This window comes from Gopherus flavomarginatus, chromosome 10 (genome assembly GCF_025201925.1).
Source record: "Gopherus flavomarginatus isolate rGopFla2 chromosome 10, rGopFla2.mat.asm, whole genome shotgun sequence".
NCBI lineage: Eukaryota > Metazoa > Chordata > Testudines > Testudinidae > Gopherus > Gopherus flavomarginatus.
Genome location: NC_066626.1, coordinates 22,292,658 through 22,562,985, shown reverse-complemented (window position 1 = coordinate 22,562,985; position 270,328 = coordinate 22,292,658). Strand labels below are relative to the sequence as shown.

Below are 270,328 nucleotides of genomic sequence, written 5' to 3'. Positions count from 1 at the left end.
GTTGGAAATAATTTTCTGTTTGTTGAGACAGCTAGTTTTGGAGTGATGGAGCCATGTCATGGTGTCTGACAAGTCAGGAATGGAGAATAAGAAACAGGCTAAAAAATACCTTTTGTACTGTGCCTCTGATAACAAGAGCCTGAGATTTTTTGATATTTCACTATTGTCATGTGGTAAAAATAAAATCACTTAAGGATGGTATATAAAAAACTTTTAAAGCAGTGGCTCAGCCTGAGGATGGACACGTGGGACCTATTGCTTGCTAAATCCACAATGTTTTAATAGAAGCTTTACTTCATCTCAGGTGATTAGTCAAGATGGTCAGAGATGCAACCCCATGCTCTGGGTGTCCCTAAGGAAGGACTGGATGACAGGGGATGGATCACTCAATAATTGCCCTGTTCTGTTTATTCCCTCTGAATAACATAAAGGACACTCTTTAGCTTCCAGCCCTCTGTGTGGGATGAAATTACAACGTGGATATTATGGTCCTACATTATTTTTTCAAACTTGGGGAGCTAGCTGGCTATAGGTAATGGATTGGCCACTGTCGGAGGACAAGACAACACTGGGCTAAATGAACCACGGGTCTGACCCCGTCTGGCCATTTTTATGACAATGAAGTAGAACTAGAGATGGTGCTCAGATACTAGGTGATGATGATTGTATCGGGAAGAGTATATTACATGGATTTGATGTCACAGCAATGAGATGTTCCCTTTTTTTCCAAAGATGAGAAAAATTAAAGACAACTATCATACAACATATAAACCATGAGGGTTAATGGAAGCCAGTGGGATTTTGAAGTGTAACAAGGACTGTAGGTCCTATGATTACAGGATTTAAACCCAGCTATGATTATTGGTGTGTTATGTCTGAAGTCATAGGTACACGATACCATGAAACTGTTCATAACTGCCTTGGAATCAAACAAAATATAACTTTATGATCTGTACATTTTCTCTCTTCTATTAGACAAATAGCTTTTTAATAAATTGTCATTTAAAAGCCCTAAAGATACACTGTGTATAAGATTTCCATTAAAAATTATTGTTCAAATGTACATTCACACAGAGACTCACACAGCATTATATATGCAAACAGGAAGAACCATGTTAAACTTGATTGCAATATTCAATAAACTAAATGGCAACATTTGCTTACAGATAATTATTAGAAGTTTTCATTCCACAATGAAAGTTTATTGAATTTATACTAAGTTGTGAATTAGTAATATTTCATTTCTGAGCATGGTCAAGTGTGTCACCTGTGTGAGATAGCTAAGAGACCTTCAGTGTACTGATGAAATGGACTGTGAGCTAGTTGCATGTGAAAATGCGCTGCATGGAAGCCTTGTTCTCACAACATCTTACTCTGGTGCCTGAACGTTAGTGTCCAAGGGACAGAATGAGGGCTTGTCTACATCACAAAGTTGCAGCGCTGGTGAGGGGGTTACAGCGCTGCAACTTAGGAGGTGTACACATCTGCAGGGCATCACCAGCGCTGCAACTCCCTGTTTGCAGTGCTGGCCATACTCCCGTTTTGTCTCGGGTGTAGAGGATCCAGCGCTGGTGATCCAGCGCTGGTAATCAAGTGTAGACACTTACCAGCGCTTTTCTTGACCTCCGTGGAATAAGCAGGTATCCCAGCATACCTGAGGAAGCCTCTGGTAATCAAGCTGGTCTCCTTCCCCGGTTTGCTCTCGCGTTCCCCGAACCCCGAGCAAGCAGGTCTCCTTCCCTGCGGTTTGCAGGGTGGTTCGGGGAACGCGAGAGCAAACCGCGGCGAAGCTGGTCTCCTTCCCCGGTTTGCTCTCGCGTTCCCCGAACCCCCCTTGAAGCCGCCCAACAGCGCTGCAGTGTGGCCACATCTAACACCACTTGCAGCGCTGGTTGCTGTAAGTGTGGCCACTCTGCAGCGCTGGCCCTATACAGCTGTACTAATACAGCTGTAACAACCAGCGCTGCAAAATTGTAGATGTAGACATACCCTTAGATTGTGTTTTTTTTTCTCTTGATAAATGTCCGTACTAAGGACTCACTTTTCTCTCCATTACATGAAGTTTTGGTTTGTTAAAAGAAAAGATCTGAGGCCAGATTCTGATCTCATTTACACCACAGTAAAAATAGAGTACCAGCCACTACCACCTGGAGTACATCACTTCAGATACAGGCCCGGATTCAGGACAGCACTTAAGCACATATTAACTGGAAGCATGTGCTTAAATGCAGTCCTGAAGAAGGGCACTCTCCTAAATTGAGCGTAGCCAACTCCTCTGCCCTTCAATGAAGCTATGGCACTCCAGGGCAGCATAGATGTAACAGAGATCAGAATCTGGCTTTCTGTCAGCAGTCATTAAAAATATACAATTTTTTAAAGGATAACATTCATTTAGCAAACTGACATTTTGCATTTCTGAAATGGGGATTTCCCTGGGGAATCTCTGAGTCACTACAGCCGCTAACACTGAAGCTGCTCTGAACAGTAGATTATCCCTCTCCAAATTGAACAAGTATGAACAGGCCAGACGTGAGGAAGGGTTTATTTGGGGTTATATAGGAAATAAAGCCCCTGCTTTGCCTCAAGGCCCCCTAAAGGTGACAGCACAGAGTGTTAGTCACAAATGTTGGAAAGAACCGGGAGGATCATGGCACCAAACTGTAACTGCCTTAGACATGAGACTCCCCTGATCTCTGATAAACACTCTGACATTTGGCAGCCTGACAGCTTCACAGTTCCATAAGAAGCTTCCTAATTAGAGCCTCTGTGAGAAATAATCCACAACTTGAAGTTTGTCTCTGACTTCCTCGCTATACTTTTTTCCTTTTTTGTTAGTTCCCATTCTCTCTTTTTTTTTCATTTTCTTCCTCTTCTCACTGCTTTCTCTCTCACTGCCCCTCCCCTGCATCTTTGCAGGCAGAGGCAGTGAAGTGTAAGGCAAGACAGATGTTGATTTCTTTCTGTCCCTTCAGCCAAGTACAACCATTGGGCAGAAGTGCACCTTCTGCAATCTAGTGTCACCTTTGGATCAGAGGGTAGATAATACTGAAGAGAGCATAGCAGAAGGTGAGGCAATGAGGCAAACATGATTCAGCATAACTAGTCTGCAAAAAAAGGCCTCATTTCATCCGAGTTTTAATAAGCTAGAATAAGAGATGGGCCTAGACCAAACCCCTGGATACAAACATTTTCTAACTGTGGGGGAGCAGAGACTGTATATTCTCATCTGGATCCAAATCTGAGTTTTGCAGCTGTACCCCAAATCTGTACTGGGCTGACTCAGTATTCGGGATCTGCACAACCGTGATTTTTGGTTGGATGAGCGGGTGAAATATGGAGGAGAATTTGGCAGCTCAGGCCCCCATTTTTAGAGCACAGCTTCCAATATAAACAGTGCTGCCACTTGACTCACACTGAGCTGTACCTTACTTTCCAAGTAGTCCAAGAATCAAGCCCTTGGTGAGCACTTTAAACACAATAAGCAGCGCTATCACACTTGGAATCTGACCACATTAATAAGCAGCATCTGCTATCACAAGTTTATGCGACTTAATGGATCAGATTCAATTGTGGAGGGGGGGATTCCCCATTAATGGGATAGATTGTTTTATATGTGATATCCCAAACCTTTTTACAGAGCAGTGAGACTGGAAGCACAGTCTCACTAATGCATGACAGCCATTATTTCACTCAGCAGTAGCTTACTCATGGGCCTGGGCATTAGAAGCAGCTTTATGGAGCCAGGGAATTCATTTCCCATGTGCTATATTTTTCAAAGGAGTGCCATAGACTCTAACTCCCCCTGGACAGTCACCAGTGATGGGCAGAAGCCAAGGGATGTTGGCTGAAGCTGATCAATAATGGATAGGCCTGCAGATATACTATAGGACTGCTCTGCAGATGCATGAGCTACTATTAAGATTAGTACAGACACAGATGAAGAGGAGAGCAGAGACTTGGGGAAGGTATTCATTCAGCAATGGCCTGATAGAGGTTTGTGGTAGAGAACACAGTGGAAATGAGACAAAGGCACAGGTGCCGACTTTCAGCTTTCCCCAGGGGTGACCCACCCTGAGGCCCCGTCCCTACTTCGCCCATTCCCCCAAAGCCACACCATCACCCTGTCTCTTCCCACTCTTGCTCCGCCCCTCTCTGAGGCTCTGCCCCACCCAGCCTCTTCCCACCTCCTCCCCCAAGTGCACCCCACCCTTGCTCTGCTCTTTCCCACCCCCATTCCTTCCCCTCCCCCCCAGTGCCTCCTGCCTGCCGCTAAACAGCTGATTGATGGCAGGTGGGAAGTGTTGTGGGGGGAGCAGCTGATCGGCAGGCCTGCCAAACAGCTGATCAGCGGGGCTCACCAAACAGTTGATTGGCAGATGGCTGGTGGGCGCTAAGCACCCACTATTTTTTTTCCGTGAGTACGCCAGCCCCAGAGTAACCACAGAGTCGGCACCTCTGGACACAGGCAGCAATATGCTATGCTTCTTAGGTAGTTCTTTATGCCAGTGCAAAGTGGATGCAAAATTCAGAATGGGAGCATTTAACATATGCTTAGCACCAGTGTAAACTATTTTCAAAAGTTCAGATAAATCAGTCCTTAGAAGACTTAATTACATTGACATATCCACAATACCATAGAAAAAAGAGTTACTTCTGTTTCTGTTAAACTACACATTTTTCAGGGTTTACCATTTAGTCATTTTAATCCACTTCAGACCAAAACTTGAAATGCAAGTTGGCAGCCCAGAGGAATTTATTTTGTAATTTTTTTTATGGGCTTAACTCAGTTTGATAGATTTAGAGCATTTTTTAAAAGTTTGCTGGTTTTAAAAGCTTAAAGGGAAACAAAGAACAAGCAAAAACCAGCCACAGTGAAAACCTGAAATTTGGCAAAGGCCAAATCCTTTGGGCAAAGCTGGCCCAGGAGAAGATCTGCAGGATTGATCTCAGATAAGCAGCAGAGAAGATGACTTATCTCACAGCTGCAATGCAGAACGGTGACTTCTCCAGATACTTCCATGCTCCAAATAGGGATTTCTATCATTCGAATACCAGATTGCTCTGGTCCCAATGGAGCTCCATAGGGAGCATCCTCTAGCTAATATGGAATTCACTAACGCAGATTATACCATCTAAACACTTGTGAAAACTAAAGTCATGTTATGAAAGGTCCTTCACACCTTGAATTAAATACTGCTCAACAGCCTTCCCTAGACGGGAGTGCTGTCACATGACTATACCCACTTATACCAGTGTGTCTGACAAAGCAAATATTAGCAGTCAAGAATGTAGAGCTGATTATGCAGACTCTCTGAAGGATATGTCTTCTCTAGGACTTGATTTTATTGGTAACTAAGGGTGGGATTTTCAAAGGCACTGAAGGGAATTAGGTGCCCATATCCCATTGAAAAATCACAGCTTTAGCAACAACCCAACGTTCGCTTCATCTTAAAACTTCCTCCCCATGGTTGGTTGTTCCTAGGTTTTCCCCACAGAAACTTCTCTGTTCCAGACCCTGGTTTTCTCTATGCCTGAAAGAGGCCATGGTTCATCTTATATCGTGGCTGTATCCAACTAAATCTACTCCGTACTAATTACATTGTAACCTAATGCAACATTCCAGCACCTGGTAACAGGATGATTCAATAGAGGAGCCCTGTGTCCTTAAACAGGGTGCTTGAGTCTGCCACCCTCTTGTAAAGAAGATGCAAAACTACTACCACAGGTAAGGCCAGATACAAGCAGGCTCAAAGCAAACCCTTAGCACTACCCTCACTGCCAGTCATCACAAGGTCAACCACTTAGAAAACAGGAAGAAACTAACATGCCAAACACGAAGATGACTTCAACTCCATTTTCAAATGCAAGTGCTGCACATGCAAATGCTGAAATGGTAACCTTGTCCCAAAACATCAGATGTGACATTAAGGAGGTAGCCCAGCATGTACCTGATTAGTGCAAATGCTGATCAGGTATGAGACAAACTAAGTTATGGTTCACAGGATGTGTGACCATAGAATCATAGAGCTGTAGGACTGGAAGCTCCATCTAGGTTGTGTTTCCATAATTTGTTTATGAGAAGGTTGTGTGAGACGTATCAAAAGCTTCATTCGAGTCAAGATATACCACATCTACTGCTTCCCCCCACCCATCCACAAGGCTTGTGACCCTGTAAAAGAAAGCTATTGGGTTGCTTTGACATGATTTGTTATTGACAAATCCATGCTGACTGATGAGATGCTGGAGCTTGTCACTTTAGCAGAAGTCAAAGCAAGTCTGGTTCAGGCAAACCTGGGATCCCCTAAGAATTCATTCAGTTGGACATGTGTCTGCAAGATCCAAGATTCCATTATGTCCTTCTCCTCTACAACCAAGCTCAAACAGCTCCACTATAGGGCGTAGGTTGACCAGACAGCAAGCGTGAAAAAAATCAGGACACTTATTTTCCGGGTTCAGGTGTATAGCTGCCATATAAGACAAAGCCCCTAATATCAGGATGTCTGGTCACCCTAATGGGAGGGAGGGAGATATTAGTTTTGTAGTGTGGGGGCTTGCAGAGAACGCACCCAGAAATGGTTTGTGCATTGCCCCTAGAGGGATTGAATTATCTTCACAGAACTATCAGTCAGCCCTAAGAAGCTTGGATTCCACACCAGGAGCAGGAGTGGTAAACATGTCAGTGTCATTTCACCCTGGTCATGTGGGGTAGGGTTCCAGTGACCCAAAGCACCTCTGCTGGTACAGTTTTGGCAGTTTTGACAGCCTGGACTCACAGGGCAGCTGCTAGGTTCAAAGCTATAAACATCACCAAGGCAGGTGGTGCCCAGATACTGCAGGACTACATAGAGCAGAACTGCCATTTTTAAGCAGACAAAAGACACATTTTTAATTCTTCAGGGCTTCTTGCTCCACTACTTATAGAAGGTCACCTCAGCTTTTGCAAGGTAGCCATGGAGACAATATCCCATCCATACACACCCTGGAACCTATGTGGGAAATTCAAGAAAGCAGCTGATTGGAGTGAATAAAAGGAGCCAAGCCATTCAGGTTTGGCAGATAAGCACATACAATTATCCATATTTTCCCATATCCTGTAGTTAATTATCTGTGTGTGACAGTCTGTGCCACAGTCTCACCCATGGAGGGGACTCTGATGGAGTTCATGCATTAGCTCAAACTCAGTTATCCAATCAGAAAACAACAGGGTCTGGAGGAGCTGTGGAGACCAACTGCTCACCTGCTCCATTCCTGGTGATGGGTCCCAAACACCTGTGAAATCCAGTCCCCAGGGAGGATTTTCCATCGGGTCCTGGGGTGAAGCAGATATGCTCTGCTCTGTTCCCACCCTTCACAGCAAGCTCTGCCTAGTTTAGCTCCCCTCCAGTCACATGAGCAGAGAAGGAGAATGTAGCCCTATCTGACATATTGCTATTGATTCTGCCATGCTCCTAGTTAACAGTTCAGAGGGCAGTAGGCACAAAAGCTTGTCACTGATAACTGGTGTCTCAGCCGGCAGCAACAGCCGACCACCAAGCCAGGGTGCTCAGGCTTAGTGGTGGAAGTGAGAGTTCGGCTTACCAGTTAGAGCTGTCTCTAGGGTGGGCAAAGTCCAGGAAACAAGCCCAGGGTCAGTATTGGAGGGACGGAATCCAAATGCCATGGTCAGGGGTAAACCAGAGTCATAAGCCAGAAACAGAGCCAGGCATCAGCACCAGAGAGGCAGAAGTCAAATGCCAGAACTGAAGGGTCAGCAAGAGGCAGAACAGAGGATCAAAGCCAGAAGAAGGGGGCTAGGGCCCGGCCCACAGTACACATTGAGCAGACACTGATCTACTGGGAGGGTCAGGCTTATAAGCTGGGCTGTGGACACCATGCCAGTTCCAAGGCAGTGCAGGTGGGCTTACTGGCTGCCTAGCAGTGAAATTAGGGAGCTGGTCAGCATTGGTCCTAGCTGTTCTGGGTGCTGACCAGGGCCAGCTCCAGGCCACAGCGCGCCAAGTGCGTGCTTGGGGCGGCACACCGCAGGAGGCGCTCTGCCAGTTGCTGGGAGGGCGGCAGGTGGCTCCGGTGGAGCTGCCGCAGGCGTGGCTGCAGACGGTCCTCTGGTCCCGCGGCTCCGGTGGACCTCCTGCAGACATGCCTGCGGCAGGTCCACCGGAGCCACGGGACCGGCGAGCGGCAGAGCGCCCCCTGCGGCGTGCTGCCGTGCTTGGGACGGCGAAATTGCTAGAGCCGGCCATGGCGCTGACAGCAGCACACATTTCAGTAAGGTGCTGTACCTCCACAAGCACACCAGCTCATGCTCCACTGAAGGAACAACGAGTACCATAATGCACGATTAGATCCATGTCGATGTAGGTTTGGTCTCTCCTTTGTTCAAATGAATCCTTCAAATGGCACTGACGCAAGCAAATGCAGCCTTCCCTGTCTCAGGCAGATGTCTGAGCTCTCAGCATGGTATCCAGATTTACCATGTGTCCAAAACCACTTTAAAAGGGTTGGACAATCTTTTTATATATATTATAAATTCTCACTCTCTCTCTCTCTCACACAGAAAATAATAGCACTAATGAGAACTGAAGCCAGTCATTGTATGAGCTCACTCTAACCCATTTAGAGAATAATCTACTCTAGATATTAATATTTTGATTAATGTAGATCCTTTTATCCGTGTATCTTGGCACCAGGTTCTGATTTATTAATAGCTGGTTCCCCCTGGACTAGGGGGAGCAGGATGTCATGTTGCAATAAGCTTGAATAACTCACTGTTGCCCATTAGTAAATCACAGGCTAGCACTTTGCATTCATGGAAAGAATTGAGTTCCTTCCCTTCACCTGAAGTATCTTCGCCCTGTTGTGCAAAACTACCTGCTAAATGATTTTTATTAAACCCTCTGAAATCTTTAACCTGGATTCAGTGGACTCTGCTGAACTTTTAACTATATTTCAGGGAATAGAGACCAAGTGCAATAGAAGAATTAAAGAATTTCACTGGGTGTTGCTGCTCATTTCATACCAGGGTGTTTTTCCGCAGGCAGCAGCAGTACAGCATGCAGCAGAATTAATGTATTTATTATTTTAGAGGAGCTCATGTTTTTTTAATGTCCCCCCAGTTTGAAAGGAGGGTTGAAATTAAGGCCAACCTATTTGCATTGTGAATAAAGTTATCCACCCTCCACAAATATGCAGAAATAAATGCCTTCTAATGAACCCTGGAGGGTTGAGCCTTTGATATGGATCCTTCCAGAGGCATTCGGTGTGGGGGAGAGAAGTTCCAGCCAGACTGAAACCCAGCATGGCAGGGAGGATAGGCTGGTCAAGCAGTCTTCCTCAGAATGAGAGAGAAAGGAAATTGGATTATCTTGCTAGCAGTTGGTGTTTTTCTATCTCCAAGAATCTACAGCTGAGAGGCCCCAGTTGGGAAGTTAAATTCAGCCTTGTTTAAACAGTGTGCCTCCTCCCTCATCAAAACAAAACAGATCTTTGCATCTGAGATCCAAAAAACTTAAATCTGCTGCTCTGGCTGGGTCCAGAGCTGGTGGAGAAAGAATGAAAACTTCTGGGTTGGAATGTTATTCTTGTGGCTGCTGAAACAGAGAGAGAGAGAGAATGTGAGCGAACACAGGCAGACATTACTCTCTTTGAATGTGACATCTGGCTTTCAAGGAGTTCCCACAGCAGGCAGAATCAGAGCAGCACACACTTCAGTTCCCCCAGACAAATCTATTGCAGTTTACAACTCATCAAATAAGCTCAAAAATCAACAAATGCAGCTGAAGTCCGTTAACAGAGAAAATCTGGTTAAATGGGTCGCTTTCTGGGAACAAATTGCTGGATAAAAGAATACCTTGTCAATGGGGATGTTCTCTGTGTTGTCAAGGGGTCCCTTAAAAAGACCATTTTACTATGTTAACCCCTTTCTTCTAAAAAGTCAGAGTATGCAGTAGCAGGACACCAATGGCTGGAGAGTGACAATGTAGAAAGATAACCTGAGTATAACAGTTGTTGAAAAAATTGAGTATCCAATGTGATGCCATAGTTACAGTGGGTAAATGCAATTTTGGGATGTAGAAACGTAGGCTTCACATGTCACAGCGGACCATGGAGGTAATCCTTCCTCTTGACTTGCAGACAGAACTAGAGGCATGTTTCCTAATAGAGATGAGGCAACGATGGGAGCACAGAACAAGCAGGCTGGTGTCTAGGATCTGCCCTCCTTCTGTGGAAGGGGAAAAGGAGTCACTAAGATCTCCCTTCTCTCCAGGTAGACATGAAGATACAGGAGAGGGGAGTAGGGAAATTATGACACTGCAAGGGGTCACAGAAAGCCACAAAGGAATCAAGATGTGATGTCCCAACATCAGTTCACAGTGTCTGTGCCACAATGCTGCATCAGTAAATGAGTCACAAAAAGATGCAGCATCATAATGGACTAGTGCAATGTCTCAACAGCAGTGGGTCAGAACATTGATTATTAAATGTTTATTTATTAAATAAACTAAACAATTTATTAAATACACAATTATTAAAGACTCTTTGCAACTCCATTCAGTGGCATACGAACTGGCCTACCCATACTGTGAGTTGTTGGAATCCTTCAGAATAAGGCGGTGAGGTAATGAATGTGGCTTGTGAAGTGTTGCAGAGCAAGCTCAACTCCCCGTGAAGGCTAACAGGAGTTAGCCATACTCAGCTCTTAAGCAGGAGCTTAGACTCAATGATTTAAGGGGGGCCTCTTCCAGCCTTTACTCTTTTGCATTCTATAGCTCTTCATTAAGATGTGGTCCTCAAAATGAAGGAAAAACTCAAGAAACCTTGTCTTACACTGTTATCTAACAGCCCTTCAGTCACGTCACAATAGAGGAATTCACATCAGCCTGTACTCGAGTTGCCTGCGATAGCCTAAGTAGGTTGCTTTTGGCTACAATGGTTTAGTATCGAAAGGCATCATGGACTTTAATGATCACAGGTGGCTAGGACAGGACCCCAACACTATTCTGGGTATTGACCCAGGAGAAAGCACCACCTACTGAATCACCAGTGCCACTCTCTGCCACACCTGGGTCTTCCCTAGAAATCTCCCATCTAATAAAGAAGCTCCCTCAAGCTGAATAAAGCCTTGTAGGTGAATGCCATGGTAAAGTATTCCTGATCCAGACCCTTCAAGACATGCCAATATAGAGGAGACATTGTATACCCTCTGAATGCATCAGGATTGTTATTAATTTGAACACCTTAATTTCAGGCTGAGGGATCAGATTCCCATATTTTTTCATACTCTTAGGGAGGTTACTCTGTTATCTTTTTATAGAAACTCTGCAAAAACATTACAAGCAACAGCCAGCTCTTGGCAAGGGGAGAATGGGGAAGGTGCACACCACTTTCCTAATTTAAGCAAGCAGGGAAATAGAACCCCCTTATCCAGCTGTGAGCCTTTCCAGCATGCACCATGGCAGTATGGCTAATGTATATCCCTAACACGGCTTGTGGGGTCTGATGCTATTCCAGGCATGACTCATAGGGAATACATTGTTCAAAATAATTATCCATCTGAGCAGTATAAGTACCAATCCATGCCAAAGCCACTGTGGCTGCTATCTGGGAATGAATTACAAAGCAAATGTGACTATGTGCATGCCTATAGATCTCCCCAGTAATTTAAATGTATAGGTCTAGAGAGCATCAGTGGCCAAAGAAAGGAGGTGTCCAAATATTGCAACTTTTCTCCTGCACAATGAACCAGATCCACAGCTGGTGTAAGTCAGCACAGCTTCACTGATTTCAATTAAGCCAATTTACACCAACTGAAGATCTGGCCCAATATTTCTAAGATCCGACCTTTTCTCTCTGTCCATGCAGTTAAAGCTCTCATCCGAGTCCTCATATCCCATGTTGATTCCTGTCACTTCCTCCTGATGGCTTCACACACACACACACACACACACACACACACACACACACACACACACACACACATGTTCTACCTCCAGGTCAGACAAAACAAAGATGATGATTTTAGCAACTTTGCCTGGCAATCTAATGGTGTTGCCCTCCACCAGATTTCACATCTCCTTCAAGCTTCTTGTCACTGCCGTCAAGGTCCTGCACAACTGCTTCTCCCAATGAATCCATCTCATCTCAAATTACAAGGCTAGCTGGTTGCCCTTCATGGCGCCAACAATGGCTGCCTGCTTAGCTGCCCTGTTTGCTTGCATCACTCTCCATATAGTCTCCCCACTTACTTTCACGTTGACCACAATGCATGAAATGGCTTTCCTGAATAGCTTTGCAAAACCAACACCATCCCTCCTTTAAATCCCTCCTGAGCACCCACATCATCTGTGATGACCACAAGAAACTAGAAGACTCAGCCCCCTACTTATTCATTTCACTTATTTATCTCAGGAGTGAACTGCTCACCTACGCGACCTCTATACTTATGGCAGAGTGTAGAGTACAGACACTGCATGCCCAGTCAGCAGGGGCGTACAGAGCAGAGTAGATGGTGAGACACGGCATAGACGAGTCAAGTACTGAACCTGAACCCGCAGTGTATGTGAACCGAGCGGTGCCTCTCCCAGCTGCACTGCTATTTTTAGCAGTATAGTTTCCCACTCCTCCCCCCTGCCAGACCCTTTCCCCACCCCATCAAAAGACTCTGGCAGCAGGGCAAGGCTACAGCAGAGGACAGCTGCAGGATCCTTTTCCTGCTGCCTCCCCATGCTGGAGCCAGACACCACAGACAGAGGTGTGGACACAGCCTGCCTTTTGACGTGCAGCCATAGCCTCTATGGAGGGAGAGGGCTGAATTTTAAAAGGTTGGGGTGCAAGGCCATTGGAGTTTAAGCTGGGAATCGGTGTAGGAGAGACACATTTGGGCTGAATTGTGGGGAGAATTTGGTGTGCGACTTAAACAAAACCAACAACTGTGTAACTAATGGCATGTACCTAGCAGCACCGTGATCACTCCCCCAAGCGTAGGCTGCAACGTGTGACAAAGAACCATGATTAGGGATACAAAAATCATTCACACAGGAGACTAAAAGTGCTGTGGGATTTGTTTGTTTTAGTGTAAATAATCCTTTCTGTTACTTGTCTCGTGATTCATTCTGATGCAAATCAATTTTCACCAACAGGAGTGAGGGAAGCACCAGATTTGTATGAAATGTAGGCAAGGCAAGACACAGACTGAACTGAGAGAAATTTGAGGGGTTTGGCAGTCCACATATTGTCTCTCTTATGACCCCTACCAATCATCTGCCTGTCTCCTTTAAGACCATAAGCTCTTATGGGGCAAAGACTGTCTTCCTCTGTGTTTGTAAAGCACGTAGCAGAGTTTCGGTATGACTGCAATCGAAATTAATAATAATTCTAATGTATTTGCAACTAGTTGATATGACCAAGAAAGAGGAAGTTCTTGAAAAATAATCATGAGCAAAGGCAACACGGAAGGGAGTTGTCCATAGGGTAAAAAACATTGTGAGATGTACCCTTATATCCCCACAGTAACTTAGGAAGAAGTCAGAACATAGGAAGGAAGATAGTGGTCATGGCCACAGTGCAGGGAAAGGGTTAAGTGGATTCTGACTCTCTCACTGTTGAACTCATTGATTCATTTTCTCTGTTCCTATTTCTTTCTTTCACTTTCTTCTCTGTCTTACAGCCTGATTAAAAACTCTTTGAGTTTGAAGGTTTTTGTGTCAAAACAGCTCTGCTGCCAGCTGGGTGCCAGGCAGTGAATATTCATGGTATTTAAATGTGACAGTATGGTGGGGGCTACAGGCCGGACTAGTTAGCTCTTTTTAGATGGAGATTAGCTGCCACTTTGCTCCTTGTGTTCTTAATCACCACTGTTGTTAAAATATTACAGCTTCTGTTACAACTAATAATGGCCTTAACGAGGAACAGGCTCCTCCGAATTACATCAAACATGAAATGGTCACTTCTACTTTTCGGTTGCATTTCTTCCCACTTTGGTAACGTTTGTGTGTTTTCATTTTTAACTAAAGATGTGCCCTGGTACCACGTTTCTCAGTTGCAAGCTCTTAATATAGGGAGGAATTGAGATGGCTCAAGAGAGTAGGGAATCGGATCTGGAGCTTTCACCTCTGGGTCAGTGGTTCAGTAAAGTCAGGAGCTAGCCAAATGCTACTTACTGTCCGAGGGCTGCTTGGAGACACACCTCAAATGTGGTGATGTTTATTTCCCAGTAGACAAGCATCCATGATCTGCTGCTTTAACTGAACCCTCTCCTCAGCAGGCTCGTAAGAGAGGACGGTGACAGAAGGTCAATGAAGAATTAGGTCTCTTCTTGCACCTAGCCTAGGTGGTCTTTGCAAGGCAGAGATGGGCACATCAGCAGAGCCAGGTGAGAGAAGGGCCCCTTCAGCTCCCCATGTTGCTTTTGTTCTGTGGATCAACGGAGGCAACGGTTTTCATTTCTGCAAGAGCAACATTAACTATGGGCCAAATCAGAAGGTCCTTTATACTCAGCTCTCACTCAGGCACAGCTCCCACTGGATCACATCCTGAAAGCCCTACTCAGTCCTTACTCAGACAAAATTGCCACTGATGTCAAGGCCCGAGTAAGTTCTGTCTGAGGGATTTACACCATTCACAGCAATATCTATAACAGCGTTTCCCAAACGGCAGGTCACCACCTCTGAGAGGTGTCCTGCAATGCCTGTTCTCACCTCTCTGATCATTGGTTTGAGCTCTACTACGCTGCCCTCAGGTGACCAACCGTGAGCCCCACCCCTTAAATTCCTGTTTTTTGAAAGTCCCCTTCCTGTTTGCTCAGTGATATGTGCAGTGGTCTCAGCACATCTTGCCAGGTGACCGTGCCTGCTCCACACACCAGGCAATCCACTGTTTGGAGCAATGCTGAGCTCCTGGACCTCATCAGCATTTGGGGAGAGGAGGCTGTCCAGTCCCAGCTGCGCTCCAGCCGTAGGAATTATGATACCTACGACAGATTTCACGATGCATGGCAGAAAGGGGCCATGACCGGGACACATTGCAGTGCAGGGTCAAAGTGAAGGAGCTGCGGAACGCCTACCACAAGGCATGGGAGGCAAACCCCCGTTCCGGTGCTGCGCCCATGAGCTGCCAGTTCTACAAAGAGCTGGACACAATACTTGGTGGCGACCTCACCTCCACTGCAAAGGCCTCTGTGGATACTTTGGTGGCTCGTGTGTCAGTCGAGAGTGGACTGAGCCAGGAGGAGGAAATCTTGGACGAGGATGTGGAGGGGGAAGGGGACCTAGAAGCAGAGGATGACTTGGAGGTCAGAGATGCATGCAGCCAAGAGCTCTTCTCTACCCCCGAGGAGGCTAGCCAGTTACAGTTGTCAGAGCGTGGCAATGTGCAAACAGGAGCTGAAACAAGTTGTTGGGGGCAGAAGGGTTGCAGAAAGCAGGCTTGTGTTGGCATGTGCTGGTACACACATCATAATAGTCTGAGCGGCGGAACAGGCTGTTGATTGACTCCCTTACTTCACGGAAATCTACCTCAGAGATCTCCACGAAACTCTCATGGAGATACTGGACAATCCGCTACTGCAGGTTCTTTGGCAGAGCTGCTTTGTTTCTTGCCCCATTAAGGGTAACTTTCTCATGCCACTCTGCCATCACTGGGGGGGAACCATTGCTGCACACAGGTTAGCCGCATAAGGGCCATGGAAGCTGCAGTCTTGGAGAAGACCCTCCCTTGATTCCCTGCTCACCCTCAGCAGCGAGATATCTTCCATAATGAACACAGCCCCCCCTACAGCACTGGCTCTCCCCAAGAGCCACATGCCCAGTTTACAGTACGGTCCTGGCATAGGCAACAACATCTCCTGGGGTTGGTGGGTGCTCGGGTACCGCCCCAACTCCACTCCTGCCCTGCCCCCATTCCAACCCCTTTCCCAAACTCCAACTCCGGCCCCTCCCTGCCCCATTGGACTCCTTCCCCAAATCCCTGCCCTGGCCCCGCCTCCTCCTCTGAGCACGCTGTGCTCCCGCTCCTCCCCCTCCCTCCCACAGCTTGTTACCCACCAATTTTTCCCCATGGGTGCTCCAACCCCAGAGCACCCGAGGAGTCGGTGCCTATGGGTCCTGGAACACTGATTTCCCCTGCCCCTGTAGTTACTCACCATTTTGAGGGTCTTGTGGCTCATGTGTTATTGCCTGGGGTCAGCCAGTTAGTGACAGGTATGTGAATAGTGGCTGTGTTTTAAAACACTGAATCAGTGGTCTGTGTTGCAAACAACACTGCTTCTGTAAAATGTTGCATTTTGGCTTCACAGATATGACCTTGGCAGCCCAGCTGCACAGAATTAGAAAGCAGCCACGAAAAACTAAAAAGAACTTTCTTTGTCAGGTCATGATGCACTCCACAGCCAAAAAACAAGAATTGAAGGAGTGGAGGGACAGTGAGAACAGGGAACAAAAGGACAATGCAATGCTCCAGAACAAAGCCATGGATCGGCTTTTAAATATTATGGACCACCAAGCAGACACGCTCCAGGTGCTACTAGCATTACAAACTGAGCAGCTCCGTGCCCGCCCTCCCCTGCAGCTGCTATCACAAAACTCTCCCCCATGCGCTCCCCAGACACCGCCGACATACCCTTACCAACCTCCTGGCTCCAGTCTGAACCTGCTGAATTCCACACCTGCCCCATCACAGTCCAGCCCTGCGGACTCCCAGTACCCACTGTACTCAACACCCATCCCTCTGCAGTTTAGCTCTGCTGAAGTACAGTACCCACTGCACTGTACTCCAAAGGAGATAGCTGGACATACACAAATCTTTAACCATCCTGGGACCCTGCTTCCTCCTAAGACCCTTCCTTCCCCCATGCCCCACAGTGCTGATGTGTTTTTTTTATTTGTCTCTCTCCTACGGTGGTTGTTTAATGAAATAATTCTCTTGGTTTGAAAGCAATCTTTATTCCATTAATTGAAAGCAAACAGAGCCCTGCAAAGCAACAGGCAATTTTCTTAAACTTTCACAGTGCATCATCTGTACCAATCACAATCACCTCCCAGCATTACAAGCACTGCACTCCTGAGCATAGCAACAAATATTAGTGGATTTCAGCTTCAAATTGCTGCCTCAAGGCATCCTTGATCCTTATGGCCCCGCGCTGCACCCATCTAATAGCCCTGGTCTCTGGCTGTTCAAATTCAGCCTCCAGGTGCTAAGGCTCAGTCCAGCCCTGAGTGAAGCTTTCACCCTTTCCTTCACAATTATGGAGCATACAGGACATGGCTACAAGCATAGGAATATTGTCATTGGCCAAATCCAGCCTCCCATACAGGCAGCACCAGCAGGCCTTTAAACGGCCATAAGCACACACAGTCATTCTGTACTTGCTCAGCCTGTTGTTGAACCATTTCTTGCCGCTGTCAAGGTTCCCCGTGTATGGCTTCATAAGCCAGGGCATTAAAGGGTAGGCAGGGTCTCCCAGGATCACAGTTAGCATTTCGACTTCCCCTACAGTGATCTTCTGGTCCAGGAAGAAAGTCCCTGCTTGCAGCTTCCTGAACAGGCGAGTTTCCGAAAGGTGCGTGCGTCATGCACCTTTCCGGACCAGCCTGGGTTAATGTCCATGAAATGCCCACTGTGATCCATGAACACCTGGAGAACCATAGAGAAATGCCCCTTCCAATTAATGTACTCGGTGACTAGGTGGTCTGGTGCCAGAATTGGACTGTGCGTGCCATCTATCACCCTCCGCAGTTAGGGAAGCCCATTTGTGCAAAGCTATCCACAACGTCACACATGTTGACCAGAGTCATGGACTTTCGGAACAGGATGTAATTAATGGCCCTGCACACTTCTGTCAACACAAGTCCAACGGTTGACTTTCCCACTCCGAACTGGTTAGCGACCGATCAGTAGCAGTCTGAGGTAGCCAGCTTCCACAGTGCAATCACCATTGCCTTCCCCAATGACAGGGCAGCTCTCATTTTCATGTCCTTGCACCACAGGGCTGGGGCGAGCTCATCACACAGTCCCAGGAATGTGGCTTTCCTCATCTGAAAGTTCTGCAGCCACTGCTCATCATCCCAGATGTGCATGACAAGATGATCCCACCACTCAGTGCTGGTTTCCCGAGCCCAAAAGCTACATTTCACTTTAGTCAGCACTTCTGTGAACGTCACAAGCAATCTCGTGTTGTAGCTACTACGCATGACGAGATCAATGTCAAACTCCTCTTGCCTTTGTAATTTAAGGAATAACTCCATTGCTACTCGTGACGTGTTGGTGAGAGCGAGCAGCATGTTAGTCGACAGTGCGGGATCCATTCCTGCAGACCGAAGAGGCAGAGTGCGCAGTACACAAACCATTGAAAGATGGTGCCAAATGCCGATGGAAGCACAGGGATTGCTGGGATGCGAAGCAATGCATCATGGGGCTTTGGGACAGGATCCAGGATGCCCCATGACCCCCTCCGCCTTCCCACAACTATTAGTGGCAGAAGAGGAAGAGATGCTCTGTGGGATAACTGCCCTGGGTGCACTGCTCCGAATATTGCGGCAAGTGCCGCAGGTGTAAACAAGCTATTGCGCAGGCAACTGACAGTGTGAACACACAACAGCGGTTTCCATTCAGTGCTCTCTGAGCGGCGCTGTAACTGCCAGCGATGTAACTCTGCCGATGTAGACATACCCTTACTTATAAAAAAAAAATAAAGGCACAGAACCATGAGAGTCTCTAGAATTCAGATCTTTCTCAGTAGAACAGATGGATAGAGATTGCATGTTTGGCGAGTTCACCAGGAAAGAAAACCAAAACAAAAAGGCATTCAGAGAACCATTAGAGAACAGCAGACCTAAGCACTGGCCTGTTAGAATCATTAGTTTCCAGGGGTGGCACCTGAAATATACTGTCCTGGCCCTTTAAAATTCCTCTTGTCTGGCTGGGAATTTTCCTGCCTGCAGGGAAAATTCTACTGAATAACAGTAAGTTCCTGTAATAGAAGTTTAAAGATATTCTTGCAAGAGAAGAGGAATTTTAAAGGGTGAGAGGACTTTGGTGAATCCACATTTTAGGACTCCACAGATTACACTTGACATTCAAGATGCTTAAGGGCAGCTTGGTTGCAGAAGGAAAGTACTGTAACTTTATTTTATCCTGGGTACCTTTGTAAAGTAAATCCCATTTAGGAAAAACAAATTAACTTCTATTTAAATACTCAGAAGAATCGACTAGCCATATTATTACTTAGAGCAAACAGCTTCCCAAGATTCCTGGTGCTGTATTTAAAATCCCTAATGTTCACAGTAATAATACTAAATCCTTCAGGTGTCTTATCTATTGAAGTTAAAAGTGGCCTGAATTGAATGCGATTTTCCCTTGAACAGTGGCTACCTCATTTTTTTCTTTTTTTCTTTTTTAGTTAAATGGATGGTACTTGGAGCACACTTCTGGAGAAAGGAAAAAGAAAAAAAAAGACGGATGGACTTGGCTCCCAGCAGGCAGAAGATTGGTGCCGTTTTCAAACACATTGACAGCCCCAGTCTATTCTTTGACAGACTGTAGTGTCTCTTCCCTTCTTAAAATATTTTTCTTCGAATCTCTTAGCAATGTAAATTGTCAGCGTGAAAATGCCTGTGAAAATGAAAGACCTAGGACACTGCAGACTGGAAAATACTCATACTAATTCACACTCCATGGCTATAAGTGGTTAGTAAGAAACAGTCCATAGAATATCTTCCAGTTTGCAGTGTTGTTGCCCTGCTGGTCCCAGGGTATCCGAGACATGGTGAGTGAGGTAATGTCTTTTATCAGACCAATGATAAGCAGAATGTTAATATAACTATAATAATAAGACTTTTCAATCCTTATTAGTTTCTAACCTTCTCTGTAGGCAGATTTTAATATATCATACAATGAAATGCATCACAATATTTGATCGGCTGTCATGCCAAACCCAGTTGCAATGGGAGAAATGGAGCCACAAATCACTTCATCTGCTCCCATTAGCGCCATAAAAGGAAGGAATCTATAAAAACTGGCAACCTCAATGATGGCACCATTTCCCTCTAATGCAGGGGTCTGGAGGCATCTCTCTCTTCTTTCAGAACTACAGGAAGGGCAGATTGTTTTTTAAATAGGGGATTATTTAAGAAAGAATGGTCATTTTCTAAAAACTATTGATCTTGATTGGAGTTAATTAGAATAGGTGAAAAGGCAAACAAAAAAAATTCAATGGGTCATCAGAGATGTAGCCCCGGGGCCGTAGAGGACGTGGTGAATCTGATACCTGCCCTCATCATCACCACTGATAAAATCCTTGTCCAGTCTCTTGCCTGGATTACATTCCCCCTCACTTCTTCCCATTAGTCTAACCAAAATGCAGCTGCTGAATTAGTCTTCCACTACCTTGGTCCAATCGTGTCACCTCCTCCACCCCCCGCAATCTTTCATTTAATTCTTGTCCCCACATATTCACCTCCACCTCCCATTTGAGGCCTATATTTCTGATTTCAGTCTCTATTCACTCCCTACATTCCCCGCAACCCTCTCCCCTTACTGCTCCCTTTTCACACGCTCTCAGCTTTGCATGCATCATCATGCTGACCCTACATGCCCGGCACAGTCTCCCCCTTCCTGATCACCAAGCCACCCACACCTCAGGCACCACCTTTTAAAGCAATTTTCTCCTCCTCCCCTCTCCCCCATAAGCTCTTCCCACTGTCCCATGTCTTCTCCTGTGTGTTAGTCTCACCTGTCTTGATCTGTAAGATGTTTGAGGAGACAGCATGTCTTACTCTATGTTTGTGAGGCACGATATATTTACAGAGGTGAACAAGTGATTTAATAAAGATTTTATTTTCTTGCTTTAGTAAGAGTCTTGGTGTCTGTCTATTGTTAATGAGGTTCACAACCAGTGGGTCCTTTTAGATGCTTAGCTGGAATTCAAGGTAGTTTACCTAGCAAGGTATGAGTCCTCTCATAGGTCTTCACCTCTTCTTCTACGGCCACAGGCTACAACCCTGGCTGTCTGGGCCTTTATGGCCTCCAGACTACATTACTGCACTGCACACTACGTAGGGCTGGTCTTGAAGCTCACTGGAAGACACTGAATGCCAAGTGTGACCATTGGCTTGCTTCTCAGAGCCTCTCCATTACAGCATGTTACTTCTGTGCTGGGCAGGTGGGTCTTCACTTACCAGTTTGCCTCTAAGCGCTCAAGGCTCGATCCAGAAAGAAGTCCTATACGGTTTGGATCCTGCCTACATGAGAGACCATTGTCTTCTTATTCACATTCTCAGCAGTGGAGAACAACTGGGCTGCTTTGCTAAATAGCCACTGGGCTACCTTCACCTCTGATTTACGCTGGCTTCTGCTGGCATGCCAGATGTAGTGCTCCTGTCAGTGAGAAGTCTGCCAGAGGATAGGCTGGAACAGTAGATAATGGAAGTAATCTTTCCCCAACAATCAATGGGCAGAACTGGCTGAGAAAGGGTGGCTAACCTGCATTCTAGTTCTAAGCAGCCACATGCTCACATTCCATCATTCCCCCGGCCTCTGAGGAGGATTCCTTTTTGGCATGTGTCTCAGGTGTCCCTTATTTCCAGGGATGTTGCTCATTTTAGTGTCAAAATAACCAATGTTCCACACAAATGGGGTGTCCCGTCTCTCTGATAAAAGTACGTCCACCATTAGTCAGGAGACTGAGGTAACACAAACGGATGTTTACATTAGAGGAGTTTCCTGCATCAACCAGTTGTGGGTCCTTCATTTTGCACCCCACAGCTGGGGCTTGGCAGGGTGAGAGATGTGCTTCTGGATGGTATTATAGCTTCTAATCTGAGTAGGCACAGGGGCCCATTTTCAGATCAGAGGGTGCACAGGCATAAAACCTGAACCTTTCCCTGAAAGCCTACCATGCCTCCTCATGAAAAACTGGCCAAACAGCTTCTCTGTCAAGGAGGCACCATAGGGACAGACAATTGCCAGTCCAAACTCTCACTGCTGGCCAAGGATTTTCTTCCACACACCTATGCACAGCACTGACTGGAATTTGGTATCTGCAGCGCATGAATCCTCTAGCCTCTCTCTTCCACTTAAGCAAGAATCCAGCTTATGCTCCTAGAGAAGAATACACCTCCTGCTCTGCGCGCATGCGCTCTCACACACTCACTTGATCTTTCCCTCTCCCCCTCCTCCAGTGCAGTTTGTTTTTAAGCTTATTATATCCATTTTCTAGTCAAGATCATTACATCTCATTAGGATTTTGTTCATTACAGCAATCTGTATTTGCACAGTGGGTTGTGGTTTTTTTGACAACTCGTGACTGCCTTGCCACTGATCTGTTGAGCAGTTTTAAGCATGAAGAGGAAATTGAATACAAGGTCTGGATTCATTTCACAAGACAAAAGCCTGGTTTTCCTCTGGGACAATCATGTCTCTGCACATCACCTCTGCAGTTCAGACCCACAAGGACCTTTGTGCTTTCTTCAAGGAGCTTTGGATGAGGTGCACCTGCACCTTCTTACTTCACAGACAAATATTGTCTAGAGGAGCAGGTCCTTAAGTCAGCCCCAGCTTCAGGAATCTAAACCCTGGGCAGGATTAATTACCCGGCAAGCGGCTTGTTAGAAGCTGTGCTGGCACGCAGATAAGGGGAACTGTAGCAGAATCAGCCAATTAACCAGCCGATGGTGTTGAACTAAATGTGACCTCATAGCTAATTGTGGAAGTTGTTTCTCAGCAGTTTCTCATTGCACTGGGTGCTTTGGTGAGGGGAGGGAGAGGGTACTCATATAGGTACTTAATTTATTTCTGCTCACAAACAGGAACCATGGAATATAATCTTAATGACAATTACAAGGTAGAATTTTCATTCTCAATGCACCTGCACTTTGGTCTTTCCTGAAAACAAGGCGAGATTACATTCAGAGGTCTCCTTGCTCTCTTCAGAACACTAAACAGCTGTCCAATATAAAGAAGCCTTCCTAATGTAGCTTGCCTACAGCTCCACATAACAGGAACTCTTCTTGCTCTGTTACAGAGTGTATGGCCCAGATGTACTGTACATAACTGAACATAATGCTTTCTAAGAGTGCTGGAGGAGGGAGAAAATTAGAGATCATTCCAATTCATGGTCTTTGTACCTGGATCCAAACTTTCCCAAAGTCCAGAGAGCCTTGTTCAGCCCATTACAGAGCTAGAGAACCAGATGCAAAGTCTGGAAAGGAGTTTCCCTAAAATCCAGGAGAATTCGGATCCTGGGTTTGCTTAAGCGTTTAGATCTATCTCTAGGGATGACCTTCTTTGTTTTACTGCACTTATCAGGCAAAGATTGTGTCTTTTTGTGGCCTCTCCCTCCAAGGAACCCACTGAAGAGCTCTTTGTAACAATTACCCCTTCCATGGGTTAGCATTATGATATGAGTTAGCATCAGCCACAAGAAACATGATCTTCATTGCAATGTGTAATATTAGCTTCTGTAGAAGCTAGATCAATGATCTAGCCATGAACCTGGGTGGGAAACATTAATACAAACTCTTTACCTGAGAGATATTTCCCTCACTCCTCCACCTATCTGACAGGTGCTCATGTGAGCACGATCATCCTTCTGGATGAGGAGGACTGGTTGTGACCCCTTAATCAGCCAGAGGCAACACAGCTAAGTGATGCTACACACAACACTCCTTTTCTGTCCTAAACACCAGCACCCTTCCTGCTGCAGCCAGTTCCCACCATCCTGACCCCTTCCCCACCCATTCCCCACCACTGCAATGCCCCAACAGAGAGATCATAAACTAAACTCTGGGCTCCCTTACAGTAGCTCAGAGAGCAGCATTCAGGATTGGACTACGGCGAGAAGAAATCGGAAAGAGTGCTTTGGACTAGGCTGTGAAAACGACAAGCTTGGTCAAACTGCAGAGAAGAAAATGTCAACTACTGTACCAGTTTAGACCATTCCCTGAAGGTGCAATGGCCGTCTAGAGGATATTTTCTCCAGCTTGGATTTAAGCGCCCAGTGCACTGGGGCTTCCACTCTTTCCCATGGTGGACTATTCCACATCTCACCTTTAGGAAGTTTATCCTGACATTAGCTTAAATTCCCCTTTTTTGTCATTTAATTCCATTACTCCTATTTATATCTCCTTATAGCAACTTAAATAATTCCTCTCCCTCTCTGGAGCTCACACTCTCATCCTCACCCCTTTGTTATTTGGCCAAGCTATATTTATTTCTTCTAATCTTTCCTCATAAATCAGTCCCTCCAGGCTTGTAATAATTTAGTGCTCTCCTCTGAATTCCCTCCAATATTATCTATACCTTTCTACTGCGAAGTAGCCCAGAACCAAATGCAATATATTCTAGATGTGCTCTCATCAGAGGAGCAGAGAGGAATTGTTCTCTTCCTTATCCATGATTTGATGTCTTGCGATATTGCCTCATTAGCTATTTTTTCTTGCTGCCATCTCACATTGGAGACAACGTGAAACTGCAATTTGCTGTCCACTGTCACGCTCATGTCTCTTTCAGCACTACTGCTTTTCATGTGTCTCTCTCTCTCATTAGCTAGCTATGGGCAGGCTTCTCAGCTAATGTTAGTGGAGTTATGTCAGTTTACAGCAACTGAGGATATGGCCATATGTTCTGAATGTAGTCTGCTTTTGTCCAGGTTGAATCTCGTGTTTTATTTCCTGCCTGTAACCTCGCTAGCATCCTGTGGATTATTTCTCTGTTCACAATTCCTCCCTGTTTGGTATCACTGCCATATTTTCACTAGCATATTATTCACCTTCACCTATCAGCTAATTAATTAAGTTAAACAAGATGGGCCTAACACTGATTCCCCCCACTCACCCCCACTTACCTTCCCCAGAGGAACCCACTAGGCACCTCCCTCAACACAATGGATTGCCATTTATCTTTACATTTTGTTTATGGTTTTTCTGCAGGTCTCCAGTCCAGGTGACATTGTTAATTCCCCAAACAATTTGAATTAATTGTTTGAGCAACACTGTGCTTGTTTATCCAACATGTATGCCCAGTTTTATGCCGTTGGAACTCTAACTCCAATGGAGTGACACCAGCATGGAGTTGTAGTAATGCAGCGGCAGAACAGAATCAGGCACACTGTGTCAAAGGCTTCCCTAGCATTAAATTACATCTAGACTGCCAATGTAGCAGCACTAACTCCTGCAGATCTCTACATTTTAGTTGCTGAAACATAGTAGTGGCTAACACTTTAGTTTCTCTGAGCCAACCCTTCATCACCAACTGCCTAACCCTGCAGCAGAGAATCTTCCAGGACTAGACTAATGAGAATGGTTTTGATCTGTATGTTCTCAGATGGGAATTGGATCCCTTGCTAAGCCACGGAGATTCTTCACATTGCGACACCAACTCCCTCCTTGTCACCATTCCTTGTACAAAGGGAGGGGCCGATGTATTCTTTTGCCAGCTGTTAGGAGAGCTGGGATATGCAGCTGCAGAGAGAGATTTAATGTAACTCTCTACTATACCAGCTGAAGAGATGGCTGTCTGGGTTGGAAAGTGAAATATCAAGTATTACTTACGTATAAGGGAAAGAGTAATTTGGTATGATCATCCCACTACTCTCTCCAGTACTACTCATGGCTTGCCTAGATGAAGAGAGGAGCCCACCTCAGTGCTGCAGCAGTAGTCAAAAACATGCTTATTTAACTACTAATAAAAAATTCCTTCACATTTTCCCTCCCATTCTCATGAGCGCTAGAAGTTCAAATCTATAGCACAAAGGACCTTACACAGATTTCATAGAGCACCCAAGTTGTAGAAGTGCATTGCATGTGAAGATGAAGGATGGTGCACAACTTCATAAACAGAACATCTAACAGGGATGAAAGGGCAGGTTAGTCAGTGCCCCTGTGAATGGGCACGTTAGCCCCTGCTGAAAAGGAGGAGGAGGAGGAGGAGCTGGCCCCGAGATCGGTGTTGTGCAGTGTTAGTGGAGCAGGTCATCTGGGTCAGCAATGGGTCAGTCCTGCAACAAGCAGAATTTCCCAAGGTTTTAGGGTGCTGTCCCATCATTACAAGAATAAAGCCTATTAAGATGACGTCACACTACTAGAAATAGAAGACTCTCCCCTCCGCTCAGAGAACCTGAGGTATAACCCTTCTTCTAACTGCCCATGGCTCTTCCTTCTCAAAGGCATTCTCATAACTATGCTGACCAATCCTACTCCTTAGGGATGGCTGGACTGGACAGGACAAAGGACACAGGATAGGGATAAAGGTGGCTTTACACTATCATATGCTTCCCTACCAATTCTGGGGCTGCCAGAAGCCAATATGGTGCATGCTGAGAGTTACAGCAGCCTCAGGGCTTCTCTAACTTGCACTTGGGGTTATCTGCAGTCAGGACTCATGGGAGCTTAGCAATGCCCCAGCCATATCTCCTACACCAGGGGCTTCATGTGGGTAGCATAGACCCAGGTGTGCTGGGTATAGCAGGGAAATCCTCAGCTGGCTATTTATGCCAGCATTAATTCCTTTTGCCATACTGGAGTGGTGCAAGCGGGCCAGAGTGGGACAAAGGATTTAACCCACAGATTCTCCTGTATACCCAATAAAAGCATGATTGGACCTTTAGTCCTGAGCCTAACTCCACCCTGAACCTGTGTGTGAAGATTGAACTGGAAGTCAGGTAGGGCCCTGCACCCTGTCATAATGCCATTTCAGGGTCCATGCAACTCATGAGTGTCTGATTTAAACCAGACAGCTGCTTTGAGCAAACAAAGTACAAAGATGCAATATACAGGTTAATCCCCCCTTTCCCTCGCAACATACATGCCTGATTGCTTGCTATATATCAATGAGGGGCTTCATGTACTCCATGTTCCTGCTCCTGCCCCCCAGGAGGTTAGGAGAACATATTTTAAAGACACTCTTGGGAACTCATTCAAGTTCTCTGTTTACACAGCAGATTGGTGGCTTTTTGTTTGAAGTCAGGATTTAAGCTGTTCTTTCTAATTACAGAAAGACTCTGAAACCTGAAATATCTGCTGCTGAAGAGTAAATGCATGCATGAGTGCACACGCGCACGCGCACACACACACCTAAAATGGTTGCATAGGTGGAAAAAATGCTACATCCCAAACCCCAGAGTTCACGTTAAACAATAGACCCCTGCAGCAAAATAAAACACATGCTTATTTTCCTTTTATACTCTTTTCCTCACCTTTTTTTGTTGTTCATCACCTCTAGTCCTTATTTATCATTGCCATCACTCAAGCACATTAGTCCAAGTGGACGGGGGATGCCAGAAAGTGACTGAGTCCTAATAACCGTCAGTACCCAGACAACAGAAAACCTGTGTATTTCTACACATCTCCAAATTAAAGATGGTGGTGGGATCCTACAGAAGCAGATTACATTAATCACACTATAGGCTGAAGTTCATTTGAACTAATCAGACTGTAATATTTCCCGTAGGAAGAAAATGGAAACTGCCCTGCCCTTTCAGAAGGGTGGTTATTTAAAAATTATATATATTACTGTAACAAGCAGCTCTATTATTGTGTTACCAAGAGGTGGAGATGGGCCTGAACCACAAAGTTTGGATCCAGATCCCCACATTTAAATCCAGAATCTTAAATTTTGTATGGTCCATCTTGTACCATTTGTACGGTCCATCTTGTATGGTCCATCTTGCAGCCCCTGCTCAGCCAGCCCCAATCAGGGGAAATAGATTGGGGTTGGGGAGAAGTCTGGTGCCTGGCCTTTAGAACTGGCTGCACCTGTGGGCCTGAGGGTTCAAGGGCTATAAAGGCTGGCTGGCAGCCAGAAGAAGAGGGAGATGGCCAGGGGAAGGTCAGTTTCCAGGCTGAAGGCAGACTCTGCATGGAAGAGGAGGCAGTAAGGCCTGCTCTGTATATAGTACATCACTGGTGGTGGGAGAACATGTGTAAATAAAGCCACGGGTGCTGCAGAAGGAGAAGCCTCTCTGTGCTTTATTGGGGCAGCCAGTGGGCCCCAGGAAGAGGGGCGGGCAGAGGACCTTGTTACAATCTCTATTTGATAGAAAGGACAAGGTGGGTAAGGCACTGCACTGGGATTCAGGAGATACGGGAACTGGAATACTATTACTTAGGGCTGGTCTACACTACCGCCATACATCGATCTAACGTACACAACTTCAGTTATGTGAATAACGTAACTGAAGTCAGCGTCGTTAGATCTACTTACCACGGTGGCTACACTGCGCCGTTGACTTCCCTTACACTTCTCGGGGAGGTGGAGTACACAAATCGATGGGAGAGTGCTCTCCCATCTATTTAACGTGTCTTCACCAGACCTGGTAAATCAACACTCGCTACATCGATTGCAGCAGTGTTGATCTACCCATTAGCGTAGACATCCTTATTTTCACCCAACATTTGTCTGTCTTGTCTATTTACATTGCAAGATCTTCAGGGCAGAGGCAGTCTCTTGCTAGGTTTGTGTACAGCACCTATTACAATGAGGTCCTGATCTCAGCTGCGGTCTCTAAACACTACTGCAATACAAGCAATACTATCAGCCATGTAAAATAGGAAATGGACATTATTTCAGGCTTACCTTGCTATCCCTAACAAGTGCAAAGCTTTGGCTGTTGATGGAGGACAAAGCAAGCTGGGAAGAGACTGTGGGAACTTCCCAAGTACTATCTAAACTGCTGATTAGTATTAAAGCAGCACCAAATAATAACTGACCTGGTTCCCACTTCACTTCAGGTGTGTTAGCCAAGGCAGGAAATGTTAATTACATATTAAATGAGAGGGCAACACTTCCAATAGCATAAAGTGCACTTAGTGTGACAGTAAGTCCAGCTCTCTGCTAAAATCATCCAAGTAAAAGAAAAATCATATACATTTGTCCCAGCCAGTTTTCCTGCTCTGTGCTGAGAGGGTAGCAGCTTTGTAATCAAATTAAGGGCCTCAAACAGCAGTTGTGTTTGTTCTATAATTTAAGAGCAGAATGATTATCAAGGATTGTCTTCCTGTAAATTAAAAGACTAAGTGTCTCCTATCCTCGTGTTTTCCAGTTTGTTCTCAGAATAAATACACACCAGCATTAATAGCAATGGAGCATTGCTGTTTGAATCACATTGACCTGTGCAGACTTTGTAGCAATTATAATATCTGAAAATGATTTTAGGAAACGGGGCCATAAATCCCATTGAAACTGATTTCTTCCCAGTGTTATCCACCATTCAAATGGATATAGGCTGAATAATTGGGCCTGATTAAATAAAAGCCACAGAGCACCAGAGGGTGAGACCAACATAGGTCCTCACGTTTTGCGTGTGTGTGTGTTTAAGTAACTTTTTGTACAGTTTTTTAAAGATACAACAGCCCTTTCTCACTGCTTCATTCACTGTAGACCAAGTGATACCTGAAAATAGAATCATTTTCACTAGTGTAATGACTGCCATCTTTCTTTCATACTGTGGGACAAATCAAGTGATTCTTGCAGTGTCATGGCCTAGTGCAACACTGCAACAGCATTCCAATGTGGACACCCCCCAACTAATTTTGGGGAATGTTCCAATGTCCAACAACACCCTGGTACTTACATGGCCCTCATGACCAAGTTTGTGAGCAGTTCATAGTCATTAATGAGTTTTATTTTCAAAATCCTTGCGACGCAGGGAAGCATTATCCCCATTTTAAGCATAATTAAATGACATACCCAAGATCACACAGCAAGACTGTGGCTGAGCTGGGGATGGAACCAAGTCTTGTACCAGTAACTTATCCACTAGACCATTCTTCCTACCTATCGACACTGATGCTGCCATTATTGCTACCACAGTGGAGTTGCACAGGTGGTAGATTTCCCAGTGAAATCTCGTGCAGATGCAGCCCTGAATGAAAAATATCAGAAAAATGTAGAGTGAACCAAAGGTTGATGCTGTGGTGAGATTTAGACTCCATTTTCTGTCCTGCGTTGCCAGCCTTAATATCACATGGACACAATACACACAGTAAAACAAGGTTGTTCTAAGGAAAACCTGGGATGCCAACCAAGCTCTTACTCCGTTAAATCTCCAGTTGAAGTCAGTGAAAGTTATGCCTGACTAAGGACTTCAAGATTTGGCCCTGTGTTATGTCAGAAGCAGGAATTAGCCTACTGGAATTTGTAAGAAGAGTTTCCATTCCAGCGGCCACACAGGGGTCAGAGGAGAGTGTAGGTATAAAGAAACGGTGTGAAGTCTGCACTGTACATAAGTTGTTCCTCCCCCATGCCTCACGTATGGTCACTGGCTTCCCCCAGTTTGGAAGATTATGCACATAGCTGTAGACCATGAAACAAACGATGTACTTTTATTCCCTTCATCAGTGTTGAAACAGAAAGGAGAGTAGTGAATAAAAGGCAATGGACAAAGCAGCCCCCATGCAGGAGAAAGGCTAACATGATATTGAGAGTGACACCGGCAAGAACATAAGAACGGCCGTACCGGGTCAGACCAAGGGTCCATCTAGCCCAGTATCTGTCTACCGACAGTGGCCAGTGCCAGGTGCCCCAGAGGAAGTGAAGCTAACAGGCAACGATCAAGTGATCTCTCTCCTGCCATCCATCTCCATCCTCTGATGAACAGAGGCTAGGGACACCGTTCTTTACCCTTCCTGGCTAATAGCCATCTATGGACTTAGCCACCATGAATTTATCCAGTTCCCTTTTAAACATTGTTATAGTCCCAGCCTTCACAATCTCCTCAGGTAAGGATTTCCACAAGTTGACTGTGCGCTGTGTGAAGAAGAACTTCCTTTGATTTGTTTTAAACCTGCTACCTATTAATTGCATTTGGTGACCCCTAGTTCTTGTATTATGGGAATAAGTAAATAACTTTTCCTTATCCACTTTCTCTACATCACTCATGATATTATATACCTCCATCATATTCCCCCTTAGTCTCCCCTTTTCCAAGCTGAAGAGTCCCAGCCTCTTTAATCTTTCCTTATATGGGACCCTCTCCAAACCCCTAATTATTTTAGTTGCCATTTTCTGAACCTTTTCTAGTGCTAGAATATCTTTTTTGAGGTGAGGAGACCACATCTGTACACAGTATTCGAGATGTGGGCGTACCATGGATTTATATAAGGACAATAAGATATTCTCTGTCTTATTCTCTATCCCCTTTTTAATGATTCCTAACATCCTGTTAGCTTTTTTGACTGCCTCTGCACACTGCGTGGACATCTTCAGAGAACTATCCACGATGATGCCAAGATCTTTTTCCTGACTCGTTGTAGCTAAATTAGCCCCCATCATATTGTATGTATAATTGGGGTTATTTTTTTCCAATATGCATTACTTTACATTTATCCACATTAAACTTCATTTGCCATTTTGTTGCCCAATCACTTAGTTTTGTGAGATCTTTTTGAAGTTCTTCACAATCTGCTTTGGTCTTAACTATCCTGAGTAGTTTAGTATCATCTGCAAACTTTGCCACCTCACGATTTACCCCTTTCTCCAGATCATTTATGAATAAATTGAATAGGATTGGTCCTAGGACTGACCCCTTGGGAACACCACTAGTTACCCCTCTCCATTCTGAGAATTTACCATTAATTCCTACCCTTTGTTCCCTGTCTTTTAACCAGTTCTCAGGCCATGAAAGGACCTTCCCTTTTATCCCATGACAGCTTAATTTATGTAAGAGCCTTTGCTGAGGGACCTTGTCAAAGGCTTTCTGGAAATCTAAGTACACTACGTCCACTGGATCCACCTTGTCCACATGTTTGTTGACCCCTTCAAAGAACTCTAATAGATTAGTAAGACACGATTTCCCTTTACAGAAACTATGTTGACTATTGCTCAACAGTTTATGTTTTTCTATGTGTCTGACAATTTTATTTTTAACTATTGTTTCGACTAATTTGCCCGGTACCGACGTTAGACTTACCAGTCTGTAATTGCCAGGATCCCCTCTGGAGCCCAAGACTCCGCTGCTGTTTAAAGTTGACATTACGAAGTATGTTTTATGTATGGGGGAAAAAGCTAAATTCAGGTCATCAGCACTCCCCAGGCTCTGTTTGTCCACTGGGGAGGTTTGCCCACAGAGAATCCCCATGGAGCCATATGTGACATGGGGAATTCCTCAATGGTATGTAGAGTAGGAGTCACAGTGCTGATGGTAGGGTGCCAGCTGACTTATTCTAACTCAATTTGAAATTCCATAGTGAAGTGAATCTGCCCCTTCCTTGGGTGGAAAAGTTCATTCTCTTGCTAAGAGCTTCGCTCTCCCTCTCCTCTCTCCCTTTTTGTCTTTATTCTAACAATCTCCAGATAGTCTCTCCGTAAAACATCAGCCAGAAGCAACAGCTGGCTTTTCTACAACAGTGGAGCTGGGAACAGAATTCAAAGTTACCATCAGCTCTGCTTTAATCCATATCTCTCAGAAAACGGTCCCTTCTATTCAAGTCAGAGTAAAAAAGTATTAGTTGTCTATCAACTAGAATAGCATCTGCCTCCCATTCCTGACATTAGCCGGTTTTAAGTCAGACTGTAAGCTCCTCCAGGCAGGGGTTTAAATAAATAATGATAATCTGCACTTATACTAGCTAGGAGAATGGGGGGAAATTCTTATTCAACATCTTGCCAAAACTACTGTGATGAGATACTGAAAAAGATCACCCAATGGTTTGAGTGTTCCTATATTAACTGGAGTCAGCCAGCTGCTGGAAAAAACGCAAGGAAGTCGCTGAATTAAAAAGCTTCAATACAGAATTCCCCTTGCCTGAAAGGTAAAGCAATTCACTGTTAGTGGTGAGATGGACAGCTATAAAACACTGAAACTATTTCCATGTAAGAGGTATGATCCTGCAGTCTTTACTCAGGCATAACTCCCATTGACTTCTGAGTTTTTAATTGTCAGTAAGAATTACACCACTGGATCCTAAATCTTGGATGTTTAACACCAATTTGTGGTTTGACGCATAGTGTACTCTGGTGTCATTTACAGTATTAAAAAGATAAAACTATGAAACTTCTAAACCAAATTCCTCTAGGACTCTAATGGTACATCTCACAGTACCACAATATGGAGAGACACTGACCTGAATCCAGCTCCAGGCAACACTGCCCAAAACTTATTATCTGATGGCCATGAGATAACCCTATTTTTAATGAATTGTAGTCTCAGTCCAGTTCACTGTGGACAAGCATGCATATTAGACATCACAACAGGCAACAACTGGAAATCATTTTGGCAGTCTCAGCAGAGCCCAAGGACTGAAAGGAGTGACTATAGAGAGTTTCTCCTTTATAGGTGATCTCTCACAGGGTTGAGGGACATTGGTAGGACAGTGTAGCATAGGGAAGCAGTACAGTGTTGCTACATGTGCTGGTGCCTGTTCTCTAGACAGAGGACTTCAATTTCGAGCACCATATTTCAAGGGCACAGAATACACACACACAAATGCACACACAGGAGTTGAGCTGATACAGAGCTGGTATGGGTAGCTTAGGGCTACATAAGTTCTGAGACAAGATCATCCTCAGGTAAAACAAGGATGCACCCAGATCAGGGCTGAAGAATGGAGAACTGTAAGAAAGAAAAGAATCAAATTAAACAGAAAATGAATGCCCTAGTACCCTTGAGACAGAGTTCAAGGCAAGAGCGTATATTCAGTTTAGGGTTGATTCAAGGAGCAGTTCAGAATAGCAATTAAGTGACCATTCCTAATCTGCCATAAACCTTCAGTGCACAAAGAATTCATACTATAAAACGCATTGACCACGCCTGCAGAGTTGAAGTTTAAGTACCGTACAACCAGACTGGAAAAGTCAGAAAACTGCTAATGATTCTGTAAGCCCTCCAAACTGTCCTTTGATGGTCCCCAGGCAGAAGACTGAGAGCACTGGCAATCACTCAATCAATCAAAATGTGTGCCATTTTCTGTAGTCAATAAGACAAAGCCAAGAGTTTTACAGACAGTGCATTCTGCTGCTTGAAACTAAGCAGCCTTGTAAAAGTAAAAGTCAAAGTCACCTAACTGTGTGTTCTGTTACTGAAGAAAGGGCTGGAGTTATTTGTTAGAGAGAGGGTGGGGGAGGGGGCACAGCTGCCATTTTCTCCTGCTGTGTTTGCTTAAGGAGTCCAGGGCACCTGATAAGTTAGTCCTAAACGATTTAATGACTCAGAACTTCCCTCTCCTCTGACCTTGCAATCAGACTGCCTATGCAGAGATGCTAGCTCACACAAGTATTTGTTGATTTGATCTGCTTAGGTTTGTAATGAAAGGTCTCTCTATTTATTGCAATAATATAGGTAAAGATGTTCCGGCAGCCAAGTACAGAACTTCTTCAAAATATAAGTATCACTAGAGATTAGACTCTTATCTGGGTAGCTAAAGAGCTTAGGGGATAATTAGTAATGGAATAGGGAGTAGGTCACCATCTCATCCATGGGTCACTGTGTCAGACCAAATCCAGATCAGTACGGACCCAAAAAAAAAAAAAAATAAAATTACCATTTGAAGCCTGTTCTGTGGCTTATATGAAATGAGTTGGGTAGTCTCAGTCCAGTTCCCAGTGGAGAAGTGCCCACACCACAAAATCCAATGGCACTGACTAGCACCTATGTTAGCATTCTCACTAGGGAGGCCAAGAAGTGAGTGGGCAGGGAGACTTCCTACAAATGGTCCCTCCAGAACAAGGGCAAAGCACATTTGTACCAATGTCTCTTTCTGAAGGCAGTCCTAACATCACAAAGCAATGCCACTGCCTTGGTGTCAATGCTCCAGACAATCCAGAATGTTTTAGTCCCATATTTCCACTTTAAGTACTTGGTTAAGGACTCACATAAGCACCTGAATCTTTGCCAGGAAAAGTGCTGAGACTTAGCCAGATCTCTGACTCATCTGCCTGAGGAATCAACACCAATGGACTCTCTTAAACTTGCTTTAGCCCTGGAACAATAACACCCCCTAGTTTTGATATAGTGCTTTTCACCCATAGATCTCAAAGTGCTTTACACAGGTGGTAATTATCATTGTCCCCATTCTAGAGATGGGGAAACAGATGCCCAGGGAGGGAAGTGACTTGCCCCAGGTCACCAAACAGGCCAGTGGAAGAGCTGGAAATTGAACCCAGGTCTCCTGAGACCCAGTCCAGTGCTTTATCCACTAGGCCACACTACTGGCTTTGATGCCTTCAGGAGTGACAATCTGTCCATCTCAGCAGAGCATGAGACAGCAGGCTGTTAAATATTAAAATGATACTTTTAGGAGTTTTGCAAAACTGCACCGCACAGCATCAATAGAAGCCAGTAGACTTCGGTAGTGGTTGTGATATTCCCACCTTATTTTGCATATAGTACTGTAAACATTCACAGCAGGGTCTGATGGGTAAACTATACCCCAAAGAGATTACACTCCACAGGCACTCTCTGGATACATAGAGGACAGTAAAGTACACTACGATTTCATACAGAACGTAGATAGACTGGTCAGTGCTGTGCATAGCTGGAACTCTTCATAGAGCAGGTGGGTTTTCAAAGGGTACCGACGCAGGACATGGAGGGAGGCATGGTGAACATTAATTAGGGATGGTGCATACAGGTACGTCTCAGAAAGGAGGAGTTAACAAGACAGGCTATGGAGGGGTAAGGAGGATATGAAATTTGTAGTTAAGTTTAAAACTGAGAGGCCTAAAACCAACACACATTCTGAGACTTTGGGGATTCAGAGCTGAACTGTGTAGATCTGCTACAAATGTGTTTTATGCAAATCAGTCTCTTAACCTTTCTAACTGGCAGGAAATGCACTTGGTTAAATTTTAGTTTAATGTATTTGCAGACACACACACACACACCCTTAATTCACAAGATAACTACAGCATTTTCTCATTGAAGTAATTTTTGGGCCAAAGAGCAGGATTATTTTGCATGAGTAGGAAACATTTATATATTCTATCTGCTCACACACAAGTCCATAGCCCCTTTTTAGGAATGAGACTTTCTGCCTCTGTAAAGTTACAGATGAGTTCTCATCACCAACATGAAGATCAGGAATTAACTCTGCAACATAAGAGTTTGAATCTAACTGTGCCAAACATGTTTTGTGCCAGACATGACTCTGCCTCTTCAGCATGTTGGTTGCTCAGCATACTTGGCATAAACAATCAGCATTGGCAGGGTTTCACAGTAGGGCAGCTTGTTACTGCTCATCAAATACCAGCAGCTTCCGCTGTGAGCAGCAGAAATTGGGAGAAACGTCTCTCATCACATCCATTTTTGTGTGCGCGATGGTATCAGCATTTTTCTGAGATGCAGTTAGGCTCTAGAACAAAAGCATCTCTTCACCTTTGAACAGATGATAGTAACATTTCACCTACCCCCTCCCCCAAGAAAGTCTCTCTCTGGAGATTAAAACATAAAGAATGTCACCCACCACCTCTTTTGGAGAGCACACAGTAATAGACCTGTCATCTGTTTGGCAGCAAATAGCATGGCAATTAATGCAAAAAATCCTCTCTGAAATACATGGCTGATAAATAATGAAATACTGCAGGACCTCCCCAGAACAAAAATATAAAAGCAGATGTGAAGAAAAACCAAATGTTCACCAATGCCTGACACCACCACTCTGGTCATCACCTTCCATGCAGATACAATACAGCTTCTGCAACTGCAGTGTATGGGACACACTTGCCGTACCCTATCAGATATCCTTGCTGATATGCCAAAAAGAGAAAAAACATTTCTCAGCACAAAACTGGGCATCATCTCAAGCCTGTTCATGTAATCAAGAAGCACCATGTCTAAAATATAGACAGCAGTGTCAGGAAACATGCTTACAGCACTGCTGCAGAATGTAGTGTAGATGGAATGTTATCCATGTTCTGGAACAAGGTTAATGTCCCATCTAGACCACAAATTGTAAGTGTAGTAACCAGGCCAGAGGAAGTCAACATCCCTGACTCAGTTCACAGTATTGCCAACTCCAAATATTCAGAAATCATGAGTCAGGCTCACCAAAAATGAGACTGGCTTTAAAAAAATAATCACAAGATTATGTAAATAGAATATATTAGATATGCTTTTTATTTGCCTTCTGCTTTTTGAGTGCTTAGGGTGCTCTGGGGTCACATTTTGAATCTTTCTCTGCAGCCATGAGGGTTAGAAACTTACTTTTTCTTTAAGAATAAAGGCTGAAATCATCACATATTCACTTGACTCCAGGAGCTGGGGCTTTAAGGACAACAATAATTGTCATGAGACTCATGACAAAAATCATGAATGTTGACAGTCAACACTGCATTCTATATATGGAGATGGACTCAGCCTGCCTGAGTATTGACATTGGAAACTTAGATAGGTAAAAGGGAGAGAAAATAGACGTTTAAAAGATAATTCGACTATGGGGGAGGAGGGGAGCCGCCCTGGCCACATTCACTGTAGTGTATTCTTCAAGCAAGACTGAACAAGCGTGCTGCCTAGGGTGGCAGTAGCAAAAGAGAAAGACACCTTTGATTTTGCTGGGAAAAATGCATCAAAGCCCCCTTTCCAATGGCGTTTCTTAGGTGTGAAACCTTAAGTGTAGTGATTGTAATTTGCTTTGTTATACAATCAGGACGTTGGGACCCAGTTTTATTTTTCAGAGGCAAAGCAAGCAACCCCTTCTGGCTGGCCAGCCTGTGCTAACCCAGCTCAGCCAAAGCTGTTTCTGTTTCTCTCATGGTCCACATAGGTGGATGCTAATTTATTTCTATTTACTCTTTGCTTTTTCTGCTTGTAAATTTTTTTTTTTTTTTTGGGACTGACCTGCACCCATCTATAACCTAGAAGCCAGGTTCAGCCTCTGTATATCCAATAGAAATTGACATTTCCACACATCCTAGGGTTAGCCTAACAAAATCTTCTGGTTGCATTATCATTTTTTCTCTCACTATCTTCCTGGGCTCTATGCTGTTTTTAGAATCATGCCATCTCTGAACATGAACACATCTGAAGCCCTGAATCCAAATCTGAACATAATTACATAATTGTCAGAAACTGAGCATATCCAACAGGCACCAAGACAGCCAGGAGAGAGGATTCTAAATATGCAATTAAAAGCTGCCTGGAAAAGTGATTAGATATTTTATTAATAGGTCTGGGATTCCATACGCTCAGTTTTTAGCCTTCACGATAAAGAAAAGAAGCAATAGCAAATTTGCTTTTGAGGCAGATTCCAAAAGTCAGAAAACAGGCAGCATTTCTGAGCCTAGTAGGAATGTATGACTGAGACTGGGAGGGAGAGGCATTCATGCTTCTTTGTACCTTTGAGACAGCAAGAGTTGCAAATCTGGGGACAGGAAACCTCAGGAGGCTTTTGAGAAAAAGGTTGCACACAGGCAGGGACATGAATTTCAGCAGAGGTGGAGAAGAAGCGGTGAAATGCAGCAAAATGTGTTTATAGATGCTTATCGCTCTCACTGAGTGTCCATTTGCTGAAGGCAAAATTTGAAGGTAAAGATTCAACAGTGACAACTATGTTTCTTGGTCTGATAGCCATGTTGGGCCCATTCCCCCACTATATTGCATCTTGGGCATTTAAGCAAGGTGAAGGCAAATTAGAGGCAAAACTTAACAGGCTGGATTCTCTGTGCACAGCTCTGCTGCAGCAATGGGCCTGTAAAGACAGCAATGCTGGGAGCCAGAAACTCCCTTTTTGTCACTCCAAGGAAAGGAGTCAAGGCTGGAATGTCTCCTGCTCCAGCTATTTCTTCCTGTCAGCGTGACCTCTTGGGGCCATAAGCTCCCAGGCACAAATTAGAGCAGCCCTGAAGCTGTTCTAATTCATACCAGGGGCAGCCCCCAGAACCTAGGCATTGCAAAAATGGACTGAAATCACCTTTACTCAGCTGTCCTTCCCCCGCCCCCCCAGTCCTGCATCAAGTGCAGCTCGGCTAGACATGTGGATCAGGCCCTTCCATTCCACTCTAGCAGCATTTTATACCCCTTTGCATGAGTGTAAGTGACTATGGAGGATACAGGGCAGTGGAGAATCAGTGGTGTTATCTTCTAACTATAGACTAGGTTATCAATTGAACCCTGTGTATTGGGTTCCTATTGTATGTATTTTGCCTAGCTGTAAACATGTTTTATGTTACCATTCTATACAACTCTTAATAATGGTTGCCTGTCATTACATATGACATTTTAATGCTCCTACAAGATAATTTCTGTAAAATATGGAAGTTGTCACTGTTGTGAGTGTCCATACAGGAATCTCCGGCAAAAAGCACGGCATATCTGAGAAACCTTAGTCCTCATCAGCAAGATCATGAAAGATATCACCAGCATTAAGACTTCCCCTACCCGCACTAGGATAGATGCGAAGCACTGACGGGGATGGGCACTGTAGAAATCTCTATGACAGGCAGACAGACAGACAGAAAACTACTATACACACAATAGGAAAGGACTAATTCAGTGAGGAGAGTTTTCCCCTCTTCTCACCTACTATCCTCCCCCTTCTAACTCCTGTTCCCATTTCCTGGCTCATCCTTTAGGCATCAGGACAATTGCAGCTATTCATACCTAACCCTCAGGCCACCTGCCTGTGGGCCATTCTCATTCACATGGGGCTAAAGATCAGGCACAATGCATACCAATCAGAGGTATTTTTAACAGGACACCACTGAGATCAAGTCTCTTTTGGCCCCCACTGAGTATATTCAGGGCAGATGTGGGCCCTCTTGATTGAATTCCAGGGAGGACTGTGGGTTAAAAGTTTCAAAGCAGAAAAAATGCCTGACAGAGCCTGTCTTAGTTTGGTGACTCAAGGACCAGTCATGTGAAATTGTTTGCTCTAGGAGGTTTGGTAAACAAGAATTCTACATTATGGACAAAAAACCTGCCTAGCAGAACTGGATTTGAAGACAACAGGCATGGCAATCTGGTTTAAAATAAAAAAGCCATTGGCAAGTTTGCATAATTCCTCTTAGTTACAAAGGAGGGCGTAATTACACAGTGAGAAATGTCATCCCTTTTTGGGGTTTGATCCAAATCCACTGAAATCAATGGCAGCTTTTCTATTGACTTCAGTGAGAGCTGGGTCTTGCCTATGGAGAACAAATCATAATTTGGTACCAACATTGCCCCTTTCTGATAGCATTTTTTGTTATTTTTCTTATATATTTATATTGGTGCCTAGTTTTTACAGAACCAAGGAATTGACAGATTGCCAGAATTATGATAAATTTATGGTAATTGATCTGGAGGCAATTAAAAAGATCTAATAAGAAAAAAAACAAATATACACAAAGACTATCTGAAGTTAACACTCATAATGGTTTTGCTTAAAAACCTACCAGTTTTCATAGATAACATTATTTCAATATGTGCAGTATTCCTTATATCAACCAATATTTAATATAGAAATACCTAGGGAATGATATAGATATCAGGGTAATGCCATCTGTGGAAGAAAAGGGTCATGGTTAAACCACCCTTGAACTCCAGCAACCCCTGTCTGCCAAACAGCCTTTCAGGTCTATGGGCAGGCAGGTATAACTTAAAGCAGCCTTGAGGCTACTAAATTACGGCAGGGAACTAGGCCTCAAGAATGCAGAGGAATATTACAAACAAATATTTTGCCTGTGAAATCTATTCAGGACATTGACAAGTTCCAACATCACAGGCACTGTGAATGCAAAATAAAATTTTAAAGTTGAGATTTTCAAAGCAACCTACAGTATTTAGACACAACCACCATTAAAACTGGTGGGATACATATCTCTAAATCCCCTGGATTGCTTGGGATAACTCTACAATGTATATTTCCGCAAAAATGAAAAAATTACTGCAAAATTCAAATTAGATGCATCACTTAGCTACTAAAACAGTGGCATGAACATGCACATATTTGAAAATGATGCAAAAGTTATTATGCATACTCCTGCCATATTGCAGCTAGCAGAACTGGGCAGTCTGTGCATACTGCAGCCTTTAAATAACATTCACAATATGTAATTTCATCCAACGTCAACAGGAAGCTAGTTTCAGATATGGTTCTAATTCACCGTTCACTAAGGCCCTGACTGAATGCTCCCTGAGCTGAATGGAAGGACTCTTTTTGACTTCAGTGGGAGCTGGATTGGGCCCTAGGGCAATGGATCCTATTAGGGCTATATATTTAAAAGGGCTTGGGCATTTTAGTGCAGCATTATCCTAGGTTTTGAAAGCACTTTGGCTGATATGGTTTAGAAGCCATTTAGACTGGTTTAGTTACCTGTCGGCAGGGCTTAAAGCCCTTGCTTTTGTATGAAGAATTGCATGTTGGTCACTTGCTCTCTGCTTTTTGGGGGCTTATAATTATGAAGACTCACACCACAGCAAAATAAGAAGGTGGTCACTAATAGACATGGAGCAGACTGTACATGTGTTTGCTGGAACCAGCTGCTGTGCTAGCTGCTGAGCAAACCTTCTCCTTTCATTTCCCTCTCTTGTGCTGCATTAATGCCTCAGACACTTAATCATTTTGCACTTTTGAATGTCCAGTCTAAGGGTATGTCTACATCTACAATTTTGCAGCGCTGGTTGTTACAGCTGTATTAGTACAGCTGTATAGGGCCAGCGCTGCAGAGTGGCCACACTTACAGCAACCAGCGCTGCAAGTGGTGTTAGATGTGGCCACACTGCAGCGCTGTTGGGCGGCTTCAAGGGGGGTTCGGGGAACGTGAGAGCAAACCGCGGGGAAGCAGGTCTCCTTCCCCGGTTTGCTCCAGTGTTCCCCGAACCCCCCTGCAAGCAGATCTCCTTCCCCGCGGTTTGCTCTCGCGTTCCCCGAACCCCCGAGCAAGCAGGTCTCCTTCCCCGCGGTTTGCTCTCGCGTTCCCCGAACCCCCGTGCAAGCAGGTCTCCTTCCCCGCGGTTTGCTCTCGCGTTCCCCGAACCCCCCTGCAAACCGCGGGGAAGGAGACCTGCTTGCTCGGGGGTTCGGGGAACGCGAGAGCAAACCGCGGGGAAGGAGACCTGCTTGCACGGGGGTTCGGGGAACGCGAGAGCAAACCGGGGAAGGAGACCTGCTTCCCCGCGGTTTGCTCTGGCATTCCCCGAACCCCCCTGCAAACCGCGGGGAAGGAGACCCGCTTGGGGGAGGATTCGGAGAACACCGGAGCAAACCACGGGGAAGGAGACCTGCTTGATTACCAGAGAGGCTTCCTCAGGTATGCTGGGATACCTGCTTATTCCACGGAGGTCAAGAAAAGCGCTGGTAAGTGTCTACACTTGATTACCAGCGCTGGATCACCAGCACTGGATCCTCTACACCCGAGACAAAACGGGAGTACGGCCAGCGCTGCAAACAGGGAGTTGCAGCGCTGGTGATGCCCTGCAGATGTGTACACCTCCTAAGTTGCAGCGCTGTAACCCCCTCACCAGTGCTGCAACTTTGTGATGTAGACAAGCCCTAATTTAGTGACAAAGTAATTTTGCCTTGCATGTGAGCTAAGATTTGACTCTAAGACTCCTTTCATCTTCTGATCTTCTCTCATCTCTGCCTTTCTTGGAGCCTTGCAGGATGCCAAGGACCAAAAGCGCTATACCCTTTAAAAAGGCACAGCATGCGCTCCCCTGGCCAGCACCAACCCCAGACCGAAGGCTGGGGCTTATGGTGAGCATCTCACCTTTCCAGTGTTGTGCCACTGACAGCGCTGAGACTCCTGTCTGCAGAGCTCATAAGGTGGAAGCTCCAAGATTCTAATTATCTCCTCTGGGAATATGCAAGAGGAAGGGCCCTCTCCCCTGCCCCGTCCCCACCCAATACACCCATTCAAGAGCTGTCACAATTGGGACCACAGTGCTTTCTAATCCAGGGGTAGACTAGCCCTGTTTTATAAGGCGGGCACTGGGATTCCAATTATTTATATCATAGTAATGCTCAAAAACATCAAACAGGATTGGGACCCCAGCATAACAAGCACTGTACAAAACACAGGAAGACATGATCCCTGTCCCAGTGCACTTATAGGCTAAGCAAGATGCAAAAGAGAGAGCAAAGCAAGTAATAGTAGGGCAGGAAGGGTAACAGGAACAGTAATAAGAAACAGAGGACAGCTTTGTGCACAGCTGGATGGTTTTTAAATTCATAAATCGTTATCAGCCATTCCTGAGTGCCTCTTAGCCTAGTTGGCTGATTTCCTGTAGGCATCACAGCAGTGGTGGGTCTTGAAGGATCGGACTGAGGTAAGGGTAGTAGCTTTACGCATAGAAATTCTGTATTATGCCAGTCTTACCAGACAACAAAAGGATAAGTGGAATCTACCTTACTTAGATTGTTCTGTTGTCACAAACTTTATCCGTTGGTTTTGTCATTGGGGGCTTTATTCTGATCATTCCTGTCCAAGCCACACACCCATTCTGCCCTGTGGCCGAATGCTAACACAGAAGAAGAGTGGGAGAGCTGCATAGTCTTCGCAAACTCCATTAATAGCTGTCCAAGAGTTGCCCACTTAGAGGGCATGAGGAGTGATCAGTTCAGAACCTCCCTTCCCCTTTCCCATTCCCCCAGCACCAAACATCATCTCTCGCATCTCCACAACATGCCTAATCTCTGCTGGCTGCCAGACTACAATCTCTTGGCCTCCCAAACACAAGTGATCCCCTATAAGTTAGGGGTTTGTTATAGAAGTGGATGAGTGAGATTCTGTGGCCTGCTTTGTGCAGGAGGTCAGACTAGATGATCATAATGGTCCCTTCTGACCTTAAAGTCTATGAGTCTATAACTGAAACATGGGGCTGCCGTTTTTTCCAATCCATTCCCCTTTTGGTTCTTAAAATAATCTGTCAAAAATATTTTGCATTTAAAAATACACAGCATTGTGGGGAGAAGTGTTGGGAATTGAGTAGGTGGTACTCCTCCCTCTGCATCAATATTAGAGCAATCCCAGAGGGGGTTGGGCGGTGCTGTGCCACTATAATGTAAATGAGCTTTGAACATGAGCATTTATAGTCTAAAGATATCCTGTAACAACAGACGGAGTGTTAGCCACAAAGTCCTTGCTTAATTTCAATGTGGGTAATTACGTTCTGCCTCTCTGAAATTCCCCTGAAATTTAAAATGACCGCCTTATTCTTCTGCAGCAACTCCCTAAATTATTGTGTACAGTTGCTGAACACTGGTAAACAACAGTTGCAGTCCATCCCCGAGGCTGGCTGCATTTCAATGGCAGTAATTCCATACACACAGACTCAACCAATTCAGAAAGCTCCATGCTGACCTGAACAGCTCTAAATAAATGTAAATATAATTTGCAATAGACATGTAAATCATGTTATGTAGAACTATTTTAAATGTATATTTTACGATGGAATTCTTTAGAACACTTCAATAAATAAAACATATTTAAATACATATATATTTTTTATATCACACTAAGAAACTAGAGAGACTAACAATGCAAGAGAAAATTGCTTATTTAGAATTAATTTCATTCTTATCAGGCATATATAGATGAAATAGAAGCATTCTGTTACTGATACTCCCATAGCACATGGATTTTAATCTAAGAAGCAATGGCAAACTTCATTCTAATGGTATGAGGGCCACTTTGCTGTACGTAATTCACAGTGTAAACATCCCAAAAGGTAAACCATATGCTCTAAAAGATGGCTATCAATTATCTGTAAGGCTGTACTTTCAAGAAGAAGGATATCCTTTCAAGGCTTGGCTGATTTGTTTAGGCAGCTATACTAGTGGAGGAGTTTCTTTTGGATACCTTAAGTCTGTAATATTTCCAGATGGAATATTTGCAAAATAAAGTTAAAGGTCAAATGGGAAAGTGAAAGACAAGCTGGATGCATATTATACATAGACTATCAATGGCACACATTGTTCTGCAACAAATCATTAAATAGGAGTGTGACAGGGCATCAACCTGCTCTGTTCTAGACACAAACTGCTCAGAGACCTTCTGGTTAAACACCTCATGCAATTTTTGTACAATGCTCTCCCCACCACCTTTATAAACTTGTACGGCTCCGTACTTACAAGCATACAATGCATAGCTCATTCAGCCAGGGGGCAGGGGGAAAAAACAGTATTTTCCCTGCCCCAAGAGATCTCACTTGCCTTTGACTCTCAAAAACCTCTCTTCCCCCGGAGCACTTCCTTCCTGTGCCTTTTCTACTTTCTGGGCTAATGGATGAATAAACCTTCTGGGCTCATCTTAGTCCATCCCAATCTATCAATTAGGCACAGCTCTGCCCCTCAGCTTTACTCCAGGGCAATTTAATTGGTGACCCAGGGATCAGAGCTGGTATAGCTGCTGTCACGAGGAGATATTCAGATCCCACAACAAGTAAGGGGAGAATGCTACACAGAGAAGGGGCTGTCATATGTTCAGGCATCTCTGCATTAGGTGGAGAAAAGGGCACATGGGGGAGAGAAAGACGTCAGAAAAAGAAATAAGGATTCTGGGCCAAGGTCAGCCATGTTGTAAGATGACAGAACAGTCATTGGAGATACAGGTTTAAACTCCAGCAGCAGCAGCTAGATGACAGTACCCACCCCAGAACATAGCCAAACTGACACCCAAAGCCAATATCCAGATCTCATGGAAGGTCAAAGGAAAAAGAGGCATTGTATCAATGCCGCATACCAGTCCTTAGCTGCTGACACTCCAGTGTCTCTTCCGCTCTCTTTTCAAAAGTGTTTGTAAAGTTACGTGTGATAACAAAGCACAGCTCGGGCTAGCTGGACTGAGTGAGATGATTAGTCAGCATAAACCAAAGGTTTGAATCCAGAAGGATTGCAGGGTGCACCATCCTTTGAGTCCTGAACATATCTGCTGCGCATCCCTCATTGTCCCTACTAAAACACATATAGTGGGGTGTCTGCATTTTTTTAATGAATTAGTCCCTAGGTTTGCAATTAGGCTTCCCATTCGATGAATAACTTCCTGCTGGATTCTTAGTACAGCATTTTGTCATTAGAGCAGTTTCCTGTATGGTTAACCATTGCTCTAATTCTGTCACCACCCTAGGATTTATATCTGTTAGTTTCGCAGACTATTCCCGACAGCAGTGGTGAGTGTAAAGGTAGGATATTGTCTGATCTCCTCTTTTACACCTGCAGTAAGCTGTCCATCTCATAACTACTCCCAGCCTCTGAGAACATTTCCCCAAACACCACAAACATGGACAGCCCGATCTTTGGATCATTCAGCCCTCACTTTGGGCTTATGGAGACGGAAACTGCTTCATTGCTAGTGATCTGGAATTTACTGTTGGTGAGAAGCGCTGGCTTGACAGCCTTGAAGAACGGAACCCTCAGTTTATGTCCATAATGGAGACAGAACAGGCAGCAGCAATACAAGCTTCTCCGCATCACCCTATCAATGTACCTCAACCCTGACCTGGAAGCAGCTTCCCTAGGGCTGAAAGGGAGTTCATTCTCCGTGTCCATTCAGTACAATACTTACCCTCCAGACTGAGACTGCACTCTAGTGCCATTCTGGGACGGGTTTTGTGATCTAGGCAATTTGTATTCTGAAGTGCACTGATATCACCTCACATTTTAAACCCAGTAGGTTACCAATAGCCTTCAGAATGAAGCCATTACCAGACTGGGCCAGATTTGAATCAACAACCTTGAAAGTCTCCACATTCCATTAACAATCCCTCTGCCATCCAGCCTCTCTCAGACATTTTATTTTTTTAAATATCAACTCAAATATGTCCAAATAGCACCAGGTACTTACCTTCTCAGCATGGCCAAGGAGATATGGCACCAGCATGGGAGCTGGGAGACCTGGAGTCTAATTCTTGGTTCTGCCACTGATTTGCTGGGTGACCTTGGGCAAATCACATTACTGCTCCATGCCTCAATTTCCCCAACTGTAAAATTAGCATAATAATAATGTGTAAAGTCCATTGAGATCTATGGATAAAATATAAGCAAAGCATTATTTTTGTGGATTGCACACTCTTCAGGTGCTTGGAAATCACCTACCATACTACAAGAGCTACTACGGCCGAAAGAGTGAATAGCAGTAATATGTATTCGTTTATTATTCTATGAACTGGAAAAATATACTTCTGTTTCAGATATATTGCTGGATATCTGACAAATCTTGTGCTCAGAAGCAACACCAATCAGGAATTACATTCAGTTCAAAAATTATTTTGCATTGTTCACGGTTATCTAGGAGACACACAAACATAAGGCTGCATCACCCAGCGTCCTTGAGAATATTCCTGTGGTTTGGTCTGAAACTGTGTATACCATGAAAATACATCGCGTGATTTCTGGATATAATATTGTCTCGCACATGCTCCTATCTATGGGAGGGGTTTAATTTTCTTATTTAAAAAGAATGGAGGAAGCATTGATTTCATGTGTGTTTACATTGGCTCTGTGCAATCCTTTCCCCCCTGTCCTTAAAGATCATATAATATTTGTCCTAAAGCAATACGGGCTGACGCAGCATACACAGTTCTGCGACTAAACAAGGAGGGTCCTTCATATGTCACTGCTGTCAACTTAGAACAAAAACTGAGATGAATGAGAAAAAATAAATAAATCTTTTGTTTTCAAAGCTAAATAGCCAAAAATGCAGCAAGAAAAGTTCCATAAAGGCTTAGCTTTCAGCAACACATAGTGGAAACAAAGCTGATTCCTTCTCTTGCTGTGCCCCCTGACCTCTGAGTTTTATATGTCACTGCCTAGAAGGCCTCCAGTCACGGCAGCCTCTGTGTATGGCTTTCCCAGGACTTTCAAGGTTTTCCTTGGGGGCTGTTTGGGGAGGGGGGGGGAGGAAAGGGTTTTAGCACCAGCCTCAGATTTAAAATAGCAGGGGGAGTTTACTTATTAATATTCATGAGGAGGGAACAGTCTGCTTTTTGTTACCATTGCCATTTCTCATGCAAGGTGCGTTTAAAGGGAGGAATACATTTAGAAACATATCCGACTATCACAACCACCACCACCTTTAGAGATATAGAAAGGCAGGAACCTAAGCAAAGCTCAAATGGTAAATATTTAACAGGGAAAGAACTTGCCTCCCTTTCTGTCCTCTCTTTCCCTGTATATATTAAGCTCATTATTTCATTTTAACAAGGGGAACTGTGTTTCCCCAAAATCTCCACTCCCATTGAATCTCTGGGCCAAAGTGGATAGTTCACACACATGCCTATAAATCCCCTCCACCACTGGCACAATGGATTGTGTTCCTTTGTTTGCTTGGTTTTTAAAGTCACTACTGAATATTCACTTTGTAGCTGGGAAAACTTTAGTTCTATTTGTTGAGACAGCACTTACAGGGACTGATTCTGTATTCACTGACATAAACATGAGTCAGGAGTAATTCCACTGAAGTCAATAGATTTACACTAGTGTAAAGCTGGAGTAAAAAAAAGAAGAATCAGTAAAGCAAAAACTTTCAAAAGTAGCCTCTGATTTGGGATGTCTTCATTTTTGGACACCCAACTTGAGAAACCTAGTGTCTGATTTTTATAGGTGGTGAGCACCCATATCTTCCTTTGACTTCATTAATGGCATTCAACACCTTGGAAAATCAGGCTAGGGTTCTCATGTTGAGCACCCAAAAATCGGTGACCACTTCTGAAAATTTTAGCCAGTGATGCAAAGCCTTTCAAAATGAAGAGAAGCAAAGGATGTCTTGATTCTGAGCTTCCACCCAGCAAGTGGGCAAGTATCACTGCTATCAGATATTATTTGTGCATTTCAGTAGTAGCTGATTTAAGAGAGACATCACAGTACACAAGTTCATACCTGAGCTCAGAACTGGGCCAGTGAGAGACTGAGAGAACTTTAAATGTCTAAGAACTAAGAAATGTTCTCCTGGTCGCTTCTCCCCATAAAAAAAGAGGCACTTTACACACATGGGGGCATTTTCAGAAGGGTTTAACTGATTTAGAGTAGTTATCAACTATCAAACTGGGAAGGTGTATCTGGGGTGGGGCCCTCAAGGGTCAGCCCTGGATCCGGTACTAATCAATATTTTCTTTAATGACTTGGATAATGGAGTGGAGAGTATACTTATAAAACATGAGGATGACACCAAACTGAGAAGAATTGCAAGGACTTTGGAGGACAAAATCAGAATTCAAAAAACCTTGACAAATTGGAGAATTGGTTAGAAATCAACAAGATGAAAGCCAATGAAGACAAGTGCAAAGAACTGCACTTAGAAAGAAAAAGTCAAACACACACTACTGCAGAAGGAGGACTAACTGGCTGGGTGGTAGCACTGCTGAAAAGGATCTGAGGGTAATAGTGGATCACAAATGAATGAGAGTCAACAATGTAATGCAGTTGCGAAAAAGGCTAATATCGTTCTGGGATGTATTAGCAGGAGTATTGTAAGACATGAAAAGTAAGTGTCCTGTTCTACTCGGCATTGGTGAGGCCCTATCTGGAGTACTGTATCCAGTTCTGGGTGCCACACTTTTGGAAATATGTAAACAAATTGGAAAGAGTCCAAAGGACAACAAAGAAAGGAAGAAAGAAAGAAAGAAAACCTGACCTATGAGCAAACGTTAAACAAAACTGGGCATGTTAAGTCTTGAGAAAAGAAGACTGAGGCAGGAACCTGATAACAGCCTCCAATACATTAATATCAAAAAGTGGACTGTGATCAGCTGTTCTCCATGTTCACTGAAGATAGGACAAGAAGTAATGGACTTAATCTGAGGGAAGGGAAATTACAAAAATCTTTCTAACTATCAAGGTAGTTAAGTTCCAGACAGGCTTTCAAGAGAGATTGTGGAATCTGGGTCATTAGAGGTTTTTAAGAGTAGGTTGCACAAATCCCTGTCGGGGATGGCCTAGGTTTACTTGATACTGCTCCAGTGCCAGGGCAAGACGTGATGACTCCTCAAGGTCACTTTCAGCCCTACAGTTCTATGATTTTATACTTAAGAAGCACAAATCCCACTGAACACCAGAGAGACCTGTGCTTCTAAACCCAAGTCTGGAAACTTGTGTCAGTGTAATAATGTTGGCTAGGGATTTGATTTTCTTATACTGTTTCTATACCAAAAAGCCCTCATAGACATTAAGACCAGAAGGCATCATCGTGAACATCTTCTAGTCTGATGTCCGGCACATTGCAGGCCACAGAACCTCACCCAGTCACTCTTGTAATAAACCCATAGGCCCTAGCATAGAAGCTGTTATACCAGCAAAAAAGTGCCTTTAATTGCACAGTTTGTTTTATTTTTGTTGTTGGAAATGGTATAAGCTATAACAGTAAAAGCACATTTTTGCCAGTAGAAGCTGCATCTACACAAGGAGGGCTTTGACCTGGTCTAGGGTAGATGAGCCCTAAATCGCAGTGCATTTGAAAATCCCACCACTAATCTCAGCACTGGGATTTTTTTATTTCCTTGAAGAGTCACAAATAAAAGTGAACCATTTTTTTTCTAGATTGCAGCTCACTGTGTCCCTGCCACAACCCTGAGGACCTATCTTACAGGACTTTCTTCACAGCCCATCAGTGGTACTACTCCGCCTCCTGGGACCAAATCCTGAGGGCCCTCACTCATACAGAAGCAAGCTGCATGATGGTTTAGCCAATCCAGAGGCTAGGCAGAATGGCCTTGTGAGGGGTGAAAGATGGCTCAGACACTCTGTCGACAGGGAACAAGGAACTCTGCTGGGCCCCTGCAGAGTCTGGTCCTTCTCTCCTACATGCAGTGAAGATGGAGGTTATTGCTACTGAGAGTCTCTGGGGAGCAGCTTGCGGTAGATACGGAGTGGCAGTCCAGGGACCTGGCACTCAGAAACAGCCCACCAGGAACAGGAGTGCAAGGGGAAAGGTTGGAAAGGGAAAGGCTTGTACACCCCCAAACACTTCACTTCCTCTGGGTGGTGGGCATCTCCAGACCTGATGGACCTGTGCCAGCTGACAGAGCCAGCGCTGATGCTGCATGAGAAAGCCGACAGAACAGTTGTGCAGCCCTCTTAATGTCTCCTCAGATGTCACTCATTCAGGGTGCCCCAAACACCACCCCATGCTGGCATCAGGCCCCCCAGCAACTCCTGCTGTCAGCCATGCCAGTGTGGTGCAGTGGAGTTAATGCCTCCACCACCTGGAGAAAAGGTCATGGCTGGGCAGCCTCAGAGCGTCTCTGCTGACACTGCCACGGTGGGCCTGTCCTCCCCGAATTTGCTTGCCATGCCTTGGGTGTGGATCCCAGCGGTCCACAGAGCTGTGATTGCTCACCTTTGGAGCAGCAGAGTCAGGATTTTTCTTCTAGAGTGGGTCAATGTTGAGCAGTAATTAAAATAATTGGAAACAGGAGCATGAGCTCTCATCACATCAGCCAAGGTGGAGGAAGAGCTGTGGGGAGCACTGCTTTCCCAAGCCAGGGTAAGGAAGCTATGCCCCACCCCCAAGCCCTGGCTTAACCTCTGCTGTTGAGTGACACCAAGCATTTCCAATCCTACCCCCGCCTCGAGTACCACGTACCACGTCTGCAGCTCTCCTGCTTTGAAGAGCTATGCCTGATGCTGATCCTACTGTGAATGCAGCGCATGACCCGTATTAAGCAGGTAGGACAAGAAAACCTGCATCTTTCTGCCTTTAGGGACCTCCTCAAAACACCTTGAAAATATTTTCCATACTGTTTGAGGTTGTGGAACTGTCAGTGGGAGTACAGAGAGCATTAGATGGGTGGTTATTGATTTGTTCTAGTTTTATTAAATTAAGTTCATTCAGATGCTTCCTTCTCCACATTGAAATACCTATTCTGAACACTGCCTTGTGGGGGAGGAGGGACGGAAGGGAACTTGAAAGGTGAAACATTTATCTAAAGAAACCTGTGATATGAAAATGGACTCCATAAAAATATATATATTATTTATATCACTCATATATTCTTTTGGGGTATAGTATTTCCAGCAACTTAAATTCTGGAAAAAATTGGAGTTGTGTGTATGTGATATTTCTAATGACAAAACATACATATACATGAAAATATGAAGAGAATAAAAATGAGGCTACCAAGGGACTTTTTCCTTTTGTCAAGCAAAGAGGGGAAAGGACATTTATATCATCAGCCTCGTTCTGTGACCCTGAGAGTTGAGAATTATGTTCTTTGTAACCTATACCCACAGAGTAATGACAGGCACATTAAGTGCCTGAAGTCACATGATGACCAGGCAAGACCTTTTATCCTTCCCAATTCCTGTGTTTAGACACCACTGGAGCAAAACAGATTTAAAGAAAATTTTATACATGAAAATGAAAGTTGTGAGAATTAAGGGTGGTCAGCATCTCAGAGAAGGTGCACAGGACCTTACAGAGTTGACGAGCTGTTAACTGTTTTGAACTGATTAAAGGGGAAGGGAGGAAATCTCGGTTGACACCTATTTTCAGTCACAGGTTGTTTTCCTGGTATAAACAGGTCTAAATAGGAAATCTGCTAGTATCACCACAATGAGAGTCTGAAGAACACAGGGCTAAACAGCATTCTTTCTGGGCCCAATTCTGATCTTACTCCGATGTAAATCAGAAGTAACTTCACCCAAATTGTACATCTGTGTACAACGGGTGTGAGATCAGAGTGAGACATTCTCCCTGTTTGTATGATATTGTAATGAATGGTTCTGTTTGCATGTCACTATTTCCCCTACTTACAGTTAAAATAACTGTAGCCTGTGCTCTAATTGGGGGTGAGGAGTTTAAAACAAAAATTCTACTGTTTTTCAAGTGACAGCGAGAGGTAAGGGTATGATTCTGTCATCTACGCCCTTCCACACACACGCCACCAATTCCAACACTGTCTGTAGCAGATTTCATTTTTGAGATATATGTAGTTTTCCCATGAAGATGAGATGAATAAAAGAGCTTATTTTCCCCCCAACACAGTGTTCAAAAGCACATGGGTAGGTTAAAATTTGCAGTTCTTTCTCCTCTCTGGCATTGGATATATTTTGAGTCAAGATGCATTTGTGTCTGAATCAGACTTTTTTTTTTATTCGTTAATTGAAACTGTCTCTCTCTATCTATCCCCCCTCCATTCTCCACCCAATGAATCAGTAATTTCAGTAACAAGAGAATCTGGCTAAACAAGTTTCTAATTCAAACGCCATCTTATGGACAAAGAACTCTTTGAAAATGGTTTCCATCTTCTGGCTCCTTGAGATGGAGTGGAAAGTTGCGTTTTTACTGTTGATGGAATTCATCTGTCCCTCAACTCTGTCAAATCTCGAGTGCTGTACAGTAAGAGAATGTGGAGTTCAGTGAAGGGGAGGAGGGGTGGGGGGAAGGCCCTCTGTTATCCGAGTCCAAGTCAAGCAATTTCCTGCCAATTAACATACGGCTGCTGCTAACATTTCTCCCAAGAACAAAGCTCCAGCTAAGGGGGAATTTTATACCAGTTGATACAAGGTTATCAATAAAAGCTGCCCTTGCTAAAGTCCCGGTCTTGCTCCCATGGAAATAAGTGATTTCAGTGCAAGCAGTATTGGGCCCTAGTAAGCCAAGCTTACTTTGACTGCTGACATTAAATGATTGATAGAAAACTCCCATTTTATAACAGAAGACTTCAAAAGCAGCTTCTAAACTTGCACTGACCATTTATCACATCTGTGTTCACACTGGTGTAATTAACTTGGAAGGTCCACATACAAACTACATTTGCATTCACAAATAGTCTCATTGAGTACACGGCAGGGTGTTGTGAGGCCAAATTAAATAATGTTGAGATCCTTGCTATAGAAATGCCAAGGATTATTAGACTATGATAATAAAACTAAAAACCAGCTAGGAATCTTTGAGACTTCTTTCTGCAAACAAGTGTATTCAATTAACTTAATTATACAGTGAACCAATGTACTGGGAGGCCTGAGTGAAATGTAGGACTTGGGAATCAGAATAATAGATACTTGTTATTATAACTATGTCGGACATTTTATATCCTGAGATTAGACTCTTTTCCTTTCCTCTTCTGAATCTTGTAGCTTCTTTGAGGAGGCTGGTGGGAAGAGGTTAAAGGTCACATCGAGCTGCCAGTAAGAGTGAAAAATGGTGGATCCTGCTTCTGAGCTTTGGACTATGAGTTCCATTATTTCCCTTTGTAATGGTGATACCTTCCCATGGAAGGATTGAATGTTGCAAATTAGCGTTCTGACTTATCTTTCTAATAACCTCTTCAGGTGTAACAGCAAGCCAGCTGTTGGTAAGAACAAAAGAAGCGGCTTGCCAGTGTCCAGCTTCAGGCATCTGTTACAAATGCCTGTAGAACAGTAAAGGGCCTGATTTGTTTTTAAGTGAATAAACAAAAAGGTCTTTCCCTCCTTCCAGAAGAAACAAGGATCATACCAACTTCACTTCAGCCCTGCACAATAATGATGGTGAAAATCTCAATTTCAAGAACAGAAACTTCAGCAACGAACTGCTTGTCCACATAATTCGGTGAACCTTAGAGAAAATGTTACATACAAACGGAGCTCAGAGGGAAGAGATTACGAATTATTCAAAAATCAGAGAGAGAGAGAGAGAGAGAGATGAGCTTAAAATACACTCTTGGCTCTGAATTTGGGGAAGCTGACTTCTATGGGGGCTGGGCCTGAGAAAAGATTGAATAAAGACTGCAGGATTTGGCCCTTAATGTCCACAATGCTCTTCCTATATACACATAAAAACTCCCATTGATGGGAGTGGACGATTTTATCCACAGATGCACAGGGATTGACTCTGCAACCTTCACGCATGTTGACGAGAACTTTCACAAGAAATCCAATCGGTACTTTAATTTCTCATGTTTTCTCTGAATAGCCCTTTGTAAACCTTACACTGAAATCTGATTCCTCAGCAAAATTTTCTTTCCTCATCTCACAGCCAGGCTGCTTGATTATTGTAGGATATTGCTCCTGGGGACTGGGATTCTGCCATTTGGGGGGAATTTTTTTTGTTTTGATAAAATAATTGTTGACATTAGAAAAAGAAATCTCTCATATAAAGGATTACATGGACTTTGCAAACCAACAGAAGGAACAGAAGACAAGTCACGTTTTGGGATGACAGATCTGGGACTTGATTTTTAGTAAGCTATGCAAGTGGTATTGGTGCATGTGCTTAGGATCTGATGTAATTCCCATTGAAGTCAATGAAAAAAGGCTTTCACTGACTTCATTTGAACTGGATCAGGCCCTTATTGCATGTGCACATACAGCATAAAGATTTGTGCAAGCACATGGCCAGACAGGTTCCTATCAAGCCACATGTGGACATAATCCCTGGGCACTGCATGTGGACATCCACCATGAAGCAGATGTTCAAAAGAGCTCAGCATGTTGGGTACTGAGCACTTCTTCGGAAATCTGGTCCATAATTACATGCCTAAATGGGAGCTGAGCTCTTGAATATCTGCCCCTATTATGAGATTATGACTTTACAGTTGAAAAACATAACCATCTGACATCAAAGTGTGACATATGACTGGGTGGCCACCTGGAGAGCTTTTTAAATTTCTTATATATGGCATATTGAGGGGATTTACAAAGATTCAGAATAATGATTTGATGTTCTTAAATAAAAAGCACTACAATGTATCCCCAAAATTTTGTGTATGCAAAATGTAGTCCTTCAGTATACATCCTCTCTACATTATGTGTTTATAGAGTGCAAGCTCATGCCCATATCACAAGTACAGAACCGATCACCAAACGAGGCATTTTCTTTCTTTTTCTCTTTATAGGAACATATCAATTACTAAGAGCTAAATTCTGCTCAAGATGACCTATATTTACTACATTATTATAGTGTATAGTCTCTGGCAGGTTGCTCTCAGGAGAGAAGGATGTTGCATATTATAGATGGGTATTATGCTATGGGTTTATGTTATGGATTTCAATAGTGCTATTTCAGTGACAGAGGGCATTAGAGTGATAGTACTGTGAAACTCTTGTTAAAAATTATTTACTTGAGGAGAAAAATACCCTCCTTTTCCCTTTGGTTTCCAGGAGCTGCTCACATTATCTTATTAAGTTGCATACAACTACTTAAATTGGGTGAAATTCATGAGTACTTCTTGATAACTAGCAAGACTATGAAAACAGACCTGTAGAGATTACCATTCAACTTTTACACAGGGAGCTCCCCCCTCGGAAAATGTAATTAAGAGAGCTAAATTATTAATATCTATTTTACACAAAGATGAGAAAGAAAACTAGAATCTTGCCTTGTTCCAATCAATTGGAAAAAATCATTCTTTAATAAGAGGGTGGAGATCAAGATGCATGCTTTGACTTTCTCATTGGAAGGGATTCTCCAATAATCAGTTCTCCATCCCGTTCCATGTTTTTCTGGTGTGCAGGTCCACACCGACAACTACCTCTTCCCCTCAGCTCACACAGAGGAAAATCCAATAAACAAAAGACCCTACTTCTATAGCAGGGGTAGCCAACCTGTGGCTCCCTGTAAAGGCACCGACTCTGGGGCTGGAGCTACAGGTGCCAACTTTCCAATGTGCCAAGGGGTGCTCCCTGATCAACCCCTGGCTCTGCCACAGGCCCTGCACCCACTCCACCCCTTCCCCCTTCCCCTGAGCCTGCCGTGCCCTCACTCCTCCCCCTCCCCAGAGCTTCCTTCATGCCACAGAACAGCTGATCGGGAGGTGCGGGGAAGGAGGGGAGGCGCTTATCCGCAGGACTGCTGGTGGGTAGGAGGTGCTGGGAGTGGTGGAGGGCAGCTGGGAAGCTGATGAGTGGCTGCTGACGTATTACTGAGGCTCTTTGGCAATGTACATTGGTAAATTCTGGCTCCTTCTCAGGTTCAAGTTGGCCGCCCCTGTTCTACAGCATTATACCTAAAGGCAATTATTAGGCAGGAACTCTAATAGCTGAGAGGGGTCAACTGCAAGAGAAGAAAATGTTATGATGACAGAGGGAGACTAAACAATGATGAATGTGTGAAACTGTGCAGTGTTTAATGTTTGGGGAGCTGGAGAGGGGAAGGCAACATTCTTTTCTATCCCTGCCATTGTCTAGAGAAGTTTTTGCCCTGAATCGTATTTGTTTACCTTTATCATGATGATGATATTAACATGCTGCACTTCTATACCAGGTTCCAGGCAAGGAGCTCAAAGTGCTTTAGGTGAGTGTCAGCAGCCACATTTCACAGTTGTGATGTTTCAGAGCATACAGACAGAGAAGTTGACAGAAGCATGAATACTCTTGCAGGAAGGTTTCAGTATAACACTACTTGATTTACTCATGGACTCATTGACTTTAAGGCCGAAAGGGACCACAGTGATCATCTAGTCTGACCTGCTGCACATCGCAGGCCTCACCCATCCACCCCTGTAATAGACCCCGAACCTCTGGCTGAGTTAGTGAGGTCCTCAAATCATGATGTAAAGACTTCAAGTTACAGAGAATCCACCATTTACAGTAGTTTAAACTTGCAAGTGACCTGTATCCCATGCAGTAGTGGAAGGTGAAAACCCCCAGGTAGGGTGACCAGGTGTCCAATACCTGGTGGAAAAGAGATCCTGGCAGCTCCAGTCAGCACTGCTGACCGGGCTGTTGACTGTCCAGTTTGCGGAGCCATGCAGCAGGGCTGGCAGGCACCATGTAGCTTCCAGGAAGCAGCTGGCATGTCTCCCTTCAGCTCCTATGCCTGGGGCAGCCAGGGGGCTCTGCGCACTGCTCCCGCCCCAAGCGCCACCCCCACAGCTCCCATTGGCTGGGAACTGTGACCAGCGGGAACTGCAGGGGCAGAGCCCGCGGACAGGGTAGCGTGCAAAGCCGCCCAGCCATGCCTTCGCGTAGGAGCCAGAGAGGACATGCCGCTGCTTCCTTGAGCTGCTTGAGGTAAGTGCGACTTGGAGCCTGCAGCCCTGTCCTCCTCCCAGGCCCCAACACCCTGCTCCAGCCCTGATCCTCATCATGCCCTCCAAACACCTCAGTCCCAGTCTGGAGCACCCTCCTGCACCCCAAATGCCTCATCCCCAGCCCTACCCCAAAGCCCGCACCCCCCAGACAGAGCCCTCACTCCCTCCCACACAACCCAACTCTGTGCCTCAGTCCTGATCCCACTCCCGCCCTCTGAACCCCTCAGTTCCAGCTGAGAGCATCCTCCTGCACCCCAAACCTTTCATCCCCAGCCCCACCCCAGAGCCTGCACCCCCAGACAGAGCCCTCACCCCCCCCATACCCCAACCCCCTGCCCCAGCCCTGATTCACCCTCCTACCCTCCGAACCCCTCAGCCCCAGCCGAGAGCACCCTCCTGCACCTCAAACCCTTCATCCCCAGCCCCACCCCAGAGCCTGCACCCCCAGACAGAGCCCTCACCCCCCCATGCCCCAACCCCCTGCCCCAGCCCTGATTCCCCCTCCTACCCTCCGAACCCCTCAGCCCCAGCCGAGAGCACCCTCCTGCACCTCAAACCCTTCATCCCCAGCCCCACCCCAGAGCCTGCACCCCCAGACAGAGCGCTCAACCCCCGCACTCCAACCCTCTGCCCCACCCCAGAGCCCCCTCCCACCCTCTGAACCCTGAGCCCCAGCCCAGAGCACCCTCCTGCACCCCAAACCCCTCATCCCTGGCCCCATATCAGAGCCCTCACAACCCCCCACCACAAGCCCCTGCCCCAGCCCAGAACTCCATCTTGCACCCTAAACCCCCATTTCTGGCCCCACCCAGAACCCACACCCCCAGCCCGGAGCCCATACCTCCTCTCACAACCCAATCTCCTGCCTCAGCCCAGAGCCCCCTCCCATACTTCAAACCCTTCGGTCCAAGCCCAGATCACCCCCCTACACCCCAAACCCCTCATCCCCAGCCCCACCCCAGAGTCTGCACTCCCAGCCGGAGCCATCACTCCCCTGCACCCCAGCCCCTGAGCCAGCCCGGTGAAAATGAGTGAGTGAGTGAGGGTGAGGAGAACAAGCAACAGGAGGGGTGGGATGGAGTGAAAAGGGATGGGGCCTCGGAGACTGGGTGGGGCATGGATGGGGCCTCGGAGGAGGGGCAGAACAGGGTGGTGCAAGAGTGTTTGGTTTTGTGCCAGTAGAAAGTTGGCACAACTTAGGGTCTCTGTCAATGTCACCTGGGGGGAAATTCCTTCCCAACTCCAAATATGGCATTCAGTTAAACCCTGAGCATGTGGGTGAGACCGACCAGCCAGACACCCAGGAAAGAATTCTCTGTAGTAATTCAAATCCCTCCCCATCTGGTGTCCCATCTCAAGCCATTGGAGAAATTTGTTGCTAACAGTCTCAGATCAGCTACATGCCATTGTAGGCAGTCTCATCATACTATCCCCTTCATAAATTCTATCAAGCTCAGTCTTATACCCACTGAGATTTTTTGCCCTCACTGATCCTCTTGGGACACTGATCCGGAACATCACTCTTCTGATGGTTAGAAACCTAATTTCAAGCCTAAACTTGTTGATGGCCAGCAGTTTATATCCATTTGTTATTGTGCCAACATTGGTGCTTAACTTAAATAACTCCTCTCCTTCCTTGGTATTTATCCCTCAGATGTATTTATAGACAGCAATCATATCTCCCTTCAGCCTTCTTTTAGTCAGGCTAAACAAGCCACACTCCTTCAGTCTCCTCTTGTACGGTAGGTTTTCCATTCCTCTGATCATCCTAGTAGCCCTTCTCTGCACCTGTTCCAGTTTGAATTCATCTTTCTTAAACATGAGAGACCGGATTGCACCCAATATTCCAGATGAGGCCTCACCAGTGCCTTGTATAATGGCAATAACACTTCCCTATTTCTACTAAATACCTCATCCGATGCATCATAGGATTGCATTAGCCTTTTTTCACGCCACATCACATTGGCAACTCATCGTAATCCCGTGATCAACCAATACAGCCAGGTCTTTCTCTTCCTCTGTCACTTCCAACTGATACATCCCCAGCTTATAGCAAAAATTCTTGTTGTCAGTCCCTAAGTGCATGACCTTGCACTTTGCACTGTTAAATTTCATCCTATTGCTATTACTCCAGTTTTCAAGGTCCTCCAAATCTTCTTGTATGATATTCCTGTCCTCCTCCATATTGGCAATACCTCACACCTTTATGTCATCTGCAAATTTTATTAGCACACTCCCACTTTTTATGCAAAGGTCATGAATGAAAATGTTAAATAAGATTAGTGCCAAAACCAGTCCCTGAGAAACTCCACCAGAAACCTCCCTCCAGCCTGACAGTACACCTTTCAGTATGACACACTGTGGTCCCGCCTTTAACCAGTTCCTTATCCACCTTGTAATTCTCATATTAATTCCCATCTTCTCCAATTTAACGAATAATTTCCCATGTGGAACTGTATCAAATGTCTTACCGAAATCCAGGTAGATTAGATCTACAGCATTTCCTTTATCTGAAATATCAGTTATCTTTTTGATCTGGCATGATCTACCTTTTATAAAACCATGTAATATTTTATGCCAATTTACCTCTATGTCCTTAACTACCTTCTCTTTCAAAATTTGTTCCAAGACCTTGCATATCATTGAAGTCAAACTACCAGGCCTGTAGTTTCCTAGATCAATGGTTCTCAAACTAGGGCCGCTGCTTGTTCAGAGAAAGCCCCTGGCAGGCCGGGTCGGTTTGTTTACCTGCCGTGTCCGCTCCAGGCCAATGGGAGCTGCAGGAAGGGCGGCCAGCACATCTCTCAGCCCGCGCCCCTTCCTGCAGCCCCCATTGGCCTGGAGCAACAAAGGCACAATGAATCCCATCTTGCTTTAAGCTGACTCTTAACAGAATGACTCTGCTGTCATGCTTTGTTACACAGGACTCAAGCCTGCAAGCAGGGCCAGCAAACTCCAATTCACCCCACCCTATGGCAATAACTTGCAATTCCAACACAGTCTTCAACACAAGATAAAAGTGAGGTGCTGTGGTCACAGAGGTAGGGAACCGGGACTAGAAGCCAGTTCTTTTTACACCCAGTTCTGGACTTTAGCCACAAGACTAATCTTCCTCTCTTGTCTCAGACAGCAAATACACATCTATTAGTATCACAGAATTATCCAGCCTTTCAAAAAATCCAGCTGTAGCATTTGCCTCTAACTTCCTGCAATAGTGAATTCCACAGACAGTCCATATGCTACACAATCATTTAGAATAACAGGAAATTCTTCTTTAGCGTATTTCCTTTTATTAGTTCTACATATTTTGGCCTTGAATCATCCCCGCTAGTCTAAGGGGGCTCAATTTGTGCACACACCCCCCTGCCAGTGGAGCAGCTAAGCCAATCAATGCATTCCTTCCAGGAGACAGCAGGGTGCAGGTTCCAGGTAGCTTGCATCATTGCACCCCAACTCCAAGCAAACTTGCCACCTGCAGCCTGGGTTCTGCCGTTAGGGTGAATCCGGCCCACTGGCTTTTATTCCACTGAATATCGCCAAATTCTCAGTACAATTTTCAGCAGAGCTTTGATACCACAATCAAGTCTCTTCCAACCGCTTCTCATCCCTATGCTAAATGGCTGAGATTCTGTCCCACAGCACAGATCACACAACACTATCCCTGAGCTTCCTAATTCTGGGATGCTCTGTGGGCCAGTGCGGCCTCCCTGTGTAACTTAGCAGGCCTGGGTCAGCACAGCTCTGAGTAACAGCAACTTCCTGGGCTGCCTATGGCTTGCAAAGCAAGACAGAATGTTCATAGCAATGTGCATTACAGCTTCGCCTCCTGCTCTGGGGCAATTCTTCCCCAGCCCCTTGCAAGACATTTACAGCCCCAGTATCCTGCTGACATTGTGTATAGGGCCAGGGAGAATGACCCCACCCAATAAGTCTAGTGTCTCCATTCTCTCATTACATTTCATCTTCTGTGTGACTCTTCACATGCTAAAGTGAGCATAAGCACTTTGATCTCAGCCTGCTCCAGCCTCTCAGCTGTTTCCCTCCATCCTTTAAAATAAAAACACACAACTCAAGCAAATGATTCTACTTGTTGCTCTATAAAACTAGAGTCCCAACGAGGAAGGCACAAGTGTAGCTCATCAGGAGGCAGGGTATGAGGGGCATGTTGTGTGCCTAAAGCACTGGCCAATCTGTTCAAGAACTGTTTACTTAGACCAGGGGTTCTCAGACTGGGTGTTGGGACCCCTCAGAGGGTCTCAAGCTTATTACATGGGGGGTTGTGAGCTGTCAGCCTCCACCCGAAACTCCGGTTCGCGTCCAGCATTTATAATGGTGTTAAATATATTTTAAAAGTGTTTTTAATGTATAAGGGGGGGTCACACTCAGAAGCTTGCTGTATGAAAGGGTCACCAGTACAAAAGTTTGAGAACCACTGACTTAGACCATGTCAGTGATGAGGCAAAGTTTACTACTTTTTGATGCCAGATGTGGCCTAGTTAAGTTTACAGTGAACAGGTGAGCAAATCACAATAGCCCTCCCCCTAACTAGCATTCCTGTTGGCACTCAGCAGAGGTGCGCAGGAATCAGGGGTGGCTCTACGTTTTTTGCCACCCCAAGCGCAGCAGTCAGGTAGCCTTTGGTGGCATTTCTGCAGGAGACCCGCTAGGGACGCGGATTCTGCGGCGTTTCTGCGGGTGATCTGCCGGTCCCGTGGCTTCGGCGTACCTGCCGCTGAAGTCGCGGGATCGGCTGACCTCCCGCAGGCATGCCACAGAACGCTGGCTGACTGCCGCCCTCACAGTGACCAGCAGGCCACCCCCCATGGCTTGTCGCCCCAGGCACGCGCTTGCTGCACTGGTGCCTACAGCCACCCCTGGCAGGAATCAATGGTCATGGGTGTGGAACTATCCCCTAAACCCCAGAGGTAGCCCACTGAAGTCAAGACTGACGTACATCCCTGCGGCAACATGCTGCCGTACTCTGCTTGTGAACAGAGGGTTTACTTTTCAGTGCTGCAAATCTAGTACCTTTCACTAACACTATATACACCTTCAGTCATGACACCCTTTAAAGCAAATTACCAGGACAAAGAGGACACACATTTCATTCTCCTAAAATCTGTCTCTGAATGCTTTTCATTTGGTGGCTCTGAACAGAAAGAATTTTTTTTTTTAAGTTTTTACGTTGTGTTGAAAAGTAAAATGTTGCTGCATCTGATTTTTGGTGGACATCATATATGATTGCCAAGGTGAAGAAATGTTTAAAAACACAACTAACCTTTTCTATCTTCCCTCTCCCTGCAAAAATAACTCAAAAACCTGTTAAAAAAAATAAAGTGCAACTCTTTTAATCATCATCAGTAGTGCTTTAACCTCACAGGAAAGAGAAGAGGACGGAAGGATTCTAAGAAATCCAGGCAGGTTAAAGGTCATCATCCTTGCTCTTGGGATAAATCACGTCATCTCTCCTCAAGTACAAACAGGCATTTAATATATACACCCTGTCACACTGAACATACATGCTTCCTCTCTGTCACTATGTAAAAACACACCAGGTTTACATTTTTAAATGGAGATAGGGACAGCAGCAGGAGGAGAGCAAATAAATAGGCAAAAGTAAAAGGACAGAGAAAACAAAGGCAGTTTGTAAAAATGACAGAATGATTGACCTAACCTGGAAATGTTTGCCGGCTATGTAGTTAAAATTCTTATATGAAATGTATCAGAAGGCTATTCTTGTGGAGGTCTTATTAGGACTATTGGGAGTCTGTTTGTCAACACTGCAGACTTTTTTTTCAGCTCTTCTTGGCCTGTGCAAAAAGACATTATCACTCGGCACTTTAGCTGCCCCGATCAGCAGGAGCAGCGCCAGGGTTTCTGGCGCCCTAGGCGGATGGCCATTTCGCCGCCCCCCGCGGCCCCAGTGGACTTACCGCAGTCATGCCGGTGGACGGTCCGCTGCTGGAAAGGCTCCGGTGGAGCTGCTGCAGTGATGCCAGCGGGCAGTCCGCTGGTCTAAAGGCTCCGGTGGACCTGCCGCAGGCGTGACTGCAGTAGGTCCACCGGAGCCTTTAGACCAGCACACCGTCTGCCGAAATGACTGCGGCAGCTTCACTGGAGCCTTTCCAGCAGCGGATCGTCCACCGGCATCACTGCGGTAAGTCCACCGGACCCGCGTGCCGCCCCCCCCAGCAAAATAGCGCCCCCCCCAAATACTGGCGCCCTAGGCCATTGCCTAGGTTGCCTAAATGGTAGCGCTGGCCCTGCCGATCAGTAAAAGAATGGCTGAGGGAACCTTATTATTTTACTACTTTTGGGGAGAGAAACTATATATATGCTCATTGGCAAGAGTGGAAGAAACATTTTGTGCCCATGCACGGAACCTCGTGCAAGCAGCTCGGTTCCATCAGTCCCATAGCAGCAGGCTGGGTGACCTGACCATGGATGCTGTGACATTCCCCTGGTGTTCTCTGGACTGGCGATCTGCCAGGCCACTCCAATCCTCGACTCTGAGAGCCAGCCTTACCCTGCTCTGCTGTGAGAACACCCACTCCTGGGCTGTTCATGCACAGCCTCTAGCCCAGAGGTGGGCAAAGTACAGCCCGTGGGCCATATCCGGCCTGCATGACCATCCTGCCTGCTCCTGAGCTCCCAGCTGGAGAGTCTTGCCCCCGGCCCCTCCCCCGCAGCCCTCCTCCCCTGCAGCTCAGCTCATGGCACCCCCAGGCAGCTCAGCCCTGGTGCACCCCCCGCAAGCAGAGGGCAGGGAGAGCAGGGAGGGAGGCTCATCCCCAGCCTCAGGGGAGCAGGCGGGAGGTGCGGGTGGCAGGAGTGTGGCGAAGGCAGCCGGAGGAGTCAGAAGGAGCACTGGGCAGCCGCGCAGCCGGCTGGAGAGAAACTGTGCTTTAAGGGGGAAAACATCGCTTCTCTCCAGCTGCCCGGCTGCCCCTGCTCCTCCTGAGTCCTTCGCCCATGTTTGCAGGGCCACATTCCAAAAGGGGTTGGGGGGGTTGGATAGGGGATGAGGTCCCAGAGGGGCAGTTGGGGCAGGGGGTCCTGGGAGGGGGCAGTCAGGGGACAGGGGGTTGGATAGGGGGTGGGATCATGGGGGGGCAGTCAGGGGACAGGGTGGAGAGTCAGATAGGGGGTGGGAGTCCCGGGGGGCCTGTCAGGGGCAGGGATGTGGATAGGGGTCAGGGGGGCAGTCAGGGAACTGGGAGCAGGAGGGTTGGATGGGGGTGGAGTCCTAGAGGTGGTTAGGGGCTGGGGGTCCCAGGAGGGAGTGGTTAGGGGATAAGGAGCGGGGGGGTTGGATGAGTCAGGGGTTCTGAAGGGGGCAGTCAGGAGGTGGGAAGTGGGAGGGGGCGGAGGCCAGGCTGTTTGGGGAGGCACAGCCTTCCCTACCCAGCCCTCCATACCATTTTGCAATCCCGATGTGGCCCTTCGGCCAAAAAGTTTGCCCACCCCTGTTCTAGCATGTAAGCCGCCCCTTGGATTGTGCAATTGAATGACACTAGCCAATATCTCTGGCCCCAGACGCAATCCTAGGAACCTCTGTCCTGCAGTGTCCAGTTATGCTTGCTGGACGCTGCAAGCTTATATAAGCTTGTCAATTTCACAAAGAAATAGATAAGTACCAGGCTTGTTATCCCAAGGGGAGTCTCTGACATGCTTCAAACCAATCGCACTGCTTTAGGTAGAATAAACAAACAGATTTATTAACTACAAAGATAGATTTTAAGCGATTATAAGTGATGGGCAAAAAGTCAGAGTGGTTCCAAAAGACAAGAAAATATAAGCACACAGTCAAAACTCTCAACCCTATTAGACTTGGCAACATCTAGGTTAAGCAGTTTTCCTCACCCCACTGGATATTACAGTCCTTAATATACAGACTTGTTCCTTAAACCTGGGCCAATCTCCTGTGTTGGAGTCTTGTCTTCTTCTCAGTGTCTTGGGTGAGGGCAAGAGAAGGGCCCAGTATGTGTCCACTCTGTCTGTTTTATACCCCCAGTCCACGTGCTTGGAAAGCACAGGTCCAGGCATGTCTGGGGGGCATTGCTGTGTCTCTCCAAGCAAAGTTGAGCAATACCCCTGGTGTGGCCTCACGCAGATGAGTCACTGCATTATAGCTCCCTCGCTGGACAATGGCTGTTGATGGGTTCTTTGACACCGTGCCTGGGCGTTGGTTACTTTCCTTGCTGTTGCTTCTGGGCAGCTAATATCTGGCTGATTTCCCCAATTTACAGCATGTTTTAGTGGCCACCATACAACACAATTCTCTTAACTTCATATGCATTAACGATACATATATATGGATAGAGAAATGACTTGCAGCAGATCATAACCTTTCCCCTGATACCTTACAAGCCCTGCTTTATGTGTAAGATCATGATTATATGAAAATGAGGAATATGGGGATTACAATATGCTCCCCCAAGGTACAGAATATCACAGACGCCCCACAAACACATGCTCCATTGAGGGAAAATGAGTCAGCTAAAGGGACACTGAACACATTTCTGTCTGAACATTTTTACCTACTATAGGTTGCTTGCTGTAGAGTTAGTTTTGCTGCTTTGTTATGGCCAGTTGCCTGCTCCTCACACACAGGTCAAGGGGCTGCTCATACATATTCCCCCAGACCCTGAGGAGGGCGTTACCAGGAACACAGCAGCAGAGCTGCAGCGGCCTCAATTTGGGACCCGGAAGGGTCGTCTTTTCCTTAAAAGCCCCTGCATGAAGCTGAGGTGCAACAGCAGCTGGTGGGTATGCATGGGACTGGGGGAACCCCTTGTTCGCCTCCAACAAGGCCCCTGCATGGAACTGTGGGGTGGAGAGAAGAGACAGGAAGACACTTCATTCCACAAACCTCTACATGGGGCTGGTGAAAACTGCTCTCCTGGTCAGGGCCAGGCCCTAATGAGAGCTGGACAGGCAGGGACGGCTCTAGGCATTTTGCCGCCCCAAGCATGGCAGGCAGGCTACCTTCGACGGCTTGCCTGCGAGAGGTCCCCGGTCCCGCGGATTAGACAGCAGCCTGCGGGAGGTCCGCCAAAGCCGCGGGACCAGCGGCCCCTCCCCAGGCATGCTGCCAAAGGCAGCCTGCCTGCCGCCCTCGCGGCGACCGGCAAAGCGCCACCTGCGGCTTGCCGCTCCAAGAATGCGCTTGGCGTGCAGGTGCCTGGAGCCGCCCCTGTGGACAAGGGAACCCAAGGGAGCCCTGTTCTTCACTCCTCAGACTCCAGCTGCAGGAAGGAGCAAGCTTTTCATTCCCTAAGGATCCCTCTTCAAGTCCCAGGGAGGAGGTTAGAGGCTGGGAGGCCTTACCTCAGTTATGCTGCTGCTGCTAAGGAAGAGGCAGGCCAATAGTGTGCATGCTGGGTGGTAGAAAGTCATTGCCCAAGCACGTATGATGGGGTTGATCTCAGGCTCCCTCCCTCTTGCTGAAAGATCCTGTAAGCTGCAGAGAAACAGAAAAAAACCTATAAAATTTCTCTTAAACGGAATTTCAAAATTAAAAAAACCCAACACATACACAACCCTCAGGACTAGAATTTAAAGGGTAAACTATCAGAAATCAGGATCTGTAAAAACTGAATAGTTAAAAAAAAATAAGTTGACAATGTTCCATGGAAGTATGAAAGTGCCTTAATAATCACATTACTCACCACCTACAGCATCCTCAAGCCCATCCTATGTACATAAAGGTGTGATTATGAGTGGACAGGAGCTGGTGACATTTGCACAGGGAACTGCAAAAAAACTGTTTCACAGGCCTGCCTAAAAACGCTTAGGAAGGCTCTGCTAAGGCAGGGGCTCTTTAGACTTTCTCTGACTTAACTGACTGTGATAAAAGCATTTCAAAATATAAACCAGCTGTTACACTCTTCTTGCTCACTTTAGGCTCAGATCTGTATGATCTATAATGCACTCCTAGCAGTATTCTTAAAGTTGCAGTAAAACTGAACACCATTTGGGAAAAGTGATAGGCTGCCTGCATGCATCAAGAAAAGAAAGCTATTGTGCAAGTATGAAAAGTGGGAGGAAAATTTCAGAGTCAGATTGGCAGGGAGACACTGACAATGAAGAAAGCTTACAGGGTGCACTAAGGGCTCATCTCTAGAACTGATTTTTGCACAAGTATAGCTGCACCAGTGTAGCCACACACATCCCATGTAGATGCCTGCCTCCTCAGGCCAGAGTAAGTCCAGCTTGGCATAGCTGCTGATGAGCTACACAGGGTTTGCATCTGTGTAGCTACACCAGGCAAAAAATTCCAATCTAGACAAGCTCTGAGTTTTCCTGCTACCACCTCCACAATGACTCAGGAGTCAGGGCAGCAGGCTTACATAGATGGCCAGTACTTGGCACAGTTAAGTTCTCACGCCACCAATGAATACTACAGTTGCTACAGTGATTAGGCTTTATCAAATCCTGGCAAGTAGCAGCACAACCCTTGTCAATTCACAAATTATCTTGTAGGGGAAGATAGCTTCGTATTTCATATTATTTTGAAATGCACATTGCAGTGGAAGGAGGACACAATTCTGTTTATTTAGGGCCTGATTTTCAGAAGTGCTGAACAGCCTCAGTTCCACAGAGGTCAATGGCATCTGTGTCTGGGTGACATCTCTGTAAATCATTTGTAAATGGTTTAATAACCATTATTTGTGAAGATAAAATAAGAGGATTAACCAACCAAAAGAGAAAAGCATACATTCCCCTAGGTAGGCTTCATTAATTCCTTTGGGAGGGAGAAAAATCAATTAAAATATTGGTTTAGGTTCCAGATCAGAGTGTGGAAACAGAACAGTGGCTTTTTTGTTTGAGAGAGTGAATGATAAAGTGAGATCAATCCACTTTCCAGTTTGATTTCATTTGTTCATCAGTTTGTATTGAATATACTTAAAAATGCCAGCACAAGAGCTTGTTTTTTGCAGACATTTTGCAATTCTACGAGGAACAGAAATGCACTGGTAAGGTTAGAGGGGCTACATTCACGGTAATCTCTCTATCTAATTTGTGTGTGCTATTTTTAATATCATCAAGCACTCAAATGTTACAGGGATAGGTGATAGAGAAATGGCCAATCTTAGAACTGTATATATTGATAAATGACACTGATGTCAATCAACATGCTACTGTGTACATTTTAACCAGATGAATGGCACACAATTCTGTACAATAGAAAAACGATTAAAATGTGAATGGGTAAAGCAAACAGAATGGATAGAAAATGCCATATATTTCTTTATATCTGACTTATCTTATTTAATCTTTACATAAAGTATGAGGAGCTGGATCTAAACACAAAAATGTTCTCAAGATTCCTTTCACCTGGGCATATTAGTTGGAGGAAATGAATGATCCTTGGGGACAGTTCCTCAGAAGAAAGGAAGTGTTTGATGAATGAGGATACAGAGATCTCAAAGTAGCTGTGTCATGCCTCAGCAAGGGCTTCCACAAAGAAGACTGATGGTAGTTACTTACTGCCTTTACAGATGTGGGAGGATATTCAGGCATCTGTGGGACACTGTGCTCTTGAAAAAAAAAAAGGAATTCATCAGAAGCTATTGGAGTAAACCAGATGTAATATATTCAGTTGTTTAAGTGCTATAAATCAAAGTTTTATGTTAAAACAAAGATGGGATGGAAAGGATGTTTTTATGTACTGGGAATTACACACACACAATCTGAATCTGATCTCTCTGACAACAATTCTAGACTTTCGATTTCACTGTCACTCAGGGACAAAATTAGTGAATAAAGGAAAAAAAGAGAGGGAAGGTATATAGACAAACAGAAACACGGCAAAAAAGGGACAGAGTAAGCTAATAAATAAAACAAGAGCCTGATGGGAAGAGATCCTTTGTCAGAATATAAATATTTCCGTTCCCCTTTTATCTTTAATGTGGTGTGTGGAGTTTATTAAAGAGAAGTGTTGCTGTCCCTGGAGCTCATCCACATAGCCGCCCAGGGAGCTGAATTCAAGGCTACTAGCATAGCCGCTCATTTATAAACTCTTCCCTGCTGGAAACAAATGTAATGTACGAAGTAATGAAAGGAGAAGAGGGAATCCATTGTGGTCATTAGAATTCTTATCTTGATGGGCCTGGTGTGGCATTTGTTAATCGTTGGGCTAAACCAACAGAAGCCTAAATAGGACTGTCTGCTCCCCTGGCACTTGAATTCCAGGGAAAGCCGACATTACAGATATATTTCAAGTATTAAATTGTCTCTTTTATGAGACGTGAACAATGCCCCAATTTACGACAAAGCCAAATTTTATTTTCTAGATAATGAAAGTAGGGGAGGAGAAAAGCCCCAAAAAGTGTTGGAGCCTTGATTCCCCACTTGTGTTACTTAGCAGCCCTCCTCATAGACCACACCTTGCAGTCCAGTGTACCAGGTAAATTATTCCTTTTTAACTACTGTTCAGCAAAGACTGGTCCTAACTGCGAGGAGGAATTTACCTTCTCCCCGGTGTTTCTCTGAGTCCTGAACATAGAAAGGGAAGACACTGAAACATGAAACAAAATTAAGAAGAAAGCAGCCTTCCCCTGGCTTCAGTCTGTCAGAGATCTGGTTTCCAATAATGACTTGGTTTCTATTTCCAGCTCTGGCACCGGCACCTCTTTGCTGCCCCTTCAAGATGTTCAACCATATGGCTGCACAAAGCTAAACCATCAGTCAAAGCTTCCAAGTCAGGAAGGGGGTATCATTTTAAATGGCTGCCAGGAGAGTCTTTCCTTCTGTTTCCCTTGCTTGAGCTGTCACAGATACAGGTGTCAAGTTAACCTGGTTCCTTTACTGCCTCTTCATCTCCCCCAACAGACAATGAATAGGGAGTCAGGGGATGGGGAGGGGGGATACTTGGCATTTCCTCTACTCAGATCTTAAGTTGAAAAATATGAAAAGAATTCATTGTTGGTGCTTTCTGAATCCCCACCCCACTGTAGCCCCCTGAGGCTGACCAAATGAACTCCACAGGCCTGATTACGCAGCTGCTATCACGCTGCCAGCAGCTAACTCGCACTGATGTCAATGGGCATTTCTGATATGACGTGGCTGCCTAAGTTGGACTCGCGGTAGCTTGGTTTTGTTTCTGTCTGGGGGGGGGGGGGAGAAGGGAAGGGGTGTATTTATTTTCACTTTTATATTTTGTTTAAACAATGGACCCAATTCTCCTCTTAACTACAACAGTGTAAATCGGGAGTAGAACAGGTCAAAAAAAATTGCAAAAAACATTTTTCATGGACAATTGTTGGCATTTACTTGGTTTAGAATGGTTTATTTCGTTTTATTCTTAATTTTTGTTTTTCTGAATGCAGACATAATGTATGTATGTACCTTTGCCACTAAAACACCCACCTGCCCTTGCAATAGCCACTATGGAAATAAAGAAGTAGGAATTTAGCCGACACCAGAGTTAATACCCCTAGTTTTGCAATAAGTGCCATGAGATCTTTAATGGCCACCAGTGTATTTCAGATCTCACATCTCAGTTTTATTGCCCTCTTTTGTAAAGTGCTTTGAGGTCTATTCAGGAAAAGTGCTTATATAAGAGTTAGATATTACCCTAAAGACAGCATCTTCAGCAATACATCTCCCTGTCAACATGCGGGGAAACTGGTTCAGAAAGAAGAGTGCCACCTACTGGCTTATCAGTCCCACTTCCTGCACCACCACAGGTTTTCCCCAAAGTCCTGGCACGTAAGAGTTCTATGAGATAGCTGCTTGAGACAGTATAGTCACAGGTGAGTTTATTAACACTGTGGCTTTACCATACATGTGCTGCAGCTGAACAAGAAGTGGTTTTAGGAGTTGCTACATGCATTTTTAAAGGACAAAAACACCCTATCACCTGTGGATGAACACTTTTCCCAAAGCAATCAACTATGTCTGACCTTTCAGTCCTCATCCTCAAAGGAAACCTGCACAACATCTTCAAAAGATGAGCTTAGGAGCTTAAATTCATAATTTTGATAGTTACTAAAATCATGGACTGAACAGAGACACTGGATTTATGGTTTATTACAACAATCTATAACCCACTTACCCCCCACCTTTCCACCCTATGACTGGAGAGGTGTTAATGGGCCACTTCCCATCAAATAGTCCTTGGCAGTATGTGTTAACTACTTATACTAAACAATCTGTTCCACCTTGTATTTAGCTGTGACATTCTGAGTATGTTTCCCAGACCTGAAGAAAAGCTCTGTGTCAGCTTGAGAGCTTGTTTCTCAATCACCAACAGAAGTTGGTCCAATAAAAGATAATTTACCTCACCCACCTTGGCTCTCTAATATCCCGGAACCAACATGGCTGCAACAACACTGTATATGTCAATAAATGACATTTAAAAATTCAGAGGCCAAATCCTGAATAACCTTGTACTTGTGTGAGTAGAGTGAGCCAGAAATACAGATTTAGGATTTGATTCTTCAAGATCCTGAGTCCCTTGTATGGGATGCTGAGTGTTCTCAGTTATCTTTTAAATCATTGGGACTACATGTTTGAACCAGATAAGCAGGACTTGGCCCCAGCACCTCTAAAAGTTAATAACTGGCCTGATAGCATCACAATCCATCACATCAAGGCTGAAGAGTGTAATTGCCTGTCCAGAATTGAACCCAGCCCCTGGCAATGAAAGCACCCAATCCTAACCACTAGACCACCAGGGAGATTGGGGGAGGGAATAGCTCAGTGGTTTGAGCATTGGCCTGCTAAACCCAGAGTTGTGAGTTTAATCCTCAAGGGGGGCATTTAGAGATTTGGGTCAAAAATCTATCTGGGGATTGGTCCTGCTTTGAGCAGGGGGTTGGACTAGATGACCTTCTGAGGTCCTTTGCAACCCTGATATTCTATAAGTCTAAGGCTGAGCCCTTAGACAGTAGATCCTAAAGAGATAAAATGTCTTAAATCATGCATATGTCATGAAAGACTTTGTGTACTTAAAAAAAAATGAGATTGAGAGAATCAAATTTAATTCACACACAGAGTTATGTCTGAAACTCCATTCATAATCACTCAACCTATTGTTCCAAAGTATGGTGACAGTTTTGACCCTCTAGCTGTTGTGCATCCTAACCAGGATCTCTCAAACATTAAGGGTTGCAAATGTCAATTGCCAAGCTATATTAGGTTGTGTCAAGAACAGAATTTCAGCCTTTACTCTGAACATCCTGACTTTGGTAGGTGTAAGCCAGACATGTAATGTTATTTCATTTTAGTCTGTGTGAGAGAATTGTATGTGCTGCTGAAATCTATCTCAGATAGTAGTGTTTCCACATCAGAATAGGATTTCTTTCTTGTTTTCTAATGCACTGCATTGCACCACGTTTCTAATTATTGTTCAATTCAAAAATCTGTTTCTGTATCTATTCACAGGAGTTTCAAAAGGCACTTCTATGTAGGCAAGCAGCATAGCACATAAATAATTTCACAAAGTATTAAACAGTGGACGCTGCATGGCTCTCCACTCCAAGCTGACTGTGTGGTGTTTAAATAAACCTCTATGGCTTTACAATAAATTACTACAATCTCCCAGGTGACTGAGGTGATGGAAGAAAGGGAGGAGACCACTAAATGTATTAGTGAACATGTTATTAAGAAAATGGGTCCTCATTCCCACCAGAGAGTCAACCTAGCAGGAGAGGATTATTTAAAATGTTGCTTTCTGGTCCCTCGAGGGAAATCAGCTTAATAACTTCAAAGGCAAAAAAAGACCCACCAGTAGCAGATCTAATCAAGTTCAGTCAGTACAGACCATCACTGAGACGAGAGTGATATTTTTGTAATGGTTTACTGAAGAAAGGTACTATCTAGTATTCTACAAGTGGCAGTAATTGTCTGCCTGTCTTTTCCTCACCTCTACTATTGTTTTGTCTGTATAAAATTTCACTTCTTGATCATATGTTTGTCTCCTTAGTAGGATCACAGTATTCTGGAGGCTTGTTTCAGGTAAGGACTTTCATAGATCAAATCACCAGGAGCCAGATTACCCCTACTGCAGTAAACCCCATGGGAGATGAGAGGGGCCGAACGGGAGGAAAATGCTCTGAAAAGTTCTTTTCAGAGTTTCTCCTCTATTGTTCTACCGAAAGGAGAGTCCTCCTCCCAGCCCACCATGGAATGATGTATGAGGCCTAACTATAACCCCGTAGATCTGATCATTGGGGAAGAAGGAAGCCATAGCCAACTGCATGGAGGTATGTGCCTCTGTTAGCTCTGTGCTCCTAACAGTTCCCTTTCCCCATGCTGCACGGCTCCATAAAAGGAACTAAAAGGTTTGTTTTTCTGTTGGCTCCAATTTTGGAAATACAGTCTCTGTTAGGAAACTTTTACCCTAAACAGGGGGGTAGTAGTAGCGATTGGTAACTTAAGCATGGATGAGAAAAGGGGAGAGGATTTTGTAAACAAAGGCTTAAGGATTCCCCTGCTTCTTTAAAAGACATCTGGCAAATTCTGTATCAAATAACAATTCTTCTTTTCTCCTTTGGTAGGCTTTGGAAAACAAGTATTTCAGGAGACTTTGGCAAGTTTGAATCTAGCGAAGATAAACCATTTGTTTGATTACCTCAGTTGTGTGATCTGTGTGATCCATTGCTTGGAGCATTTAAAATTAGACCAGAGAAGCCACTAGGAAATTCTCAGAGGACTAGATGATCTAATAGGTCTTTGCCATCTTTTATTTGGGCCAAATCCCACTCACCTTACCCAAGCAAACACTCTCACCTAACTTAACTACAGTACTCACCTAAGGGGAGCAGGATTTGGCCCAAAGACTCTAGGATTAATTAAAGGTCCAACCCTGCTCCCAATGAAGCCAGTGGAGAAACTTCCATTTACTTAAATGGGGACAGGTTCGAGCATTTAGTCTGAACACAAAAGAAAGTACCCCTAAGATTTAAAATAAGTTATCAAATAAATGATGATACTGAAACACAAAGTTAAACAGGGCTGGGAGCAGACTGTATCAAGATGCAGCAAGAAGAGAGTGACCAGTGGCCCCCTTATTAAGAATGTATTTAGAGAGCATCAAACGATGTGCCACGCTCTGCCCCGTGTTGTACATATCTAGGGATTTTTAATACATTAATCACAGTGGGATCTGTGAGTGCAGAACGAGAACAGTTCCAGTTGATTTCAGAATAAACAGCACAATAGCATGCACTGTCCCAACATTCTGCCTAAGAAAGAAGAAGTGGAAGAAACTGAAAGACATCATAAAATGTATGCTGCCATCTTGATCTGTTGGCCTTTATGAATATAGTGCCGCATACGTCCTCGTGTCTGATGCGATGCCGCCTATGACTAACAGACTATAGTCTACTTCATTCAGCAAGGAAGAGGAAAAAGCATCCTCTTTCCAACACTGACCCTAATAGCAAGCACGGTGAGCCTACACTCAAGTTTCCACCAACCTAGGAACTGAGCAGGAGATAATTTAACATTTATGGATTGTAGTGATGACTTTCATAACAAATATCAGAGGGGTAGCCGTGTTAGTCTGGATCTGTAAAAGCAGCAAAGAATCCTGTGGCACCTTATAGACTAACAGACGTTTTGGAGCATGAGCTTTCGTGGGTGAATGCATTTGACGAAGTGGGTATTCACCCACGAAAGCTCATGCTCCAAAACATCTGTTAGTCTATAAGGTGCCACAGGATTCTTTGCTGCTTTCATAACAAAGAGTCAGATGGGAACCTGTGAGATTAAATTACATCATGGTGATCAGTGAGGAATGTTCCTCCTTGATGAAAGGGAACTGCAGGCATGGACCCCATTTTGTTCATCGTCACCGGAAGCCTTTTGTCATCATACACAGTGACATCATTCTATCAAAGCAGGATGCTAAACCGATGCCACGGATCCCAGACAACACGTGTATTGTCAATAATGCACACAGCTAAAGAAATACACAATCTCTTCTACATTTTATTTCATAAGCTTGACATCTAGAGCACTGCAGCTTAAGAACAATACAGGTTATTAAACAGATAAAATTTGCTGTAAGCCAGAGGTGCCCAAAGTATCACCCAAGGGTTAAATGCAGCTCATGGTCACTTTCTCACCAAACTGCTGACTGAGGATGAGAAGATTAACTCCACATTTTAGTCACAGAATGCAGAGACGAAAGATCTCTAAGGCCAGCTAGTCCATCTCCTCAGCAATGCAGGACTGTTCCCTCTTGCATATTTAATTGTCCAGGCTGATTTTAAATGTGCCAGGCAAGGGAGCTTCTACTGCATCCTTTGAAATATTACTCCATAGGATAACAATTATCTAAGAAATCCATCCTGCAACCAGCGTTTACCTCTCTCACTGTGGGAAGCCACATCCCCTGCAGCAATATCTCCCTCCTTTTGTCATTTGTGCCCTCCCATATGCTCTTTGTCAATCAGTTTGTTATGTCTTCAGTCTAACTTCAGATTAAGCTCCTTGGGAGGCAGGGGCATGGTCTTTTTTCCCCTGAGAAGCATCATGCTGTCCTGTGTCACCAGATAAATACCAGATCTCTTTGATAAACTCGAACAATAAGCTATGGGATTAGTCTATCAAGGCCGATATAAATAAAAGTAAATATTATAATTGTGGATTTGTTTTATTTTTATTATGCAAATTAGGGGCACAACACAGCCTCCTGGCAAGCTGCCCACATAGCCTCAGGTATCACCAATTCTGATCATCCCTGCTCTGTAGCATGCCTGATCATGGATGAACATACATGCAAATATGCTTCAGAAATGTTGAGGTTAAAAATGACAGAGAAGTTATTTAGCTAAATGAAACACACTAAAAAATGAATTAATCTAGATCAGCAGTTCTAACTTTAGCAACCTGAGGACCCACATTTTGGTTTAAATTTTTTCATGGACTCCCAAGCCACTCCCGCTCATCCCCAGCCCCCACTCCACCCCTTCCCCCAAAGCCCCACTCCGACCCCACCTCTTCCCAGCCACACTCCACCCCTGCCCCATCTGTTCCCCACCTCTTTCCGCCCCCTCCCCCAAGAACACCCTATGCCCGCTCCTCCCTCTCCCTCCTGCACACCACTGAACAGCTGTTCCCCAGCGTGCAGGACGCACTGGGAGTGAGGAAGAAGAGTTGATCAGTAGGGCCGGCGGCTCCAGACATGATTCTACCCCCTCCCCCAAGCACGCCCCGTCCTCACTCCTCTCCTCCTCTCCCAACGCCTCCTGCATGCCGGGGAACAGTTGTTCAGCAGCACGCAGGAAGCACTGGCGGTAGGCGTTGAGGCAGGGGTGGGGAGTTGGAGTTGATCAGCGGGACTGGCCAGTTTGACAAATGCTGATCTAGATAAATCTGGGGCTTTGGCAAACTAAGTAGGAAAAAACACAACATGTGGGAGCCAATGAACAGAGCAAATTTCTGCAGGATGCTGTCTATTGGGAATGAAGAAAGACAGAAATACAGACCTTTGCTACTTGTTTGATCTTTGTTATTTTAAAGGGCAGTGATGACTGGAACTCTTAAAACAGATAATCTCAAAATGTTCATCCTGAGGCTTCCAAAGTGACTAAGTGATGGGCTTTTCCCCTTTATGTGAAGGGTTCAGAATGAGATAAGAAACACCAAAAGTGAAATGCACAATGCTGAAAAGGGGCCTTGCACCAAAAGGAAAAGACATCAGACGGGGGTGCCTTTCTTCATTTCATAACCTAACTTGGGAAATAAACTTTTTTAAAAAAATGTCTAAAAATAAAGAGAGAGATTCACGGCTTAGAATTTCTTCATCTCTGCAACACTCCCTGTATGTGATGGGTTAACCTTGGTGGTTGTATGTTCAATCCATACATCTGACCACACTCTAGACTGGCTGTTCGTGCTAAAGATTAGACGGATATTATTCCTGTGTTAGGGACCAATCAATGCCTCCCACAATTTGAGATAAGGGCCCCTCTCCTACTGGGGCAAATGTCCTGTTTTGATGGGCTATCCTCAGAGGCTCATGGAACTCAGGTGTTTTCATAGGGTTCTGAGGGAGAGTAATGTAATGCCAACAAACCACTCTGTTGATTGTCTCTTGTCTTCAATGGTTGATGAGGATGCAGAAGGACTACTCTATTTCAGTTTCAGACTCACAGTCACCATGATTTATGGCTGAGATACAACAGATGATATGACAGGAAAGACAGAACACTAGTGGTAGGCATTATATGCAGCTGTTGAGTGATTGCATCAAAAAGATCTTCTGGAGTCTTACACAGTGGCAATGGGTAGTTTCGCAGCATTGTGTGTTCAGCAGGGGCATCATTTGAGGAAATAATTGGGGGAGGGGAGACAAAGTTGCATCAGCATGTAGAACATATGTGATTACATTCTGCAAAGTTGGGGGGGGAGGGGTAGAGAATGACAAAAAGTGGAGTAGATAGACCTGTAAAAAATCAGAGGAGGAACCAAGGCTGGGGGTATGTGTGTGACTGCCCCCCTTGACCCATAGAAAATGATGCCCCTGCTGTTCAACAGATTTGTTCTGGGTGACTGACAACCTGGTTAATGTTGGCTGCCTTCACTCAGCTGCTGATGAGAATCCCTCCTGTTGTGCAAAAATTTAAGTTGCTTTGCAGATTAAAGCTAGTGAAATTTAGATTGAGCTGCCTGTATCAATGAAGACAGGGAAATATCTCGGGAGACAAGTGCTATGAATTTCCTGCTTGAGTTTCAACCAATGTCATATGGAGATTCTGGACGTATTGAGAAAACTGCATGCCACAACCTGTGTAACCTCTGTTCCAGAGCCAAGATACAAAAAGCTAGCAGGACAGGGAATGGGCTGAATGCCTCTGAATTCCTTGAAACTGGCAGTGTTGCCAATCTCATGATAATTATTGTTTTCCTTAAAGTCCCAGCTCCTGGAGTCAAGTGGATATGTGATGATTTCAGCCTTCATTCTTAAAGAAAAAGTAAGTTTCTAGCCCTCATGGACATGGAGAAAGCTTCCAAATATGACCCCAGTGCACCCTAAAGGTTCAAAAAGCAGAAGGCAAATAAAAATCTATTAAATTTACATAAGCTCATGATTTTAAAGCCAATCTCATGATTTTTGGTGAGCCTGATTTATGATCTTTAAACATTTGGGGATGGCAATATTGAATTTGTCAGTAAGGATTCTGACCTGAGTGGATAATGATCAGGTTCCCAGGCAGGTATTATTGGATCTATCAGCTGCCTTTGATGCTGTGGATCAGGACATGCTGTTGACATGTTCGTGTTCCCTGGCAAGAGTGGAAAGGGCTATCCCTGGTGGGGCCATTTCTTTTACTCTGAAAGATCCCAAATGGTAATGTTGGGTAATTTATTTTATGCTTCAAGGTCTCTGGTGTGAGATACAACAGTTAGCCCTCAGGATTCTTTCAGGCTGGCTGGCTGAGGAGAAGGGGGATCAGGCAGCTACAGACTGCCAACACTTCAAGGCTCTGTTCCCGTGCTCTAAACAAAGTTCGCAGACTGGGTTATCCTCAGACCTCAAACTGTCACCCTGGGATCACTTTCCCTCTTACAGTGGTTGTTTCCTTTGTTCCTGGGGTCTGTGTTTTTCGGGGGGGGGGGGGGGGAGGGGAAAATCTGGAATGGCACATGCTTCAGAGACTTCCCTTCTGAGTCTTAAAGGGATAGCTGATTCCTGTTGCACATTTCTACCATCTGGAACAGTTTTTCAGTATCCTTTCACCTCCTCAGCTCTCTCTCTTTTCAGATCTCCTCAGGAACTAATTAAGGCACCCTTTCCTCCTTGCCTGTTCTTCAAGTTCACCTTCTTTCTGCTATCGGGTCACATGATGTTTACCTGTTCTGTTCATTCTCTGTGGGGCACCTGGCATTGGCCACTGTTGGAAGACAGGATACTGGGCCAGATGGACCTTTAGTCTGACCCAGTATGGCCATTCTTATTATTGGACTCAAGCATCTTTCAATACAGTATTATAAAATATTGTATAAAGTGTATGACTATACTGTGTAGAGCATCAGAGTCTTCCATGTCATTTCTCATAAATTCTATGATGGGTTGGACCAATGGCCTAATGAAGGGGCTGTTAAGCAATGAAAAACTAGGAGAGCCTCAGGGTTTCAATAGGAAAGTTGAGGGTTGAGTCTCCCATTTCCCACCACCCTAAAAATGTAAAGCATTAAAATATTATTTTTTGTAAAGAACCACAAACGTATGTCTGAAACAAAAATGCAACACTTCAAAGTGAAAATAAATATTTGGGTCATACTTACAGCTGTGGTGTCAATGGGTACAGCTCCTCTGAATTCAGTGAACCTATAGCTGCTTACCCTAGGGTTGAATTTGGCCCTGCATGCTTAATTTGTCCCATTGTGGGGAACTGCAATAGGGCGTTCTGATTAGCCCATGATGTAATCTGCCACATGATCTACAAATCAATTTTGAAGTTTCTTGGTCTCATTGGTTTCAGTCACACTTTCTATATTGCTGAAACCTAGTTCTGTACGAAAAGAGGATCTCCTGCAACATCATTTCACCAGCTGTGAATCCCTGATTCCTTACATCCAGAAATCAGAATGGGCAAAGCAGGGGGCAGAAAGTCTACCTTAGTTTCTTTCTCTGCATTGTCACTGACTGATAGTGAAGCATTTATTTTCATATAACATTCTTCATAGACAATATCACACAATGCTTTGCAGATGAAGCAGTCATAATCTAGAGAGAAAATGAAAGTTTTAGGGCAAGTTTTAAAGAAAACTAACTCAGCAGCTCGAAGTATTAAAGAAAGCTAGGATGGCAAAAAGTGAAATAGTAATCTTTTAAAATGGAATTAATGGCAAAGGGGCAAGTGATACTGTAGGCAAACCTATATCGTTTTTACTGGGGGAACAAATGTAAGTTAGACATTGGAAAATCATGTTTGCTTAGTGGATGTATGAAAGGAAATAAACCATACCAGATGGAAGAAGAAAAGGTTCTCTGGGATGGCCTCAAACTTTTGTAATTGAAAATAAAGGAATGATGGGATTCTTTTCCAGAAACTGGTCCTGCAATTATGAAATGAGCTGAATCATGCCACTCCGTGTATTTTTGAGAGTACAGTGGTTTGGTTTTTTAAAGTATACTTTAAGAGAACTAAATACTTAGTAGAATGCCCATTCATTACTGTATCTAATTTTTGTATCCAACGTTAACAAAGGTAGAATTTTCCAATGTGTTATTAACACTGGGCTACTCTGTAGCTGCTCTAAAGAGCGGTATGTAAGTGTAGGAAACAATTTTCCCCACAAAGTACATCCACACAGATTAGTCAGAATGTCAGTGTGAGTTCCTTGCTCAATTCTGCTCTCTGACGCCAGTGTAAATCCCAAGTAACAACATCAGGATTTAGTCTAGACTTACACTACTGTTACTGAGAACACAGTTGGTCTCCTTAATGCAAGAGGTTGAGAATGTACTAGCATGGTTGGCGGAGCTCCACAGACCACTCTCCAAAGGAGGATGTGGCTGGGATGAGCGGAGCATGACTAGGGCCCACTCCCTTTTGTCATTTAATGGTGCTCAATGGCCTTTGCAAAAGGAAAGCAAACACAGTTTATTCTTTAAAGGGTATAATAGGGTTTTTTCATGAGTATCAAGCAAAGAAATTCTGCTTGCCTCTATACTCCAGAGGCAGGATGCCTCCAGCAACTGTTGCTCAGATGGTACACCTTAAACATAGATGTGGCTGCAAAAGCCACATTCGAGCCTTTGTCCATAAATTAGTCTAATTTTGCAGATACTCCCAACCCTTTACTGATGTCTATGTCCTAAGATATGAGGTTCACCTTTTTCTGAGGGGCCAGGTATACATTTTCATAGAGAAACTTTAAAAGAATAAAGGATCTTAAGGAAAATTAAAGTTGAAAGTAAAATGTGGGGTTTTATATATGATCTCAGCATACAAGATTGTTATGGTGGAGACTTTGTATCAAGATTATGAATGTAATTTTAAATTTCTCAGTGGTCTATAACAAAAGCTTTTAAAAAATGCTTTAAAAATCTATCTAAAGATTATAGTCCCATCACAAATTCATTTATTTTGCCAGCAAGAATAAAGCTTTATGTAGTGATAAATCTGATCCCCCATAAAAAAATAAAGAATCACACATATTACAAATCCCAACAAAGTCACCCATTTACTCTGTTGATGTGAAGAGGATGTTGCTTGTTTTTCCATTTTAATAATTCTTGGCATTTGTTTAGCTCGTTTACATTTTCAAAGCCTGTGCAAACATTACTTAATTTTAGTTTATTAAAGCCACCCTGAGCACAATCTCTGAATCTTTCTCCTACTCAACCTTCCAGCTCAGCAATCCCAGGGCTTGTCTACATCAGAAAGTTGCAGCGCTGGTGAGGGAGTTACAGCGCTGCAACTTTGAAGGTGTACACATCTGCAGGGCACCACCAGCGCTGCAACTCCCTGTTTGCAGCGCTGGCCGTACTCCCGTTTTGTCTCGGGTGTAGAGGATCCAGCGCTGGTGATCCAGCGCTGGTAATCCAATGTAGACACTTACCAGCGCTTTTCTTGACCTCCGTGGAAGGAGGAAGCCTCTGGTAATCAAGCTGGTCTCCTTTCCCGGTTTGCTCTCTCGTTCCCGGAGCCCAGAGCAAGCAGGTCTCCTTCCCTGCGGTTTGCTGGGTGGCTCCGGGAACGAGAGAGCAAACCGCGGCGAAGCGGGTCTCCTTTCCCGGTTTGCTCTCTCGTTCCCGGAACCCCGAGCAAGCAGGTCTCCTTCCCTGCGGTTTGCTGGGTGGCTCCGGGAACGAGAGAGCAAACCGCGGCGAAGCGGGTCTCCTTTCCCGGTTTGCTCTCTCGTTCCCGGAACCCCGAGCAAGCAGGTCTCCTTCCCTGCGGTTTGCTGGGTGGCTCCGGGAACGAGAGAGCAAACCGCGGCGAAGCGGGTCTCCTTTCCCGGTTTGCTCTCGCGTTCCCGGAGCCCAGAGCAAGCAGGTCTCCTTCCCTGCGGTTTGCTGGGTGGCTCCGGGAACGAGAGAGCAAACCGCGGCGAAGCGGGTCTCCTTTCCCGGTTTGCTCTCTCGTTCCCGGAGCCCAGAGCAAGCAGATCTCCTTCCCTGCGGTTTGCTGGGTGGCTCCGGGAACGAGAGAGCAAACCGCGGCGAAGCGGGTCTCCTTTCCCGGTTTGCTCTCGCGTTCCCGGAGCCCAGAGCAAGCAGGTCTCCTTCCCTGCGGTTTGCTGGGTGGCTCCGGGAACGAGAGAGCAAACCGCGGCGAAGCGGGTCTCCTTTCCCGGTTTGCTCTCTCGTTCCCGGAGCCCAGAGCAAGCAGGACTCCTTCCCTGCGGTTTGCTGGGTGGCTCCGGGAACGAGAGAGCAAACCGCGGCGAAGCGGGTCTCCTTTCCCGGTTTGCTCTCTCGTTCCCGGAGCCCAGAGCAAGCAGGTCTCCTTCCCTGCGGTTTGCTGGGTGGCTCCGGGAACGAGAGAGCAAACCGCGGCGAAGCGGGTCTCCTTTCCCGGTTTGCTCTCGCGTTCCCGGAACCCCCCTTGAAGCCGCCCAACAGCGCTGCAGTGTGGCCACATCTAACACCACTTGCAGCGCTGGTTGCTGTAAATGTGGCCACTCTGCAGCGCTGGCCCTATACAGCTGTACTAATACAGCTGTAACAACCAGCGCTGCAAAACTTTAGATGTAGACATGGCCTGCCAGACGGAATTTGCTGAGGGCGCCTGGTATTCGCACAGAAAAAAAAAATTGTTTCAGGGAGGGGGAAAGGCAGATCTTTTCAGACACAGTTCTCCCACACCCGACCCGCCTTCGACACTACCCCATGCCCCCTTAACAGGTGGGGGAAAAGTTTTTCTCAACTTTTCAACTGAGAGATCCCTCCCATCGCAGTCCAGGCTCCTCCTCGCTCTCCCTCTTCCCCACGCCCCTTTCATCAGTTCTAACCAATTCTAATCAGAGCTGTGGAGGCAACAGATGCTGCAATTGGCAGGAGCTGAGGTATAGAACCCCGCCTGCTGTGTGGTTTGTGAATGGGGAGGGGGCGGGGCTCCGTGGAATCCTCAGACATATATGTATCTTTTTTTGTGTGCTACAGGACAGGAGTCGCTCGCCAGAGGAGAGGTTCCAGTAGCTGCTGTATCCTCGCCTCGGACTCTGCCCGCTGCCGAGCGGGGCGAAGGCGCGTTTCGGCGGCACTGCCAACTGATTAGGAGCTCCAAGCGGAAATGTCGGAGCCGGAGGGAGGATCGCGCAGTAATTGGATTTTAAAAGTTATTTAAGCCCCCCAGTAAAATACACGGATCAGTCGGGCGAAGTAATAATCCGTTTAACTGTAACCTAAATCCCAGGCTTTAGGGCTGAGCAGCTAGGCGGGGAGCGGAGCCAGCGACTTGCCGCCGCCACGGGATTTTCTGCGGAACTGGAGAAAGACTTTGCCTAGGTTTCCGGGTGTTTTGTTTACCTCCTCCTACTCCAGGCATCTCAGGAAACTTCGCGCGTGGGGCGACTCTGCCTGGCCGGGGCTGGGCGGTGGGGACAGACTCGCTGCGCCCAGGGAAGACGGCAGACTTGAGGCTGGGACTGAACGAGGATTCTCCAGCGCCTGGCCAGGGCTCACAGAGCTGGTTTAGCAGCGATCCGTGCGCACCTCCTCCTCCACCCGTCTCCGCGTGAGCCTCCCCCGCTGGCTCCTCGGGGCCCCTGATGTACCTGCCGCAGCCCGCCGCTCGGCTCTGAAGGGCTCCCCGCGCCTCCGCTCTCTCCATCTGCCGCGGTGATGTGGGCTGCAGCGGCTGCCTCTCTGGGCCTGGCCGCCCTCCTGGGCGCTCTGGTCGGGATGCCTGCGGGCTCGGCGGCCCAGCAGTACCACGGGGAGAAGGGCATCTCGGTGCCGGACCACGGCTTCTGCCAGCCCATCTCCATCCCGCTGTGCACCGACATCGCCTACAACCAGACCATCCTGCCCAACCTGCTGGGCCACACCAACCAGGAGGACGCCGGGCTGGAGGTGCACCAGTTCTACCCGCTGGTCAAGGTGCAGTGCTCGGCCGAGCTCAAGTTCTTCCTGTGCTCCATGTACGCGCCGGTGTGCACGGTGCTGGAGCAGGCCATCCCGCCCTGTCGCTCCCTGTGCGAGCGGGCCCGCCAGGGCTGCGAGGCGCTCATGAACAAGTTCGGCTTCCAGTGGCCCGAGCGCCTGCGCTGCGAGAACTTCCCCGTGCACGGCGCAGGCGAGATCTGCGTGGGACAGAACACCTCGGAGGCCCCCAGCCGAGCAGGGACAGGGGCCGGCGGCCCCACCGCCCACCCGACCCCTTACCTGCCCGGCCTCCTCACCCCGCCGCCGCCCCACGCCGGCTTCGGCTTCTCCTGCCCCCGGCAGCTCCAGGTGCCACCTTACCTGGGCTACCGCTTCCTGGGGGAGCGGGACTGCGGAGCGCCCTGCGAGCCCGGCCGCCCCCACGGGCTGATGTACTTCAAGGAGGCGGAGGTGCGTTTCGCCCGGCTGTGGGTGGGCGTCTGGTCGGTGCTGTGCTGCGCCTCCACCCTCTTCACCGTGATGACCTACTTGGTGGACATGGGGCGCTTCAGCTACCCGGAGCGGCCCATCATCTTCCTCTCGGGCTGCTACTTCATGGTGGCCGTGGCCCACGTGGCTGGCTTCCTGCTGGAGGAGCGGGCGGTGTGCGTGGAGCGCTTTTCGGAGGAGGGCTACCGCACCGTGGCGCAGGGCACCAAGAAGGAAGGCTGCACCATCCTCTTCATGATCCTCTACTTCTTCGGCATGGCCAGCTCCATCTGGTGGGTGATCCTGTCCCTCACCTGGTTCCTGGCCGCCGGCATGAAGTGGGGCCACGAGGCTATCGAGGCCAACTCGCAGTACTTCCACCTGGCCGCCTGGGCCGTGCCGGCCGTCAAGACCATCACCATCCTGGCCATGGGGCAGGTGGACGGGGACGTGCTGAGCGGGGTCTGCTACGTGGGCCTCTCCAGCGTGGACTCGCTGCGGGGCTTCGTGCTGGCCCCGCTCTTCATCTACCTCTTCATCGGCACCTCCTTCCTGCTGGCCGGCTTCGTCTCCCTCTTCCGCATCCGCACCATCATGAAGCACGACGGCAGCAAGACGGAGAAGCTGGAGAAGTTGATGGTGAGGATCGGGGTCTTCAGCGTGCTGTACACCGTGCCCGCCACCATCGTCTTGGCCTGCTACTTCTACGAGCAGGCCTTCCGCGAGACCTGGGAAAAGACTTGGCTGCTGCAGACCTGCAAGAGCTACGCCGTGCCCTGCCCCGGCCACTTCGCCCCCATGAGCCCGGATTTCACCGTCTTCATGATCAAGTATCTCATGACTATGATCGTAGGCATCACCACCGGCTTCTGGATCTGGTCCGGCAAAACCCTTCAGTCCTGGCGGCGCTTCTACCATAGACTCAGCAGTGGCAGCAAAGGGGAGACAGCAGTATGATGAGACCTTGCTCCTCTTCCCTGATGCTGGCTGCTGCTGCTCCTGGAAAAGCCACGCAAACACCAGAGTGACCCTCAAAGGACTGGGAGAGGGCTGCCTGGGGTCTCACAACTCTGCCTGGCCGAAGACAAAATCCTCAGACTGTGGCTTAGTGGCTTTCTTGCCAACCAAATTGAAAAGCACAGACTAAGGACCCTTCTCAGACTGCTGGTGGGGAGCGCTTTCCCTGCAAGAAGTTCCCTTTCTAAAAAATAATTACTGTAGTGTCTGCGCAAAGGTTCAGCTGGATCCGCTATGCTGTGACCGGTGTAAAAGTGTGGGCCAATGAAACTTTGAGTCAAGAACTGGTCCAATCATAGTTTACTTCGGTGGGGTCATACTGCAGCCGATATCGGCTTAATTTCCTGAATTCTATTTTACTGTCTTCTCATTCAAACCCAGAGTCATCACGTGAGTATTTTAAAAGAAGCTCCCAGTTATAATCACGTGCTGTTTAGCGTCCCATATTCTGTCATATAGAGGGGGTTGCTTTTATATCTAACCATCACTCGTCAAAGAGAATCCTAACTGGAGTGGAGGGAACCTTGTTGTTTAGAAGGAGGGAGTTGCTATTCAATACCCTAAAAAGATAGACCTTGCCAAACATTCCCCCACCCCACCCCTGCCTTTGTTATAGGAAACAAAGAGGAAACAAAAGTGTTTTTCTCTGTGGAAAGGTATAAGCATGAGACTGGTTTTTATGGGCAAACTAACAAAAAAGTCGTTAAAATTCAACCTTGGATGTGACTAGAACAGGTCGATAAACATTCTTTTTATGAAAAAGGAGACGGCAGGATGTTTTCCTACACTGTTCAATATGAGTTTCTGTTCTAGCTAAAAGAAATGCCAGACTGCTTGTGAAACAGGCTTAATTCAGAACACCTGACAAAACAGGCTGCATTCAGATATGTAAGATAAGTGTACACAATTTTTCTCTTCCTTCCCATAAGCCTTATTTCTTTGCTGTTTATGTTTGGATTGCTCTAGGGTGTACTGAAAAAGCAAAGTGACTGGATGGGAGGGAATAGTTGAGACCACGAAGTGCCAATTTGCCTTGTCCTCTGATTCCCTAAACAGCACTATAACTAATAATGGTGCAGTGTTGTTTAAGATGGAACTGGTCACCTTTGTTTAGGTACTTTCTGAACAGAAGTGCAAAGACTTAAGTTCCCAGTGATCATATCTGAAACGTTGTCAGAGAAGGGAAACTGAATAAGGAGAAATTAAACTTCACAGTTGTTCATATTCCTTGTGATACGTGACCAGTGACTTCTTTCAAACTCTTTAATCATGTTACATTTATGTGTTAAATTATAGGTTGACTTTCATATTTTTATTTCTGAAATACTACTTTTTAGCTTTATGATCTAAAGAGTTTTTTATTTTTGCCTAAAGAATAATCAGGGAATTAAGGATTTTTAACAAGCCCTGCCCCCTAACTCAACCCCCCCAAGTCTGTAACTGCTGCTTATAATAAAAAGCAGATATCTGAAATGAAATTTTAAAAACTGTTCAGGGTGAAGAGAACAGAGTGCTTTTGTCTAGTGGGCAATACAGTAGGTTGGGGTTGGGGGAGTAGGAAATATCCCATCAGTCAAATCCTCCAGTACATTTGATCCCAAATTCACAGGATTTGTTTGGTCTTTTATGATGTGCACATGAAAAACTGTAAGACAAGTGCAGTATGTACATTTTGTAAATGTCACATTTTGTAAGAAAATATATATGTATTTATACATTTTTACTTGATTTTTTTGTTTAGTTTTGGAAGGCCCAAATGAGGCCACACTTCATCACATGTACAGATCACTAAATAAATTGGTTTTGTTTTTTTAAAATACAAAAGTTTCTTTCTCTAGACTAGTTTTATGTTTTCTGTATATTGGAGGGGAGGAGAGAGAGAGAAAACAAGCTCCCCCCCCCTCCAATTAGGCCCTGTTTTTTGGGGTGGGAGGGAGGTAAAGGGGATGAATACACACAGGATCTGAAATTCAAGGTTCCAAAGTATTGTTTCTGATGTAATGTGACTTCTAATGATAGAAGAAAGATCCAGGTTTTTTCAGGCTATTGCTTTAAATGTTTGCCCTCCCTGAACTCCCATGCCTAATGTTTATCCCTGGATCTCCCCTTGACTGTAAAATGGGGGAGATCATACTTTCCCACCCCTTACACACTGAGATCTATGACTGAAAAGTGCCACCTCCTTGCTAAGATGTAGTTTGACTAATGTTTTACGGTGTTTCTTGGTCAAGTAAAAATTGAAACTCTTCTAATGGTCACTGGGGGAAAATGAGCCACTTTTAAATAGCTTTCCTAATGGAAGTGGAGGGGAGTTTTATTTTCTCCCCCAGGTCCCTCCCACTGTGCCTGGTTTTTGCTTTTCCAAGCCTGTTGGGGTGAAGTTGCTTTAATTTTTTAATAGTCTAGGTAGCAGATGGAGGTGGGTTTGGGTTTTCTTTGTTTTTTTTTTTGGGGGGGGGGATTTCAGCATAGTAATCTGAAAGTTGACAAGACCAAACATCTCATACATAAACTATCACTTATTTTCACTACATTGAACTCCGCAGATCCCTAACACTATGAGCTCCACTGGCAAAGTGATATGACAGATTCCAAATTGACACAGATTTTAGAATCACAGAACTTTGTTTAGCAACAGATCTGCTTAAGAGTATTAGTAACACTGTAGTATTTGGATTTCTGTCTTCTGACTTACTCTGTTCAACTTCACTTTTCAGCTTCTAGGATGAGATTTTAGTAAGGCCAGTTCTTAAATTAGGTTTGAGTCTTTTTGTTGTTACAGGGTTGGGGAGGGTTTTTTGTGGAGGGCAGGGTGTAAATATATTAAGTTTATCCATGGCCACAGTCATCTCATGATGGTGACTGATCTTGTACTCCCAGACTTTACTGGCCAAAGCTCCTGGCTCCACAGGGCCTTATTCACTGACTTTTAGGAACAATGGATGCACCATTCTTTTAGGACACTTTCTGATCTGAATATTGTACTCTCAAACATTTAAAAAATTGTTTGCCTTTAAGATGCATAAAATGTGGTTTCAAGTCACTTTCAGAGCGAGCCCATTTATGCTGCTCTACAAAAGACACCTTTATGATTTTCAAACACCACTAACTACTCACCAAAGTTGTTCATTTCTATCAGATTTCCTTTGCTTCCTACTACAAGTTAGACCTCTTCAGACTGTTCCTGGGACATGATGAACATTGATAACTGCTGAGAGTGCTTTCACTCTGTTCACTTAGGAAACCTGAACCTTTCTATAAATATTGTGCTCCCATAAATCCATCACTTTACCATCTGTAGTGGCTGAAGCAGTAAGGACTTTGAAAGAATAGGAACTCATTAGCAGTCTTATGAATGATGCCTAAGTCATACTCTGTTTTCTTATCTCTGGTGCAAAATCTGCAATTAATACTTAATGTGTCACACAGCTAAACACTCAATTTAAACAGACTGAACACTTAAACTGTCCTCCTATTCCTCTGCTCTTCACACTAGGTGATGAGTAGGACTGCTCAATCTTTAAAAGTTGTTACTCAAATATGAAACTGCAGTTAGGTGCAATAGTTTTCTTTGTCCAGCAACTAGATGAAAGAACTTCAAAGAAAGGCTTTTTATTTATACCAGAGACAAGCACAGGGTAACAACTTTGTGAGCATCTTCCTGAGAAGAAAAATGTGATGATTATCTCCTGAAACCATTAATACTAAAGCAGTTATTTGACTGGATATACCTTATTAAGAAATACTTCTGTATTAGAAGCCGCTTATACTAAACTCTAATCAGCTATTCTCCTAGATTTAATCTGAAACTTTAGGCCAAATTCAACATTTGTGTAAATGGAAGAAATTCCTATTAACTTGTAAGCAGATATGACTCATACTGGGACAGAATTTGATTTGTAGTAGAAACAACTATCAGCCTTGCAAGCAATAATGATGCCTGGATTGTTGGAGCAAAAATGTTACTACCATACCTTGTAGTCTCTTTGGGAATAGGAGTTTAAGCTAGCATGTTACCACTGCTTGATATCACACTGGCCCTACCTTCTTTGATGGAACTAAAGCAATTTAAAATGTTTGATATTTTGTGACGCAATCTTGAAGACATTGGGAGGGATGGGGGTGGGAAATAGACTTTTGCTAATCACAAAAAAAAATACACACTGATCTCCAGTACCAACTTTCAATTCATATTTTCTAATTTTAACAGACATTTCAGATATTTCACACTTTTCACCTTCAGTTCTCATGTAGGCAGGAATTCTCACCTCACAACACTGTGGCAAGTAATGATTATCATTATTAAAGATCCTAGGTATTTTTAGATACAGAGTGCTCCACTACACATGAATCTTAACAATGACTGGTTTTACTGAACAAGTTTCAGAGGGTGTAGATTCATCAATGGCTATTAGTCAAGATGATCAGAGATGCAAACCCTGATCTGAGTGTCCCTAATCTGGGACTGGAGGTTGGGATGGATCATTCAATAATTACACTGTTCTCTTCATTCTCTCTGAAGCATCTGGCATTGGCCAATTTCAGAAGACGGGATACTGGGCTAGAGGGACCATTGGTCTGACCCAGTATAGCCATTGTTATGTTTTTACCCAAACTGTATTAAGATCAATTCATTTTTCCTCCCCTTTTCATGACAAACACAAAACCTTACATCCCTGAATATTCAGACAGTACACCTGAGCTCCTTTGAATAAGAAAGAACTTGCCTGAAGTGCTGGCAAAATGGAAGGCCTATAAGTGCTTTTATACTACCCCCGTTTTATATTTGTTAATGGAATATCCATACAAGTAAGTTACTATCTTTCAGTACTTCAGCCACAGCTAACAGGTTTGCATGTCAGTGAAAACCACAATGGCAAAAATAAAAAAATTGTATACTTTCTCATAAGTTTCAAATCAAAATTGTTAGCTTGTATGCTGAGTAACTGTCACTTTCTGTAGATCATCCTCATTTCCTTTCAGACCCTTGTATCTACTTTCTATACAATCTACTCTTCACATTTGCCATCTACTCCTATTATTTAAAACCCTGAATCTGGCTGACAAAAATTCAGTCTGTTGCTTGGAGAGGAAAGAAGAATCCAAAGGGAAGGCTTTAAAGTACCATTTCAGCATTATGACTGCTCACTGAGGTAGAATAGCGCTAAAGACTCTGCTCTGTATAAACCAGCCAGCATAAGTGCATGGTTTTGGCAACTCTGATTCCATATAAGATAATACAGGAGGGTATAAACCAGGATAATTGTTTCATACCCACATAAGTGCATGGTTTTGGCAGCTCTGATTTTGTATAAGATAATGCAGGAGGGGAAAAAAAAACAAATACAGGGCCAGCTCCCAAATGCCGCCTCAAAAGTAACAAATTTCAACTAACATGATGTCCAAACTATAAACGTAAAACAAACACCAGGGTTCAGCAAGTCTCATGTGTTTACTATTTTGCAACAGGAGCAGAACTGTGAGCACTCCAGCCATGGCAGCAAAGAATCCTGTGGCACCTTATAGACTAACAGATGTTTTGGAGCATGAGCTTTCGTGGGTGAATACCCACTTCTTCAGATGTTTAAACATGGTTGTTGCTAGCAGGGTTTCCCTGATTAGTTTGGACAGGTTTCTTAGAACCACTCTGCTGTACAGGTCCACTCTACGGTGGCTTTCCAACTGTTTAAAAAACATGCCGAAGCATAGCGTCACCATGGTTGCAGCCAAACAGAGCTCTGTCTAAACTATGGCAGACATGAACACTGCTCTAACATAGCTTGATCCTCTCCGCTCTGACCAGCTAAACCATGTCAGGAAACATATGGATGAAAAGCTGGAGTAGGGAGGGCCTAGAATTTTAACTTTAATTATAAAAATCTCTCTCCAGGTTAGTCAGGGGAACTTTGCTAGCAACACCATGTTCATGGGGGCTGGCAAACCCATGTCACAATTTGGCTTGGTTATAACAAGCTTCAACTTTACTTAAGCATGTTATTGTTACAAATATAGCTGGAAAGACAGTGTATACTACACAGTCTATACAATAAGGCTTTGGCTGCATGGCTCTCAGAAATAACCATGTGGTGGTCAGGGTAACCATTCTAAAACATTGCCAGTAACAACTGTGGATTCTCTGGATAGAATGGCACCTAGGAAAGGGATACGTCCTCCTACAACCCCTGCTCTGCAGAGGCACTTAGAACCAGCTGCCATGACCCACAAAGAAACAGGAGAGGGGTAGTGCCCTTGTCAGTGTATATAATGGTATATGGTTATTTCCAAATGTCTATTTTTCTCCCATGAACAGAGATAGGTGCTTTATTAAAAGCTCAAGGTTAACAGGGATATTTTTGTAGAACAAGGTTGATGTCGAACTCGAACAGAGGGAGGATGGTCCATCAGTTAGGGCGCTAGCTGGAGACCTGGGTTTAATTCTTTGCTCTGCCCCAGACTTCCTGTATGGTGTTGGGCAAATCACTTAGGGCCAGATTTGCAATGGTATTTAGTCACCTTAAGATGCAGAGAGGTGCCCAGTAGGATTTTCATAAGTACCTAAACACCTGGGAGTTAAACATCTAACTCTGCATCTTTAGGCACCTAAATACTTCAGTTCCCTATCTGAAAAATGGGGATAATCAAATTCTCTACTTCCTAGGTATGTTGTCAGGATAAACACATTGATTTCTTCACAATCTTTAAACCTGATGGTAATGGGCCATTTTAGTATGATTGATAGATGTCTGCTCAGTGGCCACAGTGTGTGAATAGGCCCAATTCCAGAGATAGCTAAATTAAGACCTCCAATGGGAATTATTTGTATTTTTCTCATAAATTATGTATGTTAGGCAGACTAACCACATAACTTCACAGCAGTGTCACCAAAGCCAGGATTCAAATATAAGGTACTAGAGGGTAAAGAAACCTAAGCTATTGCAAGGTAATCAGAGAAGTACCCTGAACTGTACCATGCGTGTGAATGGGAGGCACAACAGGTTCACTACAGGTCAAACATAATGGGCTAATTTCTGCCCTCGATTACACCCATGCATTTGAGTAACTAAGAAGTATTTGGACATGCGTGTGAGTGTTCTATATGTTTAGAGATATACACAGCGCTTCCAGTGTACCTCAATCTTAGGTCATCTCTGTACTACACAATCAATTGACTCGACTATACACTGTTGTTCCTCAGTATTCTTAAAATTCAGGGCTTGTCTATAGCTAACCAAACCCCAATGCATACTAAAGGGGGGTGATTTCTAAAACGCACTAGTGGTGCCACATGCTAACTGGCCAATACAGATGCTGATGGCATGAACTAAAAGTTCCACAGTCTGCATTGATGTAGTGCTGTACTGTATATTAATGTGCACTAGAGAACTTTTAGTTTGTGCCAGCGGGGCCTACATGGGCCAGTCAGCATACTTTTTAGAAATCGCACCCCTCTAGTGTGCATTGCTACTTCATGTAGACAAGCCGAGTTCCAGCTTGCATTTGAACGAGACCTAACCATATTATGTGTTCAGATCCAGTAAAAAGCATTGGATATCCAAGGTATCAGCCCAGTTCTTAAATCCAGTTAGGGCCTGACTACATTGCTGTGTGGTAACTGTGTTGGAGAACTGTGCTGTCACAAGGTGCCTCACCACAGTTAATTGTGCAGTGCAAATGTCACCATAACCTGCAATACACCTTTCTCTGCCCTCTCGTTTTCTGCTCAGTAGAGCTGGCAAGTAGGTAAATTAGGTGGCAGTTTGTTGAGGCAGGAAAATGTCCAGCAGGAAACAAGTTGAGACGGTGAAACTTCTTTCATTTGTGACCTAAAATACAGAGAAATCTAGGCTGCCTGAGGTAAAAGTTTTCCACGTTGCCTTACTAAATCTCTTTGCAGCGAGACACGTACACCACCCACACAGCTCCATCAGACTTTATTTTTCTTGTCAATAAATTTACCTTTTTTTTTTTTTAAAAACAAATACATCAAAGCATGTTCATGGACAAAAAGCTGCCTCTTTAAAAAATAGAATTTCTGTTGAAGACAGTCGAAGTGAACTGCTTCCCAAAAGTTTGCGTAAACCAGGCACCAGATCAAGTGTCTGCCATGGCCCCCTTCCAAAACTTTCCCATACAGTATTTTTTTAAAAGCATAGCAGCTGAGAGAGGTACAATTGTAGGTAAATCTAAGATCAAAAATGCAGCAAAGAGGCAAAATCAAAAGGCCCATGCCCGGTGCAGATGCCTGCTAATTAAACACTGGTGTTAATTGCAGTATGTGTCTGAATCCCACTCCCTGTGTCTGTTGTGGTGCCTGTGTGAGCTTTGGTTTGCTCATAACTGTCACATTCTTGCAAAAAAATGAAACCCCATGAACAAAAGGAATGAAAGGCTGTGAGATAGATATAGATATATATAGGGCTATTTTTAAGGGAAAAAATTTTGTGTGTGCGCACGCGCACTACTTCAAAGCCAGCTTTGATTATTCAAAGGGAGAGTCAGATTTTAGAAAGGAAAAAAAAGTAAACATAGAGATGGAATCTTTTGTATTTAATCCATGATGAAAAGAGCATTTCTTACTTGCAATGCTTCTCTCTCTCTCTTTTAATTAACAGAGAAATCTAGACGTTTGAAGCAGTATTTCCCATCCTTACTTTATGAGCTGTGCTAAGCAGCATTCCATTGGGGCCAACAGCCCCGTAAAATGGTTGTCATTTGACACCCTTAAACATCTACACATACCAGTCTGAAACTGAGGGGCATTATGTGAGTAGATAGAAAACCATTCTGGAAAGGATTTACTCATTGCTTTTCTTACACATTCTCTTCTCTATGGACAGTAATTCAGCCCTTGGATACGCACAAACAACTCGCATGAAGTCAACAGGACTTAGGCAAAAGTAGCTGAAGACAAAATTTTGTCTATTCTAAGTAACCTATTGCTACTAAGCAGTCCCCTTATTCTGAATACTCCTGCGCTACAGAAGGAGGGTGGGTTTAGAATCCTGTTTCAAATTCCATGGCTGATTTCTACTTCTGTGAGAGGCTAAAACAAAATCCTGGATCTGAATTTTAGGGAATTTGAAGTCCACATCTGGATCCACATTTTGCATTTACTATTGGAAAGAAACCCTTTCTTCAGTAAGGAATCACCTATCTGCATAGATGGATAGATCAGTGAATACTTGTGCTGTGCTTTGAAGAGGTAAAGCTTTATATAAGTGCTAAGGAACACAGACCTTGGGGTTTTTTGCCTTCACTGTTCCTTGTGGTTTTTGCCAGTTTGTCTTAACTCTGCTCTGTTTGTTATCCTCAGTTTAAAAAGATCTGAGGGACAGAATTAAAAAATCTTGATTAAAAACACTTAGGAACACACAGAATGGGAACAAACAGAACCACCTCAGGGATTTAAACGTTTTATTTCAATGTTTGTCTAGTATTTTTCTACTTATGTAAATCAAATTCATAGTTCCCTTAACAAAACTGACATTCAGTTGAACATTTGGCCACTGTCCTCAAACTTAAATATATTTAATTAAATTTGTTAAGAGAAACTAACAAGATGGATAAACAAGATGGATAAATAAAAATAAGGCTAGAGGACGATCTTTTGGTGTTATAACCCTTATACTTCCATACCCTGTCTCCTGCCTTTTGTCATGCCATCCCTGGCTGTATTAAGGCTTATTTAGACTGTAAGCTTCTTTAGTCGGAGCCAGGCCATTTTATTTGTCATGAAATGTACCATTGCATAAATAATCATTGTATTAGTAACAGAGGCAGTATGGTCCAGTGACAAGGGTGCTGGCCTGGGAGTATGGAGACCCTGCATTCTGTGCCTGGCTCTGCCAGGGACCTGCAATTCGCTTCAAGCCTCTGTTTCCCTTCTGCCTTTGTTTATTTAGGATGTAAGGTCTTCGGGGCAAGGACTCTCTCTTTCCATGTACATGAACAGTGCCCAGCACAATAGGGCCTCTAAATGCTACCAGGCCACAAATAATTCTTAATAATAGAGAGCAGGCAGGCTTCGGTGAAAAATGAACACGCACTTATTTTCTGTGGGGGAATAGTCAAATACTAGTGGCAAAGTGGAGACTTGTGATTAAGTTGGGTCTTCCTAAGGGAATGAAAGGCAGAGGTGTTCCTCCTCTTCCCCCGGGTACTTTGTATAATGTTTGTATGGAATGTTCCCTTCACTTCAATGCACTTTCTGCGGACTGCTTCAGATGATGGTTGTTACTATCACATGGTCTCTCCTGCTTCTGTCCCTTTTGGTTGTTGTACAAATTTCTGTCATGCACTTGTCATGCTGTGTGATACCAAGTTGTGCAAAATATCTATAGTTAAGCCAGATCTGAGCTAGCCAGTCAGATTGCTGGTTGGCTGACCATTGACTAAAAATAAAACCAGCCAGTCAGAAAGCTAGTGTATTCATAAAGGGACAGGACACAATAGTACATTCATCCACAATGAAAAAACAATTCAATGCGTGTTTCTGCTAAATGATCAGCAGTGAAATAGTTAAGTCATGACATTTAAATAAGACAGACAATATGGATGAGGTAATATTTTTTATTGGACTAACTTCTGTTGGTGAGAGAGAGACAAGCTTTCGAGCTTACACAGAGCTCTTCTTCAGACCTGTTCAGACTATATGCTGTGGTCACACTGAAACTGAGCTACACCCATGCACTGTAAATTTGAACCGTACCCTGGGCAGAAATCTGAAAATGATCTGTTACTACTATCTGTCCCTGTTGAGGTTTTCCCCCCCACACCTTTTGGGAAATATGCCCTGCTAACTTGTACAGTGGGATTAGAAGGCACTCAACCTATTTTTTGAAAACTAATACATTACATATACTCTGTGTCGATAAGTGAGAATGATTGATTGGCATATTGCTACTTTTCTGCCTGGGGGTTTATTATACCCAAGTGCCAGCATTGATTAATCAATTACCATTAATTAACTAGAGAGCAGATGAAGGACAGTTAGGATATTATAGTCATAGTTCCTGAAAAATAGAACTGAGTGTGCTTATGGTCATAGGATTCCTGATATGCAGCTCCCTAAACATGAGGAGCTCATAACATTTTTAGATTCTTACAATCTTTTGGTGCAGAGCTAAGGAATACCGGAGGAGCAGGGAATCAGAGCAGAAGGCTTGTGGGTGTGTGAGGGAGCAGTACTTGGAATGTGGGGGTTGAGAGAATGCAGGAAGGAACAAGAGATGGTGGGGGGGATGAAGGAGAGAGATTTGGTGCAAGGGATAAATTAGGATAGGTGATAGGGCAAAGAGAGAGGGGTTGGAGGAGCTCAGGACAGGGAGAGAGGAGCTTAGTGGCTTTCCAGGATGTGGAGTCGCAGCTAAACGTAAACTTTTGAAAATCAGAAATACAAAATTAAGTTCCATGCCATCCCTGTGTGGGGCAGAGGGAGTGACTGGCTTGGCATGAGGGCAGTCTGAGTGGGCCAGGGGCATGGCTGAAGAGTCCTGACCAGAGTGCGGGGAAAGGGGCCCAGCTGTGGGTGATCATGTAGCAAAGGCATGGGGCCTGGCTCAGTGACCAGCTCAGCCTATGTAACCAAGGAAGCAGGCAACCCTCTGGCCAGCTGATACCTGTGATGCATATGCAGCGGCAGAGGGCATCAGACAGAAAGGAGCAATTTTTTCTGTGCTAATGAGTTCTAAATAGCTAATTGCTTAGTGAGACGGGAAGGGGAGGGTTGGCTGGAAATACTAGGGTGGAAACTGCATGTTGCAGCTGATGGAGAGAGAGTAGAGAAAGAAAAAGATACACCAGTCTTTTCACATGAACTGAAGTTACTGTAACCAAAATGGAATAATACTGTCAAGCAGAGGCGGATTAAGGTTTACTGGGACCCTGGGCCACAGGAAGTGGGGGACCCCTTCTCCCTATGGTTCTGCTCCTGTTCCGCCCCTTCCACTGCAGCCCCGCCCACAACCCCACCCCTTTTTGCCCCTTCCCCAGGGCCCACTCCTATTCCATACACTGCAGCCCTATATCCCCTTTTGCTCCTTTCTGCTCCCCACTGCTGCAGCCCCAAGACCGGAGAAGCTCTGTCCCTGCACCACAGCCCTGGGGCACAGCAGGGAGCGAGAGCTCCTCCAGTCCCAGGGCCACAGTGGAGGTCATGGTGCTTGGGCTTCCCCTGCCCCACCCCCATGCTTCTGCAGGTGACCAGGGTCACGGCTCAGGGGCTTGCCCTGCCCTACCCCCACATCAGCTGGGATTCTGCCCCTAGTGGCAGATTTTTTCTGAGGCCCCACTCTTGGCCGAGGCCCTTGCACACAGGCTTTGTGAGCCCAGTGGCTAATCCGCCACTGCTGTCAAGACTTTGGGACACAGACCATGTGTGGTTTCTCTCCAAGCCCTGTTAGCAACTCAATCCTCCAGACATTTCAAAGCATGACCATGACAAAATTCCACTGAAACAAAGCATACAGCCAGGGGAAGGACCACCTAGGAATCACATAGCATTTTTTACCTTTAGCTAGGCACAGTATTGCCCCAACTGCAAATCTATGGGATAACTAGAGCCTATGTCGACAAAACTTATGTCACTCAGGGGTGTGAATGTTCTAGCCCGAGTGACATTAGTTACACTGACATAAGCACTTGTGTGCACAGAGCTATGTCGGCAGGAGAACTTCTGCTGACACAGCTCCTGCTGCTCTCAGCGGTGATGTTTTTATGCCAACAGGAGAGCTCTCTCCTGTAGGCATAGAACATCTTCACCAGATGAGCTGCAGCGGTGCAGTAAGTACAGACATATCCTTAGTCTCAGTCTTCAAATCCTAGCCCAAATGTAATCAGTATCCAAATACTGCCTTCTTGGCACCTCTCTAGTAATAACCATTGCATTTCACAGAAATGGATTTGTGACCAGCAATGCAAGTGTTACCCAAGAGGGTCATAAGAACAAAAGAACAGCCATATTAGGTCAGACCAAAGGTCCATCTAGCCCAGTATCCTGTCTTCTGACAGTGGCCCATGCCAGGTGCCCCAGAGGGAATGAACAAAACAGGTTCTCATAAAGTGATCCATCCCCTGTTGCCCATTCCCAGCTTCTGGCAAACAAAGGCTATGAACACCATCCCTGCCCATCCTGACTAATAGCCATTGATGGACCTATCCTCCATGAATATATCTAATTCTTTTTTGAACCCTGTTATAGTCTTGGCCTTCACAACATCCTCTGGCAAGGAGTTCCACAGGTTGACTGTGCACTGTGTGAAGAAATACTTCCTTTTGTTTATTTTAAACCTGCTGCCTATTCATTTCATTTGGTGACCCCTAGTTCTTGCATTATGGGAAGGAGTGAATAACATTTCCTTATTTACTTTCTCCATACCAATCATGATTTTATAGACCTCAATCATCTCTCCCCTTAGTTGTCTCTTTTCCACACTGAAAAGTGCCAGTCTTATTAATCTCTCCTCACACAGAAGCTGTTCCATACCCCTAATCATTTTTTTCCAATTCCAATACATGTGTTTTGAGATGGGGTGACCACATCTGCATGCAGTATTCACAGTGTGGACGTACCATGGATTTATATAGAGGCAATATGATATTTTCTGTCTTCTTATCGATCCCTTTCTTAATGATGCCCAACGTTCTGTTCGCCTTTTTGACTGCTGCTGCACATTGAGTGGATGTTTTCAGAGAACTATCCACAATGACTCCAAGATCTCTTTCTTGAGTGGTAGCAGCTAATTCAGACCCCGTCATTTTGTATGTATAGTTGGGATTATATTTTCCAACATGCATTACTTTGCATTTATCAACACTGAATTTCTTCTGCCATGTTGTTGCCCAATCTCCCAGTTTTGAGAGATCCTTTTGTAGCTCTTTGCAGTCTGCCTGAGATTGAACCATCCTGAATAGTTTTGAATCAGTGGGTCAACCCACTGTGGCTCTACCATGCTTTAAGGCAGTGTTTCCCAAACTTGGGACGCCGGTTGTGTAGGGAAAGCCACTGGTAGGTTCCCATTGGCCTGGAGCAGCGAACCGCGGCCAGTGGGAGCCGCGATTGGCCAAACCTGCAGATGCGGCAGGTAAACAAACTGGCCTGACCCGCCAGGGGCTTTTCCTACACAAGCAGCGTCCCAAGTTTGGGAAATACTGTTAAGGGATTACAATGCCTTTGCCTGGTTTGGTTTGTCTAACTGTTGAACTCCTTCAGAAGCAGCTACAAATGTCCCTTTTCTGACCTGTGAAGGATCTTTCATACATTAAATCTTAGGCCCATTCTAGTGTGGACATTCCTCCTAGAAATAAATAGTTCTGTAAACACGTTCACATTATCTGTTGAGAGTAAGAATCTTATCAGTCTTGGAGACAGATATAAATTGAAGCTGTTTAAAAAAAAAAAAAGATCCAGAATTTACTAAAAGCAGCTATGATTTCAGACAGGAATTAATTAAGGCAGATGAAACACTTCTAATAGGATTTATGCTATCAGATCATTTAATTAGTTCTGGCTTTTAGTTCATGATAACAAGTTTCTGTGAGGGTGAAAAAGAAATAATTGTTTTTTCAAATGGCAATAATTTGGGTTTCTCTAATTGACTCCTACTGTGAAAGTGCTGATTCCTGCTGTTTTCTAAAATGAAGGGTGGAAAAGTTCCAGTAAGAACTCAAATTCTGGAGGCAACTCAAGGAGTCCATTTTCTACTGCCGCCTATGTCTGTGATCTCGGCTTGATTTCAGTCCTATCAATTCTCATGGTTTGGCTGTATGCAGCACAGTGATATGCTGGAGCTTAGCCATTTTGCAATGCCAATGGGCTTATTGAGAATTCTAATGCAGAACTGATGATATTCTCTAAATAACGTTGGCAGGATTGAAATATATTTTTTCTACAGCAGGGGAAAAGAACAACAGATTTAGTATTTTGGACAGGAAATGTTTTAAAAAGAAAAATTCAGAAAACCAAACAAATGGTCTCTGGAGATGGTGGGGTCTGAGATATACCAAAGTCTTAGAAAAAAAGAGATGCAGTTTTTTACTTAACTAGATTTAATTCAGAAGTTCTTGCCCAAGAACAGGGTGGAAATTGATTTTACTTTTCCATCAGGGCAATAGTCTATATATTTATCAGTAATCAGGGGTGCTGGAATTAGGTGTGCGGAGGGTGCAGCAGCACCCCCTTGCTAGAAATGGTTCCCATCATACACAAGGTTCACAATTTTGTTCAATAGCTTTCAGCACCCCCCTTATAAAAATTGTTCTAACACCACTGCCAGTAATATAAAGACATGCCAGCGCTTTTAGAAGTAGGGGTGGTGACTGCATCCTTCCTACATTGATTATTAATTTGTCAGGTGCGTGATGTACTAAGGACCCAATTCAGCAGAAAGACAAAATATTTCCCACAGGGCAGAACATTATACAAAGCTGAGAAAGTGCAGAAAAAATATTTTTGCAGTTTTAAGCCCCATAAGAAGCCAGATTATTGATTTATATTCTAAATCATTACTGACTTGAGTCACTGCTCTCAAAACTGTCATTACATTAAAGACCTGATCAGACATTAATGAAATCCATGGGAATGGGAACAGAACCTTTGATTGTAAAATCTGTGAGGCTGGGAACTAGTCTTCATACTTGTATTTAAACTTTCAGGCACAATGTTTGCTCTATATAATGTGTTCCATACAACAAACTACATTATAAAAAAAATGTTAAGGTTGAAAAATGTCAAGTGACAAAAATTCCCATATAACCTTAACTCTGCTCCCTGTGTGTAAGTATTATAATGCCATCTTTAATTATATGGTCATATGTTGCAGAATATTTCTTGGACATGAGCTACTTATTCAGTGCACAGGATAGACCATGCTCAAGGAATAAGGCAGCTGCTCAATATTTCTTTTAAATCAAATTGTTCAGTATGTAGCCTATGCCTCAGTTACTGCAAACCACACAAACAATGCTCAGAATAAGGGAATTTTCCTGTTCTTTATGGACTTTTCTGTGGTGCTCATCATCACTATCTGAATGCCTCACAAAAATTGATACATTTATTCCCACAACATGACTGTGCCATGAGGGAGTATTATCCTCATTTCACAGAGAGAGAGCTTAAGTGACTTGCCTAAAGCCAAACAGAAAGCCTGTGGAAGAGGCAGGAAAAGAATCCAGTCCTAGGACTGCTCTTCCAGGAGACTTTTGCCTTTATTCATACCACAGCTTCTTCAATGAGTTGAGCAAGGGTGCTACAGACACAAGCCTCATTCATGACATGCTATAAAACTAGTGCACTGGACAAGGCTGGGTTGCTCTGGACTCCACACAACCCTGCCATGGGTGTACTGAATGTGGAATTCAAACTTTTGTAGAGGGTCAGCCCAAAGCATATGCACCACTTAGATCCTACTTCAGCCTTCAAAACAGGGCATAAGTGGGACTTAAGCAGTGCTTTTGCTGGTTTTCTGAATTTCATCCCTAGAAGAAGCAGAGGGTCCAGCAGATAAACAGTACACATTGGATCAGGTAATTAAAGATTTGTGTGTATGCACTGTGATTAAAAGGGAGAGGAGTTAAGGATATACAGGCTTTTGTGAGTGCTTTGAGTGCTTCATAAAGTTCTTTTAACATAGCTTTTTTGTTTAGAATTTCCTACTTTTTAAACAAAGAAATTCCACGATATTTAACCATTTATTACACAGCACTAGAATGTTCTGTACTGCACATTATGTGCAATCAGTGAGGCAAGCACCTTTGCTTCAATCTATACATATCTTTCTACATCATATGGAAGAAAGCCTCCGATTTTTCAGAGCCCTGGCTCCCTCCATATATACCTCAGCTATTATGTAGGAAGGAGGCAGGACTCCACATGTATCTTTAGCTATCTTGTCCATACACACCTTCACAGAGCATTTGCACATTGCACTTTGTTAAGCACACATCTGCACATTCAACAGAATCTTGAGACAATCTCTCCAGTGGAAATTTTCACTATGTTACCAAATTCACGGTCCATTTTAGTCAATTTCATGGTCACAGGATTTAAAAATAATAATTTTCACAATTTCAGATATTTAAATCTGAAATGTCATGGTGTTGTAACTGTAGGGGTCCTGACCCAAAAGAGAGTTGGGGGACGGTCACAAGGTTATTGTAGGGGAGTCTTGGTATTGCCACCCTTACTTCTGTGCCGCTGCTGGAAAGCCGGAGAGTAGTGAGAGCCCAGTTCTGAACACTGGCACCAGCACAGAAGTAAGGGCCGCATAGTATGGTATTGCCACCCTTACTTCTGCGCTACTTTATCCAGAGCTGGGCCCTCAGCCAGCAGGCACCACTCTTTGACCACCCAGTGCTGAAGGCAGCAGCACAGAAGTAAGTGTGGCATGGTATGAATTGCCACCCCTCCGCGCTGCTGCTGGTGGGGCCCTGCCTTCAGAGCTGGGTGCCTGGCCAGCAGCCACTACTCTCTGGCCACCGAGCTCTGAAAGCAGTGCAGAAGTAAGGGTGGCAATACCATGACCCCCCTACAATAACTTTGCAACTCCCCCACAACCTCCTTTTGGGTCAGGACCCCCAGTTTGAGAAATGCTGGTCAATCCCATGAAATCTGTATAGTATAGGGTAAAAGTACACAAAAGACCAGATTTCATGGTCCGTGATGCATTTTTCACGGCCACGAATTTGGTAGGGCCTTACTCATTTTCTATATGCATAGGCTCTCCCGACATTCCATAATCCAGTGTGCAAACAAAGTATGTTTCCTGAAATCTTATAAAACTTAGGCAAACCAAGTCTGATTTTCACTGGACCAATGAAAGGCACATCTACAATCCAGGGAATAGGACCCATGCTGAATTCCAAGTTGTCATCACTTTCTCCTGAGGACCTAGAGCTGGTCAAAAAGGCCAATATTTTTTCCTCAGAAGAAAAGCTGTATTCCTCCCCCTATACTCACACTCCTTCCGTGCTTGAAAGTGGTTCAAACGTTTTGATAAAACCTTCAGAAAAGAATAGCTCACTGCCTCAGAAGCAAGTGCACTGAATAAAAAAAAAATGTTATGGTCAAAACAGGTTAGTTTTTAAACTTCCAGTACTTGCCATGAGCTCATCTCTCAGGAAGCACACACAGCTTCAATGTGTGTGAAGAAATTGGGTTCACAAAGCTAGAAGTGACTAAACACAACATAGCTGTCACGTGCACAACTTAATTCATTGCTGCTATTGCCAGTTGTTTATAGCTTTTGAATTTCTTCCTCTAAAATATATTTTAAAATATGTACAGGCTTTTCTGTGGCTCTTGTCACTGTAGTATCTGAACATCTCTCATATATTAATGGGTTTATCCTGACAACATGCCTGTGAGTTCAGGAAGCATTATCCTCATTTTACAGATTATTACTACTACGCTTAATGGTTTGTATTCCCATGTATCTAGAAGCCCTAATCAGGGAACTGGACCCCACTGTCTTCAGCACTGTCCCCACATAGAACAAAATGACAGTCCCTGCCTAAAGTTTTTACAATCTAACTAAAGGGTGAATTGAGGCCACAGAGATTAAGTGGCTTCCCCAAAATCACATAGAATGTCTGTGGCTGAGCAGGGACTTGAACCCAGATTCCCAAGCCCCAGTTCAATAATTTAGTCACCAGACTGTTCTTCCTTAGGTACCTATCACCTTAGCATCTCAGTGCCAAAGAGCAATAATGAATACAAAGCATAACTTGTCCCAAAAGGAGTTTTCCTCCCATCTTTCCCCATATTCAATGGAACATGTGGATTCATTTTATCTTTTAAGTGGGTGATGTTCCTAGGGAAAGGCTGTATCAAGAGGGGTCGGGTTTATATATAGATCCAATCAAAGCAGGGTTAGTTTCAGTCTTCTCTTCTCTGGCAGGGAGTTTCATAACAGGGGTCCCAATGCTGAAAATGCTCCACCCTTCCACAATCCAGGTTTTAAGTCTGATACCAGGTGTCTCCAGCAGCATCATATCTGTGGAGTACAAATGTCTCTGAGGGTCGTGGAGGATGAGGCAGTCTCCAAGGCTGTGGAATAAGGCCTGGGAAAATAAGGGAAATTTCCCTTTTAAACTTCTAGTCAGTTAGGCCAAAATAATTCTTCCCAGGGAAGCCTGGTGAAGGGAGTGTTAATTGCCATGTTTATTAGTCAGGGCTCCAGTATGAACGCCAAACACTAGAAAGTACAGGGGGTATGTTGTCTGTGCCTCCAATAGAGGCCTTTTCAACTTTATGCCACCTCTGAAGTGCCAGAAATCCCATTACATGAAGCCCTTGAAGTGGCTTAATGTGAACTTTTTATTCCCATTGTTCTCCAGTTCACATGTTGCGAGATTTCATCTTCCTGCTTCCTTCTTGTCAGGGGACAAGACTTTGACAATATGGATTTTATTGTGCACTCCTCTGCATCCCACTACTGCCCCTTGTCAAAAGCAGAGAGGCCTGACACCATGCGAGCTAAAAACAGGAAATGACTATTCACTACACACAAAGGCTTATGGATTTGTGCCTAACCAATTATTCCTAAGGGGACTCTTTAGGTGCTGACCCTATATCCCTTCCAGTAGAAAACCAGATCCCTTCCAGTGTACCCGATACAAACCAGTAAATGCACTGTCTGGGGGCAGGTGTACTATATAAAGATATCCTCTTAATCTTCTCGCATTCACAAGCACTATTTTTCATACCAGCTGCCTCAAACTCTCAGTTAAGATGGTGATTAGTGGTGGTGGTGGGGTGTCACAGTGGGAGCTTTCTTAAAAAGAAAAGGCTTTGATTGAGCCAATGAAAGCTGTTGCCAAGGAACCAGATGCTATGAACACACCACTCCAGCAGTGTAAGAATACAAACCATGTGAGTGCTGGAAGGGGAGCATTTGGTGGCTGAGGCCTGAAAGATATCATTAACTCTTTCAGTACCTGGCAGAGCTCACACAACGGATCAAGAGGGTGGTTGTCTGTTAGAAAACTGCGAAGGGCCCAAGCATTTGCCAGTATCTCCTATTCGACCAGACTGAACCAAAAGAACAAAAAGGGAAAAACTTAACACCTCCAGTATCTGACAGAGAGTTTAAAAAACAAAAATAAACCATACATGATTAGTCAACTTCTCTTCAAAACAACATTTAATTTTAAGCAGTAGGGGGAACAATCGGATAGATCTAGAGATAAAGGTGGTTATTAATGATATGGTTATGTAAAAGGTGTTCCACGTTAGCTCTGATGTTACAGTGTGTTCACAACTCAGTTCCTCTGCAAGAGGGACAGAATAGCTTGGATTCAGCTTTTCCCAGATCTGGCTTGGTTTCCAACACAAATGTTACCAATTTGAATTTTTATCTGATCAGCTGCCAGTTTGTTTCTAAGTTGGCTTTCCACTCTGATTACTAGACAATCCTGTATGATATTGATAGTATATTTTTCTTAATGTAAATTCCACGGTGCTCTGCTGCCTGCACAGTAAAACACAGCTGAAGGCTTTAATTAAAAATCATGCCTACCATATGTCAAACCATAAGTACTAATACTAAACTAACATGGTTTGGAAACCAAAGCTTTTTCAAACATGGGAGCCTTCTGCCCTATTTTGAAGCAGTTACATTTAGAAGACTGGATAGTTCTGAGTGTGGCAGTGATTGGACACAGACATTTTCAATGGGCACAGGCCTGACTGCATTATTGCCTCGTCATATTGCTTCAGCCGCACAAAAGGGCAGCAAAGATTCTGGACACTGGGAGCCACTGGAGAACTGGTGCAGGAGGATCCTCAACTGCAAAGAAGCAGCATAACAGCGCTACTCAGTCCCCAGTGTAGGTGCCTGTGTGGCTTGGGGACGAGGGGCAAAGTTATATCCACATTATGCTCCACCTGCTGGAAAGCACTCCTCATGACCCTTACCATTTGGACCACACTAACTTACTCCAGGGTTTCAGCATGACCTTGGTTGGCCCAAGGGAGCAAAACAAAAGTGGTTTAAAGTTCACTCCCATTCCTGCACCTAGCACAGTTTGGCAGGAACAGAGAATCAAGCCCTACATATTCACAACACAAAACTCACCACTGTAACTGACACTAAGCATCCCTCTTCTTGGCAGTCTCATCAGAGAGACCAATGAGTGCATGGGTATAACAACTTAGTTACCGTCTCACCCCTAGAAATTGGTGGGGAAACTTTCCCTATGGTTGCCTGTGCTATTACCTATGTATGCAGTGTTGTAGCTGTGTTGGTCCCAGGATATTAGAGCGCCTGGGAACTTAAAATCATAACTGTGCTAGACACCAAAAATCATGGATTTAATAAAGACACTGGATTTATGACTCATCACAACAATCTGTAACTCACTAACCCTCCTTTCTCCTACAAGGGGCAGAGGTGTTAACTGCCCACTTCACCTTGCTGGTCTGTTCAAACATGTGTTAACTCCTTATCTGTTCCATCCTGTGTTTAGTCGAGACATCTTTCCCAAACCTGAAGAAGAGCTCTGTGCAAGCTCCAAAGCTTCTCTTTCACCAACAAAACATATCATCTGACCCACCTTGTCTCCCTAATATCCTGGCACCAACACGGCTACAATAATACTGCAAAGTGCAATTCACTTGAAAGAAATAAAACTTGATTAAAAGAAATGAAAAAGTGGCTAACTGTGCAATAACCACAGTCCGGAGGGGAGAAAGTGCACATAATTTGGGCATAGAAGGAAATATATGGCACCATCCATTTGGTTGCTACAAACCCCTCAAGACTAGAAATCCTACTCTCACTGGACTAAGAACAGAAGAACCCACAGAATTCAAGAAACTACTCACATTGGTTCTAATTCTTTACACCTTGCGGTAATTTACACTGGCACAAATGGGGGTAAAACACTACTAGATCAGCATGGTAACATTTCATCCTGTTTTGCATTGATTTTGTACAAGTGTAAATGACTAAGTTAGTGAAGCATCAGGCCTATTTTCTTGGGGGTACTGAACATTAAACACAGAGGTCCGAACACATCCCTGGTTTAACTCCCTTGAAGATGACCGAGTTAGACTTGGGATGAATTTGGCCCCAAAATCAAACTCAAGCCACAAACAAAGAGGCAGTCAGTATGTAGTGAATGAAGCAATAGTTTGTTATGCAAGAGCAGAGACCACAAAAAGGCATGGGTGGTTTCAAGAGTGGTAAATACTTCATTAGGGATAGCTAAACATGCAACAGTCAGCATTGCTTGTGGGGCCTACAATATTAACTCCGTCATTCATCCCACAGGGAAGCAGAATCCCCTTCACTTCCTATTAATAACTACTGCATGGCCACATTGTACATCTGTTGTAGGGATAGAGCAGCCTTTTAAGCAGCGGTATATATAAAGCATATTGCAGTACTAAGAAGTACACTCTGCATTTATATAGCACTTTTACACCCCAAACGATTCCCAAGTGCTTTATCAGCTATGGGCCAAACCCTGAGGTCCTAATTCAGTTGCAGTTCTGTCCTGATTTAGAAAAGGTTGCAGTCAGTGGGAGATACCTGAGTAAGGTCTAACTAAATTCTGAGTAAAGATCTCAAGATCTGAGATATTATATGTATAAAACACATACATACATGTACAAGGATTGCTGCACCCATCCCTACTGCACATCATCTGTATGGTGGAATACAACTGTTTTACACAGTGTTTTAAATAGCTATGTAATCCTTGTTTTTAAATAAAGCATTTAAAAAAATAACAGTGAATAGCAACAGTGCACGACCATTTAGGTTAGAAAGTGAATACCATATTTACTTGAATTTCAATAGGCAGAATATAATTATCCAAGTAAGAATTTGGCAGCATGTCAGAGCTAAGAACTGTCTCATAAAAAATCCCATACGATCTTCAGTGATTACAAGTGGTCTATATGTCATCTCAAAGAGAGCACAGCGACCCAGGAAGCCATTCTGGTACACTAGTTTAGCAGGGACTTGGAAGGAAAGTGTCAATTACTGCATCAACACCATGACTTCAGGTAGCATATAAGCCTCCTTTGGACATCTCTCATCAAGGGTATTGAGCTGCTGCTTTGTTTGTGAGCTCTGACAGAATCACAGGATGAGACGATATGGTTGCAGGCCACTAATCCTGTCTCAGGGCTGGTCTGCACCTAAAAAGCTGCAGCAGGAGACAGGAGAGATTCTCCGGTGGGCATAGTTAATCCACTGACGCAAGAGGCAGTAGCTATGTTGACTGAGGGTTTGAGCAGTATTGCTCGGGGAGAGGGAGGGATTTTTCACATCCCCATGTGACAGTTATACCAAAGTAAGTTTGTAGTGTGGAACTTGGCCTTAGTGTCACAAAGACATTACAGATGCATTATAGTTATCAGGTCACAGAGAGTAAGATGAAAGCTTGAGCGTGATTATCAACCTTCCACAATATTCTAATCTGCCCCTGGTCAAAGACTACAGACGTCACCCCAAATTATACATAATCACACATCAAAAATGATATTAAAAGAACATTAAGTTGGCAAAGTCAAGCTCCAAAAGTTAAATGTCAGAATTAAGGTTCCCTGTGCAATCTTAATTTGGACACCTTCTGGGTATGCAGTGCTCTAGGATGGAATTGCTCTGGGGATGAATCAGTGTTGTGCGGTGAAGGAGGCTTACCTGCAGGACCTCTGCTTTGTTTGTTGCAGAAGTTGGAAGGTGTGTACAGAAAGAGGCAGGGATTGCAGGACAAAGGAATGGTCTCGTGGGTTAAGGCAGATGAATGCTGCCTTGGTGAATTGGATTCTATCCCTGCTTCTGCCACGGCATTCCTATGTGAAGCTGGGCAAGTCACTTACAGGAGACTTTTCACACATGGTCAATAATTGTTTGTGTTTCTGGGTGCCTGACTTGAGGCCATGGGGGGCTGATTTGCAGAAGTGCTGAGCAATTACTGCTGCAAGTGAAGTCAAGAGGAGCTGTGATTTGAACATAGAAAGTGCTATATAATGCTAACTACTCTGAAAAATGAGGTCTTATGAGTCTCAAATTGGGCACCCAAAAATCAGTGAATGCTTTTGACCTTAATCTCTGTGTGCCTTGGTTCCTCCCCCCACTTTTCATTCAATCTGTCTCCCCACCCCAGCCCACCACTAGCCTCTCCCCCAGCCATATTCACTATCCCCACAGGCTTCCAATCCCAATCTCCTCCTCGGTCTCCTCGTCCAGCCTCAGAATCATCTGTTGACTCCTTATCCCACTCTCTCAATCCTCTCCCCACATCTTTCTCCCCTCCCTTACTGGCTCCTTCCCCTTCTAGTCCCAGTCTGTCCCTATGCTCCTCACCTGATCTCAACTACAATCTTTCAAAGGCTATATTGGGCAGATTTTCACAAGAATTGCAAAAGGCACATCCCTGACATAAATGCCACCTTTCTGTCAAATTTGAAGTACCCATTCCAAAGTAACAGGCTCTAGAGACTCTCAAAGAACATTTTTCACTAGCCTCATTCTCTGAAACAGCTCAACTGTTACGGCCAAAATTAGAAAAAAAAAAATAATAACCCAGCCTGAGGCAGAAATCCAGTGAGCAAAATTTCAGCCCAAATGGTTAGTTTGTGAAATTTATAAGCAATGAAAACAGTCCCTTATAATGGAAAGTGGTAATCAACCTTCACAGACAGCGCTACCAGGCCATGCTTCCTTTTTGAAAGATACAACTTCACCCAGTTGGAATCAAGTGCGTCATTCTAAGTATATACTTTGAGTACTGCAGATACATTAGCTTCAATGAAGGACAAGATAGTTGTTTTTCCCAAACAAATCTCTTGGGAAAGTCAGTCTCAGTGAGATAGAGGCAATCTGGTATAAACTGAAAAGATACTCAGAGCTCTGTAGAGCTACAGATTGTGAATCTGCTACACCATTGCATTACTCTGAATCTCTACTGCTGTAACTTAATAAAGTTTAAATAAATGGAATTACACTGGCATAGAACTGGTATAATACATTGGAGAATCCCATCTCTAATTTTTTCAAAAAATATTCCTTTTAGATTTAAGGTGACCATCAATGTCTATTAGAAAAATTCCAATCACAAAGACTTTTGATACCAGAGGTTAGGTAAATATAGCCCCATCTTACTTCATTAATATATATTTATAAAGCACTTAGGAGAACCATGGATGAAAACTACTATAGAAGGACAAAGTAGGAAATTAATCACAAGGTTTGGATCTGAATTCAGACACAGATTCTGATCCAAATCTGAATTTTCCCAACATATTTTGTGTCCTGAAGTATGGAACAACATCTAGAACCAAAATTACCTCAAGTTTGGGAGGATTTGGATCTGGTGTTCCAGTGCAGATGTGTGTCTATTACCATTCTGCCATGGAATGGGCCACTTCTGCCTGTTCAGGAAAGCTGATCTTCTGTTTGAAGGCTTATTTGATTTGCACACTTTCTATTGCTGTCTGTATACTGTAAAGCACTTTGAGCATATGTTGCATGAAAGGCACTGTATAAAATGAAGGTGAAAGTAGAAGGGCTGTAGCCAGCTGTAAATCTTTGTACATGGCAACAGGGAGCACTTCTACAAGACTGATGCTGAAGTGCAGTTGACAGAATATACTGGTTTCAGGACTAACTGGATTATCCAGAGTCCGTGTCCCATTAGTACAAACAGAAAATGTTTTTATCAAATGGTTACTCCCTTCCCTCTTGTTCCTCTTGAATGCTCACGGCAAATTAGGTAGTTTAGCAAGCAAGCTGAAGAAACAGAAACTTGCACCTGTATGAACGATAAAGAAGTTAAGGATTTGCATACACACACACACACACACACACACACACACACACACACCACAAAGCAGGGAAAATGTCATCTCAGTTTTGATCAAGAGACTGGATTCTCAACCTGGGGTCATGAACAGATCTGGGAGGCACACAACTCATCTCTGTTTTATGGCTAGTTGGGAGGTTGATCCTGAAATCTTTTCCTGTTGTAATACAGGATCACTGTATGGAAAAGGCTGAGAACCAGAGATGTCGAGTCATCAGAGCCCTGCACAGACACAAGTATGGGGGTAATGAGTCTTACACTACATGACCCAGGTATTGGTCTCTTTCAGCTCTAACAATTCTGTGTCTCTATTAACACCAGGGTTACAAATAATGGAGGTTTGGGGGTTGCTGGGAAGAAAAAATAAAAAAGCTGTTAAAGGATAATGTCGTTCCTTCAGCTAGGGGTGATTATTGCACGGCAGCACATCCTTGAAATCCAAGCCTGGCCCTTTGAATATCTCTGCTCTTTCACACACTCTCGCTGGTTTAAGGAACTTAATTTCCTTTTGTTGCCATAGCGACAGACAAACAACCTCTGATCACAATAAAAAGGATGGTTGTGTTTCACAAATCCCTAGATGTACCAAAGCAACCAGAACAGAAAGAACAACAAGTGCACAGAACAGGCAGGAGAAAAGTAATTTGACTCCACTTAGAACTGTGAAGGAGACTGAGGACTCCAGAAACCCAGTGAGGCTTTTTTGCTATTCGGAGCTGCACATTAAGGAAGAGCTGATCTATAAATTATCATATTTCATAACAAAGATCTTGTTTACAAAGCTCTCTTGCAGACTGCTCTGATAACAAGTTTACAGTTTTAGAGGCAAGATGAAAGGTCACTAAGGAAAAATGCCCAATCTCTCCCTATTAAGCCGTGGTACTGGACAGGTGGTCAAAAAAACCCAGGAGAAATTGGAGGTGCACTTTGAACCAGAGGTGAGTCCTGGTTACAAAAGTGCAGCAAACAAACCATTATGAATTGTACAATAATTTTCTGTTCTGTGATTTTAACTAATATTGAAATAACTATTATGGAGATAGAATTTTTTTCAATGATGTCTTATTTGTTGTTGAAATTAAAATGCCTTAGTAACTTAAGAAGTATGTATGCCTGCTGTAATTAAAACTGGAGAATCTTGAACCCGAATGCTTTGCACGCAAGTTAAAGAAACAGAAACTTGTACTGAGAAATCCAGAGGAAGAAACCTAAATATAAAGAAATAGATTCTTCAGGAAATATCCTTATTGTTTGTTTTTTGTTGAATATTAGACTAATTGGTTACTAGGCACACAGGTCAATTCTGGGATCTGCATGGAGTTGTTCTGAATCAGAATCATATAGCTGAAGTTTAAATAATATTTTGTTTATCTTACAGAAATTGCACAGTCCAAAGCAATTTTACAGCAGCTAAAATCATAGATTCACTTCGCTAAAAATATATACATTAAAGTTATAGTTAAAACAGTGAATTCCTATCACCGATCTTATGCCATAAAGTATTTTATATAATGGCACTTGGACTTCAGAATTACCTTAGTGTGACCAACTGCAAATCAGAAAAATATTTTTTTTAAGGAATGTGGATCATAGTCTAATTTCAGTTACACTGGGGTAATTCCACTGAAAGCAGTTGAGTTACTCAAAGTTTGTACCAGTGTAATGGAAATCAAAATCTGTCCCGAATTCTCATCTCATCTTATTTACATCAGTAGATTTGGACTAGAGTGTAGGAGGGAAGAATTGGCCTTGTTTGCATGTTAAGTCATCTTACTAGCACGGAGTAGCTGGGGCTGCCATTTCAATTCTCTACAGTACAAACCATGGGAACCAAGCGTAGTTATTAGTGAGAGTAATTATCATCATGTAATGAAATTTTATGTAGTTGAGAAACCAACAATGGTACTGTAGCTTTAAGTCAAGAAGAGTATGTGAATGCATCTATTAATAGAACAATTTGGAAACTTATGACTAATTTGAGATTCTCTAATGAATCTCACCTACCAGGTCAGTGTTTTTACTAGGGAGACTGTTACATGGCTATGTTCCATATCTCTCTTCATGGTCTATGACTACTGATACATCAGAGCCCCGTCTAACTACCTCATTCAAAGGCATACCAAGTCTGTCTACCTTACTTACTATGCTATTTTTAAGACACCCATCACGGTAGTATTTGAGTGCAGTGGATAGTATCTCAGGATAAAAAGAGTAGGGTCTGAAGATTCTTCCGAAGTAAATCATCATACTCTGTTATAAAATGTTCCACATCGCCATCTAGCACACTGTAAAGACTCAAAGTACTTGAGACAGATCCCATGCTTGAAGAAACCCTTATCAGACCACCTTACGGTTGCTGTGCATGGTACTACTCTGCTTTACAAACTGATCAATAAATAAGGGCTTCTAAGAGCAGGGGTGAAAGTGAGCCAGTACGGCGTACTGGTAAGAACCCACACCGCACATACCCAGCCTACATTAAAGCACTGTGGCGACAGCGCTTTAATGTTCCTGCCCCTTCTGCTTCCCCTGTTGGCAGTCCTGCTGGTAGGGTCCCTACCGGCAGGGCCGCCGACGGCAGGAAGGGGGAAAGGCAGCAACCTAAAAGCGCTGCGACGGCACCGCTTTAAGGATGGTCCTTTGTTGCGGCAGTGCTTTAAGGATCCTCAGAGTGCAGCCACTGCAAAGGACCATCCTTAAAGCGCTACCTCCACAGCGCTTTAACGTTGCTCCCCCTTCCCCCCGTCGGCGGCCCTGCTGGTAGGGTCCGTATCGGCAGGGCTGCTGACAGGGGAGGGGGGAAGGCACAGCAATGTTAAAGCGCTGCTGTGGCAAAGGACCCTGCAGTCCTTAATGTCCCTGTCCCTTTTGCCGATGGGGGGGGGCAAAGGGAGCAGTTGCCCTGGGGCCAGTGATTTAAAAGGGCCCAAGGCTCTGGACGCTGCTGCCGCTAGTGCACCAGTGGCATCTGGAGCCCCAAACCTTTAAATCAACACGGGAGCCCCAGGCAGCACGGGCCAGGCAGCCTGGAAGGGCGGGTTCAGGGATGCCCCTGACTTACTTTCACCCCATCTAAAAGTAACAGAAGATTTAAAAGAGATTTTAAAAAAGAGGAAGCTGTTTGCGGCAGGAACAAAGTCTTCAGATCTGTTCATAGAGCATCCAACACAGTGGGGTTCTGATCCTGATTTGGGCCTCTGGTGTTAGGCAATATTTATTATTATTATTATTTCTATTATGATACCAATAATAGGCCCCAATCGGGGATCAGAGCCCCATTGTGCTAGACATTAAGAATGCTAGACACACAAAATGCTAAAACAGCCCATGCCCCAAAGAAATGATATTATTTTAATGATGCTACAGAAAGGGAAGGCATTAAGAACATAAATAGACAATGAATTGCAATTGTTTTTAGTTACTAAAGAAATCTGGTAAGTTAGTTTTTACATTTCAAAACCATTAATTTACTACTGGAAAAAACCTGTTTTGGTATAACAAAATGCGCTCTCATCCTAATGGATTTGGAGTTCTGATCTAGTAAAATTAACATAGTTCACAATATTGTTTTAATCCAGACTCTCATTTTGGAGGACCTTTAAAAAATGGGGTGGTATGTTATATTAAGGATCAATATGAACATTGACTTTAGAATTTAGGATTATCAACTGACATCCATCACTTTTCTTAGCACAATAAGTACTCTGCTATAAATATCACTGTTTAAGGTATGTAAACGCTCTAAGACAAACTTTTTGTGCTGAATCATATAAATTAGAGATGAAAAAGTGATAATAGTTCATCCAGCCCAAGCTCCTTGCCAATACAGGATAGTCCCCTATAGTACATTTGCTAGGGTTTGTGTCTAATCTGGTATGAAATATCTGAAGCAATGGATTACCATTTCTTGAGCCCATTCCACAGCCCACGAGATCTGTTGGTCATAAGAACATAGGAACGGCCATACTGGGTCAGATCAAAGGTACATCTAGCCCAATAGCTTGTCTTCTAACAGTGGCCAATATGCTCCAGAGGGAATGAACAGAACAGGTAATCATCAAGTGATCCATCCCCTGTTGCCCATTCCCAGCTTCTAGCAAAGAGAGGCTAGGGACACTAATAGCCATTGATGGACCTATCTTCCATGAATTTATCTAGTTCTTTTTTGAACCCTGTTATAGTCTTGGCCTTCATAAGATCCTCTGACAAGAAGTTCCACAGGTTGACTGTGTGTTGTGTGAAGAAATACATTCCTTTTGTTTGTATTAAATCTGCTGCCTATTAATTCCATTTGGTGACCTCTAGTTCTTGTGTTATGAGGAGCAAATAATACTTCCTTATTTACTTTCTCCATGATTTTATAGACCTCTATCATATCCCTTCTTAGTTGTCTCTTTTCCAAGGTAAAAAGTCCCAATCTTATTACTCTCTCCTCATACGGAAGCTGTTCCATACCACTAATCATTTTTGTTGCCCTTTTCTGAACCTTTTTCAATTCCAATATATCTTTTTTGAGATGGGATGACCACATCTGCACACAGTATTCAAGATGTGGGCGTACCATGGATTTATATAGAGGCAATATGATATTTTCTGTCTTATTATCTATTCCTTTCTTAATGATTCCCAACATTCTGTTGACTTTTTTGACGGCTGCTGCACATTGGGTGGATGTTTTCAGAGAACTATTCACAATGACTTCAAGATCGCCCTCTTGAGTGGTAACAGCTAATTTAGAACCCATCATTCCACATGTATAGTTGGGTTATGGTTTTCCAACATGAAGGACTTTGCATTTATCAACACTGAATTTCATCTGCCATTTTGTTATCCAGTCAGTTTTGAGAGATCTCCTTATAGCTCTTTGCAGTCTGCTTTGGATTTAATTATTTTAGTAGTTTTGTATCATCTGCAAATTTTGTCACTTCACTGTTTACCCCTTCTTTCAGATCATTTCTGAATATGTTCAACAGCACTGGTCCCAGTACAGACCCCTGGGGGACACCACTATTTATCTCTCTCCATTCTGAAAACTGACCATTTATTCCTACCCTTTGTTTCCTATCTTTTAACCAGTTACCAATCCATGAGAGGACCTTCCCTCTTACCCCATGACATCTTACTTTGCTTAAAAGCCTTTGGGTGAGGGACCTTGTCAAAGAGTTTCTGAAAATCTAAGTACACTATATCCACTGAATCCCCCTTGTGCACATGCTTGTTGACCCCTCAGAGAATTCTAATAGATTGGTGAAGCATGATTTCCCTTTACAAAAACCATGTTGACTCTTCCCCAACAAATTATGTTCATCTATGTGTCTTACAATTCTGTTCATTACTATGGTTTCAACCAGTTTGCTCGGTACCGAAGTCAGGCTTACTGGCCTGTAATTGCCAGGATCACCTCTGGAGCCCTTTTTGAAAATTGGCATCATGTTAACTATCCGCCAGTCATTTGGTACAGAAGCTGATTTAAATGATAGGTTACCGATCACCGTTAGTAGTTCTGCAATTTCACATTTGAATTATTTCAGAACTCTTGGGTGAATACCATCTCTTCCTGGTGACTTATTACTTTTTAATTTATCAATTTGTTCCAAATCCTCCTCTAATGACACCTCAATCTGGGACAGTTCCTCAGATTTGTCACCTAAAGATTTGTCCTAAGATAAAGTGTCATAAAATGTTCCCACACATTTCTAAAGGGAAATTTCTATTAACTTTTCATCTACAAAAGACTGGGCTTTGGTCCTCAAATTGAGAAGTCAATGAAAGTGCTCAGTAACGTCAGTGATAGTCCAGCCCCAGTAAAGCCTTGCCTACACTTCCAGCGGTGTATAGAGCATGTGCAGCTACACACAGCAGTGAAAGGCTCCAGCAGCAGGGATACAGCAGGACACTACGCTGCTAAAAATAGCAGTGTAGACGTATGAGGCACTGCTTGGGCATGTAGAGAGCTGTGTAGGGTATATGTCCTGGGGGTTCAGGCATATAGGGCACTCTGTTCTACTCTACTTGCCTAAGCTATGACTCACTGTCTGCAGTGCTATTTATACCCAAACTAGCTGGGCGTGCAGTGTCTGTACACTACACACCGCCATATAAGGTATAGGTACCTTAAGAATAGAGTAAAACCTTAGCAAACAATTCAGTGTTCACGTTGGGTCAAATCCTAAATTCACTAAGTAAGGCCAGAGTGGTATAAGCATATAAGCAAAGAATAATTTCCTGTGTATTCGGTAAGCCACATACTCTCAACACCAGGGTGAGAAAGATTATTTGCCCTCCAAAGTCTATCCTATGTTTTAATTTTTTCCATGCTAGGATTATCTGAACTGGAAGTCTCATGAAGGTTATGGCCATGTCAGCAGATTACTGAATGAGAGGCAGTTTATGAAGGGCTGCTGGGGTCTGTATCTTCCTAAAACCTACAGCACAAAAACCGGTGCGCTGGTTCTCTACTCTGAAGATTTAGCAGAGCCATCATGGAAACAAAGAGGAGGAAGGAGTGGCCAGCAAGGCCTCAGACACAGAAGGAATAAGCTACAAATTGAATTGCACACGCTCCAAGATTTGACAAGAGCCATTTTGGCATATGGAGGCAGACAGGTAAGAGCACACAGGATGGTTCTTTCACTACCAGAATTGAGACTGCATGAGATCCCTTAAAATGCTAATCCTGCTCTTCTGGACTTTAACACAAGTGGATTCCAGGAGTCCTGATAATGTATTTTTGAACTGAAGAAAGCAAGTTCCCAATAGGAAAAAACCTGATTCTGTATTCAAGCAAACACACAAGCAACACCTTGTTCTTCTCTTCCCTGTAAGCGCTCTCTGGTAGATTTACATATGCGTTGCAATTTTACATGTTCCGGTTTTGAGGGCTTAAGAGGGGTAAAGTGATCACTAGGCTCTGTGTGGGCCCCCGATACAGGGTGAATCTCGCCCTTCTGTAACTCAACACAGATGGCAGCGGTAGCCTTTCCCCTGAAGCCAACATGGGGTGAAATCTTGGCTCTATTAAAATCAACTGGAGTTTTGCCATTGGACTTTAATGGAGCCAGGATTTCACTCCTGGGATTGGTCTCAAACAGCCTTGGTGAGGGTCAAGCCTCCCCTGTTTATATAAAGTGGGGAAATTTTCATGCTAAAATGACATTTTTCATCCTTGACCTCAAAAAGAAAGTGTTGCTCATCTGTCAGCCAACCATTCTCATGCCACATGATCATAATCACATAAACTTTTCTCTTTCCCAAGCTATGGTATAAATCTCAAACTATTATATATCACATCACTTGTGAACATCACTAAGTTCCACCCATACCCATGACATGATTCTTTCTATGTTGTAGTAACTAAAACCCTACTTCAAAGGGGAAAACATGGAGTGAGATTTTTAAGAAGACAAAGACATAGTATCTAACCACAACAAAACACATGATGGTGTGATGTACCATATAGTTGTTACTGCCACTTGTCTGGGAAGACTTGCATAACTCTATCTTGGCTCCACTGTTCATGAAGTAATGAGCTCATCCCAGATTTGTAGCAATTTTTTTTACAACATCCCTTATCACCACATATACACACACAATTATCTGTATATGGAGAGATGTGTGTGTATGACAGTAAGTCTGCAAATTTAACTCACATCTGATGCATTACTTTGCTGATGACACAGCCTCCTAGTAAGCGAAGGTGAATACCAAACGTCAGGGATCTTCACCCAACATCATGTATTCTCATACTCCCTGTCAAATACATAAATATAATTATAAGAAGAGTCAGAGCTGACTAAATGTTTTAAGAGCCAAGCCGAAGAAGTGGTTGTGCATGTCACTGTCATATATTGTGCTATAAAGATCAGTGTCAGAGACTGAAAGGTTCATATATGGGGTTTGATTGTGCTTGTGGGCAGTGAAGGCAAAAAGAGCCTGTCCTCCACATCTGTGTCCTCGCTCAGGGACCAAAACCATCTGATTAGTGCCCCTGGCATGAGACATGAGCTATGACTCTATTACATGGTTGCCCACTTAATACATGCTGGTCCAGATCCTCAGCTGGGCCATAGCAGCATCTGGTGTAGCTGTGAGGGTTCTGTGAAAATATGACTTTGTGCCATCTTTGTGGTTCCCTGATCCTGGGTCACCTGAGGACTGCTCAGCCCCAGAATAACATAATGCAGGTTGGGGCTGCTGCACGTTGCACTTGGCTGCCTGTGGCCCCAAGGGGTCATTCTAGCAGCTGAAAACTGCTGAAGTGAGGGAGCTCTCTAGCCATGGCCTCTTTTCCCTGCCTATTCCCATTAAACCCTTGTCTGGCTCTATACCATCAGGGCCTTCCCCCTAGTGGGAGAATCCTCAGGAGGCCTATTAAACTGGCTTTGCACCCCTTTCTGCTGCTGGGTGCAAACAGGCCAGAATGGGGCCAGGGATCTGGTTCACAGTATATTGATATTCACAATTTGTTTAATAAAGCCTCAGTAGACAATGCTGCAGAAGTGCATTTTTAGGGAGACAGGAATTCTGTGTGGGTGGAGGCTTGTTGAATAGATTTTGGAAGGGTGCCCTGAGTGTCAGGGATGGTGGGGAGGAAAAAGAAGAGACAGCACCTTGCAGAGCCAGTTCCATACATTCCATCTACCACCAGTAATAACAGCACAGAATCCAGCCTTCACAATGGCTACCACACAGTTAGGCCTGATGTTAAGAAGTGTTGAGTTCTCGCTTCTCCCTCTGAACAGTCAATGGGAGCTGCAGATATTCAGCACTTCTGAAAAAAATCAGGCTCTGATTAGTAAATATTTCCTGCAAGACAGCATCAGAAGGCAGCATTTAATCCTTAGCTGGGAAATGAAATAGTTAAGAGAATTACTTCTCCATGAAGACCATGTCACTGCATTTACCTAGCCGCTGTGTCAGACACAGTATTCTCAAGTTCTTCTTCTGAGCCCTTTCCTCCCTGATTTTCAGTCTACCCACAGATGTATTTACTTTTCTTTTATAATAACTTGTACCTTTTAACAACATGAACTGAGTGCTAATGGAAAGGTGGCAACTGGACAGCACTGAAATACATAATTCTCTGTGTATCTGCAAATCAAGCACATGTTGGTCAGTGGAGAAAGCTTCCTCACACCACTCCATTGCCACTAATATCCCTCAACATTGTTTTCAAGCAACCAACAGTAGGAGCAAGAGGGTAAGGACAGGCCTCAGGAGGTGAATGACAGAAGTCCTCGGAGCACTCACAAAGCAAAACACAAATGAGTGTGTGTAGGCCATACATAAGGGGCCAGAGCATTGTCTTCAGCCTTTCTGTGCCTGCAGCCAACCCCACTGTTTATTATTGTTTGTATTAAGTAGCGCCTAGAAGCCCCAGCCAAAATCAGGGCCCAGCTCTGCCAGGAATTGTGCAAACCCAAACTGAGGCTGTCTCTGAGCAGTCTAAACAGTCAAGACAGAGAGAAAGGAAGTTTTATTGTCATTTTATACAGATGAGGAACAGATGGCCCAGAAAGGCCAAGTGGCTTGCCCAAGATCACACAGGGAGTCAGTGGCAGAGCTGGGCATTAAACCCAGACCTCCCAAGTCCCAATCCAGTGTCTTAAACACAAATCCAATCTTTCTCTCCAGTATATAGCCAAAGTTGCGCCAGCAGCTCAGGAGGAAGCAGGAGGGAACTCACAGAAGTTCTAGTATCATTTGTGGCAACCTAGGTGCCCCTATCCCCAAACAAACTCCAGCCCAAAATTCACCCAAAATTTCGGGGGACACGGCCACTGGCTTTGTAGACCTCACAATCACCTCATGCAGTTGTGGTGAGGATAGTCACGAACAGGAAAGATCACTGCCACTGACCTTTCAGCCATGAGATTTTCACAGAACAGCTAGAAACTTCTCAGTTGCAAAACTAAATTGAGATTATTAGCCTTGCCTGCTCCTGCCCCCCATCCCTCTGCCCCCAAAAAAGTCAACGCTGCGGCTTGCAGGCTAGGTCTGGAGAGAGTAGTGTTTAGTGTTCACTCTTATTCCAAGCTTGAACTCTCTGTTTTGTCGGTCAACAATTATGCAAATGACCTACTGTACACTAGGAACAGAACACCAATACATACACACACACACACACACACACAAACTGAATAGCCATTAGTTAGTAGCAACTTTCAGTCACTATCTTTCTGACTCACATTCGAACCAGCAACCTACATGTGGGGAGATCCAGAGCCCATTTACCAGTATCATGGCTACCATCCAGTCCCCTATTACATTCCATTTTAAATCTATAGCTACCACAAATATACAACAAATGTGTGCAGCCATTCCAATGTTAACGTAATTATAATGTACAAAGAGAAAAAAGAGAAGGCGCCAAATTATTGATATTTTGCAAAAAATGTTTAGTTGCTTCAATAGTTGCCTCATGGACGTCCAGAATTTGTTTTTGACAAATCCTGCTTTATTAATTATCTGAATTGCAGTAGCATTTAGAGTTTGTATTCCCATTGTAACGGCATTGTACAAACACAAGATAAAAAGACAGTCCCTGCCCCCCAAAGACCATGTGTTCGTATAATCTAGTTTTATATAACAAGTATTTATGGAATTGTCATTTTCACTATATGCAACACACATACACATAGTCTTTAAAAAGCCAAATGCCAAAGCTTAATAACTTAAGTAGGTAAAACTTTAGGAGACACCTCAAATACTTCAGCTCTACCGCAGTAGCAAAGTGTAAATAGTAAGTACTATTAAACAATTTGTCTGATTAAAATGATCTCAGATACAAAGAATTCTGGACAAAATACGTTCAGAAGCCTGGAAATAATCCCAAGTAATGACCCCTCCAACCCCAAATTTACAGTTAAAATATTAATCCAACTTCTCTGCTTATGATATGAGAATTTAACTTTAGATATAAGAGTGCACACTGATGACCCCAATTAAATATTTGGAAAAGTCCCAGGAAGTTCAACCCCTGCATATTCAGGAATGAACATTTTGCACTCTCCTAATTATGGGACTTGTTTTTTTTTTAAATTACTTCAGTAGCAGCATTTATGTCAGAAGAGCAGCCCTATCTCAGCTCCATCACATCATAGAATATTAGGGTTGGAAGAGACCTCAGGAGGTCATCTAATCCAACCCCCTGCTCAAAGCAGGACCAATCCCCAGACAGATTTTTGCCCCAGATCCCTAAATGGTCCCCTCAATGATTGAACTCACAACCCTGGGTTTAGCAGGCCAATGCTCAAACCACTGAGCTATCCGTCCCCCCCCCAGAGTGAAGATATCCTTTAGGGATCAAAAGTGAGCTCTTTAAAAGGAGACAGCCTTCAGTAAATCTTCTGAACCAGCATCTGGACTAATGAGGAAGACCTCAGTCCAATCAAAGTAGCTCTTGCCTAATGCATTCAGCATTTTGGAATAGATTAAACTGGCTGTAATGGTCTGTGATATAGCTTTCCCTTTAAAAACCCTAGGATACCATTAATAAATATTGGCCATCCCACAAGGAATCCACACTTCTGGAGTCAAGGCAAAACATCTTAAATGAAATCACTGTCTACTGTGTCATCATGATCTACATTAGTGAAACCAGGCATGACATTCAAAGATTAAAAGAAGAGAAAATGAATACTGCTGTGACCAAACACGTGAAATCATGTGCTGACTGCCGCAAACAATTAGAATTGAGCAGGGATATTTTCAGGCATTTGCAAATCACGTGGTCACAGGAGGTCTGAAGAAATGGGGCTGGGATTAACCCATTGTGCTATCTTCAGCTGTAACAATGCTCTGCTATTGAAACAGAGTTATGAGCCATCCTAGTAGTAAAAATTGCTCATTTTTGTAACTACTCTTGAGATAGATTTAATTTTTTTCTGTTGTCAATGAAGGAGCCAGCTAGTATCTTGTGGTTAATGCTTTGCTCTATAATATGGGAGACATGGGTAAAAGCTTTCCTTCACCAAACCAGTAAGAGGTAAGAACAGCGTGCAGGCCATATGTTTAGTCCCTTTGAGGAAGGGGGCACCTCATATCAGTCTGCCACAACCCTTCTGGACAACGTAGAGTGGTGTTGAAGGAGACAGCACTGTTGAACTCCAAAGGGAGGTCCATCCTGCCCTCTTTGTCCAGAAGGTAGGTCACCAAAAAAGTAGAGTTTGGGAGCAGTGTCTGTGGGTGATTAATAGTGGTCCTCAGAGCTCTAGGAGAGTTCCTGTGAAAACCGAATCAGGCAGAGCAGGGACTTAAACCTGGATCTCCCACATCCCAGGTGAGTGCCCTCAAGCATCACATTACTGACTATTCTGGGGTCTCCCAACTGACACATTTTCATTTGCCTTCAGAGCTAGGCTCCAGGCCAGCAGCCACTGCTTTCAGCAGCAGCACAGAAGTAAGAGTAGCAGTAGCGCAACTTGCCCTACGTTAACCTTGCAACCCACCCCCCCTACCCCCCCACACAACTCCTTGTTGGGTCATGACCCCTACAATTACAACACTGTGAAATTTCAAAATGCTACAAGTGAGGTTCTAGCCTGCAAATACATTTAGTTTATTGAGCCTGGAGGTAGAGCTGTGCAGCGGAGCAGTTTCCAAAGGGAGAGTTAGACTTGTTTTTCCTCTCTCTTTAATTGGAAACTTTTCCTATGTTCAGTAAAAGCTAAGGTTCACATTTTCAACAATTCATACACACAGGTGCCTCAGTTTCCAGATGCCCAACACAGGACCTGACTTCAACTGGAGTTGTGGGTGAAAGTCAGACTCTAAGTGCATCAAGAAGGGCCTTCAATTTGAGATGCTCAAAATTAGTGGACACTTGAAAATTTAGGCTTAAATATTTCATTAAGCGAGGCAACTGGGCACGGTGTGATTCTTCAATACAAAACAAGTCCTATTTGGGAAAAAAACTCTTGGTAGAAGAAATTTACTGAAGCCAGAAATGCCTACACAAGTAGTCGATGAGACAAGTGTAAACGGGGACCTAGGAGCAGAGCAATTACATACAGTAACTGGCTGTGGCACCAAAGTAAATGGACGAGTCTCAACATGCCTGCTGCTATTATATGAAGCACGGTGACACTTTGTACATGCTAATAATTCAGCTCAATGGAATCTAAGTCAACTAGAAACGGAGGCTAACTGGCAAATTTTGCTAGAGCAAAATTTAATTCTTCTGAATTAGAACCCAACCCTGCCTCCCTGAAGCTAATGGGAATTTTAACATAGCCTATAAAATGGAGCAGTATCAAGGTTCTAGTTGTCTCTCTCCTTTTTAGGCTCCTGTCACAGTTTTACAGTCTTCAAGGTCTGACCAACTGGTTCCTTGCAATTTAGGGTTGTCAAGAGAGACAAAGCTCTGGGGAACTCACATACAAACTTGTCATACCTCATCCCTCCAACACAAAAATAATATACCACATCTATGGTGATGCTTTAGAGGAAGCTGAAGATTCCTGTACCCCATAGTTTGGGATAGTTACATTACCTGTGAATAGCAGCAGCCTATTGTATTTTAATCTGTCCAAGACTCACCCTATATCCTGTGTTCTTACAGTGCAGCTGTGGGCCCTTTCAGTTATTTCCCTCTCATGCTGCCCTTCCGCTCTCATCCCTGCTCCCAACTTTGCACTTGCCCTTTGTGGAGTTATTATAATTTCCTATATTTACTTGCTTATTTTACTTTCCATTTCTTTCTTCCAATAGAAAAAATGATTTTCTTATAAAACCCAAGTATTGTATCCTCCTGATGGCTTAATGGGAAAGATACATATCTGGGTATTTGTAAATTGCCCACCCTAGTGGCATCTGAACAGTAGATTTGTTAAAGCTTTAAAATAAGATTAGAAAACAGTGATTTAGTTTACCTTAATGTAGACAATAAATCCATTAAATAATTATATTCTAAAATAAATAAAGCTGGATTCCACTCACGTTTATGTAAGTCACTGGGAGTTTTGCCATTGACTTTGACGGGGCCAGGATTTCATCCTTAATGTTACTGAGATTAATATGTACAGTATAACCTCAGAGTTATGAACAGCTCAGGAATGGAGGTTGTTCAGAACTCTGAACAAGATGTTATGGTTGTTCTTTCAAAAGTTTACAACTGAACATTGACTTAATACAGCTTTGAAACTTTACTATGCAGAAGAAAAATGCTGCTTTCTCCTTTTTTTTTTTTTTAAGTAGTTTACATTTCACACACTACTGTACTGTAATTGCTTTCTCTCTTTCTTTTTGTTTTTGTCTCGGTCTCTGCTGCTGCCTGATTGCGCACTTCTGCTTCCCAATGCGGTGTATGGTTGACTGGTCAGTTCATAATTCTGGTGTTCATAACTCTGAGGTTCTAGTGTATCTGTTATAGAACTGCTTTTCTCTCCCAAGTGTGATGCTGAGTTGCTCCTTTGTTTTCAGCATTTTCACTCCTGCTGGCTGTGATGTGCAGCATCCAAGTCTTCCCAGCTGAAGAAGAGTGACAGGTCTCCCTTTGGTGGAATGTCTCAATGCTACTCCTAACTAGCCAGAAAAGTTACTGCAGGGCAGGATGAAGAGCTCCTTCCCTGCCTAATCAGGGACAAAGTGTGATGCCCTCTAGGGATTCTGTAGGCCTGCTACTCATAGTATCATGCTTGCAAGGCACAAAAAGTTCTCAGAATCATTTCCAGGGCATGTGAAGCATCACTTTGCAGTGTGGCGTCAAAACACCATAATACAACATCACAATGTTTGAAAGCAACTTCGGTACACTGAGCCATAGCACAAGGACACCAAGTCCCAGAATCACAGCATAAACTTTACAAACATTACGAGAGTGGAGTTTATCCCATCTGACTAGTACAGATGGGTGCACAACCCAACAAAAGAGAAATAAAAGAATTAAACCTGGGTTTCCCACATGGTAGCATATAATGCAGCTTGGTCTCTGGCCTAGACCCATCAAGATTCTTTTAAACTATCAGTATCTAATTCTATTGAACAGTGTGGTCTCATTTAAATTTAAACTAAGTCTACATTCCGGGACTTTAAGAAAGGTACTTGTTTCAACCACTCTTACACTTTGATTTAACTACATTTGATTGGAAAATATGGTAGTTCTTGAAGCCCAGTGACTTGGTTGCATTAATGATATTAATGAGAGCTCTGATAAAATTAGAAAGCATCAGAGAGCTAACTAAACTTTTTCAAGCTTCAGCATCCTGTCAGGGTTTGGTTGGGAATTTCAGTTAAGGTCCAGATCAGTTTTTATTTAATGCACTCTCATTTTCCACATGGGTAGAGAGATATAAAAAAAAATAAATAAAAAAAAATATCCATGGCCTGGTCCTGCTCTTGATAAAATCAGTTGGAGCATAGCCATGAACATCAAAAGTAGTAGGATTAAGTCCCTGATGTCCAGAGTATAACTTCTATTTTCTTGACAGATTATCTTTAGCCTTCACTGGTATTTAATTTTAGCTGAAGATCTGAATTGTTCCCTTGTTGGTTTTTTTGTTTGTTTGTTTGTCTGGGGTTTTGGGGGGCAATTTCCAGACTCACGCTCCCAACCTGTTTGCTTTAAACTCACCATCATGTGATTTCCCCATCATAGTCTACCGTCTGGAGATGCTTGTTCTACTATGCCCGCAGGCAACTTCAGGGTTTCTTCCCCCGAGTTATTCATTAGAATCTGTTAACATCAACTCATCAGCTGCAGGGAAAAACAAAAATTTAAAGCAACTGAAGTCTTGCCATGCATATTATTGCTGCAGAAGGATCAGAAAGAGACAGCTTGGCATCCACACCTCCATTTCCTGAAAAAGCCGGATAGCCAGATTGACCGACAGATTCGCCCAGGCTATTCAGCCAAGAGGTACCTCTTCAGACTCTCTCAGACCTGGGATCCTAGCATTATATACAGGCTCCAGTGTGCAGGTCAGTAGAACCTAAAATTATGCAAGGTTCGTGCAACTATTTCTAAGCTAACATTTGGGTGATTGTGTGTTACAAGTGGAATTAAAAGACCAACCCCTTTCTTGATGATAAACAGAAGGAATAGATTTCATCTCTAGATGCCTAATCCAATTTCCTTTGAAATCAATGGAAAGACACAGATTTCAACAAGAGTTGCATTGGATCCGCTTGTTATGTTTACTTAATGTTTATGAAAGCTACAGTACTGAATACTAGTATCTGATATGCTCATAATTTAAATACAAGTGAGAAGTAACATGGAAAAGATCTATGTTCTGTACTTACTGATGTGGAAGTTTCTCACGTTCTCAAATCTATCAAAATGGAGGTGGGCTCAAGCTGCAAAATTTGTATCTTAAGTCAGACCTAAACTTCCCCCAAATTTAGGGGTGTTAGTTTAGTCCACTATAGCAACAGAGGACAATCACAAAGTTTGGATCTGGATCCAAATGTTACCGGACTTCAGGGGAGTTCAGCTCTGAGGTTTTGGTTTGGGCCAATGTCTAACTTTCAGCATCTTACATAGATGAAGGTTTATTCATGGTCCATATGTATTTTTAATTCTTCAGTCTGTACACAATTGAATAACCTGCAAACTACAGGCAATATATGGTGTAGTTTACAATCTGAGCCAATATACTGTACTAGACACATTCCTGTCAATATCAGAAATGGTTGAAAAAAAATTATTTTAAATGACTATTTATGAAAAATTTCCATTTTGTTAAATAAGGCCATATTTTTATTTCCATTTTTCAAACTTTATTTTTCAACATTATTGGAAATTAAAAAAAAAATCTTTTCCAGTTTTTATTTTATTGGTTTTTTTCCCCCTTTTCAGTGAGAGAACAAAAAGAAAATGAAAGTGAGGGGCGGGGGGAAGGGAAAGCCAAATTGAAAACAGAAAAAATTAGAAATTTCACAACCAAAATTGTTGAACAGACAGAAACTCATCCTTTTCAAAACCCGTGGAAGAAAAATGGCTTCAAAATTGTTCAGTATTTCCCCTTCCCTCCATTTTTCAGTTAGGTATAGCCAATACATGTAACATTCTCTCCTGTCCTATCTCAAGTAACATATCTTTGCTTTGCAATATATGCTTTCCAGGATATATCAGGGACCCTTTATTGCTTCAGAATTCCCTAAACACACCAAATAACAGAATAGGACAACAAGACCTCTCAGCTGTACCCAAAAAATATCACCTCCTGCCTGCGTTCCCATCTTTCTGGGCTGAGCTAAGCCAACACATCCATCCAGGTATAGTAGCAGGTAGTTATTTTTTAATAAAAAAATCCACCCTGGGTAAGATTTAATATTTGATTCAGTGTTTATGCCTGTAGGCAGATCATGTGCATAATAAAGTCTTCTTTGAAGGAATGTATTATTACTAAGTTATCTTATGAGATACCTCTCAATAAGGAAACATTTCATAGAAAAGCTGTACTTCAAAAATTAGTAAGGGAATGTTTGGGATTAGAACAAAACCTATTGAAACCTTCAGTGAGATCTCCAGATAAGATAAAAGAGTAAGTAAGCAGTACAGCTAATGGCAAGGAATGAGGACCTACACATGTACAATCCTCTGTTAAAGTTAAAGGAGTTGTGCACTAATAGTTTACATCCTTAGGTTTCTACTTCATGCCATTATTCCTGCACCACAGCCACAAACTGCAAACACAAGAACCCAGTATTTCTCTACTTAGCATGTCCTTCATTTTACAGTAGGTGTAGAAAAGCGCCATGATATTGCTCTTTCTTCCGTAACACTGTCTCCAAGGTTATCTGTGATGCTGCTGGCACCACTCTGAGACATGACTAATGCCTCACAAACTCATTTAGGTCTGATCCCAAGAGACACTATAGTGTCCTCAACTCCCATCGCAGACAGTGGGGACTGAGAACCTCAGCACATCACAGGAGGTGCCGAGAACATTTCAAGGGTAACCCTGTACTCTGCCTGCTCATGCCCTGGCCCAGCCATTCCCTGGTTTGTGCACAATGGTCACCCTCAGTTCTGGAGCCAGGACTGACAATTCCATAAATGTAAAAATCTTTTTGTAAAAAACAGATTTTTGAAGTGAATGTAGTGCTTCAAACGGGTGCATGCACCAAGAGCGGAGTGCTGCCTTTATCCACAGGAATAGCATGAGCAACAGCAGAGCAAGATTAGCCACAAACCTGTCAGGTACATTTGGTTGTGTGGATACTTGTCCACTGAGAACTGGACTACCAAGTCATTTTAGATAGGTGACTAAACAGCCCTCAGATGGTAAGGACTCATTACTGAACAGTCTGGATTCAAGCCCAGTAACCTAGATGAAGAGCTCTGTATCCCATTACCAGCCTTCCCAGCTCTCCTTTAGCGTATTTAATTGATTCATTGCTGCTACTCCAGTACACATGTTCATACATATATTTCCAAGTGGTGCCAATAGCCAAAAGCCTCTTTTCTCATGCACACCTGGGAAGGCAGCTGTGACCATTTCTCTCTGATGTGGACCTTGCCTCAGTTATCTGCTGCCTTTGCAATAATCCCATCTGGAGGTCACAATGGGTGTGTTTACACTGCAGCAGGGAGTAACCCTCCCCGCCCAGGTAGACAGATTCACACTAGCGGGGCTTGAGGTAGCACACTAAAAATGGGGACATGGCTGGGCCAGTGGAGGCTCAGGGCTAGGCACCCGAGCTAGACCCAGGAGGTTGAACAGGTCTGAGCTCGGATGGCTAGCCCAAGCCTCTGCTGGTGAAGCAACACCCACACAGCTGTTTGGAGCGTGCTAGCTCGAGCCCTGCTAGCGCAAGTCTGTCTACCCACACTGGGAGGCATGCTCCCTGCTGCAGTGTAGACTTACCTACTGACCTCTGGGGTGCTATCCATTAAGATCACTCAAGAACCACACACCTGGTTTCAAATACAGTTAGCTGCCTGCCTACTTGGGGATGTTAGCTGAAGTGAGCACATCATACCAAGAGCCACGCCCTGGCTTCTGCTCCAGGAATACAAACCATCTACATAGCTGCTGGTCCTGTACCATCTCTCTACCTAGTCCTCAGCATAGGGGCATGGGTCACTTGCTGGTGGATTCTCTGTAGCTTGAGGTCTTCAAACCACAATCTGAAGACTTCAATAACTCAGGCACAGGTTAGGGGTTTGTTATAGAAGTGGATGGGTAGGGTTCCGTGGCCTGCTTTGTGCAGGGGGTCGGACTAGATGATCACATTGGTCCCTTCTGACCCTAGAATCTATGAATCTATCATAGGAGGTATAAATGGGGCATCAAGATACCTTGGTGATTCCTGATGGCCAGAGTGAACACATGGGGTGGTGGGCAGCTGGGTACAGGTTCGATACATCCCAGGATCTAGGCCCAGTTCTCCAATGACTGCACTGATCTCCTGTGTGTTTCCACTACAAAAATAGATCAATGTCAGAAGCCCCTATAGAGCTGTCAAAATCCCCCTCAAAAAAGCCACACAAGAGGCAGCTGGGAGACAGTGGGAATTATCACAGGTCCCCGTGCTGAGTTACCTTCTAATTGTTGCCCGGGGGTAGGCAGGAGTTTGTTTAGCGCCCCCAAACTGGGGCATCTGCTGCAGGCCCTGTGGTTTCACTTTGCTTCCCAGTCCCCGGCTGCTTTCTCTACACAATTCTAAGCTTAGACAGTTACTGCTCCTGGAGCCTCCCTTTAAGGAAGTAAGGTTTCCGCTACATGGAAGGAGCTCCCCTCAGAAAAGTTACACTGTACAGCCTCAGGCTGCATGAACGCTGAGTGGATTCCCCTTGGGGTTGGGGGAAGAGGGAAATGGTGTGTACCTTTCCTTTTCTGATACAAGGATTCTGGAGCCCAGGAAGCCTGCTACATGGAAAGGGTGGGATGGTACTGTTTAGTGACCCAGCTCCCTTCCCTTCCATGCAATAAAAGGTATATGTGGATCCTTCTAGGCCAGCGCAGTCCAGTCTGAGCCCTGGCTATCAGAGAGATCTCCATATTCCTTGTACACCAGCAGGAAAAGCAGAAATCACAAGATGTACTCTAACCAGCAGTCATTAGATTTGGACATCTAAGAAAGACTGTTCCTCAGCAGAGGAACCCCTGATCCAACAAAACTAGAATAATCATTTCAGGGCATAGTGTCAGACTTTCATTTCCTCCCGAGCTTTTGCTTGCAGGGGGGTGACTGTGGCATGTATACACACAGGGCCAACTCCAGGTATTAGCAAAGGAAGTAGGTGCCTGGGGCGGCCAATAGAAAGGGGCGGCACTCCGTCCGTTATTGGGGCAGCAGGTCCGGGCTTTGGCGGCGGATCCTTCACTCCCTGACTTCCTCTTCAGTAGCAGCTCAAACCAGGTTTTCCCTTTTTTTCCTTCGCCACTTAGGGCAGCAAAAAAGCTGGAGCCAGCCCTGTATACACAGTTTGTTCTGTGCAGAGTAATAATAAATAACACCACCTTTTATACTGCACCAGTTCAGTTGCTTTCTGTCTGTTGACTGGTCAGTGCATTGTTTCAGTAATTTTGAATTTGCCAAGGATTATGTGAAGGAAGCATTATGAATCTAAAACAAATTAAATAAACTTCCAGTGTAGCCAGACTGCTTCAAGGAGCTATACGAGCAAATCCAAATCAGTGTGTACCTAGTCTGTTGGCCCCACTGAAAGCTATTACAATGGGCCAACAGTTAAGGAGCAACCAAAGCTACTCTGCTCTCTTTCTCCCCTGTGAGGCACTAGGTGGCCACTGGAGGGTGTTGGAAGGAGGGAAGTGCTGTTGAGCACATAGAGAGGCTAGGAATAGTAAAGGGTCCCAGTGTTCCTAGCCACACCGCAGCTGCAGGGCAAGATGTGAGAGGAAGTGAACTCTCAACTCCTCCACAGCAACAGGCATGACTCAAACACATCAGTTTAAAAATTGCAGGGAGCAGCTCAGGGGACATGTTTTCAATTCATAATAAAATACACAGTTTTTTGTTTTGTTTTTTTTAAAACACATTCATCCTCTGAAACCACAAGTGGCCTCAGGGCACAGGTTGGCTGTGTCTGCTCTAAAACATTACTGAAATATTTGTTAACTTTGCAGAAGACATATGTTGAGGCAAATCCTTTGCTTATAAGAAAATGCCAACAGAATAAATGTACTGAACAGACCATAATGCTGCTGAAAAATTTGTTGCAAGCTAAGACCTTGCTGACCATAGAGCAGGCTTGGAGCCTGCATCTGTCAAAGTAGTAGTGGAAACCCCATACAAAATATAGTACAAGGAAAATCCCCGGTACAGTGAACCTCTCCCACATCTGCCTGAGGCTTGAAAGTTAATTTCCATAGTAATTTCCTTTTCAACTTGATGTTGCTTTGCTCTTGGTTCAATGAATACCTCCCCTGTTTACAGCCCCTGCTAGGATACAGGATGTGAATTATTAATGCACATTGCATACAAGTTATGTTTCAATCCTTTCTTTGGGATGCATAGTTTTAATTTCCAAAGCACTCGGAAACACCCTAAAAAACCCCCAATCATTGAAGTGAACCCCTACTTTCTTGAATATAGTATCAATTCTGAGACACATTGTGATTCACCTGTTCCCAGGTACATGGGAGAGCACACAAGGAGCTTTCTACCCTTTTCATGCCTTGTAGAAGGGCCACTCACAATTGCTGTCCCTGAGCTCAGGTGGCCATGGCCCCACTCTCCTCCATATCAGCCCATTCCTAAAGGATGGTTCAACCTGCATTAATCACATATCCCCAGGCCATTCAGGAAAGGAGCATGTCCCTGTGGCACAATCTGGCCCAGCTCTCCTGCTGGGGTGGTACAGTTCCCAATGGGGATCAGAGGCTAAATGCTACAATGTGGCCCTAAATAACTTAGAACCTCTGTGAAGTGTAACAGTTCACTTTGTAATCCAGTCCTGACAATCCGTCTTGCAGGCCAAAGTTACTCAGTTCAGAAGGAGGCCGAGAACAGAGAAAATCAGGTGGAAGGAGATGAAGTAGAAACACGTGGCCAGAGGAGAGCGCGAGTACCTGTTCGGGTTTCAGTGAGAAGATTGAGTCTAGAACTCAGACCTTCACCTGCAAAGGAGGCCACCTGGAGTCAGAATGCAGCATGCACAAAGGTCCCACAGGTACCACTTCTTCATTATCAGAGTGGATCTCTGTCTTCATACAGATCAGAATCCCCTCAGTTCCCCTTAGTGCTGGACTAGCAGGGTAGTTATTCTTACAGCAAAGTTTTGCTAGTATGAGCTCTGGCTTTCAACATGCAGCAGACACTAGTTGCATGTGATAGCTGGACATACACAAATCTTTAATCATCCCAGGATCCCACCTCCTCCTCAAACCCTCCCTTCCTCCATCTCCCACAGTGCTGATGTGTTTTTTTGTTTGTCTCTCTCCTCCAGTTGTTTTTTAACGAAATAATTGTTTTGCTTTGAAAGCAATCTTTATTCCATTCATCAAAAGCAAACACAGAGCCCGACAAAGCAACAGGTAATTTTCTTAAACCTTCACAATGCATCATCTGCATCAATTACAATCACCTCGTAGAATTACAAGCACTGCACACCTGAGCATAGCAACAAATATTAGTGGCTTTCAGCTTCAAATTGCTGCAGTTAGGGAAGCCCATTTGTGCAAAGCCATCCACAATGTCACACACATTGCCCAGAGTCACGGTCTTTCAGAGCAGGATGAGATTAATGGCCCTGCACACTTCCATCAACATGAGTCCAATGGTTAACTTTCCCACTCCGAACTGGTAGCGACTGATCAGTAGCAATCTGGAGTAGCCAGCTTCCACAGTGCAATCGCCACACGCTTCTCCAATGACAGGGCAGTTCTCATTCTTGTGTCCTTGCACCACAGGCTGGGGTGAGCTCATCACACAGTCCCATGAAAGTTCTACAGCCACTGCTCATCATCCCAGACGTGCATGACAATGTGATCCTACCACTCAGTGCTTGTTTCCCGAGCCCAAAAGTGGCGTTCCACTGTGGTCAGCAGCTCAGTGAATGCCAGAAGCAATCTCGTGTCGTAGCTACTACGAGTGATGAGATCAATGCTGAACTCCTCTCACCTTTGTAGTTTAAGGAATAACTCCACTGCCACTCGTGATATGTTGGTCAGAGCGAGCAGCACATTGGTCAACAGTGTGGGATCCATTCCTGCAGACCGAAGAGGCAGAGCGCGCAGTACACAAACTGTTGAAAGATGGCACCAAATATGGACGGAAGCACAGGGATTGCTGGGATGTGAAGCAATGCATCATGGGGCATTGAGACAGGACCCAGGATACCCCACAACCCCCTCCACCTTCCCACAACTCTTAGCAGCAGATGAGGAAGAGTTGCTCTGTGGGATAACTGCCCTGGGTGCACTGCTCTGAATACCTCTGCAAGTGCCGCAAGTGTGAACACGCTATTGCGCAGGCAGCTAACAGTGTGAACACACAACAGCGGTTTCCCTTCAGCTCTCTCTGAGCAGCACTGTAACTGCCAGCGATGTAACTGTGTCAGTGTAGACATACCCGTACTCTTCTATAACGCTTTCAGTCAGTAGATCTCAAAGGAGGGCAGTATAATTAGCCCCAAACCATGCCTTGGCAGCACCGACTGAGTGTACTGAACTGACGTAAAGAACAGCAATTTTGCAACAAAAAAAACTTCAAAATCAGACTCCAAAGAGAGACTGCTGAACTCAAATTAATATGCAAATTAGATACAATTAACTCAGGCTTAAACAGAGACTGGGAATGGTTGGCTCATTACACTAATTGAATCTATTTCCCTATGTTAAGTTCTCCTCACACCTTCTATGGGTCATCTTAATTATCACTTCAAAAGTTTTTTTTCTCCTGCTGATGATAGCTCATCTCAATTGATCAGACTCTTCCTCCCAGTATGCTACTTCCACCTTTTCATGTTCTCTGTATGTATAAATATCTCCTGTCTGTGTGTTCCATTCTGTGCATCCGAAGAAGTGAGCTGTAGCTCACGAAAGCTCATGCTGAAATAAATTTGTTAGTCTCCAAGGTGCCACAAGTACTCCTGTTCTTTTTGCAGATACAGACTAACATGGCTGCTACTCTGAGAAATGAAGCTGTTATACTCTTAGCATTCGTCTCTTCCTCAATGCTGTGTCTTTTTCAGCATCTGATTTAAGAATTGCTGAATAGACAATAAAAGATAAAATTTACATACAAAACAGGAGCTACCATGCAAATGGTCATAAATTAGAATATATTCAGAGAGACAGCAGAAGAGTAATACCCAGCAGCATTATACCCATTAGAAGTTCTCAATCTTTTGGGGGCCCCCCATCTTGCACCACTGAGGTCAGTCTGAGTTTTGCCATTGATTTCAATGCAAGCAAGCATAGTCCCTTGAACAATATGGTGTGTGTGTGTGTGATATTATACATATATAATAAATGTAACAAAAAAGAAGTGGTTGTATATTTAAACAGTTGATATCCCACATAGAACGAAACCTGTGACAACTGAGAAGAGAAATACTTAGCATTATAAGTCAGGCTGAAATGGTATTCATGAATGTGGGCTTGTAAAAAAAATAGATGGTTAAAAATGTTCTGTTGAAAAATGGTTTAATGGAAAATTGGTTTTTGACTAAAATTCTGTTGAAAACAGTCTGCTTTCCAAAGAAAGTGTTGAGTTTTTGAATTAAAACTGAAGACATTTTTCAGTTTTCTGATAAAAACTTTAAAATTTTCTGTGGAAAACTGACAAAAATGATTCTTCCCTAACCCCCATTTTCATTGAAGTTAGCTGCAGGGGAAAACCATTTTCTATCCAGCTCTATTGTAAAGCCAGTCATTCTGCCATCTCCTAGGGCACAGAGGAAGATCACCAAGATGTGGAGCATTCAATGGAGGGTCAATGGCACGGGGAAAAGCCACACCAGACAGAGAGTCAAGAGCCCCATGAAAAGCTGAACCAAACTGTCAAGAGCTCTGTTGGGAGTGCCACTATTGATACTTCTCAGCTTTTGAGTGAGAGATCCTACATGACTTTCTATGGAGGCTATTTCCCTGGAAGAAAAAAGCCCTACAGCGGTAAGAAATACACCTCCTTATTTTTATTTCTTGTCCTAGTTTTGTTTGTAATAAATTTACTGGACTTCTGAAGAATGAGGAGAGTCCAGTAAACTTTATGCATACTGTTATAACAGTCACCTCTTGATTATGAGCACAGCAAGAATCTCTACGGTTGTATTTTAATTAATGACTGTGGTCATGTGTTGCAGTGTTCATTGGGAAGAGGGCAAAGAGTTGTATGAGGAAACTTTCCTTCTCCTTATTACCATGGGTGCAGGGACTGGTAAATGTATTCCTCCTCCTGTCCTCGACAGGTTCAATGATAGAGTAAATACTGACCCTTATCTGATGTCATTAATACATATTTAAATGTCATCCCCTTCTCATCTTATCTCCATTTTCTCCCCTCAGTTAAACAAGGACATCTGAATAACCAGGATGGCAAAGAAGGGCACCTTATTGAAACAGGTTTTTTCCCTCCTATTCAGTCTGCTATGGACTCAGAGCAAGGTGTGGTCAGGGTGGAACACAGAAAGGTCAGATTTTTAAAAACAAATATGCAGTTGTTGGGATAACGTATCAAGTGGTCTCCTCTCATTGCTCATAATATGAATATAGGCAATTTTGTGCACATACAAATTGCCATATTGGATCAGACCAGTGGCCCATCTAATCCAGTATCCTGTGTCCTACAGTGCTAGGATCAGATGCTTCAGAGGAAGGTGCAAGAAACTCAGTAATGGATAGTTATTGGGCAGCCTGTCCCAATGGAAAGTTCCTCCTTGAACACCAATAGTTAGAGGTTGGCTTATGGGTTTCTATCCCCTCCAAAACACATTTTTAAATATTTATCTATTTAAGTGTCTGCCCCTTTCTGTAATTGTGAAAATGAAGTTTTATCCATTTCAGTATATACAAAATAGTGAAAGTGAAGCTATAAAAGGAAACAAAGTGCTATTCCCCTTTTTGAACTGGAGGATGCAACGGAATGCTGGAGATGCCGATACATGAATGTCCTTGAGGTCAGTCCTGAGGCTACTCTATACCACGGGGATAAGGGCACTTGAAGTGTGAAAGTAGCAGGTGATGCAACAAAAGACACTGAAGACGTGAGGGAAAAAACACTTACGGCCACATCAGCACTACAAAGACAAGCATGGTTGTTCCTTGGCATGGCTACAACATTGTAACAGATTATATATCTAGAGTTATAGTTCTTGTTACCACATGATCGGGTACCATCCACAATACACATTTTAATCATGTTGTAACTGCATCAGGAGACAACCACATGGCAACCAGGCCTCATGATACAACTATATCTATAGGGTTGTCAGATTCAAAATGGAGCAAGAGAGTGTCCAACAGGTAAACAAAGAGCTGTGAATCTGAAGGCCAAATGCTGGTACCCACCACAAAGCCTCAATAAATAGGACTGTGCCTGGAGAGACTGAATGCTTCTGTGCATGTGCGTGAACACATGCATGTGCCCCTCTGCAGGGAGGGACTGGGGTATCCAAGCATGCTGGTTCTTCAGATGCCCCAGTTGCTTGACACTTAAAAAACCAAAACATGGAGGCAAATCTTTCTCTCCTTAACCATGCCTGTCATCATAGCCTCATTTGTATGAGTATATGTCTACACTTAAAAACGTCACAGTTGCTGCTATGCCACTGTAGTGTTTTAGTGCAGATTACTACTACAGGGATGAGAGGAGTTGTAGGTATTCCACCTCTCTGAGAGGTGATAGCTAGGTCGATGGAAGAATTATTCTGTTGACCTTGCTCTATTTGCACTGGGGGTTAGATCAGTTTAAACTTCATATCTGTGGATTTTTTACATAGCTATGCCAGTGTAACTTTTCAGTGTAGACCAGCCCTAAGTTAAAATCTGATCCAACTCCCATTGGAGTCAAGAGAAAGATTCCTGTTAACTGCATTGAGTACGCATATGTATGTTTTAGAAAAACAAAGACTTTAAACAATTCAGAACCATCAAGTTAAGCATCCTGGGCCTAATCTAGCTTCTTCTTCCACTGTGTTCTGGAGAAGTCCAAAGTTTTGATGTGGTAGCCAGGACTGGGACAGAATTGGGGAGGGTCACAGCCCATGTTCCACAGAAGATGCCCAGTGGGGATGGGGAATGAAAGAGAATGGAAGAGTGAAACCAGCCTGGCTTTGTTGTGCTAGGTTGTGCTTTAGCAAGTCTGTAGAGTGAGGAATAAAAATGTAAGTCAAAAGTAATGGGACTATTTGGGGTTTCTGACACTTTTGATTTATATCTTACAACAGGCGCCAGAGACTTTGAAGTTCCCTTCAATCTCAGAAGAATCACCCAGAGTCCAAGTGCCCCACAGGAAACAATTTAGATCCAGTGATCCCCCAAAGGAGCTTCTGATCCTGCCTTTGCTTATTCAGTTGCAAACCCAGCCTGAGACCAAAGCAAAGAATCAAACAGGTACCATCAGCTGTAGATGAAAGATTCTCTCATGTATCTAAATTCAAAGTATCTGTAAGTTACACAATAATTAGATTGGGACTCCAGAAAAAGGGAACTCTCCCATCCTGGACTGTGTCATTTCAGCGTTAGATCTTGTGTTCTTGAAGATATTCAGAGCAGGTTTATTTTGGATTCCACATGGTTTATGTCCCAAAGATGAGTCAGAGCTCTGAGCCTCAATACAACATAAAAGCAGCAGAGCTTCTGCTAATATTGGGCAAAATTCAGGAGATTCAGATCAGATAAAAGACCCCCAAACTGACATTGTTTATCCAAAGCTTATCTGAATAAGCCAAACATTTCTGGCATGAAAAGGGTGGGCTGGAGATTGACTGGTATTTCAATATCAGTTGAGGACAAGGAACATTGGATATGAAATAAAGACAGTTCTTTAAATTGAGGCACAGGGAAGTTGGCTGGGGGCCCAAGAGCTGCACCTGATTTGCCTTAGATGGAGAAGATTGCAGCTTCCTTTATCTTGAACACAGAGGTGTGCCTCACCTAGCCTGCAGGTCCTAACATGCAATGCACCATCTAGATTTGGAGTGGCCTGCTTATCAGATCAAGCTAGAGCACTGCATGCTGGGACCTGTAGTCTCTGAAGGTTACATCTCCTTATTATAGATGAAGCTGGCCACAGGATGCATTGCAGAACTTCACAGATCACAAATGGCCATTTCATGGTTTGTCTGCAGCATGACCTACTGCCTGTGGGGGAAATCAAATTTGGAACCTGCAACAAGGGCTGGGAATGCTGAAGACAGAGAACACTCTAATCTTAGGGAGTAGAGAAATAAATTGCCTCAGATAAATACTGAAGCTCCCTTGCAGTGCTGCTGGGTCCCAGAAATAACTGAGTCCACCATTTTCCACTGGAAAGAGTCACCACAGTGCAGAGAGAGAGACAGAGGGAGAGGAATGGGTAAAGCAGTGGCTCTTAAACTTTTTTACTGGTGACCCCTTTGACACGTCTCCAAGTGTGACTCCCCTTATGAATTAAAAACACTTTTTTATATATTTAACACCATTATAAATGCTGGATGCAAAGTGGGGTTTGGGGTGGAGGTTGATAGCTCATGACCCCCCAATGTAATTACCTCACAACCCCCTGAGGGGTCCCGATCCCCAGTTTGAGGATCCTTGGGCTAAAGGGAGGAGAGAGGACACATGGTTTGATTTGATTTCTCTCTTCCAGAAAATAAAACAAGGGGCATGTAAGATGTTAAGTCTGACATCATGTTCCATAACAGTCTTCAACTGGCAATGTCCTAGTTAGAGGAACTCCTGCAACTCTTACTTACATACTAAACAGTGCCTCTGACTTCAGTGGGACTGCTTGCAGGAGTAAGATTTGAGGACTGGTCCCTTAAAGATTAATTTAAATATTAAATGCTCCAGATTACATTCCACCTTGCATTTAGCTGTGACACTTTGAGTTAGTTTCCCAGACCTGCAGAAGAGCTCCGTGTAAGCTCGAAAGCTTGTCTCTCTCACCAACCTCACCCATCTTGTCTCTCTAATATCCTGGGACCAACACACCTACAGCAACACTGCAAACAGGACAACATTGTCAGAACCATTGGAAAACCCTGTTTCAGATGACAAGTATTTTAAAAAAATAATCAAAGAATTATAGAAATGTATGAAAAAGGTTTGTCTGAAATTGCTGATGTACTATAGCTGTTTCTGTGTTTATGCGCATTATAAATGGAAAGGAAGTTCAGCAACTTTTCCATTTGTCATGTATTTGACAAGGAAGCAGCTTTGAGCAGTGATCTTCTCTCACCAAGGTCACTGTTGAACTAATGCTGTCAGACTGGGCAGAAACAACAGACACTGCAAATCCAGAACAAAGGGACAAGGGCAACACCACTTTCTGTACAGTATTATCAACCCCACAGTGACGTGCTACATGGACGGATATATTTCAACATGACCAGAAACTAGAAGCTGGGTGATGATATGGATAAGGTGGGAGGGGTGCGGAGCGGATATTCCGCCAGAGGCCCCTGCTTTCTGTAAGCAAGCAATCTGAAGACTTTCACATAGAACTATGTAGCCACTTATAGCTAGTTATGCCTCTTTCCCAATTTTCTCCTTCTCTGGACACCTTTTCCCATTCTACCTCATTCTCTTCTTTCCCTCCCCTTTTCACCACTGTTCCCTTCTCCCTCTACATTACTGTTCTCTTCTTTTCCCCCACATTTCCCCTCCCTTCATGCTCTACCCACCTCTTTCTCTCCCATTTTTCATAACGCTACTTCCATAGATTTTAGGGATGCTATGACCATCTAGTCTGACTCCTGCATAACACAAGCATAGGATTTTGGTATCTCCCCACAGCTCCTCTTCCCCTGCCCTTTTTAGCATCATCCAGCTGTCACCCAGGGAGCAAATATTTGATCAAGCTGACTCAACACTCTAAGCAGCAGCAACTCCTTTCTGTCAGGTTACTGATTTTATTCCCTCCACACAAAAGGAACTTCGCTACAGCTCCAGCTCAACATGAACTAGGGAGGGAAATGGCCCAGATGCTCCTGCTCCTCTCAATATTTGCAAATGTTAAATAAAATGGGAAACCCAATAATCACGGTAACAAAATTGTTGCAGTACTACATTTAAAAATATTCTACAACAGTCAATAGATCTTCATGAGGAATCACATGGGTAAAACTAAACTGTATCCCAGCACAACTGCAGGAATGATTAGAGGTACATTATTTTATTCCAAAAAGCAGCATGCCAGTAACCATTTAGGGCCAAGTTCTGCCCTCAGATATATGCATGTAACTCCCAATTAAGTCACTGGTAGTTGCATAATTATACCAGTATCTGAGGGTAGAACAGAATGTAACATCAGTCCCACAGGTCTAGAGTCTGGCTTCAGTGAGATACTCAGAACTGTGCACTAGACAGAGGTTGTTCAAAAAAGTTAAGAGAACCCGTGTGCAGAACCCTGATATTGAATTCTAGGAGAATATTCGCATCATGGAGATGGATTCCATGTTTCTTCAAGGCCAGATATTGACCAAAGAAGCTGTTAAGCTCAACTATCAAATGTGCTTCTGTTAGGAACACTAATCTGGTTCACCCACCACTGTAGTTTGATTTCTCCCATTCCAGCATTGCACCAGTCTTTCTGGCTGAGACAGCAAGTTATGTCAGTCAGTTCAATTTCTTGATATGACTAAGAGTTTAAAGATGCTGCTTGTGGCTGCTGTGTGTCCTGATTTCACCAAGTCTGATTTCACAATACAAGACAAATAACAGGAAAACACAGAGGCTCAGAAACTTTTTTTGCAATAAACTGGTGAAAGGAATGAGTCATATGAGCTGTGCCTAGTATCTCCATTTCATATTCCTCTTTCATTCTAGCAGCTTCTTGTGACAAGTCCAGATCAGAGGCTGATGATGACTGTGAGAAGTTGTTGGCTCCTTCACCACATGATCTCATTTCTGGGCCAGAGGGTACAACTGAACAGCACCAGATGGTCATTGGTGAAAACCCAGAGATACATCAAGGTAGCTTCTTCCTACCTCCAATAACCAATCGAAAGTTCACTCTGGAGGGGAGGAAGGCAGGAACAAGAGGGGTGAATGCTGGAAAGGAGGGCAACTATAAAAGAGGTCAGTCAATACAAAACAGAGATTCAGCTTTTGCCTCAGTTGTAGCTAGACTAACACCATCTCCGCTATAAAACTAATTCGGCCTCTAGCTATTCACCTACTACAGCTCATCTTTGTGGTGATATTAGCCAATCACACATGGTGATTGGCCACATTAGCCAATCCGATGGTCACTCTAAAGGAATTTATTTCACACTGAATTGTGTCAGGAGTATGTGCTGCATCTAAGCTTTGCATTAAGATAACACTCTAAGGGGCCTGTTATAATGGAATTCTGTTAATTCCTAACAACTGACATTTTATAACACTTTTCATCCAACGACCCCAAGAGGTTTAACAAATTTCATAAACCAGTTACAAGACATATTAGGTTTTACTTCATTTGTTATTGAAATGCAGCCACTTTTGCTATGGAAGATATCAGACAGTCCACTGCACAATAGTCCAGTAGAGAAATTAAAGAATGTCTAGGCCAGTCAAAACTACAGGGGAATTTTAAGTAGATGGAATGCATTGATTAAACTGGAATTTAGCCTGAATACCAAAGTAACAAAAATGGGGTCTTTAATAACGACACTTCATCATAGCCTACACCTTACATGTCATTTGAAAGATGGCACTTCCAGCAGAACAGCACCACTCCAGCATCAATACAGAGCCTGTCTCAAGAATGCTCCCCATGAACTACCACCATCACCATCCTGCAGCAGCTAGATTTTCCTTGAAGCTCTTGGAACCCAAGCACTGGCTGCAAATAATTGTACAGAACAGAAACCACTGCTGTGTACTTAATATCTTAAGGGTATTAAAGTCATCAAGGCAGCAGTTATTTTCTATAAACTATAGTGATCACCAATAAAAATTCAACATTTACACATTACCCATAGTTACCCCGTGGAATCTAAGATACAGCAGTTATTTTCTATTCCAAGTAGAGGGAGAAACTGTTGTATCTCAGATATCATTATAGAGTTACTATAGGAAAATGAGTCTTTTTTTCAAAAGAGAACTACTGCAATTCTGGTATCAGACCTATCACTCTAATTCTGTACCACAGCTCATAGTTCAACAACAACAATAGGTTGATGGAACATTTCATGTTTTCTTTAGGTTGAAACAATTGATCATAAGTTTTGTGCAGCACTTTGTAGACCACACAGCACTTTATAACACTGGCAGTGAGAATAAAGATTAATTAGATATGGGTAGTTTAGCAAAATAGACAAACAACACACCAGTAATCACTAATTAATTGTGGCCCTTTTGTGCATTCACTCCCTCTGCCTAGGTCTCTATTCCCCCCCAGAAATGTATTGTTTTATGCAGGTCTTTAGTATTGTTCCCTATATGCTTTTTCCGAGATGGTGATTTATTCACCCAGAATGCACTCCCAGGATTAGATCTGCTGCCCCCTCTATACAGAAAGAAGGGTCCAGGGAACCAGAGTAGCAAGACAGACTTCAAAATGTTCAGCAGCAGCACTTCTAAGACTCTCCCTATAGGAATCACTCGTGGCACACTACCAGGAGAGCTAAGAGGTAACATGTTTGTACTGTGCACGGATTCTGCAATTATGTTTATCTGTTTGTACTGTACATGCTGGAGGGACACAATACTTACGTTCTTAAAGCTCCAGAATTTCAGGAGAAACTAACATGCTGGTTTTGACAGTAGCACTGGGAATTCCAGGAATTGTTTAATATTCAGTGTGTGCATGTTCCTAGAAAAGTTAGTTCCTGATTTAAGATGCTACTGAAAAAACATGCCCATTACATGGATTCTTAGGACCTGAGAAGGGGAAGGGGCAATACTCCCAGCAGGAGGGAGATAGTTACCCTACGCTGCAAACAGACATGACAAAGCCAGCACACACCACTAGCATGCGCACAGGCATGCCGGTTAAATACAAAGTCAGTAATTCACAGAGAGAAGCCAGTGATGGAACTAAACTCCAAAAGCCTACAGTAAGAAAGTATAATTCAGTTAAAGTCAATGGAATGGTGCCCATTTACACCAGGGAGTTATTTCATCCCATGTTTATTACACGCATGTTCTTGCAAATCCACAGTTCCGTTTCTATGCCAGATAACATCAGACAGCCAAAAGCAGTGATCAGTTAGTGTCAGCACCTGAGGTTGCCACTGTATCAGAAAGAAAAAATATAATAAAAAATACACCAAACTGGAACTTTATTTGCAGATGGTGGGTGGGGAGTGGCATGAGGGGGAGATGGAAAAGAAAATGCCAAATAAAGTGCATTTTTCATGTCCTAATAGGCTCAGAAGAGTCATGTTCAGAAATATAAAAGCCTGTAACAAAATTGCTGGATTTCCAGGCCACCAAGCTTTGGAGGAATGGGGTTCAGAACTCAAAATCTGACCTGATCTGAAGGTCATACTGGACAGACCTAAACCTCAAATAAAACACTCATGAGCTTTGGGGGTGGGTTTCAAAATCTGCTACTGAATGCTGTGTTCCAACCCATCTCCTGTAATGAACAGAGATTTCTTAGAGTCACCCTGTTTTTAATTATGACATGATAATGTGGATGTAAGCACAGAGCTACTGAGAAGGATGTTTTCATGCAATGAACATCGGTGCAGTAGGTCTCCAGGTATCCTTCTTGATGGTGTGTATTAGTAACAATGTTCATCTTTATGTTTTCAAGAGTGTTATAATGGTACTTCACTAGGCAGCCTCATAATGGGTCCTGATGGAGAAATTGTCTGTCTGTCCCTCTTGGGATCGGTCCAAGATGCAGAAGTTCCTGCTCAGTTTAGCTTCATTCCAGATAAAGGTAAGGACACAATCTGCAGAAGTTTCTTTTCCAAGAGGAAGAAATAGCATGCATGGCTCTCCAAAGTTTCAGACAAACTAACTAAATAAAAATCAGATCCAGATCAGTGTTGCTCTTTTCACTGAGACAGGATAACTTCTGCCAACTCAGCCACCGCAGCTAATGTTTGCACAGCAAGTTTACTTGTGCTCTAGGATAGGGAAGATCATGGAATGGCTATTAAAAGGGATGCTGGATTGTGTAGCTGTGTTTTAAAAGAGGTTACAAAACTCCTGTGGAATTTGCCCAGTATAAACAATGTCCGTCTCTCCTTTAAAGTGAGCCTCAAAAATAGGGGATGGCTAATTTATAATCTGCTCAAGTATTTGTGCTATGTGCTTCAGACAGCCAGTGTGAGTCATCTTCTGACAGACACGTCATGCAATCTCCAAAAACTGAAAGGGATACAAGCTTTTGGGAATAGAAAATGATTTGTTCTGAGAAAGGGCCGTCTCACAAGAAAAGAAGCCCGAGAGTGGTTAGTGCCAAGCATCCAAATAGACAGTAGGATTTGTTTCCCCAAGAATAACCAAGATGTGTGCTGGCGAGCTAGAGAGCTGCTGCAAGGAAGGTGTGATTCATAAGAAGGTCAATACAATTTGTATGAGGAGGTTTAAATGATCGGTTACTACAGAAGCAGCTGGCTTGTATCATTAGAGAATGGCCAAGCCATTTGACCAAAGAAGCCCACAGCACAGCAGCCTTTGGTCTGCTGCTTTAATCTCTGGCTCAAAACCCAGATCTTTTCAAAGGGGAGAGATGCTTCTGCTCCCCAGTGAAAACATTATCTGAAAGTACCACAGTATTTTACAATAATGATATAATTCATCCCTGCAACCATGGCCCCTTTGTGCCCGCTCCACTGGAGTGAAGGGGCCGGCCATTAATTGGGAATTCCCCAGACATAGTGTCCCTGCCCAACTAGTTCTACACCACTGTCCACAGACGTCAGGGCATTCTCAGAGCTCTGCTGCACTCCAGCTATTCCCACGAGCGGCTACAGGCAGCTGGACACAAGTTTCCCTAAATAGTGTCAAGAGCCAAAGCAGCTCCTGCTCAGACCAGATCAGGGAAAGAGTAAAGGTGACACAAAGCCACCTTACTCCATCCTCCACACTCTTTGCACCATGTTCCCTCCTCACCCCATTTGCACCATCTTGGTACTGTATCTAAGTGTTTTCTTTGTATTATTTACATAGTTTACTGGTTAAACCAAGTGTTTGTTACTGACAGCACCCCAGAGTCAATACTGCTGCAAGCTTGTAAGTAAGTGGATGCTTCTTCTAAGTGCCCAACTCACTCTGGTGTCAGAGAGCTGGGTTTTCATTCTCTGGGATCCCCACTGGTAACAGAGATCCTGAAGGCCAAGTTAGAGGTTCAGTTACACCTGTGCTGCTCCAGTATGTTCAGAGTCTGCCCTCAGTGACACCGATGCAAACCCTGTTGTCTTCAGTGGCTTTAGACAGATGTAACAGGTAGACCATTATGTTGAAACACAAGAAGGAACAGAATCCAGCTCATTCTTCTTAGCTAGGCTGAGTCTTCCAAGAGCAAGACTGCCACATTTGGGGTCCAGAAGGAATCCCACTGCCACCGCTGCCCCCTCCCCTCCTGGTCAGATTGGCAAAAACTCTGAGGGTTTTTCACCTTCCTCTGCAGTCTGGGCCACGGGTCACTTGCTGGTTTGAATTAGAGTAAATGGTAGAGTCTGTGTAACCTGAAGTCTTTAAATCATGATTTGAGGACTTCTGCAATAGACCTATAACCTAGGGCTGAGTTTTACTGGAGTGGGTGGCTGAGGTCCTGTGACCTGAGATGTGCAGAAGCCCAGAGTAGATGATCACAATGGTCCCTGCTGGCCTTAAAGTCTATAAGCAGCACAGACTGTGTCACTGAAGTAAGCTATGGCTATACACAGGAGATAGGACTGTTGATTACAAAGAAGCCTTTTTAACATAGCCTTGCTTGAGAGCACAGCTGCACTTTGAGATTTGATTCCATAATCTTGGTGGTGTCTGATGATGAAAGAAGAAAGAATTGCACAGCTTAACTGTCAGAGCTCAGGGTGAGCTTGCAATTAGATTGCTTTAACCTGTTTTACTGATGAAGAAGAGATGTAGAACATCTAGATTTCATCTTTCAAAAAACGTAATTTTCTAACTATCTTTACTATCTTCAAACAAAGTTCTGCAACCAGTGGCAGAATCTAGGTTTTATAAGGTCACCTATTGCCATTAACTGATCAGCACCCAGGATTTATGCCCCCTAGAACTGTACATGGAAAGTGCCAGTTATGCACAGATCTGTCCTCTCATATGCAAGGGAGACTGTCACCTCCATGGTACCTTCCTATATGCCATTTGGATCCTGTGTAGGCCTCTCCACGGGGTCCTGGATCTTTGTAGAGGCAGGGTATGGGGGCTTGGCAGGCAGGTCCTACCGAGATCCCCTGAGAAGACAATACACCCTCCGGCTGCAAACAGGAGGACATGGAGGGATCTCTGTGAGAGAACCATTGCTAATATTTCCTCTCCCAGCACCTCCTCCTGTGGGTTTTTTCTATGGTCAGGGATGAACTGAGCCTTCCTGACATTTGGTCTGAGTGCTCGATGTCAGACACAAAATTAACCTTAATCCATATAAACCCACCGAGATATTTTCTGATGATATCAAGGATCCCATTTAAACCCACTGGAGCAAGAGAGTTCAGAATAAAGGCTAAGACCTTGTTCTTAACCTACCTTATCATGCCTACACAACAGAAGTGACAAACATAGTTGGGAAACGTGCTTGTACCTCTGCCTGATCATAGAACCCAGACAGCCTTCCTCTTGGCAGCATGGAATGAAAAAATATTGTTTCAAAATGGTGTTAGGGGAAAGGGCTTTAGCCTAGGTCAAGAGACTTAGGAGCATGGTCATGTTTCAGAACCATGTTTGAATTTGATCATTTTTGTAGAATGAATAGGGCCTTCTATAAACTATAATTTTAACCTTGCTAGAAATAGCTCTGTACAGAAATGATTGTCAAACACCTCCAGAATTGTACAGGCAATAGCCTTTTTTCCAGTTTTCCCTGTTCATTATAGTCAGTGCTTTTTTAATTTTAAGAACTGTTCTAGCCCAAGCAGTGCTAAAGTATCCCCCTGAAGAAGCCCTTATATGTGACACATTTTATAATCGTGTTAACTATGGATGCAAACTGTGTTAACCATGATACTCTTTTTTTTTAAAGCATGTTTAAAAAATAGTTTCAGGGATAGTTAACTCCCCTAAGGCCCCATCTGCACTGGCTTTTAAACCATGCTTCAGAATGATGGTTGTCTGAATATATGTTACTTCTTTGATAATACCCCATGCTTTACAGCCAATGACCCTTTACACTACAGGACAATGATGGAAACTACCAAATAAGCCACAATAAAATCGACATTACTAGCCTGTTGGGACATGACTCCCAGTGGAAGGACTCTTGTGGACTTACTGGGCACCCCAGACTTGACACAGTGCCCGCTGGAGGCACAAGAAGTAGAATACCCTCACAGGAATCCTGCTTATGCACACCCTGGAGTAGCTTATTGTTCATTTAAAAAAAAAAATCTTGTGTAGGGTCAGAGGGCAGAGTTACTAAAGTACCCTTCTATGAGAAATAATTCCTATTAAGATAACCAGACAGAACAGGGGAAGCAACAGTCAGAACAGCAAGGAAAAAAAGCATTTATGTTTATTACATATTCCCTCCCCACCACCCTTACAAGGTTCACTGGACTATTTGGACCATGCAAACAGATTTTTTTTAAAGGCTTATAACTTATCTTAATGTGGGGGGGGGGGGGGAATTTCACAGAAATAGCCACAAGCACATCCTTGACACAAAAGCCATCCTCCTGCCACATTCCAAGACCCTGCTCCAAAGCATGTAGACACTAGAGCTTCCCGACTAACTGGTTTTAAGAATTTTTGTATCTCATTTTTAACATGGGCAAAGGACATATTTTTCCCTAACCTCATTCTTGGAAATGGCAGAACCTTTCAAAGAAATTAAAGCAAAAACAGAACCAGACACTCAGCCTGAGGCAGAGACTTGAGGTGGAAAATTTAATCCCAAACAATTCAAGCTTGGCAAAGTTATAAGCAAGTAAAAACTAGGTTGCCTCGCACTGTGCATTAAAAGACCTTAACTGAAGGTATTGTTACCTATACTGCCTATAACGACAGTATTGCTAAGGCCCTTTGTTTTCAAGGATTTATTATTAATTATTATTATTATTTTAGTTTCCCAGGAATTTATTGGTGTTTATTCCAAAATTTACAAAATGGGTGAAAAAAAAAATCAATAAAAAAATGAAAGCCAGTGGGCTGTGGAGAGGGGAGCCTGCTACTCACAGGGTGCAGTGGGCACATGGGCTGGTATTCACGATTAAGGCTAAGATTTTGTCATGGCTATTTTTAATAAAAGTCATGGACAGGCCATAGGCAATAAACAAAAATTCGCAAAAGCTGTGACTTGTCTGCAGCTCCATGGTTTCCTCCACCACTGTGGTGGCTGGGAGCTGTGGGGTTCCCCCTCTGCCCACGGCACCTGGGAGCTGCAGGGTGACCATATTTCCATTTTTAAACTTTTAAAATAATAAAGGCAGACATCAAAACTAACGTTTTCATTGATCTGCCCAGGAATTTTTTTCAGTTTATTGGTTTGTGAAAATTCAAGATTGACTCATCATGATTTGGGATCAGGAAATCTCCAAAACACTCACAGGACTGGAAAAAATACCTAGCCCAGCTCTAGCTGCAAATCGAGATGTAATCTAGGTGCTTCAGTATGCCCCAGTCAGCCTCTCTTTCCACCTCTAGACTAATCAGCCAATGTATATCTTCAATCTGTACACATTTTCTCTGTTCAAATTATAACACTGATAGGCAGCTATCAAGTTGCCTACAAGACATAACATCTAGTCACCACTAATACTCTGTACACCACACCACAGCTAGATTCCAGCATCTATTATTTTAATGTTCTTGCTCCATCTGAAAGTGGTAATTAGTGAGATTCTCCAAGGATCTGTACTCAGACTCAGACCAGTGCTGGTGAGACTATTCATAAGTGATCTGGAAAAGGGAGTAAACAGTGAGGTGGCAAAGTTTGCAGATGATACAAAATTACTCAAAATTGTTACATCCAAAGCTGACTGTGAAGAGTTACCAAGGGATCTCACAAACTGGGTGACTGGGCAACAAAATGGCAGATGAAATTCAAATGTTGCTAAGTGCAAAGTAATGCACGTTGGAAAACATATGTTGTGGAAAATCGACCACACGGTTGATTTTAGATCAGACATCCTGAGGCACCTTTATTTCATACAAGCATATATGCAGGGAGAGACAGCATCGACCCCACGCAAGAGGCTGGCTGCTCTACATATTACAAATTTTACCAAGCTTATAAAGGTTAAAACAGCAAAACGTCACACAGTGATACATCCTTATTTGGTAAATACATTGCTAACACTGCAAACATAATTGATAATTCTCCTTATATGGCATACATATTGCAACTTCAGCAGCATTCTGTCACAATCATCCTGTTATTGTACTGACTGTTCTGTTTTTCCTACTTGCGGTTACTTTAGGCAAGCAACTTATTGCTATACTATAACCACACGAAGCTGCAATGGCACCCAGGGCCCCCCTTGTCCCAAGACCAGTTCACTATTTCGGACAGTAAGTCTTCGTAAATAAGTTTTAGGGAAGTTAAAGTAGTTCAGCTAAGGGCTTGGGCCTGCAAAACCCTGATGACAGAAGAGCCCCGATATATGGAGGGGATTTTATTTTCCCTAACACATAATTGCAGTTATATATACAAAATGGTGGGTCTAACTTAGCTGTTACCACTCAAGAAAGGGATCTTGAAATCATTGTGAATAGTTCTCTGAGAATGTCTGTTCAAAACGCAGCAGCAGTCAAAAAATCTAACAAAAGTTAGGAACCACTAGGAAGAGGGTACATAATAAGACACAAACGATCATAATGTCACTATATAAATCCATGATATGCCCACACCTTGAATACTGCGTGAAGTTATGGTTGCTCCAACTGAAAAAGAAAGATCTGTTAGAAACGGAAAAGGTACAGAGAAGGGCAACAAAATTAGGAGTATGGAACAGCTTCCATACAAGGAGAGATTAAAAAGACTGAGTTTCTTCAGTTTAGAAAAGAGACAACTAAGGAGGGATATGAGAGAGAGGTCTGTAAGATCATGACTGGTGTGGAGAAAGCAAATAGGAAAGTATTATTTAATTCTTCACATATCACAAGAACAAGGGGGGGGGGTCACAATTAATAGGTAGCAGATTTAAAAACAAACAAAAGGAAAGTACTACTTCACATAAACACACAGTCAACCTGTGGAACTCATTGCCAGGAGATGTTCATGGAGAATAAATCAATCAATAGCTATTAGCTGAGATGGTCAGAGACATAACTCGCAACTCAGTGCTCTGGGTATCCATATACCTTTAACTGCCAGAAGCTGAGCCTGGATAACAAGTGACGGATAATTGCACTGTTCTGTTAATTTCCTCTGAAATATCTGGCACTGGCTACCATTGGAAGACACGATACTGGGCTAGATGGGACCACGGATCTGACCTAGTATGGCCATTCTTAAGAGATTACCTCATCCACCTTGTCTTTGTATTCAGATAATCAGTCATGAGGAACCACGGTCAGGTGTTTGGCACATTCTGGTGGGTAAAGTTGAAGTTCTCTCATACTGTGTTCTGCAGTAAGAGGCTATTTGAATAATAGGATCCATCAGCTCATCTGCAAAAGTGATATTATTTTACCAAGGTTGCAGAGCTCCATCAATTGGAGAAGACTTTTCTACTGGAGAGATTCCACAGAGAGGAGGAACATCATTCCCTAAAGGGAAGGCACATCAGTACACTAATTCAAGAATTAGTACACTTGGACAGGTGGCATTTTCTCATTCTAAGATCCAGCCACAGAGAAGAGTTTTTCCACATAGAAAATATCTCTGAACATATCCCAGCTCTGAGAAAACTTTCATGCATGAGATGGTCCCTTGACATTTTTGTTAAACATGTGGAGGGAGAGCAGGGGATAGGGAGGTGAAATCAATTTTTTTAAAATTATATTCAGTTTAAAAAAAGAGATGTAAAACTGTTGTTTTTTAATAAAGTAATACTTGTGTCAGGATTTCAGCAGGAACAACTGAGTCATCACACGTTCACCAAGGATTAGTGACAGACTGAGATGAGTTGATGGCTTGTGTGCCAACTGGTCTGCAAGCTATTCAGTCTAAGTCTTTATTAGATTGGACCAGAAAGGCCTCTACACAAAACTTAAGCGTTCAGACACAGATTTCATTACATCTCACTATAGCTATTTTCCATTCTAGCCAAAGGGAGTCAAGAGAAGTTTTGAAACACATGAGATCACAAAGGTAAAGTTGGTCCCTTTGTTACAAAAATCTAAACACTACTGGTCTACAAGACCATCACAAAAGATTTCTCTCCTATAGCACGTGGGTAAAGGCTTGAACTTTACCGTTAGAGGACAAGATGCTATAGGACCCTCTTGGATGTCTGAGCAAAAGCACAAAGTATTTCTAGCAGTCAGTCATTCTCTTCATGGTGATTTCAGGGTAAAAAAATGTTTATAATTGCATTGGAGGGGAGTCTTTCGATATAGATGAGAAAGGAAAAAACCACACAAAATGGTCCCACAAAAAGAAATTGTGGAAAAATAATCACATGAAAAGATCCCGACTATATTTGATGTTATTTGAACTTAACTGGTATAAAAACCCTACAGCAACCTATTTGGAAGAGCAAGTAGTAGAAAGACAGATTGCCTCTGTTTACTCCTTGAAAAGCTGCCATGCCTATGTAGAGCTATTTACTAGAAAGAAAGCAAACAGTGTGTTTTCTGAGTTGTTTCTGGGATTTCACAGTGGCCCTTCAAATTTATCGCACAAGATCCCACAGATGAGGTTAAGCAAGAAGTTGAGAAGTGAGGAGTTCTCAGAGGAAAGAGTAGGCTCTCGACTGTGGAATGTCACATTCAGATTGGTCCTTTACATTTTTAGGTCATTTCTACAAGAGGCCATGACTGTGACCCTGCTCTGGATACAGCACAGTGTTTTAATCTGGAATCTCCCTGTCTAGCCCATTTACACAAGCACTGTCAGAAGTCAGGACAAGAGAAAGCTGCTTTCATTAACCTGATAACTAGATTTCTTGGTTCTGCCTCCCAACACTGACACAGGGTATGGCTACACTTACAGTCGTACAGCACTGGGAGTTACAGCTGTCTTCGTACAGCTGTGTAGGGAAAGCGCTGCAGCGTGGCCACACTGACAGCTACCAGCGCTGCAGTGTGGCCACATTTGCAGCATTTGCAGCACTGTTGGGAGTGGTGCATTATGGGCAGCTATCCCAGTGTTCAAGTGGCTGCAACGTGCTTTTCAAAAGAGGGGGGGTGGGGTGGAATGTGACAGGGAGCGTGGGGGAGACAGAGAGAGTGGATTTTTGGAGCTGACACTGTTCTCAGCTCCCTGCCTTGCAAGTTCTAAGGACTGGAAGATACACAGCACCAACCTTCAATCATTTTAAAAGTTTCGAGCCCTTCCCCCAGCCCTCTCTTACTCACTAAATGCAAATTATGCACTTCTAAATAGCCTTCAGACCACATAAGCAGCTGCTCAACATGGACTCCCCTCTCTCCTCAAGCAAACAGCTGTGAACATTCCAAAGCAACTCCCCTGCCTCCGCTCGTTGCTCGCTGGAGCAAAGAGAAGCTGTGTTTGTTTTTTAGATAAGTAGCTCCGGGAAGCTCAGAGTTCAGCCATTCTTCCGGTTTGTTGTGGACAGGAATTCTGGGATATTCCTAATACTCTGGAGGCCAATAACAGCACTTTTGGTGGCTACACTTGATGAGCAGCGCAGCATCACCAGCGTTGCAACCGTTACACCCCAAGCAGACCAGGTGTACAGCCAGCGCTGCAGCCAGGGAGTTGCAGTGCTGGATGTGCCTTGCAGGTGTGGACAGTTACTAAGTTGCAGCGCTGTAAACCCACCACCAGCGCTGCAACTCTCCAGTGTAGCCAAGCCCACAAAAGGACAAAAATCCTACCTCACCATGCTGCTGAAACACACAGGACCAATGCTGGGGGAGACCCTAAACAGAGTAAACTCCTGCTATGCAGTTTTTAATCCTCCAGTGCTAAGTTAGCCAATTTTCCAGTATCTTCATTGATTCAATCTCCAGTATTTTCATTGAATCTACCAACACAGTTGGCACCTTTACAGTACTTTTATCAGTGAAACCCAGGATTGGATGTGCATGGAGCCTATTGCATCCTCTTACCACTAAAGGGTTCAGATAGGGACATATTTGCAGGGTCTTGTGGGGAAACTTGCACTGCTTATGTTGTAACATTTCTGTAACAGAGAGACAACTTCAGCCTCCAGAACTCTCATTCTAGCATGTTTTAGAAGAGCATTAAAATCACTCTATAAAAATATATAGAAAGTGTTTATAATATAATATAAAATATATCTCCTGATCCAGATTTTCTCATTTTCGTTGCAGGAGACTGTGGATTACCCCTTGAAACTGGAACCAGCCTTCATATAAATTCACATGAAACTTCCCCTTTGAGGCAAGAAATGAATGACAAGGTGCGATATATGACAATGTTTTGTACGTTCAATACAGAGGCAAGATGGAAGTAGTGCACATAAAATATTTATGGAAAGGCCCAGTGTAAGCTTGCTTTGCATCAAGTGAGGAAAGAATTAGATGTGTTTCTTTCCAGCATCCCTTGGTGATTTTTCTCCACAATTTATATAGCTATTCAGGTTAAGTATGCCTATAATTTGTCTGGGGGTTCATCTGCTTCTGAAAAATCCCATACTGGCCATCGCTGGAGGCAGGATCTAATCTGGTAGAGGAACCCTCTCTTAGGTAACCTGTGGAACAGTATTTAGGAAGAGTAAATATTAGAAAGAAAGATGTTGATTTGAAAAATTCTTAATGTTATTTGAAAATAGAGGAATAAAAATTGATGACGTTGTTTAAGTGGAAACATCAAGACTGAGGGTCTCTCTGCCTTAGGCAAGTCTGAAGAGAGACCGGTCCTTTAATTTACTGTGTGGATAACAGGAGCACCAAAGATAGCTCCAGTGTGCTCCAGTTAGAGTTTATCTCCCAGCCTCATTTTGCATTTACTTCCCTCTTCCTCACATACTTTTCAACAGAAAAGATTTTTTTAACATATCAAGTTTTGAAAATCAACTGGGCTACCTCTGTTTTACTGTAGGCTTTCTAATCCATTGATCCTCTGACCTACAATTTAAAGGAGGAACACTACTAGTAGACATTTCAAAAAAAAAAAAAAAAAAAAAAAAAAAAAAAAAAAAAAAAAAAAAAGAAGCTTTTTGACTCTCAGTTTTTAAACCACACCCTCCCCTGTTTAGAGTGACCAGACAGCAAGTGTGAAAAATCGGGATGGAGGTGGGGGTAATAGGAGCCTATATAAGAAAAAGGCCCAAAACCCAGAAGGGGTGAGAGTTGCAGAATTTGGATACAGATTTTAAACACCAAAATCTAGGGTTTTGGTTCAACCCTTCTCTAGCATAAAGAGAAGCAAACTATAAATCCTTAAGGCTAGAAAGCTAGCAAGACACTGATTTTAGGAACACTGGTCTTTTGGCAAAGTAGAGAACTCGGGTGTATGAGGGCTGATGGCAAGTACTGTATCCAATTAAGCAATTCACATTTTATCTGGATCAGCAGCAGGAGGGGAAAAAAGCAGTTACTTGATTGGCCTCATAGCTGCTAACTTAAGTGTCAGAGCAGGGGTGGGCAAACTTTTTGGCCTGAGGACCACATCGGGGAATAGAAATTGTATGACGGGCCATTAATGCTCACAAAATTGGGGTTGGGGTGCAGGAGGGGATGAAGGGTCTGGGCTCTGGGGTGGGGCTGGGGATGAGGAGTTTGGGGTGTAGGAGGGTGCTCTGGACTGAGACCGAGGGGTTCAGAGGGTGGGAGAAGGATCAGAGCTGGGGCAGGGGTGCAGGAAGGGGTGTAGGTTCCAGCTGGGGGGGGTAGGCTCTGGGGTGAGCTGGAGATGAGAGATTTGGGGTGCATGAGGGTGCTCCAGGCTGGGATTGAGGGGTTTGGAGAGTGGGAGGGGGATCAGGACTGGGGCAGGGTTGGGGTATGGGGAGAGGCTCAGGGATGCAAGCTCCAAGCAGCGCTTACCTCAAGTGATTCCTGGAAGCAGTGGCATGTCCCTTCTCCAGCTCCTATGTGGAGGCACAGCCAGGAGGCTCTGTACGCTGCCTCATCCAGAGGCACCACCCCTGCAGCTCCCATTGGACCACCGGAGGGGGCCATTGGAGTGCATAGGAGCCAGAGTGGGACCATGCCATGGCTTCTGGGAGCTGCGTGGAGCAGCCCTGACTCTGTGTCCCAGCTGGCATGCCAGAGCGGGGCCGAGCCGTGTGGTGTGGCCCCTGACCCTGTGCCCCAGCGAAAGCGCTGGAGCAGGACCGAACCATGTGGTGCAGCCCCAGAGACTCAGTGCCCCAGCTGGAGCGGGCTGAGCCACATGGTGCGGCCCCTGACCCAGCACTCTGGCTGGAGTGCCAGAGCAGGGCAAGCCCTAGAACCCGCTCCCCAGAGGGAGCTCCTGGGCTGGCTTAAAATGACTCACAGGCCAGATCCAGCCTGCAGGCCGTAGTTTGCCCACTCCTAGTCTAGATAATAATTAGTCCTGCCATGAGTGCAGGGGACTGGAATAGATGACCTCTCAAGGGTCCTTCCAGTTCTATGATTCTAAGTATTTATGAATGCATTTTTGTTTATTAATAATCATATGGAGCATATCAAGTGTGGGAGTTTGAATTCCTTTTTAAGGTCCCTCCCTGTGCCCCTCATTTCACCCATAGCTTGCTCCCCTTTCCATAAGGGCCCAGATCAGGGCCACCTTCCTTAGAATCAAAAAGGGCTGAATGTTCTGAGACTCCATCAATCAGCTGAAATAGTCACTAGAGTGTAACACAAGCTACACCCTTGGCCCCAGGGAATGAATGCACGGACTGCACAACACATCCAGTGCCATGAAGACCAAGAGAGGAGAGGTCTGTCATTTTGAAATGTATTTTACTAGTCACAGAGCCCTGTCAGTCCTGACATAAAGGTCTGTTTGTTTCAGGGATTCAGCTCTGCTTAAATAAGCAGATATAACAGGGCAGACCCCGGGAACTTTGCCCTGGAGAAAAATGGGGGCAAACAGGAGAAATTCAGGAGCAATGTTTTAATCTCATGATTTTATCCCAGCTCTTATATTAAAGGCCTAGCTTCTGGAATCACCTGGTTACAACATGAGAATCTCAGCTTTTATTTTTTTAAAAAAAACAAGTTGATTTTTAGCCCTCATGGTTGCAGAGAAACGCTTGAAAGCACAACATGCCAGTGATCCAAAGGCTCAGAAAGCAGAAGGCAATTGGAAAGAACCCCACATTTTTAAAATGTTATTTTTAAGCCTTTTTTAGAGGTCTGACATGGTTTTTGAACACTTGGTGTTGGCAATACTGAGTTCTGTTACTCAGCACAGCTACACCTCAGAACAGGTCTACACTTAAACAGTGTTCTGGTGTAGCTGCACTGCTGCAGCAAAGACTCTACCTACACCGATGGGAGGGCTTCTCCTATCAGCATAGGTACTCCGCCTCCGCAAGACAGTGATATCAGTGGGAGGTTGCTGGGGACTGAGGGGACTATGAAGTCCTCAGATCTGTACCTTGGCCCACCCACCATAATAAAACATGGAACACATCAATGGGAGATAAATGGAGCAATTCACATCACTTGGAGCTATTGTTTCAGCCTCTTTGCAGACAGAGGCATTAGATGCTGCCTCGGTTTTGTGGTTTTCTCCAAGACCGTAAGAATCATTTTTTAAAAATTAAAATTTAAGACAAGATTCTAGAGCACAATTCTGTGGCGGGGCTGGGGGTGAATTCTGCTGCAAGCTTTGTCACAATGGAATTGAACAGTCTGCTGGGCCCAACTCCTGGGCCTCTCTCCACTCAATCCTTATTCAGACAATTATCTCACCGCCTTCGGGGAAAGTTTTGCCTGAGCGAGGACTGATTAAAAACTAAGTAAAGTCTTCTAGATTTTACCCTGTGATAGAAGGCAAAGGCCTGGTATCATGTTTTAAATTATTTGTACTTGTGGTAGGATTGCGGCTATTCAGGTGCTGGGGAAAAAGACATTTACAGACTAAACCCTTTTTATTAAAGTATTATTTGCAACACACAAATAGTATCAGTTGTGGTACAATAAGATCTATGATTATAGCATAGAAAGTTGCCTTTGTTACAAACGAATTGGAACAGCTGGCCAGGTCAAATCAAGGTTCAGAGGCTATATTCGGTATATAGAACTCTCTGAAGATCAAATTACATACTCCTTGATGGGGCCTTGTTTTCAGATGGCAGGTGCTCAGTGCTTTCTGTAAATCAGGAACCTTAACAGCATCTCAAGTTGGGCACTCTAAGTCACTAGCCGCTTTTGAAGTTCTTGGCTGTAGTTTAAGTAATCAACACCAGAGATTAAACAATTGTTACTAGCGGTATGTCAACACTACAGGATTATTCCAATTTTACATAAACTGGTTTTCTAAAACAGATTGTATAAAGTCGAGTGCACGCGGCCACACTAAGCACATTAATTCGGTGGTGTGCGTCCATGTACCGAGGCTAGCGTTGATTTCTGGAGCGTTGCACTGTGGGTAGCTATCCCGTAGCTATCCCATAGTTCCCACATTCTCCCCCGCCCATTGAAATTCTAGGTTGAGATTCTAATGCATGATGGGGCAAAATCAGTGTCGCGGGTGATTCTGGGTAAATGTTGTCACTCATTCCTTCCTCCGTGAAAGCAACGGCAGACAGACAGTCATTTTGCGCCCTTTTTCCCTGGATTGCCCTGGCAGACGCCATAGCATGGCAACCATGGAGCCTGTTTTGCCTTTTGTCACTGTCACCGTATGTGTACTGGATGCCGCTGACAGAGGCCGTACTGCAGTGCTACACAGCAGCATTCATTTGCCTTTGCAAGGTAGCAGAGATGGTTACCATCCCTATTGCACCATCTGCCATTGTAAATTGGCGATGAGATGACAGTTATCAATCATTTTGTACCGTCTGCTACTGTCATGGGTGCTCCTGGCTGGCCTCGCTGAGGTCGGCCGGGGGCGCATGGACAAAAATGGGAATGACTCCCCGGGTCATTCCCTTCTTTATGTTTTGTCTAAAAATAGAGTCAGTCCTGCCTAGAATATGGAGCAAGTCTACTAGAGAGCCAGAGAGCACAGCCGCTCTGGGTCAGAGCCCCAGAGATCCTGCAGAAATGATGAGCTGCATGCCATTCTAGGGGGTGCCCCTGCAACAACCCCACCCGTTGCTTCCCTGCTCCCCCAACCCTCCTAGGCTACTGTGGCAGTGTCCCCTCATTTGTGTGATGAAGTAATAAAGAACGCAGGAATAAGAAACACTGACTTTTTAGTGAGATAAAGTGAGGGGGAGGCAGCCTCCAGCTGCTATGATAGTCCAGGCAGGACATTAAAAGGGGGAGGGGGGAGGAGTGCAGCCTCTCACTGCTATGATAGTCCAGGGAGTACAGAAACTTTTCTTTAGACACGAAAGGAGGGTGGGGCTGATGGAGCTCAGGTTCCAGCTGCTATGAGGAGGACGGTTATTAAGCATTTTGTACCATCTGCCAGGAATGACGGAGTCATTCCCATTTTTACCCAGGCACCCCCTGCCTACCTCACCGAGGCCAGCCAGGAGCACTCACGGGATGATGGCGGTTTTCCACCATTTTGTATCGTCTGCCATCAGGAAAGGAAGGGGAGGGGATGCTGTTGTTCAGCGCCGCAGCACCACATCTACCAGCAGCATGCAGTAGACATACGGTGATATTGAAAAATGGCAAGAAATGATTTTTTTCCCTTTTCTTTGAGGGGGGTAAATTGACGAGATATACCCTGAACCACCCCGGACAATGTTTTTGACCCTACAGACATTGGGAGCTCAGCCAAGAATGCAAATGCTTTTCGGAGACTGCGGGGATTGTGGGATAGCTGGAGTCCTCAGTACCCTCTTCCTCCCTTCATGAGCGTCCATTTGATTCTTTTGCTTTCCGTTACGCTTGTCATGCAGCACTGTGCTGTGGACTCTGGATCATAGCCTGGAGATTTTTTCAAATGCTTTGTCATTTTGTCTTCTGGGACAGAGCTCTGATAGAACAGATCTGTCTCCCCATACAGCGATCAGATCCAGTATCTCCCGTACGGTCCATGCTGGAGCTCTTTTTGGATTTGGGACTGCATTGCATGGCCACCTGTGCTGATCAGAGCTCCAAGCTGGGCAAACAGGAAATGAAATTCAAAAGTTTGCGGGGCTTTTCCTGTCTACCTGGCCAGTGCATCCAAGTTCAGATTGCTTTCCAGAGTGGTCACAGTGGTTCATGTGGGATACCGCCCGGAGGCCAATACCGTCGATTTGCGGCCACGCTAACCCTAAGCCAACATGGTAATACCAATTTCAGCGCGACTCCTCTCACCGGGGAGGAGTACAGAAATTGGTTTAAAAGAGCCCTTTATATCGATATAAAGGGCCTCACTGTGTGGACGGGTGCAGGGTTAAATCGGTTTAACGCTGCTGAAGTTGATTTAAATGCGTAGTGTAGACCAGGCCTTGGTCAGTCTCCTGGTATCGGATTCATCTTGTTTCATGTTATAAAAGCCAGGAATCAGTTCCTGAAATTCTCAAGTAAGCAACACATTGCACAGCTGAGAAGTGCTCTTTTGGGAGAGTGCTGCCTATATACACGCTATCAACTGCTATGCCTTTACTAGCTCTTAAAAGCAGAAAAGTGTTTTCTGACTGGACAAAGAAAAGATAAGAGATAGGCTATAAAAAGGTATGGGAAATAAATGCACAGTCAATGCAATCTTGCAGCTCTATTGCATGATCCCAGTAACACAATGGGAAGTTGCCAACTGGCAGATAAATTAACCTGTGTGCTCATGAAAATGAGGTACTGATACCACCAGCTGGAACTTGCATTAAAACAAGCTTCCCACACATCTGTGCCAATTCAGGCTCAATCCTGTCCTGCAACAACTCAGCTATTCCAGTCCTGGGCCTGTTTAGAGCAAAGGCTGCCAGTCAGTGTGAATGAACTGTGCCTCGAAATTGTGTGATGGTTTTGTGATTAAGCGTTTTTAAACAGTAAACAGTGATGATTGTTATGTGAAAGCATCAGCTGGCAGCAAAATTACCTATCTGCAAGTTACTGCCTATCCACTATGATCGGATCATAGCACTTAACAATATGTAATCCTAGTGAGCACCACTGTATTTATACAGCACCATAAATGTACCCAGCATTTTATAACACACAAAATAGAGACACTATCTCTCTGCAAGTTAGAAGAGTTCATGCTAGTTCAGGACAACAGCTCAGGAATGAGAGAACGCGGATACAACAATGATGAGGAAAACAGTGCAGGTTGATTAGAACTGAAGAAAAAGAGCACATAGTGACTAAGAAGTGGGAGGCTGGTCCAAGCATAGGCAGAAGCATAACAGAAGGCATGAAGCTTCTTCTGTGGCATCACTGACACTAGACAAGCATACTAACCATATCCTCCAGCATTCCTGTAAAAAACACTTCCTGAAGTATCCCACAAGGCCTTCCAAAATTTTCCAGAATCTACTGCTTCTAGGGGCTGTGCCAGGATCAATGGGATAAGTATCCAGTTGACATTGCACTAGTGGTGTAGTGCAGAGCTAGTGTGATGAGAGACAAAACAGCAGCAGGCTCTTTTAGTTAACTACAATCTAGCATGGACACACCACACCATGGGCACACAGTGGTGCAATCTTTCCCATTCAATTGTCCAACACAGACAAGCTGTGTATGTCCTCAGAGGTTAACATCTTAACAATAAATTTGCTTTTTGTAACACATTTCATTCAAAGGTCTCAGGAACACTTTATAAATATTACTTAAGACAACACCCTGGCAGAAAATAGAATGTACAGGAATCACTTCGCCCACCACTGAAATACGCCCACCTCTGCTCTGTAACACAGCAGCTGTTGAACAGTGAGCAGCAACACTGCACAGCTATTTAGAGCAGGGAGATGTGTTAACCATAAATCAGTTTGTGCTAGTTTCAGGCTGCACTCAGGAGTTAATATTGTGTGTTATGAAAGCTATTTCTGAAAATATTTGTGATATTAAATAGCATTCATTGTAAGTCAGACCTCTGCAGTTCTTGTTTATCTTCACAGAAATGCTCAGAGTCATTGGGAGCAGCTGTCCTGAAGGAAGGAGAGCCTCAGAGTTTTCGGAAGAAAAAGCTGGTATGTTAAAACAGAAAAAAATTACATAAGTAATGTATAATATGTCATTGCAGCCCTTTATGCCACGCATAGGACTCACATTTTTAAAAAGATTTTAGTTACATTGCAAAGAATATCTTCTAGATTTTTTAACTTCTCAGTAACAAAATTGGGAACAGAATCCAGCAAAGGAGACAAAGTTTAAAAAAAAATTTAAAAATAGCTAAACTAGGTATTTACAGTGCACATTTAAAAACTAATTGTAAAAGATGGCCTTGGGACAGTTTTATTGGTTAAAATCTAAAACCAGAAATACTAATTTTAAAAATCACCTCTAAATTTTATGATCCACAGACATTCAGTCAGATGCTTAGCTAGGATGAACCAGTGCATCTCCATTGACTTTAACAGAACTACAACATCTTACACTAGCTCAGGATTTGGATCACAACCTGCCCTTTAGTCACAAAACTGTCACCCTTCATTTCCTTTGCTTTTTTTAAAATACAGTTCAAAATGCCCAGAAACTAAGCATTTTGTTTGACCCAAAACAAAGTTTTTCAGTGTACAATCAGTGCTTTGCATCTGGTATCATAATTTTTAAGACCAACAGGGACCACTAGATTATCTAGTCCAAGCACCTGATCAGTATTCCTGTTTTACAGGTGGGGAAACAGAGTCACAGTGAGGCAAGTCTGATCTCTCAAGTCCTTGCACCACTTCAGAATCCCAGTCCAGTCCTGTTTGTGGGATGTTTTGGCTGAAGTGATCAGTGTTTACATTTAAATTGATTAATAAATAGGTTACAAAATTAACACACCATTGAAAGGAATGGGGCAGTTTACAAGTTTTTGTTTCAGGCTGTCTGCCCGATTAACAGAGACATCACTGCATCTTGTTACACTTTACGCCTGGTTCACATTGCTAAGATTTTCTTCACAACCGCAAAGTCTAGAAACATTATTTTTAAATCATTACATCTGATTCTGGAGCATAATTCTGTGGTAAAGGGGTAAATTCTGCAGCCTGGTGGCTGAAGGGGCCCTGTAAATAAGTTATTGTACTCTTCTACAAGATGTTACACCTGCTGTCCTTTGAGTTGGAACATAATAAATAATGTTTCCTTTTCATTGTTTATTAAGCATCGACAACATGCACTGGACCCATTTTCCTGACCTGGTCCATCATGGCTCTGCTCTTTCCTCCTATAAAACCCTCTTCCGTGAACAGTACAAACCATGCCCTTTCCTGAAATATGCAGTACTGCACAGCCACACAGATTAAAGAGAGCTCTCAGAACCTCCATGACACACACACATTACCCCCAAAACAACCCAATGATTTTATTGCTGTTTCCCTCAGCCTCTTTTCCTCACAATCCCTTAGCAGCAAAGAATCCTGTGGCACCTTATAGACTAACAGACTTTTTGGAGCATGAGTTTTTGTGGGTGAATACATGCAGATCTGACGAAATGGGTATTCACTCACGAAAGCTCATGCTCCAAAACGTCTGTTAGTCTATAAGGTGCCACAGGATTGTTTGCTGCTTTTACAGATCCAGACTAACACGGCTACCCCTCTGATACTTAAATCCCTTAGCATTTATAATAGCTGCTTGCCATGAAACTTTGGCTGCAGTCCTTCACTTGGGGCTCTACATAGTGCAGAAACCTGCTCATGCTGATCCGATTTCACCATTGTGGCCTTTGCCTATAACTTCTTTGTGGCAGAATTTACCTGTCTGTAAGACACAATGCATATTTATGATACTGTGTAAGCAAACAACAGACAGCCCTAATCTCATATACTATATGAGAGCTTTTCCTTTCTTTAGTGTTTGTTCTTATTTCAGCGGTTGATATCATGAGGCATGAAATCAATAGATATGTGAGTTGTTTAAGTAGTACTAACTATAACTGTCATGCCTTTGATGGGATTTATCTTCACAGGAAGTCACCCTGCCCTTGGAAGCAGGTGCCCTGAAGAAAGGAGATTCTGGGGCTTATACAGCTAAAGGGCTGGTATGTTCAAAATAGAAATTCACCAAATGTATTTAAATGGATGGAAGGAAACCCTTGGACAGAACACACAACCCAAGTGAATGGGTTGTTACACTGTACATTCAGGAAAATGCACGTAGAGCTGAGGAATGTGGTCCTCAGCCTAAAGAAGCTCACAAGTGGCCTCATAGCCTGAACTACCAGCTGTGGAGAGGAACAGTGATGTAGCCTGCTGTGCCCTGGTGGGATAATCACCCTGTGGATTTTAGCTGTGTATGAACTCCCTGGCTAAACTGCCAGTCACCAAACCTTCACCCTCCTCAGCTGCAGAACAATTCAACTCCCTATCATGGAAAGGAAGAAGCAGGGTTGCAGAACCTTCCTGCACAGAAACCTACTTTGTGCCCCTTACCTGAACATAGTCCAAATGCTGCATTTAAGCCTTGGAGCATCCATAATTGGGGCCAAAAGACTTGGCCCACTATGCATAAGGTTTGAAATTTGCCATGAAAATGAAACATTTAGATACTGGAGGAAGCCTTTACCATCAAACTGTTGTTCAGTAGCCTGTGTCAAGTTAGATTGGTTTTCTTAGACTCTCTCTCTAGAGTTTTTAAACTGTGATTTGAAAGCAGTTAGCAGCATGACCACTTAAAGCAGTTACAAGTAATATGGTTCAGTTTGTGTCCATCCCGCACAGAAGCTCTTCCACCATCCCGGCCATATTTGTATCAGTATTCTGGGCAGCAGGGGACAGAGTGTCTAAAGCACATGGCATTAGCATGGCATAGGTAGCACATGAGGCAATGCACTCTGGGAGGCCCTATTTCTCATAGAGCTGGGAGAAAGGAGGATTGGCCAAACCAATTAGACAAACATGGTTTGCATGTCTCGTACACTGTGGAGACAGTGTGCTGAACTGGTCACAGGCAGACACCAGGTTATAAGCTTAGGCCACTGCTATTCAGTGCTTTTATGTCTGCATCAACAGAAACACAAAGTTCCCTACACATACAAAATCCAGTCCCCCACAAGCATACGCAATAGTCAGATTATCATCGGTTCCACAGAATCTTTGCCTGTAGGGCTCCAATAAACTATATCTCAAGCTCTCGGAGCAACTCCTTCTCTAGTACTGCTTCTTCAGCGCTGACCGAGAGGTCAAGTGCCTGCGCTGGGGTAGCAACACAGATTCCTCTCCTTCCCAGTATGCCCTGGTAAAAGGATATTCGCAGACAGGCCTCCTGTCCCCCTACTCTTTCATGGACCAAGGCTGCTCTACAGCATGCCTTGAGTCTACTTCTGAGGTAGGGACAAACTTCCCAGGCCCTACTTTCCCTCCCTCCCCATGACAAAAATCCAGGTAACAGTGGGGAAAATGGGAGCCCCAACAATCAGGGAGATTTATCCCAGCTTCTTAAATAGCATCGACTATCTCCCCACTGAGGCACCTTCCTTTTCTCCATGACTGCTTGCTCTGTCACATCACTGTTTAAATGTGCTTAAAGTTAATGGGTATAAAACCCCAAAAGATAAAGAATTCTACTGGCAATTTAGGATGAAGAAGGCATGTGTGTGAATTCATAAGCAAATCAGAGGGGAGGTGAAAAGAGGTGACCGCTTCTTCCCCCCTAAAGAAGTTTAAAAATAATTAAACCAGATAAAACTAAGCAAAGCTGACAGGAGGCATGTGGTACCACCCACATTTCTCTTTTCTGCAATGTACATTACACACATTTTAAAAAGCACTTGGGTGTGACTTGTTACTAGCTTTAACCAAAACCCATGAATTTAGCCATGACAAATCTCTGATTTTCTCTCAAATTTACCATAGCAAGACTACCTTGCACACTAGTGACAACAGTGGCATGAGTACTCAGAAATTCTGCCTGAGGCTAGATCTGTTCAATGACTAGTGATGCGGAAGAAGGAAGCAAGCTAATTAACCCTATGTACCAATCAGCCGCTGTCAATTGCCTGTGCCAGATAGAACATGGTGTTAGTTACGGACACCAACTAACCTCACAATTGAAGAAGAGCAACTGAGATAAGAGGAACTAACGGAGACAGCATCTGAAGAAAAACAGATGAGACGATTAATGGGGCCACTGAAATCAGTGGAGTTTACTCCAGATTTGCTTGGGTGTAAAGAACAGCAGATTTTGAGTTAAATTAGAAGCCAAGGGCCTGACTCTGCTGTCCTGTCACAGGCAAACCTATTGAAATTGATGGGAGTTTTGCCTGTCTATGGTCTGGAAAATCACGCTCGTTGGAATTTGTTAAGCTTTCTTTTCCCAGCTACCCTGGATATGAAGGTTTCAGAGCAGGCTCAAACCTGCAAGGTGGGATTTGAGGGCACTCTGCTTCTCACTGGACTGCACTTCGTAGCATTGAGCCTCACTTGTCACAGACAACAATACATCTCATGCTGTTATTCAGTTTATACTTTCCAGCACTCTCTGTTTTTGTCGTCTACAACCATCTTCACTATGTGCAGCTCCAGCAGTCAGATGGGGATCTGCTCTTGAATAAGTAACTTATTAATCATCATTAATATGGGAGTGGTGCTACTGTTGCTCCCAGACATTTCTGTCTTCACTTTCCAATGTCTCTCACTGCCTTGTCTGTCACTACCTTGTTTGTTCTTTTCATAGCCGTTATTACTTGAGGGAGGACACGTGATGCAATATGAAAATTAATTCAACTTCAGTGGAGAGACCTGGTTTAGTGACAGAATTGGGAGCCAGGAGCTCCTGGCACTCAGTCTGACAGACTCCCTCCATGATTTTCTGAAAGCAAAATCTTCCTCCCTCCTGCACTAATCCCAAGTAGCCAGGTTCAGCACAGGGAAGGTTCCAGGGGATAGAAGGAATCCTCCTCCCAGACTGCTCTCTGAATACTACTGCAGCCACTTATTCTGCAGCTGTGACGGGAGCAATGGGGCTGCTCTTCACTAGACAGTGAGTTAGAACATGACCCGAAGCCGTAGTTAACCAATAGATTGCAAAGTTCTGGTCAGTCACCAGAGACAAGGACAAGTCAAGTTCCTTGAGTCAGATGGTCTTGCATAAACCTTATTGGGGCCAGGATTTTTATGACCAGCTGCCACAATGTTGCATTTTACTTGGCCCCATCTACGCTGACTGTTCGTATTAAAAAGGTGCTTCTCTTTTTTTTAAAACAGGAAATTAGAACACAACAAGGATATAGACACTGCATAGAAAATGAACATAAAGGTAAAATTAGTTGGTGCTTATTCATTCTTTTTAATTTTTACTGCATCATTTGATCTATGAGCAAACACTATTGCTAATTTTTCCTCCATTTTGCCAGTAGGAAATGGAGGCTCTGTTTCTGAATTCAAAGTGGAGAGCCAACATGGCCAAGACAGTCTCTCTGGATACCTCAGGTTGACACAGGATCAGCACACTAAGTTGTGCTCTGACTCACCGATGCATTCCAATGGTGTAACACAGACACCTGGCGCAAAGCAGCACGAGGACAGTAACTTTGTGAAAGGTGAGAAATCCATGATCATCTTTTTCATAGAAGGCTGGTACCTGTTTACAGCAATGTAAGAGAAGGATTTTTCTATCGTTTGAAAATGCATTGGATTGGAAACCAATAATTTCGGTGATGTGATTGTTTGAGAATCATTGCTGGGCTATTTTCTTCCTAGGTAATAGTCCATATTCAATGCTTCTCCAATATTCAGGTCTCTGGGAAAAACACAAAGTTTGCATGACAGGAACTCTTGAAAATTTTACACAAAATTCCTAAGTCCCATTGGACTCCCAATGAGATTTAGGATCCTAAGTGCCATAGGGACTTTTGAAAATGGGATATAGAAGCTTTTGAAAATTTTACTCCTCTGTATTTTTTTTCCCCCAATTTAACATACGTGGGAACTTCATCTTTTTAGCCAACAGTGAGTTGGTACCTTATTAACCAGCAACCATCCTTTAGACTAATAGGCATCTGGGAGTCTTCAGGTTTGGGTGCACAATAAATAAGAATTATATATTTGCTTCTTATTGCTCTAGAATCAAGGCCTAATGTTCCAACTCTGCCCTTATTCAGATGACACTCCCAGCACAATTTCCCTTACATATACAAATTTTCCATGTTAGGAGATGGGGATTCTGACTCAAGCTAGTCTTGAATTTCATTTCAGAGGGGGGATTGTGTAGACATTTACTTTGGTTTCAATCTGGATGGTTTACACCACTTGGCCCAAAGGCATTTCCAAGGTATAATAGCAGAATTTGGCCCCTTCCATTCCAGGTTCAAACAAGCCAAAAACTTAAAGCAAAATACACTCAAAACAGAGGCACTACCATATGTGAATCTGAGCCAACTTAAAACAGAGCCAAGGTCCAACTCAGAAGTTTGGGAGTCTTGATGATCCTTTCAGTAAAATTTACCAAGTTTTGAATTCCAAAAGAAATGCCAGAACAAGGGAGTTGTATATGGTTCTGGGATTTCACTGCAATCATTTCACACAGCTCTAATCCCAAAGTTACTCTTGAACCCAGATCTCATGTATGAGAGCCATGGGGTCAGTTCATCCCTGGTGCGACTCCATTGAACTCAGTGAAGTTACCCTTGGATTAAACTTAAACCATTGTGTTAAAAGCAGAGGACCTGATTTTGCAACTCTTATTATACTGAGCAGCATTTACGTGAATAGCGCCACTGCTACTACTTGGTGCAATTCAGCATAAAGGTTGCAGAATTGAGCCCCAAGCTAACAAAGTGGACTTTGATGTCATTTGGCAATTGGTTTTATATGCCAGAAGTTGTTCAGATTCTGACTCAAAAGAAGGCATTTTCCCCTTGACTAGTTTGTAGCCTGCACATGAAAGAAAATCGTTTGGTTCACATTGCTTTGTTTAACTTCCAGTATAGTTTTATTTTATTTTTCAAAATCACAGGTCAGTCAATGACAAAGATGTTTTTCTTCCAGATAGTTCACTCACTTCTGGGGGCATTCGTGGAGAGTTTGACAGCTTTATCTTCTTTCTGAGTTACTTACACCTATGACTTCATTCTTTGAAACTGATTTGGGGTTTGGCCTGACATGAAGTGTAGATGTCAATGATTGGGGCTAAAAATGTCACCTGCATTTGTTTATCTTGTAATGGCCAATTTAATCATGCATAACTTCTTGTTAAGGCGTGTAGGTGAGGTGGAAATGCTGACCAGAGTTTCAGGAAATTCTTTCCTTGCTGCTAACAGACCATTTAATACCTGATAGACAATATGAAGTGTTCTCCCTAAGGGCTTAGAATATTTGGGGGGTTCTTTTTATAGAGCAGGAGGTCATTAATGAGCAAGTGATAGAAATGTGGAAATAGCCTGACAGGTCCTGTTGAGTCAGTGAGAAACTGTCACACTGTTCCTGTGCTTTTTTCTTCTCGAGCCTAGTAACACTCATGTATGTCTGAAGAGACTGACGTTACAGGTCTATTTTAATACTTGAATCATTTCCCTGGTTCTTAGATCTTGGATCATAAAGGAGTGTAGTTTATCCTCTTTACATATGACCCTTTCAAAACATTACCTTCTAATTCTCTCTCATCTTTTCCCCCTAGATTCCTTGAATTTCATAGGCCCAGCTCAAAAATTCAGACCTGGAGTAGGTAGGCACAGCTTCCCTTTAGTCACTGGATTACCACACACTTACACCAGGTCTGATTTTGGTTCCAGACTCCATTTACTATCTCAGGTTTTTATAGACAAGCCAGAGAAAGCTGCCACATTCTCCTCATTTCTGCACTGTTGTGGACTGGATTGAAAAGACAAACCATAGGCAGGAGCCTAGCAAAATTCCTAGAAAGATTTTTTGGTGTTACACAGAAAATAATTCCCATTTACTTTAAGGGGAGCTACTTAACTAAAGGCGGGTCTACACTTAAAATAGAGCAGCAGTGCAGCTCCAGGCCCTAGCACTCCAGACTGAGACTCCAGGCCCTAGCACTCTTGCTTCACACCGTGAGCTCTGTCCAATGGGTCCAACGGAGATACACACCTGATCCAAGACACTCTCCCACTGACATAGCTTCTGCCTCTTGTAGAGGTGGAGTAATTATGCCAACGGGAGAGCTCTCTGCCATCGGCATAGAGCATCTTCACCAGACCTGCTGTGGCTGCGCTGATGTAGTGCTTCTAGTGTAGACTAGCCATTAGGCTAACAGAGAGAAATAAAGGTGAAGACATAGTCCAGTCTGGCCAAGCCAACTCTCCACACCCTGCCAAGCTGCCAATGAATCCACTTTTGGCCATCTCCTGTTGTCTCTTTTTCAGTCCAAGGTGAGAGCTGCTGAGTCCCTCCAAAGGCCAACTCTTATCCCAGTATCTTGACACTTCATCTTCCACTGCCTTGCTGTAGAGGCATACTGAGCTCCCACGCTCCCTCTACTGGAGTTTCCCATTGTTAGGTGTTCATTGTTCAGTCCTTGGAGTTCCCATTCTCTTTTCTGGGCCCTCCATTGATATGGTCAATTTCAGCCAATCCTTTAATAACCTGACCCATTCATTCACCCCAGGCAGTTACGACACAATGCCTCATAACTCTTGCTCTGCCCCAAGAGTGGATTTAACCCTTTTTCACCCTCTGGGTAGCAATTCAGAGTACAGAGGAAAACTGAGGAATGCACTGGCATCATAAAAATATTACAGAAAATTCCCACTTCATCACAGACAGCTTTATGTCGCCATTTCATCCAACACAGAGGGTGCTTCAAGGGTCTGTGTCTGGTAGAGATCAGGTCTGGCATGGGGACAAGTTTGTGAAAGCTCAGTCTAGATAAGAATGAGGTGATGATGGTTGGCTGGAGAAAGCAATTGGAGAATGTGGCAAACGTTATATGGGCAAATCTGATTAGAGCTGTGCTTCTACTAGTTGTCCAAGTTCACTATGGGGGGTGGCTAGGTTGCCAGCTGCTTTTAGATGAGCATATAGCAAAAGTGAACTGAAATCTGGAAAATTCCTTCCTCATCACCCTTTCAGTGTCTCCCAGTCATGAAAACCTAGGAACTGTCAGGCACCATTATTTTTCTCTGGAACAGATCCAGGATTGTAGTATGGAACCTATCACTAGGCACAGAGTAGAGGCATTACAGATATGCCCTGCTGGGAGGCACTTATGACTTGTCATTTGTTCACAGTTCATCAGTGGGAAGTGTGGCAAGGAAATCTGGGCCTGATTTTTCACTGGCCACCAGCTTGTGGAGCCCTTTAATCATGTGCAAAGGGAATGTAAAGAGCTACCCTTCTGATGAGGGAGTGCTTTACACACACTTGGAACAGGTTTCAATGACTACACCAGCCGGTAGAAACTCAGGGCAGGGAGAAAAAGATATCAGGGGCTTAGCAGGTTAATGATAATCGGGCGGAAGATTAATAACTTGAATCAGTCTCATTCACTTAAAAGTGCCAGATGGCTCCGCCTGGGTTACAAGGGAGTGAGAGGCCACAAAGAGCAGGCCCACAAATACAAGGGCCAGCCGCAATCAGGATGCAGAGTCCAAGGACGGCATTAGACTGGGGTCACTGGTGACTGTAGCCCCCCGAAAAGTGGTAGGATGTAACCAGAGCCATGACCCTATTTCTCCTTTGCATTGTCAAGCAGAGCTAAGCTGGTACAGTGGACAGCACTAAAGGTATGTCCACACTGCAATTAAACACCTGTGGCTGGACCAGGTCAGCAGACTCAGGCTCGCTGGGCTTAGACTGCGGGGTTGTAAAATTGCTGTGTAGATATTCAGGCTTGAGCCTGAGCTCTGAGACTCCACAAGGGTCTCAAATGTCTACATAGTAATTTTTAGCCCTGCAGCCTCACTCTGCAAGCCTGAGTCAGATGACCCAGGCCAGCCACAACCATGCTGGGGGTCTTTTATTCCAGTGTAGACATACCTATAGTGCCACTGTAACACTTCAGTAGAGCACCTGCTTTCCCTGAGCTGTTGGAGGAATTTTGACAGTCAGACAAATTTCTTCCAGTGACCTGCATTGTGGTATGATGATTCTTTCTCAGCCCCTATAATGGGGCTAATAGCTAAAACCATGAGCTGGCCCCAAATAACTTAAGTCAAATTTTCATACCTGAAAGCCTCAAATAGGCTCAAATCAATATTTAGGCACAGAAGTGTCCTGCTTTTCACAGGTGCTCAGCAGCTGCAGCTCCCATTGACTGTGGGCACCCATGTTGGAAAGTTACAGGACATAATCTCGTACTTAGTATGTCACATTGCAAGCAAAGACATTGGGAAGCTCCATTCACTGTTCCATTCCTTCAGGCCCTAAGCCAGAAAAGGCTAGGAGTGCTACAAAAGGTAGCGAATTCAGCACCTGGAGGGAACGGATGCTTGATGTGTTACTTTATAGCAATTCCTCCAACCTACTAGTATCCTGTGGGTGTCCTGCCCAGTCCTTCAAAGCCAGAAAGATAGTGACTGCAATATAGGGTCTGAAGTCTGAGTGAAATAAAGCAGAGGGAAATGGAGGAGATCCTTAGACTCCATCAGGGATCAGGAATACTCTTGGGGGAAAAGTGAACAGGTTTAGGAGGAGGAGAAGTGAATTGACATTGATCTTCTTTCCTGTATTTTACAGATCCAGGACTTCCATACAGATATCAGACTATAACCACTACAACTGAGTAATCTCACTTCTCTCCTGCTGTCTATAACATTAAAGAAAACAGGGCAGTGCATAAGCAGGGGAGTTTCATTCTCTTATCTGTGATTCTCCAGCATTTGTTAGCTAAACATCTTAACTCCCCCAAATATCCATTACTCACACCAGGGAAGTTCTTAAAGCACACCTTTTCACACAGCACGAGTTTTATCTCTTAGTTGATTTCTCCTTCTGAACTCCACACACATGGAATTTCTTGTTAGTAAGCCCAAAACGGCTATACAATCCCACTTCTGAAGACTCCCTCTAGAGCTGTATCCAAAGAACTCATTTTTTAAGGTTAGTTTCTTTTCTCTTCCAGACAACAAGCCACCAAAAATCCCTAGATCTTTCACTGCCTAGTGGTGCTTCCTGCAGCGCGGATGCAAAGACAAGAAGCTGAATTTGCTGGAGGTTTTAAATCTAAAATCAATATGATCATACAGGAGGGTCTAAGTGAAATCATTTTCAAAGGCCACTGAGAGGGGAGGGGAAAAGGGGAGATGATGTGTCTCTCTCTCAGGTCTGAGGTACTGTAGTATGTCACAAGCTTCCTGTAATTAAATTAAGCTGTGTCACTGTTTTTTTTCCCCCAAATATCCTTATATTTTTGCCTGGTCCATTGTGACCCATTGTCTTACCTTGAGGGAAGTTCCCTTCATAATACCATTGGCACTGGTCCACCATTGTTAGCCACAGCAAAAGCACTAGTGTAGACTGGCTGTCAAGTTTTTACCAGAATGTTCTAAGCCACTGATTCTCAGGGAGCCACAAGCAGGTTTTAGGGGGTCCGCCAAGGACTGAGCTTCAGCCTGGGGTGGCAGGGCTAGAGCTCAGTCTTCACCCCAGGCAGTGGGGTGGGGGAAGGGAGTGTCACCTTCACCCTCTGACTTACCTCATTTGGCTACACAGCCATTCTGGGTTCGGGTGTGGGGGAACCAAAAATGGTAGCATCATTGCAGAAGAGAGATCTCGCCATCATCAGAAGTGGTTGCCTCACAGCCATTGACTCCATGAGCAGGCAGCAGCTAGCCCTGGAGACACACCACTGCTCTGCCCTGCTACCACAGCACTTCATGGAGCAGGACCAAATGGAAGGTAGAAATCTGAGGGTCACATGAACCTGTCTGTGCCCTTCACATGGGTCACCTCTGGTTGGGAGTCCACAAGTTTGTCTATTTTACTTCAGCGGTCTGAGTAAAAAGAAGTTGAACCACTACTTTAAGCAGGGCTAGATGACCAAGTATTAAGGATGCTGGTCTCCTCTCTGCACTAGCGCTCTTGCTGTTACTGTCACTGAATTGCAATGGTGGGAGACTTCCCCAAAAAGGTTCAGTGTAGACCAGGGGTAGGCAACCTATGGCACGTGTGCCAAAAGCAGCACACAAGCTGATTTTCAGTGGCACTCACACTGCCTGGGTCCTGGCCACCGGTCCAGGGAGCTCTGCATTTTAAATTTATTTTTAAATGAAGCTTCTTAAACATTTAAAAAAACTTATTTACTTTACATATAACAATAGTTTAGTTATATATTATAGACATAGAAATAGACCTTATAAAAACGTTAAAATGTATTACTGGCACGCGAAACCTTAAATTAGGTGAATAAATGAAGACTCGGCACACGACTTCTGAAAGGCTGCTGACCCCGATGTAGACACTACTATAGTGTACTCCCCACTACCCTTTATATAGTCTTAGCATTGCAAGCACCCCCGGCACTCCTCAAGTGCCAGGATTGCCCCACAGTGCTGCGAGTGATCTGCACACCACACATGTGCAGCGGGGAGTGATGTGTGCAGATCAGGCGGTACAGGCCCAGTGGTGGAAGCTGCCAAGACAACATTATGAGCAAGGTTAGTTTGGGAAGAGAATGCCTGCTGGCCTTAAACATCAGTTACAAGTTAATTAGCTTCCAGTTTTAAATAAAGCTATCACAGGCCTTTTAAAAAAAAATTGTATTGTTTGGTAAGGGAGAGAAACAGAACGGGCAAAGTGGGGAGAAGCAGCAGCTAAAGCAAGACCTGTGTAGTACTCTAGTGCTTAGAGCAGGGGAGTGGAGTATCAGGACTTCTTGGTTTTGTTCATGTGGCTCTGTAACTAATTTGCGGTAATTTATATTAAATCACTTAACCTCTCTGTGTTTCAAACTATCAAATGGGGATGCCTGCCTACTGCACAGAGGTGATGTGAGAATTTCTTCATGTTTGTAAAGTATTCTGAGATCCTCTGAAGGATGGTCTTATAGAAATGCAAAGTATTGAACATTACTGAAAGATTCGGTCTTTTTACTGTTCTGGGACTTCTGTTTTTTTTTTCTCAAAATTGTGAGAGAAGTGCTCTGGAAGAGTTAGTGCCAATAGACATGTGACATCCCTCCCTTCTGAGCTCCCTCCACCCCTTAAGTCAAGTGATTCAGGCTTTCCTGCTACTCCCAGATGCCTCACTTGCATATTCTAAAATCATCACTTAGTTATTATTTGATAATAGAGTGACCAGACAGCAAATGTGAAAAATCATGATGGGGGTGGGGGGGGGGGGTAATAGGAGCCTATATAAGAAAAAGACCCCAAAAATCAGGACTGTCCCTATAAAATTGGGACATCTGGTCACCCTGTTTGATAAGCAGGGCAGTGTTTGGCAGGGTGGATTTCTCTCACTCTTTACCCGGATTTTTTGTGTGAAGCTTTGATAATGAAAGATGTGACTGTTGTCGGTAAAGATGTGTTTTTCATGCTGGCATCACGTCTCCTCAGGGCTTCCCTAGGTTCTGCTGGGTATTACACAAGTATCACCTACAGATGGGGTGCTATGCGACTCACTCTTCACCTGTGACTAAGGGCATGTCTAAACAGCAAAAGCCGTGCATAGGCTAGCCTACCTACGTTAGCTTGAATCCAGCTAGCGCAGGTCACAATAGCAGTGTGCAGACAGCACAGCATGGGCTGGGTGAGCCAAGTATGTAGCCAGAGTCCATGCCAGCCTTGTATTACCTGCACTGTCTTCGCTGCTGCTGTTACTTGTGCTATCTCGATTCAAGCCAGCTTGGGTAGCCTCGCCTATGCAGTTTTTGCTGTGTAGACCTACATCAGCCAACATGAGGGAGCTGTGCAGGTGTTGCCTTTCCTTACAGGCAGAAAGACAATGGGAGTTTACCTCTCTAAGGCAGGAAACAAGCTGTGTGACATGCATATGATGAAATCTTAACCTGTGCAAATCTTATTTGGTTTCACATTTCATCACCAAGCTAACTGAAAGGTTAGCTAAGGTGAGAGAGAACTGGCCCAGTTGATGGTTTTGTATCAGAGTCATGTGCAGGGCCAGGTTAACCTTTTGTGGGCCCGGCACCAAACATATTTGTGGGGCCCCATGGAGGCAATGGAGCATGACATGGGGAAGTCAGTGTCCAGAGTGAGGGGCCAGCCAGGGGCAATGGGGCATGGCATGGCAGGGGCAGCCCAGTGCAAGGGCACTATTTACAAACTGGCAGTTGCTAGACACACGATGGCCGCCTGGCCCTGTGCTACCAGTATACCCCTTCTCCTTGGAGGCGGGCCCATGCCACATCACACAGCCCCACCGCCCAACACCCCATAGGCGCTGACTCCGTGAGTGCTAAAAATAGTGTGTGCTGAGCACCCACCATCAGCCCTGCCATTCAGCTCCTCCCACTCCCATGCAAGTTTCTGTGCCACATACTCCATTCTTTCTGTCACTCCTGTAAGTTACACTTGGAGTGTAAACTGATCATAAGACTCACGTAAGTGCCAAAGCATAACTTGCTCCCATTTGGCATTTAGTGGGTTGAGTGTGCAAAATGAGTGCAACTTACATGCTGAAACAGTTGAAGAGGGAGGAGTAACAGGAAGGTATAAATTAAACCAGGCCAGATTTTCTACTGTAGTTTAGACTCAACTGCACTATCCCCAGCACTTCTCGGGATATAGTGAGCTTGGCTTGAGTGGGTTAAGTTCAGTGGGCACTGCACCTACTGACACCAAGGCTGAATTTGCTTCCCACAGATTTTGATGCAAGTTACATAAGTCACACTCTTACTGAATGTCAGATTGATAAACAGAACAGGAGTACTTGTGGCACCTTAGAGACTAACAAATGTATTTGAGCATAAGCTTTCGTGAGCTACAGCTCACTTCATTGGATGCATAGAATGGAACATACGGTAAGAAGATACTTATACATACAGAGAACATGAGAAGGTTAAAGTACCCATACCAACTGTAAGAGGCTTTTGCTGATACAGACTAACATGGCTGCTGCTCTGAAGATTGATAAAAGTTTAAGCAACTTAGCCATTTACAACCCTTTTATACCCAATATATCATTTATGACATGTGAGATTGGCCCACTGGACTATTTTGAGACTGGCTGTTTACTGTCCCTCCTCCCAGAAGCTGTCTATTTATGTAAAAAAATGTTAGTTAAAAGGCCACGTTGCAAAAACAAGTGCAGAAAAGCAAAGGCACAGAGCTACAGAAACCATACCTGGTTTCTTGGCTCCTCATGTGACTTTGTCCAGGCATTTCCGTACAAAGTAACAGGGAAGGGTCCTTCCATAAAAGAATTTATATAATTTAAAAACAAGTGAGTTTTTGCAATAACATAGCCTCTTGGAATGGTATAAGTCACTGAAAGCAGTCAACACTGTCTGACTTTTTATGCATGCTTGGAACAAGGGCTCTCTCTACTGGTGCCTTAACATCCTGTATCACAGGCCAACTCTACAGAGAAAAGTAGTGGTCTGATATGACAGATTATTCCTTTAAGAGTAAATCTTACCCCCGCCTCTGCAGATTCAGAGCCCCCCTGAAGTGAATGCTTCCCAACACTATCCTGCTGATGGGCATCAACCCTGAAGTGGAGAGCCTACCTCAAGGCACAAACAAAGGTTACTTTAATCTCCATGTCCCATTCAGTCCTTGGGCTTTCTGCTGAGATACCATCAAACCTGCCAAAAGAAGTGGTAGTATTTGGCAGCAGGAGAAGATCTTAGTGCTGTGAAGTCCCTTCATGTTTATTTTTTATAAACATTCTGGATTTCATTAGAACTGGTCTCAGAATTCACAATGTGGATCCAGTGCTTTGGGTTCACCCTGTTAGAGAGCAGCAAGAGTCCCCTGCAAAATTCATATATCTATTTTTGAAAACAATACCCACCTCAAAGATTGGGGCTGATCCCAGATTACTGGCCTCTAGATTTTGAAATTCTAAACTGTTTCATGAAAATGTTTAATAAAATCTATATACGAGTCTGATCCAAAACCCTCATATCCAAACCGCCTCCGCCAACACCAACACACCCCAACTTTTGGGGAATTCAAAATTTTGATTCTGGCCAAGAAAACCCTCAGCTCCAAATCCAAGTCAGTGGAGTTATTTTCGGAGCTATACTGCTGTCTGTGAATGAGAGCAGAATGTAACCCTCACTTTCTAATTAAATGGAATGCACAATTTACACAATAATGGTTTTCATCTGAACTACATTCTTGGCTTGTTTCTAGAATGGACAGGGAACAACATCTGAGAAAACAAGCAGCAACCTTGAATGAAATGGGACCTTAGCCTCCAAAACTGATTTCTGTTCAAGCTCTATTCTAAATCTAGATTCCAAGATGTTTAAGTGGGTTCTAAATCTGGCAAAAATTATTTCTCCAAAAAACAAGATGTGGACACTTGTCCACAGGGAATGGCCACATGCCACCAATGCTGCTCACTTTAAACTACGTTAAGCCTGGCTTTAAAACAAAAGCACAGATACAGGCATAGCAATGATACTGAGTAGTTTCACCAGTTATAACTCTGACTCAGAGAAGAAGAAGAATGTTTTTACTTTTACAGATCCAGGTAGGCAAATGGATGGAGCACCTGGATCCCACAGTATTTCACACCTGGGATCCTATGGAGGCCATACAGAGAGCCCTACTGAAGAAATGTGAGTAGTAGGTGCTTTTTTCTTTTAATTAAAAAACAGTTTCCTTTTTTGCATCCTACCTTGGTTTTCATTTCCAAAAGAAATGCAGGAAGCTGAAATTGATCTGGAGCCAAGGGTTTTGAATCTTGGTTGAATTACTTTCTAGTGAGCACTGAAACATCAGAGTAGGATTTCTCTCTCATTGCGACTTAAGCAAGCATATTAGGTACTGAGAACTACATTCCAAAAGGACAGAGGGCACCCATACACTCTTGTTATACAGAGTCAGAAATATAGTTCTCCTTGGATGAGGGGTTATGACTGTAGAAGGAACTATGGGGACAGGTCTTGCATCATGCTCCAGAGTCTAATCATCTCGATGCAAGACCCTCCTATAACCAGGGTTGGGAGAAGAGGAGGAGACTCTGAAGTCTGCTGAGGATCTCCCTGTGAAGATCTTATTTAACTCACCAGCGCTTGGATGGTACAGTCTTGGGAAACCCAAGACAGCCAGGTAGTAGTGTTTAGGCACTTTGGTATCAAAGTGATAGGAGATTTGGAAATACTTCAGATGGAATCACTTGTCTCTCCTACTTATCTTACCCCTAGCCCCTGTGACACACCTGTAAAACTAATAAGACATCCAAGGTTACATCACAGTGGTGCAAACTCCCTTACTTTCATGAATTTAATATAAATGCCCCTCCCTCCCACACACACAGTGCTAGAGCTTTAAATCAAGCACTGTGTGTGTCCCAGAAAGCAAGGAGCAAACTGATCCGTTGATAATGAGCACGCTTTGGAAAAATGCCTTTGAGGCACTCTAACGCTCTTAAGCGGCACAGTCAGAGAAGAACAGATCTTTCTGGACAAAAATATTGTTTCCTACTGTAAATTAAATTACAGGCAGGAAAATGGATTACTGTAGCCTCCTCTTCCTCTCTGGTCTCTGCACCTCTCATCTTTCCTCTCTCCAGACCAGTCACTTTTGCCTAGAGGCAATCAATTAACTTGAGTTAAACAGACTCTTGTCTAGACAAACCCCAAAGTAAGAAGGAAAACAAACAGTGGTGGATTATGCAGAAAATCCATTACTGAAAACTAACTAAGAGGTCTGGATAACACTGAGCTAAATTCTTCAGTATGTTCTGTCCACTTTGCACTGCTCCGGTGATGAAAAGCAGCTGGTGACACACAGCACCCAGCCATGTAAGCCAAATCTGTGGTTACTTTGCGTCAGTGAAGTGGTGCAAAGCACCTGGAACCTACTAGAGAATCTGCTCCAAAAGGAAAAGGTAAACATAAGATCTTAGACTAACAGAGGTATGGAGAAGTCACAGTGTCTAGTTGGGTATCAGAGGGGTAGCCGTGTTAGTCTGGATCTGTAAAAGCAGCAGAGTCCTGTGGCACCTTATAGACTAACAGACGTATTGGAGCATGAGCTTTCGTGGGTGAATACCCACTTTGTCGGATGCATGTAATGGAAATTTCCAGGGGCAGGTCTAGTTGAAGGAACAGACCTCAATGAGATTGCATTGGCAGTACATCGGGGCAGAATTTGCCCTTGTCAATAATTTTTTTTCCTGTTAGTACTATACTTTATCAGATAAATCACAGTCCCTCCCTTTTATTAAACTGATTTGTTACATGGAAGTTTCAGCTTGAGCTAGAACTGCTACACCCCCTGCTAGGAATTATCATTATTTATTTCTTTGAGTATGATGCGGTATTATGTCCCTTAGCTCTGGTATTGCTTTGACTGCGAGAAGAGCAGTAACTTGCATTATATGAAGGTGTTTAATTTAGAGCATGGATTGAGGTCACGCCTTTTGGATTCTATTCCCAGCTCTGATACTAACTCACTGTGAGACTTTCAGCAAAAATTCTTACACTCTGTCTCAGTTTATTATAAACAGTTATTTTATTAATTTGTATACAGCATTACCCACCTGCATGGCAGATAGATGCATTGAATACAACAAGGTTTCATACTCAAAAATATGTACAATACCTGCTTATGAGAGATGGTGTGAGATTATGTCACCTGAGCACTCAGCACTTGTAGTTCCCACTAACTTCAGTGGAAGCTGTGGGTACTCAGCACTTCTAAGAGCCAGGACATTGAATTTTGTAACATTTTTTAAATCTTAAGATGACAAGTGTTACAGGAGTGAAAAGTATTTTAATATATACAATTTTCTTATTAAATGGCCAAGGCACCCGCCAATCAGTCTTTGCATCTATTTTACAGCACAAGAAAGAATGTTACTTCCTTTCCTCAGTAATGAGGAGACAAGAGACCTCCAAGCAGAAAAAGCAGCTACCTGCTGGGGGCATTACAATTACATAAGTTGTTCACTGTATGATACTGACAGATTACTCCAAAAGGTTTCAGGACTTGCAAGGGAAAATAGAAAACACATCAGCTTTCCCTACTCCTTGATAAGGAGAGACTTTCTCTGGAGCTCTAAGACTTCACCAAAATCTTGGTCTAGTTATTTGTATTGCTTTAATTTTAAAGGAGTCAAGACTCTGAATCTGGTAACTATCTCCTGGGACTTTCCAGTCACAGGCCGATGCTACAAGAGAATGTTGGAGTAGCCATGAGTCATTCTGAAAAGCAGCATGTGACAGAGGGAGAAAAGACCACCCTGACAAAGGAGCTCTGCAAGCAAACTACTGCCAGCGTCAATACTGTAAGTATCACAGGACACATCTCCAGTAGCAAAATACCTATTGTGTCCTCCTCTTGGAAGGGGTTTGAGAAGAGAGTTAACATTATTCATACTGGTTATTTACATTAGAAGGAAACGGACACTGAATTCATCACTTACCGCCTACCTCAGACACAGAGCACAGTGCAATAAAGTAGCCGCCTGTGGTTCATGTTACCAAGTCAGACCCAGTTCTATAGCAAAAGGATAGAATTAGGAAAGCACAGAATAAGTCTAGTGCTACCAAAGGCCAAATAATAAATACTGTCCAGGACTGACACCAAGTGGGCAGGATAGACTGGTACTCCACCACTATTCCCCAAGGTGCACTGCCTCTTTGGGGCTAGCAGCCCTGGTGGACACACTAGCAACAGAGAACAGAAGAGAAGAGGAATGCTATGAACCAACGTTTCCAAGGACAATCCTGTCCTTTCTTGCAGTATGTTTTTGGTCCAGAAACCTGTGGATTGATTCAGGGTGAGGTGGAGCAGTGGGAACAGAGGGAAGGGAATGATGGATAGTACATTATAAGTGATTGTGGGCTCAGTGACTGACCTATCAAGCATAAAGCTGCCCTCCACTTTGTTTTACAGCTTTGACCTCTGAGTAATAAACATAAGCTTTTCTTGTAGCCCAGGCACAAAACCCCTTATAGAGGGAAATAGCTTTCCTCTATATGCCAGAAAGTCACTTGTTAGTGATCCTGAGAATACGGGTGATTCCAAAGTGCCAAGGCAATTTCTAGACTGATTCCAAAGTGTGATTTTCAGAAGTTGTACCATAGGAAAGCCTTTAATGTGAGATGCTCTGAAAACAATATATGTTATTGCTGCAGGTGTGGTAAAGTTCCATTATGCCTATGAAAAAAAGATTCTCTTCTTTATCATTTCATTCTGAACAATGTTTGAGGCTGGGCTGCTTGGTACAAAAAAAAAACCTATATTCTTGTTTTTAACTCAAAAAAATAAAACTTATCAGTATGTTTCAGATAAACACTATTACTATCAACTCTAGTTCCAGGACACAGAAGTTGCAGAGAACAAAACCATGAGAAGGCAGAGAAATGAATTGACCAAGATGGACCTAGTATCCAAAGCACAGAAAAAAAGCAGTAACAAAGACAAACGACAAAGCAGAGAAGAATTTGTTGTAGGTAAGAACACACATGAAAAGAAAGAGTTTCAGCTCCAGTATCTTTTAAAAACAAACAAACAAACAAACAAACAAAAACAACATACACACAGACAAATCAGAGATCTGGAAAAAATATCACCAGGAGCAGAATATTAGAACCGAGACCTGCCAGGCAGAACTGAAAAGATAATATTTTTTATGGTGCTTTTGTTTTGCTCTCTGCTCTGTAGCTCAAAAGGTCCAAGGGAGATTCTGGCATTCAATTCTTATTTTTAGATGTGTGATCAGTTTTTATTAAGATTAATTCTTGCTATTTAGCATTGAATCAGCTAAGGCTAGCAGTCACTGCAGCAGCAAATAGCTGTGTTGTAACCATGCATACCTAGAAGGAAATATCTTCTGTTTTGCCAGAAGGAAATAATTGTATGTAATTATGCAAGTAGACAGGGTTTGTATCTAGATTTTTCCTCCAAGGGTGATTTCAGTGTAGCAGAAAAGAAACATCCATACTGAGAGGTGCACATACATAGTAACTGCTCTTCCTTTTTCATGTTATTTCTATATTACTACTTATTTGTATTATAGTAGCACCTAGGGACTGAGGTTCTCATTTTGCTATTCACTGTACGCAGATTAGCCACCTGCCTTAAAGGTCTTATACCGCAAATAGACAAAGGAGTGGGGGCAGGACAGAAAGAGTAAGTAATTTGTCCAAGGTTATAAAGCAGGTCAATGGCAGAGCTAGGAATAGAACCCAGGTCTACTGGATCCCAGTCCAGTGCCCCATCCATTAGATCACACTGTCTTTTATCATTTGTTCACAAGAGAGAATGCACCTAAAAATATCAACATCAGCATTTCATAATAATTTTTGTCTAGAGAGAGAAGGCCTCTAGCAACACCTTAAGAAGAGAAAAATACAACTAATGCAGTAATTATGATTGCTGTTTGATACAAGAATAATAATTAGATAGTAAACTACAGTTGGCTGTCTCAAAAATCTAATGAAGAATTTCTGGATAATTGTTCTGATATTTATCTCTAAACATTGACAGAGCTATTTTCCTTATTTTTAATTTCATCATTGTAGTCAAAAAAGGTATAATGTTTTGGCTCTTTAAATTGACCTAAGCTGATCAGGAAACATGACAAAACCAGAAAAACAAGAGCACCAAGTTCTTCTTTTCAAAATCACTAAATTCTGTGTGCAAGAGGGAAATGTTCACGTCTAAAATGAGTGTTTAGAAAAAAGTTATGTATCATACCTAACATTTACACTGCCTGCCAATAAACTAACACCACCTCCCTATAATAAAAATATGGAATAGATTTGCCTATGGATTTAAGTACTTGCATTGTAGATGGGCACATAGACAACTAATTGCAATATTGGTGACATCTGGAAAACATTCTGGAACTTGATTAGAGATCAGGTTACAGTGGACTGGCTATATAAGCTGACACCAGGGGACTTGTGCAGGAATAAAAATTTGACCGCTTTTAAAGGGGAACGTTCTGGGTCCCTGCCACGGCCCCAGGGCTGGACCACTTCTGTGCCCCTGCTGATTATTGAAGGGGCCCATGCCCCTTCTTGCCCCCACCCTTTGTGCATGCCCTTGGCTGACACAAATCGAGATTTGGAATTAATTGTTTTCTTACAGGAAAACCAAGAGAGAAAAAGGCTGATGAGAAAAGAACATCCTCTCTCAGGAAAAAGACTACTGGAGTTAAAAGACCAGAGACCATCCAAGAACCAAAGCATAAGGAAGGAAGGCAGGAAGCAGAAGCAGAAGCAGCAGATCAGAGCAGTGCAGCTGCTGGAGATGAGGAATTACATGATGACAGGAGCCCTTCTCCCTTCAGCTCTCCTATTAAAGACCATTTGCTCCCTCCGGAGAGCCCTCAGTTTTGTTTTGAGCATTATGACAGTCCTTCTGGTTCTAGTCCAGTTCATGAAAAATTTACTCAGACTCACCCAATCATCACCACAGTTAGTGGCATCGAACTGGACACAGGCATAAGCAATGAGATCTCAGAGGTAAGAACAGGCGTTTTCCTTTATGGTCAGAGATAGAGAAGAATGATTCACTGAACTGCATCTTAAATTCTAGGACTGCAATAGGGACCTTCCTGGTCTGGCTCAGGGCCTGCTTCATCTTCCATGGTTCTCTCACCCTCAACACGGGTTGGCTACTGAGGTGACTTAGCCCTCTGGCCAGATCACAACAAGCGCACCCCTTCCTGTGTATCAAGTCCAGACACAAAATAAAAATCTTCTGCCCCCGTCTCAAGGTGGGCCCAGCTTTGCCTTAGAGAACACCTCCACAATTGCTCTTCCGCTCCAACTCTGGGCTCAGCTCCAGCCCTCTGGGGTTCTGCTCAGTCCCTCCAGCTTCCCCTTGATCACAGTGTCACCTCACTAGGTGGCAGTGCAGACTGTTTCTTAGTCCTCTGTAGTAGCTGAGGGAATCCACAAGCACACACCCCCTCTTCTACAGGCTCCCTGCTCTGGGAACCCAAAACAACTGGGCTTACTGTCCATCTATCACCTCAGCTACTCTGACTCTCCTTCCAAAGGCTTATTTCTGACCTCCAACCCTCCTGCCCACCCACCAGCCCATACACTCCCGAAAGAGTGGTGATTCCCAAGGCTGTTTTCCGTGTTTGGCTCCCCAATTGATTGAACGGTCAGCTGCTCATTTTCCTGCAGGCCTGCTCTTAGCCACAGGCTGCCCCATCATATGACTTTGCTCATTCCTCTACTTGGAGAGGCAAGTTCTCCAGCGCCGTGCTCCTCAGCCCAAACCCCTTAAAGAACCAGCTCATTGCTACCTTTTAGTTATTGCAGGTCAGCAGGTTATTCACCTCAGGGCAATCCCTGTCTATTACAGCAACAAGAAAATGCTTGATAAGATTTATGGCTGATGAACTTAGAACAAACAAAAGGAAATATAGCAGTATAGTCAGCTTTGTGGGCCTCACTGCCACCCAAGCATTAAATATTTTAACTAAGGAATTAAAAAGGCTGCTTAATATTATGACCAATAATATGTAATTACATTTGCTGCAGTAAATATAACAAATACTTCACCTTCCTGCTACGGGGAAGAGAGCACTGCCTCAGCTGCTCTTCTAAAACAGTCATCCCCAGTTTGGTAGGAGATGCTTGGGGGAAAATGGAAGGATATGAAATCAATTAATCCTCTTCGTCTGGGTCAAGCAGGTTCATTTGTCCTTTCCCCAGTGTCAGCTGTGATCTGCCCCCTTGATGAGAGTTCTACCCTCTCTGGAAGCCCTGGCATGGGGCCTCTAAACAGGTCAACACCGAGCCTTGAGCCTAGCCCCAGACTGTATTGTCCCAGGCTTTCTCCTTCTCGTTTCCCTCCCAGGTTCTTCTAGTTTGTTTCTTGATGGGCCTTTCCCACAGCCCCGCAGGTTCTCTTAGTGGAAAACCCTGCACTAGGTTTCAGGCCAGATATCTATCAATCAACCTCTCTGACTCACACATCTGAGTGTTGCTTATGTTCCTTGGTAGGCCTTCCCACTTCCCAGCATGCTCTGTAGTAGCCTACAGTCCTATAATCAGAATGCCAGTCTTTCAAGAGCCAGAACTCAGAGAGGGGATAAGCAGGCCCAGGCCTGTCCTTAAAGGGATGGTAGATCAAGTGATTGTGAAGAATAACTGAATCTTGTGCTTCAACAGGGGTGCAGACAACATTTTTTATTTGGAGAGGCTAGAGTTAAAAAATATTAGCTGTTATCTATCACTTAATGAGTAGTTTTGTACCATAACTAAATTTGTCCACTTTTAACAGAGAGAGATGAACAAGCTTCTGTTCCAAATTCAGTGTTTCCTTTATTTATTAATGCAATCCCTAATATTTTTGGGGAGGCAAAGCCTCACTGAGCCCCCAGCTGTCTGCACCAGGGGTGGGCAAACTATGGCCTGGGGGCCAGATCTGGCTGGCAAGCCATTTTAAGCCAGCCTGCAAGCCACACCATGCTGCTTGGCCCCGGTCTGGCGCTCCAGCTGGGGCTCTGGGATGGGGCCGCACCACACAGCTCAGCCCCACTCTGGTGGGGGCGCTGGGTCAGGGGCTGCTCCGGTGCTCCAGCTGGGGCATTGGGTCAGGGGGCAGACCATGCGGCTCCCAGAAGACACGGCATGGCCCTGCTCTGGCTCCTACACACTCTAATGGAAGCTGCAGGGACAGTACCTGCAGATGTGGCAGCGTGCAGAGCCACCTGGCCACACCTCCTCATAGGAGCCGGAGAAGGGACATACCACTGCTTCCAGGAGCCACTTGAGGTAAGTGCCATTCAAAGCCTGCACCCCCTGAGCCTCTCCCAATGCCCCAACCCTCTGTCCTGATCCCCCCTCCTGCTCTCCAAACCCCTCGCTCCCAGCCCCAAATGCCTCATCCCTAGCCCCACCCCAGAGCCCACACCTCAACCCCAATTTTGTGAGCATTCATGGCCCACCATACAATTTCTATTCCCCAATGTGGCCCTCAGGCCAAAAAGTTTGCCCACTCCAGACTACACCCATGTTGAAGATGTCTTGATCATCACACGGTCAGAAAAGACTCCCTTTCCCTACCCCATGTACAGTGCTGCACCGGTGCCTTATGAAGACGGTGGAGTCTCCTTAAAGCATCAGCTTTAGCTGATGCTACTGCCAGAAATTGGATAGTGGACCACTGGATTATCAAATCCAATCTGGCATTGCAAATCTTACAATCCTATGTTATTGATGAGTGTTCAATTTATTCAGAGCCTGGGTCCCAGTTTAGAAACTCTGTATCCTCAGACTTCAATGCTGAGACTTTTCATATCCTTCCATTTTTGTTGTAGGATTTTTACATTTGTTTTCATTATAACCATTCTTTTGCCTTGCAAATATGAGGCACATCATTCATATCAATTTCCTGACAATGCAAGACAACTGGCTTCAGTGTTTTGGAGTAAACCCATCCCTTTATCCTCCACCTCCCCAACAGATTTTTGGACAGTCAAAGCGTTCCCAAAGAAATAGAGAGGAGGTGGTATCAGAAATCTAAACTTGAGCCGGGCTTCACAGAATTTGGTTTACAATAGTGAAAAATCAGGGGAATGTAAACTATAGGGCAGCCTTGTGATAGTTATCAGATGTCATAATGCAAGGCACCTGCTAGGAGTCACCCATGGAGTGAGAGGAATATTTACTGTACAGAGTAAATGGCACAGGTAAAGTCAATCACATTAACAATGAGTATCCCAGGTAAGGCAAATGTACCCTAGGATATGTAAATCTCATATAAAGTGCGTCCATTTCAGGGACTGTGCCTTAACAATAGAACAAATGAACCAATCAGTAGAGTGCAAACTTAATTTAGTAGTGTCTTTTCCTTATATCCATTCAGGATCTCCCTAGAAATCAGCAGGAGGAGAAATTATCACGGGACAGAATGCGAGCAGAGAAGGCAGAGAGAAGACGGCTAGAGATAGAGAGGAAAAGAAGGGAACAGGAGGAACAGAAATGGAAACAGCAAGAGCAGCAGGAACGTATGGAAAAAATGAAAGAAGAACTGGAACAGGAACAGAAGAGAAGGGCAGAGGAAATGCGGTTAGTGGGGATAAGGTTCCAGATGGGAAAGGAAATATTTGGGTCGAATGGCAACATAAAAAGCATGATTGTTCTTTGCCATTTAAGGAACACATCAAGCATTTAAACCTCCAAACTCCATCTCCCCTACATCAGGAAATACACCTCTCCAAATATCCCACTTCTCACACCAGGAACTCAGTAAGACATCTCAGGGTTGGGCATCCTCTTATACCAATACTCCGTGACTGCATTTCCAAACCGTAGAACAAGGCAGCACAGATATATAAAAGAAAGTTCCAGAATATCATTTTTTATATATAAAATAAAAAGTAGGGTGGTCAAGCAATTAAAAAAAATGAATCACAATTAATTGCACATTTAAAGAAATTAATTGCAATTAATCGCACTGTTAAACAATAGAATACCATTTATTTAAATATTTTTGGATGTTTTCTACATTTTCAAATATATTGATTTCAATTACAAAACAGAATACAAAGTGTACAGTGCTCACTTTATATTTTTGATTACAAGTATTTGCACTGTAAAAAAAACAAAAGAAATAGTATTTTTCAATTCACCTAATACAGGTACTGTAGAGTAATCTCTTTATCATGAAAGTTGAACTTACAAATGTAGAATTATATATCAAAAAAATGCATTCAAAAATAAAACAATGTAAAATTCTAGAGCCTGCAAGTCCACTCAGTCCTATCTCTCAGACAAACAAGTTTGTTTACATTTGCAGGAGATAATGCTGCCCGCTTCTGATTTACGTCACCTGAAAGTGAGAACAGGGCATTGTTGTAGCCAGCATTGGAAGATATTTACATACCAGATGCGCAAAAGAGTCATATGTCCCTTCATGCTTCAACCACGGTTCCAGGGGACATGCATCCATGCTGATAATGGGTTCTGCTAGATAACAACCCAAAGTAGCGTGGACCGATGCATGTTCGTTTTCATTATCTGAGTCAAACGCCACCAGCAGAGGGTTGATTTTCTTTTTTGGTGGTTCGGGGTTCTGTAGTTTCTGCATCGGAGTGTTGCTCTTTTAAGACTTCTGAAAGTATGCACCACAGCTGATCCCTCTCAGATTCTGGACAGCACTTCAGATTCTTTAACCTTGGGTCAAGTGCTGTAGCTATCTTTAGAAATCTCACATTGGTACCTTCTTCGCATTTTGTCAAATCTGCAGTGAATGTTCTTTAAATGGACAACATGTGCTGGGTCATTCAAGACTGCTATAACATGAAAATGTGGCAGAATGCGGGTAAAACACAGAGCAGAAGACATACAATTCTCCCCCAAGAAGTTCAGTCACGTTTAATTAACTTTTTTTTTTTTTAAACAAGCATCATCAGCATGGAAGCATGTCTTCTGGAATGGTGGCTGAAGCATGAAGGAACATACAAATGTTTAGCATATCTGGCATGTAAATACCTCGCAACACCAGCTACAAAAGTGCCATGAGAACGCCTGTTCTCACTTTCTGGTGACATTGTAAATAAGAAGCGGGCAGCATTATTTCCTGTAAATGTAAACAAACTTGTTTGTCTTAGCGATTGGCTGAACAAGAAGTAGGACTGAGTGGACTTGTACACACTGAAGTTTTACATTGTTTTATTTTTGAGTGCAGTTATGTAACAAAAAAGCTACATTTGTAAATTGCACTTTCACGACAGAGATTACACTACAGTACTTGTATGAGATGAACTGAAAAATACCATTTTATCATTTTTACAGTGCAAATTTGTAATAAATAGTGCACACTGATTTCAATTACAACACAGAATACAATATATATGAAAATGTAGAAAAACATCCAAACTGTTTACTAAATTTCAATTGGTATTCTATCGTTTAACAGTGCAATTAAAACTGAGATTAATCGCGATTTTTTGAGTTAATCGCATGAGTTAACTGTGATTAATCAACAGCCTTAATATAAAGTGAAGCCAATGAGCCTGTGACACCCATGACAGAGTCATTGCTTTATTCATTTCTATAAAATTATTCAAGGCTATCATGAACTCGCCAGAATAGAGGGAACCAGTGATAGCCCTTAGGGCATTTTCATCTCTACAGTCACTCTCCTTAAAAAAAATTAAGGGAGTTGAATCATGCCCCATAGACCTGCACACAGATTTGCCTCTGCCTGCCTGGCGATGTGCTGTGCTGTCTCCACAGCATCATCTATGGAAACATGAGAGCTCTGAGGGCTCAATGATCCACCAGTGGGGAGGGAGCAGAGGGAAATGGCTATGGGTACACATCTTCCAGCAAGGAAACCACAGGAAAGTTATACAGCTCTTGGGGCTACAGAGGTTTTACTTTTCTGTGCTAGCCCTCTGTGCAAGAGGACCCCATCCCTCAACCCTTTATGGAGAGTTATGGGAGCAGCCCTGACCAGTATCGCTCCATTGGGAGCCAGAGGAGATTAGGGAGCTCCAATGTCAATGCACAGTTGCAGGGTCTCTCTGTGCTGATCTCTGAGATTGAGATCTGTAAGGTTTGGGAGCTGGACCTCCTGCTTCTTCCCATACCCTCAGCAGAATTCACTGGAAGCCTGACAAGGAGGGATGTTGCTATGTTTTCTTTCCCTCCAGTTGAATGATGACTTTAAGAGGAACTGGACAGAAAGGGTCAAGTTTCAGGAGAAACATTCATCCATGTGGGAACTAGAGGCTCCCCTGAATGCAAAGCTAGGCCCCAGCTGGTTCTTGTGTGTAGCTCAGAGACAAGCAGCAAAGCCTCAGCATTTTCAAGCCCCATATCTTACAACGCTGCCTGTTTGCTGCATCACTGACTGCTAACGAAACAGGATGGCAGTGATTCAGCTGCAGCAGCTGTCATCACGAGCTACAGTGCATTGGATGAAGCCCCCAGAAACTCTGGATTTTGCAGACAAGAACTTAGCCTGGCACGGATCTGGAGGAAGCAGGAGTTTAAGCTGTACATAGATCCAGTCATGCGGGAAGAGAGCAAAAGCAGGAAAGTAAAACTCTTATTTTATCTCATGGGGGGAAGGGGCAGGCGAGGTAAGAGAGGTATGTGCCAGGCTGAAGCACACAGTGCTTCCACACAGTGCTTCTATATACCTATTGTTCTCCTAAGTGCAATGAAACTCTGGAGCAGTCCTTTATGGAAGGAAGAGAGACGGGCTGATCTTAGGATAACCAACAGAAGAATGAGCCTTTACTGCCACACAACCTTCCTACCCAGCCATGGAGAAGGTTGGAGTGGATTTATTTATCTTTTAGGGGAAAAAAGGTTTTAGTTACAGTAGATTACTAGTCTAACTTCTGAGAGGTGGCTACCTTGATAGAAAGGGAAGTGATTTGCAAATTAAAGGCACATTTTGCAAGATATGGCATTCCAGACACAATATGTGCCAATAACAGACCTCAATTTACCTTTCAAAAACTCAAGAAATGTATTTGATCATGGGCATTTGACGATCACAACACTTCCCTAACATAGCCACTGAGCAGCTGGAAAGTGGAGTCAGCTCTAAAAACGGCAAAGAGACTATTACATAAGGCCATTTCCACAGGGTCAGATCCCTGCCTAACACTCTGAGCACACAGGAATAATCCAGTGCAGGCCCCAATGGGGCACAATCTTTGCTGTTGATGAGGAGACCACTGCTGTGAAACTGAGATGGTTGATTATCAAAGGATGTAAATTTAATTACAGGCAATCAGCTAAAGATCTACCAGCTCTGGAAGAGGGCATTGCAGTGTGCATCCAACCTATAGAAAGGCACAGGAAAGGATGGATTAAAGGAGTTATGTAGTGGCTCCCAGGTCATATAAGGGGCTCACAAGTCTCCGGACACAGAAACAGGTGACACTGAAATAGTGTGTCCAGATCCAGTCATCCTGAAGGAAACAACACTATATTTATACAGCACTCATCATTGTGGTATCTAAGCACTTGTATCAAGGACTACATATCTATTTGACTTAGGGTTGCCAGGTGTCTGGTTTTCTACCAGAACGCCCAGTTGAAAAGCAACCCTGGTGGCTCAGGTCAGCACCGTCAACTGGGCCATTAGAAGTCCGGTCGGCGATGCTGCAGGGCTACGACAGGCTAGTCCCTACCTGTCCTGGGACTGCGCTGCGCTGCGGAAGTGGCCAGCAGTTCTGGCTCCTAGGTGAGGGAGCCTGGAGATTCTCTGAGCTGCCCCTGCCCACACTCCCATTAGCCGGGAACTGTGGCCAATGGGAGTTGGGGGAATGGGTGCCTGCAGGCAAGAGCAGTGCGCAGAGACTCCTGGCCCTCCCCACCTAGGAGCTGGACCTGCTAGCTGCTTCTGGGGCACAGTGTGGAGCCAGGACAGGCAGGAAGCCTCCCTTAGCCCCGCTCCACTGTGGACCAGAAGCCACCCAAAGTAAGCCCACGCTCCAACCCCCTGTCCCAGCCCTGAGCCTCCCCAACCCTCAAGCCCCCTCCTGTACCCCAAATCCCTCATCTCCAGCCCAGAACCATGCCCTCTCCTGCACCCCAACCCTCTGCCTCAACCTACATCCCCCAACACTCAGAATCCTTTGGGCCCTACCCCCCAGACTGGAGCCAATACCTGCACCCCAAACCACTCATCCCCAGCCCAGAGCCCATAACCCCTCCCGCAACCTCACCCCTCGCCTCAACCCGCAGCCCCCTCCTGCACTCCGAATGCCTTGGCCCCACCCCCACAGCCCAGAGCCCCCTCCTGCACCCCAAGTTCCTCATCCCCTGCCCCAGCCCAGAGCCCACACCCCCAGCCAAGAGCTTGTACCCCCTCCCGCACCCCAGCTCCCTGCCTCAACTCACAGCCCCCTCACATTCCTCAGCCCCACCTCCCAGCCTGAGCCCCTCCTGCACCCAAAACCCCTCATCACCATTCCAGAGCCCACACCCCCAGCCCCATTTCATTCAATTCTTCCTGCTTGTTGTATCACTTATTGCTAGTGGAACACCTCCCAGCACTTCTCCATAGGTTTTCTCATGAGGACAAGGCCACCATCTGGGCCTTTTAGGGTATGTCTACACAGGGATAAAAAACCTGCAGCTGGCTCCGGTCAAATAGCTCAGGTTGAAGGGCTCAGGGTCTGGGGCTGAAAAATTGCTGAGTAGACATTCAGTCTCAGGCTGGTACCTTCAGAGGGAGGAGGGTCCCAGAGCTCAGTCTCCAGCCCCAAAGGTCTACACAGCGATTTTTCACCCTCACAGTCCAAGCCCCACCAGCCTGAGTCAGCTGACCCAGGCCAGCCAGGCCCCAGGGATAGCTCAGTGGTTTGAGCATTAGCCTGCTAAACGCAGGGTTGTGAGCTCAATCCTTGAGGGGGCCATTTAGGGATCTGGGCAAAAAAATCTGCCTGGGGATTGGTCCTGCTTGGAGCAGGGGGTTGGTCTAGATGACCTCCTGAGGTCCCTTCCAACGCTGATATTCTATGTAGACACATACTTAAAATCATATAGATGCCAGTAGAGAGACTGATATGATGGCATTTTGGAAGGGCCAGAGGAAGCCTGCAGTTACTCCCTTCTTTTAAACAGCTGATAGAAGGGAAATAATTCCTTCCACTGACTACACTTCAGAAGCTATGGGTGGGGAAGGATTGGGAAGACTCCGGGTTATTGCAGAGGGAAGAGTTAGCTGGGTGTTTTACAGCTGTCTCATATGTATAGTAAATATCATACAAACGATGCATCCTATACCTCAGGAACGAAGGAGAAATTCAAGAGGCACAATACCAGTTAGAAGGGAAAGACAGGCAACCTACAGCAGACAGCTACAGCATGGCCTTTGTGGGGTTGCAGCTGTCTCTCTCTCCCACATTGAAAGGGCCTGCTGACAGACAGGAGTAAGCTCTGATAACATAGGTGAGCCTAAACTGGAAATCTAAGTTGTTAGCAGACAAAGAAACAGCATGTCTGATTCACCACTGCCTTGCCCCGCCACATAGTCATTCTCATCAGTGCAAAATGATTGCTAAAGGGTAAAAATACTATCAAATCTGAATGCCTTAAATTGCTTTGCACAGTTTCAACTTGTTCGTGGTTGTACAGTGTTCTAACCTGGTCTAGCTGGCCAGTGTGGAAGAGGCACAGCTGTGTTAAAATCTGGTTTAAAAGACATGTTCCAGTTAAGGTCTCAACCTGGGCTTGAGCACAGCTATTCTAATTCTAACAGTGCTTGGTCCCACACTGAATTTTACAATCCAGTTTGGTCACAGGCACTTTTAAACCATACTTAAACATGGTTGGTTGTCAGACACGTAAATGGATCCTGCTCTGCATTGCTACTGTGCTCCAAAGCCAACTTTCTCTGACCCTCATCTGCAGCATGGTGCATGACAAGGATGTTAAACAGAGGAAAAAATACAGTCTCCATCAGCAACAGGGGAGGAGGCATGGGGAGAAAGACCTCTACGCAAGGCCTTGCGATTTGTTTCCCAGGTTCACCTGTTCCCAAAAATTGTAATACAAGAACAAGAGAACACAATTATATTAAAGCAGAAAAAAGGGAACCTTTTAAATTCACTATATGATAACCCGTGGAACTCGCTGCAGTAAGATATTTTTGAGACAAATAAGTTTAATTCAAGCATCTAATCAATTTAAAGTAACATCTACAGTTATAGGCAGCAAGGTGAAAACTACAGATCTATCAATCTTTATACATCAGAACATAAGCTGATCACCAATTGAGTTCAAGAAGAAAGCCCCTTCTGCTGCCTTCCCCCAGTCCCAATAATACATTTCTGCACAGCTAGGTGCATTAGTATGGGTTTTACACCTTCCTCAAGTATGTAGAGCTGACCTTGGTCAGAAACATGATATAGTACCAGACTAACAAGACCACTGCTCTCTTCCCTAATGGCAATTGCTATTGGTTTCTCATAGTTTTCGTTGGCTCCTAACCATTTGTCTCCATGTCCACTCCTACTTCAAAAGCCCTTGCTCAAGTCCTGATCACCTGTCACCTTGACAGTTGCATTTTCTTTCTTCTTCTACAGCCTCCTGGACTTCTCAGTCTTCTCACGTTCACCCAAATCCTGTTGCAAAAACTGCCTACCTTGCCCACCACTCTGAGCATGTTCAAACCTTCTTCAAATCCCTGCACTGCCTTCCCCTTGCCTTTTGCATCACATTTAAAGCCCTTGTCCCCACCTCCAAGACCCTGCACAACTTGGCTTGTCTCCTCTTTGTTCACTTCCATTTGCTCCCCACCTCTTGCTCCCTTTACTTTTACCATGCTAGCTCTCCCTAGGTGTCCTCCTCCCACTCTGGTCTCCATGCCTTCTTCCATCCCATGTGGCCCATGCACTTAGAACCCCCCACTCCTTGGTCTTGTCTCCCTCATATCCCTCTTTAAAACAGACTTCTTCTAGGAAGCTTAAAAACTCTCATTCACTCCTCAAAGGCAGATTAAATGAGACAGTAGAAACTATGCATTTTAAAAAAATCTAAACAAATTTGTGGAACCAAGATGACACATCACTAATCAGCCACTTTGTCCTGTTTTAACCATCCCTTCTTCTACATTGTATTTATTTGTAGATCTTTGGGCCAGGAACCTGCTCTTCTTACAATCTGTAGAGTGTTCAGCAGGCCCTCGGTGCTCTATCAATTAATAATTTGTTTCAGTTTACGGAAACAGGAGCTAGAAGAACAGCACCAGCGCCAGGAGGAAGAGGCAGCAAGGAAGCTACAACACGAGAAAGCAGCACAGGAACGTATCCGACAGCAGCAGGAGGAATATCGCAGAAAACTTCTGGAGTTGCAGAAGAAGAGACAGCAGGAGGAACAAGAACGTGCAGGTGCTCTAAAGAAGGACTAAAATTTACTGTATCTGCAGATAACTCACCCAGAAGGGTGGTTTTCTGGTGAAGGCACTGGACTCAGACTCAGGAGCTTCTGGCTCTGCCCTGGAATTCCCGAGACACCTTTGGCAAGTCTCTTAGTTCCTCATCTGTACAATGGTGATGATAATACTCCCCTTCTTCATGGAGTGTTGAAAGAACATATCAATGTCTGTAAGGCACCCAGATACTACAATGATAGGGGCCATCTATGTAAGACAGGAGCTTCTTCATTAAATCCCTCCATAGCTCTAGTAATAAGGGTTCCAGAGAAATTCACCACAGGTGGCCTAGTATCTAATGAGGCAGCAGAGAGGTTTCTCAAGCAGTCCCCTTTGATCATAATACAGGAGAACCTGCTTATAGTGGAGTGAAAATCCCACATTGCATCAGCATAGTTGGAGAGAATTTCATGCCACCAGTGGTGGGGTCCATTGTTCTAATTCCTCTAGGAATATTTCATTCCAAGGAGACACTTACCATCCCCCATCTCTGTTCTGACTGAAAAGAAGCTGCCACTACTGTGTGGGTGGGTGAGAGGCAAAGGAATCCTTACCTTCTACTTTGGCTGCAGCTGCTGGAAGTGAACACATGGCTTTTGAGAGGCACTCGTGTAGCTGCTAGTGCTCCCTCTGGCAGGGAGGCGGGTTGAAGACAGCCCTCCAGACACAGCTGAAAAGGGGAGCTTTGCCATATTGGCCCTCTCTGGTTACAGTGAAATTCAGCTTATAGTAAAGTTTTCTGGAAACATCATATCTTGTTTAATGACACAAAATCAACTGTGATGCACTCCAGTCCATTTGCTTGATATTAGCATTACTGTGAGAGGGAGTGGTTAGTTTCCGGGTTCTATTTCCAGCTTTGCCAATGATTTGCCCCCATAACCTTATGCAAGTCACTTAACTTCAATGTGCCTCATTACCCCTATTTTACAGATGGGGGAAATAAATATTTCATTACTCACACGTGTCTTGTGACGATTAATATGTCAATTAAAGTTTGAAAAGCACTGTGAGATCTTGGAAGAAAGGCCCTGTAGAAATACAAAGGTTGTGTTTGATGCCCAACCCTGAGGCAAGAGCAGAGAATGAAAAACTAGAGCTGTCAAGCAATTAAAAAAAATCGTGATTAATCGTGAGATTTTAAAAGTTATCCGAGATTAGTTACTGTTTTAATCACACTACTAGTAGAATACCATTTATTTCAATATTTTGGGAGATTTTCTATATATAGGATCAGGGCTGGAGGTTCTGGGCTTCAGTCCTGTGCAGGGCTTCAGATGCTGTTAGGGCATGGGAATTCATCCCCTCTCAAGGTGCGATGCAGGGCTCCAGGTTGCAGCCTGGTGCAGGGCGGGGCTCAGGACACAAGCCCCTCCGCCATCCGGGAAGCTGCGGGCTGGGGCTACTTCAGCCCTGCCACCACAACCGATGCCTCTTGCCTGCCCATGCTCCCTGGAGCCATATAATTACATGAGAATCTCAGTTTGCCTTAAAAATTTAAGTAAGTGTTTAGCACTAATAGCTGAAAACAAATACTTGAAAATGTGCTGAATGAGAAGTTAAATTTAAAACAAAAAAAATCTGTTATAGGGGCCTGGGGTTTTTAAACACTTGGGGTTGACAGTACTGCAACAGCAATATCATTTTGTGTTTTCAATACAGTTACCCATTTCCTAAATAGGAAATCTTTACAGCTACTAATTATCTGGTCATCCACCCCCTAGAGGCAGAAAAACGCAGACAGAAGGAAAGGGAAATGTGGCTAGAGGTGGAACGACAACGGCTAGCAGAGATGGCAGAAGAAGAACGCCTGGAGTATAAGAGAAGGAAACAGGAGGAGGAGGAACAGGCAAGGCGTGAGGCCGAGGAAAGGAGGAAGAAAGCAGAAGAGGCAGCTAGATTAGCTTTGGAGGAAGCAAAGACACAAGCACAACTTCTAGCCAGGTAAACAGCCTTATTCAGAGAAGGAAATTATTCCTGCTGAAGAGTAACACAGTAGTAGTTTACATCAGTCACTGGGGGCCAACCAAACAAAAACACTACTAGGGCTGGAACTATTTCAGTGAAAATATCTTCACTGGTTCACACTACTGGAATTCCAGGAATGAGCCTCAAATTCTAACGTTTGGTCTTGTATACTCTAGAACTCCAAATTACAGAATGATTCTTTGTGGTGTAGTCAAAACTCAACCACGTTTTCATTGCGTCCCCAAACTGCGTGCTAAAGCTTTACTTGGGTATCAGGTTTCTGAACAGTTCAGGGACACATCTAATATCCCATCTGTACTACAAAATGGTGCATAGTGCCCAGGTTTCCCAATACAGCTGAAATTGTTGTATGGCTGAAGTTACACCAGCAATGAATTTAAATTGCTGAGTTTATAATTATTTAGCAAAAAAATACTGACTTTGCCCACTCCTAATGAATCAAGGAACACTAGCTGCTTTCCTTTCATTTATCTCTAAATATTTTAATTAGCACTGTTTGTTTGCAGGCAAAGAGAAGCTCTGGAGCAGCACCTGCGATTCCAGAGGGAGTTGCTAGTGGAAGCCAGTGGACTGGAACATACACAGCAAATTTCACGGCCATGGGTTTATTCTTATTTTCAGCTGCTCCAAATGCTAGGCCTGGAGACAGCAAAAGAAAACAAATAAATGCGAGGATACTGAGAGGATAGGGTTATTGCAGTGGACTCTTCCAATTCACTGAATCAAATTAAGAGTTCTCTTGAACTTGTCTGACCCAATGGGAAGTACAAAACATGGCCTAAGACTTCTCTATTTCTTCTTGGGAAGTCATTTTCTCTTTAAATCCACTTCCCCAGTAGATAAGTACACTTTATACGCTCATCCAATAGGTGGGAAAGCAAGCATTCAGGATGCTATAGTTAACCAATAGACAACCTAATTAACAGCCTGAGTTAGCCCTACAGTCTCTGGTAGCCCTTGTAAGAGCAGACTTCTCCTACCCTGTGTCCCCTTCTCAGAACCATTCTGTAGAAGCAGAGCAGTAGCTTTCCACAATCTTGTGGAGGGCATGAGGGCTTCTCTGGCATGCAGAAGGATCCTCAGGCCAACTAACTTACCTATGGTCATCAGATCCAGAAACAGCTAGATTTTATGTATATTAGCATCATGCAATCCCAAGAAGCCAACAAAGACGTCAAATAAATACTGCGAGCACCAAGAGAACAACTCGTTTCCCAAAATCAGGTTAATCGTGTTTTCTTCTGCATTGTTTTCTTTTATAGCATGTAACAAAGTTAAATTTATACGTGCAAACCATACTGTACATTTTCAATAGATTTGACACAATATGTCATCAGACACATTTTTATGCCCTTGCTGAATTGGAGCTGGACTTCATTTAAATTAAATGCGCATTAACTACTAGTGCTAGAAGCAAAATAAACTGATTTACAGTACTTGAGCTTTCCTGAAAAAAAAAAAGGGAGAGTGGTGTCTTAATGTACCTAGCTCCTTTAACCCTCCATATATATTGCCTGTGGCTGATTCTTAATAAGCATGTCCGGCTGTGCACCGGCAATTCATAGTTTGCACTCACTGGACATACACAGCACAGATTTTTTAAAGTATTCCATATACAAAAATAACTTTCCCAATCTACATTCTTATAATGAAACAGTATCCACTTGCAAGTTTTTCCATTGTATCTGTATGTTAGAAGACCTCTTAATTAATATCTTTATTTTACATAGATGCAGTGTGTGTTATAGGCTTTTAAAAACAATGTATTACATTTTGTGCATGGTATACAATTATGAAGAGAGATTTTGAGTGGAAGGGCAGAATTTAGGTGATTCCTCCCCATTCCAAGCAACATGCAAGGAAAGCCCAGTCCACCACTCTGGGTAAAAAACACCTGGATGCAGCTTGCATAAGAACTTATGAATTCTGTTCCTACAGAACTCCCTTTTCAGCCAGAAATGCTCCTTCCACATGCCCCCTAACTCCTTCCATGGAGCAAGGGGCCATGGAAGAACATGTCAAAACCACAAAACAGGTACCTGCATGTGATTACGTGGGAGAAACAAGATGGGTGATTATCTTTTTGGATCAAATTCAGCTGATGAGAGGGACGAACATTTGAGTTTACAGAGAGCGCCATGAAAACGTACTCAAGTGTCACAGCTAAATCCAAGGTGTAACATTGTTTAGCACAGATGAGCCTGGAAGTTTTAATTTGTAACTTTGCTAGATACTAAGAATCACAGACTGAAGAGACACTGGAACAGTGTCTATTATCTTCCTACATGAAGCCTGGGTTGAGTTTTCAAGATTAGTCTTGGGGAGGGGGGTGAGAAAGACTATAGCATACACTCCCCTAAATCTTCCCAACAGTGCAGCTCCACTGATGGTTACAATGGTAGAGGAATGTTAACTATAGGTTATCTAACTGCTCACAGCAAGTCTGGATAGAACATGGTTGCCCAACAGCATCGCAGTATGCAGTTGAAGGAAGAGCAAACTCCCAGTGGGAAATCTTAGGGGGAAAAGTCTAGTGTAGAAAAGACCTCACCATTTCATCTTCATTGGGTGAAGGAGAGAAGGCCATGTGCAGCAAGCTCTCTACCCAACTAAGACTCTCTAGCAGTCTCAAAAGAGGGTTCTATGCAGTCCCTCCTCACCTGAGAAGGGAATGTAAATCAGCATATAAAACACAGATTGGGAGGAAAAAAGTCCAGCAGTTGATATGCTAGCCTTGAAGTCAAGAGATCTGGGTACAATTCCCAGCTGTGCTACAGTCTCTCTCTGCCTCACTTCCTCCTCTGTAAAGCAGAAAGAGTGGTAATTTTCTACCACACTGAGATGTTGTGAGGATGCATTTATTAGAAAGATGGAGAGGTGCTAAGATAATGCTGTTACAGAGGCATGGAAGTACCTAAGATATAGCTATCTTTGGTATTTTGGAAAGCATATAGGAAACAGTATTTTGCTCCACCATATGTTATATTGGTGATTTGTTCTTTTGAAGATCATTTTTCTTCTGGGAATCATTTGGTTAAACAGAACACTTAAAAAATTCCATATTCTCTTTTTTAAACCAAAATTTTTATATTTTAAAATAATTTTTTGGTGCAGCTAGGAGTACCAAAGAAGTGTACTACTAGATTGGAAAAGGGACACAAAGCACAAGCATGAAAGGAAATGTATTTATAACTGTACAGTGAGCTCTATAAAAAACCCTCAAAACCTATTTGCGAAAATATAAAACATATTTTAGCGAAGTGGCAATGTAAATTGAGTTTTCATGAGAAGTGCTTGATGTAAAAACCTGCCAACTCAAGTCCTGTTTATTTGCACGTCATGCGGAGCACAGGCAGAGCAATGCATTTTTCTACACCGTCCTCCCAATCCACCTCCTACCTGAGCTGTAAGACCCATTTGAGTGTGACATTGAGTATGACCCATTCATAATTGTGTGATGCACTGTTGAGATGGCCCAGGCAGGTACCCACAATGGTGGTACCTCTTGAGATGTGGATACCTGGTTAGGAATTGCAATGAGCCCACAACTCATTTTAGATAGGACACCATTCAACTATCAGATGGTAATTACTTTGGGGGCACTATTGACCTGGACCATATGTAATGCAGTGATCTAGAGCAGGGGTGAGCAAACTATGGCCAGCTTTGGATCTAGCCCGTGGGATTGCCCCCTGCCCATGGCGCCATGGGCCCCCCACCGCTCTCAGAAGCTGACAGCACCACGTCCCTGCGGTCCCCGGGCAGGGGGGCAGAGGGCTCCATGCATTGCCCCTGCCTCCAAGCCACGCCCCCTGCAGCTCCCATTGGCTGAGAACAGGGGACCATGGCCAGTGGCAGCTTTGGAGGAGGTACCTGGAGGCGCAGCAAGAGCAGTGCATGCAGAGCCCTCCGTCCCCTCCTCCTCCCCATGCCTCAATGCTTCCTGGAACAGTGTGGGGCCAGCAGGCAGGGATCTTGCCCTGGCCCCGGTGCACATCGCTGCCACCCAGGAGCTGCTTTAGGTAAGCGGCGCTGGGCCAGAGCCTGAACCTTGCCCCCCAACTCCCTGCCCTACGCACCCTGCCTGCATCTCACATCCCTCCTGCACCCCAATCCCCTACCCTGAGCCCCCTTGTATGCTCCACACCCTTGCTCTGCCCCAATCCCTTGCCCTGAGCCCCTTCCTGCACACTGCACCCTCTCCCACCCCACTCCCTCCTGCACCCCAACCCCTGCTCTGGCCCTGCATACAATTTACCCACCCAGATGTGGCTCTCGCCCAAAAAAGTTTGCCCACCCCTGACCTAGAGGGAAACAGTTAACTTTTTCTTATGGGGGGGGGGGGGAGAAGATGATTTCCTTCCAACTCTCCCTTCCAAGTTACAGGTTTTCATCTAATCTGTAGTTTTAGAATCCAAACTGAAGCTCCAAGTATATATCTTCACCATCCAACAGGTACTGGAAACAGTTAATAGCGTCAAGAGAAAAGAATGCACATTACTGTTAAAAAAATAAAAATCAATGAGTATTCAATACTTGGAATAAGCAGGGAACAACAGAATTATAGTTTACAGAGTATATTTTAAGAGTATAATATTTGCTGGCTCTGATCAATATTTACTAAATAAGCACATCTCTTGCTCTTTCATCTTCAAATATTTGAAAAGAAAATACAAATTGTTGATGTTTATAAAATTGTTTTTCTTGTTTATTTTAATGAAGCTGGTACAGACAATGTCCATTCAAAACCCATGTCCCAGGCCAAAAGGTACAAACGAGAATGTCAGAATACTACAAGTGTCTGCTGTGTACATTCTTGCATGAATATCTGTGTATTAATTGCTATATGAAATAACTTTTCTGGGCTCCTCTGCCAAAATTTAAGAATCAACACGGTTTTCAATTTTATGTCTTCTGCGTAGCCATCTCTGGAGGAAAGTACAGATGATACCAGTTCTATCTTTTTCATTTCCAACTGGACACAATCTTCTTTCCTGGGCCCCCAGCACAATTTAAGGAAAACAGCTCTCAATTATGGACACACAATTTCTCCATTCTTTAGTTCTCTGAAAAACTTCATCTCCCACTGAAAGTTATAGTCCAGGAGTGAAACAATCACACATCAAAACTTCAGGGCTGATTTGGAAGTCATTAGGAACACTTGCCCACCTGGCAGATCTTACAACCTTCGTGCCTGAAATGCACGATCCTAGTGAACATACAAATGCATGTGTGTACATGTAATTTTAAAGGGGAGGGGGAAAAGGAGAAGGGCTGCAGCTGGATCACAAGAGTTCAGCACAATGAAAACAGAAATTATAGTGTATAATGAGCACGAGAATTCAAGATACCAGACGTTTGAAAATAAAGTTCCCAGAGATGGGGTGCCAGTTTCAGTTCAGTGTTGAACGCCACATTACAAAAGAACTATTATTTAAAAATAAAAAAGGATTAAGGGGAAAGAAAAAACAAACGGTAGGATCTAAACTGTCGAGTGACCCCCTGTCTGTTCCTGATAAACTTCAATCACATCTTCCTCCTCCATCCCCAGCTGTGAGAACAGGGAAAAAACAAAACAAAACACACAAAATTGTTACAAATCAGATGTTTTGAATGCACAGCAGCTCCTGGACAAGCAAGGGAGCTAAAGGTTTTCTTCCTCTCCCCAGCCATATTTCCTCAAAAGGACAAAGTGGTGGAAAAATAATCCTCTGTCACTGCCTTATTAGCCAACGCTAACAACTTTATATAGTCCGCTTCCCCACCTCCCCAAGTCATTTGTTTCATTTTTGCAGCACATCTAGTCCAGCACTGGCAATATTCTGTGGGGAGTCCAAATCCTTTTCCAGATCTCAAAAAATCATTGGCTATTAAAACAAAAAAAACAAAAACCTTCTCTAACTTTATTCTTGTGCAGCTGTTGCATGACTGTCATGCAATTGTGTACCAATGGCATAATGACTATGCAAATTATAGATCATGTAGCTTAGCTGGTTATAACAAAGGACTTTCACCTCAGAACAACAACTGATATCTAAAGTTTTCAATTCTCCCTTTATGTAGGTTATTCTAGACAGCTGAAAGTTTAAGACCAAAAGATGATTACATCAACACTGCATAATTCACATCCTGAGTCCAAAAGGTCAGTCTTTATAACTTCTGCAATACCAGGAAGAAATTTATGCAACAGTTAAGTATAATCATGATATGGATGGTAAACAGATAACAAGCTACTTGTGTTTTCCCACCTCTCTCTGGTAAAGATGAGTACATATACTTGTATTAAAAAACATTTTCAAGCAGATAATGGAGGTTTTGACTGAACAGTGAAATCCCTAACATGCGAAGCACAGTCCCACTATTTTTTTTAGTTGTCCCAGGGTGCATAGTTTAAGCTGCCGCTTGCCTTCTACTAAGGAAAGAAACTCACCTCTTTGGGGGTATGATTATCAGTAATTCTCTGACCCTCGAAGAGGAACCTGAGCGAATTCATTGGAACTCCCTAAAAACAAGCCACAGAAATGTTTAGGAAGCACATGTAAGCTTTTAAAAAAATTGACACACAAATAATATTACATTTTCAATATAAGCAAAGAATTTGAAAACTGGAGATTAGGTACTAGCCTCTGATGTGTAGGCATCTAAGCTGTGTGTATTTTATTACGCACCTAGTGCACTAAAATAGTTATGTGAATGTAACCTTAAAGTACAATTTTATTCTGAAAGCAGACTATAGTTGTGTATTTGTTGTCAACCACCACCACATGAAGTCTGTCCAGTTAACAAGAAAACAGTTTGTTTTTTTGACTCCTCTCCACCCTGCAAACTCTACCTAGTATCTGAAAGTCAAGCTGGGTTCTTTCTGACTTGCAATCAACAGTAATAAGATTTTTGTTCTCAGAAATTGGGTAGCGTTTCTGTCAATGATATGTATTCTGGCACCCCCTTTCCCAACACTTCCACACCCAGTATCACCACAGACTGAACAGACTCCTTCCCCCACTATCCTTTCTGCACAAGTTGGAGGGGCAGGGGAATCACTCATGTCTGGGACAAAGGGTGCTGGAAGGCTGGCATTTGTAACAGGGATGAGACAATGGTGATGCTTTGTCTGTGGTGTATGGTGGTTGTGCTAGTGGTTAGGTATGTGTCTGAGGGGAGAAAAGGTGTCTAACTTCTTTTCCTTGTTTTGTGGATTTGGGTTAGGTATGTGTGTGGGCCAGCTTTAACTGAAACACAACACGGTTTTGTGTATTAATTTCCCAGGTTTTTTCAGATTAAAACAGATCTCTGACACAGCAATGTCTGACTTAATTAAGAACAAGATTTTTGTGTAAGAGTCCAGCTGGCTCAGGAGTTTTACTGAGGGCTTTCACAGAAGACCTATCCAGCCATGCTTCACAAAGATGTATTTCACAGCCACTGCTTTGCCAAAGATCTTCATCTACTACACAACATAAATGCTGCTTGTACTAAAAAAAACCTGCTCCTCTTCCATTAGGACCACTTTGCGACATAAGTGTGACAATAGGCAGTGTACTGCTCCCCTAAAGTAGGGCTGGTCAGAACTATATTTTCCTTTTCAACAGACCGTTTGGCTTTTCATCAGCTAGCCATTGGTCAAAAGCATTCAGTAATGACAGGCACTAAAAGCCTAAGAAGAGATCTCCAATACAACAGCTCCATGCACAAAGACTTTGATATTTGTCAGAAGCCGTTTATTTGTCAAAGGTGCTATATTCTTTGTGAAACTATTCCACTGGTTCAAGAGTGCTACTCTTGAACCTACTGAATTTTCCTCACAGACCAGAATCTCCATGAATTGTTCCACCAGTTGAGTGGCAGAACTTCTAACCTAGCTGACTGGGTTCAAAAAGAACAAGCTCCTCAACACTCGTTGCTTTGTTGAAGATCCTGTTTTTAATTAAACTGTTCAGTTGGTGCAGGAGTAAAGTTGAACAGCTTCGCCAAGATCCAGTCTTCAACAAAGTGACAATGTCCTTTGTCAAAGATCTTCTCTGACTCCCCAAACACACTCTTAGATTAGCAAAATTCATTCCCTATGCACCACGTTAGCCACAACTATGGATGCAAGGAAATTACTGGGGGCATACATTAGAAGGCAGTGTTGTATTCTTTCCTGAACCATTCAAAAAGGCTTTTGCACCCCATGTTGAAGAATGGAAGTAGCTGACATAAATGTTATTCATCTGCTAACTGCAGCACACATGGGATCAGTTAGGGTGAATAATACTAATATTTAAAAAAAAACCCTTCATTCTATAGTATACACATACTACAGTGGTATCCATTCAAACTGATATAGAATGAGCTTTTATTATTTAGATATACAGAGTAACCTACAGATGTATGCAACACACACACACAAAACTTGTGTGAAAAGGTTCACAGCATCAGGCCCTAAGATTTTAAGCTCATCATGGCAGTGTTCTCTCATTCATCTGAAAAAGATCCAGCATACATTCAATGAGATGTAAGCAATAAACACTAACACTTTCTTTCGGTACGCAGCAGCAAATCACACAATGACAAGGACACAGAAAAATGAAAACATCATATGACCAAAAAATAAAAAAAAGCTTCACTACAAAGCTATTTGTCAACAAGTTTAGTTTGTCTCTATTAACACAAAACGGTTAACCATCGTTGCTTATGGTCACAGTTGGTAGGATGAACCTGAAGAAACTCCTGAAGAAAGGGCCATGTAGAAGGCTGCTACTGATCCAACACAGAACAGGCAAACAAGAGAAGTGTTAACTGGTAGTTCTAACAGAATTTGATGTGGAAGATAAATTTGATCCCTTATATCCACAGTTAGTATTTTGAGCACAAAAAATGGCCATATTGGGCAGACCAATATTCCATCTTGCCCAGTATCCTTTCTCCCGACAGTGGCCAATGCCAGATGCTACAGAGGGAGTGAACAGAGCCAAGCAATTATTGAGAGATCCATCTACAGTTGTCCAGTCCCAGCATGTTGAAGTCAGAGGCTTAGGGACACCCAGATCACGGGGTTGCATCCATTCGCTAACAGCCACTGCTGGAACTATCCTCTATGAAATTATCCAATTCATTTTAACCCAGTTTTTAACCTTGTGACCTTCACAACATCCCCCAGGCAACAAGTTCCACCCATCGACTGTGTATCATGTGAAGAAGTACTTTCTTTTATTTATTTTAAACCTGCTGCCTATTAACTTTATCATTTTTCTTGTGTTATGTGAAGGGGTATAACACTTCCTTATTCACTTTCTCTCCACATCATTCATGATTTTATAGACCTCTATCATATCCCCGTTTAGTCGTCTCTTTTCCAAGCTGAACAGTCAGTTACTTTTGTTGCCCTTCTTGGTACCTTTTCTATTTCTAATGTATCTTTTTTGAGATGAGGTGACCAGAAATGCATGCAGGATTCAAGGTGTGAGTGTAGCATGGATTTATATAGCAGCATTATGACATTTACTGTCTTATTGTCTCCTTCTTAATGGCTTCTAACATTAGCTTTTTTTGACTGCCACTGCACATTGCGTGGATGTTTTCAGAAAATTATCCACGATGACTTCAAGATCTTTTTCTTGAATGGTAAACGCTAATTTAGACCCCATCATTTTGTATATAACACTGTAACTATGTTTTCAATGTGCATTACTTTGCATTTATCAACACTGAATTTCATCTGCCATTTTCTTGCCAGTCACCCAGTTTTGTGAGATCCCTTTGTAACTCTTTGCAGTCTGCTTTGGACTTAACTACCTTGAGTAACTTTGTATCATCCCCAACTTTGCCACCTCACTGTTTACCCCTTCTACCAAAGCGTTAATGCAATGAATTTAGTGGTCACACATTGTCAATTTACTACCATATTAACAGTATTGGCAGTTGTAAGTCTATTCTGCTCCCATATAATAGTGAAAGTATTCCACAATTCTAAGTGCATTTCACTTTGAGCTGTAAGAGGTAAAGTGTCTTTTACAGTACCCATAAGTACATAGATGAGAAAATTTAAAAAAGGGAGCATTTGCTTTTAACAGCAATTTGTAATTTCAACCAATAATTTGAACACATTATAACAGGACCAGGTCCACACCATGCTATCCAGCATAAATGCTAATGATTGTCAAACTCAATTAGGAGGTCCACTGTACTTGTTCTGTGGTTGTTGGGTCTATCCCTCTGGTGGGACAGAGATTTGACATGAGTTCACCTGTCCAAGCACATCCCTTTACTTGGGGAAGGGAGGAAAAAGAGGTTAAAGTGCTTTTTCAATAGGATAGTGCCATTGTTTCACAAACCTGTCTTTGACAGTATGATTCTTTGAGTTTCTTGAGATGTGTCGTCATTTTCACCTTGAAGTGAATTTCACTGCTGTCCTAAGAACAGAACAGGAAGAAGTTACCCCTCTTTGTAATAACTATTTGTTTTGTTTGAAGAAGGTTTTAATTTCTACACTTTATTATTACAAAAAGTGTATCCAACACCAGCTTTACCGGACAGCTGGACCATCAATGTGCTTACAGTAATGCTTGATAAGTTGTCCTACTAGAGATTCATATAACACATTAATTAGAACTCACCATTCACTTCCATGGGGAGTTCTGCTTAAAAATAGATGGCATGATATGGTTTGTGGTTTGCTAAAGACATTTTTAATTTAAAAAATTAATAGTCTGTCTCTCCATCTTTATCCTTCTCTCTGCCTAATAAAAATATCATCACACACAGCAGATTTCTGGTCTCACGTTCCAGAAGAGGCAAGTTAAGCTCGCCCTTCAAAATACATAATAAAACTCTGCTCATTTAGAGAGTGTCTATCACTGTAGACATGCTGTCTCAGCAATAAAATAGTAAGTTAAAGTGAAGCTGTAAAGGACTTGTCTTTGTCCTACAAAGAGATACATTACTGCAAGAGGTGACAAAATGATAAGATCTTTTAAACACTTGCTTTTCTACTGTGTCACTTGGCCACATTCAGCCCTTATCTAAGTGATTACAATATCTACTGAAGCTAATTGGAGTTGCACCATCTTATGCCTAGATTGAATTTGGTTCCCAGATTCCAACCAGCACCAAATAGCCAGGCTAATAAAGTCTTAACTTTCCTAATATTAAGAGAGTTCAAGTGAACCAGTAGCTCCTGCAGTACTCTGTGGTTCTACACAGATTTACTTCAGCTCATGAAGGAAGGCCCTGAAGTTCTCATTCCCTGCACTACTGAAAATTATAGCTTTTATCTCCAAAGAGGAGAAGATGGCTACAGTCTGAATTGGGCTCCCCTCCACAAACTGTTAAGTAAACAACCAGTGGCAACTTCACCCCATTCGTGTCTAGGAGGAAAGATGGTCTTTTGCTTAATGCTGGATAGGGACTCAGGCTATCTAAAACCAGCAGCTACAGACTTCCAGTATGACCTCAAGCAAGTCACTTAGTCTCTCTGTTCATCAATCCCTCATCTGTAACACAGGGATACTATTAATCCATTCACTCACAAAGGAGTTGAAAGGAAAACTTAATTAATGTTTGAGACACTTAGAGCTGTACTGAGAACCACCACTGGCAACTGGTAAGTAGGAGGGTAATTTGGGGGGAAAACTCCAGATCAAAGAATTGTTAGGGTACCAGAATTCAACTGTTCATGTGTGTAATTAAGAGAAATGATCCATCTGCAAGCTATATAGATGGACAACCTTGAAATAGCCACCAGTAACTGATTATGTAGAAGAACTCACCTGCCCAATGACTTTGAGTTTAATGTATTCTCCCTCCTTCTTATCTCCCAAGTCCTCAGCTGAAGGTTTTGCTTCCTGAAAGAAAAACATTCCACAGGAATACTGATAAATCCCACTTCTTAACTTTCATTGGACAATACAACAACTTCTCTATTCCAATGAATCAGCACTATACCAGTGCCTAACAGCATCTTCGAAAGAGAACTGATGAGAGAAGGGATGAATTAGAAGACAGATATAAAAACAAAGAATGAAATATTACACCAGTTTAACTCCACTGAAATGAGCTCAAAAACAGAAATATGGAGAAAGCCGTACTAGATCTTTCTCTGTCCTATATGGTAGAATAGCAACAAAAGTAAACAGATTTTGTTGTGTGTAATAGCATCAGTGTGTAAAGATGCATCACAAGTCACTACCACTTTCAAAGCATGAACAGACCCCTCACTCCCATGTGTAAACAGCATCCCCAATTAATAGCTTGTGTCATGGTTTGTTTGTTATAAGTAAGGCTGCTAGTTTGTCACGGAGGTCATGGATTCCATGACTTTCCACGACTTCTGCAGCAGCTAGTTGCCTGGCTCAGGGGCAGCTCAGGCAGCCCCTGTGCCAGGCTGCTGCTGAGGCAGTCTCTTGGGCCCCCCGCACCCTCTCACCCCAACAGCAGAGTTTGGGTGTGGGAGGGGGTAAGGGCACCAGACGGGATGGCACTTACCTGTGGCTCTCCCCAGAAGCAGCAAAATCCCCCTCGCTCAGCTGCTAGGCAGAGGCGTGGCCAGGCATCTCTGTGGGCTGCCTCCACCCAGAGCACTGGCTTTGCAGCTCTCATTGGCTGGAAACCTAGCAGCTGAGTAAGGGGGATGTTGCCGCTTCTGGGGAGAGCCCCAGGTAAGTGCCACCCCATCTGGTGCCCCTACCCCCTCCCACACCCAAACTCTGATGCTGCCGCAGCTTCCGGGAAGCACTTCAGGTAACCACCACGCAGAGCGTGCCTCACCCTATCCCATGCCCCAACCCCCTGCACCCTCCCACATCTAAACTCTGCTGCTGCCTGCAGGGGAAGCATGGAGCCAGGTAGGGAGCCTCCTGGCCCCACCAAGCCCCACCTTCCCCCCAGCAACAGCCGGGATCCCAGGCAGCGGTATCCCCCAAGCAGCCGGGCCGCCTTCCCCCAGCACCCACAGGGCCCCCAGCCAGCTCCCCAAGTTTTATTCAGTAGTATTTTTAGTAAAACTCATGGACAGGTCACAGGCTGTGAATTTTTGTTTACTGCCCATGACTGGTCTGTGACTTTTACTAAAAATACTTGTGACTAAAACATTGCCTTAGTTATAAACCATTTTATAAAACACTGTGTGGGACTAAGTATCAAAGTAATTTTTATAATTTTAAAACCATTGCATAAATATGTTATGGTTAAGAATTGTAATGTCTTCCTTAACTAGATCAGGATACATTTTATAGGCATGTCTGATGTATGAGCTCTTGAGCAATAAGGTCTTCTACAGGAGAGAAATACGTTGAATAATACATTAACTGAGCATTAAACAGAAGAGCTTTCATATTAATTACTGACAGATTAGACACAAGTCAAAGACTTGGCTACATTTAGCTCTAGCCCCATCCTACTTGTCATTGCATATTTTGGGTTAGACTTCCAATTTTGTACATTTTGATGGATGTGGTGTATTATGGCACTGAACAAGGTTACATCTACACCTCTAGTCACTGCATAAATTCAAGCAGATTTCAGATAGAGAAATCTTTTTTAAAAGTCTTCAGAGAGGACGATCTCACCAAACTACAGGTCATGTTTCAATCACCTTTCTTCAGCATGCTGTTGCCCAGCAAGATGGACAAGATCATCAAAGCTGTTATAGCTCCCCAATGCCAGAATTCCTTCTGGACAATAAAAACTTCCACCTTCCCTGCCATTCCCCTTCCACTGTCCTGCCATATTAACATGCCTCAACCCAAATCTCAAGGGACCACTTGTAGGAGTGAGAGTATAGTTTGGATCACATTCTTGGCTAGAAGAGGACAAAAAACAGACATTTTCTGGAGACCTAGATCATGGACCTCTTTCATCTAATGGCCAGCTGCTCTCCTGTGAGTATAGAAAGGGCTTGCAAAAAGAACATTTTTAGCATTTGCGCTTTGGATAGAATAATTCTCCAAAAGAGGAGAGAGACTAATCTCTGCACACCCACTGAAGTATAACATAACTTAATGCTGATTAGTCATTTGCTTTCCTAACACATACGACATCCATCACTACAAGGGTTATTTAAATTCTAAGTGTATGTAGTCACCATCTCTGTTCACTATGCAAGATAACCAATTTGCAAGCCAGCCTGCTGTCCTAATAAGAGAAGACTTCACTACCATGCAGAGGATTCAGATTAACTCTTGTCATTGCTCTATCTATCTAGCTGTCCTCACTAGAGTTTCTGAGCTCATGTGGGGTATCGCAGAGTTCATGCTCTTGAGTCTAAAGCAGAGCATCATTACCATGACAGCCCTCCTTGGCTGATATGAGTGGAAAGCAATGATCCATAGGAGGCTTGATTCCTGTCCTCCACTCCAGGAAACTGAGGCAGTGCAAGCCAAATGCAATGAGAAAGGAGGATAGTAGGAAGATAAAAAAGGAATTAATGGGATCAAAATATCAGTATGTCACGAAGATGAAGATTAAAGCCTCAGGTAACCCCACTATACACCAAACTGGAGCAAAAGCAGAGCTGGAATTCGTTTTTTGGGGAGGAGGGGGAGAGAGACTGAAATGGGTTAGAGTCAAGAATGGCATTGCCAACAACTGAAGTTTAAAAAGTAAAATCCCAGTAACCTGGCTCCAAACAAGGAGAGGCAAAACTGAAAGATCCCCCTATTGCAGGTTTAAGGAAAGAAAAAATGAGTGGATGAGAAAGCCACCAGAAGAAGTTAAAGAACAAATGCACAGAGTTAGTTGCCATCAAGTCTACCTAAGTTACAATCACTCCTTTGTAAATTAAACATTTCACAAACAGATCACGTGCAAGTCCCTACCACTGAACATGAAATTAAAAGGCTGGTATTTACTATCATACTAGGAAAAGAAAGGTTTTTTTACTTAGCAGTTAAAAGAAAAATGTTAAATAAAACCATTTCTGAATCAGATTCTGACTTTTCATTAGGGCCAGAAAAAGTTCCTACAGCCACTGTTTTACAGAAAGAGTTCCTAAGCAGCATAAAAAAATGTTCTCTAATACCTACCTCACACTTATGTCATGAGGTTTAATTAATTAATTAATGCTTGTAAAACACTGTGAAGTCCTTGGATGAAAGGTGCTGAAAGGGTCAAGTATTTATTATTGCAACTAACGGAACCACAACACACTCCAAATGCTGCATTGCAATTTGCTCATAACAATAAATTAGTTACCTAATTTTTTAATAGATCTTGAGCTTCAATTTTCAAGAACATAATATGCAATAAGATTTTAGAATAATGATAAGATATTCGTACACACACCACCAGTGCTGACATTTAGCAAACAAGTGGTGCTAATTTATGTATTCTGCCTATACTTCTAACAGTTAGCAATATTTTAGCTAAAAGAAATGCTACATGAAGCCAATATTGTGCTGATTCATTCTTCTATATTTAATTAGAAGTTAAATTTGCTTTATTAGCTTCTACAATTTCCCCCTTTATTAAACCAATCTAGATGCCTACCCCTCCTGTGACTTGGTCTGTACCCCATATTCTGGGATTGTTACGTAGGACCCACGAGCTTTTTGTATCCCTCTCCTTTTTCTTTATTATCAGTAAGATGATCTTTTATCTCATCCTAATGAAAACAGAACTGATTATATCCCACTTTGGGAATGGGCAACAGGGGATGGATCAACTGATGATTACCTTTTCTGTTCATTCCCTCTGGGGCACCTGGCATTGCCCACTGTCGGTAAACAGGATACTGGGCTAGATGGACCTTTGGTCTGACCCAGTATGGCTGTTCTTATGTTCACTGCTCATATTAAAAAAAGTGTGTTTTAAACCTGCTGCCTATTAATTTCATCGGGTGACCCCTGGTTCTTGTGTTATGGGAAGAGGTAAATAATGCTTCCATATTCTTTTTTCCACACCATTCATGATTTTATAGACCTCTATCATACTCCCCCGTTAGTCATCTCTTTTCCAAGATGAACAGTCCTAGTCTTTTTAATCTCTCCTGATATGGAAGCTGTTCCACATCCTCAATCATTTTTGTTGCCTTTCTTGGTATGTTTTCCAATTCTAAATGTATCTTTTTTGACACAGGGTGACCAGAACTCCATGCGGTATTCACAGTGTAGGTGTATCAGGGATTTATATTCTGGGATTATGACATTTACTGTTTATTATCTATGCTTTCCTAATGGTTCCTAACATTGTTAGCTTTTTTGACTGATGCTGCACATTCAACAGATGTTTTCAGAGAACTATCCACAATGACTTCGAGATCTTTTTTCTTGAGTGGTAACAGCTAATTTAGACCCCATCATTTTATAGGTATTGTTGGGATTATATTTTTCAGTGTGCATTACTTTGCATTTATCAACACTGAATTGTGTGTGTCATTTTCTTGCCCAATTACCCAGTTTCATGAGATCCCTTTGTAACTCTACACAGTCTGCTCTGGATTGAACTATCATGAGTAATTTTTCATCATCTGCAAACTTTGGCATTGCAGTGCTAACCCCTTTTTCCAGGTCATTTATGAATATGTTGAACAGCACTGGTATCAGTACAGATCCTTGGACCACCACTCTATTTACCTTTCTCCATTCTGAAAACAGACCATTTATTCCTACCCTTTGTTTCCTGTCTTACAAGAAGTTACTGATCCATGAGAGGACATTCCCTCTTATCCCATGACTGCCATTCTGAACAGATTTAATTGGAATCTGATTAGTTATTATGGAACACTGTCACCTCATTGAACAACTTCTCCTTATCTGTATTACACATTAGATTCAAATGGAACGAGTTCTTAGAAAAAGGGCTTTATACTGCAAACTATTGTTAACTTGAATAGTCCTGACCCAGGCAAGTAGTTCAATTTATGAGAAAGAGCACTACTTACATCAATAAGGGCAATTATGTGAGCAAAGGTATGCAGGATCTGGTCCAAAGTTTCTTCTCCCCCCTCCTCCATTTATACTGCTAGTTTACTTTCTGCATTTTATTTAGGCCTTGTCTACTTGTTGGGGGACTTATTCCGATGACAGCCATCAGATGACGGACACCTGCAGAGCTTCACTAGTGTAAACCCTTAGCAGCAACAGGCGATGCCATTATTTGTACTAGTTAAGTCTACTTCTACTTGAACTCAGGGTTAAAGTCCATCAGTGTAAATAGTGACTTTTCCTGTCCACACTAGGGATTTCTTCTACATTAGCAGCATTAATAGCTGTAATGGAGTCCATACTGGGGATGTGTCATAACCTAATTTTCACTTTCCCTTCCAGCCAGTTTTACTTACTGATTTTCATATATCAACAGTGCTTGGTTTCTCAACACTACAAAAGCATTTTAGAGCATTTCCAATTAAAAAAAAGAAATACCACACACTGTGGCTACTTGTTAGGGTTCAAAAAACTTCTATGAAAAATTCACATTTTTCATGCCAATATTAGTTGGGAGCGTCATTTAAAGACAGAATACATACACACACAAACCACACACACTACAATTTAATGATCATCATTAATATTTCCTGAACAAATCTTGGGAATGAAATAAGGTAGCCAGGATGTGATCTGAATTAGGGGCACTAAACACAACCACAACAGCACCCCAGCATGAGGATAGGCCTAAACAAGAAAGAAGCTTACACCCTGGCTGCAGCTATCAGCCCTCATCTCCTGCTGTCAGATCCGAGCCAGGTTGCAAACCCTGGAGCTGTTTCTCCCTCCTCTGGCCCCAAGCAGGGGGGTTATGGGGCAGGCCAGAGCCGGGGGCACCAGCGAATGACCCCCCCTTGAAGCAGGCCAAGGAAAGTTTCCGTTGTATGACCTGGGGCCTAGGCAGGGTGGGAGACCGGGCCAAGCAGTCACGGGAGGGGACCCCCCAGCCCCGGCTGGAGAGGGAACAGTGGGGGGGGAGGGCTGCTGTCCGGGCCCTTCTCCCAGGAGGTGCGAAGTGGAGCCCCCCTGAGAGGCGCGGGGGGGAGGGCTGCGCCCGGGCACTAGACGGGGCCAATCCCCGCCGCTCAAGGGCCTGCAGGGCCCCCCTACCCCGGCGCCTCTCCCCTCCCCCCCTCCAGTCTCCATTGCGGGCTATGGAAGAGCGGCGGGGAGGCCGCCGGCCGGGCTGGCTCGGAGCCTCGCGCCCTCCGCCGCGGGCCCCCGAGCCCGGCCCCTACCTGGTCAGACATGGCTTTGCCCGTGGTCTCCGGCGCCAGCCCCGCTCGGTCACTAGGCTCCTTTCTCTGCCCCTCGGCAGCACAACACAGGCCAGGCGGGCGGGATTTCCTGTGCGCTGAGCTCACTTCCCGCCCGCCCTTGCCGGGCAGCCCTGCGGGGAGCAGGCGGCCGCAGCAGCTCCGGGAGGCGGCGGGGCGCTGTTGTGCTCTGTCCGCAGCCGGGCGGCCAGTGGTTTCGGGCCTTGTCAGCCGTGCTGGGTTTCTCCGCCCTGAGCCAAGTTCCGCGGCCCGGCCTCGGAGCCGGGCTGCACGGCCCAGCGGGTACCGCCCACATCTCCCCACTAGCCTCTGCGGCGCCAGCTCCAAGCTGGAACACAGGCTCCAGATGCGCACCCCCATTCACCACAGGCCCAGCACCGGCCCCAGGACTGGTAGGCCTACAGGACAAAGTTCGGTCAAAGTTGCTTTGGTTAGGGTGACCAGACAGCAAGTGTGAAAAATCGGGATTGGGGGGGTGGGCGGGTAATAGGCTTCTATATAAGGAAACAGCCTCAAAGTTTGGGACTGTTCCTATAAAAGCGGGACATCTGGTCACCCTATGCCTGCACCTGTGTGCGCCGCACCCTTACAGCAAGTAACACCATCCCCCGCAGGGCTTGGAACCAGGCTTAGCTGTACTGGGGAGCAGCTAGCTCATCATACAGGCACAACTTGCAACCAGTGTGTGCAGGATGAAGGCCCGCATCCCTACAGCTACATCTTATCAAGGCACAGGGGGCAGAAGAGCCATGCACAGATCAAAAGTTTGTATCCACCTCTGCTCCACAAACATTGTCAGCGGATATAAAGCAGATATCTGTAGGTTTGCAGGGTTCTAGGGACTGACCCAAACTGCTCTGATATGTTCACTAGCTTACATCAAATTTCCTGCTGGACATCATTTCAAGGCTGTTTCTCTCAAAGGGACTTGATTTATAATAAATGTGGCACTCTGTGTGTGTGTATATATATAAATTAAAAAATAAAACTCTTGCCACTTATTTCCCACTAGAAGGTGTTACTCATCTGTTTTACATGGCAATTGAACTCTATGAAAATGTCACTAACATGATTAATTTAACCAAATTAAAAAACAGCAGGAACAGAAGAACTCTAACACCAAGATCAGCACAGACAAGACAGTTTGTCTCTAAATAGGTTGCCTTTCATAGCTCTCATTAATTAACATAGGAATTGCCATAACAGATGACCAGAGGTCTATCTAGTCTTGTATTCTGTCTCCCACAGCAGCCAGTACCAGCTGCTTCAGAGACAGGTGCAAGAAGCAAGCAATTGCTGAATAAAGCATCCACAAGAAAAGTTTCATTCTGACCACCACTAATCAGAGGTTGGCTTATGACCTGAATCATGAGGGTTTACAAAGCAGTTAGTTACATAATTGTCCCAACCACTGGATTGAAGATCACATGACTCTGCTATTTAAAAAAAGCATTAATTTTATTGAATATTCTTTCATCATGCTCGCTAAAATTTTAAACAAATATATATATTTGGAAATGGGATTTTAAAAACTTTTTTCAGTTAACAGTAGGTTTGGTATACAGGTGTAGAAAAAAGATATAATGCTATGTAAATAACAGGATCAGTCTACATTGCACCAGTGCAAATCTCAGATGTAGACACATGTTGAACTACTGCAATGCAAGCTCTGGTTTGCAGCAGTGCAGCGCTGCCATGGTAGAGGTATGCATCAGTAGTGACACTGGTGAAAATTCTTCTAATGTAGATTGACCTACGGGTATTGGTGGGTTGGACTGCAATACTTACTAGTATTCTTTTATGCCAGATATTAAAAAAAAAAAAAAAGAAAGTAGTACTCCGGTTCCATTTTGTGTTCTGAACATGCTCACTATGGAAAAGACTATATTGGTAAATATATATTTTGCTTTAAGTACTAACTATGTGTAAAAATACATGTAATAAGAGCCAACTGGAAAGGGCTAGTGGAAGTACTTCTTCAGATAAATGGATATAATCACTGGAATTTGGTCCCAATGGAAGATGAGAATCCAACTTGAACTCTCTTACCTAGCCAGGCTTTTAACTTGATTGAAACAGCTATCTATTGAACAGGGAAATCACACTGTCCAGGGACATCAGCTCTGATAACAAGGGACCGGATTCATCCTGCCCCTTCTATAGTCCTTTATCCTCATGCAAAACCCTACCGACTCTGAGTGGTAGTCTTTTACACTCACTTTGCACAAGTATAAATTAACAGACAAGGTGAACAACAGAATCTGACTTTAAATCTGCATTGCTGTGTTTCATAATCAACTGAGGGCTTCTTGAAATAACACTGCATCAACTAACTGAGGGATGCATTACTACAGTTCTGAGAAACTGTTTATATAACAATTCATGGAATGAAATCAATGGAGAAGGAATTACTATTTAGTTGTGGCATTAAAAGACAAAAAGCATCAGAAAGAAACTCAAGTTCAACATGGACCCCACATACTCAACTACAAAAATGCATTTTCTTCCTTTTTAGAAAAGCTTTCTTGGACTGCAAAGCCAAAAGCAGCAATCCAACATCATGAGAGCTAAAGGTAAAAGCTCATAATGAACAGAAGAGACTCAAGAATCCACAAACAAAAATTGAACTATATGGATACTTTAAACTAACACTAACAGAAAATAGCAGATACCAAATCATCTTCCAAATTCTATTAGTTAGTTTCACCATGAATACAGTTGTAACAGATTATTATGGGACTAGATTGGGATTTAGTGTGTTCAATTTTCAGCTCTACTATACACTTCCTGTGTGACTTTGAGCAAGTCCACACACTTCAAACGGCAATAATAATACATCTTTCTTCCCACTGTCTTGTTTACAAATAAATTCTTTACAGCAAAAACCATTTCTTACTATGTGTTTGTACCATGCCTAGCACAATGGGGTCTTGATATTAGCTGAGCCTCCAAGAACAAACGACAATAATACATCAAGGCAAATTACACAATGTACACCTCAGCTAGAGCTCAAGCACCTTCAACACGTACTTCATTTAAAACTAAACTACAACAAAAAGTACCCTGTATTTTAAGAACCAGATATACACACCAACAGTTTCTCTCAGCCATGTCCACAGTAATCCTTGCTAGCACAATTACAGCCAGCACCTTACCTCTTCTGTAAGCTCACTTCTACCTCTTTCAGTTCATTCCCAGGTGCTATATATAATCTTTCCTTCTTATTCTTATCCCTCCCCATCTTGTAGGAAAATCAGCTGCCTGATGCCAATAAGATTAATCACCATTCATTCAATGAGGAAGTAACCTATCCTTATTTACAGAATTAAAAGGCTAATGACTCTTCAGGAAAGGTTTTTAATTACTTCCCTGCCTGTCTATGTGTTGGCCCCTTTACTCCATCACACAGTTCCTCTCATATCTTTAGTATGGGACCCACTAGGCCGACGGAGACCCCGGCGACTGTGGGGCTTGTTTCCGATCCATGGTCCGTTCACGCATCCGGGCGGAGTTCCTATGGGCGGCGTCCACTGGCTCCCTTGACGCCTTCGAGGAGCAGTGGGCGCTGTCCGGGGTTCTCTGCTCGGTGTCCCCCTCAGGCTCCCTTCTTATGACCCTTTGACCTCACTCCTGTCCCTGTTCTTTTATTAGTTGTCCCCCGAAATCAGTGGGTTCTGTGGTCCTGTGGGTCCTCCCTTTAGGCTGAGGGGGATCCTTTAGCAGTGGGCGGGCTTTGCCCGCCCACTTCCCAGACACCCAATAGATGGGACCCACTAGAAAGCTCACAATACCAAAATGCAAAGCTGGATGGTGCTTAGATACTAATGTAGTGGTGGGCACCCATACAAAACCTGACATAGATAGAGAAGATGAGTAATATTCAGTGCTGAACCAGGGTCACCGTTATAGTCAAAACCTTTTGAACCAGAAAGCCTAGAAACTGCTTTTTTATACCAGTGGAATGCTCTTCTCAGTGGAATGAAACATCTTTTTCTAGACAAGATGACTGTCAGACACTGGATTTTAAAATCATGGCATTAACTATTTTTTAGAAGCTGTTATAGATAATTTTAGAGGGTTTTTTTAACATATACTAGTGAATTAGTTATTTTTGCTCTCCCTCATAAATCTATATTGCTGGATTCACAGTGCTAAATTAAACCTAGCTAGAGTGATTAAAAAATCACGATCAAGAGACAAATCATGATCACTTTAGTAATTAGAGAACTTACATTACCTTCAGTGGCATTATCTGTAAGAATAAAGTGAACAGATCTGGGCAAAAATCTGGGTTAGATTTGGATCAAAACTCTCAAATACTGTAATTTTTTCCCTGAAAAATATAAATTAACATAATATTTTGCTCTTCTGTAGCAGCTTCCATCTTTGAATCTCAAAGTGCCTTACAAACATCAATTATCTCAGCTTCACAAACAACTTGTCTATGGGGCCTGATCTTTGTAAAGGCTGAGCGCCTGCCTCTCTTATTTAAATAATGTGTCACCGTCTCATTCAGGTAATTTTTTTTTAAAGGTACTAAAATATAAAGGAAAACTGTTTATCTTGAGGAGCCAATGCTAAAGTCTTTTCACATACAAAATTTCCATTGAAATCAATGGGAGTCCTGTGCATGGAAAGACTGCAGAAGCATACCCTTATTTATGCAGAATTTGACCAGATTTCTGGCTATTGGCCCCACCATGTATTCCTTATTCAAGAAACAGGAAATAAGAATTCAAATGGAGGCTGACTCAGATCGAGTTCTGGATTACACAAACCCCCTTAAGATGGAGTAGTGAGTGTCTGACAATTTATCAGGCATAGGCATCACTTGGAACCTCTCTTTCCCCTTTTTTAATTCCTACATGTTCTCATGTACCTTGAGCCCAATCCTGCATTCCTTACTCAGGTAATAATCTATCTGAAGTCAATGGGAGTTTTGTCTGATAAAAGACTGTATGCTTGGGCCCCTTGTCCCTTATTTAATTTTCAGCCTTTCAGTTATTCAAAATATATATGAAAGTAGGTCAAATGCAATCATGCAGAGTGAGGGTGCACTTTCTCAAGAAGCCAGTAGGTGACACACAAGAATGTTTTAAACCAGTCACGTCTGGCAAACTTCCTTACCTTGAAAAAGCATTATGATTTGGGTCCCACCAAATTCACGGCCATGAAAAACGCATCTCGGACAATGAAATCTGGTCCCCCCCTACAGATTTCACAGGAGAGACCAGCGTATCTCAAATTGGGTGTCCTACCAAAAAGGGAACAGGGGGTCACGGTATTGCCATTCTTTCTTCTGCACTGCCTTCAGAGCTAGGCCACTAGAGAAAGGCAGACGTTGGCCCGGGCGCTCAGCTCTAAGCAGCACTCCACCAGCAGCACTGCAGAAGGATGGCAATACCATACCATAACATCATTACTTCTGCACTGCTGCCTGCAGAGCAGCCGCTGTTGGCGGAGCACACAGCTCTGCAGGCAGCAGCACAGAAGTAAGGGTGAAAACACCATACCATGCCATCCTTACTTCTGTGCTGCTGTTGCTGGCAGCAGCCCTGCCTTCAGAGCTGGACTCCTGGCCAGCAGCCGCCGCTCTCCAGCTGCCCAGCTCTGAATGTAGTGTCGCCGCCAGCAGCAATGCAGAAGTAAGGGTAGCAGTACTGCAACCCCCAACCCCAAAACTCCTTTCTGGGTCAGGACCCCTACAATTACAACACCATGAAATTTCAGATTTAAATAGCTGAAATCATTAAATTTGCGATTTTTAAAATCCCATGACCATGAAATTGACCAAAATGGACCATAAATTTGCTAGGGCCCTAATTATGATTTTACAAATAAACAATATTAATACACATATTAATGAAAAAGCTTTTCTAGTACACGTGCCTGGGGGGTGTGCAGGGCTGCAGGGCAGAGGGCTGGGTGTGTGGGGGGGTGTCAGGGCAGAAAACTGGGAGGTGTGTGAGGAGGGGTCAGGGCAGGGGACTGGAGGGGATATCCCCCTATTCAAGCACCATCCCTTCCCCAAGGCCCTGCCCCCGCAGCGTGCCATTAAAAATTGGTTTGTGTGCCGTCTTTGCCACGTGTGCCATAGGTTGCCGACCCCTGATCTAAGAACTCAATATTTCCACAAACTATTTTAAATTAGAGATAGATTTGAGGGGTTGATTCTCTTTTAGTCTTTGTCTACATACAAAAACTGAGATACTTTGACTATGCTAGTATAATTACTATATCCCCTTGGTATGAACATAGTTATATATTATACTTGAAATCAGTGTTCTAATTAACTCATTGTAGCGATACATTCAACTCATAGACCAGGGTCATAATTCAAACTTCCTGAGTTCCAGGAGAAGGGCCAGGATACAGTGCATTTTTAAATTAATTAACACATTATATTTCTATTTAAATTTTGTTTCTTGGGAAAAAGAACAAATGTGGTATTTGATCTGTGACAACTGTCAGAAAACGCATTTCCCAAAACCCAAAAGAAAAGAAAAAGCCTTCTTGAAACTTCAAGATAAAATAACAGAGTGCACAGGCTGTGTACATAATCTTTCCAAAGCAAAGCAGTTTCTGTCCAGCTTGAAATGCAGTTGAGATACCACGTGAGCGCACAACTGCTGAGTAAATTAATTTTAATGTTCTTCCTGTAGTGAGAGGAAAGCGAATCTGTGTTCAGTAACCTACTAAGTTATGAAAAATAAACAAAGAGTTAAAAGCAGGAGGAAATGTTATCAAACAAAACCTAACAAGGCTAGTGCAGTAAAAACACATAAAGACAGCATTCTGTTACTACGAATGATATGTTAATAAATCATAACATTCTGGATAGTGATTTGAATATTTAGAAGTAGAATGTCTAGTAAGAAGTTACTCAAACATTTATAACTACTGCGTTATATGAGCAGCTGGCAGAAGATTTAAGAACTACTTTTCTCTGCACAGTTCAAAACAACACATACTGTAATATAGCTTCTGATGACAAAAGTTATCTCAGAATATTATTTCTGTGGCTATGGGCTACAGCATTGATGATGAGAATTTTAGAAAAGCCCTGCCTACATACATACATGTGAGTAGTCCCATTGTCTTTAATGAGACTATATGCAGAGGCTCTTAATTAGACAGCAAGACCCAAAGGAAAAGAGATTACCAAGTCTCCTAGCTATTCAGAGAAAATCAAAGAAAAACTTCTGATAAATAAACTACTGTCCACTGGCTTTGTTCTGTAATTTTTTTTCCACTGATCAGGACACTGTTCAGTTTTTGGACGTTATGTTCTGGTCTCCTGTAACAGAATAGCACAAGTATTTTTCAGGGTAATATATAAAGTTCCTCAAATTAGAGCCACCTATGGCAGTGATTTTCAAAGTGCGGGTCGTGACCCAGTACTGGGGTCGTCACAGAATGAAAGGCACTGGCCACGGCGGCTCTGGTCAGCACCACCGACCGCGCTGTTAAAAGTCCCATCGGTGGTTCTGCCCAGCTAAGGCAGGCTAGTTCCTACCTGTTCTGACACCACGCTGTGCCACGGAAGCAGCCAGCAGCAGGTCCGCCTCCTAGGCGGTGGGGGGCCAGTACGTCCCTCGACCCGCGCCACTTCCAGCAGCTCCCATTGGCCTGGAGCAGCGAACCGCGGCCAGTGGGTGCCACGATCGGCTGGACCTGTGGATGCGGCAGGTAAACCAATTGGCCCGGCCCGCCAGGGGCTTTCCCTACACAAGCAGCGTCCCAAGTTTGGGAAACACTGATCAGTGGCATTCACAATATACACACAATTCCCACCGATGTCAACTGCAGGTTCAGTTTCATCTCCTTCTAGGACTTCTTAAACTGTTATGTAATGTTGCTGTGCAATGTTAAACAGCTGCTCCACTTCAGTGCTGGGTGAAAAAAATCCTGTCTATAGTTTGTAAATCTATTGGTAATGTTTATATAGCACTGTGGGATCCTTCTGCATTAACAGTGCTATATAATGTCATTATGTGGCTGTTGGAATTATTGTTATAGATATTAGTAATATAGGATACCACCAGGCATGAATTTAACCATCAATTCCTTAATTAAATCCAAAGGCCCAATGGTATTTATACACTTGCTCTGAACATGTCTAAAAGCCTAAATAATAAGCAGTTACTACACCCAAACAGTAACAAACATTCATAAGCATTTGATCAGAATACTCACAAAAGGATAAATCCCAGAGATAACCCTCTTATCCTGGCTTGCTCTAGCATATCAGAAAGAATCAGATAAATACTCCTAGCAAGCCTGGTTCTTTCATACAGTGTAACAAACAAGTTATGTTTTACTGACCTTTATAAAAAACAGGTTTTGGCCAGTTTGTGGTTGACCTCTTTCTTGGCTTTGGCTGAAACAAAATATGACAGTGAGGCCTCTTTCTTTCAAATGATCCTAAATTTATGACTCTTAAAGCTAGGTTCACTTCCTTACACAAGCCCATATTTTAAGATAACACTGGTATGCTGGAGGTTACCATAAGTTTATCACATCACAAGACAACTTCTCTTTGTCTATTAGAACCAGTTTGTAATAATTTTTTATAGTTGAGAGGCCACCTTTTCCAGAAACTTCCTTTTTGTCTTATTAGCCATATTCCAAGCTCAGCATCCTCTCCAGAGCTTGTCTTGCTAGATGCCACTTTCTAACTTATTATTCTCAAGGCCCTGTTACATTTGCTTAACCACCTAGTCTACACAAGCTACAAAAAACTAACCCATTTATCTTAAAACCATCTTACAATGGCCTTAAGTGCAGAGCTCAACTTGAGCCAGAATACTCAGTATACCCTACCAGCACTTCACCAGGTGCTAAGGGCCTTTCTGTTCTCCCTAAGGATTTCTTTTGCTTTCAGGATGGATTCCAGCCAGTACATGAATGGACAGAAAGGCCCTACAACTGAAAACCCACCCCAGGTGTGGGAACAGAGGAGACCAATGTCAAACCAGTTCAGATCCAACACTTAAGACACCAGAGAGCTGAAGGCCAGTTGAGCCTGCTAAAGTTCTTGTGCTGGGGTGCCATTTTCCAACAGGGCAGAAGACACTGAGACCAGACTTGCTGGATGAAGATCCTGGAGCCCACCAGGATAGAGATAGATGGGAAGAAGCCAACAGTCATACTCCAGAGCACAGACAGTTGCAGAGGAGATTGGTTTGGGCGAAAGAAAGAGGTGAGAGAAGGAGCCAGGGAAGACTACAAAGGGGAAAGCAGATGGGAGTGCAGAAACATTGGCTGATTCTGTTTTGGGGTAGAGAGAACTATATCAGCACTTTCTTTTCTATTAGAGCATGGTCTAAGCATCTGATACAAGTGGTCAAAATAGGAGGACTACTAAGAACAGATGAATTTATCTTTGTTATAGATATTAGTAATATAGGATACCACCAGAATTTCTGTCTTAATAAAAAATAAAGATGTCAGAGTACATTTTCTATGAACCTCATAAGCCTAGAGCACAAGATAGGTCTACGAGCAAGAGTAAAAACATAAACTTGGATTGTCTCACCAACTGGAAAGCCAAACAATTCAGCAACTCTGATCTAGAGATAGCTCTGACAGTTAAGAAGTTTTTCATAATGTTCAACCAGAACCTCCCTTGCTGCAAGTTAAGTCTGTTGCTTCTTGGTCTAGCTTCAGACATTAATGCAAACAATTTTTCACCAGCCTCCTTGTAACAACCTTTTATGTAGTTGAAAAAGGTGGTCATGTTCCTTCTTCTCCAGACTAAACAAACCCTGTCTTTTGAATCTTTCCTCACAGCTCATGTTTTCTAGCCCTTTAATCATTTTTGTTGCTCTTCTTTGAACTTTCTCTAATTTGTCCACATCTTTCCTGACATGTGCCACCCAGAACAAGATACGCTATTCCGACTGAGACCTAATCAGCGCAGAGTAACATGGAAAAATTACTTCTCACTTCTTCCTTACAACACTCCTGCTAAGGCTGCCCCCTTCATCCCGGAGCCAGCCCTGCGCTGCCAGGAGCCCTGCGATCAACAGCCACGTTTGAGCAAGGGTCTCCCGCCCGCATCGCCTGAGCCACCCCTTTCTCACAGCCCTCCCCCGTAACCCACGGAGTAAAGTCCCGCCGTCCGCCGAGCCCGGCCCCCGCCCTCTCCTCACAGCCCCGCCCCATCACGCGCCGAGCCCCGCCCCCGCCCCCTCCTCACAGCCCCGCCCCGTCACGCGCCGAGCCCGGCCCCGCGCCCTCTCCTCACAACCCCGCCCCGTCACGCGCCGAGCCCGGCCCCCGCCCTCTCCTCACAGCCCCGCCCCGTCATCCGCTGAGTTCCGCCCCCGCGTTCTGACGAGGCCCGACAGTTTCCGGTCTTCTAACTTCCGGTTCGCCGAGCGCGTTGCGTCCTGCCGCTGGGAGCTGGGGCCGTCTTTCCGCACGTGGCCGTGTCGTGCCGCGCTCCCCGGCGCCGCTGCGGCCCCGGCTGTGACCGACTCTTGCTAACCCGGCCCCGCATCTCTGCCCGCCATGCTGGTCCTATTCGAGACCGCGGCCGGATACGCCGTCTTCAAGGTGAAGTGGGGGGCAGGGGTAGGCCGCGCGCCGCCGCCGCCTCGTCTCGCCGTTCCCCGGCCGGGCCCGCGCACCGGGATGGGGCGGCCCGTAGATCTCGCGGCCCTTTCTGCGGCAGCAGCGCTGGGGAGGGGGCGCTCGCCGTGCCCGGGCTCTGGCGCCCACCCACGTGGCTGCGGCGAGAGCCTGGTCTCCGTCAGCCTGGTCGCCCTGCCCGGACTGGGCCCTCACGAGCTGGGCCTGGCGCCCCGAGCCTATTGCCGATACCGAGCTGGGGAGCGGGGTCTGGGAGGAGTTGGCCTGGCTCTGCTGCGGAGTCTCGTCTCTCTGGCTTGCCCCAGGGGTGCAGGCGGCGGGAGCAGGTTAGCACAGAAAAGGGAGGATTTACTCTCGCTCCCTGCGCCACGAAATTGTCGTCTACCTCGCGTGGCACATTGGAGGGTAGCTCTGACCCCTGCTTGTGGGGGCGGCAATTGGTGGATCCTTCTGGCGGGGTAAAAGGGACGTAACCAACCATGCAGTGTAGTGCAGGGATAAATTCCTTCCTAACCCTGCAGAGTTCCGTTTATGTATGAAGGTTGATACAGTATTCTGTTTGACTAAGTGTAATTGTACATGTTAGATTTCAGTACGGTAGCCGTGTAAATATCAGCAGAGACTGTGGTATTTACCCCTAAGTAGTCCTCAATGATTTTCCCCCTAACTATGCTTACATTGCATCTATTCCTGGAAATTTTAGCATTTGTTGTAATTGCTATCATTATAGTTCCTAAGTGAAAGAACTGAGGCAAATGTAACAGCAATGATATTAATATATTTTAAATACTGTATTTACAAGATGTGTTGAATTTAATTTTGTCTGCTATTGTTTATGTAAATGCTTGGCTTGACTGGTGTACACGTGTATTTGCATGCTGGCTGAAATTTGGAGAATTCATCTGCTATACTTGAAAAACAAAGATTCAGTTCCCACATCTTTCACTGGACACACAACCGTATCATTACATGAGCATGGATAGGCTGATTTGCCATGCTGCTGAACTGGTGTAGTCTGTAACCTGTTTGCCAGGTGGAGTCAGCAGCAACCAGGGCCAGGTTTAATATCTAGGGATTCCTTTTCAACAATACAGCACAAAACCAGTAATATGGGAAAATTACACACCATCCCTTGAATGCTTCTAAGAGGCAATACTTCCCCTCTTACAAGCCCAAAGTCTGAGTGTAGAAAATAAATTTTTAATGAAAGGAGGGAAGTCACCTGGCATTAAATAAATTAATAATAATAATATATGGAAATATTTGTATCTCATAGAACTGGAAGGGACCTTGAAGGTCATTGAGTCAGTCCCTTACCTTCACTAACAGGACCAAGTACTGTCTCTGATAGGGTTTTTTGGTCCCCAGATCCCTAAATGGCCCCCTCAAGGATTGAGCTCATAACCCTGGGTTTAGCAGGCCAGTGCTCAAACCCCTGAGCTATACCCTCCCCCCAATTAATTTTGGAAAATGCCAGCAGCAGGATTCAACCAAAAATACCCACCCTAGAGTATATTAGATTATTTTATGATATTCATTTTGTAATAGTCTGAAGTAGAACTTTTTAGCTGATTTTACCATTTGCTCTACTTAGCTGCTACTTCCTTCTCTAGATGTTCTTGATTGTGCCGTTGCTGCTAGGACCACATTGTCTGCCTGTAAAATGATATAGAAATCGCAAACTCCACAGAGCCAGGACTTTGTTTAAATTAGTGGTTTTCAGCCTTTGGTCCGTGGAGCCCTGGGAGTCTGCAGACTATGTGTAAAGGGGTCAACCATAGGTGACTATGAAAATGAAGTTTCATAAGAACGGCCATACTGGGTCATACCAAAAGTTTCTTCTAGCCCAGTATCCTGTCTTGTGACAGTGGCCAATGTCAGCCTGAAAGGGAATGAACAGAACAGGTAATCACCACTTATTCCCAGCTTCTGGTATACAGAGGCTAGGGCCACCATCCCTGTCCATCATGGCTAATAGCGATTGATGGACCTATCCTTCATGAACTTACCTAGTTCTTTTTTGAACACTGTTATAGTCTTGGTCTTCACAACATCCTCTGGCAGGATGTTCCACATCTTGACTGTGCTTTGTGTGAAAAAAATTACTTCTGTTTGTTTGTTTTAAACCTGCTGCATATTAATTTCATTTGGTTACCCCATGTTCTTGTGCTATGAGGAGTAAATAACACTTCCTTATTTACTTTCTCCACACCAGTCATGATTTTATAGACCTCCATCATACCCATCCTTAGTTTTCTCTTTTCCACGATGGAAAATCACAGTCTTATTAAATGGCATCCATTCCATATCCCTAATCATTTCTGTTGCCCTTTTCTGAACCTTTTCCAGTTCCAATATATCTTTCTTGAGATGGTTCAACCACATCTGCTTGAAGTATTCAAGATGTGGGCGTACCATGGATTTATATAGAGACAATATATTTTCTGTCTTATTGTCTATCCCTTTCTGAATGATTCCCAGCATTCCGTTTGCTTTTTTGACTGCTGCACTGCATATTGAGTGGATGTTTTCAGAGAACTATCCACAATGACTCAAAGTGGTAACAGCCAATTAAGACCCCATCATTTCATATGTATAGTTGGGATTATGTTTTCCAGTGTGCATTATGTTTCATTTATCAACATTGAATCTCGTCTGCCATTTTGTTGCCCAGTCACCTGGTTTTGAGAGATCCTTTTGTGCTCTTCAGTCTGTCTGTGTCTTAACTATCTTGAGCAATTTTGTATCATCTGCACATTTTGCCACCTCACTCTTTATCCCTTTTTCCATATTGTTATGAATATATTGAATAGGACAGGTCCCTGTACAGACCCCTGGATTCTGCTATTTGCTTCTCTCCATTCTGAAAACTGACCATTTATTCCTGTTCTTTGTTTCCTATCTTTTAACCAGTTACCAATCCATGAGAGGACCTTCCCTCTTATCCAAGGTTAGCTTACTTTGCTGAAGAGCCTTTGGTGAGGGACCTTGTCAGAGGCTTTCTGAAAAATCTTAAGTACATTATATCTACTAGACCCCTCTTGTCCACATGCTTGTTGACCCCCCTCAGAGAATTCTAGTAGATTGATGAGACATGATTTCCCTTTACAAAAACCATGTTGACTCTTCTTCAACAAATTATGTTCATCTATGTGTCTGATAATTCTGTTGTTTACTATTGTGTCAACCAGTTTGCCCAGTTCTGAAGTCAGGCTCACTGTCCTGTAATTGCTGGGATCACTTCTGGAGCCATTTTTTAAAATTGGCCCCACATTAACTATCCTCTAGTCATTTAGTAGTTCTGCAGTTTCACATTTGAGTTCCTTTGGTCCTGGTAACTTACTACTGTTTAGTTTATCAGTTTGTTCCCAAACCTCCTCTAATGATACCTCCATCTGTGAAAGTTCCTCAGATTTGTCACCTAAAAAGAATGGCTCGGGTTTGAGACTCTCCCTCACATCCTCAGCCAGGAAGACCGATGCAAAGAATTCAGTTAGTTTCTCCGCAATGGCCTTATCGCCCTTGAGAGCTCCTTTAGCTTCTCAATCATCCAGTGGCCCCACTGATTGTTTAGCAGGCTTCCTGCTTCTGATGTACTTAACAATTTTTTTGCTATTACTTTTTGAGTTTTGGGCTAGCTGTTCTTCAGATTCTTTTTTGGCCTTCCTAATTATATTTTTACGTTTCATTTCCCAAAGCTTAGGCTCCTTTCTATTTTCCTCATTAGGATTTAACTTCCACTTTTTAAAGGATGCCTTTTTGCCTCTCGCTGCTTCTTTTACTTCATTGTTAAGCCATGGTGGCGCTTTTTCAGATTTCAGATCCCAGAAAAGGCATTCTGGTGCTCTCATCAGTCATATGTACGTGAATACCCCAGAAGTGTTGTTACCACCATAGAAGCCCACAGTTTAGCACCCTTTCTCACACTGTGTCAAATGCCTTGCTGAGCACTTGTAACGTTTATAGTTGAATTCTGGTTTGTCGGTTTTCAGCCTAAGACTTCTATGGTAGGGGTCTGTGGACCACAGGCTGAATTTCCAAAGGGGTCTGCACCTCCATTTGACATGTTTTAGGCATCCGTAAACGAAAAACTGAAAACCACTGTTCGGTTCCGAATAAGGAGGAGAAATTGGAATCGGGGGACTCAATAGAGGATTTCAACCTGCGGGGCACAACTCCCTAGGAGGGCTCAGAGTAACATGGGGGTGGGGTAGTTGGGGCCCGGACCAGCCCCCACGGATGACAGGGATGGAGGGAGCACCACCCAGCTCTGTACCTGGTCCCATCTGCCAGCCCCACACCCAGGGATCCACTCCCAGCTGTATGCCCAGGGTCTTGGCTGCCCACTCCATGCCCGGGGATCCAGCTGTAGGCCTCAGCCCCTGGCTGCATTCCTCACTCCTGTTGCGGGGGGCACGAACGGGTAAGGGAGGGTGAAAGATAGAAAGTTTGGGGACCACTGCGAGGAGGTAGGGAAGTTATTAGCTGGCCCATAGGCTTTTTTTGCTTGATAGCTCTGTGGGAAATGTGTTACTGTGTTTATTTGTTTAGCTAATAATTAAGTTTTTTAAAAAAAAATACAGTTCAAAAGAACCAACTTGGTCTGGATTTAAAAATTTGTGAGGAACCAAGTGGCTTGCTCATTTGCATGATAACCAGAATGATTTCAGCATTCCTTCTGTGTTAAATTGTAGTTGTGCCGTATTTGATTTGTGGGGACAAATCACAATGGATTTTGAACATGGTACAAAGAACCACATTTATGGTTTTGAAAAAGATTAGTGCAGTGCTCCTTTGCATTTTACGAAGAATTCTTAGGCCTTGTCTACACTACAAAATTGTTGACCTAAAATAGGTCAACGTACTGCCACCACATTAATTGCTGCAGTTTTTCATATCCACACTAGCCCTGCTGTCGGTGGTGCATGTCCTCACTTGGAGTGCTTGCCCTGATTTAAGGGGGCAATGTGAGGGGTTGATAGCCTGAGCTATCAGGCCTGCACGGGGCTCGCTGCTGGATTCCCCCTTTCTCCAGGGCTGATAGGCTCATCGCTGGAGCCCTCCAACAGTGAGGTGTCAGCCATGAGCCCAGCACTGTCAGCTGTGGGGTGAGAGGTGGGGTGGCTCCAGCTGTGAGCCTGATGTGAGGCTGACAGCCAACAGGCAATGTAAGTAATACAGTGTCTGCATGGACAATGCATCTCCCTAACTACATTGACCTAAGTGCTATGCCTCTTGTGGAAATGGAGTTATTAGGTCAGGGTAGTGGGCAAGTTACATTGGCAGGAGAAACATTGTAGTGTAGACCAGGCCTTAGTGCACTGCAAATTAAGTGAACGCAGAAGACGGTGGAGTAGTGTAACTGATCTCAACCCACCTCTTCCCCCTAAAGGATTTCTTTTTTGGACAGCAAGCTGAATTATCAATCTGTTAACCAAGTGTAACATCTTCAAATTTTACTCTTGAGGCTATATTGGGGTGGATGCGTTGTACTGCAAAGAAGGGGAGCTCTGTTTTAGAAGTAGCCTCTTTCATAGAGACCCTCAAGTTCCTTGAGGAAGAAAGTGTCGTTTTGTATTTTCCCACCGGTGGTAGTGTCCCTGATCAGCTGGTGTGTTCACAAAGCAGTAGTAAGCTTGGTCCCAGGTCACTGGGGATGAGACAGATACTACTAAGCCTGACTCTTAAAAAGAAAGAGAGAGAGAATGCAGATGTTCAGAGAGGGCCTGCCTTTATTGGGGGGGTGAAAAGCAATGCAATATCTGTGTTCCTGCTGCAAGTAAAACGCTGTTAACATGGTCAGATATTGGTGGGGCAGAACTAGAGAGAAAATGGTAAGTAGTGGTCACAGACTAGATGGCTAAGAGCTAGCCCATTGACTCCATTAACATCAGCTTTCGGGCAGGACACACCATAAAAAGTGGGGTCAGGATTTCTATACCGAACAATAATCCCAAACATCTTTCAACACTGGTTTAATGATTCCGTTTTTTGTCCACAGGTCCTGAATGAGAAAAAACTTCAGGAAGTTGACAGTTTATGGAGAGAATTTGAAACACCTGAAAAAGCAAACAAAATGTAAGTAGTTGAAGGGCTGGCAGCCTGGCTTTGGAAGATGACTGCATGTTCAGATCAAGGGGCAAGGTCCTGCTTTGTTTTTCAGTATAGTTCACAGCTTTTAAATATTAGAAGAACGATCTGATCCAAGAACAAGGGATGGGAGATCCAGTGGAACTGAAAAGTGAGAAATTCAGAACTGATAAAAGGAAATGCTTTTCCTCACAATGTGTAATTAAACTGTGAAACTCATTGCCACATGAAGGCGTTGAAGCTGAAAACAACATTCTGAAAGGGATTGGATGTTTATATGAATATAAAGAATATTCTGAGTTTAACAAACTTTTGGAAGGTATATTAAACTTCTGTCTTCAGGGATTAAGCTAGTCTCAGTGTTAGAGGTCAGGGTGAAAGCTAACATGGGTGAGTGTGGCTGTGGCAGAGTATCCTACATCTGCCCACTGCAGGCTTTTTACACCTTCCTCTGAAATGTCTGATGCTGACGACTGTCAGACAGGATACTAGCCTAAATGGACTTTGGTCTGATCCAGTTATAAAATTCCGATGTTTCTGAAAAGATGTTTGTCTCACTCAGCCTTGCAGCATAAGCCTTGAGCTGCTGTTGGAGATGACGCACATGCAATTTAGTAAGTTAAGAGAGGGTAGCTTTTATCTGTGACCTTGCTTCTGTTACAGATAATACAGCTTTTTCTGACAGATTAATCAGAATTGGACTAGTCAAATATCTGGGTCTGGAGATAATTGTCCTGGGTCGGGATGGCTTCTTAAGCACAACTCTATAGATAACAGAGAGGAAGATTACACCAGGAGGAGGAAGTTGGGCCTGGGGAGGTGACACAGCTGATGTAGCTGGGAACTGTCCATAGGCTACTTGGACCTGGTAAACTGATGGAGAATAGAAAATCCTTCCATACACACATGAATGTCAGTCAGTGTTCTCATACCCTTTCTCCAGAGCCAGTGATATGCATATAGTGTGCCTGTTTGCCATCCCTTGCTTTTCAGCCTCAAGTGTATTCTTGGTGCATGCTCCCAGCATGGCTGTTCTCAATTTCTCACCCAGAAGGGCAGGGTTTCCCCAGATGTCTGCTCATGTGGAGGGGCACAGAGGAGTCGGACACCGTGGATTCTGGCTCACACATAGGAAGGGAAAGTGTGGGGCCATCTTGTGTTCTCACCCCATCTCCTTCCCACTTGCTCTGCCACCCATTTATTCCTGCCCCATTATTCTCTCTCCCCTCTCTGCAGTCCCAGACTCCTTATCCCATAATTCCCCATCCAAGCGAACATTTGTAGGTACAATTTTTCTTTTAAAAAATGGTTTGAGAACCTTCTGAATTTTCTGCTATACTCAGATTGTTTTCTCCAAATAAAAAAAACAAAACAGAAAACACAGATTGTAGGTTCATGCCTTCATTTTCCCCCCAGTTTTCATCATGGCCAAATTAAAACGTCCAGTGCCAGGGTGTTGCTCAGGTTTAATGGCCGTAATACATCTCCTTGACTCATACAGGTTTTGTGAGTCCTTGTTTGCACATGTGCAGTGTAATCCATTTGGCTTTTGTGAGTGTTAGGGAAGTGCCTATCTGAAGAGACAAACTTTTTCATATGCTATTTTCAATATTGCTCCTCCAAGGGGTAGTGGGTACCGTGCAAAAGCAAAACAGAAAAAAAGTAAAATCTGTTAACTTTAAGAAAAGTTGTTTTGGGGGGCCTGTAGCTCAGGAATCCCTTGGTCAAATGACCCCAAATTTGGATATCTGCCCTGTGCCCTCATAAGAGTCTGTACATTCCAAGGAAATCCAAGTATGCAAAACAAAAAGATGGCCTCATGTTTTTTTCAAATTTTTTGTATGTATTTTTTCATTAGAAATATTAGATCTTGATTTCTCACCTCTTTGGAGGTCTCTAGCAAGATCTTTGGGAGACTTGGGTGATGAAATAATGAGTCTGAAAGCTGATCTACAGTTCCAAGACTTGGACTCCCTTTCCCTTCATTTGAAGGTTGGGAGATCTGAAAATCAAACCTCAGCCTCCTGTGATGTTCTGGGGAAGTAGGGACCTGTTATTTATGATGAGAGTTTGGGAAGTTAAGACAGATGCTATGCATCATAAAGGAGGAGGAAGTACAGGGCTACTCTATTGTAAACTTGAATATAAAAATAAATTTCCTTTCTCCTAGAGTGAAGTTGAAACACTTTGAAAAGTTTCAGGACACAACAGAAGCCCTTGCTGGTAAGTAAAGTTGAGAAAGTTAATTCTAAACTTTGCAGCTTGGTTCTTTCTGAAAAGAACCAATCACATACTTTCATTATATGCCCCTACTGTCCTCTCACCCTCGTATTATTTCTTCATTGTTTATCCTTTAGATTACAGGTGCTTCAGAACAAAGAATATAAGTATTTGTTTTCTCAGGCAGCTGCTGTGCCTCTGGACACTAGATAAAAATATTGAAATCTAGCTATTTGCTCCTGTGTTTATGGTCATGAGTGCACAAATCAGTAGTGAATAGAATAGAACCCTGTTGTCAGTGATGCATTGGTTAATACTGAATTCTAATGATTTGATTCAACATTTCGTCACTACCACTGAGACAACAGATAAAATGCCAGTAATAGATACATTAGGGCTGTTTACTCTGCGCTTCATGGAGATGTATCATGGATATGTTTGTGTATTTGATAAATGCCTGTTTATCTTAAGATCATGAATTCCTGAATTATTTGTAATCACATGCAAAACCTGCCACTTGAGTGATTTGTAGGAATTAAGCACAAAAGCATTATAAGCTCTGAATAATCTGAACTGAAGTGATAGAAGAACATAGGCTCATAGTTATTTAGGGGTAGCCTGATTCCTGTTCTTGAATGGAGTTTTTTTGTCTCTCCATAACAGTAAAATCAGTTGATTAATGTCAAATGTAGCATTTTGGCCAAACAACGAGTCTCACTACATTAGAATTGTTGGGATTGCAAGTATAAAAACAAAACAAGGAAAGTACAGGGAAGGAGACTACCTTTGAATATGGGATAATGAAATCATAACTGAGATGGAAATTACTGTTTTTTCCCACCTACATTTGTGCCTGCTGTCTAGGGTGAGTTTGGCCTTGTTATAGCACTGAGTGCCAAGAATTTCTGGGTTCTGTTACTCTGTGATACAGAAGAAGCTCTGACTTGGGCAAATCACCTAGTTTCTCTGCCTCAGTTGAGGAATCTGTGAAATCAGGGATACTTAAATTACCCAGCTCACATGGTTGTTGCTAGGATGGATTTGTAAATTGTTTTGAAGATAACTGATATGTAGCTAAGCATTATTTAAATATCAAATGGTTTAAGAACTATCTGTCAGATTTAAAGTTACCTAGCTAATGTCTCAAATAGCAAGAGTGAGAGGGCATTTATCATAGCAGTTATATTTGTTCTTCTGTTTCTTCTTTTCAGGATTTTTGAAATAATGGGTCACTGGGTTCTGCTTCACACTCCAGGCTGGAAATGTACCAATCCCAGAAGGTCAGTGGAGCGTGGAGTTAACTTGTCAAGGGAATTGCATAAGTGACCTCTTAAAATATGTCATGTGGGTTTGTGATGCTTTTACAGATTTATTTATACTTCAAAATAAAGATTCTTTTAAAACTCCTCAGATCCACATCACATACCTTAAAAAGGGCCGTGTCTGACTTCTGCCATCCCCACAAGTTGACTTCATGCTTCAGTGGGCTTTCATGAATTTTTCATCATCATCATCACAGGGTGTATATATGACTATTGCCTGTGGTGGGAGCTAGTGATGTATGACTTCAGGGGGTCTGAAAAGGGATTGGGTAATTCAATTATATTCTAAATCTTCTTAAAGTTGCTTCTGGGGATGTTCAGTACATCTCTAAAATTGGTGGACTGTTATCTTTTACAAAGTTGGCAGAACTAAGAGTTAATCCTGGTGATTTTCCATATATAGGGAGGAGGGAAAAATTAGAGCAGAAGTATTCTCAAATTAAGAACAGCAAATGTGCTAACATTTTACAACATTCATTTAAACAACTTCAGGGTCAAACAATTTCAACTGCAATTTTGGTTAGTATAGTAGCTTGCAGAGGTGTGAATGTAAGTGTACAGCCTGGTGTATCAAGTTGGACATGGTATTTTGAGTACCTGTTAGATTTTAGGAAGTTCTGTTTGTTTGTTTGTTTAGCGGCATCTTCATTCTCTTCTGCTCTCTACAGCATCCACAGCTCTGGTAGAGGGCAAGCTCAGCAAGAACTTGAAGAAAATTCTAAAGAAGATAGTGGCAAAAGATGCCCATGAACAGTTGGCCATAGCAGATGCCAAACTCGGCGGTGTCATAAAGGTGAAAACTGACTTTGCTTCTCTAATTTGATTTTATTCTGCTGAGATGTTATGAAGAGGGACCTCTGTATTTTGTGGTCCTGTAGCCATGGATTGTGCTGCAGATTATGAGGTTTCATTAGAAAAAAGTTTCTAGTTCAGAGCTGGAAAGGGAAACTTTCAGATGTGAGCTGACTATAAGCTGATATGATGTTTGCTCTGCAGCTGGACAGCCTTGAAACTGCACTCAGGTGTGCACACTTCTTGTTGTCTCAGTGGGGTATCAACTGTGAAAGCAGACAGCAAAAATATAAACTGTGTTGCCCTACTGATCTTATTTATAGAAACATCCAGTTGATGTGCTTATTCACTGTTGGTTGCTTTGGCAAGTGAGGCAGCTGCTTATTATAAGGGTCGCCGGGAGTTCACATTCCCAATGGCCCCCAAACATGTGCATGTATTCTCCAGCCCTTGTCTGAAAGGGGGGAAGTATAGAGAAGATGCATTAGGTTTATATTCTAAATCCTCGCTTATCTCCGAGATGTCGAAACCCCACCATCTCACATTCCTTCCTCGGAACCAGAGCCAGCTACCAAACCCTCTGCTTCCTACTGTGACCTGTTCAATGGCACAGTTGTGGGTTGTTGATAGAAAAATCTGCATAAATCTGTGCAGTAGAGAACTAATAAATTACGAAATCCTGGTGTTGCCCCAGATCTTAGGGGCAGAGTACACAGGGCCTTACTTACAAGTCTTGTTGCTCCTAATACCCGAATGTTAAAGTGAAAAATATGTATGATTATTACAGTGCTAGAAATCCAGATGTTTATTACCTGCGAAGGTTGTCACTGCTTCTGACTTTTTTTTGCCTATCATAAATGGGTAACAAGTATACCTTAGTAAACTATAAATATAGTAGTATTGAAAAAGAATTTGTAAGAGGATTTAATTAACTTGGTTAACACCTAATATTCACCTTATTTTTATAGGACAAGCTGAACTTAAGTTGTATTCATAGCCCAATGGTTACTGAACTGATGAGAGGAATTCGTTCTCAAATCGAGGGGCTTATCACTGGCCTTCCATCACGGGAAATGGCAGCTATGTGTTTAGGATTGGCACATAGGTGAGTTGCCATTGAAGCTGTAGTTCAGTACTTTCCACCATCTTTATTCCATTCCTGCATCCTTGGACACCCCAAACTCTGTTTGGTATCAGCGGGAGTCTGGGGTGTGAAATGAATGCAGGGTTAGGCCCAAAGTCTAATCACATTAATTTTGGTAAATCTTGCTCTAGAAGCAAGCTCTTAAAAAGTTCATTGTGCTTAGCACCACAAGTTCAAGTCAGACCTCTCAATATTTGCTGTAGCGTTAACCTGAGTTGAGTAGTTTCTTCTTGTATATTATATACGTAATAGAATAGTATCTTTAAAATGCAGTCATTAGCAATATGAAAATGACTTTTACATTACTTCATCACCACTGAGGTATCTGATACTTCAGTGCTTAATGGAAATGTTGGACTCCGTATTTCATGGATATATAATTTATATCTCCATGTACATATCGCTGTGGTACATAATATAAACATTAAATAAAGGCAGTGTTCTCGACTATAGATTTAAGCAGAGCAGTAGCTCTGCACACAGCCATGACAGGTACACAATTAGGTGCTAGAAACTTGAGCTTCAATCCAGACTCTGAGATGAACTCACTGCATGGCCTTGGGCAAGTGGCTGAACCTTTCTCATTTATTCTTCTAAAATGGAGATTGTTACCTTCCTTGCTGAGGTAATTGAGAGGGTTAATGTTTGTGCAGCTTTTTGAAGATATAAATCGCTACGTACATGCAGAGTTTCATTTTGGCATAATCCAAATGTGTGGTGCAAGATCCTAGAATGTATTTTAAAAGTATAGCTATTGGGCTTGTGCTGAAATGAAGTTAGAAGGATGAGGGAAGTTTATTTCTTTACAGTCGTGCTCCTGAGTTTCACTACCCTATAGACACAGTTTCCCGTGGATCAATCCCAACCACTGCAAAACAGGAAGTACTTGCCCTATTTGTTCTTGTGAAGAAATTTGCAAAAAGTAATGAACGGCAGATTTCCTGCCACTCTGTGCATGTAGACTATGCAGAGGGACAGCCAACCAGCCATGCTTCTCCTTTCTGGTGCCTTGGTTCAGCCCATCATAATGGGTACTGTGTGTGCTGCAGTTGTTATGGGACCAACTAGCAGCAGTGCTTCTCCAGACTTCCCATTACATCCAGCAGAGGCCAGTCCTTGGCTTTAAATTAAACAAGTGTGAATGAGCCTACAGCTGAACTCATTCATGCAAAATAAAACAAGTGGAGAAGGTTTTTTGCAGTGGAATGCCAAGAGTAAAGCTAATAACGATATCTTTGTTTTTAGCCTCTCCCGGTACAAGCTGAAATTCAGCCCAGACAAAGTAGATACAATGATTGTCCAAGCAATCTGTAAGTATATTCAGAATTTCATCTTTAAGTATTCTGCTTTTATCAGTTATTAAAGTGTGCCCTTTTCCAGATTTTTGCTGGTGTTTTAGTATAACAGGGCAGTTTGAATCAACCCAGCAGAAGTTTTAAAAACTATTGCTTATGAAAGATGTTACTGTAATTTAAATATCAAATAATCGGAGAGGGTGGTATTAAAAGATGAAGACCTTTAGTCATCCAGAAAACAGCTATAGCAGATGCAATGAGAGTTCAAGCCTCCCATTGCTTCAATTCCCAGTGTGACTCACTCTCACTAGTGATAAGAAGTTAATTGTTCCCCTCAGAATTTGTTCCGTGGTACCTCTGCTGTGGATGCCATTTGTGGTGGTAGCTTGTGTGAAGTGAACTAAGACTGCAATGCAGTAACAGTTTTAAAGATGCATGAGTAGTACAGTACCATGTTCTGCATCGTGGCTTTTCTTAAGGGAAACAGACTAAAATTTCTTTGGCAAATGGAAAATAGAATATCCAGGCTAATCTTTCCTTTTCCTTGAAGAATGCATGTTATAATGGAGTTGCTCAATCTCAGGGAGTGGTGAATGGAGCAGTTCAGTGCTGCAAATTTCATGCCCTGTTGTCGATTGAATCTTGTTGAGCTGAAAATGATGATTGAATTCACAATTTCATCACTACTGCTGAGATAGCAGATAGGCATGTCTGTATTGCATTACAAGAAAATGCTTGTAGCCTTGGGGCTTTGTAACAGTATGTGCAGTGGGTGTTCTACCCTGATGTAATAGAAATAAGCTTATAGCTGATATCTGCAGCACTGGAGTAGACCGCCTATTGCATTAGTTCTAGGTATGTTTATGTATTAAATAAACTTAAAGGGTAATTACAGCTGAAAAGAATTTTCAGTTTTTCATTATTGCATTTTTTGGGGGGTTGCTATGTAATCTCTTCACACTTAACTCAAACACAAATTGTAACTTAGATTTCATGTGGAGGTGGGCATACTTAGTTTACTATCCATGTGCAGTAACTTTAACATAGTGTATCACCTGCACACTGTTTGTATCTACATCTGGTTGTACAGTGCCTCACACAGCAGGGCCCCAATCCTGATCTGGGCCTCAGGGTGCTACTGTAACTTAAATATCAAATAGTTGGACAGGGTGGCTTTTGACATCTGCATCCTGTTTAAAGAAAAAAAATGGATTAGAGGGCTAAGATTTACACCTGAGACACAATCCTGCCAGAAAGTCACACATCCGCCATCTGGAATGGAAGACTTGGAACTCCCAGATAGCCAAACTGCTGCTCTTTGTTTGCAGGAAACTGTTCACATGCAATGTATTCAGTGTATGACACGTGGAAGAGGCCCATCATTTGAGTGGCAGGTCTCTGTGATGAAACCTCAGGCGTTACCATCATGTTAACTAATGGTTCTCTTACATTATTGTGAAGATGATAGAAGTTTGGCTTAAAGAAGAGTTTTGACAAAATGAACAAAACAATTCAAAATCAAAACTCATCCTTGTGCCTGTCCTTGTGCTCATATGGGATTATTCACTGCCCGAACACTACAAAACCTAGGTGAATTGGGATGAGTTAAGAATAAAATGTTAGTCATAACCCTAATTTCCCTATGTGTTGGATGTTTAAATTGAACCTTTCCTGGTTGTAGCTACCTGTGTGAAACACATTAGCACCAGTTAAACTATCAGAAAATCTGTTCCAAAGTGGCTTTGTACAGAAGATCCATAGCATGTATGTTGCCCAGTAAAATTAACAGTGGAATCATTGAGTGAAGAAAAGATTTGAAGGCTTTTCATCAAACTGGGCATTACTAGGAGGTAACTTTCAATTTCTGAGGCTTATTTCTGTGGAAGATAAAACAGCTCTCTTTAAGAATGCAGGGTTGCATTAGCATCCTTAATTCTGGCATGTCCTGACTTTTGAGTGTTTGACTATGCATCCTTAATGTTCTTTTAACGTAGTGTGTAATTTGATCTGTTTTGTTTGCAAAGTACGTTTCTTCACTGAAACAAATCCTTCAATGATTTTAAAATAAAATGACAACCAACCTTGTCACAGTACATTGGTGTTTGTATTTGTGTAAAGGAAACATTGTGGAAAAATACCTTGATATTTCCCTTTGCAGCGTTCATTACGTCTGACTTTAAAATGTTCCCCTTTAGACTATACTTTTTTTTTTAACATGTCTGTCCTGTCTGCAGCCCTTCTTGACGACCTAGATAAAGAGCTGAATAACTATATCATGCGCTGTAGGGAATGGTATGGCTGGCACTTCCCTGAACTAGGCAAAATCGTCACAGATAACCTAACATACTGTAAATGTGTGCGGAAAGTTGGTGAGTAACAATTTTGAGCATGCATGGGAGACTGAGTATTAGTATGATTCGCAACTTAACGCATTGTGGGACAGATTTCCTGCTGTTCACTAATGTGCAGGCCATTTCACCTGTTCACAATCCTGTATTCTCACAGTGACATTCTAGAAAATGCTTCTGTGGGAAATTGATGTTAGGGAAGTAATATAATCTGGCAGTAGTTTGTTGTAATCTAGCACTTGGAAACAAGGAGAGCTTGCACTGGCCAGCTCTCCCGGGACCACTAGCAAGTGCTGTGTAGACCACCATTGGTCCACAGACCATGGTTTGGGAATTAGTGCTTAAAACTGATATAGAGAGAGAGATGTTCAGTGTTTTTTGGTGTTCCCTGTCACCAGAGCTGTCTTATATTTACTCCTTGGAACAGAAATAACATTGGGTTTAATCTTGTGAACATCTGCATTTCAACATGTAGGCATGTTTTTTTTTCCTATTAATTTGTACAGTGATATGGTAGCTTTGCAGTTCAGAGAGGAACTTCATTGTGTTTCGTAGGTCATGTTTTCTTTATTTTTTGTTGCTCTCTTCTGGGCTTTCTCCAATTTGTCCACATCTTGGCATCATAATTTAATAAAGAACTGGACAAACAATACTCCAGTTGAGGCCTTATCAGTAGAATGGAAGAATTACTTCTCCTGCCTTGCTTACAACACTCCTTCTAATACATCTCAGAATGCTTCCTTTTTAGCAATAGTATTACATGATTGTCTCATGTTTTGTTTGTGATCCACTAGAACCACCTAGATCCTTTTCTGCAGTACTCTTTCCTAGGCAGTCGTTTTCTCTTTTGTATCTGTGCAATTGATTATTCCTCCCTAATGGGTAGGTGTTTCCATGTTGACACAGTTGGCTCTTACCTCTTTATACTCTCTCTGTTTTTGATTTACTTGATCATCTTTCTCCTTTTCTCCCCACCTTCAATCTTGTCCCGCAGGAGACAGAAGAAACTTTTCTACCTTTGACCTCTCGGAAGTTCTGCCAGAGGAGATTGAGGATGATGTGAAGGCTGCTGCAGAGATCTCCATGGGGACAGAAGTATCAGAAGAAGACATAAACAATATACTGCATCTTTGTGATCAGGTGTATATATACATTTAGAGCTTTAATTTAAGATGTGTAGCAATGTGGACAGCTGTTTTCCTAAGGAGCAGTTTTCCTATGGTTGCTCCAGCACACTTTCTTAATGGCAGTGATGATTCCTGTATTGTTGCTCGCCTGATGTACAAACATGAGAGTGCACAGTCACTACCTCATCTGATGCCATCTTGGATTGCTGACATGGAGGGGAGATGGAGGTTATTGGGTATGATTGTGAGAGGAAAGCTAACATATATTAATTAAAAAGTGCTCGGAGATCCTTAGAAAGAAGGATACTACGTAATTTCTACATTTATATAGCCCCTTTCATCTCCGTTTCAAAATGTTTTATAAAAGTGTAGTGCTAGCCCCATTTTGTAGATGGAAAACTGAGGCCAAGAGGATTAATCTTGCTCCCATTCTCGTAAAAGATAAAACTCCCATTTCAGTGGTGCAGAGTCAGGGTATTTGTTACTTACCCAAGCCAACACAGTCAGTGACAGTGGTAGGATGAGTAGTAGAGAGTTCCTGGCTCTTAATCCCAAACTCAGTCTGCTGTATCACGCTGACAGCCCACTGATATACTTTAATTTTTTGTGCTAACATTCTTTGAAGTAAAGAATATCCCATCTTAAGAGAGTGGTTACAAATATTTATGTTAAAACGGAATGTTCCAGGTTTTGTATTACAGAAAATAGCCTCAGTAATTGTCCTTCACTGTACTTGGCATATTGGGGTTTTACTGATAGTAGCAGCATAGTGAAGAGACATACAAATCCTGTGCATTGTATTCGTGTGAAGCTGCCCATATGAAGCTTTCAGGTAAACCTCACTTTTGGCTGTTAGGATTTCACATCGTGTTACATTTCTGTCTGCTATAACTCACTCTGACATTATACATTTGAATTATACAATTGTAATTCAGTAATACAGTTACAAATTCACTAACAGCCTCCTGACGGTAATCCTTGGTGTTTGACACACACATTAACGCTTTTACAGTTGGTTGTAAGCTGTTAGATTCCTTTAAGCTGATCTTCCGATGTGTCTGTGCCAGGTGATTGAGATCTCACAGTATCGAACACAGCTGTATGACTATCTCAAGAACAGAATGATGGCCATTGCACCTAACCTCACTGTTATGGTCGGGGAATTAGTTGGAGCGAGGCTTATTGCTCATGCAGGTAGGTCACCTTGATCAGTATATAGCAAGTTAGATGTGAACTGGCTTCACGAGATAAGTTCATCAACAGCTTTCCCTAAGGACCTGGTCAGTTGAAAGCATTGCGCTAACTTCTTGGTGTAAAACATTTTGATGAAAGCCAGAAGAACCTAGTGTGATGTCAGAATATTGGCACGAGCACAGAAGTAGTCAATGATGATTCATTTTTCAGTTTGCCTGACTTCTTTTCAGAATATGAGGGCAACATAAGTCACTACCTCTTCTGAGACGTTTTCTGAGCCTGTTGCCAACAGTTTGGTCACATCTGAGTTAATCTGTTAGGAGGTTGGGCTTTAGTTGATGTCAGACTGACTTGAAAAGTGTTAGGTTTATCTCACCTTCTCAGAGTGTAGTGCTAGCTACAGATTGTGCTGTCAGCATTCTTATTGCAGAGTACAGTCAGCACTACCCATTAATCCAGTGGGATGTTTTGTGTCAAGTCAGTCTTCCCACCTCCTTTCCAAATGAAACCTGGAGATACAGAATTGGTCTTAAGCATTGTTACTTAAGTAGTAGAGGATCAACACCACTTCCCCTCCTCAAAACTAATGTAAATAATCTTGTAAATCCTCCACCATCAAAGCTTGAAACTTGTCTCCTACCTTCACTCATTTCCTAGTATTGGTCTCAGACTTGTAACGGTGGGTCCACACGGCAATAAAATACCAGTGGCTGGCCAAGGTCCACTGACTCGAGCTTGTGCGGGGGTCAGGCTGCGGGGCTATAAAATTGCAGTGTAGAGGTATGGGCTCGGCTGGAGCCTGGGTGCTGGGACCCACGGGATTTCAGAGCCCAGGTTCTAGCCCGAGCCTGAACATCTGTACTGCTGCCCAGGTTGGCTGACCCAGGGCAGCCACTGGTATTTTATTTGCGCATAGGCATACTGTAGGCTGTTGATATTCTGATTAAACTGATAAGGCTGTGACTTTTTCTGCCCTAGGTTCCCTTTTGAATCTGGCTAAACACCCAGCTTCCACTGTTCAGATTTTGGGGGCTGAAAAAGCACTTTTTAGAGCCCTGAAAACTAAACGAGACACACCCAAGTTTGGCCTGATTTATCATGCTTCCCTTGTGGGACAAACTGCTGCAAAAAACAAAGGAAAGGTGAGTTACTGAAATTATTTATCTTGCTAATTAGCTTTTTCTGATGCAGTTGAATGTCTGGAGATTAGATGGATAACTTTAGAGTTTTGATAGGGATTTTTCCACTGCTTGCTATACTACTTTCTTTTGTGATGGTGTGCAGCATACCACGGCACCACAGATCTTGCGGTCAGCTGTCACTTTCTTTCCTATTAGAAAAAGGAACAGGGTTGTCAGTGCAAAAGTCTAAGTGATAACTTGAGTGACAAAATCCTGCTGGATTATTTGATTAGCACTGGGAATCAAACTTTCTTAAGACAGCTTAAATATCTTTTTTAGTAAAATACATGAAGATAACATTAAGCTTCCTCCACAGGAGCCAGCAAACAGAGCTGCTATCAGGGGAGTTTCAGGTGGGAGTTCTGTTGGAGGAGCAGGTTTTTGTAGTTTGTGGATTGTATTGTGGAGTTTGTGTGTGAGTGAGTGTGTGTGCAGGCTGCTAGGGACCGTGTGCTGGGAGCGAGGCTGAGCCCTGAGTTGGGGGCGGGGCTTACCTGATTAGGGGTCTTATATAAGGAGCCAGGCACTCAGGCAGCGGCACAGGCAGCTGCAGTGGCACAGGAGCCAGCAAACAGAGCTGCTAACAGGGGAGTTTCCAGGGGGAAGTTACAGGGGAAACCAAGGCAGAGAAACCAGGAAGTCAGACAAGGGAAGGGGCAGGGGTCTGCCAGCAGCCCAGTGCTTGCTGGTGGCCTGTGGTGCGGTGTGAGGCGTGGATTGCCAGGCACAGAGTTGGAAGGGTATGATTGAGGCAGAGGCAGCAGGTAGAGACACACTGAGGATGACCGGATGCGGTAGCTGTGGCATGTACATGGTCCTGGAGGGGGCACCTGAAAGGAGTTTTGTCTGCATGAAGTGCTGCCTGATAGAGCTGCTGGAAGAAAAGATAAGAGGACTGGAGATGCAGGTGGAAACTCTGGCTGAGTTTAGAAGGGGGTTTGAGCAGATGATGGAACACAGACATGATAAGGCACAGGGGATAAGCTCAGACGAGCGGATAGAAGCAGGACCAAAGAACTCTGAGGAGGGGCTGCTGGGTGAGGAAAGTGGACGGTGGAAGCATGTGACTAGGAGAACCAGGAAGAGGAAAAGACGGGCCAGCGATGGAGAAATAGAACTCAGGAACAGATTTGCTGAGTTGGAAAATGAAGATGGAGCACAGCAGGCTGCTGAAGGAGAGAGGGCAAGGAAAAAGAGACGAGCAGCTAGTCCTGCAGAAGGAGGGGAGGAGTCAATGGAGGCGACACCAAGTATGAGCCCTAGGAGGATTGTAAGGGCGAATACAAATCGAGAGGACTTGCGACCAGCTGGTGTGGGGGATAGACCAGAGAATCACACTGTCGCCAGGAAAAGGCAAGTCTACGTGATCGGAGACTCTTTACTGAGAAGAATAGACAGGCCTGTAACTAGACCTGATCGGGAGAACAGAAGGGTGTGCTGTCTGCCAGGGGCTAAGATACAGGATGTGGACCTGAGGCTGAATAGGATCCTAGCGGGAGCGGGAAAGAATCTGTTGATTGTCCTTCATGTGGGAACGAATGATCCAGCTAGTTACTCGCTGGACTGTATCAAGGAGGACTATGCCAGACTGGGGAAAATGCTCAAAGAAATCGAGGCTCAGGTGATCTTCAGTGGGATTTTGCCGGTTCCTAGAGCAGGGCGACGAAGGAGTGACAAGATTATGGCGATCAACAGATGGCTCAGGCATTGGTGTTATAAGGAGGGCTTTGGGATGTACGGTCATTGAGAAGCATTTACGGATAGACAACTGTTCGCTCAGGATGGACTTCATCTAAGTAAGGAGGGAAATAGAATTCTAGGATGGAGGCTCGCCGACCTCATCAAGAGAGCTTTAAACTAGGAAGTTGGGGGAGATGGTTGGGAGATGTTCAGGAGATCTCCACGCTGGAATATAACCTGGAGAGGGAAGTAAACAAAGTGAGCGGGGATACCCTTGCGGACCAAAGAATTGATCCAAGGAGGAATAGTGGAGTAGAAACCAGAGTAACGGGTGATGCTGGTGGTAGAAGGTCTGTGCACGACGGGGGAAAGAATGTCACTGACGCCAAACGCCAAAAATTAAAATGCCTGTAGACTAATGCGAGGAGCCTAGGTAACAAGATGGAGGAACTGGAGCTACTGGTGCAGGAAGTGAAACCGGGTATTATAGGGATAACAGAAACCTGGTGGAATAGTACTCATGACTGGAGTACAGGTATTGAAGGCTATGTGCTGTTTAGAAAAGACAGAAAGAAAGGCAAAGGTGGTGGAGTAGCCTTGTACATCAGTGATGAGATTAACTGTAATGAAATAAGAAGCGATGGAATGGATAAGACAGAGTCTGTCTGGGCAAAAATCACACTGGGTAAAAAAGCAACTAGAGCTTCCCCTGAGAGAGTGCTTGGGGTGTGCTATAGACCACCGGGATCTGATTTGGATATGGATAGAGACCTCTTTAATGAAGTAAACACAAAGGGGAAATGTGTGATTATGGGAGACTTCAACTTCCCGGATATAGACTGGAGGACGAGTGCTTGCAAGAATAATAGGGGTCAGATTTTTCTGGATGTGATAGCGGATGGATTTCTTCATCAAGTAGTTGAAGTACCTACGAGAGGGGATGCCATTTTAGATTTGGTTTTGGTGAGCAGTGAGGACCTCGTAGAAGAAATGGTGGTAGGGGACAACCTTGGTTCGAGTGATCATGAGCTGATTCAGTTCAAACTAGATGGAAGGATAAACAAATGTAGATCTGGGATTAGGGTTTTTGACTTCTCGAGGGCTAATTTTAAAGAGTTAAGGAAATTAGGGAAGTGGATTGGACGGAGGAACTTGTGGATTTAAATGCGGAGGAGGCCTGGAATTACTTTAAGTCGCAGCTGCGGAAATTGTCGGAAGCCTGCATCCCAAGAAAGGGGGAAAAAACCATGGGCAGGAGTTGTAGGCCAAGCTGGATGAGCAAGCAACTCAGAGAGGGGATTAGGAAAAAGCAGAAAGCTTACAGGAGTGGAAGAAAGGCGGGATTAGCAAGGGAAGCTACCTTGGTGAGGTCAGAATATGTAGGGATAAAGTGAGGAAGGCTAAAAGCCGCATTGAACTGGACCTTGCAAAGGGAATCAAAACCAATAGTAAAAGGTTCTACAGCCACATAAATAAGAAGAAAACAAAGAAAGAAGAAGTGGGGCCGCTATACACTGAGGATGGAATGGAGGTTAAGGATAACCTAGGCATGGCCCAATATCTAAACAAGTACTTTGCCTCAGTTTTTAATAAGACTAGTGAGGAGTTTAGCGATGATGGAAGGATGATAAACGGGAATGTGGATATGGAGGTGGATATTACCGCAACTGAGGTAGAGGCCAAACTTGAACAGCTTAATGGGACAAAATTGGAGGGCCCGGACAATCTCCATCCGAGGATATTAAAGGAACTGGCGCATGAAATTGCGAGCCCGTTAGCGAGAATTTTTAAGCAATCGATAAACTCGGGGGTTGTGCCGTACAACTGGAGGATTGCTAACGTGGTTCCTATTTTTAAGAAAGGGAATAAAAGTGATCCGGGTAATTATAGGCCTGTTAGCTTGACGTCTGTAGTATGTAAGGTCTTGGAAAAAATTTTAAGGGAGAAAGTAGTTAAGGACATAGAGGTCAATGGTAATTGGGACGAATTGCAACATGGATTTACTAAAGGTAGATCGTGCCAAACCAATCTGATCTCCTTCTTTGAGAAGGTGACGGATTACTTAGATAAAGGAAATGCAGTAGATATAATTTACCTCGATTTCAGTAAGGTGTTTGACACGGTTCCACATGGGGAACTGTTAGTTAAATTGGAAAAGATGGGGATGAATATGAAAGTTGTAAGGTGGATAAGGGACTGGTTAAAGGGGAGACTCCAGCGGGTCGTATTGAAGGGTGAACTGTCAGGCGGGAAGGAGGTCACTAGTAGAGTCCCTCAAGGATCGGTTTTGGGACCGATCTTATTTAACCTTTTTATTACTGACCTTGGCACAAAGAGCGGGAATGTGCTAATAAAGTTTGCGGATGACACAAAGCTGGGGGGTATTGCTAACACGGAGAAGGACAGGGATACTATTCAGGAAGATCTGGACCACCTTGTAAACTGGAGTAATAGTAATAGGATGAAATACAATAGTGAAAAGTGCAAGGTCATGCACTTAGGGATTAATAATAAGAATTTTAGATATACGTTGGGGACGCATCAGTTGGAAGCAACAGAGGAGGAGAAGGACCTTGGGGTATTGGTTGATAGCAGGATGACTATGAGCCGCCAATGTGATACAGCTGTTGAAAAAGCAAATGCGATTTTAGGATGCATCAGGCGAGGTATTTCCAGCAAGGATAAGGAGGTGTTAGTACCGTTATATAAGGCGCTGGTGAGACCCCATCTGGAATATTGTGTGCAGTTCTGGTGTCCCATGTTCAAGAAGGATGAATTCAAACTGGAACAGGTCCAGAGACGGGCTACTAGGATGATCCGAGGAATGGAAAACCTGCCTTATGAAAGGAGACTCAAAGAGCTTGGCTTGTTTAGCCTGGCCAAAAGAAGGCTGTGGGGGGATATGCTTGCTCTATATAAATATATCAGGGGGGTTAACGTTAGGGAGGGAGAGGAATTATTTAAGTTTAGTACTAATGTAGGCACGAGGACGAATGGGTACAAACTGGATATTAGGAAGTTTAGACTTGAAATTAGACGAAGGTTTCTAACCATTAGGGGAGTGAAGTTCTGGAACAGCCTTCCGAGGGAAGTAGTGGGGGCAAAAGACTTATCTGGCTTTAAGACTAAGCTTGATAAGTATATGGAAGGGATGTTATGATAGGATAGTTTAATTTGGGCAATTGATCTTGGATTATCACCAGATAAGTCTGCTCAGTGGTCTGCAGGGAGATGTTGGATGGGATGGGAACTGAGTTACTGCAGAGAATTCCTTCTTGGGTGCTGGCTGGTGGGTCTTGCCCACATGCTCAGGGTTTAGCTGATCGCCATATTTGGGGTCGGGAAGGAATTTTCCTCCAGGGCGGATTGGCAGGGGCCCTGGAGGTTTTTCGCCTTCCCCTGCAGCGTGGGGCATGGGTCGCTTGCTGGTGGATTCTCTGCAGCTTGAGGTCTTCAAACCAATTTTGAGGATTTCAATAACTCAGTCCTGGGTTAGGGGTTGTTATAAAAGTGGATGGGTAGGGTTCTGTGGCCTGCCTTGTACAGGAGGTCAGACTAGATGATCATATTGGTCCCTTCTGACCTATGAGTCTGAGTCTATTTCAGAGGAGGAAATCTGTGAAATCATAGGCTTCTATTCCATATTGGAACTAAGAGCTTATATTTAAAGGATATGAGGAATTTTAAAGGTGTTTTTTGTAAAATGACTTTGAACATGTGTTCACATTGAGGAAAAAGTTCTTCAATTGGTTTTTAAAGGCAAATTGCTTCCCGTGTATATGTCAAGTTGGCCTGGTGTGTGAAGGGTGAATGGTGAAGTAAAGTTACCATATAAAAAAATTTTAACACTGAAGTGACTACCTTGTGTCCAATCTTAGCATTTAACACTCACCTCTTTTTCCAGATCTCTCGAATGCTAGCAGCCAAAACTGCATTGACTATTCGTTATGATGCCCTTGGAGAAGACTCCAGTGCTGAAATGGGAGCTGAGAACAGATTAAAAGTAGAGACTAGGCTGAGACACTTGGAAGAGAAAGGGGTGAGCCTGGGATGCAGTGGTGAAAAGATAATTAAATTAAAGCTATCCAGGAGAAGAGGAGATTTTCATTTTTTTTTTTTTTTATGTGAGGGGTGTGGTTCTTAGAATGCACTTCTCCCAATTCCTCTTTCCTGCATAAGATTGTGGTACTTTCCTTTGCCATACTTTTCCCTGGCCTAGACTGGGACAGACAGACACGGTGGGGATGGGGGGGAGACTTCAGGGTGAGCCCATCCGTGCCTTCCTAGGCCACCACTTTCATTAGCTTTCCCTCATTCCATATCTACATTTAGATGTCAGTGTGAAACCTCAGTTCTAATCCAGGAGCAGAGTGAGTGAGATGCAGACTTATGTTCCACTGACATGGATGCTGCGGTTGCTTGATATTTTGTGGCATTTCTGTGTCTGGGAAGTAAGCTCCCTGGAGCTTCAAGGATTCTTCCACCCACTTTAGTCAACGATATGTGTAGTCCACAAGAGCTCCCTCTGGAGCCAGTAAACAGAGAGCCTTTGTCAGCCAAAGAGGATGCAAAGTGCTCCATTCTTCTCCCATCACCAAGTTCTAAGCACCCTGCTGCCCCACACCAGTATTGCATCTGTCTACATAATATCATTGCCCTCTTCTGGGTGGAGTATCCACCCTGCTCCAACTACGTGGTCCTGTTTAGCTCCAGTGGCTGCAGCCTTTAAAGCTTAGACATTCTACTACACAAGCTTTAGTATTGACATTTCTTGTAAATTACAAAAAGGGATCTGCTCTTCATGAACCTTGAATGGGTTAGAAATACAGTGCACATGACACCTACATTTCTAAATGCAAATTAAGACCCCTCTCACGAGTTTGCCCTAAAAAGTAGATATTGTTTAGTTATACTTCACTGGCAGCTGAGAGCATGTCCTTTTTTGCAAGGCGTTGCATGCCTGTCTTTGCAGTTTTAATTCCTTTCAAGGGCTGTGGAGTTAGTTCTAAATTGTTTTCGTTATGAGTAATTTGTTTTCACTTCTAAATTTTTATCCTAGATAAGAAGAATAAGTGGCACAGGAAAGGCCTTGGCCAGGGCAGACAAATATCAGCACAGGAGGTGGGTAGTTTTCTGTTTAGCTTGGCAGTGTATAACTTTATTTTTATCACCCTGAGACTTGGGTTTTGATCTCTGACTTCAGTTCCAGGAAACGTTTTTCATGCAGTTAAATACTGGCAACATGCCCGTTACTAAGTACCACCTACTTTTCTTTCATTTAACACAATTGTGGCAGAGTAAAGCAGGTAGATTAGGGTAACTACCCTGACTTTCTGAGAATGGGTTGCTGAGACATCCTCTGAGAGAACATTGGGTATTAGCATCAGTTGTGAAACTCTGAGGGTCAATGACTAGCTGTTTTGTTTCACGCTAGTCAGAAGTATTTAACATTTTAGAAATACAGGGTTTAGGGAAGCTTTTCCCCCCCATAACACGTTTGAAAGCCACACTAGAAACTTCCTTTGACAGTTTCATTCTAGAAAATGCCAGTCGCAAAACTCCCAGGAGAAATCGTCAAAAACTTTCAGTGATGTAGATTGGTTCCAGGACGTGACCTGTGGCAGGGTTTTACGTATGGAAAAGCTTTGAAATGGCAGCAGGTGGAGCACAAGTGGCTTTTAGGGTGGAGAGTAGGAAGGTGGTCTGATACGTGTATATCCTCAGTGTGTTGACTTGGGGAGTCCTGACTTCCTGATTGGACATGTGTGCAGAACATTTCAGCACTAACAAATGGAGCTCTAGGCTTAAAAGGAGAGCGGACTACAGATACTTTCCAATATGTATGGTTCCGTTTAGCAGTTAAGAATAGAAAAAGTGAGATGTACATTTTACTACAAATAAACCAGACATTAATATTTCTGAGTTTTCAACAAGATGGCCATTTCTGATAGGAAAGTAGCAGCTTTTCTGATCCTGGTAATGTGGGAGACAGATTGTAAGTGAGATTCTACCCTACAATAATACAGGTTTGACCATAAAAATAATTTTTGGTGTTGGCTATTTCAAGTGTTAAATGTCAGGTCTCTTTATGATGAACTGATATCAAAGTGTCTTGAGGAGCTTCTGTTACAATCTGACATGGACCACCCTGGAGTTACTGACAATGTCGCTCATCTAATTTTTGACCAAGATGGCTATCGCCTGTTGGATCAGAAATACCCTTTTCACAGTCTGTATAGGAAGAGAGATGCTTACAGCCACTTGAAAGCTTACATTTACTGCAGAATGGGGGGCAGGTTTTTTCAAAGTTATAAATGTATCAGACTGCACTTAGAATCAATTGTATGGTATTTTGTAGAGATGGTCCAAACACCCCTTTTTTCCCCAAAAAAGCTTTGCAAGACATTGAACTTTGCTTATCTGTAATAGTTCATTGTAGCCCTTTGATCATCAATAGTATTTTAGCGATGACCAAAAGGAGGATTACTATGGTGGTGCTCTCCTCCTGTCATCAGTACTGAAGTAGTATATGCATACCCATAAAATATTCTGATTGTTAGTAGGATCAATATTTAAAACTCCTTTGCTTCAGTAGAAATACTGTTCTTAACTGATGCCAGAGACCGTGCCTCAGCAAGTAGCTGTCATTGGATGGGACAAGCTTTTAGCTGCCGCAGGGTCTGGAACAGATGTTGCGATATTGAAGGAAGTCTGAATTAGAGAAATGAGCAGAGTACTGAGATGGGGGCATGCTGATGAGGGTGGCTAGAGTTGGGAAGATTTCAGAAGATGCTGGAACTGAACAAAGGAGGAGTCTCAGGTATGGCTACACTGTGTGTTTTTAAAACATGTGGCAGCAAGTCTCAGAAACTGGATCTACAGACTTGGGCATGTGCTATGATGTTAAAAACAGCAGTTTACATGATGCAGCTTGGGCTCCGAACACACCCTCTCTTCACATTTCAGTGGCTGAGCTCCAGTCAAAGCTGAAACGTTTGCGCAGCTGTTTTTAGCACTATAGCATGAGCCCAAGTCTGTAGACCCAGGCTGAGAGACTCTCTGCTTTTAAAATGCAATGTAGACATACCCTAAGACACGTGAGAGCAGAATTCCCAAGATGAAAATCAGAATTAGATGTCTAACTGCCTCTTGTGCCTGGCTTGTACATGCTGTTGAGTAGACTTTCTGAAATGCAGGGAATATCTATACTGCATTTTAAAACTTGCAGCAGCGTGTCTCAGTGCCTGGTCTACAGACATAAGTCACATTTGAAAACATAATCCCGGCTATACATACAAAAAGATTGGTCTACAGTAACTGGTACCATTCCCGAAAGATATCTTGGAGTCATTGTGAATAATTCTCTGAAAACATTTGCTCAATGTGTAGCAGCAGTCGAAAAAGCTAACGATGTTAAAGAACCATTAGGAAGGAAAGAAGACAGTAAATATAATGTCGCTATATAAATCCATGGTACCCCACACCTTGAATACAGCATGCAGTTGTGGCAGTCTTTTGCAGGGCAAGTATACCCTGTCACCCTGGGGGTGGGGCGGGGGCATGGTAGCCCTGCAGTTAAATCAATGTGGCTGCCTTCAGCTTCTGGGCTGCATGGACCAATGGCCGGCATCAGTGGACTCCCCTTGTCTGCAGGGCAGTGCTGCCTAATAGCTAGAGCCAGTCAGATACCCCTTGGCTGTAGGGAAGCATGGCCTAATGGCCAGAGTCAGTAGGCAGGGCTTTGGTGGGCTGGCCTCCCCCAATTAGGGCCACTGGGGTAGGGGCATGCAGGCCCTTCCTACTAGACCCAGGTCCCAGCCAGGGTCCTGGTAATGGCAAATGGGTTTCCATTAATCAGGCAGGGAATCTGCCTGAAACATGCCAACTGCTGCAGAGACACTGGCTAGTCTCTCTCTGGGCTACCTACCGTGATTCCTGCAGCTGAAGTCACGGTGTCCTCGTCTCTGGGCTCCTTGGGTAGTGACTGCAATCTCCCTGGGACATCCTCAGGTACCTGGGCAGTTGCCTGGGCCTTGGCATTTCCTGCTCCCGCGGTCCTGGATCCTGGCTGCTCCTCAGCTGGAGCTGGCATGGTGCATCCTTCCTCCTTGGTGTTCAGCCCAGACTGAGCTAGGCTGCTCCCTGTTTATACTGCAGCAGCAGTTGGAGCATGCCCAGCAGGGTTGAGAGGGCATGGCTGCTTCTGCCAGAGTGCTGCCCCTTCCACTTCAGTGAAGGGCAAGTACACCCTGCCATATCATCCCATCTCAAAAAAGATGTATTAGAATTGGAAAAGGTACAGAGAAGAGCAATAAAAATTATTACTGGTATGGAACATCCTCTATATGAGGAGATATTAAAGAGACTGGGACTGTTCCTCTTAGAAAAGAGATGACTTTTCTAAGAGGGGGTATCAGAGAGGTGCATAAAATCCTGAATGGTGTGGAGAAAGTGAATAAGAAGAATTATTTACCCCTTCACATACATCAAGACTCAGGGGTCACTCAATGCAGTTAATACACAGCAGGTTTCAAACAACGGGAGGTACTAATTCACACAACACACAGTCAACTTGTGGAACTCGTTTCCAGAGGATTTTGTGAAGGCCAGACTATACCTGGGTTCAAGAAAGAATTGATTGTTAGCCAAGATTGTCAAGGATGCAACCCCATGCTCTGGATGTCCCTAAGCGTCTGATTGCTAGAATCTGGGAGTGGACAACAGGGGATGGATCACTTGATAATTGCCCCGTTTTGTTCACTTACTCTGCAGCATCTGGCATTGGCCACTTTTGGAAGACAGGATACTGGGCTAGATTGACTATTGGTCTGACCCAGTATGGCCATTCTTATGTTATGCTTGTGCACCTGGCCACACTCTCTTGAACGAAACAATTCTTCAGGCTCAACTGTGGAGCGGGCAATATAATGGATGATGTGGTCTCAGACTATAATAGAATTGAAATATTGATTACAATGACCCTTGTAATAAAAAGTAAAATTCACCACCTGAACTGGCTTTTCTGGGCAGATGACAGTTGTACTCTGTTTTTAGTGGAGTTGTAGCCTTATTGGTGCCAGGATATTTTTTACTGGACCAACGTCTGTTGGTGAAAGAGACCCACTTTTGAGCGACACAGAAAAAGAGCACTATGTAGCTCAAACACTTGTCTCTTTCACCAACAGACGTTGGTCCAGTACGAGATACTACTTGTTTCTCAATTGTACTAGGTGGAATACAGCTCCTGTGTTCGTTTGTTTCTCTGTAAATGGAAACCAGGCCACCAATGATCCTTCACTTGCCGTTAGCTGTGCTGTCTCCACTGAAAATCATAACAGTGAGGTGGTGATGGTAGAGAATTGAAAGTGAGCATTTCACCAGTGTATCTTATTTACAGTGCTGTTTCTTCCCTTGCAAGTTTGCAACTTAACTTACTGAGTTTTCTTCATTCCAGTGAAGTGAAGGTATATGACCCCTCTGGTGACTCTACACTCCCTGCTGTTCCAAAAAAACGTAAAATTGAAGAGGTGGAAGAAGAGGAGACACAGGTTACAGTGAAAGCAAAGAAGATCAAAGTAGAAATTAAAGGTTGGTTACTGTATTTGTGTCTAACGCATCATTTCCTGCGAGCGTTGTGTAAAGGGAATTAGAGTGGCATCTGGTCGCCTTTCAGAATACACAACTGTTTTCCATGAGTTTGACATGGTGGTTTTTTTAAATCTTGTTGTGGGCTGAAACTGGACTGCATTTGTTTTATATACATTTCTAAAAGGCCGGTGATGCTCTAAGCATAATATAGAAGAGGTTTAAAAAAAAAAAATACCAGCCTCAGATGTCTATTACAGAATTTACTTTCTGAGTAGAGTATCAGAGGGGTAGCTGTGTTAGTCTGGATCTGTAAAAGCAGCAAAGAGTCCTGTGGCACCTTATAGACTAACAGAAGTTTTGGAGAATGAGCTTTCATGGGTGAATACCCACTTCGTCGGATGCACCCACGAAAGCTCATGCTCCAAAACTTCTGTTAGTCTATAAGGTGCCACAGGACACTCTGCTGCTTTTGCTGAGTAGATTCATCTTTAACTAACCTTGTTTGGTATCTTGAAAAGAAGTGGTTCACACTTCTAAAAATTTTGGCGTTGTGCTAACTTGTTTATCCCATTTACAATGAGTATGGGTAAACCCCTATTAACCAAATAGTTTGGGTCATATCCAAAATTGGGGAGAATCAGAATTTCATAATAAATGACAATTTAGAATTTCACAATCTGAATTTCAGATAATTAGGGTTTGGATAATAGAAGTTTATTTGTATGTGTGTTTAAAAATAACCACTCCATTCTAGAGTGATAGACCTTGATAAGCTAGTTACCAGCTCTGAGTTACCTTGTGAAAGATCTTGGATTGTTTCTTCGGAATCGTTAGTTTTTGTATTGAGAATTGCTTTACAAACTGCCTAGGCAGGTATGCTAAAAAGCTACTTCTTCCTCAGCTCCAAAACATCAAAAGAGCTAACTGTATGCTTGCTCTGGTAGTGGAGCGCAGAGATGCTGCATTTGAGTTTCCCTGAGCCAGAGTTGGCTGTGAGCTGCTCCAGGTTATGTCAGCTGCTATGATCTAAATCACAGTAATTTACTCCTGGGGGAATTCTGTGCCAAAAAATTACAAATTCTGCGCACAGTATTTTAAAATTCTGCAAATTTTGTGTGTCAAAATAACACTAAACCACACCAGTTTCAATTATTTTGGTAATTTATTTCAAAATTCCTGTCAGTAAGTATGTCTATAACAACACAGACATAGAAAAATTCCCCCTGGAGTAGAGAGTTAAAGAAACTCCTATGACAACCCAGTTCCTGCTTCTCTGCTCCCTCTTCCCTACAGCCCAGCCAGGGGGGCCAAACACTCTCTCCCCTCCCCCCCAGAGCCCAGCTGTGAGGTCCTCCCTGGCCCAGGCACTCCCCACCACCCCTTCCAGAGACCAGCTGCAGCTCTCCCTCCCCCTGCCGCCCTGAAACTCGTACATCTTCTCCCCAGTCACAGCCGCACCCCACCCAACCCCAGACACTCACCCTCTACCCACTAGAGGCCAGCCTCTGCTCACACCCTCTACCCCCAGAGGACATTCATATCCCCTCCCCACCAGAGCCCAGCCATGCTCCCCTCTCCCTAGCCCAGACCTCACACCCTCTACCCCACAGAGGCCAGCAAGGGGGGCCTGCAGCCCTCCAGGGATCCCGAAGGAGAAACCGCCTGATGCTGGGTCCCAGACTTGTATGGAGTTTCTTGCATGCTGCTGCCTCTTTCCTTCAGGGCATGCTGGGAACTGCAGCTGCTGGGGACCCTCCAGTTCCCTCCATCTCGCACTGGTCTTGCCTTCTATTTCCAAGCTGGGCTCTACTGGTCCAGTGATCCCTAGTGGCAGCCAACATGTCTGCAGCCCATTTCTGTAGTGCAGGGAAAGGGAAATTCTGTGCACACATTAATTTCGCCAAAATTCTGCATTGAGCAGTGGCGCAGCATTCCCCTAGGAGTAAACAATGACTGGCAAATGCTGTAAGAGCAGGCAGGGCCACTACAGGGATGCCAGATCCCCCTCATAGCCACCATTCTCCATGCACCAACATTGAACAGTGAGGGTGATTTCAGCGCAGTTGCGCTGGCTCTGCATCATCCTCAGGTCCCCTATTGCCAAGGTGATCTTCCTGGGGGCTGACTATGCTGGCTTTATGGCATCTTGCACTGGTGGAGTGGCTCACGGGCTCTGTAACTTAGCTGAGGATTGGGACTATCCTCTCCCGTGGTACAGAGCTGTCTTTCTATAGTGTTGGGGGAAAAGGTCCACATCATGACTTTTGCTGTGATATTTAATACAGTAATGAAACAAGGACACATGGGAGTGGTCTGTGATGATTTTAATGTTCTTTGCCTAATTCCTTGTGGAGTATGTGGACATTTTTAGTCACTACCTCTTCTGAGACCCTTCTGAATGTGTTGTCAGCACTAAATTAACCCTTTATTATAGGCACAGAAATGTTTCCATAGACTGCCTTTCCATTGTAAACCTAGATGTGAAACACTCCATACTTATGTCCCTACCCCATAACTGCCCCAGAAAACATGGTGTCTTGCTGACACTTCTCAAGTATTCTCCTAGAATAGTGGTTCTCAAAACTTTTGTATTGGTGACCCCATTCACATAGCAAGCCTCTGAGTGCAACCCCTCCCCATATAAATTAAAAACTTTGTTTTGTATACATAACACCATTATAAATGCTGGAGGCAAAGTAGGGTTTGGGGTGGAGGCTGACAGCTTCCGACCCCCCCCCACCCCATGTAATAACTTTGTGACCCCTGAGGGGTCCCAACCCCCTGTCCTAGAAGGAGAAAATCTACAGCCAATTCCATATTAGTCAGGTATGGTTCTTAAAGATTAATTTAACTTTTTTTTTTTTTTTTTTAACTCATGAGCATGCCTACTAATGGATTATACCACAAATACCTTTGCCTACAAATCATATCGCTTATTCATTTGGCCTTACTGAGTACTGGTGCCTCTTAACATTTTGGGGATATATAAAACTTAGTTTTGGTGAGAGCTTGGAAAATCGGATCCACCAATATCATATATAGTGGGCAAACTTCAGCGTGGTTCAGTGGATTGGTAAAGTTAAACTTCGTCAGATGTCCTGGTTTTGTTGGCAAGTCCAGAGCTGAGCCATGGTCCTGTCTTTCCAATAAGAGGTGTGTTGGTGAGACACATCTTAAAAATCTAACTAGCTGCTATCATCTGCAAACAAACTTTCTTAAATTAGAATTAAGGGTATAAACAGTTCAGGAAAAATCATTAAAATTTACTCCAAAAATCCAAAATACCCAGAAAACACTGAAGAGCTGCAAACTTCTAAGTGAATTTAGAAGTGAGAATTTGAGTTATATGAATGCCAAGTTGAGGTACCATAAACCACCTTCGTGATGTCTTTCATCCTCCTCCAAAGCACACAGCTGTACATCTTACTTCATGGCCAGTAACACATATGCTTTGCGCTAATGTTGACAAAATTTCCCCTTCACCACCCTGCCCATCCAGACCTTTCTCCCAACTCTAATTCTTTTTAAGCCAGCTGTACTATGCTTATTGGTGTCCATATGTCCCAATCATGACTGAAACGCTATTGTGCTAGGGGCTGTACACACTGAGTCAGGCAGATATGAAGAGCTTATTTATCTCTTACCATCCATGTGCAGACATATCCTTTCTCATCATCCTCTTATACCCTTTAAAATCACAACTTCACAAGGTTCACACATTACTATTGTATCTATGTAGTTCACAAACACCTTTCGCAGCCACCATTCTGCTCATATCCAAACTTCTGTTTATCCTTTGTATACCGTTGCAAAATAGAACTTTACTTAGCACAGTACCACTCTACTCTCAATGTACCTCTTACTACTCGCCACCCACATTTAATCAGCTATCCACCTTACGCCCTCCCCATCCTGTGGACTGTCCATCCGCCAACCTGTGTGGTATTCTCTGAAACAGGACAGATCATGACCTCACTGTTTTCAGGTAGATGACAGAAGAGCTGACATGTCCATCATGTGTTGTGGCAGTGGTAGCTTGAGAAGTTTGGCAGGTAGCTCTAAGTGGCATATGGAGTGTATTGGATGATTGAGAAATCCAGAGTTAAGGCTTTATATACTTAAACCCCAAGTGTGTTAGATTCCTTGGCTTTAACCTTTTTTTTTAAACTGCAGTGCTCTACTGAGGTATGTCTTTTTAACTTAGCATTACAACCTGAAAGGGACACCAACTGAAAAATCATGTGCCTGATGTTACTGTAACAAAAATAAGAGAATTTATTTTCTGTTTCCTCTGAGCATTTGGTAGCACTTTGGACGTCGCTTTCAGTGTTTCCCTATTTGCGTGGCTCTTTCAAACAGCAACCAGGGGCGTGCATGTGCTTTTTAAACACAAGGGGTTTGGAACCCTTTCAGAAATTGGCAGGCAGAGTATCTGAAGTCACTTAACTTTTTTTTAAAACTGTCTAGAAAATAAGTCGACACTGTCCCTGGAACGCCACTGTTTCAGTGGGAGTGGGAAACCTGGTATGAATCAATGGGAGTATATGTTGGACAGAATGACTTGAGGTTTTAGTCTTCTAACATGACCACTAATAGTGCTCACCAGTACCACCAGTAAAACATTCAGCTTACTTTAAAGGTCATAGTGTGCAGCTATGGCTTGTCACTAACCCAATGTTAAAACCCAATGTTTAACCCAATGTTAAAACTCCTATACTGCAAGAAGGGGAAGCATCTTTTTTAAAATAAATTAATGGTGGTTAACCCTGCAGGGCAGGCTCAAGTGATGGGGTCTACCTATCAGGGCACATTTTAATCATATGCTATTTGACCTGTCATCTGTACACTGGAAGAAGTGGGTGGAGTATGATGTGTATACAAAGTGCTTGGTATCTAAAAATGCGTTGAAGATTTTTGTATGGTAAAACACTCATGGTGGAACCCAGAGTACTGATACCTACACTGTATAGATACTGGTAGGTACATCAGTCAAGCTAAGCTATTCTGGGTGCTGTTTAGGCTGGTTCAGAGTCTGCTGACAAAGGCTCTTGCCGCTTTTGTCAACTGCTGTATTGCAAAGAAACCCTACTGGGCTGAGTGACTTGCTCGTGCCAGGTCTGGAGGGAAAGAACAGCCTCCCTGGAGCTGTTATCCTCATTCTGTCCAGGTTTGAACATGTGAAATCTTATGATGAGCTCTGTTGGAAACTAGCAATTTAAGTCTTTATTCAGGCATCCTGCTGCTTGCTGTGAGAAATTACAAGACCTGTGAATACAAAATACATTATTTTGCATTGAAATTTGTGACAGTTCCCTTGGTGTTTCAAAGCAGATGACACAGTAATAACAGGTTATTTTCCAAAGGTAACCACACAGCACATTGTTCAGTATCCCAACAGAGTGAAAACTTACAGTACAGGAAATGTGACTCAAAATAACGTATGTCACATTGCATAGCAAGAGAAATGTATGAGTACAATTATTTGTATGTTGTTACTTCTCTTTATGTATTATCAATTTGTGTAGGAAGTTAGATTATATGCACACACTAGTTGCATGTTGGCCCACATATCTGTTGTGGAATCAGTTTATTATTGTACACACCAGGCCTTTTGTCTGGAATTGTCTTCTAATGAGGGTTTGAGCATTTTTTATTGGTAAACTGCATGTATTGCTCTATTTTGCTGGTTGCAGTTTGCAGGTTGCAAAAGGCCAAGGGGGGCAACAAAAAACAGATTAAGTCAACAATCCAGCTAGCCTCAAAAATAAAAAACAAAACTCGCCCAACGCACGCAAACAAGCTCTCTGCTGCCTGCCAAACCGCCAAAAGCCTATAGTTTTGTTTTGTTTTGTTTTTAAATCTAAGCCAAGCCACCCTAACAAGGTTGCAAAATCAAAAAATAACAGCCTTGCAACTCTAAAGCCGGTATGTTTTTAAAAATCTAAAATAGCCACAAAAAGCTTGTTCAAACTAATACAAAGCGCACAGAAAACAAGAGTCCCTAAACAAAAATGTCCCCAAAAAACCCAGCGCTTAAAACCCTTCCAAAAACTAGAGTCAAAAATTTATAGCAAACTCTAAACAACCTGTGCACAGGGCAAAACTCTCATCTGCCCTTCCCCCTCTTCTCACGTTACACCCAGGCTTGGCCAGCCATGGGTTGTGCATGTGTAAGTATAAAAGTGGGTTAGGGGTCAGGCACTTCCTTCCTCTAAGTAAGGTGGGGCGCACCCAGCACTCGCTGCTGTTATTTGGTTAATAAAGCTTTAAACGTAGTCACTTGGTGTGCTCCTTTGTCTTCTCCCCTAAAAGTCCTGTGGCCTCAGCATAATCACCTAAAGCCCCAGGCAAATTAGTAGCAGAAATCTGTCACAATGTGACCAGGCATTTTATACACTGGAGTCAATTTTGTGTCTTATGTTTGCACTTGAGGCAAATGTTAAAACGTTCTTTTGTATCATATTACTCTTTTGCTGGTCTGAAAGAGTTAACTCTACGCTACATTTTTGTAATTTTAAGGGAAAGTCCAGTCTGTTCAGTTTATTTTATCTGAGATGTTTCTTTACTTTGTGGTGTTTGATTCACCTTCTCACTTTCAATATTGAATATGTTCAGATTTTTGGAAGTGGTATACTAATTGTTTCCTCTTTTGAGTCATGACTACATGCCACAAACACTGCTGGCATCAGCATCCCAGTTAAGTAGAAACTGAAGTAATGTTGCTACATCATGAGTTGATGTATTGCAAGGCATTGTGTGCTAAAGAGTGTGGTATCCAAGACTGACTCAGTTAAGCAAAGAAATTTAATGAGGTGGGGCTTTAGTGGTATTGTGACTCTGCTGCATAAGATATCAGATGAGTAGTGCTTTATGCTTGATTTCTCTCTGAAGGTTCCTAAAGCTAAATGGTGTGTGTGTGTGTGTGTGTGTGTGTCTGTTATAAATTAGTAGTAGATAATACTGTACTTGCCCATACATTCTGTTGGAAGACAGAACTGAAAATTAATCGTAGGTAGTTGTGTGCTCAGATCTGTTTGAATGATGAAATTTTGAGTCTTAAGCAGAATTGTGAGCCCTGATGCCAGCGGGCAGTAGGCATGTGAAAAAGGGAAATATTGAGGAGTGGGAGAAGAGAGGTGGTGTAGAGAGGTAAAACTGCATGAAGGACTCCTGAATGCACTGTGACATGCACAGCGTCATCATTCTCTCATGTAACACACAGTGCAGCTACCGCTTTCTGCCTTAAATGCTTTTGACAACTGACAGCCTGATGTTTTGCTTTTCTGTGACACAGAAGAGGCAGATGTAGAGGAAGGGGAACTGGTCAAAAAGAAGAAAAAGAAAAAGGAAAAGAAACAGAGAACTGAGGAAGAAGCAGCTTTGGCTGAAGAGCCATCCACTAGCACAGCAGTGGAGGTGAGATGGGAATCATTCTAAATGATCAGTCGCATTGAAATCTGCAAGGATATTTTCTTTCTGAAACAGTGAGGGGGAGAAAAATACCCATGTCTGTATAGCTCAGTGTATGGGGACTATTGTTTTATATTCTCTTCAGCCCTTGTGTTTTGTAATATTCAATATTGAAGGGTATGAAAGGGATCAGGTTACAAATTAGGGTAATGGGAAATTCATGACTGTCTCCAAGTACACTATTTCCTATTCTCTTACCCTCTTATTTTGAAATGCGATCTCTAACTTTATACTTCTACCCTTCCAGTTCAGCTTAATAGCCACTACTCTTCTAAAGACCGGACAGGGTGTCCTTCAATCCGCTTGGTGGTATTCACTCAGCAACATCCCTTAATAGCTCAGAAAAATGTCTGTGCGACCCTGTTTCGCTGCACTGGCTAGGCTGCTGCAGTGAGCCAAAAGATCTCTTCAATGGCAATACAGAGTGGCTGCCAAACAACTAAGCACTGAATGAATACCACATTCTTTAAATGTTTTCTGGTTTGGGCTGCCAGGGGTCTTAAACCATGCTAGTTACAATTGTGAGCTACTAGCAGTGGTGACTCACTACAGTTTCTACTGTAAAGTTGGACAAGGATTTGTTTTGAGACCTGTGCCAGCGAAACCGTACTGTAAACCTGTGGAGTTGCAACCCAGAAATGGAGGGAATGCCAGATGGGTTGCACCCCTCTGACTGAGTACTAAAAGCTGGGGTCACTAGAACATCGTGGATGCTTAAGGAGGGAGGGAGCACCTCACTCTTTGCCCCGCCCACTTCCCACGTAATTCTCAGGCCACTTCCCTGCCTGCGCAGTGCTCAGCTCCAGGAGAGGAGGAGTAGCATTTCAAGGAGGCTGTCAAGCTGGCCCTGCAGCCCCTCAAAATGGAACTCTCCAATCCTTGATGTTGGTTGCCAGGGAGAGGAGGAAAAAGCATTACTAACAGCAGCTCCTTCAGGCCACATCCCCACCCACCCACTGTTGCACTCTATAGCACTCCTTTAAGACCCCACCACCCAGAAGCTTCCAGTTTTTCTTTCTGTGACCCTAAACCCGCAATGTTATGGCCACAGTATGTTGGGAGGCTGTGGCTAGTTAAGGAATGATTTTTCAACTGTGTTCTGGGTTGTGGACCAAAAAGTTTGAGAACCTTTGATAAATGTTACTCCTCAGATAGCATGTAATAGTTACCCTGTTCTGTGCTAGTGGTGGAATTCGCACGGTTTAGAAAATCGTGTGGACATTCACTTTTTTTTTTTAAAAATGAGCTTTGGTTCCACTAAATGCTGAAATCTGTAGAAGAATCTCAGTTGCCGACCCCTATTGCTGATGTCTTGCTTTGTGAAGTCCTTAGAAATTAGTCTGTTCTGTGGCTGAGCTCCCTATTTGCAGGCTTCAGTTTGCCCTGCTTTGCACTGGAGGTAATTATGGGTTCCTGCAGTCCAGTGAGCATTCTTTTCTCTGAGACTAGGGAAGGAAATGAATGAGTTTGTGAACCCCTAACAGCAGTTTAACATTTGTAAACCACTTTGTGAACGTGAGCAGCACTATCCAAGTCCTAAGTTATCTAACTGCTCCTGTTAGTGTTCTGCATTACCTGTTCCGTTATCATATATTCATAGAAATGTTTCCTTTGTTTTGCAGAGTACAGAGAAGAAGAAGAAAAAGAAGAAAATCAAAGTAGAGCAAGAGGATTAGTGCAGGAGAAACGATTCATTTGGATGCTTCAGTTCAGAATATATTCCCTAGAATACTTTCTCTTTAAATACTTGCTCAAACACCATAACTTCCCCCAATAATGGGAGAGGGCAGGTGGAAGATGAATTCGATAAGTCTCTGCTGTCTCTTTCTCAGAACAAAATATTTAATTAGTTTTTGGCTCCTTAGGTGGACCGCTGCCTTATTGCAGTTTCATTAATTGAGAAGGTCACAACAGGTCTTTGTTCATATATGGTCTTTTGTGATACTGAATAAAAATCTTCTTTTTGTATCTGTCTGGAGCCAAGATTGTTTTGCTGCTTTCTCATTTGCTGGCACACAGTAACCAATTTCACTAACATTTCTAAGTCAATTTAATTTTGTAAAATGTGTAACCATGAAGGGGAGGATCTGGCTTTCTTACCTTTTTTTAAACCTTAAAGGTTTTTGTTGTGATTGTTCTCTACAAAGGCAATTCAGAAGCTGCAGTAAAATGCCAGTATTTTTCATTAGAAGACATACCCTAAAATTAATGTGAATAGCCATGTATTCACAAGACTGTTGCTTTTTACAGAAGTCAGAAGAATAGAACAGATGAGCTACATTATCAGTAGTGTACAGTGCAGTTTTCATGAGAGACCTTGAGAGAATTTGGAAGCAAAGATTACAGGGTTTTGCAAAAGACTGACAAGACAGAGACTTATGTTTGCAGTAATGTGAGTGAACTTTTTTTGTGGTTATCATTCAACAATTCCATTTTACTTGCCACTCAAAAATCCAAAGGATTGACTTCATCAGCTGCTTAGTGACTAAACTGAAAGGGAAAACTTCTGTTTTGTTTTTGAAATAGAAATGACTTATTTCAACTATTGTTAAATGTTTTTATTGCTTCTGGGTAGCAAACAGTATACTGCATTGCTGAGCCTTCAAAAGACTTATTCGATCCTGACTATAGGGTTTACAGTGGAAAAGCAAATTCAACTTGAACTATATAATTGACCTTTGCCCAATATTTAGTATAGGTTACTTGCATATTATCCCATGCATTCCCTTTTCTTATCTTTTTTTTATAAGGCATCTTATATTCCTCCTTAAGAAAACAGGGGTTTCTGTCTCTGTCTGGAAGATGTTTGATACCTGCTTTATGCAGTTGATGATTTTCTGTGGTAGATAATTTATTGACCAATTCTTCACATTTAACGGCTTACCCATGTTTGCTTTGTGACAGTGTAAACAGACATGTTTTGTTGACTCTCTAATGAAAATGTTAATCTGTTTGCTTAATTCATCTCTCTTGATGTGTAGAGGATGCAAAATGCCGCCTCCTTCTCTGCCCGTGTGAATGCTTAGCCACTGCTTTCCTTGGGGCTCCAAAGGAGGGCAGTTTTAATTAGCAGAGGGAGGCTTCTCAGAGGATGCTGTGAATCAGTATATCGGGCACCTATCTTTGGCACATCCTACTGCTCTGAACCCTTTGCTTATCCAAGTTGCTGGTTCTTGTCGCCCAAATGAGGTGATCTTTCCCCTACTTGGAGCTCTCTGCAGTGGACTTCTCCGGAGGCCAATGGTAATCTCCAGAATTTTTGAGTGCATTCTAATTTTACTGGCTAAGTAATAAGACACACATTAAATCTGAATCTTGCAGTGGAAAGAAAAAGCATGTGCAGTTATCCATGAAAGACAGAAATCTTTGATGTAATGCCCTGAGCTTTTTTATTATAAATGTATTCTCAAATACAAATAATTACAGATGAGGGATTTCATTATCCTCTTTAGCATTAATGTAATCACTTGCCCAAAAGTCTTAAATAAATTATGTATTCAATACTCAGATACTGTCCTATATAATTTATCCGACTCAGAACATTTGCATGAACATTTTATTAGCTAAACACAAGTTTAGGCGGATCAAGATTTTTAAAGATTATTCACATTTCCATGTTCTTTTAAGTGCTGCAGGTTCTTATATTGCAAAACAAAACTGCACTGTAGAAAATGAGGTGGTGCTGAAGGCTTTCAGTGTTTGGTGAAGGTGATGGGCCTTTTGGACTAAAGAACACGGAAGGGAGACCATTCAAGTTTTGGATCCTGAATAGGTGATGCATTGCATCTCTTCTTTCCCACTATCCCTCTTTTGAGCAAGGCTTTAAAATCAGACTTCTAGTTTGAACTGCTTGAGAGCAACTAGATATCCGACTGCAATATTTGAATTAACCATAGTTCTGCAGAAATGGCCAGTGACAGTGAACAGTGTTGACACTGAAATGGTAATCACTATACTCCAGAGTTAACAAACTGAATCTGTTTGCTGCTATAGGCATTTAACACCAGCTTGGTTATACTGAGTTCCCCTTTTGAAAGTAGTATTCACTGCTATAATGGCTTTAGAAAGGAATTTGAGCTGTGCTGCTTATAGGAAAGTATACTTTTAAATTGGGCTGTGTGTAAAATAAAAAAGAAACTAATAAAATGGATTAAATATAAAAGTCGCATGTAACGGGTGCAGAAACTTCATTTTAGACCAGGATGAAATTGATGGTAGTTCAGCAAGGACAGTGGGACCCATACAATCACAACTGCCATACATGCTGCTCTGTGGAAGGAGGGAATGCTATGGCCATTGTAGAAGTTTCACTACTTTCAAAGGGCTTTAGTTACCTGAAATGTGAGCTACTGCATCTTGTCTTTTCAACTTATCAACTTTTTTTTAAAGAGATTTTATGAACAAGTTTCACACTGATCGGTGGGTCAGGCCCAGAAAAAGGGAGAGGGGTCTTTAGTGAGGCTGCTGATAACTTTGGAAGCTATTTCTAGTCCAGTTTAGGCAAACTGACCTTATATCCTAAAGTGCTTGTAATGTAAAAGAATCCTCTATATCATTGTGAAGGCTTCATTGGTGTGTGCCAATCACTATGCTAATTCCTCGTGAAAGAGCAGATTGTATTCAGGGTCTTGATCATGTATTCAGAGCCCTGCTTTGGGCAGCCTTTATCTCGATAACCTCTTCTCCTTCTT

General features: G+C 43.6%; 4 protein-coding genes, 1 long non-coding RNA gene and 4 other non-coding genes across 10 annotated transcripts; 7 read left to right on the top strand and 2 right to left on the bottom strand.

Moving 5' to 3' along the window:
* Positions 1-46,686: 46,686 nt before the first annotated feature.
* LOC127059025 (uncharacterized) lies at positions 46,687-69,329 on the bottom strand. Its single transcript, XR_007776524.1, has 3 exons — positions 69,278-69,329; positions 67,115-67,247; positions 46,687-46,816 (listed from the first exon to the last, which is right to left on the bottom strand). It is a non-coding gene; the product is annotated as an uncharacterized LOC127059025 (long non-coding RNA).
* A 15,117-nt stretch (positions 69,330-84,446) lies between these two features.
* On the top strand, positions 84,447-88,108 carry FZD7 (frizzled class receptor 7). Its single transcript, XM_050969593.1, has one exon. The coding sequence runs from the start codon at positions 84,543-84,545 to the stop codon at positions 86,229-86,231; it is 1,689 nt and encodes a 562-aa protein (XP_050825550.1). The 5' UTR covers positions 84,447-84,542; the 3' UTR covers positions 86,232-88,108.
* A 24,595-nt stretch (positions 88,109-112,703) lies between these two features.
* On the top strand, positions 112,704-200,958 carry KIAA2012 (KIAA2012 ortholog). The gene is made up of 24 exons (XM_050969560.1): positions 112,704-113,041; positions 118,425-118,709; positions 127,859-128,021; positions 129,168-129,320; positions 133,991-134,187; positions 136,909-137,131; positions 137,525-137,649; positions 139,402-139,570; positions 142,988-143,239; positions 144,601-144,777; positions 145,908-146,036; positions 155,690-155,778; positions 163,477-163,548; positions 165,477-165,548; positions 168,712-168,763; positions 168,861-169,046; positions 180,064-180,157; positions 182,658-182,832; positions 183,865-184,003; positions 185,646-186,022; positions 189,387-189,589; positions 197,210-197,382; positions 199,151-199,370; positions 199,922-200,958. Exons 1-24 carry the CDS (start codon positions 112,955-112,957, stop codon positions 200,079-200,081), a joined length of 3,972 nt encoding a protein of 1,323 aa, XP_050825517.1. The 5' UTR covers positions 112,704-112,954; the 3' UTR covers positions 200,082-200,958.
* A 3,134-nt stretch (positions 200,959-204,092) lies between these two features.
* Positions 204,093-227,457, bottom strand: SUMO1 (small ubiquitin like modifier 1). 2 transcript variants are annotated; one of them, XM_050969622.1, is made up of 6 exons: positions 227,302-227,457; positions 225,916-225,970; positions 211,163-211,237; positions 209,729-209,806; positions 205,846-205,917; positions 204,093-204,966 (listed from the first exon to the last, which is right to left on the bottom strand). In XM_050969622.1, exons 1-6 carry the CDS (start codon positions 227,406-227,408, stop codon positions 204,898-204,900), a joined length of 456 nt encoding a protein of 151 aa, XP_050825579.1. In that variant the 5' UTR covers positions 227,409-227,457; the 3' UTR covers positions 204,093-204,897. The 2 variants fall into 2 exon arrangements, with proteins under 2 accessions (XP_050825579.1, XP_050825577.1); XM_050969620.1 differs by lacking the exons at positions 225,916-225,970; positions 227,302-227,457 and adding an exon at positions 217,552-217,773.
* Positions 227,458-227,991: 534 nt separating this feature from the next.
* On the top strand, positions 227,992-267,605 carry NOP58 (NOP58 ribonucleoprotein). Its single transcript, XM_050969604.1, has 15 exons — positions 227,992-228,150; positions 234,188-234,264; positions 236,447-236,499; positions 238,487-238,611; positions 239,579-239,715; positions 241,000-241,064; positions 243,284-243,418; positions 244,392-244,537; positions 245,592-245,718; positions 246,697-246,860; positions 252,484-252,618; positions 253,639-253,700; positions 258,034-258,167; positions 265,462-265,583; positions 267,260-267,605. Exons 1-15 carry the CDS (start codon positions 228,106-228,108, stop codon positions 267,311-267,313), a joined length of 1,581 nt encoding a protein of 526 aa, XP_050825561.1. The 5' UTR covers positions 227,992-228,105; the 3' UTR covers positions 267,314-267,605.
* On the top strand, positions 236,782-236,868 carry LOC127030562 (small nucleolar RNA SNORD70). Its single transcript, XR_007768423.1, has one exon. It is a non-coding gene; the product is annotated as a small nucleolar RNA SNORD70 (small nucleolar RNA).
* On the top strand, positions 244,639-244,723 carry LOC127030566 (small nucleolar RNA SNORD11B). Its single transcript, XR_007768427.1, has one exon. It is a non-coding gene; the product is annotated as a small nucleolar RNA SNORD11B (small nucleolar RNA).
* LOC127030564 (small nucleolar RNA SNORD11) lies at positions 245,903-245,988 on the top strand. The gene has a single exon (XR_007768425.1). It is a non-coding gene; the product is annotated as a small nucleolar RNA SNORD11 (small nucleolar RNA).
* LOC127030565 (small nucleolar RNA SNORD11) lies at positions 260,476-260,559 on the top strand. Its single transcript, XR_007768426.1, has one exon. It is a non-coding gene; the product is annotated as a small nucleolar RNA SNORD11 (small nucleolar RNA).
* Positions 267,606-270,328: the final 2,723 nt, after the last annotated feature.

Coding starts and splice junctions, on each gene's coding strand:
- SUMO1 (XM_050969622.1), bottom strand. CDS start 227,408: ATGATTAAAGGGCTAGAAAACATGAGCTGTGAGGAAAGATTCAAAAGA. Junction 225,971..227,301: donor CTTTTTCAACTACATAAAAG/GTTGTTACAAGG, acceptor ATTTTGTTTCAG/CCAAAGCCAAGAAAGAGGTC. Junction 211,238..225,915: donor AAAACCTGTTTTTTATAAAG/GTCAGTAAAACA, acceptor TTTTTCTTTCAG/GAAGCAAAACCTTCAGCTGA.
- NOP58 (XM_050969604.1), top strand. CDS start 228,106: ATGCTGGTCCTATTCGAGACCGCGGCCGGATACGCCGTCTTCAAG. Junction 236,500..238,486: donor CACAACAGAAGCCCTTGCTG/GTAAGTAAAGTT, acceptor TGCTCTCTACAG/CATCCACAGCTCTGGTAGAG. Junction 245,719..246,696: donor GAGGCTTATTGCTCATGCAG/GTAGGTCACCTT, acceptor TTTCTGCCCTAG/GTTCCCTTTTGAATCTGGCT.
- FZD7 (XM_050969593.1), top strand. CDS start 84,543: ATGTGGGCTGCAGCGGCTGCCTCTCTGGGCCTGGCCGCCCTCCTGGGC.
- KIAA2012 (XM_050969560.1), top strand. CDS start 112,955: ATGCCCAATCTCTCCCTATTAAGCCGTGGTACTGGACAGGTGGTCAAA. Junction 165,549..168,711: donor CTTATACAGCTAAAGGGCTG/GTATGTTCAAAA, acceptor TTTTTAAAACAG/GAAATTAGAACACAACAAGG. Junction 169,047..180,063: donor GGACAGTAACTTTGTGAAAG/GTGAGAAATCCA, acceptor TTACTTTTACAG/ATCCAGGTAGGCAAATGGAT.